A 288,358-nucleotide genomic window follows, 5' to 3' on the forward strand; every position below is an offset into this window, starting at 1 on the left:
TGGACAAACCCTGTGTGGCGTTAGCCATCTGCTTACAATAGGCGGACTCAAACAGATCTTGAAGCCAATCTGCCGCAGCTTCCATATTGAAATCACGGTTTTAACCGAACTTTGGATCAACCTAACTGCCTGCCCACTAAGCGTGACTTCCTGACATCTAGCTAGCATCCTGGTTGACAGAAACGTAGCTTCTGCCTGTCGAGCTATCTGTCAATCAAATGAGACGCGGCAGTCAGTCCGCAGTGAGGTTTTTCCTAAATATAATCTAAACAACCGTGATTCAAAAAAATTCAGTCGTACAGTGAGAGCACAAGAAGACATTAGCTGATGAGACACGTTTGAACCAGGCTGTAAACAGTTTATTTCTAGTGTAAAAAAACAGCTTTTTAACATGTGTCCAGACGGGACTTCCGGTGTTTCTGCAGCCAGCCTCAAGTGGACACTTGATGTATTGCAATTTTTTGCACTTCTGCATTGGGTTCATTTTCAGGACCGGAGGTTGCCTCTCGGTGTAGCTCCACCTTTTTGGTACAGATAGGTAAGATTGGTTGGTATGGGTCAGTTTTTTTGGGACTCTTTCCAACTTTTGCTCTATGGAAACGCAAAAAAAATGCGTGCCGTTCTGCACTTGGTGGAAACAACCGAAGGGAGTCCATCAGGTTTTTTGTCATCTCTATTATGAAGGCCCTGCTGCCATGATTGTGTAGTTTGGCCAGGCATTATATGCATATATCTATCTATACATGTATGTTTATATGTGTATGTATAACATACACATATAAACATGTGAAAACATGATTGAATATTTATTTATTTTTATGTGTCATATTTTTGTAATTTTGCATGGTCCACAATATTTACATATATATTTCAGTATCTGCATTGGAACATTTTTCATCTTGACACTTATTATATGGAAATACATGCTGGTGTAATTCATCCTCAGACCACTTTTCTAGACCACATCTTCCACTGTATCCCAACATTTCCATGTCCTGGTGAAGACCCTTAGTGATTGAACCCAGTCTGGTTTTTTTTCTTGATTGTTAATGTTTTACTGTATACGCCCTTATTAAATAATAGCCATTTAACTATAGCCTTAGCTCTTAGCTTAGCTTAGAGTGCCAGAGGATGGCCCTGTAGCTTCTTTTCTTGGTCCCCCTGACCATGTCTATCATGATAATATGATTAATTATGTAATAATTTAATAATATATAATAAAATAATATAATAAGTAGTAGTATGAGTAGAATGATTCAAGATGATTCATGAAGTTCATAAGTATCATAGGTAGGCTTGCAATTTTCCATAATACTTTTAATACTTAAAAGATTGTTAGAGTTAGAATAAATAGATTAATGTAAAAAAAAAAAAAAAAAAAAAAAAAAAAAATTTAAAAAAAAGCAAAGTTTGAAAATAATGAGTTCTTGTTTGGTAAGTATTTAAAGACAGATGAAATGTCATTTTTTGTTGTGTTTTTTTATGTTCCAAGAGCGAAAATAGATCTTTAGAGGAATAAAATTACAAAACTAGTGAAACATGTTGATACTGAAATGTTATGAGACAACATATAATGTATAAAATATTCAGTTTTTTAATTTTCTTTTAACAGAGAGTATTGCTTTATATGAAAGAGAATAATTAATCTTGAAAAACACAATTATAGATGATTCATTGGAGATTAATGTTTCTCTTCTTCCACTGGCCCTCCTGGGTGAATACAAGAGAAGAAGCCTACAGGTGCATCTAAAAAAATGGAATATCATTTAAAAATCTATGTTTTTCTAGTGATTTACTTCAGAAATTTACATTTTTATATATTCCAGATTCATCATTACAAAGAGAAATATTTCATGACATTTTTTTTGTTTAATCTTGATGATTACAGCTTCCAAAATGTCAACTCTCTGGAAAATTATGCTCATTTGAACACTCAGTATGTGGTTGGAGCTCCTTTAGCACAAATTACTGCATCAACGCAATGCCGCATGGAGTCAATCAGTCTGTGGCACTGCTGGTGTGTTATGAAGCCCAGGTTGCTCTGATAGCAGCCTTTAGCTCATTTATATTGTTGAATCTGGTATATCTCATGTTCCTCTTGACATCCCAGAGATTCTCTTTGGGGTTCAGGTCAGGCCAATTGGCAGGCCAATCAAAAACCGCAATACCATGGTCAACAAACCAGTTTCTGTTTGGCTTCAATGTGGACAAGTGCCAAGTCCCCCTGGAAAAGGAAATCAGTGTCTCCATAAATTTTTCAGCAGAAGGTCTCTAAAGTCTCCTGAAGACCTGCTGACAGCATTGACTGGACTTGAAAAAGCACATCAAAGATGAGATGGTGGAATTTTGATTTTCATGAGCTGTACGTCATAATCATCAATATTAAAACACGTCTTGAAATGTTTCTCTTTGAATGAGATAAAACTAGAGTATATATGGACATAAAATTTTCTGAAGTAAATCACCCGAGAGCACATGAACTTTTACATGATATCAAAATTTTCTGAGATGCACCTGTATATATCAGTGAGGCTAATCCAACCAGTAAATGTGTGAAACAAACCAATGTCAAATATTATGTGTGGGGTTTTTTTTATTATTATTATCCTGCAGCACTGGCTTCTAAATGATCTGTTTGCACATCTTTCTGATTCTCAAAATCAGTTTTGCAGATAAACTAAAAGTTTAATTTGAACAGTGATATTTTAGGTCTGAATATTAAACTCTTTCAGTTAAAATGTAAGTCTTAATTCATACTTCAATTTAATCAATTTAAATGTATGTTTTTGACAGACATTTACCACGTTCTTTGTGAGGGGTTGGGGGGTCTTCGCCTTTTTACAAATATAAACTGCACAAATAGTTGCAAATATATAACCACTGCCCTACAGCACTACTTATTCCATAATTTCAGTTTTGAGTGAACAATATTAGGATACGTTATGCGCTCATATGGCCTGCATTGTTTCTTAACACAAACCTTTTTACAAATATAAACTGCACAAATAGTTGCAAATATATAACCACTGCCCTACAGCACTACTTATTCCATAATTTCAGTTTTGAGTGAACAATATTAGGATACGTTATGCGCTCATATGGCCTGCATTGTTTCTTAACACAAACCTCAAATCTCAGCCCATGTAGAGGATATGGTAAATCATTGTAGAGACAGTTCATCTGCTCCCTTCTCTTCCTTGTAATGCTCATAGGTGCAGTGGAAGCCCCGCCCTCCTCGGATATGACGCCAGCCAATGGTAAGCCAACGTGCTCCGGGGAGGGACGTCACATCATCACTAGCAGCCGTTGTGGTGGGACTACCGTGCTGCTTCTCTGCTTGGCTTTCAGTCTCTACGGCTGCAGCACCTCCTGTTTTTGTGTTTGTAAGAGACACCACTTGAACAGCACCGCTGGATAAATGAAACCGAGGAATTTTCCTGTTGCTTAAGTGGGAAGAGAAAAGGATAAGTTTCTCAGCTGAAGAGACATGTTTTTAACGGGAGGAGAGAGACTACCGGCCGGGCTGTCTTCACTTCCAACAAGCGTTAGAGCTACTTTGATGCAGCCGCTTAGCTAACAAGCTAACTGGAAATGTTTTCAGAAACTAGCCAGATTGTTAGCGTGCTAGCTAGCTAAACCTGGGGGATACGCTGTTTAGATTGAGTAAATAGTTGAAATTCCTCCTTTAATCGTCGATGTATTAAGCGAAAGAAGAATGGAGACATCTTGAATTAGGTATGTTGGATGTTTAAAGCTCCACTGTCTTCTTTGTTGCTAATTTCCAGCAGGGACAATAAGTAACTGACCAGGCAACAAGTCTGGCACACTAATGCTTTAACGATACACAAGTTAGTTCTCATGATGTGTAATGTTGATGTCTATTATAGCGGGTTTCTGATTGACTAAACATGAATGTTTTGCGGTAAAAATTAGCGTTCTCAGCAAAGTAAACATGGTACTCCTTAGAAAGTGGGGTCCCACTTTAACGTTAGATCCCTATTTTTAGGTGATCCGGGCCACTCTGTTGTATAGGAGAACTGACGCTTGTGAGTGGATTCAACTATTGACGAGGAGACTAGGTGGATGAACATTACAAGTCGCCCACATGCTTTGGATCAGTTCCCGGACTTGTGAAAGGCATCTGAAGCAGAAGGTGGGAGACGTGAGCGCACAGCCCTTGCAGCCCGGGGGAAGATGGCGGAGCGATCCCACAGGAGGTGGTGAAACCAAAACTTGGGCACTCCTTGGATTTATCGCCAGACATCTTATCTCAGATCTTAGGACACATGCAGGCCAAAAAACGGTACTTAACCCTGTTCTCCGCCGGCGCGTGTCTCATCCTGTTGTTTTTCTTTGGGGGGATACAAGTACCGCTGTCCAGACGGGGTCCCAGCCGGCGTGATGACCGCAGCCTCTCAGGGGCGCGGTGGCGTCGCTTCCCGGGGTCCCTGCAGCCTTTCAGCTCCTGGGAGCAAGACCAGAGCGATGATCACAATGAGCACATATCTCCAAGGCAGAAGAGGGACGCTAACTCAGGTGTTTACACTGGAAAACGCTGCAGGATGGAGTCCTGCTTTGACTTCTCCCTGTGTGAGAGGAATGGATTTAAAGTGTATGTCTATCCCCAGCAGAAAGGGGAGAAGATGTCAGAGAGTTATCAGAACATATTGTCCTCTATTGAAGGATCCAGGTTTTATACACCTGATCCAGGGCAGGCGTGCCTGTTTGTCCTGAGTTTGGACACTCTGGACCGGGACCAGCTTTCACCCCAGTATGTCCACAACTTGAAAGCAAAAGTCCAGAGCCTTCCTCTGTGGAATGGGGGAAAAAACCACATCATCTTTAACTTATACTCTGGCACCTGGCCAGACTACACAGAGGACCTTGGATTTGACATCGGGCTTGCAATGTTGGCCAAGGCAAGCATCAGCACAGAAAACTTTAGGCCCAACTTTGACGTTTCTATCCCTCTTTTCTCTAAAGACCACCCAAGGACAGGAGGGGAAAGGGGCTACCTAAAACATAACACTATTCCCCCTTATAGGAAGTACATGCTTGTCTTTAAGGGGAAGAGGTACCTAACTGGAATAGGTTCAGACACTAGGAATGCTTTATATCATGTTCATAATGCAGAGGATGTGGTTCTTCTCACTACCTGCAAGCATGGGAAGGACTGGCAGAAGCACAAGGATGCACGCTGTGACAAAGACAACACAGAGTATGACAAGTAAGTGTTATGTGGAGAACTTTTCCAGCATGAGTGTGTCTCTGTTTTTGTTCACTGACTTTATACAGCTGCTGTCATAGTTTGGGTTTGTTTCTTTTACTCTGTCTTGTTTTTCTCACTAATGCTGCTTATGACAGTGTAGCATTACCCTTAACAGCTCCAAGATAAATGTTACTGTCTTCAGTATATTGAGTGACAATTTGTTTCCTCCTCAGATTTAACCAATCCTACAAAAATCATTCATAACACTGATAGATGCAGTATTTGACAGATTGCACATCATCTATTGTTTCATAGGAATCTAAAGTGTGGGATGGCCCTTACATAACATCCCAACTTCCCTGAGTTTATGCAGAATAATGAGAAAATTTTTAAAGCAAAATATTTTTTCTGGGACTGCCTTGATCCCTCTCTTCCCTGATTAAATGTCATTTTATTCAGCCCATCTGATTTATTCAATACCAGGGTGGAGAATGGCAATTTGACTTTTAAACAGTCCTTGAATCATACAATTTTGTTTAACAAATTAAACATCATGAGGCACAGATAAGTAGATTTGCTTAAATGTCAGCCACAAGAGCCACTTTATTAATGTAATTCAATTGATATTCCCATCTGTCCATACAGCCGGCTGTTCAGCAGTGCATAAATCTGCTCCTCTTCCTCTGAACCTTTCCTCCATCCTGTAATTGTATTTGCAGACTTGATCCTTGCATATAGAAATTGTCAGTAGTGTATAAAAATGCACACACTAAAACTTAATTCGCATGATGCACTCATATAACCAATTTGTGGAAACTGATGGAAGAATTTGAAAATTATATAATCCTGACAATCCCGTCTCTGTAGTTACACTGCATCCCTGAAGAAGGCAATATTGCACACACTCACTGGTTTAAAGAGGTGCTCTGTGATCATCATCCAGTCCTGTGTTCTGTGCCCAAATCTGATGAGCAAACTGGTGCCTGTCTCCCTGCTTTGGCCAACAGGATTCATTTCGTGTCCCCTCAGACTGTGCTGTGTTGTTACTGGTGACTGTGTGGCGCTGGGTGTTTGACTGTGGCTCTTTGGAGTGGATTAGTAGGGACAATGCGCTGGTGCCAGTAAGGGGAAGCCACTCTGGCCCCTGTTTGCTCAGTCATTTCCCAGACAAACCCAACTGCATGAGCCAGGAATGCCCCGGCCCCAACCCGTGTCCTGCGTGACCCCTTAATGTTTGGGGCCTGCTGTCACTGACCCCCATGTCAACTCTTTACCTTGTTGTTAGTTGTCAAGTTTAGAGGGACGATTTCATTGTAGGGTTGCTCCAGTGCTATGCACATGATTCAGTATAAAGCTCAATATCACATGACAGCAAAAAATATATTAATTAAAAAAAATCAGCTCTGCACTATACTCAAAAGCAGCCTGCATACCATGGAGAGTTGTGCTGCCTGCATGGTCATAAATGCTTCCACTGGCCACTATAGTTTCAAAAGCAGTTTGAAAGAAGTGATGTTTTATTTGTATCATATGAGAAAATTAACAGCAATACAGCTGTTACACCAAAAAACGAGTAAAGTTAATAACATACCCTGAATAAAACAGTTTTCACAACACTAAAGAAGACATAGCACAGCTGGAGAGGCTGAGAGCTGAATTTCAGGAAACATAAATGTAAGCTTTGCATTTTTCTCTGTTTTTAAAAATACTGATACCTTCATTGTCCATTGTTGATGAGGATCAAACAAATAGGAATGAATGATAAAACACCTGAATTGTATCAGTTTGGCATTAAAATGTTTCAGTCACTGTTTTCAAATGCAGGTATTCCAAAACCAGATAGCAGGAACCCCCTACTGTCCCTAGAAGCAGTTAAAGTATATAACAGCATGCTATTATGCCTCTCCTAACACTTACATAGGAGTGACTGAAAAGGACACGGTGGCCTTAAAAAACATAATATTCATTATAGTTATTTAGGTTAGAAGCAGAAGCAAAGATTTCTAAAGATATAGACTGTATAGCACCACAGGGACGGAGTGCATATAGAAGGAATGTTTTTGCTGGCAGGTAAAAAACATGAACCATGGAAAGCACAACCAAACAAACTCAGACGCAACACAGAAATACATAAGATACAAAAATACACTAAAGGTAAACTAAAGGCCAGACCATCGTTAAAGGACATCTTCAGACATCTAGTAAAAGTTAAGTACTCCATAGTTGATCATTTTTAAGATTTAGTTATGTAATGACTTGACTTTTTTATCCTGTTGGATTTGGCCTTTGGTAATCTAAATCTTCTGTCAGAGGGTCGGAGCTCAAATTCAGTATGAAGAGAATGCTCATAACACTGTATGATGTCTTGGGCCTTGTAACCCTCTTGTCAAAAGTTATAGATTGATCAGGTATTTTCATGTGTTTAAAAGGTTTTATGTGAGCCCAGCCTTATAAATATTCAAATATACAATCTTACCAGGAATCTCTCTGGTATTCTATATCGGTAAATTTGCAGTACTCATTATCTAAATCTGAACATCTGTTTTTGTTTGGGGAACGTGCAGAAGTTTGTTCTGAAACCAGACAGCAATGTGATTACCCCAGCTACAAGCGAGAGGTGTCTCTACACTTGTTCTAATTTGTACCATATCACCCTGTGTAATGTGTTTTGCCTAGCATTGATCCCCAGAGGATCCTTGTGTTTGTGGCGGCCTGTGTAGGTGGGTATCAGCTTAAGAGGTTCATCCGTTTACTCAGCAGAGTCACATTCTCTCTATCGCTCTTAAGACATGAGCTATCTGCTCTCTGCCCCTCGCTGCCAAGTGCTTCCAGCGAGTGATTTCTCACAGTGAGACAGGTGGCATCGGAGCCATAACCCAAAGGAAAAATTAATCCCCCTGTCATTAAGTACCATTGGGGGGGAGACGAGCTTTGGGTATCTCTCTAGCCCTCGCCAGCTTAGTTTCATTGCATGGCTACAGTATGTCTAATGGTTCTCAGTCAGTACATCCTCTGTAAGCCACACCACTATCAGTCAACACGCTTTGGCATGATCCCCAGTGCACCACAGAATTTTGCTTGAATTAAAAGAAATTAATTCACTGTTCCCCAGAGTGCCAACTTCCAGCAAAGTCTGTGCTTAAGTTAAATCAAAAATGGTTACAGAAATGCCTGTATCTTAAAAGTAAAGAGGGAATAGTCATTTTAGGTGTAACGTTTTTCTCCCAGAAGCCCATTATCAGAGCAACATTTTGTTTTGAGTGAGACTTGACCCATTTAGCAACATGTAACCATACATGTCTTTTTTCTCTAAATGATCACAGCTTACGTTTTGATCCAGCTAGCTAAAACACAACCTGAAATAGTCACACTTTTAGCTTGTAAGAATCTCAAACTGAAAAGAATCTGGATAGGTAACTGTACAGTTCACAGCAAAAAAACAACTTCAGCTTTATGAGATCACACTTCTAAAGTGAGATTTGTGCACGTTTACGTCATAATATTAAGTAGGCTACACTTGAATGCACTGGTAAAGATTCTCAAATGTATTGTGTGTCTTTCTACTTTGCAGCAAGTGAAAGTTCAATATATAAGTCTGCCAAGACACTAACAACACACCAAGTTTTAAATGGTTCTGGAAACTATTGATGATTTCAGACATTAGTTTCCATGGTTTTATAACAGGCACACTTTCCCCGGTTTGTGTACGTAAGAGGGAAAGTGAAAGGTGCACCTCTGGGCCAGTAATACATTTTTCATGAGAAGTTTGTTCGTAACAGACCTGTTAAAAATATCTCTCAGTGAGCTGAGATTTTAAAGAATACAGCTCAAGTCCATGGGGACTCCTCTCTTATATCCTACTATCTTTAAAATGGGCATGTGCATTAATAGCCTTTTCTCACATGTCATCTACACTTGACTTCAAGTTTCAGATCTGTTGTTTGTAAAAACTGTGGCAGACTAGAATGAATGCTGTTTAGAAACATACCTAGATTTCATGTATTTAACTGAGAGTTTGACAATATTATTGCCTTTATACTGTTTAATTTCAAGGACAAGTTAATAAATAATGTCCCTTTTTTTACAATTTTTCTGCTAAGGAGAGTAATATAATGACCCTCTTGATATAAAGGGGATATGGACCACAATACATTTATTCACGTTTTTTTTATTTGAAATGAGTACACTATAAACATCTTAATATTTTCCCATAAAGAAATAACAAAAACAAAGAACTAAGCATAATACACATACACTAGATGACACATAGACATTTTTAAACCAGCCCAGCTGCACAAAGTCAATATGTACATAAAAAACAACATATAAATAAACTATTTATTTTGAAAACCTTAAATAAAAATGCTCCTGAAATGAAGTAACATAAGGAAGATTAGATGGCAATTCCCCAATTAGACTAAACACTTCAAATCAATAATCGGGCATGTCATTGTCAGTGGTTCTTATTGCAAACACTTCATTTTTACTGAGCACTTTGTATGGCATCTTTTATGTAGACTACGCATCAACATAAACTACATTGTTATAAATAATATTGTCTTTCTCTACATGAGGGGGTCAACTGACTATCAGTCTGAACGATTATTAAGGGGATATTTGGCGTTTGGCTGGTGGGATATTTGGCGTTTATTTTACCAATAGTTTGTAAGATTGATTAATCAAAAAGTGTGTTACTTACTGTGTCTCCCCATCTGGCTTTATTTTTACTCTCCCTCGGTCTCACCAAATGTCTCAGTTGCAACATAACCTGATTCGCTAGATGTCACACTAGCACCAGCCAGTCAGCATTTCAGCCTGGGTGCCACTGACACAGTGAGCATATGGCATCACTTCCTGTTTGGCTACTGTGTTGCTATGTGCAGTTTCTCATACTGATATAGGCAGGACTAAATTGTTTGTTTTCCTTTTTTTATAATGCAATTTTACATTTTGTACATCATATAAACCCATATCAGTTCCAAGTATCAGTTATCCGTCTCACAAACTCCAAATACAGTACTTAGTATTAGCATCAACCCTGAAAAAGATAGATCAACCCCTACTCTCTATCTTCTTTGTAAATATATGAATATATTTTAAAAACTCTGTATTGGCCAGCCCTACTTGAGCTGCTGGGTGTCAGATGTAATCAGTGTGAATAATCCTCAATAGAATGGTTTGGCACAGTAATATTTTTACATGGGTCCTTGGTCTGTGCACACAGGGGGCAGATTTTACAAAATAAACTTTTCTTGCTGTATTAGGTTTTATTAATTATTTGCCTTCTTGGCTCTAGCACCAGCACAGTAGACCATCACAATCTAATTCTCACAAGAGGGTTTTTTTATGATTCTGTTGGGAGTTTAAGTTGGGTGGGGTTTGCCTTTTGAGGGAGAACTCCAAATGGTTAACATTACACTCTGACAGAACTGATTCATCAGTCCCCAAAAGCTGAATTATTTTCAGTCTGTAATCATACCCAGACCTGCTGCATGTTCCCAGCCTGGCACCCGGCTGTGCAGGGCTTTCCAAAGGGGTGAGACTCAAAGGGGCCAAATATGTGGGTGGGACAGTAGTCAAGGAGGCTGGTTGCCAAGGAGATCAATATTTGTTTTCGGGTTGACTTTCAACTTCCCAAATTAACAGTGCCTCTGACTTGCACTATACTGTCAGCAGCACACTAGCTGTATAAAGCTGCATATTTCAAAATAATATTGTTGCTTCTGCTGTAAAAATCTCACTGGAGTAAGTAGATGTTTGCCAAGTGAATTGATAAAGACCATATCTAGACTTTTGTTTTGTTGTTTAAAATCGGTCTCATATCTGCATGATCCTTTTGCAAAGACCTTAATTCAAATTTTAGTTTTTATTTTCAGGCCAAATGCTGGTTTGCACAATCTGTAGGCACTGCTGGGTTCTCTTTACAGGTTGTCGTGTGTACTGGTCCTGTTCTAAACCTCTATGGGTCAGACAGTACAGTCTGCGGTCTAACTGGGTGGAAGTAATAGTTTCTGTGCCTGGCTGTGGCCCTTTGTGCAATAAATCCCTCTTATCCTCTCCCACTGACAACAAGGAAGTTGTGACAGGCTGAATGCAGCCTCTCACCATAATTACCATGTAATGGCCATGTCATTTTTGTGCAATAGTTCAGACATCCTTCTCCAGATGTTGGCTTGGAATTTGTATGAGTTATTTATGTGCAGCATGCTCACATGTGTGGTCTGTTCAAAGTACGTACTGTTGCTGAGTTGCACAATACCATGTCTGATTGTAGTGGTTTTATTCTTCTGTTTTACTTTCGATATTTTGGTGTTCTTTTTTTATTAGGGGTGCCTGATATTATTAGCATGGTATTAATACCAGCAGATAGTAGATTTAAGTTAACTATCGGTATTGTAAGCTATAAACATTTCTGGCAGTAATAGTAACGGAGATATTGGCCTTGTGTACTAATAACTTTGTTGTTTTAGGCAGGATGAACGGATCTGCTTCAGTTAAAGTATTTTTCTTTTTTCATCCCCATTCCTTCAGCTTTAAAGTGTGCTTTAAGGAATTGAGTATAAGGTCTGAACTACTTTTGGACCTTTTAGGTATCAACTAAAATGTATTTGTTTATATCGTATGTAGGATGTTGGCAGAAATCCAGTATTGGGCATCCTCCTTTTTATTGTAAATTGTTGAACTTTCAAGGTCTTTCATTGCCTAGAATATACACTTAAACTGCAGCCAAGAACCCTGTTAGCTTTTGGTTTCTTCTGTTGTAGTTTTTAGTTTCTCTTGGTGAAAAGATTGGCATCTTTCCAGATGTCTTTGTTTTTTTTTAACTGAGAAGAAGCTTAGGGTTGCTGGACTCTTAGTGCTGTAATGAATGTGTACTGTACATGTGTAACAGACTTCCCAATGTGTTTTTCATGTTTACAGCAGCATGAGTACGTTGTATTTCTTTACCTGTCATGTCCCTGCTGTTTCCAGCCACTGGGTCAACTTTGTGCCTTCCACTTCACCATTCTCTGTCCCTCTGACATCTGCACTCAGCCACTGTGTACAAGCCTGTAATACAGCCAAAGGAGAGCAGGAAAGATACTGCAGGAGGCAGGTCAGATGCAATTTTAACCTCAAACTGAAAGCCCTCTCACAGCTTGTTTCCAATTAAGAGGCCCTGCCAAGCGAGGGAGTACGAGAGGGATGGAGTGAGAGATGAGGGGAGCGGGAGAGACAGAAGAGTGGGAGAAAAACAGAGAGAGTGTGTTAGAAGGAAAAATAGAACAACAAAGAGAGAGAGCACAGTTAGAGTCTTAAGAGAGTGAAAAACAAGGAGAAAGTAAAAGCAAGAGAGATGCTGAAAAGAGGAAAAACACATGTCAGCCGTCCAGCAGTGCGAGGTGAGTGTGATAGCTGGCTGGGTGCTGACGCTGGTCTGCTAGGTGTATTTATAGACTCGCAGGATTTTAATCCTCAGTATTGGCCAAAGCCCCTAGCAGAGGGCTGCTAGCCAACTTGATGCAGGCTTTACAGAGCTTGGGGAAAATGATAATCGTTAGGGGAGGATGTCGATCTTTGATTTCCTGCATATTTACTTTAAATGGCTGTTTTCACTCCTGTCTGCTATTTTAAGACACTAGACTGGCAGCTAGGTTTTTCTTCCCAAAAAAAATTCTTTCAGTGTACTTGTGTAAAGTATTTTTTATTTTGCAACTTCAGTTTAGCTTCCAAACATTTGGATGTATAAAAGTCTGCAGTCCTGTTTCTGTTGAGAGTGTCACAGGTCAAATAGAAGCATCACAATTTGCCATTCAAGATCCAAAAACTTTTTGACTAGAATTTACTAGAATTATAGACTAATGTTTAGCAATCCAAGTCCTGATGTTACATTGAAATATTTCAAGCGCTTCCTCTAACATAAATTATCTTTAGGGTACCACGTATAGCTGTTTCCAAAGAACTACCACTGGCAGCAAGCAGAGTAATCAAATGCTTTTGTCACTTTGTATCTACAGATAAAAGTTAGAACATGATTCACATACTGAAACGTCCAACAAACGCTTCCATGCATGCACCTTCTGTGGTTGTGTGAAAGGGAATAACTAGGGCAAACTCTGTTTTTATATTCTAGAAACTGTGACAAGTAAAAACATCAAACCAGCCAAGCATCTGTTATCCACTACAGCTTTTTTTATCAGGCAGCTTTGTGGGAAAAACAGGTTTGTTGGCTTTTTGCTGAGTCTCTTTCATAGAATTGTTTTGAACTAGGTAGAGGAGTTAATAGAAAGTGGAAGAAAAACTATGATTAAAAACCTGGCCTAAATAAGTGCGATGTTGGTAAAGAGTAAGTGAATGACAAGAGCTAGACTCCATGAACTTGTAAAGATGGCCCAGTTGTGCGCAGTGACAACAGCTGGCTTGATATGTGTCTAAGTTTAGCTGCCTTTGGCAGGACTGGAAAATAACAGACATGGGAGGTTTTGATTGAGTTTTAATGAGTTGTGTTATTGCACAATAAAAAGTTTGTGGTTGGGATATTAAATTTTTATAGTTAGTATCTTCTTAGTTAAAAACCAGTTGTCTGTTGTAGCCCAGTAAATCATTGAAAGTGTCCCAGAAGTATCTGAGTGCAGTATTGATGTGTTCCTAAAGAATGAAATTTTACGGGGCAGTAGTGGTGGCCCACCCTGACTTTTTTGTTTTTGCACTTTTGACAGTATTCATTAGTATGTTGTATAAAGACACTCAAATAACATAACTTGCCTTTTGAAATGTTCCACTTGCTGTCCTACAATCATATCAAGTGAGCTGCATGTGTGAAGGCTTATTGTTGACAAGGCTTTATATGTGCAGGAGTGAAGGATAAAATTAGCCACAGAAAACTGCAGAAAATGTTTAGATGACTGGATATGAAGCTTAAACTTTTTTTAACACAGTGCATTGCACCACTACAGATGCATTTGCAGGAGGAGCTTGCCTGTGAATGTCGCCTGGGTTCACCAATAGCTCCAATCTGCTCTGCAGACATACTTTGTTGTATAATAATATGCCTGGGTGGCCCACAAATGTATTATCCATGTGTGGGAAACTCTGGATTGTAAGATGGTGCCATCTCTTACTGTAAACCCTTCTTCACCAGTCATCTGTTTTCCTCTTATGCAAGGCTTTTTTAGTGATTTTCTAACAGAAAAAGCAACATTGTAGCCACTTTAGTGACTAAGGTTTATGAAAAATTTCCTTTTTCTTCTAGTGGCCACTCTTTGTAAATCAGCTCTGCCAGGAAACCACCTACACTTGGCTCTGCTGGTAAGTGCTGAATGATACAGCATGCCGCCAAGGAGACTGGTAAACCACAAAACCACTCAGCACCGATTATAGGTTTCCTCCTCTTCCACAGAGGCCTGTATGACACTTACCTGACCGCACAATCATCTCGAAAGATGGTCAATTTTTTTAATACAGTTTCAGATGTGATTTCCCAGGCCATTTGGTGTATGAAAGTGAAAGCTTGGGTTGTAGAGCAAGTGAGGGTGACTCAGAAGGGTTGGTAGCAGCTCTGTTTGCTGAGTAAACTAAAATCTCTCCTATGGCTTCCTGTTTCCTGAAATTGCATCAGTCTTTCAGCTTGGTCTTGGCCTTTCAATGGACGTTTGACCATCACTTTGGTCCATTAGTAACCTAACAGTTCATTTTTTCCCCCATTGTCTTTATAGATGAGACAAGATTAGCTTAAGGCACCTACTGCCATTTTGCTGTTTCTCTTGATGACAATTCACAGTTGCCTTTCGGACTAACAGTACTGATGTGGCAGCTGACCAACATTTGACACTCTATGCCCCCTTTGGACATTGTGTTGTCAGTCTAACTTATGGCTCTAATTTTTCCATGGGCTGTGTGTTTCCACATGCCTGGTGTCTAAAGCTTGGCACAGAAATGCTGCACTGTAAGCTACTAAGAGAGAGAGTTGGGATCATTTAAGAATTTTATGTAGATATAAGAGTTAAATGCTTGAAATATGCCTTTACTGCAGTAAAAGAAGTTGTAAGCTCTCAGTTTCAAATTGCACAGAATAAATCAACTATAAGACATGCATAGTGGACCCATCTGCGGATGAACACTGTGCGAGTGGGATTTATTTGGCCTATAAGTCTAATGGTCCATAGACGTGTGTTGAGGGGTTAAGGGGCTGAACTAGATGGATGTTGCAGAGTTTTCCACACAGCCAGAGGATTATAAACTGCTCATATTTAGAGCTCACCGAAAGTGATAGCTACGGAAACAAATACAGGGAAAAAGATAACTAAGCAGCCAGGCTATCGCATGGCCGGCATTGTTGTTCTACATAACTGCTCCACGTCATGTAAAAATTACTAAACTGACTCTGACATCCAAGTGGAGCCAGAGGCATGTGGGGCTGACCTCTTGAGTTACAGCTCATTCTGTTTACTCACAACATGATTGCTCTGAGTCGGTCTGGTGATCTGTAGACTCTCATCACTTCTAGTCCTGTCACTTTTTACCATACTTTCAGTCAAGTAGATAGACATCCTGCATATGAATGAAACAGCTATAAAGAGGCATCCGTTCTTAAGTAGTCATGAGCTGTTTGCATACATATATAGTATCCAGTGGTTATTTTGACAGCCTTTTTTTTCATTTTAGTTGCAGTCTTAGACTTTGGATTTATTGCCTTATAGTTTTAGTGACTGTTTAGTCCTTTCTACCTTTTATAGTTTTAATCTAGTCGACAAAAACTCAAAAACATTTTAGTCTAGTTTTAGTCCATAAAAAGTCCTCAGATTTTAGTCTACTTTTAGTTCAAGAATGAATTTTCTTGCCTGAATCTGGTACCAAATAATGGTAGTGTGTTCCAGCAACCTGCAAAACCTGTGTTTTCTGCTTTCTACAGCTGAGAGGCAGAAGAGATACAAATGCATTGTATTCTGACAGATTCACCCACAGTGGATAAATTTCATGGATTTTGGATGTCTAACAAAAATAGATTATATTTTAGTCTACTTTTAGTCATCTTGATAAAAATTAAACTCAGTTTTAGTCATCAAAGGTATATTTTTGGCCTGTTTTAAGACTTATTTATGCTCTAAGTTTAAACTGAAACAGATAAGAGTAGACCTGTCCGTCCATATTCTGCGTTCATTTTTTCCATTCTCTTGAAGTCTACAGATAAAGACCAAATGCTGCAATACTCTTTTTTTTTTTTTTTACATTGGTATCGGTCCAGATTTTTACAACTGGTGTATCACTACCTGTTGGGGTGCATTTGTAAACGTGAGTTTACAATGTTTTCATCTCTTGGGAACATCTCATGTCCCCAAGAGATGCTATTGATGCTATCGGTTCACTATTTTGTATCGGATTAAAGAGCATTGTGGCAGCAATGCAGTTGTCTTCACGAAAGCTACAGTGGCGGCTGGCTGCATTACAGTCAAGCAGAGAGTTTTGGCAATGTGTGGGCCTGTATCGATAAAAAATGTAAATTCGTTTAACCAATTTGTAATTCTGGTGCTGACTACCAAAGGATTTGAATTAAGCCGTTTAGTTGTGCGCACTCCTATTTAAAGATGTGAGAGCCTGTATGACACAGACATTCTTCTGTGGGACAGGCAAGTTCCTTGCCTGAATCTCCTGATATTATCCACCAAGTGTGAGGAGTTCACGTTTGAAAATGGCTGCTTTATGTGACTATGCCCCCACACGTCCCCCCTTATTCCCAGACTGCCAAATCTAAACTGTTTCCCAGAAGGATTCTGTCCTCTCACCTCTCAGTTGATTGCCATCTTATTTTTCACTGCCAGAATTTATTGAGTGAGAGGTCGAGGAGGAACCAGAGGGTATTACCATCTCTGTTCACGTCTCATCACTCATTAATTACTTAGAGCTCCCGTGAAGCGGCCAGCTCCACATTACCTTGACGTCAGCTCTTGGACACTGACTTGCTGTAACCTGGTGCAGTCTTATTTAAGAGTAGTCAAAATTTAGTGAGTTGTAAGGTTTTTGGTCTTCATTTTAGTCGTGTCTATTTGAGCCTGGTGTGCTGTTGCACTGGAGTTCTCTCATTCACAGACTCTCCCTGATTCAAATTCAATGTTTTATGTGCTTGAATGGGTTTTAGCTGCACTCTCAGTCTCTTTGGAGAGTAGTAGTTCGGGACAGAGGACAGCACTGTTTGTTGGCCGTTTTCCCTCTCTCTCTCCTGTCCTGACAGGATGATGTATGTCTTGTCCTTGGCAGCCATGTGCAGGTGATGTATACCACTTGGAATGCTGGGAGAGTGAAATAAGGGAAAGGGATGTCCACGTGCCAGGCGCAGAGTGTGGTCCATTCCAGGAAGAGCTTTTCTGTCGTCGTGTGCAGGCACATATCACCACTTCCTTGTGATTAAGTTGGACTGGATGAAACCATAAAGCAGAAAGTGGAGGGAGCTGCCGAACAAAGTTGGACCTGAGAACAGAGGGGTGTTGAAATAGGCAAAATAATGAAACACAAGCAGCACTTAATGGTCAGTATGGACGAAGTGACTGATAAAAGGTAGTAACATTGAACTGATCTGGAGTACATTTTTGATACTTTTTGACACTATGACTTGATTGCATTTTCCCAAAGCCAGGTAGCATTTCCTGTATGAAAATATTGCAAGATTGATTAATCTGATGTAAAGGAAAAGGAACTATTTCATCCACTGTACACAACTGGTCCGTCTGTTACATGAACAATGTGAGTGTGCTCATATCTGCTTAAAAAAATATGACCAAATCTCAAATGCTTCTACAGAGTAGTTATAAATATTTGATTAGTTTCTCTTACAAAGTCATTTGAAGTGCCACCAGAGGAGCGTCTCAGGACAAAAGATGTAACCTTTTGGAACACATGCATTACTGGGAAGCCCGGTGTTTGGGTGAGGTATGAGGCATACGTACTTTCCTTTCAAACACTGATAAGTTGCCCCCCACAGCATGACGGGGGGCTATCTCAATTATCCCTCATGTACGATAAAATATGTTGTGAGAGCAACAAGCAGAATTAAGCGGCACTCTAAAACCGAGGCCAACAAAATCCTGCAGGCTTATAATCCTCTGGTCAGTGTGGTGAGTGGACCTGCCAAGCCCGCGGACATACAGCCTCTAAATCTCTGTGACTCTTGACTCAGTGCCACAAAATATATTTTTTTTGGTATTTCATTTCATTTTCAGTAGAGGAAGGGATTACAGTACAATAATAAATAGCTTTAGTATTTCTGTTTCGGAGATTTAGAGACAGGAAGAGACTTCTGTTGAATAGTTTGGCCACACAAGTGTTATTGTCCGAGTATCTTCTGAGACGGACTTGGCAATGAATCATCGTCACTATGATGGACCGTGTTGTGCTGTGTTAATGTAACCACACTTGGCAGCATGAAAAAATTACCAGCCACCATGCTGTGGGGGCTTGGCTAGATAGCAGCATGGATCATCAGATAAAACTAGCACACATTCATATACGCACACACAGATATGCTATCTCTCACTGTCCTCTTTGGACTCCACTTTGTCAGATAAGGGCTTCAACCGGCTCTGTGAGAGGAAGGGAAGCTTGAGCAGACATAGTGATAACCTCTGCTATGTGATAGTCTTAGCTCCTCTGTGAAAAGGTGGCCTTCTTCACCCTGCTCTTTATTGCAGATTAAGCGGCCATTAAACTCAATTTTTAACAATTTAAGTGGAGACTCTTAAAACTCATTAAATTATGTCGAGAAGTAAAGCCAAAGAAAACAAGGTGTAAACATGTAAATATGGGCGAAGGCTCAAAGCGAGTTTTTCTTTTGTACACCACTTTGTTTTTTATCAAACCTGTAAGTTCTTGTGATTCACACTGAAATGACCTACTCTATGATATTAAGCCTGTCGGCCAAGCTTCACACAGCTTCTTTCCTCCCCTCACTCAGTGAAATCTGTGACTTCCGCTTGTGAGGTCAGAACCAGAGGGCAAGATGGGAAGTGTTGTCTTTGATCTTTCCCGCTGTTCAAACTAATTACCTGCCTGCAGCAGCGAGCACTGCAGGCCGTGGAATTCATTAACAGATGGTAAAGCTTTGTTCTGGGCCGATGTGCCTGCGAGGACAAAGGAATTTAGCTGCATTAGAGTCTACTTTTTGCTGTATAATGCTGCCTAAGATCAGTTTATCGTATCCTTTGGTATAATATGGAGAGGCCAGTGAAATCCCCAGTCCGCTTTTAAAATAATATGTTTGTCTTTATGTGTTTAGGATTTGTGACTTCTTGTTAAAAATGGAAAATTTAGCTGCAATAGATTTTTTTGCAGATGACACCATGTCACAGAAAGAACCCCAGCTGGGGGGCAGGAGCTGATTTCTGCTTAGTGAAGTACTATTAAAATGCCAAAGTTCTGTGTTAACGGTTGTGCTGACTACAATAAAGTGATCCAGCAGCACAGTGAATGTCTTAAACTCCCTGTATTACAACCACAGGGAGTGCAATACCCAGCAGGTGGCACAGAGTTCTGGGGTATTTAATTTGATGCACAATGCTGCAAGGGCTGATAGCTCCCAATTGATTGGTTGATTGTTTGGTTAAAAAACTTTTGTTCAACCTAGATTACCCTGGTCAGGGGTATATCCTGTGTGACTGTCCCAAAATACAAGATTTATTTGCAAGAAAAATCAAAATAGCAGAATTCCTGCTTGTTTTACAACATGGGTTCAAGAGGCTATTTTGTAGGGCCTGAAGTGATGCACAAAGAAATGTCAAAATCCGAGGTTAAACCTGTTTGTGGGCTGAATTTTTGAAATATTGTTAGGGATGCCACTGAGCCATTAAGGACCACCCACCCATCAAATCACATGTTCTGTAAGAGTTAAGGACAAATGGCAGGTGTGAAATTTGGTGACTGTTTGAGCATGTTAAACCCTTCAAAACTTACTCCCTGTTTTATGACTTTAACTGCATTGCCATGGCAACAAGGTAAGCAGCAACACTTTGAGGTTACAAGGGCAGTATGGCCAAGGTGTTGGTATGTTTCACATCCTTTTTGAAGAAGATTTGACCAAGCTTGAAGGAACGCAGAATTATAAACGTTAAAAAGTTATTTCTTGTGGGCAGCAGGGGGCACTGTGACATAATAAAAAATCTTAAATATGCATTTCTTCGGGTCTATACCCGAAATATAAACTATTATTTTTTTGCACAATGCCAAAATTCCCCAACTCTGTACAAAATGGGTTCAAGGGGGCATTGTAGAGCCATTTTTATGGTGCGCATTCACAAAGCCACCAAAATACTTACATTTGCTGACTTTTTATGCATGTTAAGTCCCCAAAATAAGCAATTCATCTGACAAGAGAATAACAATCAAATCAGTTTTCTAATGATAATAGATGCATGCTGGTCCACATAGATTCTCACATACCTACTTTTTCTCTATTGTTATTTATTCCTTAGCAGTTTTCCTCACTTCCTGTCAGCCAGTCTGACATTCTTGCGTTAATTTGCATCAGGTTACTGCAAACAACGTCAGTTACCTTAGCCTTTTCACACATGTGCTCCTTACACTGTGTCTTCTTGGATTAGATGACAGTATAAATCTTTTTAAGTCATGACTGGACGTGGTATGACAGATGCAGAAGACCCTATTGCAGTGAACTGATGACAGCAAAAAGAAGCAGCAGGGCTCAATGCTATGATGACATTTTTGCCCTTACATAAATTCAACATGCAAATGTTTTGAGCATCCTAAGTAAAAAGAACCTGCTAATGAACAGAAACGGTATGAAGCAGCTTCATTATGGGCAGAAAAATCACACTGGCCTGCACCACTTGCAGAGTATAAATATCATCACCTCTTGGATATGAAACAAGAAGAAATACAGGTATTAGTTTTACTCAAAGGTAAATTTGTTAGAAAAGAATCCCATGAGGTACAGAAATGGTCCTTAAAGTGATAACTGTTGTTCTTTGTTGGTTTAAAAGAGATAAAGTTAGGGCATATGTTTTTAATAGAGCAGATCAATGCATCAGCTGCCTTCTAACAATGTTTAATGTTTCAGTTTTGCTGAAATCTTCCAAAGAGATGTGGCACGATAAAGTCTGTTTAAGATTGAAAGAAAGAAAGAATGGGGTTGGTTTTAGCTCACCCTAAAATCCTGGGAAATTTTCAGGAGGTCTGTGCTTGCGTGAAAGGATATATGACATGTTTGCACACTTTTGATTGATGAAATTTGACAGTAACAAAGCAGCAGGAAGTCAGTACTGCTTGCTTTGTGTTGATGTGGTGTGCATGTCCTGCAGAATAAAAGGTGATGACTGTGACAGGGTATCATTGTGCTCTAAGTGACATGTGGTAATTGTAACCGTTGTCAATCCAGCCTTTCCTCCCTCTGACCTCCCTTTGACCTCAGATGTTTTCTAAAGGCTGACGTTTCACATCCTGTATTTGGCAACAATTATTGTTCCTTGTTTTAGGCAAGATTTTCAAATTATATCATTTAATTTGAACTCTTTAGGAAATTTTTTGTCAAACATATTAAGATCTGATTTCCTCTTTAAAATGCACTTGTCTACAATCTTGTACTGTCTGCTTACCTCTATGTATTACTTGTTATATAACTGTGGTATTCAAAGATTCACAGGCTTAAGATTTTATAGTCTGAAAGATTTTATAGTCTGATGTCACATTTGCATTCATTCATTCATAGCCAACAAATGTAAAGGTGTCTCTGTGATGTGTATCATGGTATCAGTGTAGGATTAAGCCGCCTTCCCCCACAGTCATCACATTAGCGGGTAAGAATTCCCGGGGGGGGGGTGTTAAAACCTTTGGGGTGGTAGACTGTGGCCTATCACAGAGCTGAGCAGCACAGCTGTTCAATTTAGGCTTTTATGAGAATGACAGATATGTCAGTTCAGATTGTAAATGCCATGGAAGAAACTCAAATGTGTTTGTTTTAAGTCAATGACATTTGTACCATGATCTTGTGTTGGCTATTTAATTTTTTGACAGGCCTGGTAGTGTTTGCTGCCAGGAAAATATGGATGCAGAAATAGACCTGAGATGTGCATCATAGTGCTGCTGCATTGAAATAGAAACCTGTTGAATGCCTCTTTGGATATTGATGCTTTGATGCTTTGGGAAAAAAGATTCATCCCAGCAGCAGACTTCAGTAAATAAGGCATTCCCTCTTCATCTCTCATTCTGAAGAGCATGCCAAGCGTAAGCCACAAATTTCTGCTAGTCGCTGCAATTTTGTGTTTCCTCTGGGATAGACTGCTGTATTTTTTTCCCTTTTCCCCATCATCATTAGTACTGCCGCCACCCTGTAATCTCTCTTTCTGTCACTGAGGCAATGGGGCTTCTCTCCCCTCTGTGGTCTTGTAATTGTGAGGTAATCATCTTTTCCCTCTTGAGAGCTAAAAGACTGTGTTTACACTTAGTTTTTTTGGCGGCTTGACTTGGCGAGACACTAATTTACTCTCTCTGCAGCAGAAGAAGCATCTCTTCTCATTACTTCACACTCGCTGTGCTCTTCTTGCCACCGGTGCATCTGTGGCTGGTTGACATCAGCAGTTTGAATAAACTCCCATTATGTCTCGTTTTTCATGTGGTGCCTTTTAAGGCTTGGTTAACACAAATTGCAGACAACCCATTTTCTCATATTTACCAGCCCCTTAGATTGAGATGTGTACTTTTTTGAGCTCTCTGTCTCTCAAATTTCTGTTCCATCACCAATGAAGTTACAGTATACATTTAAATTTTCATGGAAATATATCGCTAAAGCTATTTGTCCACCACATCTTCATTTCAGAAACATCTCTGTGTGCTTTCTTTTCTACAGAACCTAATACCTTTATGTATTCTTCATAGTACCATTGTAATTTTGGGGAAACTCTTACAGTGAAAAAGCTTCAAATATACACCGCGTTCCATATTATTATGCAAATTATATTTTTCTCTGATTTTCCTAAATATTAATGCAAATGACAGTCAGAATATTCTTCAAGTCATCAGCCGTTAGAGCATAATTCAAATGTTTTTGAACAAACTTCATAATGACAAAAATTATTAAAAAAAAAAAATTAAAACCTCAAAATGCACTGTTCCACATTATTAAGCACAACAACTTTTTAAAACATTTTATAGGTTGTAAAGAACTGAAAATGGTCATTTGTAGAAATTGCAGCATCAGGAAGTAATATTTACTGAAATCAAAGCTATTTCAATCAAAAACATCCGAACAGGACAAGTTCCATGTTAACATAGGAGCCCTTCTTTGATATCACCTTCACTATTCTTGCATCCATTGAACTTGTGAGTTTTTGGAGAGTTTCTGCTTGAATTTCTTTGCAGGATGTCAGGATATCCTCCCAGAGCTGCTGTTTTGATGTGAACTGCCTCCCACCCTCATAGATCTTTAGCTTGAGGATGCTCCAAAGGTTCTCAGTAGGGTTGAGGTCAGGGGAGGTTTGGGGCCACACCATGAGTTTCTCTCCTTTTATGCCCATAGCAGCCAATGACACAGAGCTATTCTTTGCAGCATGAGATGGAGCATTGAAGAAAATTTTGCTACAGAAGGCACGATTCTCTTTTTGTACCATGGAAGAAAGTGGTCAGTCAGAAACTCTATATACTTTGCCGAGGTCATTTTCACACCTTCAGGGACCCTAAAGGGGCCTATCAGCTCTCTCCTCATGATTCCGGCCCAAACATGACTCCGCCCCCTCCTTGTTGACGTCCCGTTGGGACATGGTGGCCATCCACCAACCATCCACTACTCCTCCATCTGGACCATCCAGGGTTGCACAGCACTCATCAGTCAACAAGACTGTTTGAAAATGAGTCTTCATGTATTTCTGGGCCCACTGCAACCATTTCTGCTTGTGAGCACTGGTTAGGGGTGGCTGAATAGTAGGTTTATACACGACTGCAAGCCTCTGGAGGATCCTATACCTTGAGGTTGGTGGGACTCCAGGGGCACCAGCAGCTTCAAATACTTGTTTGCTGCTTTGTAATGACATTTTAGCATCTGCTCTCTTAATCTGATGTATTTGTCTGTCAGAAACCTTCCTCATTATGTCTTTATCTGCACAAACCCGTCCGTGCTCTGAATCAGCCACAGATTTCTTCACAGTACAATGATCATGCTTAATTTTTCCTGAAATATCAAATGTTTTCATTCCTTGTCCAAGGCATTACACTATTTGACACTTTTCAGCAGCAGAGAGATCCTTTTTCTTTCCCATATTGCTGAAACCTGTGGCCTGCTTAATAATGTGGAACATGTGGAAAAGTGCATTTTGAGGTTTTTATTTTAAAAAAAAAATAGTTATCATTATGAAGTTTGTTCAAAAACATTTGAATTATACTCTAACTGTTGATGACTTGAAAAATATTATGACTGTCATTTGCATTGATATTTAGAAAATCAGAGAAAAACGTTTGCATAATAATGTGGAACTCGGTGTACTCTGTAAAATTTCCAAAGTAGTGTGGCACATCAGTAAGAAGATGATGTTACTTTTGATATCCTTATTATGCTTCTTTTTCTGGCACCTCAAAGCGCTTTAGATGAAATGAAACTATGATATTGAGGGCGCTTAAGGCACATGTACACTGCCCAGTACTGTGCAGAGGCATGCCCCCCTTCTCTTCATTTCCCGGCTGGCATGCACTCACATTGGTCCAAGCCCAAACTGGCCTGAGCACTATGACCATCAAAGGTGTAGGCTGAGTGAAGGTAAATTTTAACAATTACCTGCAAGTGATATAAATGATGTGGCAATCGTATGACACAACACATCGATTAATAAATTGGTTTCCAACACTTTTAATGATGAGTTATTGTCAATTAAATCAATTCATTTCACTCTCTCATTCATGCCAGGGCCAATGAAGGGTGCTGCTCTTTGGCGCAATACAGAGCACACACACTAGACAAACAAGCTGGACTTTACTGGCCAAACATGCTTCGGTGCACTTCAGATTACACCATTTTAATGTGCTCAGAGAGAAAAATCATTCTCTGAGAACCCTGGAAGTAAAATAAAGCATACTACTTGAAACACTGAAAAAAGAACCTTCTGGTAACTTGCATTCTGCTTGCCTTGTTCAGTGCTCTTAGAAATGGATCAAATGAGATGTCATTATTTGTTGTATTTTTTAAGCTTGAATTTAAACTAAGGAAATGACATTGTGACCTTTTTTACAGAGCTGTGTTACATATCATTGGGGCGGTTAGAATAATCTGAGTTGGTTTAGCAGTGTATCACCTCCAGTGAACTTGGCTCACACTGTGGCTTTTCCTTTCTTTCTTGGATGCACACTTGTGTTTTGAAGGTGCAAAGACTCACTGAGTTAAAAACAGCGAGTACATGAAAATTACACAAACACTTTCCATTTTTCCTTTCCCTCTCCCCATCTTTTATCCCACATTCTCCCTTGAAACACTTGTGTAAGACCATCCCATTATGTCCTAAAAAGACCTCATGCCTGCACGAGTATCACATGCCCACAGTATGGTCCCCACATGCTCCTCGGTTTCCCTGATGCATTACTCCTCCAATATTGTCCCCAATCACACCCGCACACAAACACAAAATGCTTCAAAACAGACTCCTCAGTCCCCAGCAGATTCTAGCCTCAGCAGTCGGCTTTATCTAAATCCCTCTCTCAGCATGATGGATCAGATCAGACACAGCCTGCAAGTCCGTTTGATGGTGCATTGATAGCAAATTCAGCTGATAACATCCCCTACTCTGAACTAAGGGAGATATAACAAAGCCCCCTTTTCCTGTCACTGATATTGTCACGGTTGCTTTGCCAATAGGAGAAGGAAGATGTCTTTGAGCTGAGAGGGTTTTTCACCCCGGTAAAAATAAATGTGGTGTTTTGATAAGCTGTCCACATGCTGATAAAGTCACAAAAGTCTTAACAGGGAAATAGAAACTCGCTAGGATGCATATGGTCCATTACTTTTCTCAACTTTTTGTTCTTCAGGTTCTGCTGATTACATGTCCCTGATTTCTGCTCTCATCCTTTCTCTGCTTCGATCTCCTTCACTTTCACTTCTCATGTGTTTCATTCCACCCTCTTTTCCCCTCCAGCCCACCTCACTTACCACCCATTCATCACTCTCTCTCTTCTATCTGCCTTCTCACATCCTTCTATCTCTTCCTCCATCCGTTCCTGCCTGGCCAAGGAACAGAGACATTCCTACCTGGACTTTATCTGTCATGCAGAGCAGCCACTGAAACATCAGCACCAGTAGGAGTCAGTTACCGACTGTTTGACAGCATTCCTTCAAGATTAGTGTGTGCTTAGATTAAACTGCTCAACTTCCAACTTTGTAAAGAATGAGACACCCTCACTGGCCATCCAGAGTTTGTGTTAGTGTATACATTCATGCATTCATTAATTAAATCAGCAAGTCATTTACCAGAGCTAGCTTGTTTGATGATAGCTGGACAAATGTTGGATCCACCTCTGATCTGAAACCGTAAAAGAAACATGAAATGTCATTGAATAAAAAGAGATCAGGATGAAAAATGTGTAGGACTAGCTGACTAGAGATATACCAACACCCTTGCTAGGCCACACCAGAATTAGTTAGTTAAAAATGATTATGGTATTTGCATGCACTGGCCCTCAAAGCTGGTCTGATGTGATCAAAATATAAGGCAGCCACCAGCTACTACCTCTGCTGGCCATAGATTGACTTTAGCCTAAGTTACTTGGCCCTCTCTTCTCACTCTACTGCCTGGATGTAAACAATCACAGTGAGCAGATAAGATTTCATAGAAACAGTTCTGCTGTATTTTGATGTGTGCTGGCTGTGTCAGGTTAGACAGGCATATTTTTTTTTTTTGGTTTGTTTTGAAGATATATTTTGGAGCTTTTTATGCCTTAATTTTTGATGGGGGGAGCCATGCAGGAAAGGAGCCATAGGCCGGACTTTTAACCGGGCTGCAAGCAACCTAACTGCTAGGCCATCTGCGCCCTAAACTCACAAATCTTAACTTGGAACTGGACTTTACAGTCATTTCAGTGCTTGAATACTCACATGACCTTTTGAAAGCGTACTTAAACACTCGCTTATTACATGAAAAACAAAAAATCCCCACACAGACCTGTTGCTGCTCACTGTTTTCTATTGTTTTCTGCTAACCACTGCTTCAAATCTGGCAATGTTCCTTGATGTATAATTGCGTCTAGCAGACCTGTCTAAAGTCTAGGGCTGCAACATCTGATTATTTCAGTCATAGATTCATCAGTATTTTCCCAATTCATCCCAATAATTCCCTTCATTAAAAACGGAATAAGATTTTCTGGGGCTGTTAAAATAATGTAAAGGTCTAAAGTTTCTGTATTTTAAAACTAAAAGTTACTTTTTAAATTCTGTTACATTAAAAAATTTAAAAATGCCACAGAATAAACACAAAAACAGTTATCGTGTTTTACAATATGTAAAACACTTTTTGTGCTAATTAAAGTAGCCTATATATATGATATGCTTTGAATGAAGGACTTATTTATAGTGGAACACTATTTCAGTGCTAATGCTTTTGCTACCTCTTCGACTATTTTATCTAAGAAGAGTGACAGATTTAACCAATCGAGCAGCTTTCTCTGTCTTTTTGAAGGCAAGCTTCACCCACAAAGTTTATTGATGTTATGATAAATTACAGCCCTCTGCCACGCACTGCTTTACCAGGCTAACGATTGCTTGTTAAAGTGTGTTAAACTTATGTCCTATCTCCTAAACACACAAACAACTGCTCCTCCCACCCTTTTGACTCATGCTCATCCTTCCTCTGTCCTTATCAAATTTTAGCAGACATTTCGGTCACAAAGTGGGGTTAATATAGTGGATTACACGAATGTCCGACAGCCTACTGTTGTCGTTTTTTATATAGTCATGTCTTGTTACAGAAAAGTTTCATTGTTTCCTTGTTTCATTGATAAACTAAGCTGTTCCTATAACATGCTATCAGTGCTACAGCAGTTAGTGGTTATTTATAATGGTGACAGGAAGGCAGCAGTCATAAAGAGCAGTTACCAGTGGCAGGTGGTTACACTTCAGATGTACCATTTGCCCTGGATTGTGGGCCTGAAATGATAAAAAAGATGGAATGATTCCTTTTACTCACTTGTAATTGTGGTGGGTAATCACACCCTTTTAGTTTGCCAAAATGGTATTGTAAAGAAAACATCAACCCAGAGCAATGTACAAAACAGTTTAACTTTTTTCAGTAATGTTCATGAGCTCCTCCACAGAACAGCACATGCTTCTCTGAAGGAAAAATAGCTTACAATAACATATGACTTCATGGAGATATCAGCCCACTAGTCTGAAGTATAAGCCATTTGATTGAGATGTTATAGACTTGCTTTCAGTTCTGTTGCGCTGTCCTCATCTGTTCAGGTCTTGTAGCAGTTGTTGGCCATGATGGTGGCTTTTACTGTGGCTTGACAAATGCTATTGGCTCTCCTTGTCCAGCCTTCTCCACCCTGAGTTTTGTTTAGCTGAAGACTAGTCCACTGGCCTGAATTTAAATTTCCGTTTAACCAGCTGAGCAAGTAGACAAATCCAGACAAACCTCTGATTCTGTTGTCTTCTAACTGGACAAACAACTGGGACATCATTCTATTGATGTGCCCTGTGTGCTGTGAATATGCAGGATACATTTTAATTTATGGATCCCGGTTATTCCAAACTGGTCTCTCCTTGGATGCTGCAATCAATTTATCCTGATCTGTCTGATCTGACATCTTTATGTTGTCTGATTTTACAAGTCAGTCCTGACATTCCAGCATTAATGGCCACTCCATTAACAGCAGTCATTTCATTATCTCCAAGACTCCCCTGTTCTGGTTTTGGTGTCCGGAGAGCACTTCAAAGCATCCTTCTCATCAACCTCATCAAGCTGATTGATGGCTGATGAAGAGATGTGGGAATTAGCCTCCTCCAGACTCCTTAAGGATGAAATTAAGTCGGCTTCTTTATGCCCCAAATATTCTCCTGCTAGATGTTGATAAATGTGTGTGTTTTGGCTAGTGTGTTGATCTTCCTGGAGATAAGTCCGACGGCCTGTTTGACTTAATTCTAAGGAGGGATATTTGGAGAGATGAAAGGTTCTTGCTTTGAATCTCCTGGTGAGAGAGATCGTGCGATGAGTGCAGGCAGAGGAGAGGAACGAGAAAAAGAAGATTCAAAGCATAGTAATTAACTGAATTAACCCGGGGTCATGTCGAACTGTGGGAGTGCTCGAGACCCCCCCTCTGTGTGCCTGTAAATGTTTTATAAAGCTGCCTTTGAACTCATTAACTGGAGGAAGATGAGTGAGATCAAGGTGCCCCGAGGAAACGAGTCAAGGCTTTGTGTTTTTTAGAAGCTTTATTGGTAATAACATCAGTGTTACTTTGTACACCAGCGGAGAAGAGTAACTACCATGATCTTTAATCTTCTCAGTATGTGAACTGAAAACAAACCTAGAGATGTAGTCTAGCAAATAGTTTTACTCAAAATGGGCATGTTATCAAACTTGGCCATAGTTGTCAAAAACCTCCTGGAAATAAAGGAGAAAGACAGATGAACTCTGAACAACGTCATGAGAATCAGGTTCAGTCTGTGGATCTTTTTTTCTTATACACAGCAACAAAAGGAGTCAGACTGTTGCTGTCTGTTTTGTTGTCTTCTGTAAACACTTGGTTTGGCCAAGGCTTTTGGGGCTGCCATAGCATATTTTTCGGATGTTAAGAGGAAGACTTAGCATGATGGTGTTTCAGCTTTTCATGTCACTATTAGTTGGAAATTGACCCTTATAATATAAAAACGAATGCTGAAGTACAATACGCCAAAAACTTTATGAAGCAACTAAACAATGTAGTTGCAATACTTCTGTCATAAACTGGCCCACCTGCTCTGTTCACACATCTGCCCAACTGAAGTCTGTTTAATGTCCACTTTAAGTGATGTTTACATGTGCATCTTCACATTCAGTTCCTCTGGGTAATGTCTACACATGTCTTGGAGTTCAGTGCATTGGAGAAAAGAGTCTCATCATCAAATTAGATCATCATTTCTGGAATATTCTTTCAGTACATTAAGCATTCTTTTACATGAAAAACAGTAAGATAACTATAAAAAACATAATATATTTGAACTTAATTCCCATATCAAACGACATTCAAAAGATCAGGTAGAAAAAGGAATTTCATTGTGCATTTCAGGGTCGAAACATAACGAAGCTTCATTATCATTATGCCTTGCAGCATTCATACTGACACCTCAGTGATGCGATATTGCTTGTACCTTTATGTCAATGACTTTACATTTCGGCTTTGTAGGAAAGCAAGCCCGGCAGCTCCACATATCCACGCTCAGATTTTTTTAAGCAGTAATGCTCTAACAAATTTGGAGACACATGAAATTAAATATGAAGAGAAAAGCAGGATTTAGTTTACTGAAGCTGCTGCAAGGGCTGCTCTGCTCTCTGTCCCAGCCTCTTTACTGCTAACTGTGGTCAGCAAATGTTTTATCTAGTATCTCACTGAAACGCACATTTTAATGTTTATGTCTGTCACAGAGAGTAGAGAAGACTGACAGTGGTGTCTCCTGGTTCCTTAAAGTTTTCTTCACGTTCAAACCTGTGGACTTGTTTTCAGTTAACCTTGCTGTATGCCACCTTGACAGTATTTATAGCTAAAAAATTACACACCAGGGTCTGGAACAAGTGAGTGTTTACTATTATAGTTATCAAATATGTTTAAAAATTATTTGAGGTTATTTTCTATACAATTTAAAGTAGTTATTATCCCATGGTCACCAGTTCATATAGTACATGTGGCACATATTTTTGGAACTCGTTTTCATGGGCACACTGGTTAGCTTTGAGTCAGTTATTTCCATACTACATGATGAGGGAAATAATAATTTGTTTTGCTAATGAAAGCTTGTTATGTTTATTTCAAAGGTATTTTAGACTACCAGCCTAGGTACAGGACACTGCCACTAATTAGGTTGATCCAGAAATAAGATGCAGGCTTTTGTTATGTTAATGACCAAGTGATTGGTTGATGTATTTCACCAAACCTATAATTGCTTTGATTTACTACAGTCCCAATCTACTTATCAATTTTTCATCTCTTTCTGACCTCTGTTACAACTAGGGATGCACTGATACCACATTTTCCCAGACCAGGTATGAGTACGAGTATTTAAATTTGGGTTCTCACTGATACGGAGTGCAAATATGATTACTTTAAAGTAGCATGACTGATCTCAAATTTATCTTGAACGTTTGTTTTATGTTCATTAAATGTTCCTCATCCCTCCTTTTGCCTCTCCTCTACTTTCTTCATTTTCATTTATGTTAGAAAATCAACAAACTTCCGACACAGCTTCAACTTTGACTACATACTCACATAATGAGAGGATGAAATCATGCTTTAAAATGATACAGAGTACAGTATCTGCTGTGCTTATGAGTACAAGTATGGATACTTAGGCTTAGTATCAGCACTAATACCTGATACTGGTATCGGTATCAGTGCATCCCTAGTTACGACCTCAGAGACGGCACAGAAAGGGGATCACCTTGTCCCTCCATTATGCCTCTATGACGTTAATGGTAAGGGTGAAATGTCAAAGGGGCCTAAATGTCACAGCTTTAGATACCACTGGGCACTAGACTAAAGACATATTGATATTTGCAATAAGCATGAACCTTGGTACGTTAATCTATTTCTCAATGCATGAGCAATTAGATTGACATTGCACAACTGTGTGGTAGAGAATAAAAAAATTGGACAGACTAAGTGAAGAGTTAGGTCACAATAACAAGTCTGGCAACAAGAAAAATGTGTCAGAGTTTCTCGAGGAAGGAGTGCAAAGGTTTCCACCACAACTCATGCATTTTTCAACAACCATGATGTTGTCTGCTGCAGTTCAAGCATCATTAAGAAAGCATGATTCCTAACAAACGTGTTTGAGCTTAATTTAGCAATTTCTTTCAGATGACACCTGGATAAAGAATCTTGCTAAATATGGCAGCCAAATTACTTTTTTTAGTTGTGGAACTACTTACTATGACAAAAAAATATTTGTAGAAAACCATTTTAAAGTTAAAGAGGAAGCTGGAATAAGTAACTACACACATTCATCGTTCCCAAGTGTCCCTGGATGTCTTGACACAGCCATGCTTGTGCAGCAATGTGTAGTTCTCTCAATTAAATTCTAACTTTCCCTGAAACTCTGCAGCCAACCATGGACTTTTTTGTCACAGTATTATGTTCCCATCCCTGCTTGAGGCATCGTTAGCTGGCTCTAATACTTTACACAAAAGTTGCTTATCTATCACTGCTGTGGATAAAACAGTCAAGATTAACTATGTAATTAAGTTTAATGTAGTGCAGGGAATCTCATTCATAAAAGAGTTGGACATCAATCTCTACCACTCCTACCCTGAGGCTGCAGGAATATTTTAAGCTCCACAACTTTATGCAAGTACGTGTCACATTTGTCACAGTTATTCTGGACTCTAAACTATGTTTCTTTATATTTTTCCATGTTCTGAGTTATTGACTGAATTGCACTGTTGGACAATGCTCCACTGTGTAAAATGAATCCTCAAAGAAAAATCAGACATCCAACGGAGGGAATTATCTGATCGGTGAACCAGATCTCTGTGAGTGCAACAAAAACTGCTGCTTACGTCTAATGTGTCCACATTCCTATGGGATCCTTTTCTCCTGGAGTGTCATACACTCTTTCACTACCAAAGGGCTTTCAGGTATTTATGTTTAGGGCTATTTAACCCCATGTAATGTGTTTGAGGGATGCTCATTAACCTTACATTACAAGCAGATTGAAGGCCATGCAGAGATCAGAACGGTGATGTAGTGATTGCTCTCATCCTTGCACTGTGTACGTGTGTTTTCTTTACACATGCAGATCTCATTCCTGTCTGCCAGAAAGACAGGGTGTCTATTAGTGGGAGCATTTGTTTTGCATATGGACAGCCTGTTACCCCCTCTTTTGCCTGTCACTGCTGTGTTTATGTCTGCCTCTTGGTGTGCAATCTTGTCAGGAGAAACAAAGCAGCCATGTCTGGCAGTGTCTTGAAATATTGAAGTCTCTCTGAAGTGTATTGAGATCAGAAAGAGCCTTTATGTGTCTGTTTGCGTCGTGTGCGACATTCTTGCCCTGAGTGGCTCTGGCTGTGTGGGGCTTGGAAACGACATGCAGTTGTCAACTGCTGTTTTCTTGTCTTTTCCTTTCTCATCTGATGACACCCACTTTCATACGGTGCCTTTCAGGCTGAAATTCCTCTAGCTTGAACTCATCGTCCAGGAAACAGCCAACTGCCCATCAACTTGGCTCGACTGTGACAAAAAAGAGGAAGCAGAAAATGAGAAATGAAGTCAGAGTGTGATGGGTAGAGGGAGAGTGGGACAATACCATTACCCTCCTGAAGTCCATCTTGGCGAAGTGTCCTACAGTGACTAAAGTGAGCCCAAGGCAATGTTTTATAGGATACAGGCAATGCTTTTGATGATTACTTTAATTTCAAGGCATTATATTTAAATCAACAAAGCACCGTGGGCCCCTCTGTGGAGGGGCTGCACATTTCGTTCTAATTCAGTTATATCACAATATGGCAAGGTCCTATATGGAAGCAGAGTTATCCACACAGAAGATACTCTGACCATTTTTTCTATGCATATCTTTAACAATTGTGTGGGCACAAGACATAGTGTCTGTGGGAAAAAGATAAAGATACATCTGCTGATCCATCTTTCCCATAAATAAGCCTACTGAGGTTCTTTGTTTTTTTAATACTGGACCTGGTTATGGTGTCACTTTAATACATTTCTGCAGCTCCTTACTATTGATGCTGTCCTTTCTGTCCTACATGCAGATGACCTGTTGCTTGAACAGAGTACAGACTGAAATATTTCTGAACAGGATAAAATGCTGGACAAGCAACAAGGAAGTGCAGGTGTGATTGTGTATAGAATCTAGAATGGAATAGAAGCAAGATTGGCAGTTTTAGGTTGTTTGTGACAGAAACCAAAATAAGATGGAGCATAAGGTACAAACTGTGTCTTCAGACCCTGAAACATGAACCCTTAGCAGATCTGAGAAGCATGTTTGTTTGATACAAACATTGGTGTAGTGAAGGGTATATGCACTGTTCTGAGTATACCCACTTCTGAATCTCCTCTGATACTCACCATTCAGTAGTATGCTGCATTTTTTTACCTGGCATGTTTAAAGCCTGAGCCACCTTACTCTGCCTCCACTTGGCTAGTAGGGATGAACAATATCGATTGTTTAAATATCTGCTATGATGATATGCCCAAACTCATTATAGCTGGTACAGATATTTAACCACCATTTTATTGTACAGGGTGTCTGCAGGGCCTTAAAATGTATTAAAAGTTGATTAATCAATTTAGTGAAAATTAAGGCTTTAAAAAGTCTTAAATGCAAAATTAAAAGGTATTGAATCTTGGGGTTTTTAATTTCTATACTCTTCAAAATAGGCTGTATGTTAGTTTTTCTCGGCCAGTTGTTTTTTAATGCTTAGTTTTAATCATGATATTCTGAAACAACTGTGAAGTCTGAAGTCATTCTGCCTTTTGGGGCATTTTCATGTGCTTATTTAAACTTTTATCTCTTCTGCCATGTGATGTTCAAGACGAGATACTGCTAGAATTTTCTATTCTGTTATCACTGTTTTATCTTGCACTTAGCATAGTGTCGCTAATGTAACAGGTTAGAAGTTGGTCGATGGGGTCGTAAAATCTGTGCATAGAGTCTTTAAAAAGGTCTCAAAAAGATTAAATTTTTTTAGCTTAGTAAGTGAATGTACTTGAAAAACGAAACATGAACAACCTAAACTAGAATGGCTGTCTGAGCCGGCAGACCCATGCCTAAGCAGCGCCACCGAGGAACTTACGCTCCCATTGATTACTATGGTATTCAAAATTTCAAAGTCCGAGACAAACCGAATGGGTGTGCAGATCATCACCAAAATCTTATCGATTCTTCCCTGTCACTATCCCAATATTCCCTGAAAGTTTGGTGAAGATCCGACTTTCCGTTCTCGAGTTATCTTGTACACATAGAAAGAAAGAAAGATACGGAGCCCTTTACATAACCCCCTGCCAATTTCATCGGTGTAGGTAATTACAGCTCTCGTTAATGTCTACCAAAGCAAACAGCCAATCACAGAGAAGAGAGACGCTGATGGTTCATCTCCACATTCAGACACAAAACAAGAGCAACCTGCTGGAAGCTGACTAACTTCACAGAAGTGTGGTGCTTTAAGGTGATTCGAGCAGTATGATTTGGAAATCAGACTTTGAGATCAGACAGAGGAGCAGATGAGCTCTGTTAGTGCTGCTATTTTCTGCTGGAATCCTTTTGTTTGTATTCATCTTTTTTTTTTAACTTTTGGCGGGACTGACAGACAGCTGAAGTCCTTTTTTGTGTTCATCCTTATTAAACTTTAGTGTGTTCTAGAGACTGAAGTACATTTCTCTGTTCATCCTTAAACTGTGTTTCAAGGACTGAAGTGTTAGGTCTAAACTACAATTATATATTGGTATTGATATCAGCTAAATTTAATTTGTAAATATCCCCATATTGTATAAACCCCAAATACTGTGCATTCCTAGTCAAACTAAGAAACTTAGTAAAGTTTTATGTTCTTATGTGGGTCTTTTTAATGGATTTCTTGCAGGCCAATTCAAATGGACCAAGGGCAATAGTTGGCCCACAGCCCATAGTTTGGACACCCCTTATATATTTACTGATACTCAGAGGAATAGAAAAATATTCCTAACATTAGTAGAAATTAATTAAACACTGTTAGAGTTTGGTCCATATCGTAGTATCACACTGGGTTCTGATGTTTATAGAGCTAATTTAAATGAACAGATGCTCTTTTCTCTCTTTCAGTGTCATCATAACATCAGGACTATTGGAGTTCAAACATAATTAGAAAAGAAAAACTATCTCCAAATCGCATCTTTACCCTAACAATACACACAAAGTTTCTGTCTGTCCGTGTCATATCAGACCTGTATGCTAAATTCAGACGCGTATTGTCTTGTTAACTAAACAGCAGCAGCTATGATATTAGTGGAGAAAAAAATGCATCGTTTTATAAATTAATCTTTAATCAGAAGTCAGCGCAGACTGGGCGCTCTGTCCTCTCACTGACAGCCAACTCCCTGCAACTGTCAGTGTGTAATTGAAGGGATGAGGCTAACAGAGAAGTAAGCTTGTAGATACATGCTTTTAACATCGTCAAGGCGACGTGCCTTAAAATAAAACTTGGGATTATAGCAGCGCTCCTCTTCAACATAAAGACACCTGTACTGCGTCTGCCCTGAGCCTGACCCGTCTGTATGAGCTGCAGCAGGTCAGTCCCTCACCATTGCGGAGCGTGGCCGCTCATGCTCCAGACACACAGGATTGCACTTGACGAGAGGAAAAAACATTCTGCTTGAGTCTAAAATGTACCAGAAATAAGAAATAAATGGACTGGGCATGAAATTCAAATCTCAAATCAAAGTGGAGGGAAGTTTTTGGGGCAAAAGTCAAACCTAAAGTCTTGTCTGCGCGTCTGGCATGCACACACCTCTCTCACTCTGTCATAGCACCTGTGCGATGAGGAATGAAAATCTCTTAGCACAGACCGATTTTCTCGTAGCATTTGTGACATATATGTTGTACTGTCAGCCCTGCCCTAGGCAACTACCTACTGTACACCTGATGGTGGGGTTGTATGTTTTGCCGATATTGAAGACTGATATGATTAAACTGCTGATGTGTACAACCGTACATTGACTGTAAATATCAGCAAACATTTTCATATCTGCCAACACCAGTATTTAACTTAGAGCTTAAATCTGATATCATGCCAATATTATTGTGCATCCCTATAAGATGATAATATATGATTGCCTAAATAGCTTGGGTGGGGATGGGTTGGGTCGTACTTTGAGACTCCCTGTCATATTTACGTGAACAGAGCTTGTGGCACTATTTTCTGTTAATGCCTACAATAAAAAGGCCTACTTTCAGGTTATTCTTGCTTAATTATCCCATTTAATATGTTGAAAGTACCACAAAATGAAAACTACTTTATGAGCTTTACATTTAGTCCATCCTGATGCAGATAAGCAACAAATGAGGCCACAGAGCTCTCCAGGAGGTTGTTTTTGATGACTGACAATGTGGGATATTCAGACTTTTTCCTTTTCCTACTTCTTGTCCTTTCTCATGGTCTTTATTTATTTTCTGAGTGTCAAAAACTCTGATCATATTTCAAAACATTTACTGTAAGTATAACTGTTAGTTATTTTATTAGATGTGGTATCCAATGTGTTACATGGAAAATACTTTTCTGACTGTTTATGGGAAATTTTTAGTTATTTTGCATGTCAGGGTGAGGGCTAAGTATTGTAATTGTTGCAAAATGGTACAAAATCATTGAAGTTAAGGAACAGTCTTCAATTAAAGAGGATGACACAGAAATTGTTAGAATGAGTCCATGAGAACTTTTAAAATGTCATGGAGCCTCCTAAGCCATGTGTCCTCTGATTTGTAGTCCTTTCTATAAGCTGTTGTGTTGTAAATGTGTGTGGTCTCTCACAGATTATTGAGCACAAACACTTTGGCTGTTCTTCTGAGTCTCCTCAGGCTCTTTTACAGAGTGAGCCATGCATTTCTTTTTTAACACCATCCATTCTTGTTGCTAGGAGACTGGTTGATCTTTTTTCTTGACTCAGCTCACTTACTGTTTTCTTTTGTTTTTCTGTGTATCATTTCACCACATTCCCCTCTTACAATGATAACACATTTGGTCTAAATAAACCAGTGTATAAATAGGTTAATGAAAGATTTGATAATAGTAGATCTCCCACAGAATTAAAGGAGAGATGATGTGCTGTTTTCCTGCCGGATTCTTTTTCTTTTCACTAATGAAAGACTTGCTGGAGAAAAGATACCAAGAGAAAGGCTGTTTCATTGTTGATCTGAGCTGTTTTGTTGAAGTGATGACACAGTCTTTTTTACTCTGTAAAATAATAGCAATTAACAAGAAGTTACATAGATGAAATTTACTCCAATTAAGTTGATGTCTAGTCCTCTGATGCATTTAAGAAATAGACTTTAATGTTATATGCAAATGTTCTTTTTTCCGAGTTCTATGCCCACTTTCCTTCCAATCTTTTGGCCTTTTTCTTGCAAAGAGACACATTAAGTTTGTTTTGCATTGGAATTTTCACATACATTCTGTTTTTTAGCTGCTACTTTTGATTTTATCACCTGTATCCTAAAGTTTGGGGCCTTTCTTACCCAGTAACCACCAGCTAATGTTTTCAGTCAACATAGTTTGTGAATTTCTTTCTCGTTGAACTAAATGTGGGGCTGAGAGCAGTGGTTACCAGATGGTATGCTGAGGCATACTGGTGTGCTTTGAGGCAGGATAGCATGTGCCATGAGAATTTATCCAATGTGCATGCAATATTACTACAACCAAACAACAACTATAGATGCTGTAGTGTGTGATAAAAAGGCTATTTTGTAAAGAAAAGAAAATTGTGTGCCTTCAGATTTTAGTTTTGAACTTAGTTGTGCTTTGTGAAAAACTGTCAAAGACCACGGGATTAGACACGTTGATTCTCTAAATTACACTGAAACTTTATTGTCTTTTTCATGTCCACCCCACTCACTCACTCACTCACCAACACATACAGTATGCTCATTCTATCATTTCTAAAATATTATACCTCCAAATAGTGTTATAGCCTATGTCTAAACATTTTTTGTCTGTTATCTCAGAGCAGGTGATTACAGAGCAGTGAATTCATGCTGTGACTTGACTACAAAACTTGACGAACTACACAGAGATACAAGATCAGGCATTGTGACCAAGGTGATGACATTGGAAGGAAAATGAGCTGGGCAAGACTACACCCAGGAAGAGGACTGAAAATAAACAAACTTCATTTACTGTACTATACTGTGTCTGTTGGTCTACAGAAAGTATGCGCTGATGTCACTTTCAGTGCCAACACAACTGCTCTGCTGGGTTGAGTGGCAAAACATTCCTGTCTGCTCAATGATGAGCGGATGAAAATAAGAGAAAAACAGGCTAAGATCTGCTTAAATTGAGTGGGGTTTAGCCCAGCGGCAAGCTCCAGTCCTGAAAAATGAAGCCAATGTGAAAGTGCAAAAAGTTGCTATACCGCAAGTGTCCACTTGAGGCTGGCTGCAGGAACACCGGAAGTCCCGTCTGGACATATGTTAAACAGCCAGTTTTGACACTAGAAATAAACTGGTTTACAGCCTGGTTCAAAACAAAAAACGTGCCTCATTAGCTAGTGTCTTATTGTGCTCCCATTGTACGGGGGGGGTGAATTTTTTTGTACCATGATCGTTTGGATTATATTTAGGATGAAAGCTGATTGGCGCGTCTCATTTGATTGACAGACAGCTCGGCAGGCAGAGGCTCTGTTTCTGTCAACCGGAATACTAGCAGGCTGACAGGAAATCGCGCTTTTGGACGGGCCATTAGGTTGATCCAAAGTTCAGTTGCAACCACGATTTCAATATGGAAGCCTCCACGGATTGGCTTCAAGAGCTGTTTGAGTCCGCCTATTGTAAGCAGACGACTGACGTCAAACGGGCTTTGTCCAGTTCTTTCTACAGTCTATGGGTTTAGCTTATACTCATCACTAACACAATGTTTGTGGTAGCTACTGTGATAGCACATCTTCATCTTGTGTTTTTATTGATATACCATTGCGGCTCCAAACATTTCTGTAAATCTATCCCATCAGTTGAGGACCTGTACTAACTAAGGTGACCATCATTAAGATTTAGTTATTAATTAGCAGCACTTTTCAGCTGAAACAAAGTTGTTTATAGCTTGCTCCCCACTGATTTCTGTCAACAGCTCAAGCTTTCTGCCACTCTGCAACATACATGCCTTCTATCCAAATATTATAATGAATGATAGACTGGCTTGATGCTATGCTAACCTCAGTGACTCACTTGTTGCTATTTCACACCAACATTTCTCTCTTTTTCAGTCTGTTGTGGTAGTCTCTTGACACTACATCCTAATGCAGGGGTGTTGTTGCTTCTGCTCAGTGAACTTTTCTTCTGTTCCACTGTTACATCTCTCAACATTAATTCCTCAATCCTCTTTTGCTTTGCCATTTGATTTGTTTACATTTGTGACTTCAGCTTGTGAGCACAGCTTAGAGCACTCTGTGCTCTTATTAGTTAATTTCACTGATGTCACAAGACAAATTGCAGAGGGCAGGATAAAATATCGAAGACCTTAGGCTTTCAGATGTGCTCTTGATTGTGGTTCTCAGTGACACGGTAGGATTTCAGGGCCAATAGGTCTTGAATCAGTACGGCTGTCGGGTCGGACCGTAATTGTCCTGAAACATGTAGTCTGACCTTATCTTAAGAAAGTGAGAAAATGTCACCAGCATGGTCGCCCTGATTGAACAGTTGGTTGAGGTTAAACCCTCAGTGTATGTGTCCTCGACTTCTTGTACCATGTCAGGCTAAAGCTGTGTGGATTATGCTACACTCATTCTTACTGTGTCTTTAATATTTCTTATACTATCAATTTCATGTTAGTGCAACACCAACATCTTTGCACTTTATATGACAGAGCCATAAAATTGAAAATGAATTGTTATTTTAAAAGCTATTTTTTTAGACACTATTTTTTTTATCCTCATTATCTTATTTTTCATTTTTGTTTTAATTGTGTTGTTATCATCATCATCATTCATATGTAGCAGCAAAAGACAAGCTCAAGCTGCTTCATTCGGAAGTTGGGATTTTAGTGATGACCAGTCTCTTTGTGTGAGACCACTTGGCTCTTCATCAGCAGCAGCATTGTAAATACAGGCCGATGCAGGATTTACGTCATGTTTTGTGAGGTTTATTGTGGACACCACTTTGACTTACACTGTACGAATAGCATCATATTTTTACATTGCCAACAATCTGTCAAACCCACATTCACACTTAACACATTTAGAAAATAAACCTAAAGGGGCATACCACGACAGTAATGAATTAGTTCATGAAGCAGTATTTTTGAGCACTCATCCTTAACACTGACATGCAGCAGCATACTGTGAGCCTGTTCCTCCCCACAGGCAGCCATCTGGTAGAGCAGAGAAGAATGGAGGTATGCAGGGAGAGGAACATCTGGTCTGCTCTGAGTTTGTACTGACAGGAAATGTGATGGATGGGACATTTACACTGAAGCAGGCACAGATATGAACCTATACTTTAGTTTTTATTGGCCTGAAAATGGTCAGTCATGCTCTGGCTGGATTATTTGTTTTTTTCATGCTTAATGATAGCCCATCATACAGTATCTGTGATGGAGTCTGACTGTGAGGAAGATTGTTGGCTGATAATGTACGAGCCTGCTTATATCAAGTGCTCAGATAATGGATTTCTGTGGACATTATAGAGTATTATAGAAAACATCAAGATTAACTCATGCTTTTATGGCTTTTGTGGCTGTTAATCTTTGATCAACTCACTGTTGTGACTCTAAGTTTTAACGTTTAATCTTTGTTGGATTATCCACTTGAATATTAGAGTATCTCCTCCTATTTTACATCACACTTGTTTGTAACCATGTGACAGCATTGTTAATGTTAAGCACAATTGATATTTTAACCCGTGTCCCTGACCCAAGCTGATATTTGGCTTTGCTGTGCATTTGCATGTGAAGATAAAGTGGATAAACTGAAGCATTGGGTCGACGTTGAAACACCAGTGCTCTATAGTAAAGAGAAAGCACTTTGCATTGCACACATAAATTTAAAAAAGAAATGCACAATGTCTTTTGATTCCCACATTTAAGACTTTTCCACACACTTGGAAATTTCTTCAAAATTACAGGACAGACTGCCCTGAACTTTTCCTGAGATGCCTAGTTTTATATGCCACATAAGTAGCACACAGCAGGACACCTTGCCTGTTAGTGGAAGTTGGGTTTGGGTTTTTAAGGAGCAGGACCTCACTTATTAAGGATAAATAAAAAAATGGCTGAGTTTGAGGCTATGATGCCAGCTATGTCAGTGCTACATATGATTGGAACGAATGACTGTACTCCCTTTAATAGTCGGCACTAGAATTACAAGTCAGCTAAACAAAGTCATCATTTTTTTTTCAGTTCAGGCCCATAACCCTATTCAATCGCTCAGTCTAAACTTAAATGCAGCCACTGTAGCTGCTCTTAATGACTACTGCCATGCTGTCTCAGTGCTCTTTAACCCAATGTGAACAACCGTGATCTGATGGTACTGATAGCATATTGTAGGAACCATTTAGCACCATTTTGATTTGAAAACAAAACAGTTCATGCTCACATATAAGTAAACAAAAGAAATTGTGTTTAATCAGATGCGAAGTTATTAGCAGAGGATCATCCCTACTAATGACAGTATCAACAAACAAGCCATAAAGACTGTACTTAGAAGCTAAAAGCATAAAGAAGCCACTTCATTATGTGCTCTACGATCCGCTATTGGACATTTTACAAAGCGGCTAGCAGGAAAATTTTATATCATAAGTTTTGTGTGTCTGAAAATGCTATTGGAATAAATAAAAGGGAGAGCCACACAGAGAAAGACATGTGAATGACCAGGCCTCATCTTTAATAAATTTAGTAAAACCAATCAAATTTAGGTCAAGATATGCTTAGATGTTAAGTATGCTTGCACCACAGTTTTTCATTAATGGCTTACAAGGCAAACCACTGGATCCACCCTTGGTCAGGATGAAAACAACACTTCATAAAGCAAAGCGGAATGATGCTGGCAGTTCAGTTCCACATTCAGACACAACACAAAAAGACACTGCGTGAGTGTTAAACTTTATAAGAGTGTTGCTGCTTGATGACAATAAGCTGGATTTTGGGCCTTAAGACTGAGCAGAAAGCTGAGCAAAGGAGCATTATTTATGCTGCTATTTGCTGCTGACATTTTGTTGTTTTTGGTTGTCAACATGTTTACTATTTTTGCCAATGTAAAAATGAAGTCTGAAATAAAACATTTGAACAAATTCTTCATGTCATAATAGTTGTTTACAGAATCAACATGGCAGAAAATAAGTACAGCACGGAAATAAGAAACAGTTAAGATTCTAATCTTGTTATAATGTTATGATACGGCCTTTTATATTTTATGTAATAGAATTTGCTGTGAGCTATTAGCTAGGTAGGAAGCTGCAGTTGGCCACAGGCCATAGTTTGGAGATTTCTGCTATACACTACCCCAGCATGTGTTTTTGCATTCTCAAAAATATACAAGTTTTAAATCAAAACAAATCTGCATTGATTGCTTGGCTATCAGTACAACTCTTCTGCATTAAATGTAGGTACTTTGCTATGTAATATAACCCAGTCTGATGTCTGTAAACTTTGGACACCTTTTTCTGCACTCCCTTTGCTACTGGTGTAAAATCCACTCTGAAGGAATTCCAAGCAGCTCCTTAATCCAAGCAAGTGCTGACTGAGGTTTAGATTGGATGGAGGGAATGAGGAAGAAACGACGGATGTGGAGATGTGCAGGTGAGAGGGCAAAGGGTTTAAAGATGGGCGGGGAGACGAGAGGAGAGAGAGGAGTCAGGATCAAAGCAGGGGTTATCCCCGAAAGTACGTGTGCTTTCCAGGTATTTCATTGTCAAAAAGAGGTGCTTATCTGCTCTGTGGTGTGTGCTACAATGAGTCTGTTTCAGGAAACCTGATCCTGGTCAGGGCAGTGTTGCAGAGGACAGGGGGTTTTATGAGATGTTTCATTAAGGCAAAGCTGTAGCTAAAATGCAGACAGAATTTATGTGACCATTTTATTTAATAAAGACAAGGTTTTGTTATTTTACACAATAAATGAACTTATTCCTCATTCTTTTTCTGTTTTCTGTCATCCTGCAGGTATGACTACAGAGAGATGCTCTACAATTCCACTTTCTGTCTGGTACCTCGAGGACGACGGCTGGGCTCCTTTCGCTTCTTAGAGGCTTTGCAGGTCAGTGACTGTCAAACAGATGTTGCTCATTAACACCGGGCTTAGCTGTTAATAAATCTGAGTCAGTTACATAAGTGGAAAAATAATGACACAGTGGGTTTTGTTGTACATTAAATGTCTCTCCCATTATGTAGTCTGTTGGTATGAAACAGTAAAGGTAACAGATATTGGCAGGTAGACGCTAACCCCACTGCTTTACTGGAATCATTAATAGAGTCTTTGGTTCAATTTCACAACTATTTTAGACTTTATTAAACTCTAATAAAATGTTGAGTCACTTAGATTTATGAGTTTAAAGTGTTTACTGTTGCCACTCATTGGTTGAAAGATACTGCTTGGAAATTTGGATTGAACTCAATGACCAAACACAAGCTTAACTGTTTTAAAACATTTCAAAATGACTCAGCCTTGATGCAGTATTTTCAGAACAATGAGGCTATTAATGAGTGGTTAAGAATGGAAAAAGTGATAAAGTGGGTAACTCCCAGTAGCCCTCTAACTCATTGCGAGTCACACTGCACGATAACACTGGTAGTATTATGGTGCAGACTGTTGATACAGCTGTGTCTGACTCAAGGCCTGTCATCTATTCTATTTTGTTTTCATCTTCTCTTAAAGGGTTTTTTGGTCTCTTTATCCATTTAGTCTGGTCAGCTTGTCTTCTAACATTACACTTGATCTGCTCTCTTTAGTGCTAAGAGTCTGCAGAGCTCGATGTTGAAGTTTTCTGAGGAACAGAAGTGTCGGCTCAAGCCTGTGTTATATTTGCAGAAATTATGTTTTTAAGTAATGGTGTCGTGAAGGCATTTTAAGACTTTCAAACATAATGCATCTTCAGAATTACTAGGGATGCACAGATGAATCTGTTTAAAATCCATATTGGCTGATTAGAACACCTACAGTATGTGACGTAGAAACCTACTGAAGGTTTATATGTCACATAAGCCCTGCCTTTTCAGACAACATTTTTCAAAGCAGATGTCTGCTTGAGCTAATTAAAAGCCATAAAATGCAGATTTTTATCAGCTTGGTGCAAATGTCAGAAATAACACCAGCATTGATGTGTTTTATCATAGTTCAGTCACATACTTCAGTGTACAGTGAAAAAATCTTCAAGTGTTCACTACCTCTTTAATGACCCGCAGGCTACAATGGCTGATAGATCTAGAAAATTTACCTCACAATGAACAAAGTCATGCATGTAACTTGCTATTACCTTTAGTGAAGGCAGTGAAATCAGCTAACAACAGAGTGTACTGAGTGAACAGCTCTGTTGTTTTATATCATTGTAGCGTTGGGGGGCTGGGTAATTCCCCGTCAAGACTGGTGATGTCATGGGCTCGTATGTTTGCCCTTCTCAAATTAAACCAAGCCAGGAAAGAGGTGAACAACTTTCAGACTATATTACTTATTTACTCAGTTGCATCTGTTACATTATGATTGATGTTAAAAAGTGAAACAAGCATCCCCCTGTTATTGCTTTGTTTTAAAAGAAAACATTTAAGCCTCTAGATTGTGGACATGCATCTCAGTTTGATTGAAAAATAATCTCTGTGTTGCTTTACAGAGCTCAGTTGATTCTGATAAAGCTGTTACCATTGTACAGGTGAATATTTCACAAATTGGAGAGGTATCACAGTTCAAACCATCATTATCATTTTCTTCAAGTTGCATGACCCTTAGGGCAGATTTAGACTGTGAAGGCTCTGCTTGTTATCAAGAGTGAAATATCTAAACATGTTGATATCTCTCAAATTATAATCAGCACTTACATTAGAAGTTTTTGGAGATGACTAAATAATATATTATTTCTGATATTTTGCGGGGTTTTTTCCATCCAGTAACTGAATATACAAATTGCTGGTGCTGTGCTGGTTTGATCTCTGTTTTATGTTTGTTTCAAGAAATGTATTCTGCTATCCTTGGGAAAACAGCAGGGAAGCAGGTTTGGAAGAAAGAGATTCTTGAGTCAGTACTGGGCTTAACAGAAAAAGTTGGACAATGGCTGTATATTGACTGGTATGGAGAGATAATTGCACCACAAGGAAGCCAGAATTGAGTCGGGGTGAGACTGGACTCCTGACCAGGTCCTCACAGGAGCAGAAATCAGTGCAGCTGCAGGAGAGATAGCATGCAGCAGAGGTTAGCAGGAGTGAAGGGCTGGACCCTGGCCTGGAGGTATTAGTGGGTCTTTCCTCTTACAGCCTGAGACAGGAACACAGGAGTTGAGGAGGGCAGGAGGGCACTGGAGGATGTGGGGAAGTTAAAGGCCAGGCAGACTTGCTGTATTAGCTACGCAGGCTCGAGTTTGTATTCTTGGTGAAGTCAAAAGTGATGTCACATGAGGAGGGGCTGACTGAGGAGTAAACCTGCAGGATCATATTGTGCAGTGCAGGTGCCCTGACAAACAGTATGCTGGAGTCACATTGACATTCTCTGCAATATGTGTGTGTTTTGAAAGTGTAGGCAGTGCACAGCAGGGAGTCTTATTAATGAATGTTTGTCCTGTGCGTGCGCATGCGTACGAATGTGAAATGTGATGAGCTGGGAGAGGATTGAGCTCCAGAAGTCTCTAGTTGATTGCTCAGAGCAGATAGGTAGGGAAAGCATGGAAGCGTTTCAGCAGATTGCTGCTTTTGCTAATGACACCAAGGAGATTAGACTGGCACTGCAGCAGCATTCTGATACTGTTTGTGCCGGGACGTGCGCGACTGTGAGTGTGCACGAGTAGTGACCAAGGCCAATCAGTGAATTGAACCGTGCTTAACAGATTTAAGGGCTTGTCACTGCAGGCAGGATGCTGCAAGCACACACATTAGGAGTTCATTTATAACTCATATGTAGATGTGTTTGCATACACAAGTGGCTGAATAAAACATGGGGGCACCCAAACATGGATTTTATTAATCTCTTGTATACACAGGTTTGATGTTCAAGTATGTTTTGACATGCATGTCCACGGAGCATAATGATCATTTTATGAAGCTGCCCTTCCTATTCTCCTTTAGAGTGAGTCACCAAGGTACAACAATGGTCTGTAGTTAATGGAAATGGGTTTGAAGATGAGTTGCTCCTCTTGGTGAAATTGCCTGATTGGATTGCTGGGGAAATGTACCATGCACAATAATGGCCTTGGTTTGCAGAGCATAAGCCATGTAGTATTATTTTCCAGTTTTCTTCTCTCTCCAGGTTGTTTTCTCATACAGCTTTTTAGCTTTACAAAATCAAAACATTCATCTCTCTAACTATGCCCTTATTCTGTGCTTGTGTGTTACTCCTTCAGGCTGCTTGTGTGCCAGTGATGCTGAGTAACGGCTGGGAGCTTCCTTTCTCAGAGATCATTGACTGGAATACAGCAGCTGTAATGGGGGATGAAAGGCTGCTATTACAGGTATGCACTTAAAAAAGATCTTAAAGTTGAATTTTCTCAAGATTTTTTTTTTTTTACCACAAATGTTCCTAAAGACAGTTATGAAACTGAGTTGGTATCCTCTTTTAAATAATAAGGATTTTTACTTGACAAAATATTGTCTTTTAAAATTTTGTTTAAAAAGTACCTCTGAATATTTAATCAACCTCCATACCAAACAATTAGAGTTTTTTTCCTTTCAACTGTCCAATGTAAACACGGGCAGTAAGATAATTTGAAGTTCATAAACAGTCATTCAGACAATGATTCAAGTTTATTTAAATATATGTGTGCATTTAAGTGTATTTGTGCATGTACGGCATATCATCCAGTAGAAGAAAGATAAAGAATGACAGAAATTTGAAGATTTGTGATGACTGTTTTGTGTTCTTGGCATAAATGGAAGGCCATCTTGTTCCTCTTCTGTATGTATTTTGTTTAGTTCTGAAAGGAGCTGTTTAATGTTTGAAGATGTTTTTGTTTATTTGTTTTATGTGTAGGTGTGAATGACTGTGTGTATTTTTGCGCTAATTGGGATTCAAGGACTTCATTGTCTAAAGCTCTCAGAATCCATTGTTGACCACGGCTCCCTCTTAAACTAATTTAACATGCTTACTTTTGCTCACCTGTTTTTAGATTCCCTCAACAGTACGCTCCATCCACCAGGATAAGATCCTGTCCCTGAGACAGCAAACCCAGTTCCTGTGGGAAGCTTACTTCAACTCTGTGGAGAAGATAGTGCTGACCACACTGGAGGTACACACATTCATGATCATAAAAATCTGAAATCTAGGTTGAACTTCTATCTGAGGCACAGGCTTTTAGGGGCTCTCCCAAAGGAGGAAAAAAGATGCAAACTGTCCTCCTGCTTGACAGTTTTTGTGGTGCTCAGCAAAAGCCCACATTATGCAGTTTCGCTGCAGCTCTATCTCATATCATCTGTTTTTGTCATACAGAGTTTCTTGCTAGCTACCAGTATAGTAGAGGAGTTCTCATGTTACAGTAAGGCTGATAGTTGTGAAGTCCAGACCCACAGCCCACAACCAATTTGCAGAGGGTCATGCTGCCAACCTCCACTGGTCACTTGCTCTTATTGAGGAGTCAATCAAACAAACACTGCACAAGGTTCACTAACTAAATAGTATACAGTTTTCTTTAAATGCAGGATTATGGCATAATGAGGGAGAAACTATGTTAAAAAGTGGGGATGCCAGTTTGGTCTGCGTTATTATGTTTCCTATCTCACTGAGTAGCAATGCAGACACTTGCAGTACCTAGTGAATGGAGGAAGGTCCTATCAGATCAGGTCGTGTGCGCTAGATTATGGTCTTGACTGAACCTGCCATGTTGACAGCTCACATATCAGAATTTTAACTGACATGTTAAGTGTATAGGACTCAACCCTTTTAGCAGGTGTAAAGGTGTAAAAAATGCCTCTTTTTATGGTACAGTGCAAGGTGTGGGAATCCTAGATAGCTCACAATACTGTACACATCATATCTCCACACAGCTGTTCAGTGGTCGCCAGTATATTGTAAGACAGTTGCATCATATGATATCAAAATATCAGATTAACTGTTGAATATGAAATACCCCCTAAATGTTAAAGTGCAGAATTAATGAAATAACTACGGTTAGCATTGTCTTGCTGGTATTACTTTACATTATCCTCTCTCAGCCTTTCTTGAATCTCATGGAGGGATGGAGTTGTGACATCATGAGCCAAAATTGCTCTGTAAATCTGTTCAGAGCACTTTTTTAAAGAACAACATCAACATCTGGCAATAGCAATTCCATATTTGTATCACATAAGTCAGGATGTTGATATATGTATTTTGTCCATCCCCTATAGGATATTGTTGAACACAAACGATTTAACTTTTTCCTCTGTGAATTTGTGTTGTTTTTAGGACCCTCTATTGTTCATCCCATTTATTGACTTTGTACTGTCAGGCTTACAAGTGCAGAGTGTGTATCTGCAGACAAAATCCCCGCAATGAAACATCTCTAGACTAGATAACAAAGCAGAGGGATGTTATATACTGTTAAACATTGCTGTCATGTTTTTGAGCCCATTTCTTTCTGTGGCTCAGCTATCAATCATGTCAGTAGTTTGTTCTTGTCAGATACCATTTGTCTGCTTTCTTCTTGCTGAGCAGTAGGCTATCACACTCTTTTCAGGCTGGAATTACAAACAAGAAAGGATGAGAGCAAGGTGGAATAAAAAAAGGATAGAGGAGCAGTCTGAATGTGTTAGGCTGCCAGTACAGGGGAAATTTAAATGCATCGCAAGATGAACATTTCTATCCCAAAAAATTACCAGCCATATAAGTAATGGACTGAAAATTCATGAATGTTTTGTATAGTTGATGTTTATTCTGTTTGTTGATTGTCTTAATCCTACTCTCTTGGATAAATACTGTTTTGTGTGTGAGAAGCTCATAAGCCTTATTGCTGACAGCAGTTACTCCTTAGATAATGTTACAGAGTTCTTGTCCCAAGAGGTCAGAAGTCGGATCACAGGATGGCAGAGCTGGGATTTCTGTGTCAGCAGGCTGAAGTTACAGCCCCAAGAAGCTGATCTTCGACCTGTTTACACTCTCAGTATCTTAACCCTGCTCCAACACATACCATAGTACAAGACTGTAGGGAGGGCCATGTTTTGGCTTTAAATTGAATCCATTAGTGAGCCTGCATTAGTGAGGGACTCCAGGTATTGCACTGTAAACATGGTGAAGTATCTGTTTATAATAAAGAATATTCTGCAAGAAGTAAAAAGGCTTTGTTTTGCTCTGTAGCTACCATATAGCTCCAGAGAAGGCTTAATATTTAATGAAGGTATCCACTCTCAGTGTAAGTCTTCTCAGAGCTTGTAGAAGAGGGAAGTATTTGATTCTGTTCGCCTGTAAAGCCTGCTTACATGCTGTATAATATTGGGCCAAAAACACATAATTCAGATTAGTGTGATGGAGCTGCTGGTGCTACCTTACTTTACCCTGAATATCACACTGTTTAATAAATGATAGAATTTCAGTACTTTTTCAGTTTGGTTTCCATTTAGTTTGGAATGGCACACAATTATTTGCTTGTCCTCTGTTGTAAGCTGGGAAAGGTACCAGAATAACTGGTCTGTACTGTCCTTTATTTGGCACCCTTCTGTTGGGGTAGCAAGCATATGACTCCCAAATGGATGGAGTTAGACGCACTGCAGCCTTTTGATTGGTTCAAACAATCATCGATTTCTATGCTACAGTGGTAATAATGGACACCCACTAAACTTGCAATGTTTTAACATCTTTCCTTCCTCCTGTCATAATATTATTTTAAATGAAACGGTGATATGCATGCGCTGGATGTGTGAGGACGCTGGCGTGTTTGTCGCCGCTTCACAATCCCAAAAAAACTGTCTGCTTTCGCTTAACATCGATTATTTCTTGTAGTTCTGCTGTTCCTCTGCTGTTGCTAAACCATCCAATCGAGCGCTGATTGATATCAGTTAGCTCCAACTTTGTTACATCGAACCTTGTGTTGTCTTCAGCCGAAGTACTCACCGCCCCACAGCTGTTAGCGTCCTCCGGCTAACCTCTAGCCCCCTGTCTTAGCAAGTGTCCCACCGGAGCTCCGACTGTGCTTTTCCCCTTCGAATCTTGAGCATTCTCTCCTGACCACCTGTGGATCTTCCATCAGGTTTTCCCAGCTAGACGTTATTCCTCTCGGATTAGCTGTTAGCTCGTAGCCGCCGATCAGCTGTTAGCGTCCTCCGGCTAACCTCTAGCCTCCTGGCTTAGCTAGTGACCCACCGGAGCTCTGACTGTGCTTTTCCCCTTCGAATCTTGAGCATTCTCTCTTGACCACCTGTGAATCTTCCATCAGGATTTCCCGGCTAGACGCTGGTTTAGCTGTTAGTTTGTAGCCGCCGATCGGCTGTTAGCCTCTGTGGGCTAGCGGCTAGCTAGCTAGCAGCAGCCTGCTCCCACTGCTTCCTCACGCAGCTAACATGGTGCTCCTCAAATACTCGCCCCAGCAGCTTCTCAACCTCATCTCTTTCTCCACTCCAACCTGTCTTACAGACATTAAATCCCTTGGCCTTCTGCATCGTCCTCGTTATATCCACAGAGCACAGAAACAAAAGTTTGTTTACTCCAGCCACACCGTCCCCACAGTCCAGTCGGACAGGCGCCCTGCCCACTCTCGACGACGTCATCACAACAAACCACACGTACAGCTCAGTAACCTTAGACCTCTCAGATGCACCAACGTCCCTCCCACTCCCCTCTGCTTATCATCTTCAAACATTTCCACAACATTTATGCTGCAAAATGCCCGGTCCATAAACAATAAAGCCTACCTCATCCATGACATCATCACAGACAGGAAAGTAGACTTCTTATCTGACTGAAACCTGGCAAAGCCCAAACGACTACTTCACACTAAATCAAGCAACCCCACCTGGCTATGTGTATATCCATAAACCTCGCACCACTGGTCGCGGTGGGTGGCTGGCAGGATATATAGAGAAGATTTCCAGGTTAAGGAGCTACCAGCACCCAGCACCTCAGCTCTCGAGTGTCTAATCATCTCTCTCACTGGATCAGCTCCGCTTCAGATCGTCCTCATCTACCGGCCTCCTAAAGCAACTACCACCCTCCTGTCTGACCTGTCTGAGCTCCTCACCTCTGTCTGCTCCAGGTCTTCTTCCATACTTCTCCTTGGATACTTCAGTATCCACGTTGAATCCACCAGCTGCACACTCACCTCTGAATTTCTATCACTACTGGACTGCTTCAGCATCACACAGCATGTCCAAGGACCCACCCACTCCAAAGGTCACACACTGGATCTTGTGTGCTCCACTGGTCTCACCCCATTCATTCCACAATGCCTGGACCTAGCCATCTCAGATCACCATGCTGTTTTCTTCTCTATCCCCACCCCCCTCCCCAGACAGCTTACAAAACGCAACATCACCTTTCGTAACCTCAAGTCAATAAGCATCCCAGCCCTCAAGAACATGTTAGCTACCAACCTGACCGCTACACACCCTATAACCACAGTTGATGCCCTGGCAAATCACTACGATACAGCACTATCCCTCAGCCTGGATTCTCTCACCCCTCTGAAGACTCGCTCAGTCTCCTTTACCCACCCAGCCCCCTGGTACACTGCTGAACTCCGCTCCATGAAGGCTTCTGGCTGACAGCTGGAGAGACTTTCTAAAAAATCTGGCCTCACCTTCCATCTGGAGGCCTATAAAGAGCATGTGCGCTCCTACAAAGAAGCTCTCTCCAGAGCAAAGTCCGGCTACTACTCATCCCTCATCAGTGACCAGCAAAACCATCCCCGGATGCTCTTCTCCACAATAAATCGCCTTCTCCGCCCCATTGACAACCTTCATCCCCCAGCCAACTTCGACCGCTGCACTCGGCACCTGCAGTTTTTCCAGGATAAAGTTGCCTCCATCCAGCAGCAACTTTCATCTGGACCTCCACCTCAGGATTTCACTTCACATCAGGACACAGCTCCTCCACCTCACTGCCGTCTTTCCTGCTTCACACCCGTGGACACTCTCCAAGTGGCTGAATGGGTCAAGAAGGCCAAGGCATCCACCTGCTCCCTCGACCCCATGCCCACACCACTGGTGAAAGCATCTCTGTCTGTTCTGTGCCCCATTATGGTAGACATCATCAACACCTCATTATCATCTGGAATTGTCACTTCATCCTTCAAAACTGCTTCAGTAACCCCCATCATCAAGAAGCCTGGGTCAGACCCGGAGGACCTCTCCAACTATCGACCGATCTCCAACCTTCCCTTCATCAGCAAAATTCTCGAAAAAGCAGTTGCTGCCCAACTCCAGCAACACATGTCCAACCATGAGCTCCATGAACCTCTTCAATCAGGATTTCGCACTCACCACAGCACTGAGACCGCCCTTATCAAAATAACCAATGACCTCCTCACAGCTGCAGATTCTGGACACATCAGCCTCCTCATTCTCCTTGACCTAACCCCTGCCTTCGACACAATATCCCACACCATCCTCCTTAACCGCCTGTCTCACCATCTTGGCATCACTGGTACAGCTCTCTCCTGGTTTCACTCATATCTCTCACAAAGAAAACAGTTTGTTACCATCGGCACCTCTCACTCATCCCCTGCCCCAGTTAACCAGGGCGTGACTCAAGGCTCTGTTCTTGGACCTCTCCTTTTCACCATCTACATGCTTCCCCTTGGACAGATTATTCACAAACACGGTCTCAGCTTTCACTCTTATGCAGATGACACCCAACTCTATCTCAGCACCAAACCATCCACTCAGCTTCCTCCCCACTCCCTGGTAAACTGCCTCCACGACATCAAAGCCTGGATGACATCTAACCAACTCAAACTCAACAGCAATAAAACAGAGCTCATGGTGGTGGCCCCCAAAGCGCTGCTACAGAAGGTTGGAGATCTCATGCTCGATGTGGACGGGACCTCCATCTGTCCATCCTCCAAGGTCCGAAACCTGGGTGTCATCCTGGACTGCACCCTCTCCTTCCAGTCCCACATAAAGTCTGTCACCAAATCTGCCTTCTATCATCTCAAGAACATCTCCAGACTCTGACCATCACTCCCTGATTCTGTGGCTGAAACACTCATTCATGCTATCATAACCTCCCGCCTGGACTACTGTAATGGAGTCCTGTCTAGAGTTCCTAGCAAAACTCTGGACAGGCTTCAGTACATCCAAAACTCTGCAGCTAGAGTTCTCACCCGCACTAGACCCTGGCAACACATCACTCTGACCCTCATCCACCTCCACTGGCTCCCTATCAAGTCCCGTATCAACTACAAAGTCCTCCTCCTCACATACAAATCTCTCCATGCTCTGGCTCCCCAGTACCTTTCTGATCCCCTCCATCCATACACACCATCCCGCAACCTTCGATCTTCAGACACCGGCCTACTTTCCATGCCCAAAACCAAACTCCAAACCTATGGAGACAGAGCCTTCAGTGCTGCAGCTCCCACCCTCTGGAACACTCTTCCTGCAGACATCCATAGCGCTCCATCTCTGGACATTTTCAAAAAATGTCTCAAGCACCACCTGTTCACCACAGCCTACAGTCTTCACTAAACCACCCCTTACACTCATCCTACCCCCCACATAGTTTGTCCATGTATATGTGTTCCTGTAAAGCGTCCTTGGGTTTCTTGAAAGGCACTATATAAATTCAAGATATTATTATTATTATTATTATTATTGATATGCTATTTTGGCAATTAAACCTTGCGGAGCACTGGTTAGTTTGAATTGAATTATTCTTAAACCAGTGGTAAGTATTAAACAAAAAAAACTGAAAAATATATTAAATTGATTAGATTTAAATTTATCGCCGAGGTATGGAATTTGATCTGACATGCTCATACTCATACTTGACTAGCATAATTACTGCTAATCAAAGGTGAATGAACATGGAAGATCTTGGCTCGAAGCTAATTATATACTGACATCCTGCTGACATTTCTTGGAGACATTCACAAGATTTAATGTCGAGTTGTGTCGCTTTTATAGAAGACATGAATATGTTTTTCCTCTGCTCTTCTGTTTATGCAGATCATCCAGGACCGGGTGCTGCGGCACACCTCGAGGAGCAGCCTGATGTGGAACAGCCTGCCTGGAGGCCTTTTCACCCTGCCTCAGTACTCGACACACCTGGGGGAATTCCCCTTCTACTACGCTAAGCTGGGTCAGTTCATTATTCATGCACAACGCTGCTGTTTGCTACCAACAGCATTAAGGGTACACCCTGAGGTTTGATTTTCATCACACAGCTCAGGAACATCTGGTGTGTGGCAGCTGCCGGATACACACAAGCGTATATGTGATTCAGTGACATCGACACAACTTATGCAGGCTGTCTTTATTAATTCATGGTTTGTCAGAGAGAAGCTCACCCATTAGACCTGCCATGCTGCTGTGCTTTACTTTTGCTTGATTAATTGGCCTGACGCGGGGCTTGTTGCTGACATTGGGATTCCGTTAATTGGCACCTTTCTCCTTTACAAGCCTTATTAGACCTCTTCTGTTAAACTGAAGACTGAGTCAACACAGCCTGAAGTTTACAAGCACAAAGTTTAGATGCTTAAAGATGTTAACATCATTTTACCTTTGATTAAGTTTATAAAATGTGATCTAAAGAGGAAAGACTGTAATGCACCAAAACAATGCAGAGACTTTTAACTTAAAAACTACCTTCAGATCTATAGCAGTTTTATTTTTAAGTGATAGCACAGTAAATAGTGTAGGCAGGGATAGAATATCATTCTCATGTTGACTACACTTAGGAAGTTTTAGGTACCTTAGTATTGTCATTAACAAGCTTTCATCTAATGAAAACACAGATGTAGTTTGCCAGAAAATCACAACAGCGATTGCACTTCCTCCAGAAGCTTTGACAGTTGGGAGTTAGAAGCAAATTAATGACCGTTAGGGTGCCTAACCCTAACCCTCTTTGAGGTTTCCTTAGTTTGTTGAATTTAAATTAAGTTTAAGTTCATCCCCCTCAGTAATTTTCCAATTTTAATCATAAAATTCTGCTGTCGTTAAAAATAGCAGCCACTTACTGTAACCTCTCACAACAAGCAGAAAATATACGTTAATCAGTATGTCATTCTGGTTCTGGCTTGGGTAATGTACGCCACTACCCACCACACAATCGAGTTTGCCCCATTGTGGAGGTCTGCAGCCGAACGCCCCACCATAGATGTCTGCAGCCAGGTCCTCTTGCCATCTGTTCATGTGTTCTTGTGTGAAGCAGTGAGTCTGAGAGAGCATGAGCTGTTAGGTAAGTTGAATCTGTATGCAAGGGGGAAAAATTTACATCAAATTGAACTGAAATGCAGTACTTGATTGAGAAATCTCAGCTCTGCGTGCTGCTGGTAGTGGAATTCTGGCTCATACTATGTTTGGTTTAGCTGCAGGACAATTTTTGTGCTACACTTGATGAGTTTAAATGTAACTTCAAGAAAAAAGAATGTAGGTTTTTCTGAATAAATTAAAATGGCTGTTTTTGAGAGGAAATGAGCTTGATTTCTCAGCAGTATAAAACAGATAAGTTCTGCTGAACAGTTCTTTGTCTCATTTCACCACCAAATAATAGAAAAATATTGATATTGTCAATAAAGCCTTGGACTATTAAGGAGAATCAATAGTGGTATCTAAGGGTGCACTCACACTAGACTGTACCATATTCTAACTGTGCTAAAGCCCATTTGACCCCCTCTTCTATCCCCCCTTTGGCCTGCACTCATACTGCTCTACGCATCCAGGCCTGGGCACGGATACGTCGCACGCTGACGTCATCACACGAGGCATCCACCGTTGATGAATTTATACGTGTTGATGACTCAGTATACATAAGTATGTTTTTTTAAGGTTGTGAAATAGCAACAGATTTATACGATATCTGATCTGACACCAGAGTTATTTCAGCTGACCTGGGATCAGTATTCTACGTTAACTATACAGAGCCCAGTGAAGAGACAAAGAGAGAGAAAAAGCAGTTCATTGCGGAGAGTTATCGATCACAGCATATAATCTGGAGCCTGATCAGGTTCCAAGCACTTCTGCTGAATGAAACCTGGACTTTGTAACTTGCAGGAGCCCCTAAAGTCGTTCTTCTGCGTGTCCGTATACTATCTGAATCCCCCCTGCCATTCGTTTATGCACCATGAACTGTGCCATATCTCTGCGTAATTTTTGATGACTTTCAGTGCTGCTCCAAACAAGCTCTCATGCCATAGGACAGCATGTGTCCAGAGCAGGATTAATGTTAAATTAAGGGAATTTTTTTTACCATGATGAGAGCAAAATTAACCATCTGACAAGAGCTAGAGGCGAAAACGCCAAAGGATTAATAAACGATGCAAAGCATGCCACGCCGAAGCACAGAACAATTGCACTCACACTGGCCAAATGTACTGGACCTTGGGCTGAAACTGGCCCAGGCACGGTACGGATGGCTTAGTGTGAGTGCGCCCTAAATCAATAAAACAAAAAAAATCTCATCCCTGCTATGAAAGTACTCCACTACATATAAAAGGCCTCCATTTTGTGTTGTCACTTCTTTTTTATTAGTTTGTTTTAAATTTGGAAAAGTACTTGCAATGCATTAATGAGTGATTTATATTTATATTAATATGTTATAATTTGGCTGATTAAGTTAGTTGAAAAAGGATACATTTTAGACTTAAAGTGACTGAAATGTGAGGCCTTTTTTAGTTAAAGTGGACCGTTTGTCAACAAATTATATACTATAAAGATGATAATGTGACTTAAAACTAATTAAAAGACTAAGACTAAATCAAAAATAGCTGCCAAATGTGCCGGTGTAGCTCAGTTGGCAGAACAATCACCCATACACAGAAGCGATAGTCCTTGACATACTGGTTGTTGGATCAGTTCCTGGTCTCAGTGCATGTTGGGTGAGTGTCTTCTCCCATTCTCTCCCCCCCATATTTCCTGTCTCTCTTCAGCTGTCCTATCTGAATAAAGGCTAAAATCCCCAAAAATGGTATTGAATAAAATAGCTGCCAAAATAAAACTTCCAGAATTAGGAATTGTTTTTCTGCTACTGATGTCTGATGATGGCTTTAGGGAGGTTTTACTTTCAGTTGTCCTATAATTAATCTTTTACTTTTGTATTTCCTGTAACTGAGTCTTTGTGCTGATGTTTGAAACTGGTTGCAAAGAAAATTTCCCTCACAGGAACTACACAGCTGAAATTCGAAACATGTTTCATTAAATTGTATTTCTCCCTTTTTTCTTTCTGTTTTCAGGTATTAAACCGTACCCCAAGTTTACAGCAATCATTCATGTGGTGACTCCATTGGTCTCCCAGTCTCAGCCAGTTATGAAGCTGCTTGTGGCTGTGGCCAAATCCCAGTACTGTGCTCAGGTAATTTCAAGCTCAACATTGAACACTTAACCATTATCAGCTGAAGTCGTAAAAGGTAGATTGATTAAACCTGCTCATGTGAAGAGATGCAGCTCCCCTATTGAGTGGTAAGATCAGGAGCTGCAGACGCTGTTGTTAACTGGAAAAAATTTCAATCGAATTAAACGTTTTTAATATTTTTAAACTGTTGCACAGAAAGTGGGAAACAGCTTTGACAGGAAAAGAGCTACTCTTTCTGCCAGGATTATTTTTAGGTTTTATACATCACTGAAGTCCAGTGCTGACTTAAAACTGCTTTAGAAATATATTTTCTGTCATGCTGAGAATGAGAGGAGGCTGTTCTCAAAATTTAAAACCTTCCTATGTCAAACAGTCAAATACATATTCTCTGTTTTTACTGACACCGTATTAATACAAATGCACACTGATGCAAATATACTGATTTACGTAATTAAACAATGATTTACAGCAGCTTAGCTGGAACACATAAAAGCTTTTTATCACAAAGGTAGTCTCTCAGTGTGTAGTTTGAATTTTAATGTGGTGTTTTCAAAGTCTAAAAAGTGCTTTGATTTCAGATAAAGTGCTTGAAATTGTAATTGTATGCCTCTCGTGCTAAAAATAGCCACTTGACTGAACAGTTTGCATTTTGTATAGAGAAATAAAATAAGTCAGTCTTTCACCTAAAATATAATGTAAAAAAAAAAATACTTCTATATATATCAGGCAGTCCCATGTAATTTCATGACTTGACCTGAAGACTTTGAGTGTTTGGCATGACAACAGAGGCCCAAGGACATTTTTCCCAGTTTTTGATGGCTATCTTTTAATCAAGACAATATTTAATAAGAGATGTATCCTGTAATCTAAACCAGGTATTTATTTTCATCCTTTTCCTGAACAGGGATTTTTTTACATGCCCCTGGTAGTATTCTTTTTTTATACTCAATATTTTGTCAGTTTTGATATTTAAAAAGACAAAGTTGTCACCTAAATGAGCATTAACAGTGAAAGTCACACAAAGATAGCGTTCCTGTCTTCTGCATTAAAGTCGGTCCATTCAAACCACTTCTTAGCAAAAGTTGCTCCTTTAGATGTTAGTGTGGACATTTTTAATGGTGCTGATAGTGGGGGTGGGGTGGGGGTCGAGGTTGTCATCCCATTCACATTTTCATTAAAAACGTATGTCTTTTTTTATTTAACTCCATTGTTTTTTTCTTTAATATTTCTGGTCTAGAGTAGCGGTTAACTAGTGGGTCAGACCAAGAAGTGGATCACACAGCAGTTTTCAGCAGGTCACAAAAGTGTGTCTGGAAAAAATGCTGGCTAAATGTCTATGAAGCACTAAAGCATTCATTGGACATGCATCCATCTATTTTATTTTACGCTTTCATTGTGATAATGGGTCAATTTTAATGTTATATCAAGGTTTTCAACTCATTTATTTACTTGAAATGAAAAGGCTGCTTTGCCCATCAAAGTAAAGTAAATTTTCCTACATTCTTGTAAAAAATTGCAAGAATGTACACATTACCATGGGAAAAGGGGTGTAACACAAGTCAGTTCTCATAAATTTTGGTTTTATCTGAGATACAATCTGCAAAATTTTTAATTTTGATTTTAATGTTTGGAAATTTAGGTCACAATTTGTCATTAAAAAGACTTCAAATGCTCAGATGTCATGTATTTAGATGTAAATAAGGGGCCTACAGAGGATGAAATAACATCAAAATGGGTTAGATTATCAAAAGTGTCTGTTTTCTTGAAATCAAAAAATCCTGTTGGAGAGCCCTCAGATTGAGGTCTTAATAGGCCCATTAATGTCCTCCTGTCTTTGCACGGAGTAGTGTAACATCTCTACTGAATTCCTGTTTATCATTTCACTGTACATTGTATGAAGAAATGTTTCTTTCTACGGGCAAAAAGTCAAACAAAAACTATGCTAATATTAAAGTAATATTTATGAACTTCTCTCTGAGGTAATAATAAAGTCCTGGGGGTGGGGGGCACCAAATTATAATCTTGCGTAGAGCACCAAGATGGCTAGAGAGTGGGGAATGACATGCAGGAAAGGAGCCACAGTATTTATCCTACCCCATCAGTTTTGAGGCCAACAGCTGCTGTGCATGGGGGGCATGGACATAACCTCTGGACTACCAGTGCCCTGGCATTTTGCAAAATTATGTTTTTATTTAAAACCGTGTGGCTAACAAGAGTCGGTGCATTTTGTTTGAACATTCACAGTGGTACTGTGTTTTTTTGCTGCATCATAATGAACTGTATCTTTTATGAAGGGCTTCTGATTGTTCTGAAAATAGATCTACACAAGAGCTGAGATGTTTTTGTCTTTCACATGATCAGGAAGCAAATGAAACTTTGGCTTTAAACTGAAATGATGCTTTATTGTGCATTTTTAATCTTAAATATGAAAGTCAGATGAGGAAAATTAAACATTAACAGACTCATGAATATTTCTCTCTAGGGTTGCAAACTTACAGTAACTTTGCAGAGGAATATGAGGATACTTTAGAAATAATGATGACTAAGCTGTACCTGTATTCTCCTCTGTGCAGGTGATCGTTCTGTGGAACTGTGACAAGCCTCTTCCTGCCAAACACCGCTGGCCCGCCACCTCAGTCCCTGTCATCGTTATAGAGGGAGAGAGCAAGGTACACTTCTCTAATTAAGCAATGTCACTGCACCCAATTTGCATTCAACGTTTCGAGCCTGAAGTTCAATTCAAGTCAGGATTACAAAGTTTAAACTTAGGCACTTGAAAGTTTTTTACCAAGTTTTATAGAGATTAAAGTGTACACTGTAAATGGCTGTTATAGAGCTTTTTCTACTTATATTTTCTTTAAATCATCATTCACAGATGTTGAGTTTTGTAATCTTTGAACAATGGGATTGTGCAAAAGCTCAGATATTGAATGCTTTTACTGTAGAAATTATCTAGGACAATTTAGCACTTTAAATTATAGTGTATATTGTAAAAAAAAGTATTTTTTTTTCATTTTGTGTGCATCCTTTTAGCCTCAACATGTTATGACATTACAATATTGGGATAGACTTTTCAAAATGTGGCTCTCAGCTAATTCCCTCTGTATATATCCTGTTAAATACCAAAGGAGCATTGACTAATGTTGTAATGACAAAGAGGACTTTTAAGATCAGTTGCCAAAGCTGCTTCATAGATGGGTCACTGTGAACCTGCAGCATGTCTCAGAAGTGTGCCAGTCTGCTCATGAATCTTCAAAGCAACATGATTTACATTTCTGAAACAACTCCCATGTAATTTAATGTAAGAGGTGTGTGACAGGGCGAGTTGTTGTTGCTGTCATGGACAGAAAGCCTCACAGTATATTCAGTAAAATAACTGACATTTTATTTACTACATTTGTGTTTCCTTGCCTTAAAGCCAAGGCTACAGGGTTTATCAGAGAGGGGAAACCACTCTTCTGCTTGTAGATTTCTATCTGCAGTTTTATTTCATCAGTGGAAAACTGTATCCCTGCTGTCGTCTGCATTGTGTTGGCTTGTGTATTTGTCAGACTCTGCTGTAAACACGGCAAAATTAAACAACTTTGTAGCACAGACATGAAGGGACACTGCTTGTCAGGCAGGTGTACCTCACCTGTGCACATACTGGCCTTGTTTACAAGCAGATTATTTTTAGCTTCATGGTGAAACTATAAACCCTCCTTCAGCAACTGTTCGCTCTAATTTTTTATCCCACCAGGTGATAAGCAGTCGTTTTCTTCCCTATGACACCATCCCTACTGATGCTGTTCTCAGTCTGGATGAGGACACTGTGCTCTCCACCACAGAGGTAAGAACGCTCGGTTTTAATTAAGACTTCATGCTGCTGATGTTCTTGTTAAAAAGTGTTCATTATGTATTATTTATTAATTAATCTTTCATTTCATTTCTCTGGAATGATGTGTTCCTGGAGTCTTGGCCTCATGTCTTCTGCCTCTTTGTTTCCCTCTGATCGCGCTCCAGGTTGACTTTGCCTTCACAGTGTGGCAGAGTTTCCCAGACCGCATCGTCGGCTATCCAGCCCGCAGCCACTTTTGGGACAGCAACAAGGAGCGGTGGGGTTACACCTCCAAATGGACCAACGACTACTCCATGGTGCTGACTGGGGCTGCCATCTATCACAAGTATTGAGACACAACCAATTACTACTGTGCTATACCTATTTATCATGCTATTGTAACATTTTTGTTAAACACAGACATTTTATTTCTCTACTAGATATTACCACTACTTGTACACCACCTACCTTCCAGCCAGTCTGAAGACCATGGTGGACCAGATGTCCAACTGCGAGGACATTCTGATGAACTTTCTGGTTTCTTCGGTCTCCAAGCTACCACCAATCAAAGTCACCCAGAAGAAACAGTATAAGGAGACCATGATGGGACAGGTAAGCAAATCAGTTATGCATGAGGGTGGACCAGGAACTGTGCTTGGCCTTTTTGTTGATCACTAGGTTTTTCCTTTCTCTCAGGAGGTTATCAGTGGTTATGCTACTTTAAGCTTTTAGTTTTCATCTGTGTGATTATCCGAGCATACTAAAGTAAGATGGAATACCGCAAAAAGGAGAGATGTACTGTGTGCTCTCGTTGTACGGTATACTCCAGGTAAAGCCAGGTGCTTGAATGACGCATAAATTGTCGACAAAAGGGAGAAGCCACCAGGGCAATCTTCAGGCACGCTCGCTTGAGTCAAGGATTAGGTTAAAAAGCCTTTAATGGTTCTGGGCACATCTAATAAAGCAATAAAATCACAAAGAAAGCCAACCGGTTTTGACCACACAGGCTCTTCATCAGGGCGTGAACAAGACACAGACACAGGTGAGGTTCATTTAAAAGAATCATGTGATCTGAAGGCTGTAATCAACACCAGCTTGAATGTACAATGCTAAAGAGATTCTCAGAACAAATATATAACCCCATATTATTTGTGGGAATAAAGCTAATGACAACACCAATGAGGAGTTATAAGAGAAAGTGACAAAAAACAAAATATACTGTAGATGTAAAATGTCTACAGTAGCAAAATATAAGCTCTATTTATTAATTAAGATGGAGTACCGTTCTTCTTTCATGGTGGAAAATTTTCTTTCCAGATCTACAGTTTAATTAATGCCAATAGCAATTACTAAAAAACATCTCAGTAGTGTAGTAGTTTGAAAATTAGACTGATGGAGATGTGTGAGGAAGATTTAACAGAAAGGTTGAGGCAGCCCTAAAGATAAAACAAATTCAAAGATTTCAAGATCACAGTTGTGATTTTATGAGTTTAATGCAATGAATGTAAATTCCACCACTAGGGGGCTCTCAATTAAAACACTGAAAGACGACAACTAGCTGCTCAGTTCTGATAATCTTTGCTAAGCTAACTTGTTTTGAATTGAGTGCTGTAAAAAAAAAAAAAAAACAAGACACAAGGTGTATTTACTAAACTGTAAACTTATTTTGTTTCATGGATGAAGTTCACATAATGAGGGAGAAAAGCTGTGAAAGGGGACTTCCTGGTTTGCAGTGCAAGCATTTAGCAAAGTAAGATAAGACAAAGTTTATTGTCCGCAGGGGGAAATTTGTCATGGACATAAGTGCAGTGCTGCTCACAATCAATACATTTATCCCAAAAACAAACAGGCAGTACACAGACAGACAGTGGTCCACATTGACCCAGAATAAGAGAGAGTTACAGGTAGAATATTTTGTTGCACCTCCCCTGTAATATTGCACAGGCTTCACTGCGGTAAACAGTTTGAAAAATATATTGCACATTCCCCTGGTGCAAGATGGCAAAATACCTGAAGAAAGAACATAATGACTGGTTTATGACAGCCGAGTAGAAACCAGAACAAGTTAAGACATACAAATTGTACAGCAATATTAATGCAATGAGATACTAATGAAAAAGGGGTGGGCAAGTTAGTATCAGGTACAAGTGTCAACAACAAAATTGATACCAATGTCACGTGTAGTACCCAAGTTCACAATGAAATACCAATGACATATCAAAATACCACTATTACAATAAAGTACACACAGTCAACAATAAAACACAATATGACTGTGACATACCAATGACACAACAAAACACCAATAATACAATGAAATACCAATGTGAGTAAAAAGCAATGTCACAATAAAATTAATTAATGCAAGAGTATGACAACACTCATACTAGAGCATTATGTAAGTGCAGGTTTGTTGAGTAGAGAGATGGAAGTAGGGAGGAAGGAGAGCTTGTATCGATTACTTTTATATCTGCTAGCTCTGAACCGTCTTCCAGAGGGCAGTAATTCATATTCTGAATAAAGAACATGAGAAGAGTCCTTCAAAATTTTTTGTGCCTGATTGACAACAATTTTTTTTGAAGATAGTTTGAGAGGACAGGTAATTTTCCCCACCAATCATTTTCATGGCACATTTAAACATTTTGCCAATCTTAGATTTACATTGAACAGATATTGAGAGCCAAACCAGGTCAGTATTTTGTCATTTGTCACACAACAACCAGGAAGGCCACTTACCTTTAAAACTATAGAAATAAGGAATTTATACGGCTTCAAAAACTGTTTAAAATATTCAAGGTGATTTAGGTACTCTACTACAAAATACATTTACAGTACTGTGTAAAAGTTTTATGCATGTTTGGGCCAAAAATTGAGGGTCTAGTAAGGCATAAATGTGGAGAGTCAACTGCCTGAGGGTACCATCCCACAGGAAAGAGGATTGAAAACCCAGGTCGTGCTCTGGATGTCCTTGCTTAGTACCAGGAGCATTGGAAAATAATTTGTTGGGACAAAAAGCGTACACTTTTAGTGTGAAGTAAGGGGTAGATGTGGCGAGTTAACATGGCCTTAGCTACCGTCCAGGCGGGTAATAGGGTTGCCACAAGCCCCTGGTCATTCTGCAGATGACCAGAGGCCCCAAAAACTGCCAGCAGTCCCGGACAAAAGAAATGTTGTCAAGCTCAACCTTGAAGTGACACAGGTGTGTTAACATGTGTCAAGCTTGACTCTGGCCATGCCCACCCTCCTCCAGCTCCAGGTTGTGGCACATTGGGTCTGTCATAAATTCTTAGCGCCCTTCATGCCTAAAACTTATGCACATAACTGTATACAACATAAAGCAGTTATTTTTTAAACAAATATAGACATACAGTGCTTAACAAATTTATTACACCACCACCCGAAGTAAGGTTTATGCCACAGCTGCCCTAAATTAACAGCATTGGTAATTACCAAAATCATTTTTCATGTTTCTGTAATGGTTAGTACACCAATGTGTAGAAGCTCTTTAACCCAAATGATATTTTTAATGCTAAAATATCATTTTTATCCAGAAATTTTCAAATTTACTGATTTACAAAAAACTGAAAAAATAGTAAATCACATTATTTCTTGATTAATATGTCAAATTATAGTTATTTACTTTCATTCCTGAACAGAAAAATGAGTTTTAGTGGTTGAATGTTATGCTTGATTAATTTCTGACTTCTCAGAGAAGCCCAGTGAGCCGGCTCAAATTTGGGTATAAAAGGTTATTTAGGTTTGAAATTCCTCATTCCTGTTCAAAATGGTAAAACGTGGAGAGCTCACTGAAAATGAAAGAGTCCACATTAAAGCACTTCATGATGCTGGATGGTCTCTGAGACAAATATGACAAGTGGTCTAATAAATTTGTTAAGCACTGTATATTTGTGAGAGAAAGGTTTAGTATTTTTCTTATAACTAGATGTGTTATTTTGAAAAGTTATATAAGAAAAGAAGTCAGCCCACTGCCATTTACAGTTTATATGAGAGGCAAGTGTAAGTTTGTTGCCTTTTGGAATATTTGGAATCCCTGTAAGATAAGCTTGATTATGTTTTTTCTTTTGAAATTTTACTATTGTAAATTATCCTTCCATCTTCTCTCTGGCACCATAACATGATTTAATGCAATTATGAGGTGTTTTTACGCATTCTACTATCATTTCTTTCAAACATGCCAATATCACCCTTTAAACTGCTACAGCCAGGATCACTGTTTATGTTTCCACCAGTGTTAATTTCATCGACTAAAACTATGACTAAAAATGTTCATTGACAGCCTTTTTTTCATCAACTAGACTAAGACTAACAAAAATAGATCTGTGATGACTTAAACTGACAAAAACTAAGTTTAATTTTTATCAAGATGACTAAAACTAGATCAAAATGTAAATGTAGTTTTCGTTTGACATTCAAAACCCGTGATATTTCTCCACCATGGGTAAATCTGTCAAAAAACAATGCAGCCGTAGCTCTGCTGTCTCTCAGCTGTAGAAAGCAGGGACCCCAGGTTTGGCAGAGTGCATAGAACACATTACCATGATTTGGTGCCAGTTTTAGGCAAGAAAATAAATGCTTGGACTAAAAGTGAAGACTAAGATGTGAGGACTTTTGATGGACTAAAACTAGACTAAAATGTTTTTCATTTTTGTTGACTAAAACTTGACTAAAAGTAAAAAGGATATAAATGACTAAAATGTGACTAAAACTAAAATGCATTTCATTTAAAGACTGAAACTAAGACTAAAATTAAAAATAGCTGCCAAAATAAACACTGGTTTCCACAAGGACACTCCGTGTGAATCAACTGAAATGGGTTTTTTTTCCCTGATTTTAATAGAAGCTGAAGAACTTTAGACACATTATACTATTTAAGCCCTAATAGTGTCAGCTTTTAAATCATGCGCCATTTGTAAATTTGAGCAGAAATTTGTTTTCTTGCAATGCGGCCTTCAATAAAAATCTCATGAATAATTGCTACAGGCTCTGAAAGGTCAGAGTCACTTGAGATGCATTATTCATTTAGTCTGTCTCTCCCTCTCTCTCTTCCTTCAGAGCTCCCGGGCGTCTCGCTGGGCCGACCCAGACCATTTCGCCCAGCGTCAGACCTGCATGAACAAGTTTGCCAGCTGGTTTGGCACCATGCCCCTGGTCCACTCTCAGATGAGATTGGATCCGGTGCTGTTCAAAGACCAGGTGTCCATACTGCGAAAGAAATACAGGGACATCGAGAGGCTATAACCCTCCAGAGCCCCTCCCGCACTCACTGGACACAACAAAGGTGGAGTGAGGGAGGGGCAGGAAGTGTAAAGAAATGTGGAGACTTTCCATGATTGCATAGGACGGATCAATGGAGAAGCAAATGGGATTTCATGCAGGGAGAGAGGAGAGGAAAAAACACTAAACAGATGTGGAGGACGCCACATTCACTGCTCTCCTCTGTTGTGTCGTCCTTTATTTCTCCTTTAAACTTTCTCTTTTGTGTATTGGAGGAAAAGCTGAGCGCACAGGTCCCTCTCTATACACTAAGTCCACCACCGACTGAAGGACACCTGATGACTTAAAATGTGCTTCACTTTGAACTAAATTTCTCAAAGTCATGGAGTTTGAAATCCCAGCTTACTGCTTCAGTGGCTATCAGCTAAAAAGACGCTCTTTTCCTCTCTGTACACTCTGCACAGGTTTAAGAAAGTTTTGCTGGCAGGATATTATTGATAATTATGGCAATGAAGAGGATAACACTATTTTGGATTGTGTCTAGCTATTTTTATACATTGGACAAATGGCCAGCACTACTCTCTCTGTATTGTCTTAATGAGCAGGGTGAGTGAGGAAAGAATTCCTCGACCACAGAACTGAGCTGTTATGATCTGATATTCACAGTGCCTCAAGTTTATCTAACGGCATTGGGATCGGGGACTTGGTGCAGAATGAGCACCTTGATCTTGCTGCTTTTTTTGTTTGTTTGTTTGTTTGTTTGTTTGTTTTTTTTATATAATTTGTTATTTTTCTCATGATTGATGGAGCAAAGGATCTCATAGTGAATTCTTCAGGTCAGCATTCCTCGCTGATGTGTAATGAAAAAATCATTTCAACTCACTCAACAAAGAAAATTGTCTCTGTGCCATTTCACTTTTTTCCTGTTAAAATCATAGCACTCTTTCAAAACTAGCTTGATTTTTCTCGTAGGAAATTGTACATTTTGACAACCTTTGCAGTCTAATACTATCCACCAACAGTTGTGTCATAATTTCGACTTTAATGAATCTTACACATTTTCAGTTTTTGTTGCCATTGTCAGATTTATGATCATTGTACTTTAAATTTGTCATTGAAGTCAAAGTAAGTGCTGTTGAGGAGCTGGGGTGAATTATGTTTGTGTTTCTGATATTTTGCCCCTTTCTGCTAAGGGGAGGCCAATGTTAAGAATCCTTTTATGTGCCCTCGCGATCACTTTCTGAGGTGCACATGTTCAACTGCACAATAATGCAAATATTTAATCAGCCAATCATATGGCAGCAACCAGTGTATTTAAGCGTAATAGTATGGTCAAAATGATGTACTGAAGTTCAAACCCAGTATGGGGAAGAAAGGGGATTTAGCTTTGTGTTACTGCCTTTGCAGATGACACAGATTTGATGAATTGTTTCTGGCCCGGACACAGTTTACACTTCACCGCCACATTCTTGTCCTTTTGTTCGACAAAGCCAAAGAAGTGTTCACATCTCTTTAGATCTAACAATGCACTTATTTGAACTGCTCTGCCTTTCCCCTCTCCCTCCTCCAAGGATTTGCGCTAATGTGTCTATCAACTGGATCAGTGAGTGATATGTGAGCGCTGAAGGGGCGCCTGATTTGTTTTCTCCGTGCTCCCACTTCACATGTAGTTGTAGTTTACAGTAATGCAAGTAACAAGATTATTATTTTACAGTAAGTGTAATGTGATTACTGAGCTAGCAGAAGTAACACGTTTGTACCATATTACACCAAACACTGGAGTTCATAGATGCTACTCTGCACACCTCGGTTGCAACAAGTGTTTGTTTGACTTACTGTTGCCTTTTTGTCAGCTCAAACCCATCTGGTCAGTCACTTCTGCCATTAGTGAGGTATTTTGGCACTAAGAACTGCTGCTCATTGGATACGCTCTCTTTTCAGACCCTTCTCTGAAACCTTAGAGTTGGCTGTGCTTGAATAATCCCAATAGATGAGCCTGAAATTCTCAGACGACCCCGTCTGCCACTAACAGCCATGCAACATTCAGAAATCACTTTCCCCCTCTACTCTGATGCTCAGTTTGAACTTCAGTAGATTGTCTCGACCGTGTCAACATGCCATAATTCATTGGTTGCTGCTGTTTGGTTGACTGAGGGAGATCTGCATTGACAGGTTGAACAGGTGTACCTAAAAAGTGACTATGCAAGTGCATAATACATTCCAGTACAACACTGTCACCCGTTATGACTTCAATTACAGATATAAAGCAGGATTACAATATTTTGACCATGTCAAAAAAATTGAAATTGAAGAAGCTAAAAACAGTAAAACTTCTGATTTCACTGCTGTGGATCATATGGGGGGTCTTAATGATCTGGCTAATCTGTGTGAACCTAATAACTGTCAATATAGACAGAATTGATCTCTTATTTTAGTAATAAATCTTCAGACTCATTTTTCTCTTAAAGGCTCATATGATGAGCTGAAATTGGTACTTGAATATGTGCTGGCCTGAAGAACATTAAATCATAAGAAATGCCTCAGTTAAGAGAGGCTGCCAATCGCGCCAACCAACGCTCTGTTTGAAACACAAACCACTGTGAAAACTAGAAAGTGCATCTTTTTGGGCTTTGCTTGCGAGAGATATTTATAAACTTATTGTCTCTCTGTCTTAGACCCAGTTTACATCTGTTCAGTGACATCTTTGGCATCAGCCCAGCTTGACAAGTACTCAACACAAGCTCAAACTTGTTTTCATCAAACAGTGCTCAATGGCGTCAGAGCTGCCATCATATTGAAACAACTGGCATGTTTCATTCACTTGTTATGAACAAATATGAGCAGGACAAGATTTCAAGCATTTGTACTGCTATAAAGCAAAGGGATTAGATATGCTTCCAAATGAGAGGCATGCTGTAATAAGTAATTATTCTCATTGGTGTTAATTCTTCAGTATAAATGTGTGAAATTAGAAGCTTTTCAAATGTGAGTATATTCGCAAAATGCTAATTTGTGCCTCTAATAATCACAGATTTATGTCAGCCATTCATCCCTGAGAGCTTTAGATTGGCAGTTTGCGCTCAAGCCACATTGAAATGAGAAATGATGTAATACCAGGATGTTAAAATATCTTTCACAGCTCAAGTTGTCACACAAATTTAAATGGTCTGATTTATTCCCTATCTGAGCATTGATGCCAAGTGTCAGAGGAAGATGAGACCGGGTTATTTGCAGAGCGATCAATCCATATTTGGTTCTGTAAACATTCATCCTTCACTTTATTGCCACTTGATGTGTCATATCAGGTTATCTGAGACATCAGTTGATAAATTTGCAGTGTACACCTGTGTTTTTAGAATCACATGGCATTATCAGTTTAAGGTTTAGATGCATGATGAATTCCTGTGAAACCAGCAACAACTCTAGAGATCCAATCACTCGCCATCAAACTTCCTCTGTTCAGTTCATGTTCATTTTAATGAAACTTAAATCACTTTTGTGTCACTGCTCTGTACCCATCGGCTCAACCTGTGCCAACAGAAATTATTTGATTTATCTTTTTTCTACCTTTTTTCATCAGATATATGGAATGCCACGTATTCCAATATTTACATGGTTGGTTTAAGTGTCTTTTGTTATTAGAGGTGTGTTTCCACCAGTGGTCCAGTCTGGTTCAGTACAGGTTCACGTGTCGGTACAGTAAACCCTGATCTTGCTTACATTTTTTCGGCCGTCCAGCTTCGCTCCTGAAGATGAGAGTCCTGGCTCTTTTTAAAGATCAGGATCGTTTGGCTTTGCTCAGTAATAAAGTCAGTCTTTCAGCTCAAACAGCTCTTCATGTGATATGGTTTTGGATTTTTAATGTGTACTAAACATCGATAAAAAAGACAAAAAGCTCTCTCACATGAGGGGCGTTTGCATTAAAAATCCGTTAACATAACTACGGCTCTTAACTTGAGCTAACCAAAGGTTTTTTGCTAAATATTCCATCACTCTTTATTTGAAAATGGTGGATTGCTATCTATCTCACAGTCTTACAAGAAGGCACAGCTTTCAATTTACATGTCGATCTATGTTCTGACCCTCACCTATGGTCATGAATTCTGGGTAATGACCGAAAGAATGAGATTGCGTGTCAGCCTTAGAGAAAGGGTGAGGAGCTCAGACATCCAGAGGGATCTCAAAGTAGACCCGCTGCTCCTTCACATCGAAAGGAGCCAGTTAAGGTGGTTCAGGCTTCTGATCAGATGCCTCCATGTTGCCTCCTTGTGGAGGTCTTCCAGGCACGTCGAACTCAGAGGAAACCCCAGGGCAGACCCAGAACTCACTGGAGGGATTATCTATCCCATCTCGCCTGGGAGTGCCTCTGAATCCCTCAGGAGGAACTGGAAAATGATGTTGGGGAGAGGGACATCGGCTACCAACGTAACATAACCCTGGATAAAAGGAAGAAGATGGACAGACGGATCTGTTTGTGTGTTTGTGATTGTTCATATTGCTTCAGACACAAGAAAGTGAAGACTCTTTCAACCAATCAACTGATTGCAGTGAGTGAAGCTCCAATCTTTAGGGTTTTTTTTTAGGTATGCCTGGTACTCAACAGAATGCTGACAAAAAAGTAGGATGGTACAGATTAGTTGGTTTGGTCCCTTTTGCCACTTCTTAACAGCAAAATTGCAAATAATTGCACACCATACTGAACCAAACTGAATCAGACCGCCTGGTGGAAACGCAGCTCTAAGAGTGTGAAATGTGTGAGATAAAGAAGCAGTAGGGAAGGAGAGAGTTACAGCAGAGCGGTGTGCTGTTTTTCACTTCTGAAAATGTGCTATCAGCTCAACAGCATATAAACAATCCTCTTATTACTAAACACAAAGATTTCAAGACAACTGAATATGATTGTTAACAGAAACTCATTACAGAAATGACCTCAGTGCAATATTAAAGACGACATTTTCTGTTTCTTTTTCCCTTCCTCTTGTTGTTGCTGTTTCAGAGGGCAGGGGGTTATATATTGATGTGCCTTCAGAAGAAATACACTTGTTTTTTTCCATCTGCCTTTTGCAAGAGAAAGGTCCCCGTTTTTATTTCAATGTGGATTTTTTTTTCTGTATCTATATTGAGTAAAGTATGATAACTCCCTACATGATTGTGTTTAACTCTGAAGTGATACTCTGATCTCCACACGTCTCATACTGACATTCCTGCCTTTTCTGTTGTAGGAACTATTTGTTGTTCTGAAACACGCACTGCCTTGTGTTGCTATACTTGCAAGGTTCCTCTTAGCGGTCGTGTCAATTATAGGAATACATGTGAAACACTCACTTAATTCTCCCATCCAAGTATTTATCAGACAGGATTGTGTCTCAGTTAAATCTATGCCTGCTTCCTTCACTCTCTTCTGTAACTGCAGACCTAATTTTATAGAGATTTAAAATGGAAAGATAGAGGAAATATCACCATTTTTGTAAAAGAATTTTATAAAAACAGACAAAAAATTGATAAATAAATCATTTGATATAATTCCTCTGTTGTTTGAGTGATCGTGTTCTTTTTATGTAAAATGTACTTTTTTCTAGACCTGCCTTTTAAGATTTTTCAAATCTCAACCACTCTTGAAAATTGTTAGAGACCCTTTACATAAGAACAAATAATGACAGATTCAGCTGTTCAGTTCTTAAAGTGAGTTGTGTGCAATGAGATGACCGACACAGCACACCACGCATCAGACTCTGTTCACCATCAACCAGTCTCCACTCGCATAACTCAAAATCTTGTGCAGTCAAACAAGACTTCAGAGTAGAATAGCCACAAGCTAAAGCTAGCTGTTTGTTACCTGCTTCATCTATTGTGATGCCATTTTAATCCACTTCCTTTTCTGTCAGTTTGATTGCGGTATGTTTTACAGAACATGTTGTATAAACACGTGTCGTTGCCACAGATCCACAAGTTCTTGATCCTCCGTTTCTCATGTCCATCTAATTTTATACTTTGTGTTTACCATCCTCACCGTGTCTGTGTTTGTTGTGCTTCCGCCTTCAACAAGCTTGCTTCCTGATTGGCTGTTTGGTTCCTTGTGACATCCATCATCTGTCCTTAGTATTCCCCCTACACAGCAGAATTTCTCACTGTAGATATTGAGCATGTTTAATATTTACAGTTTCAAGTTGGAATTGCTCTGATCAACTTCTGAGTGCATATAAAAATTTCTAAAAGACTTTAAGCAAATTTCCCCAAAATTCGAAGCAAATTCCGCTTTACAAATAAATTCTCCCAAAATTCCATAATTGGAATAAAAAGTCACCTGTGTTTGGAAGGTCCATTAACCAGTTCAGTTAAATCTGCCTAGATCAGACCATCCCCACAAAGTGAGTGACGGTACAAGAGCGAGACAAGTAAGAGAGACCACCAAGACACCTATGACTACTCTGAGGGAGTTACAAGCTTCAACAGATGAGATTGGAGAGACTCTGCATAAAACAGAAAACAGTCAAAGCTTTATGGGAGGGAGGCGAAGAGAAAGCAACAGTTGAAAAAAACTCATTAAATCTCAACTAGAGTTCGCCAATGGTAATGCTGGAGACTGGAACAAAGTTCCTTGGTGTGATGAGACCAAAATGGTGCTTTTTGGTGACCGGATTTGTTTCACACATCCATCTGGAAAACCAGTCATAAACAGCGTTAGCATTTTGGCCCGTTTTGGTCGGACACCAAACACTGCACTTCACCAGAAACACACCATCCACACTGTGAGGCATGGTGGTGGCAGCATCATGCTGTGGGGATGCTTCTTGCCAACCATCCCTTGAAGGCTTGTAAAGGTAGAGGGTAGAATGCATGCAGAAAAATACAGGAAAATCCTGGAGGACAATCTTTTGCAGTTTGCAAGAGAACTATGGCTTGAGAGAAGATTTACAGCAAAAGCTACACAGAAAAGGTATAAAAACAAGAGAACTGTTCTAGAGTGACTGAGTCAAAGCCCAGACCTCAATCCAATAGAGAGTTTGTGGCTGGGCTTGAAAAGGGCTTGTTATGCCAGATCTCTGTGGATCCTGACAGAGCTTGAACAGTTTTGAGACCTATCCTCACAGACTCCGTGCTGGGATTGCAGCCAAAGGTAGCTCTACTAAATACTGGCTTAAGGGGGTAAATATTTATGCATTCACTTATTCATCATTTCATGTTTTTATTAAATTGACATTACTTTGTAATTGATTGACTAATAAAAGCAATTAAAGGGTAAAACATCCAGAGGGGTTGAATAATTTTTCAAGGCCCTGTATACCAGTTACATGAGACAGGTGCATCCTTTAAAAAGAAACATGAAATTACTTGGTTTTGGTTGCCGAGAACTATCATTCTTGTCATATTATTGAACTAGATATAAATATAATTTTACCAGTTAAAGTTTCAAACTCTGGCAATGTGACAATCCTTTTTCCTTCACAAAAACATTAAATGGTGTTTAATATTGTTATAACCGTGACACAGAGATATTCTACCATACACTGTCAAAGATAAATGTACAGTAGCTCTCTCCTTATTTCACCCCGTCATCCCTCTTCCTCCCCGATCCACTGGCAACCCATTTCCTGTCCTTCCAAACACATTTTGCGTGTTGGGTTTTTGCACTGAGCCCACTGAGGGAGAGCCAAACTAAATAATACCTTTAGCTTCCTCCTCATGTGCGTGTGTGTGAACCTCATCGGATGCCAAGAAAGTGCTGTGTTTACATAAATCTGTGTCAGGATGATTGGTTTAGACACGCTGCATAAATAACAGCATCTATCCAGGATGATCCCATGGTGCATGAGAGCTGCCAACTCAGCTGGAGCAACAGCTTCAGGAGAGATGGCTATATACCCCCCAAAACACACTCGCACAAAAATTCAACTCTGACAGCAAAAAGATGTGTGGTATGTAAAAGCTGAGCTCATGCTTTAACTTTAACAAGATGAATGATCTAGTGTGGGATCTAGAGGAAAACCATGTGGACATTTACACAAAGACCACATCCACAAATAAGAAAGAAACAATGTGACCCAGATGTGTGGATGTTTGCTGCATGGATTTATGAAGAAAAAGTCAAACTTCTTTGTCCTGGGGGGGGGGTATCAAATATCAAATGCCAAAAGCCTGTTTGTTAATCAGTTCTTGGTCTCTTGATCTAACAGATGAGATATGGATCTGCAGTGGAGATAGATCTCAACATGCATGGAGTCAGATCTTATCCGCTGTCTGATTAAAAACAGTGTCTGGAAGCTATCTGTGACAAAATGTCCTTCACTTTCTCCATCATTTAAACCAGATATTGGGTCTTGATGAAAATTAGACATTGTGATATGACAGAGAAATATTTCCATTGATTTGATTACCATTTTTGATCGATTTTAGCCCAGCAGCCTTGGTATGTGCGAAATGAGGTCAGTATTCAAACCTGTTTACTGGAGTTTTGGTCTCTGTGTGCATTAGAATGAGTCAAAAATCATAATACATTTATGGGAAAATAATAAGAAATCCTGGTTAAGATGTATTGTTTTTATTATGTACCTATTACACCTCTGTAATAAAACGGGGAATTATGAACTACTTAGCCATTCATTTCACGAAAACACAGCATGTCAGCTTCGGCCTCAGTTTGGAAAATGACCACTCTACTGAAGCAGAAATCCCCAGTGTTGGGTAATTTATTGAATATTTTAGAGGGACTTAGGCAGGGTAGGAAAGGACACACTCTCATTTGTCCACTGGAAGGACACCCTAACTCAGTGGTTCTCAGCTGGTCTATCCTCAGGATCCACCATCACCTCCTAAATGACAAATCATGACCCAAGTTTCCTGAGGTTTTAATCACAACCAAATGTTTTTGATCTGAATGGCTGGAACAAAAAATGTGAAAGGCCAAAGAGACTGAGACATGTCCTTTAATATAAAGGCATTATGATTATTTCTTGGCACACATTCACAACCAACTCAAAATTGCTTCGCCGTCCACTTTTGGACCCCAACCCACCAGCTGACAAGATGTCCTGGCGCAGGGGTTCTCAACTGCTCTACCCTCAGGACCTACTACCACTCCTTTAATATATAACTAACACAAATTTCTCATTTATTTTTTCAGTCACATTTACTTAATGAAACAACGTGCTGTTAGACCTCACACAGTACAGAACATGAAAACTCAAAGAGACTGAAAAAAGCACCCCTAAGTTTCCAAGGCAGGTATCATAGAAAATTCCAAAAAGTTTCCCTGATAGTTCCAATAAATTCCCTAATGTTTCCAGGAGGTTACCATTGAAAATTCCAGAAATATTCTTGGGAAATCTCCTGGAAAAGACTACTGAAGGATCTGCGAAAAAAGTCCTAACATTTTCTGTTGAAGTTTCAAAAAGTTATTGGTTCCATGTAGGGGTGTAAAAGTATGTGTATTCGTACCGTATCTATTCAGTACGGGCCTCTCGGTACGGGCCTCTCCAAGAGTACCTGGATGCAGCCGAGGACCTCCACTTCACACCGGAAGATGGAAAATTGCTGCCATATCTCGTCTTCTAATACCGGAAGTCACTTGAACTGAACGTGTTTTCTCTGTGTGTCACCGCCATATTAATATAGGCAAGTCCGCCACATAAGGGAATACAAGTAGACGAAAAATACAGGAGTTTTCAGACCAACAAGTACAGCGATTGCATAACATTAATTTAATGAATCGATTTGTGATCCAAATTCACATATCACTGAGCACAGACACAATATGCGACGGTAGATTGTCTGGCAGGCCTGACGCAGTTGTCACCGCCATGTTGCCAGAGGCAAATCCGTTACATCATTCAATACAGTAGACAAGGATTGGGCACGTTTTTGGAATAAATTTATTTGGATTTACAGGAAATGTCCCAGAGAATATTACCAAATGTTTTTCATCAGGCGGGAAGGAGGATTGACACAGACCCAGTTGTGCTCTGGATGTCCTTGTATATTACCGACGGTGGAAAAATAATCTGTTGCAAGAATGACAATGTCCACACCTTTAGGGCAGAGCAGGGGGTGGATGTCACAAGTAAGGAAATATCCCAACACCATAAGCCTACTTATTTAATAGTTTCTCACCAAAAGATGTATGTATAAATTATCAAGTATTATGATGGCATATAAGGGCCTCCCTAAAAAATTGCATGGAAGAAAATCAGACCATATAAAGGAGTGTTTCTGCAGTAGAGAGCCTGATGAAGTGATACTTCTTTCTTGGACTGAACTCTAAGGGAGTACTTGTGGTTTTAGCCCAGAATAATCACATTATTGTGATCATCTGGACTAAGAACAGACATTTCTGTATATTGGTGTTATCCAACCACTGTGTTCAGTTTGGTTTCTCATGAATTTTTGACTGTATAATGTCTTAAATTTATGACTTAAAAAGATTGAAATTTGGGGGTTTGTAATGTAAAAATTCAACTCGTTAAACTTGGAAATTAGATTTTTTTGTTCTTGTTAATATACAACTCTATAACCTCAAAAAAATCATGTTTTTTCTCTCAAAAATGTTGATGTTTTGCAGATCCTCTTTATTTTTTTTAACTCTTATGGTGGCCCTACTAAGCCATCTTCTGTTGTTTCTAATCATGATTTGAAAAATAAATATCTGTACATCTAATTTTGACGGCTTAAGAGCAGACAGGGCCCCGTGCCCAACATACAGATCTTTGGTGGTGCCCACCCCCAGGGATGCCTGGACCTTAGGTTGGGAACCACTGACCCTAAGCTACTGTCAAGGTGGTACGTGGTGGTAGGGTTGCCATGAGCCCCTGGTTGTGCCGTGGATGTCCTGAGGGTCCGAAAACCACTTGTGGTCTCTGGGCGTATTACTCGGGGTGAAAAGCCCGGGAAAAATTAGATCCCGTCAAGCTTGACCTTGACTGCCAAGCAACACACGTGTGTTGACGTGTGTCCAGCTTAACTCTGGCCGTGCTCTTCCCTCTCTCCAGCCCCAGGTTGTGGCACATTGAGCCTGTAATGAACCCTTAGTGCCCTATATGCCTGAAACTTATGCACATGACTGCATATACTGCATTTCAAAACATTTTGTTCATTCTCTATGATTGCTTTTTGGCTTAATGTGGAAGGGCCTCACATTAATCTTTGCCTGGGGCCTCTAAAACTACCTCTTGTCACTTTCAGCCTCTGAAATTTACTATTCATTATTTCATGAAGCCAAAATAAGATATATCATCAGGAACAATCACAATAACACATGAAGTGCCTTACTTTGACAGAGCTGCACTGAAATACTATACAGGATAGAACAACAAGAGCCAGATAGCACCCAAAAAAACCCTATCAAGCAAACACTGATTAGTATGAGTAATACTAACTGACCTGGCAACTCCAAACACATTAGGTAACAGCAGGATGGATTACCAACTGTAATCAGTTATCACTGATTACAGAATGTTGATGCTTTTGCAGGTTCCTGCTAGTATAAGCCAGTTAAGCCTTCAGATGAAATGTGACTGATTTATGCTTAAAAGTTAAAAATAGCATCAATAGAATAAGACTGTATTCGCACCTGAAAGCCACAAAACTCCCCACAGCAGAGCTGTTTTGTTCATTAAGAGCAAAAGAAGCTCCCTACGGTAGTCTAATTGAATATATCGAGATCAGGCACATTATGGCTCTATTAGCTAGAAAACAATTAATTTTTCAGGATTAAAGGAATCTTTATCAATCCGTTTCCTCTTCACCTGGAATCAAATCTGCAGCTTCTCTCATCCTGCAAACATCCTCTGGGTGTTTGTGTGTACATATGCTGACGCTTCAGTAAATCCAAAGCATGAGATGTTTTCTTTCATACAACCATGCAGATAATAATATACTCCCCTTTAGTAATGGAGAGATGAACAGATGTTCAGGCTTTGTGACTCACATCATGCACGTCAGCAGAGTATCTGAAGCAGCAGCAGAGCATCAGTATAGAAGCGGCTGGTTTCTCTGGTGCTATTTACATGCACAACAGTCATATGAAGTCAACAGAAAGCAATCAAATGATCCTGTTTAACAGATGGAAGCCCAAAACTGTGTCACCATGCATACATGGCTGTGCAGCACTGTGTTAGAATGAGTCATATTTACTGTGCGCTGCACACGACATTAGATAAATGGATTAATTTCATTAAGTGAAGACGCAACATTTCCAATTTTTAATTGGACATGATTCTAAATGTATTGTCTTCTCTGTAAGCTTTCATTTGTGAAACTGTGTTTGGTAATTTACCACAAATCAATGATTTATTAATCTCACAGTGAGCCGTTTATGAATGGATGCAACATGCATGAGACTGATGATCTGATTTCAGAGCATATTTGCACACATTTAAATTCATTTAGTAAATTACTTCCTGGATAACAGTTAATCATTTTATTTAGATGCATTGTCACGCAGCTCAAGTGCTTTGTGACTTGATTGTGTTTTCCATCTGCACTGTCACTGCAGATATTCAACTATGTGCAGGAGTTCACTGGATGTGACTTTAAATGATGTGATTAATAGATCCGCAGATCAAGCTGATAATTAGAAATAAATGAAACGTTAATCTAATGATGTGAGAGCACTACCTCAGCTAGCTGACAGCCGTCCTCATACAGTGATATGAAGCCCTGCTGCTACTAAATCATAAACATGCTCCACTGGCAGCAGTTCAGTGCAACAGATGCTTTGGCCTATGAGACAAATCCGCTTTTCTGCATACTAATTTTGATTGTAGATGCATTGGTCTCTCAGTCAAGCATGTTTCTCTGCTTCTTTCTGCACAAATATTGTTAGGAGGTTGCTTCTTTTAATAATTGTGCATGGGTGTCCTGTTAACTCCTGAGCTTACCAATGACTTGAATGGCAAAACTTATCTTATCTTGTTTTTATCTCTTGACATTCTCCAAAAAGGCCCGGGTCATAACCTTTGCTCCAACATGTTTTTAAAGGGTTGGGGGCAAGCAAAGTAGGGGCACAATCATACCCATATTTGAGAAGCCTAATTTCTCAGAGGGAAATCCACCACTGAACAATACAAAGGTAATATTAAATAGATTCTATCATGATTGCACAGCCCCAATTCCAAAAAAGTTGGGGCACTGTGTAAAATCTAAATAAAAGAAGGATGCAGTGATTTGCAATTTTCATCAGCCCATTATTTTGTTCACAAAAGAACATAAACAACATGTCAGATGTTGTAACTGCAACATTTTATCATGTCATGATAAATAATTGCTAATTTTGAATTTGATGGAAGCAACATCTGAAAAAGGAGGGACAGAGCAACAACAGGCTGGAAAAGTCAGTGTTACCAATAAAAACCAGCTTGAAGAGCATTTAGCATCTAACTAGGTTATTTGGCAACAGGTCAGTAACATGACTGTGTATAAAAGGACAGGTTGAGTCTCTCAGAAATAAAAATGGGCAGAGGTTCACCAATCTGGGAAAATGGCATCTAAAAATTGTGGAACAAATTTCAGAAACAATTTCCCCAATATATAAAATTGCATATTTCAGCAAAACACTGTATCCATTACAAAAGCATGACTTCACAGAAGAGTCCGGGTGCAAAATTGGTCTGCCTTCAGTCCAGACCTTTCACAGATAGAAAATATTTGGCGCATCATTTAGGATAAAATCTGTCATAGAAGAACCAGGACTGTTGAGCCACTTGAAGAGGAGAAAAGAAGAGGGGATGCTGCAGAATGGCAATCTACTTTTTTAAAAAAAAAAGTGTATTCTTGTTTTAAAAACCATTGTTCTGAATACTACCACTACTGCTAAGAATAATTATAATAACATTCATTATTTTATTATATCATTATTATTATTATTATAATTATTATTGTGATGGATAGATTCATAATATTCCTGATTACGTTTTGAAAAATAATCCATACATCATGGTTTAGTTGTGTACTCCAACGCCTTTGCAGAGCACTATGCCACAGCGCCCCCCCATCTCCTCTCTGGGCTTACATCGGGTTCTTTCTGTTGGTGTCCGCCTCCTGTCCGCCTCAGCAGACTCCTCCTCCGCCATTTTTGACTGTAAACATCCTGCCGATTTTAAAAGGACAGCGCTGAGCGGGAGGAAGGCGACTGGCGCCATCTTGGCAGTTTTAATGAGTACAACAGGGGAGAATTCGCTGGGAGATATAACATAATAATTTGAAATTTCACTCTAGAAGGGGGGCTGTTGGTAAGTTGATCTGCAGATAAAATATTTGTGCACAGTTTGTTGTATTTTATTTGATAAAATAAGCATGCATGTTAGTGTTTGTTTGCTGCGGCCTTCCTTGTGCTAGGAGCCGTTAGCCATCAGCTAACTGTACAGTTGTGTTGATGGGGGAAAAAGTATGAGCAGGATTTGATCGGCACCTCATTACTCTCTGCTTTATCTTCTATTCATGCGTGGAATTATTTTTTTATTTATTAAAATAAAAAGTAAAATTTCCACCACGACGGGCAAACATTTCTTACCACAGCATAAGAATTGATCGCTTCTTCTGTAGTTAGCTGGCGGCTAACGTTACGTTAATTTAGTTCGTCCCACTTGATGGCGCCGACTACTTACTGGCGAGGACCAACCCCTTGGCGCTTTTTACTATCTTACTATTTAAGAAGCGTACACACAACAACTTAACTGTCTTAAATCTCTCCTGTGGTTTTATGCATGATATCAATTCCGTGCGTTATTAAAATAAAGCACGAGAATATTATCTGTGACAACTGGTAAGTTAACGTCAGACATGTGCGTATAGTGTTTGTCCCCCGACTGGGAAATAGGCGGAACTTCGTTTGTTTTGATTAAAATCAAATATTTTTTTGATTCTATGCCCTTAGTTTGCGTTTAAAGAGGCTGGAAGTCTAACTTTAACAGTTACACTTGATCTTATAGGCCTTACAATGAAACAAAAGAGGAGCTTTAGTTTAGCTTCATTTGGTGTAGGAAGTAATAAGCAGAACAGTCAGCCTAAAGTAACAGTTAACATCTTTTCGTAATGCAGACTACTTTAATCCAATTCTCAAGCGAAAAGTCGATTAATATAGGTTTAAAAATTCAGGGGGGGGATAGGTCCTGTCTTTGCTATGAATGAGAATGAAATTAAAGCAGACCTGACATGTACAATAGAGAAATTGTTTAGTCTTGGCATTATTAGACATTCACAATATTCGATTTTTGCTGATATCCGACATGCCGATTCCTACAAATTCACGTGGACCAATTCCAACATAAATGCCTTTATTCAAATCTAGGTCAGACCTAAAGCTTTAGTATTTAAACCACACAATTTAAAGTTTGAGATGAATAGAAACAAAAATTCATGTCTTTAAAAAGAAATCCAGCCTCAAACTCAACAGACTTATTTGTTCATATGGCCCATATTTACTGCTGATGTAGGTAGAGTTTTATAGCCAAAAGATCTGCAGAGTTTGCCATTTCTGCTGATACCTATAATTCACTTTTAAAACTAATATCTAGATAGTGCTAGCTGCATTTTGAATGATTGAGGCCCTGATAATTCTAACATAATATTCAATGGCTGCCTGTTTTTTTTTTGTTTTTTTTTTAACCTTAATCAGAACAGTCTCTTTCTTTTTACATTTATCCAGCATTAACTTTATATCAGAGTAAAGCACCATTTTCCTTGTTGATACATTTTCTTCCAACCTTTAAGAGATGTTTTGGTTAGTGTTGGTGATTTTTATTAGAAACAACACTGTTTTCAGATGCTTAAATTGGCCCCATTTAGCTGCTTTTTCTGCCCCTATTGTGTTACCTGTCAATCTTTTTCCATACCTTTTGGAAATTAACTTACTTCTCCCTGCAATAATGAACTGTGTTCTTCAGGTAATCCATACAGCAGTGTGAGTGTGTGAGCCAGAGGAAGCAGGGCCATGTTCTACGCCCACTTTGTCCTCAGCAAACGTGGGCCGCTGGCCAAGATCTGGCTAGCGGCCCATTGGGACAAGAAGCTGACCAAGGCCCACGTGTTTGAATGCAACTTGGAGAGCAGTGTTGAGAGCATCATCTCACCCAAGGTAATAAGATGAGGGTGAACATTGTACATACAGAAGCAGACCTCCTGATAACTTTGATATTGATTTACTGCATTATGTCCAAGTGTAATTGTTACTGCAGTACCTACTAATTGAAAGTAATATTTACAGTTTTTTTTTTTAAAGAAACAATATGTAGCAAATAGAAATGGATAATTGTGAAGGAGAAAAACTTTATACATACCAAAGGATGAAATGTGAAGAAGATGTACTTTATGAATACCAGAGGAAAAACTTCCTCCTTTTTCTTGAACTCTGTTATTGATCAATGCGCACACAGAGGTCAGGGATACACCCACATGTACTCAAGCAGCATCCTATAGATGGACACAAGAGAGATGTCGGAGTGAGGGGGCTGCTGACAAACAAGCACTCTGAGCAGCTGGGGCTTTGGTTCCTTTCTAAAAGACAGCTGAACTGTGCTCAGGAAAAAATAACCTCTCAAGCAATGAGTCCCTTTGGTATGGCGACCCTCCTGTTCCCAATCAAAGTCCCTCTGGACTAAGTGGCAAATAGAATATTGTAGTATCCACAGCGTTTGTCAATACGAATGGCAGTGTCCTTATAAAATGGGTTGTATTGATTGTGTCTTTGCCCTGGTCTCTTAGGTAAAGATGGCACTGCGTACGTCAGGCCACCTGCTCCTTGGGGTGGTGAGAATCTACCACAGGAAGGCCAAATATCTGCTTGCTGACTGTAATGAAGCTTTTATCAAAATCAAAATGGCTTTTAGGCCAGGTAAGTAGAAAAAATTCTGCTTCGTTTTTTGCCCTTTTTGTAATTTTCCTTTGTTTTGAAAGGTTAAAAACATGGCTCATATTCTAATTGAGTATTTTTTTTCCTTTGAAAGATGTGATTAGGGACAGTTAAGCATTTTATCAACAATAATGCTTGTGTCTGTATTTAGGTGTGGTGGATCTACCTGAGGAAAACAGAGAGGCAGCCTACAATGCCATCACCTTACCTGAAGAGTTCCATGACTTTGACCAACCTCTTCCTGATCTGGAGTAAGTAGGCTACATTTTCTGTTATCTCATTTTCTCATCTTGCAGTAGGTTCAAAGATTGATTGGTCATGACAGCAAGAATCCTTGTGTTGGAACAATTTTACGCACCTTTAATGCTTTGTGTGTATGTTTTTCTCTCACAGTGATATTGATGTGGCACAGCAGTTCACCCTGAACCAGAGCAGAGTAGAAGAGATCACCATGAGGGAAGATGTTGGCAACCTCAGCCTCCTGCAGGACAATGACTTTGGTAGGACTCTATTGTTATGTACTCGTATAGGCATACCCCCACACACAGATTAAACCCTTTCTGTGTAATGTTTGGATTGTCTATGATGTCATCGCAAAGTCCAGTTGAAGATGGATGTTGGGCTTTTAATAGAATCATTATTTCAGTGAATTACATAACAATCTGCTGTACTTTCAGCTGACTTTGGCATGGATGACCGGGAGATGATGCGCGATGCAAGCACATTTGAGGAGGATATCATGCATGGTGCCACTGCCTCTAACCTTTTGCTCGAAGCTGAACCTGGCCCTGCAAATCTCCCTGACAAATCCAACCACATGGAGTATGATGACTTCGGTGATGGCTCCATGGGCAACAGCGATGGGGGAATGCTGGGTTTGTACTTTTATTCTTTATCCATGCATGTACTTTGTGAAAAGGCTGTCCAAGTTTTGCAGTTCGGAGATGTTTAAATTTGAAGTGAATGTGGAATTCATCAAACTTTTTCCTTACAGTTGATAAGCTACTGAGCTCTGAGGACGGAGGCGGTATTTTTGATGACCCTCCAGCCATCACAGAAAGCGTCATGATGCCTCCAGACCATGGGGACGATGAGGATGACTTTGACAACCTCCAGTCACGTAAGCAAAGAAACACTCAGCGTTTTTGTGTGGACTATAGATAAGGGAAAAGGTTCTGCATATCTGTGTTGCAAGGCAAGCTTTTTTTTTCATCGAGTTCTGTTTATACACTGAACACTTAAAAGTGCTTTACTTGATTAAGAAAGGACATGAATAGCATTAAGAGACAGGAGAAAAGCATTAAAATAAAATATAAGAAGAATTTAAACAAGCTGGCATTCAGTATCATAGGGAAACAAATGTACTACTTGCAATTAAATTTTAATTTGAAATAAGCTGTCTAGAGGAAGCTAAGAGAAGTTTGAACTTATGGATGTACAGCAGTAAATAGAAATGCCTTAAAACCATTTTTTAGAGCCAACACATGTGAACATAAGACAGGTGCGTTACTTTCTCTGTCCGGAAGCCGATAGATCCGACGTCATGATGACTGGTTGGTTGCAGGTACTTAAGACACTTGCTGTTTAGGATGTCCTGGCCTTTTCAACAAACTGCTGCAATGAAATGATCTTTTTGCCAGTTAGACAGTGTGTGGGATTTTATTTTGAAAGGATTTAACACTGAATTTATCTTATTTTATACACTGCTTCCACTGCATGCAAGAGTTTAAATTAGATGAAATGTGTGGAGGAGTCTTAACTGTTTGTGAACATGGTAATCCTATAAATGAGCTGAATAATCAGTGTTGTGATGTGCATAAAGTAATGATTACATTTTGTGTGTGTAGCGGGTCCAGACAGCCCAGACTCTGGCCCAGCAGAGCCACTGCCAGCGATGGCTGACCAGACTGAACAGACCACCCTGGTTCATAATGAGGAGGAGGCCTTCGCCCTGGAGCCCATTGACATCACTGGTAAGATCCTCCTGCACTCTTCTATATGTAACAGTGGCTGTATCTTAATAAAGATGTTTTTTTGTGTGTTGTTATTCTCTATAAAGCCATGGAGGATTAATATATTTTTCCTCTCTCCAGTGAAAGAGACCAAGGCAAAGCGTAAGAGGAAGCTGATTGTGGACAGTGTGAAGGAGCTGGACAGCAAAACCATCAGGGCTCAGCTCTCAGACTACTCAGACATTGTCACCACCCTGGACCTTGCACCTCCCACCAAGAAACTGATGATGTGGAAGGAGACCGGAGGAGTAGAGAAGCTTTTCTCTCTGCCTGCTCAGCCTCTCTGGAATGCCAGGCTTCTCAAGGTAACAATGGTTGTTAAAAAGATGCATGTATTTGTGGATAAATATGAGCATGAGTCTGCTTGTAACTATTTGAGAACATAATAAAACTGTCAGCTGTCAGCCTAAAATCAATTTAACAATATTACCACTTGAGGAACGGTAATGAACAAGCTTCACTGGAGGTCTGAGTCTCAAAGCAGGTCAAACTCTCACACTGTTTAATGGAGGAAGAGAGAGTAGGTTTATAATTTTGTATTTCATTGACATTCTGCTCAGGTTGTGGGATTTCAAATGAGAACAATGAAAGAACAGGAGAAGGAGGGAGTGATTGGTTTTCTTTTTCTCCTTTCCCTCACACCCACACTTTAACCTCTCCAGAATACTCAATTGAAAACGTGTTGATGCATAATTTAGTAGGCCTTCTTTCCTTTTGTCTAGCATCAGTCCTTCCTCACAGCCCCTGCATTTTTATTCTCCTCCTGACTTTGCATAAAGTTTGTGCTTCTTATTAAATAAAACTTTCCATCCAAGTTTAACTGTTTAACCTCTGGTGGCAGATGTTCACACGTTGCCTGACACCTCTGGTACCAGATGAGCTGAGGAAGAGGAGAAAGGGCGGTGAAGCAGACAGCCTGGATGAGTTCCTCAAAGAACTGGAGAACCCCGAGGTGCCAAGAGAGGAAGTCATGGGCCAGCACAGAGATGTTATTGGTAAGTCATGCTGGAGGAGATGAGCAGAGGTCATATCCCAGCGTTCACATGTAATCAGGTTTGAGGGAGGGAAAGAGGAAGAAACATAGATAGGACTGTGATCACTTTCAAACTTTATTTATTCCATTAAAAACACTCCCTCATGTTTTTCAGACCAGACCATCATGGAGGAGCCCAGCATGCTAGCAGCCTCCACAATGGAGGGCAGCAGGACAACTCTGGATGAGACAGTCATGCCTCCCCCATCAACTCCCCGTGGTGTCAAACGCAAGACCCTTGACAAAGAGGGCCCCCTTCCTGTGAGTACTTCCCCAGCCACTTATTTTCTTGTCCATCTTTCAGTGTTCGGAAGAAAGTAATTTGCAACAAATTCATTAATAGAAAAGAAAAATGAAAAACATAAAATGTTTTTTTTTTTTTTTTCGGAATGAGTTTTGAGTGCTGTTGTTATCTTTCAGATGGCTTCCCTGGAGCAGCAGCAGCAGGTGGCTGAGCGATCTGTCTTGTCTCAGAGGTTAGACATGCCTCAGGTGGATCTCCCTCCAGAGGAGAGCAGTGTCAACCTCACCCAGCTTGTCCCTGAGCTCGATCTGCTTGGTGAAAAGGGCAAAGACAAGAAGGATGATAGTGATGAAGAGGAGGTGAGCTGGGAAATGTCTTTCTTTTCTTATCTTAACTGATGTACCCACAGAAATACTGAAATATGCTGTAATGTTTGATCATTGGTATCTATTAAGTAGTTTAGGTATTATGTTAAACCAAGCATGCTTGAACCAAAAACAATACAACATGTAAGGGTTAATAATGATGGCTTTTGTCTTTGTTCCTTAGGAGGAGGAAGGTCAGGCTGGAGACCAGGATCAGGAGGAGAAGAGATGGAACAAGAGAACCCAGCAGATGCTGCACGGTCTACAGGTATGATTAGCTATCATTGTGAAACAGATTTTATTGAGACTGATTAATCAATCTAATCCCATATTTTGGATTTGTCAAGATCAACATCGGCAAACTATGGTTTAGTTACTTCCATGCATGTGATCCTAAAAATGTGTGGGACATTTCAGGAGCTCAGCCCTGAGTGTTCCATTCACACTTGTCTCTTACTGCAGAAAGTTTCCCATCAGGCAAAGAGGGGGAAGGGTGTATTAGGGGGCCTGCAGGATACATTTTGGGATAAGTCTTGGGGAAAATTTTGGCTCTTTGTTGACTGATGCAGCTCACCCAGAAAAAAGGCTTTTGTTGTGAATCTTCCCCATAAATTCAAATCCATATAAAGAAAAATGAGCACGTTAAACTTGTTTGATCTCCAGGACATAAACTGATGCGTTTCTGCTTTCATCCCTACAGCGCGTCATGGCTAAGACAGGCGCAGACTCAATCAGCCTGCACGAATTGTGCCGGAACAATAACAAGAAGCAGGCAGCCGCCAAGTTCTACAGTTTCCTCGTCCTCAAGAAGCAGCAAGCCATCGAGGTCACCCAGACTGAGCCCTACAGCGATATCATCGCCACCGCTGGACCAAGATTCCACCTTATCTAGACATCGAAGAACAGAAAAACACTCTGCTTGCAACAGACATACTTTTTTAATTACTCAACTTTTTTGCCTTTTTACTTTGTGTTCTCCTGTTGGCCCGTTTTCTCTTGGGAAGGGGAGGGAGTAGTGGGGTTTGGGTTTGAAGCTTTTACAAAGGATTTTACTGTACTACAGATGGAATAATGCAGTATTCATTTGGTTCAAATGGAGAGAGGAAGAATGTTTAACAATTATATTTATAAAGCAACCTTTTACAGTCTCTGATTTGTAAGCTTTGCTTTATTTTGTCTTGTAAGTTAAATTTCCATTGTCTGCTCATTCCATACAATTTGTATCATTGCCCCCTCACGCCTGAGATACTTAAGACAAAGAGCCCTGTATTTTCACACAAAACTCTGTACATGTTCTGGAAAGGTACTGTTTTATTTTGCAGAAGTGTAACCTCTCCCACCCTCTCCCTGTTGCACTTGTCCTCTCATGATAACAAAAACTTCAGTTTGTCAACACATTGGTGACCTGGCATTAATTATGTTTCAGATGTATAATTCAGGCCGTTTATCAGTCATGTTTTATCTACTATTTTTTGTACCTTTTTACGTTTATGCTTATTCACCTTTTTGCATTATGTAACTAGGTAATGTACTTGTTACAGTTAAACTCAGTATCCCACCTTTTTAGTCTTTGGGTAACTTCTAGTTGTGATACATCTGTAAAGATTTGAAATAAAGTGTTTTAAGTATTTGGTAAGTTTGTTTTTTATTCATTTGTTGTGTGAGCTGTGAAAGTGTTTCTTAAAGTAAGATATAAAATGTATATTTAAAGAAATTTAGTTAGTTTTAACCCTACTCTACTCAATAACAGACCAAAGAAAAGGCATTTAAAGCCATTAGTAATTGTTACAGGGTTGTCATGGTACCAGAATGAGAACCTTCCATGTTGTTCTTGCAAAATTAAAAATATATACACCTGTTTTGATACAATGGCAATAAGAATGCATGTCTAATAGGGATAATTTCATGTTTTCTTCAGAGGTGGAATAAGCACACCGCTTTTCTACAAAAAAGAAGTCCAATTACTCTTGCATTTCGTTTTTAGAGGAAAAAGCTATCCAAATCTACCTGTGTGGGAAAAAAGTAATTTCCTTCTAAAGCTAATGACTGGTTGCGTCACCCTAGGTAGAAACTACTCCTCTCTCTCTACCCACATGCGTGATATTGCCTCGCATTTCAAAATAAAACGCAGTTTTAAACAGATATTTATGAGAACTGGTGGCAGAATGAATACAATTGTGGCCATGTGGTAATATTTTACGTCTATCTATCTATGTCTGTCTGTCTGTCAACAGAATTAGATTAGAGAGACAGCAGCTTAAGGTAAAGAAATGAAAAACAGCAGTAGTTTATAATAGCTTATGGAAGCTAAACAGTGCAGCATAACACTACACTAAGTGTGAATGAAAATGACTGCTTGTGAATTGAAGGGAAAATGACAAAAGTGGTAATAATGCTAATAAATAATAATACAAAAAAATAAAATAAATAATATTATGTATTAAATCTGTATGTAAAGAAAATTTAATGAGCACATTTTAGATTTTCAGTGATTTATTTGATCACATATAAAGTGCCCAGAGTGGATAAAGTCTCATCATAACATAGCTTTTCCTCTTAAATTCCTTTACTTCACTCCGTCACAGGTTCTGTTTAAGGGATTTCTTGATTTAACAGGTGTGGCAGTATCAGGCCTGGGTGTTGCTGGGGAAATTTAACTCAGTTTTCAAAAAAAATGATGAATCACAGTACATTCATGATTTAACGAGGGGGAGCGATTCCTTTTTTTTTTTTTTTTTTAACAGGGCGAGTAAGGTTTCGATGGCCTTTTAGATAGAAATCATCATTTAAAAACAGCATTTTGTAATTACTCGGGTTATCATTGTCTAATATCAAAATGTTTTCGAAGATCTGAGACATTTTACTTGTGATAATTATGCAAAAAAAAAAAAAAAGAATCAGAAATGGGGAAAATGCTTTTTCAAAGCTATACATATCAGATGCCATGCAAGAATGGCCCGCGGAACGTGTCCTTATTTTCTACACGGACACATGATCAGACGCACCTTATCCGGAAAGGTCCCTCTTTGAATGTTATCCGCCCTTTTTCCGCGTGTAGCGGCTTTATATGGGTTCACGTTAACAGTCAGGCACAACATCTAGCTCAACTATGGCTTCTACCGGTGGCACTTTGGACTCCCCAGTCAAGCAGATCCAGATTGAGGGACTGGTAAGTGTTTACTTGCTGCGGGGTTTCATGAAACTGAATTTAGTTGGTGTTTGTCGGAGAAACCGGTTTAATGTGATACCAGATGTGGATGCTAACTGTTAGCTAAAGTGTGAGCATCAACATGGCGGACAGATGATATGTAGCAGGTTTTTAAAAAAAACTTCTAACCACTATCTACACGTCTGTAGTGTATTTCTCCATGCTTTGTAAAACATACTCAGGCATGTAAATAATATTTTCCGACAACCGTCCCTCCTAGGCTAACTGGCTAATAGGAAAATAGTTAACCTCGCAGATGCGTTGGGTTTAAAGACCAGGACATCCCGGGTCCTCCGAATTCAGCACAATCGAGAAAGAAAGCGACTGCTTCATATTTTTCTCTAATATAAATGTTGCCATTTTCTCAGTATATAACTAGGAAGCACTTGTTTTCCACGCTCAGTTTGAAGTTCAGCTGCATCACTTTACTGGTTGTCATCACCTTGATTCCTCTTTGAGAAAACCGTTAGTGTTATAACAGACATTTTTAGTTTATAGTTTATAATACGAGGTTTTTTTTATGTACATTTCTAAATAGTATTTAATCTATTATTCTCATGAATAAGGTTTATTTACCTTGTAATCAGTTTGCGTATTACAAAGTAATAGCTTTGAGATATGTTAATATTAAGGACGTATTTACCTAGAAATAATGAATTATTCTTAAGTAATTCCTCGTAATATTTGCCAATTCTATGGTAATAAGGTGGTATTTTACCCCAACCCTGTTATCTAACCTTAACCCCCTCATCCACCCTACACCCTATTACTTAACCCATTTAGGAAGGGCACACCTCAATTTAATGGACCAAAATAAAGAATTTACTTGAGAATTATCAGTAGCAACTTATAAAGAAAATTAAAACGAGGGTGAGGGTTAGGTTCAGTGATGGACAAAGTATTCAACTCCAGTACTTGAGTCAAAGTATTGATACTCGTGGTCAAATCTTACTCAAGTACAAGTAAAAGTTTCTCTGTGAAATTTTACTCAAGTTAAAGTACTAAAGTACTTACTTTTAAAAATACTTAAACATTCCAAAGTACAGAGTACATTTTCTATTATCAGTACATTGCTGTATTGTTTTCTCAGTGCTTTTACAGAACCTTGTAACTTGTGACACCAACGACGATATGTTCAAAGTCACTGGAATCACCTCTCTTATCCCTTCTAATACTCGGTGTGACCTTTAGTAGGTTGTTTTGATCAAGTCTATACCCCTAAATGCACTGTTGGCTGCCATGTTTTTGGCTGGTCAGACAAACTAATGACAGATGAACATGTGTACTCCATCAAATGATTGATGTGTCTTTATTTTATATATATATATATATATATATATATATATATATATATATATATATATATATATATATGAATTATTTATTTTTTCCATATTTTTATTATTTAATTGTATTGTTATACCTCTTCAGAGTACAGGGCCCAGATGGTTGAGTCTTCATAAATGTCTTATTCAGATTCCCGAACGTGTTTGCAGTCTAATTTTTCAAACATGGTGTGAAATTTAGACTCATCTCACAAATGATAAGAAAAGTTGCACCATCAAGTAGAGCTGTGTATCTTCACTAGCCTGATATCAATCTGATATCTCATGAAGCATCATGATTAATTGGAGATTAGCTTATAACTAAAATTATATTAATTAGAACAATGAAATATAGATATTAATAAATATGTCTTTTGTTTTATGTTAGAGGGTTTCATTTAATAAATGCAACAGACACCTTTTGAAAAACGTTCAAATAAACAGGCTTGTTTTTTACTAAATAAAATGAAAGGTTTTTTCCCTTTCCAATTTTTTTAAAGATTTATTTTTGGGCTCTTCATGCCTTTCATCTATAGGGGAGGACAGTGGATAGAATCAGGAGAGAGAGCTGGGAGAGACATGTGGCAAAGGGCCACAGGTCAGATTCGAAACCCGGTCTGCCCACGCAAATGAGAAGCGCCTTAGACAGCTAGGCCATCTGCGCGCCCCTTTTACAATTTTTCAAAACTAATTAAAAAAAAAACATTTTTAATGCCAACTGTGTTGTATATTGTAATTAAACAGCATTATCAGCTTCTTCTTGCTTTCCTTCTGTCGCTCTCACACATCTCTTATTTATTAAGAGAAATGAACTTCCGATTGTCCTGCTAGGGTTTTAAATGACAGCTGAAAAAGTGATGGGAACCTCCTCTGTCACTGAAAGGATTTTATATTGACTCAGACTAATGTAACTTTTAGGAAACATAGTTGGCCTGTTGTTGGGCAGAGTTTGATTGCATTGGGATTCTGGTAAATTTGTCATATTGGGTACTGATATCATTTTTTTCCTGTGTCATCATATGCAGGGCTTGACAAATTTATTAGACCACCACCCTATTTAAGGTTTAAGCCCCAGCTGCCCTCAATTATTGTTGTCCATGAATTTTCAAATTTACTGTTCTCCAAAAAAAAAAAAAAAAGGTTTTATATTATTATTTCTGGATTGAGATGTCAAATTATCATTATTTACGTGCATTCCTGAACAGAAAAAATAGTTTTAGTGGTTAAATATTCTGCTTAATTAATTTCTGACTTCTTACAGAAGCCCAGTAAGTGGCTTAAATTTGGGTAAAAAACAAAAAGGTGAATTCACTTTGAAATTCCTCATTTTTGTTCAATACGGTAAAACGTCGCAAGCTCACTGAAAAAAGTTCTTCATTAAAGCACATCATGATGCTGGATGGTCTCTGAGACAAATATGGAAAGACATAAAGTGTTCTCACAGTGTGGTCAAGTATGCTTTGGATTCAGTTGCCATGACTGGTATATGCCAAGGAAGAAACAGGAAACGAAAGTTAGCTGAAGCAGATGTCAGACATTTTAAGCTTTTAGGTACTAGAGACAGCAGGAGAGATGAATGCTTCTAGATCAGAGTCTGGGAAAGTCTCCAGAATGACCATAAAGCAGACAACTGAGGGAACAAGGCTTAAAGGGAAGGATAGCGGCTAAGAAGCCATTATTGAGGCCGGCAAACATCCAGAAACACCTCAGATTTGCCAGGGAGCACGAACACTGGACTGTTGATGACTGGAAGAAGGTACTCTGAACGGACGAGTCCAAGTTTGAACTCTTCGGTCAGCATCGTCATGTTTATGTTTGCAGAAAAGCTGGAGAACGTTTTGATGTCAGGTGCACCCACAGTGAAACACAGTGGAGATGCCGTTATTGTACAGGCTTCTATTTGAGGTAAACGGTGTGGGCAAGTTAGTGAAAATCGACAGTATCATGAACCAGAACGTCTTTCACAACATCTTCATACATCATGGCATTCCTTCTAGACTGAATCTGATTGGTTGTGGGTTCATTTAAAATAAGACCATGACCCTGAGCATACTTCAAAGCCGTGCAGACTATCTGACCAAGAAGAAGGAATCTGGAGTACTGAAACTGATGAACCGGCCAAGTCCAAGTCTGGATTTGAATCCAATTGAACAAATTTGGATTTAGTAGATTTAAAGATTGATCACACAAAAGTTTCATCTGAAGTCTGTGGGAACAGCTAGGAACTATCTGGAGCTAAATAACTAAAGAGACTGTCGTAAAGTACACAGTGCCAACAAGAATGCAAGCAGTTATCAAGGCCATAGAAGGCCATACAAAACATTCATTCTTTGGTTATTATGTGTAAAAAAATTTAGTTGTTCCACTTTATTTGCTAAAGAAATAACATTTTAGTTTTAAACATGTTTTTGAAAGACTTCTAAAATATTTGTTTTCACAATTTCATGAGAGGTGGTCTTATAAATTTGTTAAACACTGTATGTCAACTCCACAGATGTGTATTTAGTCTTGTAATGTTTGACATCACCTAATTCAACCATAGATACTGAAACATTCAAGACACACTGATTTTAAACTGTTATGAAGATAAAATGATGCAGAATGATCTCCACTGGTGGCTGAAGTTAAACACAATTGAAGCACAGCTGTCGCCATTTAAACACAACCAGTGAAAACTCAAAACACTTGTCTCTAATGAGGTTGAACCAGTTTAGACCAGTTCAGAGAGCAAAAGTGAGGGAGAGTTGATGTGAAAAATGGATGGAGACAATCTGAGGAGGAGAGGAAGACTAACATCAAGAACAGAAATTTCTAGGTATGGACATTATTATTGGTACGATATCGGTACCGGCAGATACGAGATCAAAAAGTGAATTATCACTAGAGCTGGTTAGTTAATACAAATTGAGATAAAATCACAATATGAACTGCTACAATTTGCAAATTACAGAAGTTTCAATATATTTTATTAAGCTGAAATGTGAGTCTAAATAAATAGATGAGTGAACCACTGATCTATTGTGATGAACTCTATTTCTTTGCTGTCTTACTACTATCTCTAAACAAACATTTCCTGCAGCTATCATTGACCACCGTGTTTTCTGTTTTGCTCTGTAGTGTTTAATGACTGCTCCCTAGAGTTTGACTTTTGACTGCTGTGTTGATGAATTGAGAACAGAGTTAGAGTCTGAGCCATAAAAACTGTTTTGATGTGATCGTTTTATTTTCACCATGGAGTCAGAAGTTTTGTGAAACTAGCTTGAAAACTGTAATTTGTGATCAAAGGTTTGAGAAATGTGTCTTAGCGATTGTGAAAAACTGTTAAGTCTTTTTTTTTACTGTAATTTTTTTCTAAATCTCTCTGACTGGCTTTGTAATACTGCTGCTTCAGGGTGCCTGTGTTCAAATGCCAGTGTGGTTTAAGGAAAGGATTTGATTGATTGTGTAGCGTCACATAAGATTAGTGCGACCATATAGACAGGAACAGCTGTGCCATTTAAAATAGAAAAATAATATTAAGTGCCCTTGTTGAAAGGGAAGCTGGTCATTATTATTATTTTTTTATTTATGGGAGGTTCAGCTGCAGGGTGAAAATCTACAAGCAATGTCATTACGCATCGATTATGTTCTGCCTCTGTATCGCTGCAGAATCATCCAATTCTACATCTCAATGCATCATGGAAAAGATTAAATCCTGCATCTCTATTGTCAAGTTTGTGTGCACAAGGATGTTAATGATCAGCTTTGTTGTGGTTTTTGTAACATTATTTTAGATAAAGTGCAACAGGATGAGGCCCTAAACTGGAAATGAATGATGTGTTAAATCCACTGTGATTTTTAGTTTAGGTAATGTTTGTGGTGTTGACTGGCCTTGTCTGTCAGGATTTTAGTGGAGATTTACAGAAATTCTGAGGATATGATCACTCTTTAGAAGGTTTTTTTGGTGTGACTCTTCCTTGGGAGAGTATCTTGTATGTAGTATTTTTTTTTTATTTATTTCTGTAGTACCTCTGTATAAACAGCAGAGGACAAACTTGCCTCACTGCCATGCACTGCTTTCCTCCCTCCTCTTGCCCTAAACTGCACTGGACGCAAAGCAGCTCATTTGTGTGGCGTGCCTGAGCGCTGTATAGCAGGAGTTTAACTCGCCAGCTGCTGCCTTCCTTTTATCTTGCTCATTAAAGCTGCCCTGGAGTCTCTGGCCTTAATTTTAAATCTAAATATTTCACCTCCACGTGTTTTATTTAGACCTCTAATGAGATTTTCTTAATTCATTTCTCAGCCTTATCAACTAAACATTTTAATCGCAGTGGTTCAAATAAAATCAGCAGAGTGCCATTTAGTTTATGACCTCCTCTGGATTCAGACCCAAAGGTGAGAGGTGTCTATTTCAGGCGGGGCTGTGCGGTGTGTTCCACCTGAATGCATTGATATGCAGCAGTTGCTGCCGTGTTGCGTCATGACCCGTCTGTCAGAGGTTTAGCTGGAGGGTTGCCTACAGACAGCATCACTACTGCTGTGTAATAGAATTGGGTTGTTTCCTGGCTTTTTGAAGAGGTTTCAATGGTTGACGTTGCCACAGGAGTGGAGTGCTGCTCAGCGACTTGTTCCATTAAACACCTACAGAGATCACACAATTGCCTATGTTTGAAAAGACCTGATTCAATTATTGTGACGTATGACGCTCGTTCGATGAAGAGTCTTTTTCATGTCTCATGAATCAAGGAGCCACCAAAGGGTGTTTTAAAACACACAGCTTTGTGATTTTAAAGCTCAGGGGATAAAAATGCAGAAAGAATGTTTGAATTAGATTTATTTTAACACTACTTTTTCACAGTGGCAGCCCTTGTCTTTGTTTTTTTTAAGTGAATATGTGACCGTGTAAAGCAGTGTGCTAGAACAGTCCCTTCCTCCCCCTGAGGCATTTCCACTTGCCTCGGGTCTTTTAGCCTGGGCTCCTCAGGAAGTTGTTCACACCACATAATGTGACACATATCAGCTGTAACACAGACAGACACAGGAGATCACTTACTACCTCATGTAGAGGCTGTATGCTCCCCTCTGTCCGGTACATGTACTATATTTTAACAATGTAGCTGATGTTTTATGACATTTAAAAATATATGTTTTTGCCCTCCAACCCTGTTTTGCTTCAGTGGTACAAGACCTGAGGTGCACATTAGGATTGTAAAAAAACAGATTTTCTGTGCAAGGACTGCCTGGATTCGGCGTCCCCATGGACAAAGCATGCAGTGTGGATAACACTTTGAAAGAACCAGTAATACAGATTCAAGCTGTTTCTCAAAGTCCCGGATCCTTCCTCTGTAGGAATGATCCTCCAAAGTCAGGTCCCTCTGAGGCGAGACCAGAATGCTCCCTGACAACTCTGGTACACACATTTGGAACAGGCCAGTGAGTGTGTGTGATTGTATCATAGTAATGGTCCCGGCGGCAGCAGAAATTAAAATGGTAGGGGTACTGACAACAACTTGTACAACCTTTGCCCAGCGTGGTCTTATATGCTAACGCATCATCATACAATCATAATATATATAATAATATGATCATATGATCATGTAATTGTTCATAATTTGATACAGTCTTATGATAGAATTATGTAATAATCATATTCTGTGGTGCTACTTTTACCCGTCCAGCTTGTGGATGGTAACATACAGTTGCAAGAAAAAGGATGTGTGACCGGCAGATATGTAAACAGTGAACAGTGTGTGGAGGCGGAAGGATACAAAATGGCGAAAGCTGCATCGTACATTAGTGCCTGACACAGAGGGGGTTTTTGGGAGAAATGAAGTACTTTGTACATTTTTGACAGTGCACAGTGGAGGCAACATATTTTCTTGGCCCATTTTTTCATAAAACTCATTAATTTACGTGGACAAAACGTTCCCTTCTACAGCCGCTATGCGCCGGCTCTCTCTGAGCTCGTAATAACAACAGGATCCAATTACACGCTAATGCCAGTACTAGCAAAGCACCTCATACAACCCAACTTCAAAAATCCTGAAATATCCCTTTAAGAATTCATGATTTTAAATTTTCTCCCACATTTTGACTGTTAAAACTTGTGATTTCAAATTTTATCTGGCACATTGACCTTTCGAACTCATGATTAAAAATAATATCTCAAAGTTGGACCTTTAGAACTCATGATTCAACTTTTTGTCATATTTTGAACATTAAACATATGATTTATAATTTTTGTCTCATGTTTTAACCTTTTTAACTCCTAACTTCGACTTGTTAATCACATATTTTTCCTTTTTGGCTCACTATTTAAAACTTTAACTCATATTTTAAACTTTAAAACTCTTGACTTCAAATACCATTTCACATTTTGACCGTTATAAACTCATTAATTCAGCTTTTATCTCATATTTTGACCTTAAAACTCATTTATAATCAGTGCTACATTTTATTCTCTGCATATTTCATCACTGATAAAAATTAGTTGTACAGTTTGAAGGTAAAGGTACAGTGTGTAAAATTGGGACTATCAACATCTAACAGTCAATTCTGGAGTGTGATGCTCATTTCTCTGGTGATAACTGTGGGAACCAGTGAAGTTTAAAAATCAATGCATGCTTAACTGTTATTTGGTTCCTTCTATGGTGCCATAGAAACAGGCAAAATGCAAAAATCCAAGATGGCAGCGTCCTTGGAGGGGACCCTCCCTATGTATGAATGAAAGGCTTGTTCTGAGTTAATTTAAAACATAAGTTTAAAAAAATGTGTTATCAGATGTCAACGCTAATTTAGATCAATGTACTTATAAATGTTATGTTTCATTTTAACCAAGCTTGTTTTGCTAAATGCTACTAGGCTAAATATTACACACTGCACCTTTAAATATTGACCCTGTTATCTCAGGATTGCAGGATTTCAAGCCTGTGTTTCTAAAAAATAATCAGTAATTAGTTTAACCGACTCGTAAATCCGGTGCAGATTAGACATTAGACATTAGATTAACGAATTTAACCATTTTATAGATTAACCTCATGCATCCCTAGTACATACAATGATTTCCTTGGCATTTTATCCCATTTATACTTTTAAGTCCTAATTAAAGAAGAGCCGGCCTATATTGTCTTCCTCTTGATACAAGAAGCATCAGCAATTGTTTCTGGTTTAGTTTTTTTCTTCTTGTCAGAGCAAAAGACTGCTGACATCACAGAGAGAGCACTTCTATGATTCACTCTCTTTAACCTTCCCTCCCCCAACAACTCACATGCATGGCGGTGACGTTAGTGACGTCAGCATATGATAACGGACGAGAACGAAGTTGTAGTGTGGCCAGGCTGTCAGCCAGGATTGGACAAAGAGATGTAATTACAATTTGAAAACAAACTGAATGTCTTATCGTTAACAGTTTAGATCATAAAGCGCATGAAAGGGAGGTTTTCATGTAAATAGAATTTTTATGATATTTTTCAAAGAACGACAACAAAGAAAAAATGTGTGAGAGCTGTGTTTTACTTGCGTTGTAAATGTGCCAATGTAGACTGGTCCTAATTAGGTTCCATCTCATAGTGTTTATTATGCACTACTTAATTTTCATTTGCAGCAGTAATACTCACATTAAGGCAGAAAATGAGCAATATTACTCACATGAAGGGGGTCTGTGTGAGCAGGTGGCAGTGAATGTAGTCTCAGTGAATATATCCCTGGGTTTCCATTGCTGAGTTCTGGAGCCCATCAATGGCGGTGACCATATTGGAATGTCAGACTCCAGCTGACTTTCTATGAGCCAAGTAACAGGCAGAGAGGAAGAGTGAGGGCAGGCCTTTGGCCTCTAGGAAAGCAGCTACAATGCTCCTATCTGTCAGTCAAAAAAAAAAGTCACATCCCTAGTTATTAGAGGTATAAAAGTACACTTATTCATACTGAACCATTTTGGTACTACCACACTTTGAGTACTGTTTACACGTGTAGAGGCATACATGCAGAACAACTCTTCTCCAAGTCCTATTTTAAGTACAGTCAGGGGATAAAGGGATTCAGTTGGTGAAGAGAATTAATGTAATTATAATAGTTTTGGTAATTTATTAATCCCAACAAATCGCATATGTTGATGTTTGAGAAAGATCTAATTACTGGTAGATTTAAAGAAAATAGTGCTTCTGAATAGCATCAAAACTTCTACTAGCTTTTGAATCAGGAGAAGAGGAGATCAAAGACAGATTGTCCACTTATTGGTCAATCTACAATGGTGTTAATCTGTAAGACAGAGATTTGATCTATAACATTATGCTGTAAGAGAGCCACCAATATCATCACAGACCCCATCCACCCAGCACACAACCTGTTCACCCTCCTACCATCTAGTAAGCGCTACTGCAGCATGTGGTACAAGATCACCAAAAATAGCTTTTTCCCACAAGCCATCAGACAACTAAACTCAATCAAGAACATTCTGTGATCATGATAACCACTATACCCACAAGACCAACTGACTGTGTAAGTAACATAGACTCCACTTTTTTTTCTGTCCATAGAATACTTTACAGTTGCAAGAAAAAGTACGTGAACCCTTTGGGATTTCTTTGATTTCTGTATAAATTGGTCATAAAATGTGTTCTGATCTTCATCTAAGTCACGACAATAGCCAACCGCAGTCTGCTTAAACTAATACCGCACAAAAAATAATGTTTTCATGTTTTTATTGAACAAAACATGTAAACATTCACAGTGCATGTGATGTATGCTGTATCTCCATGCTGCTATTCTGCACTTGCGCTTTACCATATTGCACATATTGCATTATGCACTCCAACAACACTTTACCATACTGCACATATCACACAGTTGACACTCCACCAACATACCTCATAACTTTTTTACACCTCTGACATACTGTGAATGTAAATATCCCATCCTGCATAATGTAGGCACCCACTGTCTGTCTGTCTGTCTGTCTGTCTGTTGTGTCTACTGCTATTTTGTTGATGTCTGTGTGCTCTATTATGTTACATGTTGTGTGTTAAATGATATTTGCACATTTGGAGTTGGGGAAACAAGATTTTAGTCCTCTGTGTAGTTCTTTTTTACATGGCCTGATTGACAATAAAGTTCACTGTGACTTTGACTTTGATAATAATTAAGAACGCAGAGAATTTTGACGTTTTCTATTCGAGGTTAAAACCTACTTTAACCGGTTGTTTGATGGCATCCAAGTGTGATTGCTCAACATATACTTTTTAATCACATTTTTCACCCCTGTGATAAATTGATCAAAATTAACTGATGATTTTGAGAACACTACTGGAGACCCATAGCATGTTTAGACCACTATGATCTCAACAAGTGATAAATGAATGCTCTAATATCCCCTGCTATCATTAAGGTGTACGGTTAGGTTTAACACAGTTTTATGCTGAGCAGACCGCCCTTTACAGCTAAGCTATCTGTACCCCTGATATTTAAATGTAGATCAGACCTAAAAACACAGTTTAAAGTCTGAGGATAAGACATTTCAGTGCTTAAAACACATTTGAAAGTGTTAGGAATAATGATGAATAAAGAAAGCCCTCAGCTGCATAGGTCTGTTGGCTCAACCTAAAACTCCACTAACTTACTTGTTCCTATGGCCGATATTTACTGATTTTTATAGCCAAAATAGTTTAAGCTAATAGCTGCTGGTTATAACGTTAATCCATATTTTTATGACCATATCAGTTATTGAGAACAGGGGATTTGAACACTTGTTAAAGGTCATCATTATCCATATAAAATCCCTTTTCATCTGCCTCAGTGATAAAACCATACCAACCCTTCGTAGAAAAGCAAATGCTGCTGTTGTGCACGACTCATCCAAGGCATTTGCTGTCTCACTCATTACACGTCCATTATGTGGTCCCTGATGTGTTTTTAGGTTCACTCTTTTCTCAAAGGGCATTTGAGAATTGGTGCTAGCTCTGTAAACCCAAAGGTGGTCGTTTCTGTCTCACCCATGTAAAGAAAAATGTAATTTCTTTAATGTTTAATACTTGTGTAATTCAACATCTTTTTTATTGGAGAGCTTTTTGGCATTATTCTACTTGAAAATAAAAACAGTATGTATTTTATTTTATTTTTTTAGATATAAAAACAAATCCTTTTATTTCAGTTCGTGTTTGCTCTGCTCATGGTAATGTTCAGTTTCTTCACAAAATAAATGATTCACCACTCTGTCACATTCATGCCCAGAAAGGAGCAAGGAGAGAAAAGGCTTATTTTGCTTGCCCTTCACTCAAAACACAAGTGAACAATGGATGGTCTTCTAAAATACAATTTCTGAGAACCCCAAGCAGGCCTGAGAGCCTGAGCGTTGACATTGCTCTTCGGATAAAATTAAAAGGAAAATTTTTAAGCTCCCAGTGAAGAAAAAGAAATTTGTTGTTGCAGTGTTTGTTTCCTTTCTTCACTGAATGAAAACAGAAAACTTGACTAAACTGAACTTTAATGTACCATTACACCCCTGCTCGTAACTTATGCTAAACTTTGATCCTTGATAGCATCAATTCAGATGCATCATTGAAAATTGGACACGCTGTTCAGCTGCTCATAGTAATGATAGGGCCTACAGAGGACCCAACTGTTTTGTTCTAGGTTGGAATTGCGTTCATTTCTGCTATAAAATTGGCATATTAACATGAGCTCCAATGGGGATTCTTTTTTGCCAACCACTGGTGGAAACTCAACCTCTGCTTTGGCTTCATTTTTCAACACCAGAGGCAGCCACTTGGTCTGTTTCCATGCACAGAAAAAGATACATTAGGAGGAAAGTGCTGCCTCTTCGTATCTGTGCAGTTAAGTTTTAGTGTTAAATTCTCTCTATCTTGTTGATCAGATCATATTTTAAATCCATTAGCTAATACTGCGATTACACCAAGAACCCAAACGACAAGAGATTCCCAGTTTCCTAAATCAGGAATTGGAAGAAGTTGCTTTTGATAGAGTAGGCATGCCAAAGTCAATAAGCTACTTCAATTTCAACATGCCAGATACATGTTTAATCACCATTTTATGTTTACTGCTCCTGTGATAGTCTTTTAAATCTGTATATAGCTTGCCGACATGTTTGGCACACGCTACTTGAGGTTTTTTTTTGATGAACTGAGCTCTATCTTGTAGCCAGAGGTTGTGAACATTTATTAAGCTACAATCCAAAAGCTGTGCCTGTTATCTGATTTAGCTGAATCTTTTGAGTTTGGTTTTTAGTAAAGCTTTTTGGGCACACTGATTAAAATGAGATGCACTGATGTTATCATCTCACGAAAAATAAATTAACTTTTTTTTTTTTTTAACCACAGGGGAACAAGTGTCCTGAAAATGAATGTAATTGCAGAGCACTGACATGTTCGACAAAGATCTGCTTAGGCACACAAGTGAAACTTGGCAGATGCTGTGGTCTTCTCCATCTGTAGCTTAACCCAGCAGTGTTTACTCCACCGAGCCTGTTACAGCCAGCGTTGATTGGAGAGTCCACATCAGTGGCGCAAAAAAAAGAAAACTCATTATGGGATCGTCTCTCTCACCGTACTTTCTCATAACTTGAGCCCAGTTGTGGCGGGAATACGAGCCCTTTTGTGTGAGCTAGAGAGAAAGATTTATGATGAGAATTAAAGGCAGCCAACGGGGGATTTGAACCGCAATTGATTTTGCACAATTCAATTTTAAGCTTGTTGATTTATAATACGCTGTCCACATATCAATCTGGGGCCTCTCCACATGAGGTGAGCTCACTGGGCTGGCTGCTGGTGAGCTTGATCAATAAAACAGTGTACGAGCGTGTGTGAGGGAAAGTAGCATGAGACAGCACTGGAGAGAGAGAGAGCGAGAGAGTCTGTGTTTGTGTGTGCAGGTTCTGCACAAATTTTCAGGGCTTTGCGTACAAGACCTGATGGCATTTACTCAGCATCAGGAAGCCTGCTGAACAAATCCACTGAAACCCTCCGTCCATCCTTCCTTCCTTTAATGCTGCTTCAGATCACCTCTTTAAAGCATTTCTGTAGATTCAGGAGTTTTTCTTAAAGCCCTGCACCAATTTAGTTGTATTTATTTGACCTTCCTGGTGTTGTTTTTGGCCAATCCTCCATCTCTCACCTCCTCCTTTCCCAGACGGACGCTATTTAAGCGTGTGATGAACAGATTGCCGAGAGTTAGATAGCTGAAAGCATTGTGTATCTGTGCTATCTGCTCTCGCTGATGGAAGAAGGCTAGAAAAGCTATTTGTGGGCAGAAAAAGGAACCAAAGCTCAAAGGGGAAGGGGGGAAGGGGGGCAGGGGGGCAGGGGGCTTTGTAAAGCACCCAGGACTGCTGATTCTGTGGACTTTCACTGAACCCCCCTCACCCTCCATCCTATATCAGCCTTAGTGTCACTGCCACACCTGTCTGCTCTCCTTGCACTCTCCTCTTTTGTCATCCTTTCTTTTATTCTTCTCATTTCCCTCTCTAATATTCCCACCGTTGCCTGTCCTTCCTTTTTCCCCATCAAATTCTCTCATATTCTCTCCCCCCTCTGACCTATTCCTCAGACCTTCCCTCTCTCAGTCAGACCAGCTGAGGCAGGCAGGCAGGAAGCGTATGAGATTTGTTTTTTCTCCCCCTCCCCTCCCCCTCCTGTCGGCCCTCCTCTCCCGCCCCTGGCCCTTTTACTTGTTGCATGACAGGTCCAGCACTCTATTGAAATAAATCATTTCGCTGGACAGATGCGTGTGTGTTTACGCACATGTGTGTGCGTGGGCGATGCGAGTAAGAGCTTCCTCTCGGTGATGATGGGTGTTTTGTTTTGAGCGTGGCCCCAGGACTTCCCACCCTGTTCTTTTGTCTATGTGTGTCTATGTGTGTATTATTAATGCCTCTGGCTGTGACCTGCCCACACTGTTATCAGCATGATTTATGCTCTCCCACATACACACTGTGCTTCTAGCTTCATGTCCTCTTCTGCTCATTCACACGCTCCGCCTTATTCTCCACTCTTCACCATGGCTGCGCTCTGTATTTCTGCTCAGTGTGTCTCATGGCGTGGAGGTGTGTTTGAGTCTGGTGTCCTTGATGTCGGTGAAATCAGCTCCTCAATCATGTAGAGGCTTGTCCTGTTGGCCCATTTTTATCTGGCATTAAAAATTAAACGCGCACGATGATGCATGGACACCCGGGCCAGATGAGGCAGAGCTGAGTGGGATATCAGACTGCAAGTCCAAATATACCCTCCCACAGTACGAGGGGAGCATTTTTCTTGAGATTTCACTAAATGCAGGTTTTATTCTTTATTTCAGCCGCCTCCTCCTTCTCTCTCTGGTGTAAATTGCTAGGCCGTGCTGAATACTAACTACCCTTTTGTAGGCACTCAAGATGAGCGGTGCAGCAGTGTAGAAGCCTGCAGGTGGTGCCTACCACTTAACGGACCACTCAGCCACAGCCACTGATTGTCTGAGAACTGTCCCACTATTTCTTCTCAACAAGTTCTGTGGCAATGTTTTATATAAGAGCCTGCAGAGTGCAGAAAGGTGCCCTAGGATTTATTATGCAATTAAGTATCGATGTAAAGTCTGTTTTAGTGCTGTGGTAGATTTTAACACTGTTTGACCTCTCTTTACTCTACCTGAAGGACATAAGAGCTGTATTAATGCTGCTGCATGTTACTTTACTTTATTTCAGACACAGCTGAAATATTCTTGACATTTATTAGAACTTCAGGCCTCAGTGGGCGGGTCCCTCGGTGGCTCTTGACTGACATTTGAATGTTTGTGTTGCTGGGAAACAGACTATTGACCTTGGTGCGACTGGAGCTTGTTATAGTCCAGTAGGCTGTGAAAATAACACCATAGGTTAGATAATGTTGCAATTAAAGCTGTTTGTGCTTTACAGTGTTATGAATTTTGGAGTAGCTGCTGCACTTACCTTATCCAATCACTCAGAATGTGGAAACTGGCCAGTAGGTTATAGTTTCTAGCATGGGGCTGGTTTATTTGTCGAGGAGCATTCATACAACGTAGGGATGTAATGATACACACCTTTTCTTTATTTAAAACAAAAAAAATACCCATAGTGTTTTCTGTGCAAAGAGAGGCTGAGTCAAGCGGCGCTGAGAGAGGAACGGAGAAGCAGACAGTCTGGTAGTTCACAATGGGCCTCCTTGAGCACCTATGTATAGGTTGTTTGCAGATGATGTCACACTGCAATGGAGAACTCCTTTGGGGGCAAATAATGATTACTGCATAGAGAAACACTACCAAAAAAGGCCATGTTTTGAGCTGTTTATGACTATGCCAGGAGTTCAAAGTGTGGCCATTAAAACATTCTTCCTGCTGCTTTTGTGTCCAGAAAGTATTGAAATGTTCAGGCAAAAAAAGGTTAAAAACCCAGAGAAATGACAGCAGACAGGAATAAGTTGCCAGGTTATAGCCTTTAGCTTGGTCCTAATGCCCGCAGCTAGTGGCTACTGCTGCTTCTTTTTAATGTTGTTAGGATAAAGACTTATAAGTGACTTATGAGATCCGTTGTGTTAAACTTCTCGTGTTAGGACTTTTTCCACTCTTTGGGGTCTTTGCAGGGCAACTTTTACAAACACTGTCGTGTTATCCTCCCCGTTAACACTGAATAACTCCACTGTGTTATTAGCCTCTATTAGCCTCTTAGCACTGAGGCTGCTTCCTCTTCTTCCCTGGTGCTTAACAGCAGGTCACGTACTGCGGCGCCACCTGCTGTTTCAGAATGTGTGGTCTTGTGAGAAAGACAACAAATGCTTCTATTATTGGTGGATTTAATTGGTTAATAATTTATTATTGGGATAATGAAAATATGTAAAATGTATGCAATATCGGCCTGTAATTTATCGGTGCTGATAATTGTTGTGCATCTGTTCTTTTTTCGTTCTCTATGAATATAGAAAAAGAATCAAAATTGCAAGTCAGGAGTAATGCACTTTATAATGATGTCTCAGAGGGAAATGTACAATATCCTGATAGAGAATTAGATATTTTATGTTGTCTGCCTCCCTTACTGTACTGAAAATGTACCAGATTGTGAAATTTGAACTGAGAACTGTACCATAGTGACAGTGTTGTGTACTGTTAGACCCTTTCTGTAGACCAGGGGTGTCAAACTCATTTTGGGGGCTGGATTTGCTCTGAGACTTCCAATGGGCTGGACTACTTTTTAAGCAGTAGCCTCTTTCTGTCCCTCTATTTCTCTGTCTGTCTGTCTCTCTTCTCTTTCTCTCTCTCTCTGTCTGTCTTTCTGTCTCTCTCGCTCTCTGTCTGTCTCTCTTTCTCTCTCTCTTTGAGAGATCTTAAAAAAAATAATCAAAGTTAGACAAATAAATCCTTCTCCTTCAGTCTTTAAAATCATACATGTCTGTATCAGCCTCTCTTTGTATGCATATCATTATGATCTTCATTTCCTCTTAGTTTTTCAAACACCAAAGTTAGTAAATATTGAAAATTAATATTAAAATAAAAATCCGTCTTTTTCCCCAAACGTCTCGTGGCCTGGCAACATGACACCTGTTGGTGGGCCAGTAGTGGCCCACGGACCAGAAGTTTGACACAACCAGTCTAAACTGTAAAGCAGTTGGCATCTAATAAATGAGTTGTAGCTTCCATTAATAACCACTGCTATAATGCTCTACAGTACAGATGTAAACAAGTACACTGGATGGATAGCATCTGAGTGATTCATCAGTATTTTCATTTAGAAAAAAAGTTGTTTGAAGGCTTTGACAGGTTAGACTCTTAGCTGTTCAGCGTGAGCTGAAAATAACAAGCACATGCATGAGGCTGATGGTGCTAGTCCACCTTGCATAGGCCACAATACAACAAAAAAACACTCAACTTTGTTTACCTGTAAGCACTGTGGTATTGTGTTTTAAGCCATGTTAAATTAATTGAATTATTTTGACTGTTCCTGCATGTTTTCTTAACTCAAAACTGGTTGGCTAGTCTGAATTTTAAATTAATTCAAATGATTTTGAAATGAGTCTCTAGAAACTTCCCTGATTAGATGAAACTCAAGCTTCTGTTGGTTTAATTGGCACCAGTTTAGTAATGAAAACAACTTCTTTTTTTTTTTTTTTAATTTTGGATTCAGGAGAAACATCTAGCATATACAGGTGATCGTTAATAAGGATGACTAGCAGATCAACATTAAAACTGTGAGTGAAGGTAATGTTTACCGTTTCATGCTTTTTTTTTTTTTTCAGTACTTTGTGTCATAAAAGAATAAACACTAGATAGACAAAGTAGTAAACTCACTTAATGAATTGGGAAAATGGCAGCAAATTATGCAGTAAGTTGCTGCATCAAAAATAAAAACCTAAAAAGACAAGATGATGGCATATATGGCTATCCTTGTTTACCAGTGAAAAATTTAACCAAGTGAAGTGGAGTTCATCATACCCTGGATTAATGTACTGATCTTGCAAATAACACACTACTGCAAGAAAACTGTCAAAGTAACAAAACTGTGTCTGAAGCAATTAATTTCTTATCCTTTCTTAACTAAAAATGTGGATGTAGGAGCTACTTTTATGATTTCGAAGTGTAGGTGTTAAACCAGCTGAGGGTGGGCTGAGCTGTATAAACATCAGCACCTGTAAATGCTGAGGAGAGTCGATAGACAAGCACTCATCTCTGGGAAAATTCTAATGATTTGTTTCCATTGAAGTTCAGCAGTGTTTATGTAACCTCTGCACATCCACTACATCCTTAAATCCATCACATCAGAGCACATTGACTGCATCTATATTCTGTGTGTTGAATGTGAGCGACCGCACACTGAGCCTAAACTCCTCTCATGTTTTTGTAGAGTTTTTCCTCAACTTTTAATGTTTTATTCTGTTGATTCTGCACTACCCAGTGGTGATATTTACTACAGTCTCACTGTTTCCTTTTGAGTTTAGTTAAAGTTGCTCATTTTAGCCACATATGAGAGAATATTTAGTTTTTAATCATGCTGAATGTGCACATTACTACCATAATTTACTGTTGTGTGTAAATAGGATGCAGTTTTAATCCATACATAATGAAAACTTTCTTTATTCATGGCTACATTTGTATCCCATTGGTATTAATTAAATGGTTATATGTTGTTGTACTTTGATCGAACATCGTGTGGAGAAGAGGTTAGAAAGGAAATCTGAGGCAAATGCATGAAAACCCTCTGGAGGAGATTAAGAAAAAACCAAACATTTCAAGCAAACTAAACTCAACACAAACTAATGAGTACAAATCTCCATGACAAGCAGAGATGCAATGAATTGAATAACACAAATCAAAGGAGGATAAAGTACAACAACAAAAATGCTAGAGAAAGCAAAGACAATTGGCAGGATAAATAAATTAGCCCTGGTTCAGGAAGTAAAATCATTTTCCAGAAAGTGTTATTGAAAAGAGTTCTTTTCTTTACTTTCTCTCACCCTGTTTCTGTCGCAGTACTTCAGCGATAAAGCTGCCTCTCTCCTTTTTTTTGTATCACAGGTGGTGCTGAAGATTATCAAGCACTACCAGGAAGAGGGCCAGGGCAGCGAGGTGGTGCAGGGCGTCCTGCTGGGACTAGTAGTCGACGACCGGCTGGAGATTACCAACTGCTTCCCCTTCCCCCAGCACACTGAGGATGATGCCGACTTTGATGAAGGTAACCAAGAGCAGTGCTAGCTTTCAGTTGAATCTATCGATCCACTCCTGTAGCTGGGGAAAAACACACTCACACACTCCACACATACAGGGTAATAAAGAGACTGAAATGAATACCTGTCAGGCAGCGAGTGCCAGTGAAACCTCTTTTACTGCACTCAACAATACTGGCACAATTTGGTTTCTTTAGTTACAAGGTGGTTTTAATCTTTGCTTGTGTTCAACTTTGAAGCCTTGTTAAGGATCACTGGTGGTTATTCAATTCCTACTGAAGGCTACGACGAATTAGCACAGTACGTGCCAACCAAATCACAATGAAATTACAAAGTAATGACAGTCCTCTGTAAATACTGCATTGTGTTGGTTAAAGAAACATTTTGTAATTGGTTGATAGAATTAAATTGAATTGTGTCCTTGACGGGAAAGCTGAGCAGTGGATTTAAAAACATCGTTACCTCTTGTTTTCCTCCTGAATCTAGCCGTTGTGTTTTCCTATTCACACTATTGATGCCTTTGAATCCCGTGCGGCAGCGTTTTCAGCATGCCTGGAACTTGTGTGTGTTTTGGGGACTTGAATGATTAAATCCATACCAGTAAACCCAATATTGGATGATTTTTTATCCATTTTAATCGAATTGCGATCATTTCTTACCGCTAGTTTGAATGCTAACCGCCATATTTTTTCTCTCTGAGTGTCCGTCAACCAATAGCAGGCTGTTCTGTCATCACGTGATGCTGCACAAAATAATAGAAAGGAGAGGGAGAGTTTAACACACTTGATGATTTATACAACTGTATACATTTAGTACATATCTGTAAACAACAATTGTTAATCTGCGAGGTTGTAAGTTTTATATTGTATTTGGAAAAGTCCACTAAAGTTTGTATTTTAAAAAAAAAGAGAGAGAGATAGAGAGAAGGCCTGTGATGCAGCCCCCTGTATTATTATTATTTTAATATTTAACAGCAAAACTCAATAATCAGCGGGAAAACAACGTTAGGGTCACAGAGATGCTGTACATTTACAATTCTAATTGTTGAGCCATGTTCTGAGTCAAATATAGCTCTAAAATAATTTGTGAGTCTGAACAGTCATTTCAGATAGTTCAGACTGGTATCGACCGATACCCAACACCTTGGTATCGGTATCTTATCGGAACGGAAAACATGGTATCGGTACATCTCTAATTCAAACACTACATTTTCTATTTACTTGGGTTGTCTTTATGAAATATAAAAATTGGTTTGAAATACAAACACATTGGCAGTGTTGACCAAAAAGAAGCATTTACTGAATTGTTGCCAGTGACTGTGTCACCTACTCTGTTTTTTATCCATTTGTAAGGCACATGAATGTAATTTTTACCAAAAGGAGTTGAATAATCTGCTGATTTTGAGTGTTAATGGATGATAGCTCTTCTGTCTTTCTGTCATGGTAGCTTCTGGTTAGAGTAAAACGTTGAATTTAGAGTATTTTTTTCAGCATTGAATACTTTTAAATTCCCCACGTAATTGAAAATATATTACAGTTACGAAAATTAAAACCATATAGGGTGCATGTTATAGATAATGGGGCTGATCCACCCCAACAAAACTAAGAAAAGTCCTGGTTCTGGTCCTGGTGGGCGTTAAATTGGTATCAATACTGGTATCAATACATTCACTGGTGTAATTGCTTCCATGGGATCACCGCATTGTGTTGGAGTGCACACACATGGCATAACTGATGTCACCGCTAACATAGCAGAGTGATAAGAAACAGACAACAGCTCAGTCAGAGTCCAGTCATTAGAATGTTTTGCTATGACACGAAAGAGCAGCCAGATAACAAGCCAAAATTCACCTTTTTGTGTCAGTGTATTTGATCTGAAGCATAGCAATGAGATCTGTAATAACAGCAACATGCAGCAAGTGTACTCACTTTGCAAAACGCCACGTCAGCCTGCCTGGGGCTTGTACCCAAGCTGTGAGCTCCCGAGGAATTGACTTGGCTTGTCTTCAGCCAAACGCAGTCTGTGCTGTAACGGCTTAAACAACTGTTTAAATGTGTGTTTAAACTGATAACTCACCTGTTTTAAATCCAGAATTATTCAAAGAAGCAGGCTGTGCAATAAACAAGGTCAGAGAAGCAGCTGTAAACACAGTAGCTCTGTACACTTACTGACACCTTCGCTAAGTTAACACAATGATGAACAGGCTATTTCCGACATGTTCTTCACAACAGAAGTTGTTATTTTGTTGAAGCACTTTTATTTTCAATACAGTAGACAGTCATGATCCATATCCAGTTGTGTGGGATAACCCCAAGAACAACCATGCATTTTATGGACTGTCACATGAACGAGTGATAGCCAGTTGGGAAGAGAGCTAGCTGAAAAAGAAAGCACAACAACCACTGAAAATACATTTTCACTCCAGCTCATGCTCTAACATATACGGCCGATGTTAATGGACTCTCCATGACTTCAACCATAGTTGCTCCTTCTTCCTTTTAGATTGTCAGTACAACGTTGCTAAAAGTTGTTCTGCCCACTGAGGACCATATGAGTCGCATTACTTCACAAGTGATTTTGAGAGATTTGCCATTTTTGGGGTTGGGGCTCTGCTTGTTTGTATTGTAGAATTTGCTGTTTTGGTGGTACCTTTTCTCAACTAGAGTACAATACAAGGGTAAAACCATATCAGCAACCCTCTGAGTGTCTTTGTGTGTTTTCTTTGACACTTGTGTGCATAAGATGTCCCCAGGCGAAGTGTTGAGGACACAGCCGACTTTTAACTAAGCTAACTAGGTGCTGTGTGTCCTATACTGTCAGTCGCAGTTGATGAGCGAGGGCAGCGGTGCGGTGATGGAATGGGTCCAGTGTTTGTGTTACAGGTGGTTGATCTGAACGTGCACAGGATTTGATTTAGTCTTTATCACCACACACACGCTTTTCCTCTTGCTTTCCATCTCCCTCTCCCACGTCCCTTCAGCTTTCGAATCAAAGGGTGCCATGTCCTCTGACCTCAGCCTGTGCGCTATCAAGCCTTGTTGTTACCCGTTCCTTGTTAGCGCAACAAAATGTGCTGCGAGCCTGGCAGAGGGATGGGAAGGTGAGCAGATGTGAGGAGCGGAGGAGAGGGAGAAAATCCTGCTCTAACAGGCCTCTTCTGCTAACAAGCAACTGTCAGAAATTCTCCAAGACACACAAGCAGCAGCGGTGGCTAAAGGTCGTTAGTGTCAGCTCTCTCTCTGTGCATGTGTGCCGCTGAGCATTAGGCTTGTTGTGTTGTTGACTTTTGATGTGCAAAATTTTGCATCTGTCGCTCTCTTTAAGTTAACAAGGTGTTCAGTGAGTGAGCCCTACTATGAAATTTGAGAAAATATACAGCTTTAAATCCGGCAGCAAAATGTCAAAGACTTCACATATTCTGTCACTACAGAGTCAACACCGTGATTTCCTGGAAGTTGTCTGTGTTGTTTTGTATTGTCATGTTTTCAAATGGAGTACAGTGTGTACTGGATGTCTCTGCAGTCTGCCGGATGTACTTGTCTTAATTTGTAGGAATGTCTTCATTCTACACTCAGGATTCTATCATAACCCTGGAAAACAAAAGTTACACGCACTAAATGTTACACAAAAATGATCCCTCTGCCACATACAAAACGGATTTTATGTCTGTACATTCAGTCAATTTGTTCTCTCCTACTTCAGCCTGAATTGTCCTCCCACACACACCGCTGACCAGCCAGACCACCCTCACTCTCTCTCTATTTTCCTCTCTCTCTCTTTTTCTCTTCAGTGCTCGCAGTTAAAACTATCAGCGTTTCATCCGTACTGATGTTGGGCTAGAAGCCAGTTCAACCGTCTTTCCCTAGAATATGAGTCACACTTCAAAGCAGTCACATCTCTATTGATGAACCCAAGACTACACCCAGAGAGACACTTTGTTTCTCCTCATTTTCCTCCTCTCACTTAGGGATGGGAATTGATACCATTTTATTGATATCAATTCCATTATTGTTTCTTCTTATCAGTTCCTTCTGTGAATTCACTTTTTGTTAAAAGTAGACTATACAGGTTTGACTTCTCTCGTTCGTGCTGACTGCTTCTCACAAGACTGTGTTTTTCAAGGTATGTGGAAGTTAGGCATTGATGAGGAAGTAGTTAAGTTTAAACGTTAATTGGGGTGCAGACTGCCTAGTGGTTGAGGCGCGTCACATGTACGCGGTCAGCCCGAGTTCAAATCCAGCCTGTGGCACTTTCCCGCCTGTCCCTCCCTAGCTCTCTCATCCATGTGTCCGATTCTGTCCACTATCCTCCACGGTCAATAAAGGCAGGAGAAGCCCAAACCCCCCCCCCAAAAAGAAAAAAAGAGATTAATGTAAATTATGCTGGTGGACTGAACCAACTGGAACCTGTTCTTGATTCCCATCCCTACTCTCGCTAACATATAATGCTCCTGGTGTATTGGTTTAATTTGTGACCATGCTAACTCTTAACTTTCCACCAGTTGTGTTCATAGATGTGATCATTACAAAAGACAGAAGGAGTTCCCGGGAATTACCCTTTGTTTAAATTTTTTGTAATGCAAAAATATCCTCTTCACATTATTTACAGAAAAAATAAAACAACACAAACAGCCATGGGCACCATCTTGCACTGCCACTTTTTGAACTGAAACACCAATCTTATTTTCACTTTGTTTGACAGACACGTTTATCCCTTTGCAGTAAGGGACATGACACACTATTAATATGCATGAATATTTGATATGAAGTGTTAAATGCACGTTTAAGTAATGGCTAATAAGACGAGCTATATGTAAGCAGTGATAATTAGTTCATGAGGATTCAAGTTGAATCTTTTCACAATGGGCCTGCAGTCTTTGAGTTTTAAGGTCTTTTGTATGAATAAAAGACAGAAATTCTAGGCAGAAAATTCTGTTATCAAAGTTTGAAAAGTAACGCAAAATCTTGTCTAGTCTTGTCTCATGAGCAGAGTATCTTGACACACCCCTACTGTTTGGGTTTCACAGATGAATTCTAATGATGGAGAAAAGCTGTTAAAAGGAACATTTTTGATTTATGCTGTGAGTAATCAGTTTTAGGTCTTTTAATAATTCACTTTTTTCTACCTCCCTTCTACTTCCATCACACGCTGGATCAAGCCCTTTGAAAGCAACAATGACACACAGGGGAGCAGAGATAACGTAGAGAAAGAGCAGGAACTTCAGAAGTTAACTTGTGGCTTGCAACTGTACTTCTAAAATGCTATCAACCGTTTCTAATGATGTAAAAAGTAAAGTTTATTCTGCACCATCAGCTCCATGACTGTAAATACTTATTAAGGAAAAGTTCACCATGTTGAGCTCAGTGTGTCTCATACTCACTTCACAGTGTGTGCTGCCTGTCTAGCATCTGAAAGTAAACAATTAGTGGTAAATAATTTCAGTTAATAGTCTGTATATGTGGCCATAGTGTCAACACTGAAAAATTGTGTATCATCTAAAATCTTGATCAGCAGGTCAGACCAAGAAACAGTTGGAAATAGCCAATTGAATTAAAATTGGTGCATCTCTAATTAAAGTAAATTGAATTAAAGTAAAAAACATTTTTTACATAGATTTAGCCTCTTAATTTTGCTCTCAAAGTGCATGATATTGATGTTATTAACTTTAAAATGTACAAATCTTTCTCCTGGGGGCCCACAGCCCCCCACTTGCACTGCCCTAATAGACAAACAACATTGCTTGTCAAAAAAAAAAGAAAAAAGATGTTACTTGAGCCATCTCAAGGGACAATTTAACATGTAGTATATATAAATTATATGTGTGTGCATGATAGGAATGGTACCACATCTGCCTCTGTTTCAGCTGGAAAAATCCCTGATTTGTTTACAGCCTCAGGTGCAGGATGAGTAATTAATATTATTTTTCAGGGTAAGATACTCAAAAAAACATCAAAAATACCCACAAAATAACTTTCTCATTCTTATTGGTGCAGAACTGGTGTTTTGGAGATGATCAGTGCAAGAGGTTTGTGATTTAAAAAAACTTGAATTTAATTATGTAATATTTAATGCCTGATTAACCCTGCTAAACAACACTCAGTGACTCTAAATGATGTTACGGACAGCCTCTAAAGATGACTGACTTTATGTACCACAGGCTAGCAGGAGTAATCAGTGTTGATTCAGTGTTTACAACATTGCAAGACAAATAATGTTCCAGTAAAAAGTTGTTTTTAATAATTGCCTGGCAGTGCTCTGTGGAAAGGATTTGGTCTTATGTAACAAGTTCAGAATCCCACAGCCCCTGGAAGTAAATTTTCTATCAGCACTTGAATATTTTGCTGCCTTTTTTCCTGTAAGTTGACAGCCTGAAATAGGTATATGATTGGGAAACTTTGCAGTGAGGGGTAGGGCCGTATACTCACAAAATTAATTTCTCACTGAATTTGGTTGGATCTGTATTTTTCCATCTACGTAGCCCTATCTCTGACTACCTGTATTGACTTTGCCGATACGCATCAGTTAATCGTTACATCCCTAGATAAAGCTCCAGATTTAAGGCGGCAAAGACTCAACAGAGCAGCACAAACTCTTTTCAACCCCAATCAGACACTCCAGACACGTTGAGCTGCCAAGCTTTGCACGTGTGGCTACATCTCTGCTCTGTTTGTGTGTTCGCCTGAGCAGGTGTGTCAGTGTTTGTATACCTGTATCATCTTACACTGACTCATTCTCTGCTAGAGGCCTCTCAGAGCAAAATTACTCCTCTCCTTCAATCTCTCTCCAAAGAAAGATGGACAGGATTGTTGGATTCGTGACTGTGTTGTTTTTTTGTTTCTGTGTGTGTGTGTTTTGGAGAAAGCGACTGTGTGTGTGTCTCTGCTATGCTGCTTTCCGATCAACAGGTGCCACTGTGGAGCTGCACTTGCAGGACAGATGATGGCAGGGAGTGTGACCAATATGAGTGAGAAAAAGATATAGAAAGAGAGTAATGGAGCACACGTAGCAGAGCTGGCCTCACATAAAACCTTGGCTGAACCCCAACCCTCCTATTTCCTACGTCCTTGCATACTCTGTCCTTGTATCATTTTCCCAGTGTATAGGGGGAGATGTATAGAAGTGCAGGCTGTTATTCTGTAGGCTTTTTGTGAAATGGAGGCACGCAAGTAGCATTTTAATAATGTGCTTTGGTCCTTTTCTTTTGTTGTGATGGCAGTGATAATACAAAGAAGAGGTTTCCTGGCCCAGAGAGATTAGTCTCAATGGCGGCATATGGGAAATTTACATCAGGCTTGTATTGTGGAGAATTTCATTTTACTTTCCACAGAAACATGCTCAAAAAACACAATATCCACTTAGGCTTGTCGCAGTACCAGAATCTTAAATATTGATGTGCTGCTAGTAAAAATCCAACAATGCTGATGCTTTTTCCACACCATGGGGCAAAAAGCCCTAGGCTCATAATAATGGAAACTTTCTTGTTTTAAATTGCCAAAATTGGAGGCAAAATTCTGAAAACTGTCTAAATTGTTAACTAACATTGGCAACGTTTGCTTGTGTCTGAAGTTTTTAAACCATGAATACTTAAATATCCTATAAAATATTAAAATAAGAGATATTATTGTTATGACCTTCCTTAAAAGGCGATCCTAAAAGCTGAGGATGCCCTGATTATAAAAATCAGAACTGGTGCTTAAATCTACAGTTTTTTTCATTACTTGTTTGTCCAACAGGTCGCATCTTCAGCTCAATAATTACCTCCGCCAAGGAGGTTATGTGATCAGCAGGGTTTGTTAGTTTGTTTGTTAGCTACATAACTCAAAAAGTTATGGATGGATTTTGATGAAATTTTCAGGAAATGTCACAAATCGCATAAGGAAGAACTGATTAGATATTGGGAGTGATTCAGATCACCGTCTGGATCCAGGAATTTTTTTAAAGGATTCTTTATTATTGTGAGATAAGGCTAATGGTGGAGGTCTGCGCTCTGAGTGCTTTGCTAGTTGATCTTTTTTTCTCTGAATCAGCCATTACTGTTAACAATTAACAATACCGTTTTGTTAAATTTGTGTTTTGCTTTGTTTAGCCATGCTAAATGTTACCATTCTAAACCAGAAGTCAGTTCTTCTTTGCTGCCAGAAAACACTGCACGCACAAGCTACCATTTTCAGAGCAGCAAAGAAGAACCAAAGAACCCACTGCGGCAGCAAAGTTCGGAGTCTGCATGAGAATTATTCTCTGTATGTGTTTGTTAAAAAAACTTCCAGACTGATGCTGTTGTACATGACAAAAAGTGGGATGGTTTATTAAGAGTTAATAACTTTTGAACCATGAATTGTACCCTCCTACTTGATTTTTCTCTTATAGCTAGCCGTTGTGCCATCCCATGTCTTTGAATCTCTTATGGCAGCATTTCGAGAAAGCCTGGAACTTGGGTGACTTTTTTGGACTTTAAAGATGAAACCCACACCAGTAAACTTGATGTTGAATGTCTTTTTTTACATTATTAATCTATTTTTGATAATTTATTACTGCTAGTTTGAATGCTAATGGTCACATTGTTTTCCCTTTTTGACGGTCTGTCAACCAATGGCAGGTTTTTTCCTCAACATGTCATTCTGCCTGAATGGAGCATAATGGAGAGAAAGAAATGGAGGCTGTGATGCAGTCCTCCTTGTTATTTTATATAAATATTTAGCATTACAACTCACAATATTTAGCAGTAAAACAACTTTAAGGGTCCATCAAACTTGAAATCAACCAAGAAAAGGACGAAGAAGCGGAGCAGAGACGGGCCTTCCACCTGTAAGCATGTTTAATTTTGCTGTGAAGATCAGTAGTGACTTTCATTGCTTCTGCAGCCAGTTTCAAGTGGACACTCAAGGAACTGCTGTTTTTGCACTTCTGTATTGGCTTAATGTGTCATCTAGAGCGTAGGGATGCATGATATTGGATTTTTGCCAAAATCTGATATGCCAGTAATTTTAAACTCATTTTGGCCGATACCGATATTTAATTACATTTTTTCTACTGTAAAAAAAAAACAGTTCCATCCTGTACTACAAGTATATTGTTTTATTGTTGGTAGTTTTTTCTTTTTTTTAAGAAAACAGACAAAACATTTGATTTTTATCAGAAATGAAGGATGTATTGTTTTTTTCCAAATACAGCCATACTAATGAAAAATTTATAGCAATGTTTTTGGGTTACATGTGCATTACATGCTGTATGTATTTTTCACAGTACAGCCAAAGTCATCTGCATCTTTGAGGGCAATAAAAAGCAGCAAATAACCTGCTGACACTGAGCTCCACAGTGCAAAAAAGAAATAGATTCTAAATTTAGACTGATTCTCCTTATTACTCAGCCAGTTTGCAGGATGGCTCCCTGACATACTCCTAACAAAGTGCTTTAAATAACAACAACAGAAAGACAGATTCTTAAATGCCAAAAAATCGTGTGTGTGTGTAATTATGACGTCACATTATCGGCCGTACATATCGGTTTAAATTTTATTATCGGCCGATACCAATGTACTGCTGATAATATTGTGCATCCCTACTACAGAGTTTTCTGCTTGGTCAGTACACCCGATGCAAAAGTGGAGTGGTTAAAAGGGGGACCTAATTTGCCTTGAAGAGATTCACAGCAAGTCTGACCATTCTGAGAAAGCCTGTTAAGGTTCATACCGGGTCACAAAGCCTTCTCTGGTGCTTGATCTGTATTATATTTTGATCAAAGCACAGCACAGACATTTCATTTAGATCACAGGGGACTGTGTTAAAAGGTGGGAAAGGGTCCTGATATGTCCCCTTTAAATCTTGGAGAGGTGTAGAGCCACTCCACACTGGGTACATTATAAGAGGAGTTCTCTTGATACTGGATTCTGGAATTAGTGCAGTTCTGATGAGAATATATTGACATTATTACCTGTTTTGATACCACCAAACAAAGGGGAGTCCATGGGACCCAGTATTGTTTTTTTTTTTTTTTTTACAACATGCATTTGCATCAAACCTCTATGCACTGTCATAATTTGCACAGTTACATTGTCAGTGTTACAGTTTGGGTTCCCAACCATTTCCAATGTTTCTGTGAAATTGAAACTTTGTCAACCCCTTTGATCTGTCTGTTGTTAAGAGAAATAAACATGACTTTTGCAATTTTCACATCATTAAAAACAGTTGGATTTAAAAGGATGTGGAAAATTATGACAACCTTACTTCAAGTTTTTTACTGATTCAGGAGAGGTGTTGTTTTGTTCCTTGAAGAAAGTATTTGTTCCTTCAGTGAATAAATTAAAGCAAGAGACAAACATCTTTTATTTTAATGCCTACAGCTATATTTTTATTTTCTCTATATTAAATTTAGATCTCTGTATGAGCGCGTTTTTACTGCTGATCCCACAGAGCAGTGACACCCACGTCTGCAGCCTGAGCTCATTGTTTTGAGTGTGTCGGTCCATATGGTTGACTCCCGTTGGCTGTTCCCAACCTCTGCACTGTGTCAACACATGGTGTACCTTTATTGAAAATGTCACTGCACTCTCAAGTTTTGACAGCGTGTGGGCGTTTCTTTTTTTTTTTTTATCTGGTTTCAACCTTGCATGTTCTGCCATGCACCTGTCCGTTCTCATTCAGATTTACCAAGGATTGTCTTCAATTTTTTATTCTCTCAACCGCTATCATAAAAAACAAAGCTGTGGGCAGCTGCTCCCATTTTACAATCACGTGCAAACAGACAAACACACTGCACGAACTTCACTGACCATTTTTAAACAGATGGCTGGAAGGAAACGCAAAACATACAGCTCGTCACAGGAATCTCATTTGTCATGAGAGGTTGACCAGCATGAAAATACACCAGGGAGAGCAGGACAAAAACAGGTCCAGAGGTAAACGGCATAGCCTAAAACTTTGAGCAAATGATGATGTGGTCATTAGTTGATAGTTTAATTCATTTATCTAACAATGTTTGGTTCAATAGATCATTCATTTTGAGATGCTTGAGATAAATAGTTTCCCAGCATCCCAGCTGTCTGTAACACTTGTCACCTGACCCTGATCCTCACTTCTTCTGATGTTATCAAACAGATGACAAACAGCTTTTAGATGGTGTGGTAGTACCACGTGACAACCAGCACCAGTAGAAACAACAGAAAAAAAATCAGATGAAAGAAAAGTTGCATAAACACTATGCACGCTAAAACATTCTTTCTAAACATGTGGCTTGAGACCCAAAAGTGGGTCACAGAGCAGTTTTCAGTGGGTCGCAAATCTGTGTCTGGAACAAAAGATGGCAAAAGTCTATAAAGAACATGCAACCATACTGTTTATTTTACTGTTTTTATGTGATAATGGGTAAATTTAAATGTTTTATCAATATTACAACTCATTTATCTTCTTTCCTTGCAATAAATGAGCTGCTTTTACCATGTTAATGAAGTAATTTCTCAAGATCTCCGGAAAATTGGCTGAAGTTTACGCGTCAACATGGGGAAAGAGGGGTGTAAAACATGTCAGTTTTGCCCTGTCTCATGTTCCTGTCATTAATTCTGTTCCATCCAAGATCTTAAGTGCAACATTTTTACTAACTAAATGTACATTGTTAAACATTTTTGGAAATTTGGGTCGCAATTTGTCATCAAAGATATCGGTGGGTCCTGAGGCTGAACCATTGCACTACACTCAAAAAAGGATACACATTCTGATACTAGAGTCATTCTACAATTTTAAAATGATGTTTAAAGTTTTCCTTATATTTAAAGACAGTGATTAAAGTTAATTTTTGTATGAATACAGTTCTTTAGTCAGTTCTCTGACGATGAAAATGCTAAATATAATTTATTGATAGAAATAATGCTATATAAACTATTTATTTTATGGGTCATAGTTGCCAGCAAAACAATGCAGTTTTTTAATTCAAATTTCTGGTTCAGATAGGAACCAGATGTGCCACTCCACGTCCCCACAGCTGTTGCTCTTTTCTTGTTTTGAATTTAGGACTCAATAAAAACTGCTCTCCATAAGCTGTGTTAACTAAAATGTAAATTCATGTTTTATTTGAGGGATAGAAGCTGTCAAAAGTGGCCTTCCTGGTTTGCGCTATGAGCAATACCATAGTAACAGACACACATCCATCTGGGAAAGCTTCAATAGGAAACATTTGAGAAAAGGCAGAGGCTTTGAAAAAAAAAATTGGAGTGTGATTGGATGAATGTTCTGTCTGTCACATCTCTACGGGCCAATAAGAGCAACAAAACACGTGACGTAGCCGCTATCGAGCTGCACGTGCGCAGCTACTGAGGAATAACACGAAACATTGTGACTATAGACATGTAAGTACTCGATTTTTGTCGTTTTTGAAAAGAAAACAACTCACTGCTGTTCTTTGTTCTTCTTTTAATGAATGTCGTCAAGTTCTGATAAAACTGGCAGCAGCAGCAGAGTTGTGACGTAAGCAGCGGCATCCACGCTAATCTCTTCCTCCATAATTGCACCAGCTCTTGCTGCTGCTTACGTCACGACTCTGCTGCGCCTGAAAGTACTGCCCCTCATCGCTGATTGGTTCTGTCACTTTCTAACTGGGCCCAGATGGTTCAAATGGGAGCTTTGCAAGATGGATTCGCCAGTGAAAAACAAGGAAACGGGCATATCCATCTGCTTTGCAAGGTTAATACCATAGTGCTTTGCAAGTAGCATGCAGTGTGAACCAGGAAGAGCACAATTAAAACCTTTTCTCCCTCATGTGAAATTCATCATTGAAAGAAACGTCTCTTCTTGTCATCTTTTGGTGTTGTTTTGATTGAGAGCCTGCTGGTTGGGGGATTTACATGCACTGTAAAACTGATCAAGTAGAAAATGCTCAAAATATCTGTTGTAGCTGAATGCATCAAAGTTTTTAAGTAGTGAGAATTATTATTTTTTTATTATGACTCAAGTTAGAATATATAATGATATGTTTGTTATCCTTTCTATTTTCCCTTATGTCTCTCACATATAATTTTAAACAATCATGCCACCCAGAGTAAGATTATTTTATTGACTATAAGCAGCACGGACTGAAGGATGAACTTTGACCCAGAAAGTGCTTTCACATTCTTGCTGTGTTTGTCCCCACCTCTCTAACTGAGTGAGTAACTTCACTCATAGTGGAAAAGTATCTAATGCTTATTTTAAATAGCTAAAAATGTGTTCCAGTAACTCTACTACTTTGAATTTTTAAGTTAGCATTTTTTCCAAAACAAACTTTCAATATTGGGTCTTACAGTCTCGGTAGAGTGTTTAAATAAAACTATTTTAAGACAAACTCCAAATGAATAAAATACAATGCAGCACAAAAAAAGTAAATTCTCTACAAATAAACATATTTGCTGAATTTTGCCAACTTTGTATTACAGGACATAAATCAGTATTGGCAGATATTAAAATGTCTGCTTATATTTACCACTGATATATTGGCTGTGAATATTTGCATATATAGACTGAAAATGTTTGTCATATAATAACTTTGTGGATTTTTATGCTGGACTCGCAGACATATGTCAGCTGGAGTCTATTTTTCTGTTCATCCTCATTATTGAAACTTTAATGTGTTGTAAGGACTCACATTTGTTTCTTTGTTCATCCTTAAACTTTTAAGGGGGGGTGAAAGGATGGATTTTTAGGTCTAGTTTTAAATTTCATTCTCTATATCGCTGTTGGCATAAGATAAAGTGAATCTGAAAATATTGGCATATCAGATATCAGGAAATATCCAGTGTCATTCATCCCAAGAAAGTTTAAAGTCCCTTTTTACACTATTATGTCATTTATATGCATTGGTGTCTCAGACTTGAACTTTCATCATGTTTCTAATACTGACTGAATCTTTCATCTGCCTCTTTTAACATTTACTCAGTTTTTGTCTTGTCTTGTATCTGCTTACTACATGTCTACACCCTTTATTTGAAGAAAGATGAATTCTCAAGCTCAAAGTCTTTGCTTGATTTCACCATATCAGTATACCTCTATCCACCAGCTTCAGATGTAGATAAAGAGAAGCCGACGGCAGATGGCGCCATCTGTTGGTGAAAAAGGAACGTCTTGGTATATATTGGTCTCAGTGATTTAAGTCGTCCAGTTTGGTATCCATCTTTAATTGTATTGTGAGGTACATTTCTCATTCTTATCCATAATGTGAAAGCTGTCGTATTTGTTAGTGCGATTTATTGTAGTCAGATTTGACTCAGGAAAAGGTAAACACAAAAATACTCAGCAAATTGTAAATGCCACTTGGTTAGACAACTGATGGAGTGTGCCTCTGTGCAATTCTCAGTCTTATAAAGCATGATTGGGTTGCCTGTTTGACTCGTAAGGAGGGATTATATCAAACTAAGCGTCACTCAGTACCACTTTTGGTGAACGTGTTTGATATTCAGCCTGTGTCACCAGTGTTCAGCAGCAAGACGAGGTATCCTGGAGGTAGAAACAAAATTAGCCTGCCTTTCTCTCCATTCACCCTCCACTACTTTCCTCTTTTCTCTTGTTTTCCCCTCCCCTCTTTTCTCTGAGTCACTGCAGGTGAGAGCACCGCCTCCGCCCCTCTCTCTCCAACCATTTCCCCTCTTTCTCTTTTCTGCTTCCTTTCTGAAGTACTTTTCTTTATTCTCTTCAGTATACCTTGCTTCTTTTTTTCCTGTGCCACTGTGTTTGATCTACCCCTGAATTGTCCTTCTGTTTTTGCCACCAGTCAGAGGATAAATTAAGCGGCATACATTTGGAGAGAGAAATGGTTGGAGCAACCAACCAGCATGTCCTTTTGGGGTAATTATGTCCCAAAACAAAGCACTCATTTCAAAGAACAGTGTGTTCTTAAAAAGGCAGGAGTTGTTTTTGTTTTTGGGAAGAAAGCATGGCCTGATCAATGCCAAGAAAATTAATGTCATTATCAGTGGGCCTCTTTCAAAAACACTGTTTTGGGGTTTTTGCTAATTAGGTCTTACAAGGATTTCTAAGACTTGGGCAGATTTGAGAGCCTTTTTTAATTGATCAGTGACATGTCTGCATAAATTGCAAGCCTTGTTGTTATAGGTTAATGCCCCTTCAATGCCCAAATAAGGGCATCACACAACATTGTCATTGATTTCTCAGTACATTTACTCCTCCAATGTCAAATATGTTAAAGTGTTTAAAGTGTTCACAGATTATGTTGTTTGCTTAGAATACATTTCAGATAAGAAAACCTCTGAATGTCAAAGTCTAGGTGGGTTTTAATAAGAAAATTCTCACTAAAATACTTGGTGATGAGGCCCAATGTGCTTAGAATGACCCACATTCAGTGAAGTAAATACTGCCAAATAAATGTTGGGAAGCAATTTAACTTTTGAGGCTGTGCGAATGTGTGTCCATGCAATTACAGGAAACAAATAATCTCATCAAATAACAACGTACCAACTTTATATGAAAAAGATATTAATAAGAGAGGTTTTTAATACTATTGAAGTATTTTTTAACCACACAGAGCTTCTTTCTGGCTGTCCTGCCTGCTAATGCCAAGCTGCTCACTTGCTGCCCAACACAGGTGGTAGGGGCTGCCAGGCCCCCTGTCTGGGCTCGCATCTTGCTTCACATTGGCTCTGAAGATGGGAACAGTTGTCATACTGCTAACACAAACAAGTTTTTTTCAGGGTGCTTATTTTGCTGCGTGTCCCAATTTTGTTAATGAGATTATTATTTTAGCCGGAGAGTCTCAGTGGTTAAAATATTAGGCTCTTATTTTAGCCAAGGAGGAATTCTTTTGGTCATTTATTATGACAACATATTGAAGGTTGCAGATCTTCAGCTTAACTAGACACTCAATTAAAAAGAGCACAGAGAGTAACTCTCCATGTATAAACAACCTGTAGTCATTAACAGGGTTGATTTAGCTGATTGGCACAGTTTTGTTTGAGTTTATTTGTTGTTTGTGTCACTCCTACTGCCACGTTTTGAATGATTTAGGAAACTAATTAGCCCCATAACGTCAGAGTGAAGTGATTGGGCTAAGAGATAGAGAAAAAGCCTCCCTGCATGGGAGATTTGGCTGCTGAGACTAAAGGAGAAAAAAGGAACTGAATCACTGTAGAAGTCTTGCCAGAATTCTCAAATGCTGTTCTGATTTCATCTAAGTCTTTCAAACTATCAGCTATTGAACCTTAATTTGTTTTTTTTCACAGTGGATGCTTACATCATTGACATATTTAGTGATTTTATTAAAGTCACTACATCCATGTTACAAGGCATGCTATCTCTATTTTCAGATTCTGCAGAAATGTGGATTCAACACTCAAGATCTGTGTTTCTTAGCAGTGGAAGTGTTTTCTTTCTCCATTTGTCATCTGAGCAGTTCAAACAATTACATATCAGCATGCTCTGGTGTTAATGTTATTGGAGCTTTGACATGCAGGCTCACATGGATGTTAATTTAACAATAATTTATGAACAGATGTCTGCAGAGTGCAGCTAACAATCCATCATAGATGAAATATTTCAACTTGGGTAACAAATCTGATTGATACTAGGCTGCAATCACTTTTGAATTCCCTGACTACCTGCAATGTTTCTGAAACTGTTGATCTTCCAAACTAGAGTTTTAAAAGTTATTTTTAAAGCCAAAGAGAAGCAGCTGTGAAATTTAGTTTTTACTATTGAACTGTGATTCACAAGAAATAGATGAAGTGACACTACTACAGTATCGTATACTACAGTTCCTTATACAGAGAAATGAAGTTACCAAAATTGTAGGTGTAAGTGTTGCACTGAAAAGGCGGTCTTCAATAGATGTTTAACACTTGTGGTGAGCAGTTAACTGGTATCAGCAGCATAACTTCAATTCCTGCCACAAAATGGCCAGTAAAAATGTTCAGCAACAGGTAGAAAATGATAATGCAGTTTCCAGGGTATGGGCATGGGTAAAAATAAACATAATGTGGGCGAGTAGCAGTGTTGTTGCTATTGAGCGTCCAGTCTATACTCAAGAGATGCAGAAAGTTATCTGCATTGAGAGCGACAGTCAGATCTCTCTCTCTGGTGTGATTTTTCAAAGTAAAAGGCTTATCACTTTGTTTCTGCTGTGAGACTACCTGCGTTTATACATGGTGCTTTTATTCTGAAAAGTTTCTGGGATAGTTCTTCAGTTGTTGCAGTAACTTGCAAAGTTGCTTTGGTTTTCTCTGCATCCATGCTGAACTTTTCTTCAATTTCTACTCAATGTGAATGATTTTAAAACATCAGATTATGAGAAATACTAACTGAAATGCGAGCTTCATTTTGTTCTCTGCCTCTTTCTCTGCCATTTTCTTTTTATGCAGCGTAAGCATTGCTCCTGTATATGTCAGTGAAGCACCAGATTTTCAGTAAAATAGATCTTTTTATAAAGCTGAATCCCCAAAACCGTATCTAAAAAACATCTTGCATTATTAAATTCCTGCTTTCATTCATTGCTTATTTTGAAAACTTGATAATTATCCTTAATTTGTTTCATTGTCCAACTTTGTCTCCCTATTGCCTTGGTAAAAAAAAATCCCTCAGACTTGTTTGTACTTTTTAAAAAATGTCCTTTCCTTTGACTATAGTCCTTTCTCAAATCTGACACCTTGATATGACAAACACAGCTGTGACTAACAACATAAATCATTGCCTTATTTAGTGAGGCAGTATTTCAAGTCCAAGGCCATGGAACAAGAACCTGGTTTGAACTATGCGATCATTAATATTATTAGGCACACCGGTGCCTTTTCTGTGCTGTCAAGTCAAAATGTGTGCTGTGAGAAAAGGTCTGCACCTTCCATGCCTCTGGCTAGCACATAAATCCAAAGCATAATAAATCCACTGCAACACTTAACAGTTTGTAAGGTTTTCTCTCTTTTGCCAGCCCTACATTTTTTTTGATTGTGGCCAAAGAGTTCATTTTTATTTTGAAGCCCCCCCCCCCCCCCAAGAAAGTGTTGTGTTGCATACCGAAAGCCACTCCACCCCAGTAAACCGGGTTATTACGAGACAGATCACAGTAAGAGTCTGCAAATATACTGAAGAAGACTTCAGACCTCTTAAGACATTATGCAGAAGAAAATATTTCATTATAAATACATATTATTATATATTTTATAATTTATTTTACTCAGTATTAGCTCTGTGAGAGGAAGGTTGATGTATCAAATGCAAAAGATAATCAGATATATGTGTAACTGCTGTGTGATAGAGAGGTCTGCCTGATTTACTATTACATATCCATCATCATCCTTCAGTCTGTTCTATGAGATAATAATAGATGTGACCTTTTATGTTTGAGAACAAAAAGCAATTTCCTAGATAGAAAGGTCAGCTCAAAACTGCAGAATAAATAGAATATGATATGTATGTATTTTACTCTTTAATAAAACACGACATTTCTGGTGCAGTATTTAGCAGACATGTGCTATTCCCTTTAGCCTGGCTGGGCTAGTGAGCGAACAATCTCTGGCTGGCTTGCTAATTTCTAGGTCTTGATAGTTATATTACTATGTCTGTGTCTCCAAACTATATTTCAAGAGCCTTCATTTGGCAGATATGAACACTGCCTAATATGATATAGAGGTTTGATCTGGTTCATACAAGGGGGGTAAAACAACATGTATTTGTACTGATTTGATACAGGCCTTTCAGTGTGGTAAGGAAGTGCACCAAATGAATACAAGAGAAGGGGGATGTTTGTCACACTCATGTCTCACCACCAGAGGATGCTCACAATATTTGGTATGGAAAATAGGGCTGAACGATTTTGGAAAATAATCTAATTGAGATTTTTTTCCTCAATATTGTGATTGCGATTTAATATGTGATTATTTTTTCAAGGTCCTCTTATGTATTTTTCAACAAACACAAGCAATAAATCAATCTGCATTATCATAAAAATATCAGATATATTACACATGAATGATTCTTTCTTATAGGCTAGGCCTATGTTAAGATAAAGGCAAATGAAGCATGAACTAATATGAAAGACGGTTTATTTAACTACTTCAATTATAGTTGTAAACTTACTAAATACTTGAGCTTGCAGGCTTGTCAGCTTTCAACACAACAACTTAACAAAATTCTGCCAAACAAGTGTGGTGTAAACTAGGGATGTCACCATTACAGATTTTCTTGGTGCAATTATTGTCAGAGAAATAACTGCAATTTTACGATTATCACGGTTATTTTTGCATTAATTAATTTCACACTACCATGAATAAGTAAAATCACATGAACACTCCTTATAGGGCTTTTATTTTAATATATTTCCATCCTAGGATGCTCACATAACAAAATAATATATCAACAATGTAAAGTAACCAAAAATTACAAGAAAAATTATAATAATCCCATTTGGATGGACTCATTTGGACCACTCGAGTGGCCTTAGCTGAGTAGTGTTTGTGTTAAAAAGCTATAATTCAGTCACATCTATTTTATATCCCTCAAATAAAAACACATTCTTCATATTTACAATTGTGTTTATTTAAGTGTCTCATCAAAAGCTAAATTTTCCCATTTTTACGTGGCATTTGAACACATCATAACATATGTAATACAATTGTCTAATTTACTGAGGTTATCTGAACGCATCATATTTTCCATCTTCAGCTCATAAAGTTTGCTAATTAACTTAAATTCTGCCGAATCCACCACAGATTTCTACACTGGATTATTGTTAACAAACAGGACTTGCTCAAAGTTTTGGAGCATTTATTAGCATTTATCTGAGCAGGTGAAGAAGAAAACTGTCCTGAAGCAGCTTAAGTGAGGGATATGAGCCTGTTCCTCCCAGCACTGGATATGATGGCATGCGACACACAGGCAGCATCTTTTTTCCTCAAGCTGACAGGTTAAGGTACATTCTTGTATGGTGTGATGCATGACACTTCTAGTTTATGTTCCCCTTGAAAGAACGAATGTATGTTTTTACACCAGTCTTATCTTAAAATGACGTTACAACACAGAGCCTGTGAGACTCGATAGCAGTTCGATAAACTAAAACATTACTGATTTCGGGTATTTCAAAAACACAGAACTGGGGCCTTATGGACCCATGTTCTTATCCCCATCCCTAACATTGACATGACTTAACCCAGTTAGTATTTACCTTTACTTTGGTGTACAGCGCCGGGTGGTTGTCTTGCAGGTGCTGAAGTATTGCCTGATATCATGGAAACTTTTTTGTGGCATATTTTACATTTAGGCTGGCCGTCTTCCACAGTGACACCCTGGTAATTTTTTTAATATCCAAAAAAATCCCACACAGCTGACTTCAACTGTTTATTTGGAGAAACAGCCCTTCCTCTTCCATGCTGTAGCTTGTTTGGGACTGTGACACACCTCCGCCTGCAGTTGTATGAAGCAACATGACATGCGGATGTTGTGTAACTTTGTTTTCGTTCTGGGCGAGTTGCGCTGTCGTACCAATATGGTTCCCGGCATAACCTTTTCTGGAAATTGACGGTATTTAGGAAACTTTACGTTTAACTAATCGTAAAGTTTAATACCACAATTAATCGTGAAAACGGATAATCATGCCATCCCTAGTGGAAACATAAGTATAAAAGTCAGTAATAAATCACACAAACTATAGTGCGGATTATAACAATAATGCAAAGAGATCTGTGGCTTTATCACTTCAACATGTCCAACTTTTCATGTTTCATTAAACATGGTATGTAAACATGTGGACTTTACTTCTTAAACACTGTCTTGACTAGACAGTCTATGAATAAATAAGTAAATAAATGAAATATACATATATAAAAAATAAAGCTTACTGATCTCCAGTCAGTAACGTCACACATACTAAAGTGCCAATTGGACTTTTTTTTTTTTAGGTAAATCAAAGTCCCAGTGAACACAAAATAAACAAGTGTGTGTTCTTGTTAAATCTTAAGAAGGAAAAAACCTTTTTGAACACTAGTGAAAATATTATATACACTAAGTAATAGTATCACACAACACACTAAAGTGCAAAATGAGTATGGCACTGCCAGCCAGAAAGATTCTTCTGTATAGTTCTCAGTAGCTCACAGATTTTTCGCTAGGAAAACCAGCATGTCAACTTTGCTGGTTTTAAAGACGAGCGAGTGCAAGTCACTATATTCCCTTCAGCACTAAAAAGACGCTCTGAGGAGCACTTGTGGCAGGGCACAGAGATACTTAAGGGCCATCTTGCACAGTTGTGGAAAGTTGATCTTGTGCACCTTCCACCAGGCCAAGGGTTCATCTTCTCCATCAATGGCAGGGGTCATGAGGTAACTGTTTAACTCTGCCTCAGCGACATCTTCAAGTTGCATGGAAAAAGCAGGAGAGGCCACAGCAGTCTTAAAGAAGCTGCCAAGAGACTTCTTCACTTTTTCGCCAGGGGGCTGTGCACTTTGAGGCCTTGGAGTGGTTTCAGTGCGAGACCTCTTCTCCTACCAGATGAAAAAAAAACAGCTATTAGTATTGAAGTTTGATTATAAATAAATATAACGTGGGTTTGTGATATCATAGATACATAATTATTACGAATCTGGTTATATGCACGCCTTGCTGATTCCAGCATTTCGGTCTAGAGTCGGGTCTTAATGGTAGGAATGTTGTCTGCGGTGATGTACTGGGTTTTGAACCTGGGGTCCAGGAAGGATGCAGCATCCAAAAGCTCCTGGGTGCTGGGGCCCCTGTACTTATCATTGAGGTATGCCAGGACCTTGGTTTTGATTGACCTAGTCAGGTCAGTGTCCTCTTGATCTTCAGCCAGGACTGATGTGGCCAGAAGGTGAAGAACTGGTTTGAACAGACTCCAACACCCCAATATCCTGCCAGGTTGGGATGAGGGAGCATGCATTATTGGTCATCTGACAATACCTGAGGTGTGGCTTTGAGCTGCTCTAGCACCCTGGCAATCATCATTTCTTTGGATCCCCATCTTGCTGGGCATTCAGTGATGAGGCTGTGCTCAGGAAGTTTGAGCTCCCGCTGTGCTTCAGTCATTGCTGCCTTCTTATTCCAATTATGGGAGAAGTGCCCCACCACCTTCTTGCACAGCCCTAATGCTCTTGACACTGTCATCTTTGAGTGCATGTTCTGTAATACAAAGAATATAAGAACAGTGTAATTTATACAGTTTGACTTGTGTGATACAAGGTTATCAACTTTGGAATAAACACACACATTCTCTCCCTCCCGCCCTCCAACTCTTACATTCTCACACATTACATTACATTACATTCTGCCTGAGTTATTTCTGTGTGCCATTTCGAATTGTTTTTGTAAGGAATAATACTTTCAAAGAGTTCGGTCAGCGATCCCTGTCGGCTGGTACTTACTTACTTGAAGTGAGGCACTGGTTGCTGGGATTTTAGCCATGCAACTATCGTACATGGCTTTGTGGTGTTTTTGTAAGTGTTGATAAAGGTTCTTAGTGTTACCTCGCGAGGTAGGGACAGTAGCAAGGCAGGTTCTGCACAATACCTGACGTTGCGCAGTATCTTCTTTTTTATAGCCAATATAATCCCACGCAACTGACGTGCTGCTCCTCTTTGGTACTAAACTTTCTGCAGTGTCAGCTTCTGTCGAACCTGAGGCCATTGTGCAACAGGTTAAAGCGCAGCGTCGACTTCTCTCCCTGCCTGCTCTGCTCCGCTCCACTCGCGCAAGTCACATGACCAGATCACGTGACTAGTCAAATCGCAGCCTTTGCGGTTAGAAAATCTCATTTTATCATATCGCAATATCATTGTAAATGCAATTAATCGTTCAGCCCTAATGGAAAATCCTAAAATTTCCAAAATTGGGATCAGAGTTCACCTGCAGAGCCCTCTCTGGAGTAGGACAGCTGAGCTTGAGGGGAGAGCACTTTTTGTGTTTTTCCTGTCAAATTGTAAATTTTCAGCTCCTTAGTTTTTTTTTCTTCTAGGCTTTTACACAGTGGGTTTATAACAAAACAATTGTTACCCTTAAAAAGTTTGAAGGGAAGTCTATAGTTCAGCTTGTTGTTAGCTAGCCAGCTAGCCAGCTAGTTGTTAGATGGTTGTTGCCCTTGATTTTGGCAAGGAATTGCAGTTGGGGTTGGTTGTCACATTTAGTAGTGAATGCGTGTAGCCTAGTTGAGTAGGCTGTTATTGTTAGGCCTATTTGTTTTATTCTGTATGTTGCTATCGGCCTATAGACTGGCCTAAAGATGTTCGTGTTCTTATTCCTCGCTCATTTTGTGTTGAGATGTATTAGGTTGTTTATTAGTCAACTTGTTAATGCATTTTAAGTTTCAAATTTAGTTCTGCCTTGCTCTCTCTCAAGATTTTTCCTCTCCAAGATTCTCCAAGATTTTTAAAATAACATTGTGACAAGAAAACTCAGTGTGTGGCAAACCGTCCCTGTGATGAGTTGGTTGTAACAATGTGTCAGTGTCTTATCGTTAATAACCTTTGTGATTAAAAGAAAATGAGAGGGTTACAGATTTTAAGGAAACACTTTAAGCTTCAATTTAATATAGGAATGACTGTTGAAAGGTGTTTTGATGATGAGCAATTAAGACTGGAGTGAAAAGCGTGACAACCAACCCCGTTCTCTCCTACATGCAGAGCTAAATTCCCACATGGACAGGTAAACAGGAGCACAACCCACAGCATTCTCTCAGCCACACAACCACAGCAAATGACAGCAAAAGCCTGAATATTCCCAGCTACAAGTCTCCTGTTTGCAAACACTTTGCTGCCCTGTATAATACGACAGTGGACAAAGACAAGGACAAGAGGCAGTGCACAGACATTGTTCAGCGAGTGCGTTCCTGACAGCATGTCCATCAGATCAATTAGGAGCAAACACAGCTCCTTTTAGAGGTTTAAGAGCCACTTGCTGGCAATTCTCAGTGGACAAAAGTGATAAAAATGACCGATATCCAGCCATACAAGTTGTTGAGAACACTGAATTTAAACAACCGTTAAAGTTAATGGAGCGCATATAAAGAAATTCTTCCCCTCCTCCTTTCAACAAAAAGTCTCACCGGCCCTTTATGAACTTCTCATGACTTGACATCTCTGTATTATAACACTGGTGCACTGGTTTTGTGATTCAAATTAAACCTACGCCTTTGAATGTGAGCCTTGGGGGTAGGGGAGGGGGACTCTATCACGTCTGCAGCTATGTTACAGCATTAGTAAGACAGTCATCCTGAGACTCCAGACAGACTCCAACCTCCCCATCTGCTCAGATTTCTGTGAAAAGTGCTCCTAAAGTTTGTAGTAGATGACATAGGTTAAAAGATTATTGCAAGGTTAAGCTCTGTGTTGAAATTGAGAGGATAGTTGCCAATTAGCTCATTTAAAGAGCTAACTAATGGTTAAATTGTGATGTGTTCAAGGTCAGCAGGGAAATGTAAGGATTACAGGAATGGATAGCATCATATTAAGATAAAAAACCCCATTCCTAGTATTTTGCATTACTTGATTCAGTCTCTTTATTTATTGAAGACCTTTTGGTAGAAGGTTGTTGCATTATTCTTAATTTAGAGAATTAATTTTGATAGATTTTAATTTTTCATAAATGTAAAAACAAACGCAAGTAGACCTGTGAGCCTAAACAACAGATTCTGCATTTTAGACAATGTTAACCAGTGTTTTTGTGTTCCGAACTACTACCCTGCATGTGTTGAACTTTTTTTTGAACTCTATTTTCTGTGCCTGTAAGTCAGACCACAGGGATAAGGAGACTCATCAAACTAGATCCAGGGGCTGAAATTTACATCTGCAGGTAGATTTTCCTTTTTGTGAGTACATTTCCGAGGAGGATGCACCACATGATGGATTAGCACTCTTACTTTTTAAACCAATAAAAAAGTATCATCCTGTTAAAATGTTTTACAGCAAATTAATCCTATTTGCAGATTTTAGGGAAAATGAAAACAGCAATAAGCCTGACTTTGCACCAAAGAGAGCTGCTAAAAAATGCTAAAACTCTTCTCATGTCCACACCATGAGAGGCAGGGGCAGCCAGTGACACATCTCTCTTAACTCCTTGCATAAAGCCTCCTACAGACTGTGCATGTTTTACAATCCTATACGTTTCAGGCTTGCTTCACTGTATGAACTGCTGAATCTCAGGCCACAATGTACACTGATATGCAAGAAATAAACGTCATCAGTGTATACCACATCATCCATCTACACCGCTAGTGCTGTGGTGGACAATGAAGCAAAGCACCAATAAAGCCGTTGTAACTGTAACATTCATATGCATAGAGAACTTATGAGACCCTGATCTTCCTCCTTGTTGGAAGCCTACAAACTTTGGCTTTTTGTCTCCATTCTAATGCTAACTTGTTTCTTTGTTTGCACCAGTGTTCTGTTTTTATTATGTCATTCCTTCCTGCATTACTATTGGTTGGTTTGCCAATATAGGTCACAGCAGGAGTCACATTATGAGATGGTCCTCCCTTTCTAGCACTGTTGGAATTTCATCTCAAGCCATTTTTGGTCGCAAGACTATGACAACGGCCGTCTGCCAACCTCACTCATAGAGAGACATAGGACGACTGTGGGACTGGGACAGCCCAAAATTGCACAGTGCATACCAGGTGTAAGTAGAGGTGGGAGAAAAAATTGATTCTTAGATGCATCGTGATTCAGAGGTGGAAGATTCCGAATCGATTTATAAATGTTCAGTAATTGACAATCATTAATAATTTAAATATTTAATACTGTGGAATAGCAGAAATAATATAGTTACATCCCTAGCTAAAACACACTTTTTGAAAAGAAGCATAATAAACGGTCCCATAAACAGGCTGAAGTTTGTGATGGTACTTTCATGTCCAAATATGTATGCTAAGGTTGTTTTAAAATTTAGGCGGGGACACTCTACTGAAACTGCACTTTTGTTGGCAACGGAATCGCTGCATTTGGCTAGAGCAGCTGGTCAATCCACAGGTCTCTTACTGCTGGATCTGTCTGCTGCCTTTGACACGGTAAACCACCAAATCCTCCTTTGCACACTCACTTCACTTGGTATCTCAGGATCTGCCCACTTGTGGTTTAAGTCCTACTTCACTGGGAGATCGTTTAGAGTGTCATGGAGGGGAGAATTGTCCAAACTGTATGGCTTATCAACAGGGGTGCCTCAAGGGTCAGTGCTTGGTCCCCTACTTTTCTCAATATATACCTCCTCACTTGGTGCAATCATCCACTCTCATGGCTTTTCTTATCACTGCTATGCAGATGATACACAGCTTTACCTGTCCTTTCCACCAGATGACACAACTGTCTCAGCTCGGCTCTCATCCTGCCTTGCTGATATTTCTAAATGGGTGAGGGAACGTCACCTTCAGCTCAACCTGTCCAAGACTGAGCTTGTTATCATTCCAGCCAATCCCACTGTGGAACTACAGATCAGTATCCAGCTTGGATCAAATAATCTCATGGCCACTAAGTCTGCCCGAAATCTGGGCGTCATGATTGATGACCAGCTAACCTTCAAGTTCATGTGGCCTCGATTACTCAGTCCTGCCGATTTGACCTCTATAACATTGAGAGGATCAGACCCTACTTGATGCAACACAGCTCCTGGTACTGGCTCTTGTAATATCACACATTAACTACTGCACCTTATTACTGGCAGGCCTCCCTGCATGCACAGTTAAACCTCTGCAGATGATCCAGAACGCAGCAGCACGTCTGGTTTTCAACCAACCCAAGAGAGCTCATGTCACTCCTCTTTTCATCTCTCTACGCTGACTTCCAGTTGCGGCTCACATTAAATTCAAAACTCTAATCATTGCTTACAAAGCAGGAACCAAAACTGCTCCTGTTTACCTGGAACCCCTCATCCAGGTCTACACACCTTCTCGCCCACTACACTCAGCCAGGGAAAGGCGCCTGGTACTTCCAGCACATCAGGCTCCTCAGTCACAAGCCAGCGGTTCTGCTCTGTTGTCCCTAAGTGGAGGAATGAATTACCCAACTCCCTTCGATCCGCAAAGTCCCTCTCTACTTTCAAGAGAAAGCTAACGACCCAGCTCTTTAGAGAACACTGTGCACTTAGGTAGACTTGTTTCCACTGTTGTCCCCAGTGGCAGAATTAGTCTCCTAACTACAGTTGGCTCGCACTGTCCTGCTCTACTTCTTGGATATTTTTGCCCAGCTCCTTGTGAGTGACCCAGCACTTGGTACTTTGGTCTTTATTCATTGCGAAGACAGTTTAATTGATGGTGGTGATAAGAGCTCTCACATTGGAATTTGGTTGTTTCATTTTTGATGTTCATTTATTTAAAAAAACAAATACAAAAACAAATACAAACATTTATACACCATGTGCATTGCCTTTAACACTGCTTGGCAGGAACTGCATCCAAACGAACATTGTTTTTTTCTTGTCTAGATCTTTGCTTGTGTTGTTCTTGCTCTCTAATGTACATCTCTTTGGATAAAAGTGTCAGCTAAATGACATTGTAACAGTGTAACATTGTAAAATGTTCTTCAGATGAAGATATACTATTAGCTACCAGCTAATGGCACAGTGAATGACATGTTAATAAAGTCTGTACCTCAGGCAGGCAGCTCCTGAAATCTTCCTCAGTTGGTTTTTCACAGACAGAGAAAGACTTCCCCTGTCATTGAAGTAGCTGACAAAGCAACATAGTCTGATATAATCATCTGACATATCGTGATCTACAAAAGAAAAAAAAAAAACATGGCAGAGGGAATAGTCTAAAAAGTATGTCCTTTCAATATATCTGTTGTGATAAAATGCTTTTAGAACTCAGATGAAGACTTTCCACTGTTGGATTTTTGCCAAGTGGCAGTGTCATTATTGGGATTTGCCCCTGATGAGAGAAACAACCCAGAGCTGAGAGAACTTCAACTCTCTTTTGACTGTGTCTGGCAGAAAAGCTGCATCATCTGCTTCACTTCCTTTTGGCTTTTTCCATCTACCATTGTCCATCTACTGCTCTGTGATATCTCCGTTGAATATTCTTTCTCATGAGATTTGAGATAATTGCAGTGTCCTTGCCTCCTCTTATCCTTTCTTTCTTCTGGCTCCTTCATTTTGCAGCAGGTGTTTTCATTATTTAGAACTCCCCTACCTTGCTTTTTTTGGATTTCAAAGAAGCCAAATTTGAAATAGACCCAATACCAGGCTGAACAATAGTTGGCCAAAATTTAATTTTCTCTCCCCATGGTAAAGTGAAGTCATCAAAGAAACTAATTTTTTTTCACAAAGTTGACTATGCAGCGCTGCAAAGCAAACTTTAGATGATACAAAGGGAAATAGTGTAATTCCCAGTGTTTGGTTATTTTTTTCTGAACTGGTTTTAAACATCGTTTCTTTCTAAGAATGATTGTGAGGGTTTTTGTTAATTTTACCTTCTATGAGCAAAGCAACGGAAGTTCAGAACACAAACAGAACTAATTAAGGCCAATTTCATCAGCGTTTTTCCTGCAGTAGGATGTTGGAGGTGAGTCCTCGATTTTTGGGACTTTAATTGTCGTCTGTGGCAGACATTTTCATGGTGGGTTAATTGAAGTCAGGGGGATTAAAAACGTCTCGGTCATGATCTCTCAACTCCTCTCAGTAAATATACTGTTCAGTATGCAGTGGAGCTGCCTTGTGTGTGTGTGTTTTGTAAAAAGCATGGCCCTCTCCTGTTCTGATAAGGTCTTCCTTGGGGTTAGGCCTTCAATAGATCACTCTACCTGCCCCAAATGGGAAATTGATTTCCTCCGTTTTCCTTGCTCTCCCTCAGTGAGGCTAATTAGAAATCATTCGGCAGCCCACCTTTATGGGAGAAATGTAAACATTGAAGATATCATGTGAACTTTTATGCTTCAAGATGGCACCTTAGCCTTTTCTGAAGCTTGAAGAAATAACTCACTCATTGTTATGTTTGTGTCCAAACCCTCTCACCTTTCCTTCTTCCCCGTCTCTATCTCTTAATCTGAACTCACCATCTCTTTCCCACTGAAGCGTAGGTCTGAGCCTGCCTGTTAGCAGCGAGCTGGGGCTGTATCTGCTTTTGAATGTTCACCCAGCGTTATAAATCAAGAGTGTGGGTCCCCCGGGTGCCGTCGCCATTGCCATCAGTTCCACTGTTTTATTCATCCGCTCCTTTGTCTCATCACGATTCTGCCCCACATTAAATTTTGTGTGTCTCTGTCGCAGGGGAAGGGAGGGAGGGGGGCGATCACAACGCATTACTGCAGACTGCTGCTAATCCAGGTGGGCTGGTGGGAGTAAGGGGAGGGCAAAAGTTAAAAAAGGCTAGAAGGATGTGACAAGGATGAGAGAAATAAAGAAAATGGTTGAGGGTGGTAAGAGAGAGGGGAAGGGAGGCTTGAGGTGTAAGGAGATGTAGAAAGAGAAAAAGTTTGGAGGGAAATGAGTGCAACCAAGCAAAAGATTGAGAGTTAGGGCAGGAACAACTAGAAGAAGAAGTAAACAGATGCTGGGGCAGAGAAACACTCTGAAAAACATGGAGCAAGATAGTGAGCAAGAAGAAAAGTGGCAATGATGGGTAAATTCAGGAGAAGACAGAAACTGTTTTCATAGCAATTCGTCAAAAAGAATAAATAAAAACTCAGCCACTATTTGGAGACCAGTGGGAGTTTACTCCTTTAACTTTCTGTGTGAAATATGTCCCTCTTTCAGTTTTATTACAAAACCAAATACGGTCAAACCCTGTGACTTTCTATTGACATGGTTTAGTGTCTCCTCCTCCTCCTAAGTGTGGCAAAAGCCAAGCTATTTAATGGTGTTCTGTCTGAAGCAGGCACTCACAGTTGTAGAAATTACTCTCTTGGTAGTGTTCATTGTGTTTTCTTTGCTCCTCTATTCTGATTCTCAGGTGCAAACAGCACAACAGGTGGCGCATTTGCCTCTGAATCATGGCAAAATAACAATAAATATTACTAATTATCTCAGAGAAATTAACAGTTGGAAATAAGTACGCTTCATAAGAAGTGGAAGTGGATGGTAAACCGGTACTAATATTGTCACTGGTATAATTTCAGCCACAAAATGGATTTTTGATACACTGTCATTACTGGTTTACACATGTGCATATTGTAGTGCACACACAGACAAAAAACGTTGCCAGCGTAGCTCAAATTTCCAGTCAGGGTGGCATGTCAACAAAATAAGCATAACGGTTTGATACATGACAGACAACAGCCCAATTTGAACCACATCATCACCACATTGCTCTGAAACTTACAAGCAGCCAGGTATCTAAACAAACACCACCTGACTGTGTCAGTGCAATTAATGTGCAGCACAGTAATGCAGCATTAGATCAAAGTTCTACTGAGGAGCTGTTAAAATATGATCTTTCGTTGTTGGCAAGAACAACAGTAGAATAGATCTCAAACCACGTTGTTCAGGTGAAATCCCACCTCTATAAAAACGGTAAAACACATGGCAAAATTACCAGTGTTAATTAAACTTGTATAGAGTGAATGTAACACTTAAAAAGTGCCTATATTGGGCCACACTACACGAAGTTTAACTACGCTTTGGATGAAACACGGATAGGCCACAACACTTTTGCAGATACTCCTAGACTCATCTCCCCATGGACTGCTCCTTACACTACTGTTGAAGTGTTAAAAGTTTTGTTTTAACCGTTAACTTGTTTGCTTTAAGTATGTGATCAAAAAAGGAACTGGGCTGGCTCTTGAATATGTTAAATGAATAGCTGTAAACACCATGGCTCTGTAGACTTGCCAGTATCTCCAAGTTAAACCAATGATAAACATGTTTGTTTTTTTTTAAACAATTTTTTTTTTTTTATAATTAAAGTTTGCATTCATGATTTGAATATGTTAAATGAATAGCTGTAAACACCATGGCTCTGTAGACTTGCCAGTATCTCCAAGTTAAACCAATGATAAACATGTTTGTTTTTTTTTAAACAATTTTTTTTTTTTTATAATTAAAGTTTGCATTCATGATTTGTGAATGCTTGTATTGTGAAAACCACATCAGGCATTGTGGTGATTTCATTAGCAGCTTAGCAAAACTCAGCAGGAGAGAAATGAAACTTAAAACCATTGATGCCCTTACAAACAACAAGACGTGAGAACTGAACACATGCAGACTTATAAAGACATCTCTCTGTGGTCTTGTGTACAGACATTATTTGAGTGTGCCATTAAATGTTTACTTTAGAGGGATAAGGGAGGTCCCAGTGCCTGAATATGCATTAAAATGCATTACCCCTTTTAATACGTCCCATCTTTTAACAGGGAGTGGAGTGGTGGAGTTTAGGACCTGCATTAATGAAAACTATTCTAATATACAACAGTTAGTTCTGACCAAGTAAACTCATTGGATCAAAGTCATATTTAAAGTACGACAGACTACAACATCACAGGGACTTTTTACTACATCAGTTTACCTCATCCAGTTATACTGAACAGCTTTTTCATATTACAGCAGACAGTGTTTGTGTTGAGTAATAAAACTGATGTTCAAACTGCATCTTCTGGATTTGAAAAATAAAAGCAGTTCTGATGTGAAAAAAACCCTGCAGTCCCTTAAGTGCTCACTTGAGGCTGGCTTCAAACACCAAAGAATCCTCATTAGAGTTCCTATTAAAATGCACATTTTTTTTAGCAAAATGGTTTTACAGCTCTGACTGTGAATATTGTAACCTTGCAAAGCAGATGGAAATGCCTATTTCCTTGTTTCTCACTGGTGAATCCATCTTGCAAAGATCCCGTTGGAAACGTTTGGGCCCGGCTAGAAAGTGACAGGACCAATCAGCAACAAGGGGCAGTACTTTTAGGCGCGGCAGAGTCGTGACATAAGCAAGTGGCAACAGGAGGCCGGTGTTGTGGTGGAACACATAAACGTGGATGCTGCTAAAGTCCCCATTTTATCAGAACTTGCCAACATTTCTTTGTTGAAAAAAGAACAAAGAACAGCAGTGAGTTGCTTTCTTTTCAAAAATGACAAAAGTCATGTACTGACATGTCTGCAGTCGCCATGGTTCACGTTATGTAGTTCTATATAGAGTTTATTCCGTGGTAGCTGTGCACGCGCACCTCTGTAGCGTGTTTGCTCCTCTGTTTGCCATGTTAACAATTAATACCCCTATGTCTATATCTGGCAGTGGGTCACTTAATAGTCAAGGACACCTGGGATATTTGAGAAGTGATTTGGCTTTACTGTACCTAACAGGCCCTGTATAGACACTGAGGTCTTTATGGGAAAGGCTAAATGACATACACCTGTAGATACAGGCGCTTAGTGCTGTAGCTGCACCTGCTGCAGCCAGTGGGGAGATGAGGGATATTGATGGTGTTAAAGGAAAGGAAGCGAGGGGCTTAACAAGACGGATTAAAAACAAGGTCTTTGCTTTATATTAGTACCTTTTGGCGAGTACGTGGAGTTTAATGCGTGTCCTTTTGCATTAGTTTGAAAGTTACAGTGGCATTTATTTAATGCAGAAGTGTTGTACATACTCTCTTTAGGACCATTATATTAGACTAAATATGAGTGTTTGAAGAGATTGCACAAGTGTTTTACCCTTCCTATTATACATGTACGCTCTGTACTTCCCTGTATTAGCTAGAAAATGTACTGTTAAACTAACATTGACAAGGTGATCAAATAGAACACATTTTTCCCTTCCTCCAGTTCAAAAAGTAAGATATTGGTGCTTGTGAGCGAACAAACGCACACACTTAATGTCCCCTTGCCCATCGGCTCCCCACTCCCCTTCTAATAACAAACCCTGTGACAAGCGGCACTGTCAGATGTGCATATGGTGGACTCGTCAGTGTGTTATGTACACAAAGCAGCTGCCTCACTGTTCTCTCACTCTCTCCTGTGCATCACTGAGTGTGTTTGTTTGCCTGTTTGTGGCCTCTTGTGTGTTTATGTGTGCATGCGCGCGTGCAGTAGGCACATTCTCCGCAGGGCTTGCTTAACTAAGATTAATTGCACCTAATCCACTGTGCCAGGTGGAACAAGGACCACGGTGGGTGCGCTCGCACAAACACACCGACGCACTCACGAATAGGCACACACATCCCATTATAGCCTTGCTGCTGGAAATTAGCCCCGTACCTCTCCTGACACCCTTGACCAGACCACAACTCGATACCACCATTTACTTCCCGACAACTCCCACATTTATCACTGTTCTCTCCGACCGACAGATGAACACGTGGATGCACAAAACACCATGACAGAAGGACAAGCTATCTGCTCTCTCACATCAGCACCAGCTGACCTTGACGATGCGTATAAAGGTGGTGTTTGTCCTCTTTTCTCTTTAGAGATGCAGGAGGAAACAATGTTCTTAAACTTAATGGCTTTGACAGATGCAGCACATTTCTAGGAACTCATCTGTGCTGTGAGAAACAACAGACTTACTGAGCTGGTCACATTGAAGCAAGAACTAAAGGAGGTATTTCTGGCACAGTTTTACCAGCTTTCAAGGTGCATGCCTACATGCTTCACTTGTAGTTTACAGAACTTCTTTAGACTGACACATTTGAACTTGTGGCCTTCATCGGGGTCATCAAGAAACATATTGGAAAAATGATTTGAATAGAGAAGTATGAAATTAAAAAACAATTTGAAAACCATCTTCCCTACCCCCATTCCCTTCATAGTGAGCTGTCTATAGTGGACTATATAGTGAACGCATCGGCACAACAATTTTTGGACGATAATGTCATCGCTGTCTCACAATAACATTCTGCATCTCATAGATCCATGACAATGGGAGGGGACTGAAAATAACAAGAATTTCATTGAAACTAACACATTTTCACAGTAAATAAAATAAATGACTAGTAATGTGGGTTTTTAGGTAAAAGTGATTGTAATCTGTAATCAGTTGTTTTATATTTGTCTCAGATCATCAAGCTTTTAATAACACTTTCTCTCTTACCTGTGTTTTTGCGCTGTATCTCTTTGATTTTGTCGTACAGATGATGGTCACTTCTGTTATCATAGTAAAAAAGTCACTTTGTTGTAAATCCCTAGCACTTCATTAAAACAGATTATAGAGTTTGGTTAAAAAGAAAAAAGCCTCAAAAACCAAACATTAAGACAAAAGTATCACTACCATTATGACAATTGACAGCAAAGACTACAAAGAAATATAAACCAATCTTTTGAGAGTGCCCATCAGAAATTGTCTGTCCAAAATATGATTTAAAAAAAAACACGTTGTAAATAGTTTTAATTATTGCTTTTTATTTTTGATGTGTACTGTCAGGCCATGATGACTTATCATTTTCAACCTTTTCGCTGAACATCAGTGATCAATAAACAAGTCATAGGTCAGCTTCCCTCATGCTCTCCCTCTCTCTCACACTCAGAAACACACACATACTATGATGTGGGCTCCACTTAGGAAATTGCATTGCAGTTGAAGACAGGCGGTCACTGCCTTTTCATCCTTGTTCCTGTCACACCTGCTTTTTTCTTTGGGTCTTCTTGCTTCACTTCTCGGTTGTCACCTCTCTATTTCTTCCTTCCGTGTTTGTCACAGTGATGTTAAGTGGTAGACCTCATTAACCTTGTGGTCATGATGACATACAGGCGTATCTACAGCACCTCCTCCAACTTTTGAATTCAGTGCATCCTCTCAGTCCTGCGTGACAGACTCAAGCACACTTTTATCAACACCAGTAAGTTTAAACTTATTTTTTAGAGACCATATTGAGAAACTGTAACAAATGGATAATAATAAATGTCCTTTTTCTCTATCTGTTGAGCTCTTAATGTTTAAGATTGTTGTGATCTAGTATGCAATCATACTACAACTTGGAAAAATAGTGAAAGAAAGATTTTTCTGCTGTATATCCATTCACTTTTGGCCAATTTAAATATCAATTCACTAACATCACTAACTAACATTAGTAAATGTTTCATAGTATCAATCTGACATGAAACCACTTTTTCGGCAAACAGTTTAAGCTTTTTCTCCTACTATTATTATCTGAACTTCTTAACCTTTTATCTGCTACTTTAAGCCAGCTACATGCACGCAACCATAAACTACCAGTTTTACTGAAAAAAGAAAATATTTTCCATTTTTTCCTTTCCATTTAAACCGTCTCTATGGCCTTTTCCACACGGATACAAAAACAATATATTTCCGTTTCGTTTGAAAAAGCTTTTCGTAAACACAGGATCGTTTCAGTAAATTTTCTGCGAAAGCACGGAACCACTGAAAACGATTGAAAACGCTGTAGTATATTGCCAAGCCTGTAAGCGGCGCTGTAACACTGCCACAGAAAACTGCCCAAAACTTTCTCCTGGTTGTCCTCCTGGTTGTTCTCCGCAGTGAATTTAAGAACATCTGGTGCGTGCTGTTGTCAGTGGTTGTAAAGGAGCATCAGATTTTGCTGATAAAGCCATAATAAGCTCAGTAGCTTCAGCAGCACGCACACAGTGCTGTGTTATCGAGAAAGATACGATTGGCTGTCCACAGGGGCATAGCACGGGGGGGGGGGGGCTGATTAGCTGGGCCCACACTTGACAGGAGCCCTTGAGGAGCGTGTAATGAAAAGTGTGTTTTTATCTATTTTTTCTTAGTAATTTGATTCATTATTGAATCAAAGTGAAAAAATGAATCGGTCAACAGACTGAAATTTGCATCAGAGTAAAATAAATACTGGGGGGGCCTCTGCTCCTCCCTTAAACGTGTCCGAATGGTATAGTCCAGCGGCTATGAAATAATGCAAGTAAATTCAGTTTAACCATAGTAAAAATATATTGCTCATAAATGGGGAAATTATGCTTCAAATATATGTTAAAATGCTTGTATATTTGTAAAAAATGATGAAACATTTGTTTCTTGGCTAGCCATTTAAGGGGGGGGGCTGGCTTTGTAATATTTTTTTCCGGGGGTGCAAAATCCTGAGCTACGCCCCTGGCTGTCCACACGGAGACGAGACGGTTAGCGTTTACAGATTTGTTCACTCTGGGACCTGGTTTCAAAAAGTAGCATTTACGGCCTCCCAAAGCACCATTTCTGTGCGGATGAAATGCCTATACGACAAAGACTTTGGCGTGCACTCCTGAATTCGTCTACGTGTGGACCTATACCCACCTGAGCACCATCCTCAAACATTTAGCCCATATTTTTAGCCGACACTATTAGACAATGATGTGATGTAAATGCTGGCTGACATACCTGATATTGCAATTATTGCAAGCTATGTTTTTCATTTTAGACCTAATCTTGTTTTATTCTTTCATTCTGTTTTAGATTAACTGAGCTACTCCTTAAATATTTGTTACAGATGGTTGGACCTAACTGGCCTCAATAATGCCGCCTCTGAGTGCCTCTATTTGCTGTTAATTTTATTCCCTCACACTTTTTTAGGGGATAGAGCCTCAATATGAGTGATAATGTGCATGGTTATTTTTCATCTTTTTTTTTTCATCTTGGCTTCTCTTTATCAACAGATGACTCAGCTCTGTGTTTTGCTTTCCAAATAAAAGTACCTGCAGGTGGGTTTGTTTGTGTGCCTGTTGCTGGAATCCAAATTTTTTTCTAGAGAGAGAGAGAAAAGTGAGCAGATAAAAGAAATCAATGCAAGGCTTATGTAGGTAGCACTTATGAGCGCGCTCAAGGGCAGTGTCTGTTAGCTCAAGGCCTAATTGGCGTATTGTATAGTGCTGGTGGGACAAAAGACGCACAGCCTTACAAATGAGGCTTGGACAGAACCTGACAACTCATTGAAGGTTTCTCCTCGGTGTCTGCTCATGGAGGAAATCAGGTTTTCAGACACTTCTATCAGTGCCTTTATCATGTTAAACCTGGGTCACATGGGGAGAGTGGATGAGGTGGTAATGGTGTACGTGCCATATTTTACATCTTCACTATACATTTAAAGAAACTATAAGGGCAGAGAGAGGAGGTATTTCTATGCATTTGCAGATTTCTGATCCTGTGTGTCCTTGAGAATTCTTTCCCCCTTTCTATTCATTGTGCAGACATTGTTTTCATTTTCTAGCTTGATTATATTTCAGTCCATGAGGAGCAATGAATTACATCTCCCCAAAAATATGAATTATATCGACCTAAAAATGCACAGGGCATCATTGAAACACCAGGTCCTCTGAGTAGACAACTCCGCAGCTCATCAGTGATTTGTAATGTAATAAACACACTCAATGCAGGAGAGAAAGGCATTAATATCATCAGGTATTCTACGTACCTCTCAGGGGAATCAAGAGGAGTAGCAAGGTTAGAGGATGATGGGTAAACAGGAACGCAGCAACGCAACAACAAGACAGAACAGGCAACAACTCTCAAGGCCTTTAAACATTGAAATTCACTTTCTTCTTCAGAGTAGACAATAACACATGTAGTGTTTAGTTTTGTTCAGGGTAAAGTCAGGCCAACCATATTTATAGACTGCTTCAAAGGATGTAACAGAAGCTTACACTCTCAGTTTAAACGTTACAAAACAGCTCCGAGTTTGTGTAAAGAAATAAGTCAGAAAAGAGTGCAGGGCTGTGTGAATGGGTCAAGAGTGTTAACTAAGGGTTAGTGCTCTGACTTAGAGAGCGGGATTAAAAAAAACAGAAAAGATGTGAGATTACAGCCTTCTGCACTCAGCCAAACACAGCTTCAATAAGGTGTCTTTAAATCGTAATGCTTTTTAAACATTTGTTTTGTTTTTGTCTTGCTTCTGAAGTATTTATGAAACAGCAAGATGAGTTGGCTTCTCTGCCACTGATGGAAGAATCTGGAGAATTAGTCACTTAGAGCAGCCAGCAAAACTTGAAGCCATATAAGTCATTCAAATTACTTTTTTCTTTTTCAGAGTTGAGTGGAGAGGATTTTAAAAAAGTATTTTATGTGAGAGTGGAAAAGAATGAAAACAAGTGGTTTGACTTTCATCAGGCTGAACAGGCTGAACTTCTTGTCTTCAGACTGCAGTTCGATCACAGCTTTAGTTTTTGTTCTGAAACTAAGCTTTTAAGAGTTTTTTTTTCCTTCAACCATTGCTCGAAATCCAGTCTTTCCTTCAGCATGTCTATCTAAAGCTCATCATTCCACTTTTTCAAGGTTAAGAGTAAAGATTTTTTATATGCATGGACAGTGAGATGGTGGATCTCCTTCATTATCTTGATGCATAAACTAGGTTGTGGTTCAGCTGCAATTTATCTAGAAATTATAGAACTATCTGGTGTGGTGGAGTTTTATTCAACCTTTGGTTATGACCTGGTTCAGGTGGTCACAACAACATATGTCAGACTTTTAGATAAGTCTTTATTTGCCAAATCAGACCAAATTAGACTGAATTAAATAACCAAATCAGACAACTCTATGAAGTCGAATTAAACTGAATTACACTAAATACGATCAAATTAGATATTTACATTGACTGAAGTCAGTTTTATGTGGTCTGTATGAGTGGGGACAATCTGTGTGTAAATGGTGTTAGATTTCAATCTAACAAAAGCTCAATCTCATCTAACATAACCAAACAAAAATGTGGTATACCTGATTGGAAGCTAGGTCACTGGGAGAATGAGTGTGACTGCAGGATCTTAAATAACCTCCACATACTGGGCCCAGTTGTGTGAAACTACTATGACTAGGGAGCTGTACTAAGGCATGTCAACACGAAGGCAGCTATTTTGGAAAACAGAGGTTTTCTGATCATTTTGACCTTCCGTACACATGCAAACAGCATTTTAGGTTATTGTAAAAGCAGCTTTTGAAATGTCTTCCAACAAACTACTGTTGACCTTGTGGGATCCTCCGGTTTTAAAGACATCTGCCTACATGTGGACGAGACCCAACAGCAACAAGCTGGAAGCACTCAGCTGACAATGCTAACCAGGATGTCATGGACATCACACTATTGTTAGTGAGTTCAAAATGTTTTTTTACATCATTGGCCTGGTACAAAAAGGTAAAACAAATGTATTAATTCCAAATAAACTGTTCTTCATTCTGAACTGATTGTAGACACTGTGATAAGCAGAGACTCCATCGAGATCTGTCTGAAAAAATGGTGTTTACTTACTGAGCCTGCTGTGCTGCTGCTTGCTAGTGCTCAAATCCTGTTAATGTAAACAAACACAGTGAACGTAGAGCATCAGTGCATCTGGCAGTATTTGAAATAAACACAAAATACTTGTGTCTTAATGAAAGGATCAGTTACATATCCTTCCACACAGCCCTTAGTTGCAGCAGCATTGCTTTTGTCAACCGGCCCAACACAGAACGTTCAAGCTCCAGGTGGGGCAAGAAGCCCTAAACACAAATGTTATTAATCGAATTTGGTTGTATGAATTATTTATAAGTGTTAAATCATGATTCAAAGTGTTATGTACAAATCTAATTTTAACAACCTCAGAACAGACAGAGCCTTGCATCCCCCTAGGGGGGCCTCGACCCCAGGCCGGGAACCAAAACCTTAACCTGATCTCATAGAGCAGTTGTGTGTATGGGAAAAAATGCAGATGAAGGCGGTAAAATAAGGTGAGAGCTGTCCTGCAGTAGTCCAGTAGTAGTATTCCCTGCATATGGGGCGCTTCTTGTCAGAAAGGGCTGTTTGCCACTATCTTGTTAAGAACATGGGGGGTGGGGGGATTTTAATAAGCATACCCATGAAGTTGCATATCAGTGATTTGGCTTTCTATCCATCTGATAGGATAATTAATTAACCAATCTATGCATCAGTATACATCGATGGATCATTACACCCCTAATAATAAAGACACTTATATCCAAATATGATAGCCGGCATAATGCCTCGTAGGATCACCCAGAGCCTTTTAATGATAACAATAATCCCTCTATGGTGCTAGGATCGCCACTTGTACATCGTCAAAAAAGAAAAGATTACAGATGTCTAAGTGTGCATGAGTTTATGGATTTCTAATGTGTGCAGCCAGGTGTCTCTCCAAAATAGTAATTGAAATTGAAACTTGATTGACCAGCACAAGGTCAGAGTTTGTGAGACTGAAGACAAAGAAATAAAAAAAAAAAAAAAACACAAACCAGCCACACTAGCTATCTAAATCTGCCATTTGGCATCAGGGATGCCTTTAAAATCCATTTAATTCACCCAAAAATGACCAGGAGTGTTCATATACATAGCAATCTTGTTGTGTATAATCAAAATTGTCTCATAAATAGCATCTTTGTTTAGGTCAGCTTATTAGAAGGCTTACATGAGTACACACTGTGCAAGAATCCTGCAGCGTTTTTTCAGTTTGGCAGGTGTAGGTGGAGTAAAAAACTAGTTAGCGAGTTTTCCACAACTTCCTAAGAAAGACTTCATCCCAAAGTAAGTTTAAGGTCAACTCCATTTCCTAGTGTAGGTTTGTGCCCACGTGTCCATACAACCACTCTGTTAAAATGAGGGGGATGTAGAATGGTCCTTTTTTTTTTTACTAATACATTCTAACTGGGGTGGCTTGAGATTTTTCACATTTTTAAAGGGTACTTTAAAGGAAAAAGGATAAAAAAAGCTAATCATGACTTATATTTGGGCCACTGAGAAGTTGGAATGAATATTTTACTACTCCAGGGCTATGTGCACCAAGAACTGGCATCTTAAACTGTTTTTGATTGTTGAACCTTGACAACCTTAAAAATTTAGTTATTTTATGATAATAATCTTAGTGACCCTGATAACCACTTTATAAATGTTTTAGAGGTCTCTCCTTACCAAACTGAGCAACAAGTCACAGACATTTAACATCATTTTAATCTATTATTTATCTGCTTGACTTGACATAAGTGGGAATAAACTTTGCCCAGTGGTTGTGTGTATTTGTGTGCTTGTGAATGTGTTAAACCTCTGCAGACTTTCCAGGCAAGACCCGTCAGCCTGTCAGGGCGATGATTAGAATTTGCTGTGACACACAGATACGTGCATCCACACATGCAGGGACACACTCACGTGCATTTCCCTCACACCAGCACACACCCTGCTGCCTGCGCTTAGATGTTGTGGCCTGCAGCAGCATGCAAGGTCTGATGCAGTTCACCTCTTGTGTCATTGAGTATTAGAGTATGGACTGTCTGTCTGGTTCATTGCAGAGACTCTCACACACACATGCACACGCACATGCTGGGAGTGCCTTGTTGATTTTCGTTCTCAACGTTACTGCCCAAGGTGATGAGTTCAGCTCCTAGCTGATAAATACCCTGACTCTCCCATACATGCGCACTCACATCCACTCCCCTGCTGCAGAACATGGCATCCTTGGGCTTTACACATCGTTCACTAGCATTTCCCAACACTTAAGCACACACCATCTTGGAAAACACACACCTGTTCACAAACATATTTCTGCTCTCCAACATTTGGTACTTTCACTCTAAATTATGCCCCGTTTCCTCCATCTCCATTTTCTCTCTTCCCTGTGGTTTCACTCCTTTAAATACACATTCATTTTGTCGCTGTCTTGCACACAATCAACGCGCACACACAATCAAGGCGTGCTACGGGCTGACTTTTTCTCTGCCTCGGGACCCAGATTGATTAATAGGAAAGGCAGCAGTGTGGAAAAGCAAACAGTGATGCATGTTTCAGCCTCCACACCTTGATGACATTGTTAAATTGGCTGTTTCTGACTAATGCTGCTTTAAATGTCCGCACAATATTACCAACTGTCCCTGCCATGCAACAATTGGGCGCAAGAACATCCCAAAAATTCATGAAACACTGAGACTCATTATACTGGTAACTTTTTTTAACACTGTGCTCTATTTTTGCAAAAGCTACAGTCATAAGCTTTTTTGGTGCCTTCCGAGATTCAAATCAGTGCATGAGGTTGACGTGAAACAAGAAACTTCAGAGCATTTGTTTTTAATCAAGCATAGAGAAATGTGCTACAGTTGTACCTAATTTTGGTATGACTAGATTTATTTATTTTTCAAACTTTTACACATACAAAAAAATGCATGTCCTTTGTCAGAGCCACGTGAGAAAAACATAGCTTACTGACTCCTGAGTTTGGCCGCATCAAAAAAATGTTAGAGTCAGTGTTCTGACTGCTGAACTGCTCATTATGACATGATGAATTTAAGTTTTGATGTAAATTTTTCACTCAACTTGTATTTTTTTTACTTCGCTCGTAGTACGCGTTTCCCACTACCTCTGTGTCTCCAGATCTATCCACCCATGCCGCATCTTTAACACACCTGGTCAGATGCAGGCAGATGAACATTCCTCTGATAAAACGTGTTTGATCAGAGAAACAGATCCATCAGTATTTTAGACTTCAGTTCAAACATGAACCTGATCTCAGTCCTCAGTTTAAACCTCTGGATCTGTCATCTCTTCACTTATTGTCCATTTTTATGTCCTCGGGCTGAACCCCTCTTCTTTTTGTCTTGGATGGAGCGGTGGAGGACACCTGTTTCTTCTTCTGTTGTGCTGCAGCTGGAGCTTCAACTGCTCTCCGGGCTTTCTCCTGCTGCATGTGCTGTAACTGTTTCAGCAGTTTCCTCCTCCTAGACAAAGTTGTGCTTACTCTTGGATTCGACTTCCTCTTCTTCAGGTGATGGACCGTGCTGAGACCCTCATCATCCGTTGCTCCTATAATCTGATTCTTTCTTCCTCTTTTCTCTGCCCAAATCCCTTCACCGCTTAAAAAAGCTTCTTCCCTAGCTCAGTTTTGAATCTGTTTATCTTTCCTTCTGCTAGAGACATGCTGCTAGTTACTTCTGTACTGGTAACTAATGGTGTAAAATTATGTGTATTGGTACCGATCTGTTACGGACCTCCCGATACAGTACAAACGTGTACCGAACTGATACATGTGGAGCAAAGCTCATACTCAGACAGAAAAACAGAGAACAACTCATTAACACACTGTCCTGGCAACCACAGCAAACGACAGCAACAGCCTGAATATTCCCAGATAAAAGTGTCCTGTTTAGGAACACTTTGTTTCCTAGTAAAATACAACAGTGGACAAAAACAACAACACTAGCGCTGACATTATTCAGCAGGTGTGTCGCTGACAGCACGCCGTCCAGCAGATCAATGAAAGCATTTTAAAAGGTACCATATATACAAGAACATCACTGTAACGAGCGGAAACAACAAAAAGTCTCACCAGCCGGTTATGAGTGTCCCATGATTTAAGATATTATAACAATGGTGCTCTGGATTTGTGATTCAAATTAATTCTAAAAGCATACCTTCAACCGTCAGCCTCGGAGAAGGGAGAGAGGGGAGTCCATCATGTCTGCAGCTGTGTCATAGGTAAAGTTATCCTCAGATTTCACACGGCTCTATCTAGAGCTGAATGATTAATCAAAAAATAATCAAAACCGACATCTAGAGCCTATAACCGACAAAAACCTGCCATGTCAATTATTTCAATTATTTTCCCTTGTAATATCGCTCTCTACTAATGCACCATCCCCTTAAAAACAAACTACTAGCTCTGTAGTTACATTATAGGCAGTCAGATAGTTTAATTTCAGCTGTGTATTTTGATTTCAGTTGTCTTAATAAATAACCATGAATTTTTGATCTCTGCATGTTCCTCTCAGTTATTCATTTTAAGATTATACAAATATTTACAGACCAAACAGAGTCTGAGGTTGGGGGTGGAATAATCGTTTATTAACCATAATTGAGGTAAAAAGTCCAATTAATCGTGATTTTGATTTTTGCCTTAATTGCCCAGCCCTAGCTCTATCCTCTTTATCCGACAAGATGGGCTGTGAAAAGTTCCCCCCAACTTTGTAGTAAGTCCCATTGATTAAAAAAGTTCTTCAGTGCTGAAGTCCGTGTTGAAATCGGCAGAATAGAAGCAATTAGCATACTTAACAAGCTAACTTAGTTGTATGATGATGTGTTCAAGTTGGCAGAGAAATTTTAGTGTTTAAAGAATGAGTGTAAATATGTCAATTTATCAATTAAAATAACCTAGTCATTCAAACATTTATTTATTTAATTTTTTTTTATTTATTGAAGACCTTGAGGAGGAGGTTGCAGCATTATTATTAATTTATATGTAATGTTTTCAGCCTAATCATTTTAATATAATTGAATTTTTAAAAAGTCATTTGTTTTTTTTTTATTACCGTACCGAAAACATACCGACCCGTGACTTCAAAACTGAGGTCCGTACCATTAGACCCCTACTGGTAACTATTTTTTACCCCCCCCCCCCCCGAGGAATTCATGATGTGAGCTCCTGTCTTACAGGGCTTTGATCCAGGGTAGCTAGTGAGAAAATTTAGAGAGAAGAAAAAAGGACTGATATCTGTCAGGTTCAGGTACCTAACCCCCAAGTCCTACCTCATGAAATGAAGCGTGTCAGTGCACATCAACACCTGTATTTGATCTGAGAAAAATTGGGCCCTTTTTCAGCTAGATAAGCAGGGTTTTTCCTGCAAAGAAATAAAGAGGTGGCACCTTTTAGCAAATATGATGAAGCTCTCTGTCAGAATGGATCCAGAGTGGTTTTTAGAGGAGTGACAAAGCCACAAGCTCATCCTCACTGCTTATTTACACCACATTACGAAACAATTTGCCAGACTCTACGAACTTTTGCTGTGGATACAAATAAAACACAACGGACTCAGTGTGTAAGGTTTATGTACCGAACTTTTTTTTCAGGTTAGGGTTCTGAAAAATCACATCTGAAAAAAAACAAAAGGACTTTAACAAACTTTAGACTGCCTTTTTAAAGGTTACTAGTTCTGAATACTTTATTTATTTAAAACAAGTAAACTAAAGTATTTCAACTCAGTGTATCTGAGTAGAATTATTTAGTTTTTAGAGTGTACAAGAAGGAGCACAGCCAACACTCAACTCAGCATGAGTCAAATGACTTGTTATTTTTTAAGAAATATCCACCTCTCTTTAAATTGCTCATAATTGTAGAGATTTTTTTTTTTTTTTTTAAGATTTATTTTTGGCCTTTATTAGATAGGACAGTGGATAGAGTCGGAAACAGGGAGGAGAGCGGGGAGAGACATGCAGGAAATAGTGCCACGGGCCGGATTCGAACCCGGGTCGCCTGCGTATATGCCGTGCGCCTTAACCACTCAACTACCGGCACCGTAAGTGTAGAGATTTTTAATGATGTTTTAATTTTCTGAATTTTATGCCTTTATTCACATAGGTCAGTCGTTACTGTGAGAGTAATGCAGTATCACTATTTCTTACATATATTTTTTAGTTGACCTTTTACACCTATCTTTGCCTTTCCTACCCTATTGTGATTCTGCACTCTACCATTCTCTGGGGTACCCACATTCCCACCTTAGTCAGAAGGTCCCAAAGTTTGTTTTGTTATTTGTTCTGCAGCTGTAGTTCTTGGTTCATGAACAAACAAGGTAGTGATCCTGCGGCATTTCCAAGGCTCTGTGCTCTGGATTGGATCCGTGGAGGATGAGCTGGCTGGTCTGCCACTGGCCTGTTCTCTCTGTCTCTCTGTCTCTCTCTCTCTCTGCCGTCTGAATCAGAGTTAAGCTATCAGGCTGTACCTCAGTTTGTTGTCTACCTCAGTCCTCTGTATACTTCCTGCTGACCAGGGTACAGCATGTACTGTGTTTGTAAATCTGCTTGCATGCTTCGGTTGCCAGTGGAGGTTGAGTTAGTCTTGTTAATAACTTTGTAAGACATTCAGGCCCTTGTCTGTCTTTTTTAAACGCTGATTAAGTAAAGGACTGTTTATTTTTCCACATATCCTTTCATTTGGTTGTGATAATTCAAATACAAACTTAAACACAGAAATGCTTGACTTTATTCATACAGTCTCACTGTAATATAATGCTTTAGCACTTTTGATTTAAAAGGAAATGCCAAATGTAATATTTAATATGAAAATGTGCACATTTAGGTAGATAATGTTGATATTCAGCCAGTTCTTTGTTTGCTTCAGCTTCACACTTAAGGACATTGTTTCAGTAAAGCATAAACCTTCCACAGATTCCCAGTTGGAAACAGAGTCATCCAAATACAGTTATTTGTGATTCATAAGAACCTCCAGCATTTGCTCTAGCGTTTGGCTCCACTTTTTGTTTCCATATCAAATTAGAAATTTTTGTGAAGAGCTACATGTTGCTGTTTGTGCAGAAGGATCTTCTATTCCTGCCAAATAAATCTCTTGGTGTGTTTGCTTGCTGGGCTCATGGTCACTCTATAGCTGTTGGGAGGCTCAGTTGACCTGCCAGTTCAGAAAAGAAACGCTGAAATGTCCAGCCTTTGTGGAAATTGTACTTGCATGGAAATTTTTCAGGCCTTCAGAGGTTATTTGATAACCTTCACTCACACTGCTCAACGCATCCAGGCCTGGGCACGGATACATCGCGGCGACAACATCACACAAAGCGTCCACATGATGAATTTATACATGTTAATGACTCGATATATATAAGTGTTGTTGTTTAGGCTGTAAAATAGCAACAGATTTATACGATATCTGATCTGACACCAGAATTATTTCCCCTGACCTGGAATCAACCTATGCAGAGCCCTGAGAGAGAGAGAGAGAGAGAGAGAGAGAGAGAGAGAAAAAGTGGTTCATAGTGGAGAGTTATTGCTCACAGCATATAATCTGGAGCCTGCTCAGAGTTCCAAACACTTCTGCTGAATGAAACCCGGACTTTTTAACTCATATGAGCCCCTACAGTCATTCCTCTGCGTGTCCTTATACTATCTTAATCCCCTTGGCATTCTTTTATGTGCCACGAACTGTGCCTTTTCTCAGCGTAACCCTGGATGCCTGATGCACCAAACAAGCTCTCGTGTGTCCAGAGCAGGATTAGATGTTCAGTTTAAAGTTTTTTTTTTTTTTTTTTTTTTTTTTTACCGTGACGAGAGCAAGTTTAACCATCTGATGAGAGCTGGAGGTGAAAACGCCTCAGGATTTATCAATGATGCTCCGTTAAAACGTCAGCGATCAAGATCACAGTTTTCACTTCTTGGTGACATGAAATAGAATTAGAGGTAAGTTATTTCAGTGGATGATAGTTGGGCATTATAATTTTTTAATAAGAGGGTTTAAATCAGCCGTGTAGTTAACCCCGGCACACACTTGTCGCATATTTGGCAGAGTCTCCTTTACGCACGGAGGATGAAAGGTGTCTGTTATCCTGTGAGCAGCTGTTTGTGACTAAAACAAGGGAAGAAGCTTTATTTCACAAACCAAAAATCTTCTCTCAGTCATTGAAGCCTGACTTTGCTTGAAACTCGTCAGAAATGTGGGCTGGACTGGGATCCTGCCGTCTCTAGGATGCAGCTGCTGCATGGTGGGCTCTCTGAGGCGTGTTCTTCTCTTGTTGTTACTTCATGCTACGTCACATTCCCGCGCTTGTGCTCCTTCATTTGCATCCGTGCCGTGCCTTGGCCCACCTCGCCCATCCGTGCCGGGGCCACAAAGCGTGCCGCGCTGAAGCACGGAACAATTGCACTCACACTGGCCAAACGTACCAGACTTTAGGCTGAAACAGGCCCAGGCACAGTATGAATGGCCTAGTGTGAGTACACCCTTACAGTCAACTTGGGCCTCCAGTCCTGGTTGGATTATCAGTCTAAAGGCTAGCTCAGACTAAATGATTCTTTAGTGGCCGAAGTCTTGTACATTTAACAAAGCAGCCTTTCAGAAGTTGTTTTCTCCTCTTGAGGACAGAGTGACGATGCTTTCAGTTTTTTCTTGTAACAACTTTGCATTATAATGTCAAATCAGGAAGTACAAGACCTTTAATTGGTTCCTTGTTAAGGTTATACCACTTGAGTAAGCCTGTGTGAAGCCTCTGCATAATTTACCTAATTCAGTTGAACTGAGACTCAACAGAAACAGATTAACAATCCCCATTTGCTTTAATGAAAGCTGATCCTGGGATTGTGTGTACTCTAACATAAGAAGATGAAAAGTCACCCATGATGAGGTTTATTAGAAAAAAGTTATTGAGAAAGGCGAGGAAAACATTTGATTCCACCATAAATGATGGACTTTGTCTGATGAAACACAAAGAAATTCTTTCTATAATGTACAAAATTTGCAAAATAAAAATTAAATGGTAAAAACAAGCTTCATGTGCCTTTTTGAGAACTGCATACAGCACTGTACCACCCAGCTGACAGACGGGGAGCTCTGTGGTGCATAAAATAAAAGTGTGCACCCTCTTTAAGGAGCTTATACTTTCAAATTAAAATTAATTCTCCTAATTAAACAACAGGTTTGCAGAGTGGTTCCCTGAGACACTCCTAATAAAGTGCTTGAAATAACACACAACACGTTCTTCTCAAGTGCAAAACAATAGTGAGCTGTAGTTCAGAACAAAAACTTTAGTCCTTAGAGCACTCTTAAAAGTTTAAGAAACAAGGATGAATGTAGAAAAACATACCACTGTGGAGGTCTGTTGGTTCTTTGTAAGAATGCACAGCCATCATCCTTATAAGGTGAGGCACTGTCATACATGCCAATATATCGGCTGAAATTTTAACATCTGCTTTTGCCAATGATTAACTCTGTTAATTGATGAGATGTTTGAGACACAGTCCTCCTATGGTAAATTAAATTGAGTGGACATGTTTTGGAAATGCACACACCTCTCTGTTGAAGGCCTCGCAGCTGACAATATTGGAGCGAAAACAAAGCTATGGGGTGCTAGAAACTGCCTGCAGAGCTCAGAGACAGGATTGTTGCAAGGCACAGACCTTGGCTTTTCATGTGGAGTTTTTTGCAAACTCCAAGTGGGCTTTCATGTGTTTTGCACTGAGGAAAGGCTTCCGTCCAGCCACTCTGCCTTCTTCAGATCCGTGCTCCGATATGCACCGTCAGTTGTGAGGCCTTCTATTAAAAGATTTTTGCCTTTACAAGTCATGCCTAATCAGTTTAATTCCACACAGGTGGACTCCAGTCAAAGTGTTGAAACATCTCAGCAACGATTGAGAGAAATGGGAGGAAACTGAGGTTGATTTCAGGTGTTTTTCCAAAGGGTCTGAATGCTTATGTCAATGTGATATTTCAGTTTTTTTCGGATTCATAAATTTGCAAAAAAAATCTAAAATTATTTTTCACCAGGGATGTCTCGATTACCATCATATGTATCCGGTATAAGCACTGATATACTTAATTGATTGGAGATCAGCAATTTGATCCTGTCAGCCCAGCTGCTAATTTACGCCAGCAGTTGTAAACGGAGTACAATTTACGACAGGCAGTGAATGCATCAGTAACACAACAAAGCAGCAGTAGCAACATTAGCGTTTCTGTGTTTAACATGTCAGCGCTGTGGAAAAACCTCAAGAGTGAAACCAGTCCAGTTGACACTTGCAGCATCTGTAATACGACGGTTTCAAGAGGTGGTAGCAGCAGTTAACACTACAAATTTGATCTGTCGTCTCCAAACTAAACATAAAGCGGAATACGTTGACTTCACTATAGCAACAGACAGCTTCACCGAAGTAACAACTTCTGGATTTTAAGAGAACAGACAAGTACCCTCGAGAGAGCAATAAAGCAGAAAACATAACAGAAAAAGTGGTCGAATTCCTGGCTTTGGACAACCAGCCCATCTCCGTAGTGGAGAATTTGGGTTTTTGTCGTCTTCTTGAGCTTCTAGACCCATGCTATGCCCTGCCGTCCTGACGTTACATTACTGACACTGCCTTACCGGAACTGTACAACAAACTATGTGACCGCAAACTAGAGATTTTAAAAAGCAACTTCGCCGCCGTGAGCTTCACTACAGACGCTTAGAGCTCTGATGTTTGCCCCATGTCACTGCTGAGTCTCACTGAATAGTCCTCCACCTTTGAGTGAAAGCATGCAGTATTACATGCACGCCGGTTTCGTAGGTCTCACACAGCAGAGCATGTAAAGCAGGCCATCGAAGATGTTCCTAAACAAGAAGCTACACTTTATTTTAAAGTAATAGTGGGTAAAGAAATAAAAGTGAGGAAGGAAAACATGATGTGGCAGCTCCAGTTGCACTTCAGAAATTGCACTGTAATAACAAGAGTGCCTTGTATTTGATATTTGGGTTTTATTGCAATGATAGTGTTTTGGTTTATATCTCAGATAAAGCTGCTACATTTTAATAGGGATTCTTGTTTTGAATCTGTAAGATTCATATGTTTTGATCCTATTCAAGTTGAACTGTTTTGACTTCAGTTTTTGTTGTGACTAATACAGTCAAGTTAATATGCAACTTTATTTATTTATTGGCGGTTTATTAAACTGAAACAGAGCCAATACGCCATTTTAAGTAGAAATGTGATTTTGTTTTTACAACAATGTTGGCTGTACTAAGTTAAATGGAATAAGTTTGAGACATCTAGTAGTAATTTTGTTCACTTAAGTTATTTTTGTAAACAAAAACATTTGAAACTGTAATCTAAATGTGAATATCGGCTTGGGACTCGGTATGGGCAGATAAAAGTGCTGATCAGGACAACCCTAGTTTTCACTTTGTCATAATTGGGTGCTGAGTGTAGATCATGGAGAGACAAAGAAATGTAAACAATAGCTGTGTCAGGCTGCAACATAACAACGTTTTAATAAATGAAGGGGGTTTGTATACTGTCTGAATGCACTGTTTGTATGGATTGATATTTCTCTTGTGGGTGAATGTTAATTATTTATAGATTAAAACATGAAAAAAAACATGAAAAGTGATAGAAAAAATTACCTCAGTGGCTTTAAATATACTGGGGTTGGCCCACTAAAGTATCATCCATGCGTAAAAAACACTGAGCTAACTAATGATGCTATTGGCAGATAGGAAATTTTATGTCATTATCTACAATGGAATATCTTCTGCAGATTTTGTCCTTATGTATGAATAAGTTTATGGAGTTTTAGGCAGGACAAAAAGACCCATGTCAGCTGGTGTCTTTATCTTTGTTCATCCTCATCGCTCAGACTTTAAGGTACTTTCAGGTAACTTTTAAGGACTTTTAGTATTAGGTCTGAGCTAAGTTTATATATTGGTGGTGCAATAAGCTAAAATAAATATGCGAGTATTTGCATATTGGATATCTTCAAAAACCCAATAATGAACATACCTACAAAATAACTTCTCTCTAATCTAACCTAATCCCATCCTGCACTAATTACCTCCACCAAGGAGGTTATGTGATCAGGAGGGTTTGTTTTTTAGTTTGTTAGCAACATAACTCAAAAAGTTGTGGATGGATTTTGATGAAATTTTCAGGAAATGGCATAAGGAATAACTGATTAGATTTTGGGAGTGACCCGGATCACAGTCCAGAGTGCTTTTCTAGTTATAAATGCATCATATTGCTTTTTATAGTCACTTCCGTTTTATATTCATTATTACACACACCAAGTCATATGTTAAGCACATTTCAAGCATTAATTATGGCTGTAACTCTGGGAGCAAATATCATATGTATGATTATGATTACAAGCTGTCTTTAATGGTACTGACCACAAATGTTTGCTCAATGCACTTTTTAATACAGCGTGTAGGTATAATGTTGGAAACTTGATAACAGAGCATAAAGAAAGCAATCAGCTCAAATCAAAGACTCTCAAATGTTTGTGAAACTATTTATTAGAATGAATCCTGCAGTAGTCAGGGAGTTGGCAGTGTCAGGGAATATAAATTCATAATTTCATTTACTAGATTAACAGAAGGGAAGGAGAGTTAAACTGAAGTTTACAGGCAGGAGAAAATCTTCATCTATTTTGCTAGTGATTGATTGTTTTTGTTTCTTTAAACAAAATACATTGCACATTGAGAATTTGTTCACATTTGAAGGTGATAAAGAACTGCACAGCGAGTTGACAACTGGATGAGACAGGACTGAGCTGATTGGTTTTCCTGCCTCTGTTGTCAATCGTCCGGCCTTCAGAGTCCACTCTGGAGACAGATCACTTCGTGCACAATTTCCCTGCTAATGAAGGGGTGTTGGTGCACGTATACGCATCAGTAGTGCTGAAGAGGTAACTGCACATACTGATTGGCATAGAAGTGTGAATACAGTGTTTGGGTGGCAGGCTGCCATCCCTCTCCATTGAGCACTCTATGTATCTTTTGGTCTGCTGCTGCCCTGCCCCTGGGCTGAGCTGCTTTCTCCAGTCTCTTTCAATAGTTATATTCTCTCCTTTTCCCTCTCTGTTACTCCTGTTACGATAATTTTTTAATTCTCACCTTCTCATTCATCATTGTGGACTCAGGATTACAAAGAAGACACCTGAAACTTTCCCACCTGCTCCCCCCTACCAGCTTATTTTCCTCAATGAAACATGTATATCTCCGATGAGTTTGTCACTTTGCTTAAGTAACAGAGCACCTGACACCACTGACATCCTCCCCTCCTCCTTCTCCTGTGGTTCATCACAGAACTGCTACACTGTCTGTAATCTCCCTTTACCCCGTGCTTCCTCGATGCCTCTTCTTTCCCATCTCGTCCTGTCTGTATTCTCTATCTATTTTCTCTGCTTGCTATTGTCTCACTGACCACGCCAATCACTGAATAAAAGGAAAGATAAAAAAGGCAAGATTGGTACAGGACGGGTGCTGAATGGGGCGTCCCTGCCTGTCTTTCTCATCCAGATGTTTTTACAATTCATTGAGACTTTATCGTCTTGAGGAAGAGGCGCTTCTTGTGGGCTGAACAGTGTCATTTGTTTTCTGCGAGGAGTAGCAGAGGCAGCTGTATGCACGACTGTGAGGGAGAATTGAGAATGTGGGAGGTTTGCTAAAAGCTGTATGAATATATGGATAGAAACTGGAAAGTATTCTTTGCATGACTGAAAACTCCCTCTTTGCTTGATCCCTAAACACAGTCCAGAGCCTCTTTGCGAGTGTGATATAACTGAGTCAGGTCAAACGCCTAGAAGTGACCAAGTGAAACATTAATATATTTTGACCAAAGTCACCCCACTTTACATAACAGCACAACCAGGGATCCAATTCAGGACTTTAGGAAGGAGCCAAAAGACAAATGTCCCCTTTTGTGGGAAAATGACATCATGTTTTCCTTGACTATCTCCCATCCCAGTTTTTTTTTTCACACATTCACTTTCTTCCATCTTTCCCCCTCCTCATATGTCTACTGTTTTTCTTCACATCTCCTTCCCAGCATCGTCTTTTCCTTTGCAGTTTGTTCCTGTTAACAGCCCCAGCAGGAGTGGGATGCGCTACACAGGCCAGGGTCTAGGGGGCCACAGCTGCCCAATAACACCCTGATTTATCAACCTCTTCCAGCCAGCCTGCATGGAGATGCTGTTTTGCTCGCTTGCCTCGGTTGTTACTTACAGCCGACGAGGCAGGTTGTTTATATTTCTGGCTGTGCGTCCTCAGGATGTGTCGAGTGTAATGAAATGGCTCTCCTCGCAATGCATCTAGCTTTCTCTGCAGTTGCTGAAGCCTGCCTGTGTATCTATCACGCTTTTCCCCTTCTACCAGGATATATTACTGACATAAGGAATGAAAGGGTGACTGGTGATCCCTTATCGGAGTTTGTTTTCTGAAATCTCCGCTCCTTGATAACAAGAGATGAAGCCTTTTGTTGTTTCTGTTTTGGTGCATTTGTCCTTCACATCTTTGTTGCTCATTTTTTTCTCTGAAATTCTCACATCGTCAGTCTCTGTCCCTCTGTTCATACACCATGTCCACTTCCAGATGGAGACCAGATATTCACAGATCCAAAAAGAAATCTCTAGGCTGGTATCAATGAAGTTCATTCTGAATTTAAATGTTACTCTCTCTCTTTTTCTTTCTTCCGTCTCTCTCCCTACCTCTCTTCCTGCCTCTAGTCCAGTACCAGATGGAGATGATGCGTTCTCTGCGTCACGTCAACATTGACCATCTGCATGTGGGCTGGTACCAGTCCACCTACTATGGCTCCTTTGTCAGCAGAGCGCTCCTCGACTCCCAGTTCAGCTACCAGCACGCCATCGAAGAGTCAGTGGTGCTCATCTACGGTAAGCAAACCTACACAGAATATCGGGAAATGACTGTTTCTTCTGCATTTAATCAGGTTGATACAAGACATACTCATCAACATGTCAAAGACGGACTTTGCCAACACGAATAGACGAAACTTTTATTTGTATCTATTTAACAGGCAGCTAACATTCCTTTGCCTCACACATTTTTTTGTCAAAGTTTCAGCTATCAAAGTCCTATAGTAGTGAAAGTTTGGATTTAAATTGAATTATTCAAACTAGTTTCTGCATCTGATTAACCCGAGCACTTCAGAAAGCATCTGTTGGTTTTACCAATAAATTAGAACTCAAATCAGATGTTGTTAATACACAACAGGGATTTTGGCCATTCAAATGCTGCTACACACAATATACCGTAAGTACGAGATATAAACCTGAAGACAGAAGATATAAGGAAGAAATACAACAAAGAAAGCACAGAAGAGATAAATAGAGTATAGAAAGAAATGCAAAAATCAGTAAAATTAGTAATATATAGCTGTACAAACTAGACTTGTGAAATATGTGCATCAAAAATGGGATTATGTGCTCATGTTTGTGTTGGAAGATGGTAGATGGTAGATACTAAATAGTAACATGCAAGGTCATAAGTGCATGTAAGGTGTACATAATGTTATCCACACATCCTCATCATTAAGACCTGTGCTTATGTTCTCCCCGAGTTTCATCAAATGCAGTTAAAAAAAGCAGCTTGTGACACCTTGTCACAGAGATGTGTAGCATGTTTTTCTGCAGCAATTTAAAGGACAACAGAGTAGGACAACGTGAAGCTTTAACACTCAGAATACCTGGAAACTACACAGGAATAACAGGGAGCATGATCCTTACAGATGTTATGTGTATGCTCCTGTCTCACAGTTATAATTTAGATAATATGAAGAAAAGTGGCAATAAGCACATGTAGAAGCATGTACAAATTATGAGCACAGATCTGTGTATCAAGACTAAATTTTTTGCATTTTAATTCAGTTATGCACACATATTTTTGTTGAGCGAATCTATACTAAATAAGAGCATGAAAGAACATCAAATCAGACAAATGTAAAAAAAAAAAAAAAAAAAAGGTATGATAAAGTTTTAACAGAGACGTTGTGCTCTACACATCATACAAACATGTAAAACATCAGCTTTTCTCCAATAGTTATTCTCTCTTTTTTATTTTTGTGGATGTTTTTCTTGTTGAAAATAACAATTGCCTTAATATTCAATTCAATACAATAATTTCATCAAATTGATCTGTATAGGTTCGAAATTTGACATTGCCAGCTGCTTACTGGGAGCCGAACATGTCAGATGCATTTCTTGATTCCAAAATTTGGCCCAGTTGAATTTGTAATTTAATATCATATTAATCAAGTTATGTTAACCTAACATAGAGGCCTTGCCTAGAGGAAATAAAAGTTTGTTTAATCCTTCTTATTTCTGTGTTAGATTTACAATTAAATGATTTATTGCTTGTGTTTCTTAAAAAAATACATAAGATGAGGCACTAAAAAAGATATTTGTTAAATAGCAAATGCAGTATTGAGGGAAAAGAATTGCAATTAGCATATTTTACCAAATCGTTGAGTCCTGGGGGTGTAACATTTTTTTGTAATTGTCCTGAACCATCAAGGTTTAAAATAAAAAATAAAAGCAAAGGTTTAAAAAAAAGAACTGCGACAATATTAAACTGCCAGTCTTTGTAGCAGCAATACTAATAAGTCTTTGCTAATCATTGTTTAACCACCAATGAAGAAGAGGAAGTAGCTGGCATTTTCAAACACACAAAGAACAAATGTTTCCTCTGAGCTCCCTTCATATATTATAAATATGATACATTGTTCTACAAAGCATGTATTTCAATTAGCATTTTACATTGTATTTATTCTTAATTTTTCTAATCAGATATATACTGTTTTCTATTTTGCTTTTCATTTGCATATTTTTTGTTTTCCTCTTTTTTGTCTTATGTTTAATATATCACAGGCTGTACAAACTATCACTGACAATTCTTAATAATACTAGATGGAACAAAATGCTGATTCAAATGTATATTTTTCAACATGTAAAAAAAGTATTAGCTACATTAACATTAGTTAAAAATTGAAATAATAATAAGTGTGGGACATCTAGAATTGTAAATCTGGAACTTCTATTTTTATTGATGGACTGAACCCACACCAAACCCCAAAAGAGAGGTACGAACAGAGACCTCTGCTCAGCCCTCTTTGAAAGCACTTAGACTGGGCAGAGATTCCAAGATTTTAATTATGACTTTTGGCCATATTTTACCCCTCTGATGAAAGGATGGCACTCCTCATCTATAGGCTTATTGTTAATGATTATATGTTTGAATAATCTTCAAGTGTGTGATATCATGTTTGGTGGTAACGTGTTTAATATGATGGTAATGATTGAGTAAATAATGATTTAGTAAAGTAAGCTTGTGGGGTGCTGGTTTGATTTCAAAGACTCAGCAATGCATCTTTCATCAAATTGGTTGTAGGCTGTGGGTCGGCACATCACAACTATCATTGTAGGCTTGGAGCTCAAATACCTTACCATTAGTTAGCAGGGTTGCAGACTTTGAATGGTGCACGGCCAAAAGAGCAACAAAACTAATAGACACTGCAAACAGGGGATTTGCTTTGCTAAGATCTGATGTACATGGGGTAAACTGGGTGGATTTATTGTTACTAAAGACTATACTATACAATTGACTATTAACGTTAGGATTTTTCTCTATCGGGCCTTGTGATGCTCTACAGCCACAGCTTTTAATTTGCAAAGATGTACAAGCTAATGGCGATATAAGGCAGTGTGATTCTCGTCATGGAAGTAAACACTAAGATCGCCTCTGCAAGTGCAAGTTTTCAGGACCGACAATGATCAAAAGTGAGTACGAGGCAAGGCTGAAGGTGGAGGATGATCTGCAGTTATGCAATCAGCTGCATAGATGCAAAGTCATAGTTCCTAATGAATTAATATGTAGAGCATAGTAGTCAGGTGGTATACGGGCGTAAATATCAAAAATATAAATGATAAATCCATCCATCCATCCATTTTGTATACTGCTTATCCCGTTGGGGTCATGGGGGGCTGGAGCTTATCCCAGCTGTCATTGGGCGAGAGGTGGGGTTCACCCTGGACTGGTCGCCAGTCAATCGCAGGGCTCACATGTAGAATAAATAATAAATGTTAAAAAAATAAAAAATGTTTAAATATGAGACACAAATGTCTGAAAATAAAGTTTGAATTATGTAATCTTTTTTTTGACATGGGTGGGGGTCCACAGAACAAATTATATTCTCTTAGGGAGGCTCACTCTCCCACACTTTGAAAACCCCTGCTCTGAGCAACCCCCAAAAATGATGTTATATAACGGTGCAGCTTAGATTCCCATTTTTTCATAGTAAATTTAGCACAAAACAATTTTTTTGTGGATATTCTTTATTTAATATAATACAAGATAGTAATACCAGTCCAAATGGTTTACACTGAACTTGGTAAGTGGGCTCCTGGAATATAAACCAGTGCCAAAAGATAAATTTGAATAGGCTTGATGGGTTCAACCACCGGTCAGTACAAGCAAAGGGCTGATTGGTGGGTCTTATTTACACAATCTATTGCCATCTCTTGCAGGGAAAGCTTTATTGACAAAGATGTAAAAAGAACAAGAGGACCAATCCGTTGTTTTATTGTTTATGTCAGATAACCATTCAGCCATTCACAGACCACTGCTAAGGAAGGGGGGGGGTAATGCCAGTGGGAAATGGTCATAAGGCCAGTAGTTTAGCTGTAGTTAAGGTTGCATATCGCTTTTTGAAGTGATGGTTAATTTTATGAACCACTGGGGGGAGAAAATCATTTTTTTTAAAGATTTATTTTTGCGTTTTTTATGCCTTTATTTGACAGAGGGGGACAGACTCGGAAACAGGACGAGGTCGGATTCAAACCCAGGCCAACCACGCCTTACACTAGGCCATCTGCATGCCCAAAAATCATTTCTTAAACCAAAATAGAGAGCTCCAGTTGAATGAACAGATTCAGTATTTGTTCCACCTCTATTGCATTAAAATGACAGTGCTTTTAGGGAGCAGATACAGACATTTATGGTTCATATTTATTAGAATAATGAACAAACAATCCCAGGACAAATCAAGTTCTTTAATCCAAAGGTGTACAAGAATAGGACTGCCTCTAAGAAGTTTTAAAATAATCTGTGATGGACATTTAGAGAGTTCTTTGTTAAAAGCCGATGTTCCAGGTGTTACAAAAGATCAGTTGAGGTTAGCACAAAAGCTTTAAAGTTGCATTTCAAGGTAAATCTTGTGTCTACAGTCACATCGTATCAGAGAACATTTTAAATAGACTTGACTTTAAGGCTTGTAGAAAAATGATAAGGATTCAATTCCAGTGCTGAGATCCTGTATGAAATGTTATTTTCTGCCAGCTGCTATCAAAGAAAACCTCAGCAATGTGCATGTTAGGTGGAGAGGATGTTAAAAGCAGGTCCTCATTTCCAAGTCCTGTGGTTATGTTTTCCCTGTGTTTCATCAATGGCAGCTGAAAGAAGCAGCATGTGACACCTTGTCTCATAGAGGTGTAGCACATGTCTGTCTGCAGCAATTCAAAGGACAACAGCGTAGGAGGCAGAGAAGCTCTGACATTCAGGATACTAGAAAAATACAGGATTACTAAGGAGCCGGTTGGCCACTAGCATGACACTTATAGACGTCATGCGTATGCACCTGCCTCACAGTAAAAGCCTTTAAGAGCTGCCCAGAATTACCACAACACAAATGTCATCCCAGATGGACGCTTTCTTTCAGATGACAGCAAATTAAAGCCTGCCTTTATAAAACAGCATGCTTTCACTTCCTCTGTGTCTCTGTAAATTATATTTCATCACTACGTTGCTACTACAAGTGGTCATTGAGTTCAGTGGCTGTAAATTACACAGTATGAGATTAGGTACATGACAAGCATCTCTTGGTTTAATATAAAAGCACAACTGTTTCTGTGTATAAAGAGACTGAATGTGAACCTTGCATGAGACTTTTACAAGTTGAGGGTATATAATCAGATATAGATAAAATGGAAGATTGCATCAAGACAGCTTCTTATATCAGTGTAACACACCTCGTAATGTGTGGATTTTATCTCCTTCAGCTTTATGACCTTAAAACCAAGAGTAAAATAAAACCAGAGTGGCACAAAAGACTCACTGACCGTAAATCAGATTTGCTTTCGAAGTTTTTTGTAACTTTGATAGCATGTTTTTTTTTGTTCTTCTTTTTAAGGTTGGACTTGGCTGTGTTGCCCAGTAAACAGATTTCTGGCAGCTAAATATTTATCCTCTCATTTCCAGTCAAGCCAGAGCCAACAATCTGAATTTTCATCTTTCAAACTGCTAAAAACAACTTAGAATTTCATCATCAGTCAAACCGCAGTCATGCTTTTTTCTGAGATTGTTCAAACCATGCCAGGATGAGATCATTTTTAACTAGCTGATGTACAAACCCGTCCATCTAGTCTGGCCGTTCAACCGGCTACATAGGCAGGAAGTCAGTCGGCCTGCCCTTTCTCTTTCTAAACGAGGTCTCCTGTTAATGTCAGTCAATAATGCAGCTCTTAATGGATCAAAGTACCTCAAAGGAATTGACATTATCTCTGTATAAAGTCAAAGGGAAAGGAAATTGATTTCTTTTTGTTCCCCTCGTCATTAGCCCACTGGTCATTTAAATGCCGACGGATGAATCAGTCAAATGACCAACTGGTGAGTTAATGGCTCCTGCCCAATGACAGTTTACAATAAGTGGGGGGTTGTTAAACAAATTGGCTAAAAATGTAAGACATAAATAGCAGAATCCTGCTGAAGGTAAGAACAAAGACGAGCAGTGAAAACCAGCGACAGCGCTTTCTGCCTCTTTGAACTTTCCTCATAAGAGATGTGTTTCATAAAATCCTAATTTATCAACACAAAAGGTTTTTTGAAAATTATCACTTCAAATTCAGTCCTAAAGCTGGTGAGTGACATATGGAGAGTTGTTGTTAATAGGGGTGTAAATCTTCCCGTTGCATCTCAGTTTGATTTATTGAGTCTTTACACAGTTATAAGGTAGTTGCCTATATGACAAGGTCTGCCACAGCAAGGTTTCCATTCAATTTAATTCAGGGGGCAGCAGTTCGTTTCAGACAATAGCTTTCACCAATTTTTAAGGACTAGAGGAACTGCAGGTTTTCATTTCAGTGCATTTTTCAACCCCTAGGGTCATTGATTGGGGGAGACACACAAAAAGAGGGCAGGGTAAATTGAGAATTATCTCTTAATTCGTGGCATATTAGGGCCTATTTATGTTTTCATGTCGCATGGCTTGGCATAAATCGGATTATCTACGTTAGTGCCCTCTGATGTAGCCTCACGGTTAAGCCGGCAACAGTAGGCAACATTATAAACAGTTGGTAGCATTATTATCACACATTTATAACTGTTGGCCCATCCCACAGTATGATGAGGCTTGTAACAATAACTAGCATGATAACGAACATGCAACATAGTAGGTCAAAAGCAAGAAGTAATGTGACATTGCAACACCTTTCTTTTGACATATGATGTTTCACCAAACTTCGCGTGAGCCTGGTGATGGCAGGAACTAACCTTGCACGCCAGATAGACTGTTTATATATCAACTGCATGGATATATTTCACATTCATTTGGGAAACCTCCTCATAGAGAGTGTCTGGGAAGGGCAGTACTTTCAAAAAATTTCTTGGAAGGTGATTGGAGGAACGTTCTGTCTGGCACATTCAAGATGGGCAATCAGAGCGACAAGACAAAATGACGTCATACGAATGTGCAGCTCCTGAGCTGACAGGCTACTGCTGCCATAGTTGTGAATGGTGGAGCCCCTCTGTGAATAAAATCCATGCCAAGGCTGTTCCAGAGACGTGCAAAAACATCTTCTCTGCCAAGACAAGCTTTCAGTGTGACCCCTTGTTTTAAAAGAAAATGTGGTCCAGTTCCAATTAAACTGCCGCTTTACGACAGCTACAGCTGTGGCAGCAGCCATTGGATACACTGGCAAACCCCACCCATAACGATCGGAAACCATGCCAAAGAAGACTGGAAGAAGAGCAAAACTTCTTTTACGTCATGAAAGCTTTCAGTGTGGCTCTTTGCTCTTGTTTAAAGGAGTGTTGTCAAGTTCTGACAAAACCACCAATGCGGCTATGTCCATGCTAATCATTCCACGAGCAGCCTTCTTTTCCATCATTAAAAAACGGACGCAGGTTTGTATACAGGACAGCAACTGATGTCACCAACATCATCAACTTACTAAATGTCCAAAGAAGTACACAACAGTTTTTTTTTTTCCAAAATACTGACACTGTCTCCTCAGTAGATTTGCCGCAGACAGCTTGTAATAACTATCTTTCAGGAGGAGCCTGGCAGCCAGTCTCACATTGTACTATCTGCAATTGATGAAGCACCAACACATAAAAGGTTGGCATACACAAAATGTTCTCCTCAACTTTTGATGGGATGTTTCCACCTAAGTCAAGCCTCTTCACTCACAGGTCCCCTGAGGCTCGTGTTCAGTGAAAGACACATGTTGATCTTTGCAGCCAACAAGAGAGCAGCTTTTATACTGAGCTCTCCTGGCCAACATTACTCCAACAACTCCCACGCTTAATAGAAAACCGTGGAAAACCTTCACAAACTCTGAGCTTAGAAGCTGTGGGTGGAGATAACAGTTTAGGTGGTTAGTTGTGATGTCACAAGGAAAGCAGATTCTGAATGCATGTTTAGATTACTTGTTTTCAGACTTAGGCATACCACAACCAAAGAACTGGGGTGGCTTATTTCACATAATGTGGGCTGACTGATACTCAAGATATACAAATACATGTACAAAAATACTGAAGAGATGGGTTTTTGATTGTATGTCACATTTAATTTTGATTAATGGAAGGTCTGGGACAACATTTTGACTCACACAAGGTTGCCTTCTTATGTGAGAAAAAGAGAGAGAGCTAACTGGATCACTTTGAGCAGCACAAGTGTCGCTGTCCTGATAACTATACAATAAAACTGATTTAAAAAATAAATAAAATTCTAATCATAACCAAGGTCTGCACTTTGCTGACATTATCACCGCCTTCTGTGTATTTCTGGTTTTTTTTTCCAATCCCTCCACAAACGTAACCATTCATACATTTTAAAAAGCTGCTAAAACTAATCAGTCTTGTTTTCAAAAGTTTGACTCGTAATTCTGTTATCACGGCAGGGGATCCTCCAACAAAGAGCTTAAATAGTGTGATAAAACGAGAGTGTACAATAACATTGACGGTTTTCTTGCTGCTGGGAGCATTGTTTGAAAGTTGAAAATGACGCATAACTTGGGATAAACTGTATAACGGACATGAATTTAAGAACAATGATCAAAGACAGCCAATGTCAGGGGTGTCAAAACTACATCCTATAATACAATGTGACAGGCTGTTTCATTGTCACATCATGCTTTGTCTAACTGCTCATGTCTTAACACTTAAATCATTGCGGAGATGGCCTGAATTTCTCATAATAGGGAGAAAGACATAGAAACTTGTGATGTGGCCCTCTGTGTCACTGCAGACAGGAACTGCTTTGAATAATGGCACAAATAAAGCTAGTACAAAGAAGTGCAAGGACTTTTTATGTAAATATGCAAATATTTTTAAGATTTTTCTGTCACAGAATGATTTTTTTCTCACTTTTTGGTCTCCAAGAGATGGGAAAAGTTTGTGCAAAAAAAGTCAGTCATTATTGACCACTGTATGTTGCACTTAAAAACCTATAAATCTTAATCTCCATTTGGTTGTCTTTATAGTCCCATAATTTTTTGATATTCAAGTGACATTAATGCAGCACACATATTGTTAAAGCCTAGCCCTGAAAAAAGGATGGTTAGAGCTTGACTTTACACCGTAGGGTAGATGTTTTACAAGCTTTCTAAGACAATAAGTCCAGGCAAGATAAAATGGTGAGGGCAGCTATTATCAGAGATGAATTAGTTGGACCATTTCGTGTAGAGGATGGACTTAAAATCAACTCTCAAAACAACTGCCAGTTCTTGGAAGATATTTTTTTCAAGCAGTGGTACAAGAAAAAGTCTGCATCGTTCAAGAAGACCATGATTTTTATGCAGGCCAATGCTCCATCACATGCATCAAACTACTCCACTGCGTAGCTGGCCAGCAAAGGCCTTAAAGATGGCAGATTAATGACATGGCCCCCTTCCTCACCTGACCTAAACCCGATTGAGAACTTGTGGGCCATTATGAAATATGAAATTTACAGTGGAGGAAGACAATACAGCACTTTGGACAGCATTTGGGAGTCTGTGGTTGCTGCTGCACATAAAGTTGATCGTCATCAGATCAAAAAACTTCCATTTATGGAAGGCTCATGAAGGTTATTGAAAAGAAGTGTGGCAATATTGGATACTGAATATTTTTTTGAAAAGTCTGAAGTGTTTATTTGTTAATTTTCAGTTGTTTATCTGTTATTTTTGCTATAATAGATGAAAATTAACAAGTAAGATGGGAAGATTTAGTTTTTAATTCAATTGCCTATATATGCTTAATAATTCTGCACACCTTAATATAGGGTGGTGATGACTTTAGGCTACTCCCTCCCTCATTACACAGATAAACATCACCTGATAATGCTTCATTCCAAAAAGCACTCCAGTTTATAGAGCTTTGAGTTGGAAAATAGGCATAAAAATGAAGATGATATCAAAATACTCACTTGCCTTCTGCACGCGGTATAGTTCAAACATGAAATGCCATCTACATCCATAAGATATAACACAGCATAGACCGTATAACTGACTCTTTTTACTGGACTACTTGAATGAATGTGGTCATATGTAAAACAGTATATCTACTTCCTATCTGTTAGCTGTGTCTTAAATTTAGTGTTTTGCTATCTGTAATTCTGTTAATTTTATTTTTTTGCTGATTTGTTACACCTGAAATAAGCTCTTAATCTGTTCTCCATTCCATCCTACTTTATATGGGCCACCGAAATAGATATGTAATGTGTGCCAACTGCCTCAATGAGACTATCCTTTTCTGCCAGTGAAGATCCCCTCCACAAATAACAGATACCCATCATACTAGACTGTGCAAAATTTTAATTTAGTCTCCAAGCTTCCAATAGAGCTGTCTTAATCAAATGTCGCTGTCACCATCCAGCCTCCGTGGACGGCCAGCTTGAATTGAGATTGGCTCTGTCTTGTTTGAGTTCGGCTATGCTCTGGGCAAATGGCTTTTCACAGTTGGCTTTTGGAAAAGTGAATAAGTCACACTAAGATTTTTGGTAGACTGGCTGTCAGCCTATTCATCCTGAGCCAGTAAAACACTTTCTTTCTCTGTAGCAAGCAGCATAAACAGGCCAATAGGAAGTGAAATGGGATTGGACAGAGGCATTCCTCAGACTCAGTCTAGATTCTCTTACCTTCTCTGGGTTTTTTAATGTGTAAATTCACTCTTCAGTCTGTTGTAGTGATCTATTATGATACAATCCCAGCTGGCAAACATCTTTTTTTTTTAATACACACAGCACTAGCTCCTCCACTCTCTTCTTCTCTGCTCAGATTTATAAGCATGTGCGAAGTTAATCAATAAAATCAGTAAGTGTGACTGTAGGTAGCATTCTTTCACTGATAGTTTTCTTTACAGACACTCTACCTCTGGTAGCACCTTTTAATCAGGCCTGCATGATGTGAAACAATATGAGATGCACAATAACATTATTGAGTATTGTGTTCATGATATGAAAGCAAATCAAGTTTTGCATATTGGCAAAATATTTTTGTCAATAATTAACTGGTTTTTATATTTTATTCAAATCCAAACACCATTTTGTTTTCCTGCTAAATCAGCATCACTCAATCTGATAGCTAGTGTAAGCCTCATCAGGCTGAAGGAAAAAAGTGTGAAAGCTTGGTGATTTAGTCTAGCTTTCCATTCAGTGCACTGAAGCATTGCTTGTTTAAATACTGTAAGATCCAGTAGATGAGACATGTTACACTTGTATTTTGGCCATGTAAAATATAAATTTTGTCTTCATTATCATTATATAAAATCATTTTTATATTTATGTTTTTTCAATCATTTATTTTCTGTTATTGCTTGTTTTTTTACAGAGTTAAAAGTGTCAATGTTTGATAAATGCATGTGATGCAGATGTTGTAAAATCAGCAGGTATTTGTGTTTCATAATCTTGATCTCAGTATCAACCAACAATAATGGTGATTATGGTTTTTGCCATGACTGAGCAGCTCTAATGTCTAGTAAGTTGTGCTCATAGCATAGACCATTACTGTGTAGATTTGATTCAGAGGTGTAAACCAGGCTTTAGGTCCTGGATACTACTTTTATTTTTGAACTTCTTGCAAGAATTATTTCTTAATAGCAGCTGAAAGACCATGGGGTAGAAATTGAAACCTATAACAAAAACCTTGTCTACAGAGAAAGTTTGGGAGGCAGATTCTGAATGGTAAATGCTCCTGGCTCTTCAGCCAACTTTTAGGCTCCCTTAAGCAAGGCACTTAACCCCTGACATCACTGATCAATGCTCAGAGGTCATTTTGATTGTGCTGTACTTCAGAAAGACCTTCAGTTACGTTTCATAACATTTGATACAGAATGTACTGACTCTGAGGTCAACAAGAGAGACAACAGTGACTGGCATTTTCAAAAGCTGAATTGAAAAAGAATAAATATAATTATTTTTGTTTTTGTTTTTTTTTTATCTGAAATTGAATGTGCGCTAGGATTGTTGGTTGCTGACATACAGGTTTATTTTACCCTCTTCTTTCTGTCTGCCTGTCTCTTTTTCTCTTTCTCTCTTTGCTCATGTAGACCCCATAAAAACAGCCCAAGGCTCCCTGTCCCTCAAGGCCTACAGGCTCACCCCTAAACTCATGGAGATCTGCAAAGATAAGGATTTCACACCTGAAGGGTGAGTAGCTCATAGCACCAAACACAAAATTAAAACACTGTTTGCTTGATTGCCAACATCCCATGCGTAGGCACAAATTATCTGAGAAAAATCTTGTTTTAATTTATGCATATAACGTATGAAAATGGGCTCACATTGCTTGCAGGAATACAGAATTAAAATTTCAGCCTTTTTGCTCTTCTGCTTCTACTTATTCAATGGATGCAGATATTGGCTGATGTGTCCACAGGGGAGGCATTTAGCTGCAGTTGGAGATTGATGCTGATGGTGATGATTTATCAGCCCGCCCTTGCCCGACAAACAAATGTACCATGTTTACACTTTTTCTGACCCCAAGGCTTATTGTAATTGCTTTTAAATTGCAGCTAAAAATGAATGTAATGAGGAGGCCATTTCCTAGGCAGTTCAGAGTGGTCCAAGTGCACACATGCATAGAGAAATGCACGCATATGCAGAGTAAATTCTGAGTAAACACTGAGAAAACTAAGCGGTGAAGAAGTCTCTGTGGTATCAAATGGTCGTCCATCCAGAACATTTAAATATGCATTTTTAAATCCACTAAAAGCCAGTGAAATTGGAGGAATGCAGGACAAATTAAGTGCATCATTTAATTTTTCTCTTATGTTTCCTCCTTATTTCTCCACCTGTGTGTCTGTTGAAAGCCACTCTGTTATTGACCCAATGTGCTTGGCCAAGAGTCAGGAACCTTCTCATTTCTACAGCTTTTCATTAGGTCATATGATTTATTATAGCTCTGATCTGAAGCTATCATTGTTCCCAATAAGGCTGTGATTGAAAGAGGGCAGCTCCAGGCAAGAAAAGGACAATATCACCACATAACAACAATCTTGTCTCCATGCTTTTATTTGCAGGATAGAATCTGAATATTAATAACGTGTGTGTTTGGGTTTTTTTTCCACCTGAAGACGTAAAACATCAAAAGCATTTTATTTCTCCCTCTCTCTCCACTGTGTATGGGAAAAAAAGCAATCTCTTTCATGTTGGTATTTTTGATGTTAAGCTTGCATGTATTGTGCATCTTTCTGAAATGAAAGGGAGGGATTGACGAGAGCTGAATAGACCCGTCCCTTTGAACTGTCCTCCAAGTCTGCCGGGTGTTGGAGGAAGTGGTCAATAGCCTCCACTTCAGTGCACAATATGAGGCATCAAATTAGTCGGCCCGTGGAGTCAACCTTTGGCTCTGTCCAGCGGGGCCCAACTTGGAAAGAGCGTGGCATTAAGTGTGCTGAAGTCCAGTAGGGTTGGAGCAATTTGTCCTGCCTACAAAATGTGCTGGTCTCCTATTTCCTCATAGGCAGCTGTTTTAGATGGCTCTGCAGGCATTTGAAAAGGTCATAATCTCCAGGAAATATTTGAAAGCCCTGCAGATGGATAATTGTGCCAATATGTGCTGCAAACTGTATTTATATCATTATAGATTTCTCCTATAGACTGCAGTTCTTCTTGCTCTGAGCCTGAGGCAGGATTGTCCACTTTTGTTGCTTTAGAGTTGCATCAAAAGTTTACCCAAGGTGATGCACTACTTTGAATATAAAAACTTTTTCAATATAACTTAGGCACAATCAAATGATGCCTTAAACCCTTTTGTCACTCAGACAAGCATTATATAAACTCTTCTGTTTCCTGGTACAGTGCACACAGTGGATTAATGCAGAGAGGTTATTGATCTCATAACAAGCAAGATGCATCTAACAAGCTAACATTAGACATATACAGACATTAGTTGGCAGCTCATGCTCTGTGCACAAGTGACAGGCTGAGCCAAGGCAGTCAGTCAATGATATTGGATTTATGTGAGACATTAAGCAAAGTTTGAAGTTCCATTTTGTGTTAACAGGCCCATGTCAGAGAAAAAGAGAGGGAGAGGAGCTTTTAGCTACTAAAGGAACAAGTATAGGTGGATTGAAATTGGTCGATGTATTGCACACTTCTTAGCAGAGCCCAAATGGACAGGTCATTTATGCTGCTCAGTCACACATTGCAAAGATTTGACTGCATGGACAGCAGATCATATTCCACAGTCTCAGATATCAAAGAGCAACATGCATCACATCTTTTTTTTTATATTTCTTTGATTTGCTGTGATGCAATCTACTGACAAATGCAGGTCATGTTGTGATGATACAACTGAATGTGTAGCTTTATTAAAGGAATATGGGGAAAACTAATAAACTAGGGATGCACCGATACTAATATCAGAACTGGTGCCATTTAGAACTAAATGATCAGCTGCAGTTTCATTGTCATTATAATTTGAAAATATATGATTCTCTCATCAAAAATGGCATCTAAGATGCAATGAATCAGTACGCATACACTTTATAGACAATGTATTCAGCTGCCTGACCATTTATTGTATTTAAAAACATGTACTTTAATATAATTGCTGCTGTAAAAGCCTCCACTCATCTTGAAAGGCTTTCGACAAAATATTGCTGTGTTTCTTGGGGAAATCGTGCCCATTCATTCTGTAGAGCATTTTTGAGGTCAGTCACTGATGTTGGACAGAAAGGCCTGGCTTTCAGTGTCCATTCCAGTTCAGCCTAAAGGTGCTTGATAGGACTGAGGTCAGTGCTCTGTGTAGGCCAGTTAAGTTCTTCTACAGCAAACTCATCAAGCCATGTCTTTATCGTTCTTGCTTTGTGCACTGGGGCACAGTTATGTTGGAACAGAAAAGAGCCTTCTCCAAACTGTTGCCACAAAGTTGGAAGCATAGCATTGTCCAAAATTTCTTGGTATACTGAATCATTAAGATTGCCCTTCACTCGAGATAAGGGGCCTAGCCCAAACCCTGAACAACAGCCCCATACCGTTATCCCTCCTCCGACAAACTTCACATTTGGTACAATGCAGTCAGGCCGGCAGCGTTGTCCTAGCACCCACCAAACCAAGACTTGTGCATCTGATTGCCAAGCGTGATTCGTCACTCCACGGAACATGTTTCCACTGCTTCACAGTCCAGTGTCCGTGTTCACCACTCCATCTGATGCTGAGCACTGGGCTTGGTGATGTTAGGCTTGCATGTAGCTGCTCAGCCATGGAAACCGATTCCATGAAGCTCCTATCATGCAGTTTTTGTGCTTACATTAATACCAATGGAAGTTCAGAACATTTCAGCTATGAAATCAGCAGTGTTTGCGACTTCTACATGTCATGCACCTTGGCAGTCGTTGACCCCGCTCTGTAGGTTTACGTGGATTTCATGGCTGAGTTGCTGTTGTTCCTGAATGTTTCCACTTTCTGATACCACTACCAGTTCACTGTGGAATATATGGCAGGGATTCCACAGTCTTATTGCCAAGGTTGCATCCATCACAGTACCACGCTTTAAGTCACTGGGCGCTTCAGAACAACCCATTTTGTGTCCATAATGTTTGGAAATGGAGACTGCATGAGTAGGTGCTTGATATTACACCACGTTCCACATTATTTTGCAAATAACATTTTTCTCTTACTTTCCTAAATATTAATGCAAATGACAGAACACTTTTCAAGTCATCAGCCATTAGAGCATAATTCAAATGTTTTGAACAAACTTCATAATAATAACCATTATTTTTAAAAAATAAAAAACCTCAAAATGCACTGATCCACATTATGAAGAACAACAGAGTTTTAAATGATTTTATAGTTTGTAAAGAACTGAAAATTGTCATTTGTTGAATTTGCAGCATTATGGGGTCATATTTACTGAAATCAAAAGCTATTTCAATCAAAAACATCTTAACAGGCAAAATTACATGTTAACATAGGAGTTCTTCTTTAATATCTTTAATATCCATTGAACTTAAGAGTTTTTGGAGAGTTTCTGCTTGAATTTATTTGCAGGATGTCAGAATATTCTCCAGAGCTGCTGTTTTGATGTAAACTGCCTCCCACCCTCATAGATATTTAGCTTGAGGATGCTCCAAAGGTGCTCAATAGGGTTGAGGTCAGGGGAGAATGGGGGCCACGCTATGAGTTTCTCTCCTTTTATGTCCATAGCAGCCAATGACACAGAGCTATTCTTTGCAGCATGAGATGGAGCATTGTCATGCATGAAGAAAATGTTGCTACAGAAGGCACTGCTCTTTTTTGTACCATGGAAGAAAGTGGTCAGTCAGAAACTCCTTATACTTTGCTGAGGTCATTTTCACAACTTAGGGACCCCAAGGGGCCTACCAGCTCTCTCCTCATGAATCCAGCCCAGAAATATGACTCCGCCACCTCCTTGCTGACGTCACAGCCTTGTTGGGACATGGTGGCCATCCACCAACCATCCACTACTCCTCCATCTGGACCATCCAGGGTTGCACGGCATTCATCAGTAAACAAGACAGTTTGAAAATGAGTCTTCATGTATTTCTGGGCCCACTGCAACCGTTTCTGCTTGTGAGCACTGGTTAGGGGCGGCTGAATAGTAGGTTTATGCACGACTGCAAGCCTCTGGAGGATCCTACACCTTGAGGTTGGTGGGACTCCAGAGGCACCAGCAGCTTCAAATATTTGTTTGCTGCTTTGTAATGGCATTTTAGCAGCTGCTCTCTTAATCTGATGAATTTGTCCATCAGAAACCTTCCCCATCAGAAACCTTCCTTTATCCGCACAAACCCGTCTGTGCTCTGAATCAGCCACAAATTTCTTTACAATACGATGATCACGCTTGATTTTTCTTGAAATATTTAATGTTTTCATTCCTTGTCCAAGGCATTACGCTATTTGACACTCTTCGGCAACAGAGAGATCCTTTTTCTTTCCCATATTGCTTGAAACCTGTGGCCTGCTTAATAATGTGGAACAGTGCATTTAGAGGTTTTTATTTTCAAAAAAATAACTGTTATCATTATGAAGTTTGTTCAAAAACATTTGAATTATGCTCTAATGGCTAATGACTTGAAAAATACTCTGACTGTCATTTGCATTAATATTTAGGAAAGTAAGAGAAAAATTTCATTTGCATAATAATGTGGAACGCGGTGTATACACCTGTGTGTCCACCTAAGGCTGGATCCAAAAGCACCAAAGGACCCATTAAAACAAATTTTTCAAAGCCAATTTCAACAACAGAAATAGATGTTTACAGCCTAGGTCATATAATGATTGTCAAAATAGTCCATGTCTTTATATACATCATAGAGAAACAAGCAAGCTGTCTCCTTAAAACAGCATAGTAAATAACATAGAAATAAATTAAAGCTTATATTACCCTTAGTGGAAACCCCTAAGGAAATCACTTGTGTGGAACATCAATTTAAATTATGCATCTACAAAATAATGTCAGATAAGACTGGACAGACTGATTGAATTTCTTTTTTTTTCTTTTTTTCTTTTTTTCTTTTTTTGTTATTGTATGCTTTTTTGTAATGCTCTTAAATCCAGTGATTTTAAAAATGATGGGTCAGGGCCAAAAAGGTGGGTCAGTCATGGATGTTTGCCCGGAAAAATATACAACAAAAAGTCTATGATGTGCTTTTATTTTGAAGAATATTTATCTATCTCTTGTTTCGTCACATCTTTTGTTCTATCTCAAGTCCAAACTGTCACATTTTTTTTATTAAAAACATTTTGTTTTTTTTTCCAATGATTTATGACATTTGAGCCACAGTTTGTTAAAAAGGACATGGTGGTGGGTCCTGATGCTGGAACAGTTTAGGACCACTGGATCACTGTTTTACAAAGCATTTAAAAGAAATGTTCTGTTTTGTTTTATTATTTCGCTTTGTTTTTTCCTTTTTCTACGTGTGTTGAATCAATGGGAGCTTGTATAATATTTCGCTACTATCTTGTTCTGTTATTTTAGGCTAACTTGTCTTCTTCTGCTTCTGTCCTTCTTGTCCTGTCTTTCTCTCTCCAGTTTGAAGAAGGCCAACATCGGCTTTGAGCATATGTTCGAGGAGGTGCCCATTGTCATCAAAAACTCGCACCTCATCAACGCCCTGATGTGGGAGCTGGAGGACAAATCCACGGTCGCAGACAAGCACGAACTGCTCAACCTCTCCAGCAGGTCAGACACGAGATTATGTGATAATTTGCCCAGCAGACCTACAGCTAGGCACGTCTTGTAAATATGTTATCTTCAGCTGCCATTTCCAACAGTTTTCTCAGGCAACGCACATTTACAAGATGTTACTGCTTGGTGTTGTGAGCCATTTTGTTGGTTTATCAACATCCGTCCCCAATAAAAATCCTGACCTTCAATCCAGCTGTAAATTTTCCAATCTAACACTGACATTGCAGGCAATGTACTAGCTGATCGAAAAGGATTTAACTGCTGTAGACACTCAGGAGTGATTTAGTTCCTCTCTTGATGTTTTTTTCTGAACCTTGTCTTTTACTCCCAAATGAAAATCCCCTTTTCTATTTATTTTGGAGTTTAATAATCTTTTATGGCACTCTTAGGAACCTCTGTGAGATCATAATGTTTGTTGGCTTTTCAGTCTTTAGACACGGTAAAATTACAGCATCCTCTATTTTTAGGATACTGGCTGCATCATTGTGCCTGTAAGCACATGAGCAAGAGCCTACATGGAAAAAATAAATGTAAAACCACTCTTTAATCACATGAAGAAAAGAAGAGTTTACTGATGGATGTTTCATCATCCTAAACAATCATCACTGGAAACAGGTGCCACTTTAATTTGATCCATCTGCACATGGTTACCATGGTACTATGCATAAATATCTAGTGAAGAATAGCATCTTCTTAAAAGTGTCTGACAAGCTTTAAAACCATGTCATGGTATCTCTTTGAACCTGCAGGCTGCTTTCACAGACATGAGTAAAAGCTTTCTGAAAATTAAAATTGATTTGACATTAGAGAACTCCTGGGCATTCGTCTGTGTCGTCCTCACTGTTGTGAAGTCTACGGGACTGGTGAGAGAAATAAGCTCTATTGACATATTTTGTCTTATGTATAGCCACCATACTGGGTTTAAGTGCTGTTCACACACTCTGTAAGAAGGGCTAGATCACAGGGATGTGGCACTGGCCATCATGACACAGACACAACACCAGGACAGTGGACACTTCCTTTCTGGTTGGATTTTACCTCTTAACCCTCAAGAAAGAAAAAAAAGATTCGTTTGTTAAGGTATGTCAAACAATCAACGAGTTTTTTTCTATGAAAAATCAATTAAAAAAACAAATAACAGCAGGTTTCCTGCAGATCCTTGAGAAGTCTTAATAAGTCTTCAAGTGGATTTTTGAAATTTAAGGCCATGAAAAAGTCTTAAAGTCCCTGTAAAGTGAAATCCAAAATGTGTGTCTTGTTAACACACTAAATGTGTTGGAATAAGGTTGTTTTAAACATGTGAAAACACTGAGATCTGTGTGTGACTGAATTTTGGTTTAGACCATTAGAAAGTTGTTCACCTCTTTCCTGGCTTGGTTTTATTTGAGCTGACAAATATAGGACATCGCCAGTCTTGACGGGGAAATACACAGCCCCATTATGCTACAACAATATAAAATCAAAGAGCATCTAAACACAGTCTGTTGTTAGCTGATGTCACTTCCTTCATTGAAAGTTAAAGTCAGCTACATGCTGTTCTGTCCATTGTGAGGTGAATTTGACATTTCATTTACAGTTCATTAAATCAGAAATTTCAGCTCTGGTCCAATGCACTGAGAAATCTCACATATGTTTGACCATTTGCTGCACATTTTTCTTAGCTTAGGGTTTAAAACTTCTTAAGTTTTATGATTAAAAGTGTGTAGGAACCCCAAACAAGTGAAGAGCCAAATCATCGTTATGGGTAATTTAAACCTCCACTGCTGTATTTTTCTCTGAAACTACATCATCCACTATTAAGAGCAGCTACATTTTAAATTCCTGAAAACAAATGCGTAGAGAAGCTGCTCCATATCTGACCTGCTTTGTTTATGAGCATTACCATTTATCGTTAGCTGCACAAATTATCATTAAAATGTACAGTGCCTGGGTCGCATTCTGGTTGTTACCGCAAGGTTAAACACGCAGTTGTCAACACTAATAACGTAAGGGCCAGATTTGGTGGACCTGTGATGTTGTTTAGCATGAGTTCTGTGGATAAATGCGCAGCATCAAGCTGAATATCATAAGCTGCACTGGCTTTTTTTGTTGTAATGAAAGGATATGTCACCCAGTGCAGCACTCTAGCTCTTTGGTGTGGTTATAATGCTTTTTACAGCATCATTGACTGCAGTGCTATACAGGCATATGCTCTGAGAGGTTGTAGCAAAAATATGTTGGAGAAATGGAAGGTTTGGGTCTCTTTCTGCTTTTTTTCTGTTGATGCATTTTGTTGAAATAATTAAAAGAAAAGAGGACACAAGTCTAGTCATCTTAAAGTTATTTTAACCTGCTGGCACAATGTATGTGCCAGCATGCAGAGATACACTATCAGGATCAGGACTGTAATGATACCTGAACTTAAAGGGATACTTCAACATTTTGGCAAATTCACCCATTGCCATAATTCCTATAGTCTTAGTAATAGTTTCGTTACCTTCAGTTGTCGGTGCAAGCTATTTTTAGATTGGCGCTGCCGAGTTCGGACCTGCTGTGCCAACTCAATATAAGCAGACGGTATTCCGGCTTTCCCTCATCAAACTCATCATATACACAATCCAACAACTCCAAAACACTCTTGTGGACAAGTTGTGACCTGTACATTCATGACGCTATGAAATAATCATGGAACATTATGAGACGGAGATGTTTTAAAGCTAAATGCAAAGCTGGAACTACACTCCAGACATGGCTGCTGCACTGTGTCACTCCGTCCAATGGTTTACTCAAGAAATAGTTCTGAGTAATTGCTTCATGTGTCGTTATGTTACATAATTATACGTTGTTATTTCATAGTTTGGTGAATCCCTGGTAAATAAATAAATTGAATTATCGTAAAGAAGATGGTGCTGTTCAATGTATCACTTTAACAAAGTCCTAAATCTTCTCTCATGTCTGTGCACTAGGATTGGGCAGTATCTGTTTTTAAAACTGTCAAACCTTCCTTAAATATTACGTGAGTATATGGTATAACCGCTAAGTTTTTAAAACCCACATTAGACAAGCACGGCCTGCATGAGCACAGCTCAACAGGTGTTTAATTCAGCCCTTTAACCCTCTGAGCCCTAAGCTATTTTTAAACTCTTCTGTATTAAATGAACGTTTTGTCTTAAAAAGCTTGTAAAACATCAACCCTGTGGTGCATAGTCAAGCTCTAAACATCCTTTTCAGGACAGTCTGGGCTGTAAGAATACGTGTGTTACATTAATGTCACTTGAACTTTAAAAAATGTTTTGGGGCTATAAAGACAAAAGAAAAGAACTTAATTGAAATTGAAACTCTAAGATTTGCATGTATTGTACAAAGTAAACAATAATGACTAAGGCTTTTTTTGTACACACTTATTCTACCATCTCTTGGGGACCAAAAGTGGAAAAAAAAAAAAAAAAAATCATTCTGTGACATGAAGTCTTTAATCTTTTGAGTCATTTTCCAAAACAGTTCCTGTCTGCTGAGACACAGAGGGCCACATCACAGCCTCTCTATGTCTTATTTCCTCTCCATTATAAATTCCCCAGGCTATTTCATCCAGTTTGTAGATTTAATCTTTAAATGAAATTAAATTAATCCAGGTTCTAGGCTCGCAAGAAAAAAGCCTCCATAAGAGCTATGAAGGCTTTGATAGTGTCATCTGAACGGCAAAACTGGGGGCTTGAGAAAAAGAGGCTACAACTTATGAATCAAAAGTCATTTCACTTTAAATAATTTCACTTCTTGTTGTATACGACAACATCTGCTCAGAGGGTTTTATTAGTTGAGGCATTGTTTTTAAGAGTCACGTCGGGGACAGTACCATTTGAACCTCTGTCTCCTTTTTCCTCTCACTCTCTGTAAATGCTCCTGAACTCTCTTTCCCCCCATGAAATGATCAGGAAATGACACCTTCTCTTTCTGTGTCACAGCTCTGTTTTAGCAACAGGACACCTGCACTAGCTCTCATTGGATCACCCTGGCTTTCTCTCCATTCAAAGCATCTTTGGGTGAAAATGGGAATGTATACCATTTTTTTTTTCTTCAATACTTAACAACAAATAAAAGACAGTATAGTTTTTTTAACATGCAGTATCAAATAATATTAGGAAGTGTATTTGAAACATCTCAATGAAGCTCGCCAGTATTGCTCAGTCCACTCATAAATATTTTCTTTTACATGGTTGACACCTCATCTGATTTTTGAAACTTATCAGTGCACCTTTTGGGATATCATCAAATGTTTGATTTGGATATTCAGTTCAAAACTAGATGCAGTAAATGCCACATCCAAATGTCAAAACCAATTTATTCAGAAACGTCTCCAAAACACAGGAAGTGCCTTCAAAACTTTGTCTTCCATCACTAATGAGCACAATATGAACCAAATATCACGCCAGCATCTCAGCTCACAGCCTGGCACTCTAAGTCTCGCATTCACATCTCAGAGGCGCTCAGCATCAGTCTCAGGAGAATTTATCAGCAATCATTTATGGAGATAAACCACTGCAAGTGGAGCAACAGCTGTGAAGCTTCCCAGGGGCAGGTGTGAGAAATTAGTACAATAAAGACTCTAAGTGTAGATTTACACACACTTAGTAAGCACAGTGCACAGAGCACACTGTGCTTATTTCCACACATCAGTGTTGCACATCAGGAGTTGTTTTGAGTCCTCTCGTCTGTGTCCTGAAACAACCGAATAAGAAACAAGTCATGAATTAAATGGAGGCTCCAAGTATATACAGAGCTCATGGAGAGCATGCACCTGGTCAACCAAGCCTGGCACCAGTCTATTGTTACAAATTGTCAAACAGACTGAAGGAGAACACCTCACTTTTCCTGCATATTGTTCTACTTTCCAAATGACTACTCTGACGTTGAAACACAGCAGTTGTATGACCCAAAATGAAACGGAAGCAGCGCAGCCCTCCCTGAAGGTTTCCCCAGCATGACCGCCAACGGGATGTCAGACGAGATGAAATTGTTTCCTGAAGTTGTCAGATTGACACGCAGCTCTGTCCTTGTATTGGTTTGTGGCGTCCGTCTCTCCATGTCTTCTCCGCCCTGCCTTCTTTTCATCATTTTCACCCCTTCAAATAAAAAGATAATGATAACGGCTTTTATTTAATGTTTTCCTTTTGTCTCATTTTCCAATCTGCAGCCCCATTTGTCACTGTCATAGACGTGAAAGGCTGAGTGAATGCAGTTTCACCCCAGCAAACAGGGTTTTCCCTACCACAGATGATAATGTTGATGGTGGTGATAGATCACATGAATGTAAATTCATTTTATGTAGCCGCCTTTCCCCCAAACAGTCCTCAAATGTATCTTTATTTTTAATGGTACAAAGAAACCTGTTGTGTTAGGCCAGTAGGGCTGTGATAATATGTTTTGGTGCAGATTTGATTTTATCACCAGTCTTGGTTGCAGATTTTAAAAACCAAAATGATTACTGAGAAAGAGTGAGTGGACTATATTGAGTAAAGTTTTCAATGCACATTACATGTTATCCAGCCTTTGCTTTTCAGCTGCAAAATCCAGGCAATCTTACCCACAAATTTACTTTCTCTGTGATCACTTCACAAGCATCTCTTTTCTTTGTTACCTGGGCAACGACTCCCGTTCATCGAGTATACACTTGGTTGCCTGGAGCAATGACATCATCACCTTCCTGAACAGTACAAGCTGAGATGTGTCAATAGTAGCGCCCATAGCGACAGAAAACATGAAACACTCTCTGAACATTTTGAAAAAGATGCTTGTTGCAGCAGTTGCCTTCCAAGTGCCCCAACACTGCTGGTTTCCCTTTTGATGGGAACAGTTCTACAAAGCATGATGGGACATGGGTAGCATGCAAGCTAACAGTGGTTAGTGCTAGCGGGCTAACATGAATCAATGATCATCTCACCTGTTGTCTGTTTGAAGCACATATGCCAAGCTGACACAAATACCAATAGGTCAAAGGATACAAACACAGTGAGATACTCTTTGGAGCCAATTTTTGAAATATCTCCTTAAAACTGAATGATCAGTATGCTAGTTCATGAGCTAATCTGCTCACAGAGTCGAGACAGACATGACGACTGCTCGCCACCGTTTATCTTCTGTTAGTTAGGACTGAGCAACAGTTGGTAAATTTCCTCATTAATAAATCTTAACATGTAAGCAGAGAGGCCTATGGGGGATGACACAAAGTTCTAGCCATATTATCAATAACCTAATCGACTTTGGGTTCTTAAGAAAACATGAATGCTTTGTCTACCATTTCTGAGTTTCCACTGCTCTCGACTGGGGATCATTGATATCTCATAGCTAGTGATACCTTTGTCAATGCTCCCTATTGATGCAAGTCCTCATCAAAACTACTATCAATACTTTTCTATTTTTGGAATGACAAAACAAGAGATTTTTAATTGAAGTGGTGTAAGCTGAATAGAGCGGAACACATTTATATAACCACCTTCACCCACTCATTAAGTTAACTAATTAACTTTTATCCTGCCTATTTCTCAATGGATTAATTCTCTAACAGGAATTCCTACTACATTTGGGATTGCTTTATAGAGCTGATCTGAGCAGATGAGGAACATAACTGTCCTGCAGCAGCTAAAGATGGTGTTATAAAGTATGTGTGTATCACTCTTCATTAAGATCTATTACTGTTGATAGTTACAACCTACAGTTCACCATTGTATTTTATTAAAAAAGGTTGGGTGGTCTTCTCTCAGTGTTCAATGAGCTTTTCATTGATTTCTTTTTTGTAGGCTTTTTAAGGAAAATGACCTTCTTACCTTAGAGATCTCCTTTATTTGTCTGCCAACCATACACACTTCTCACACTAGTTGTTTTCACAAGTCAGGTCAAAACTTTGAAAAACTGCTTCCTTTTATTCTACTTCTGACTCCTCCAACATGTGACAGCAGTTGCTTGAGATCGCTGAACTTTTAACCTCATTTTAGTCCATTGTTTGCTTTATTTTATTCATTGTTTCTAACTCAGCCTTCATTTTTCAGACACTGTTAATTATATATCCCCAGCTTGATGATTTTAATGTCCTTTTATCAGTTTCTCTTCTGTTCTTATAATTGCTTTGCATTCTCTCTTAAGTTCTTCTTTATTTGACTCAACTTCATTGTAAATGAGGGCTACCCCTTGAGTGATTTCTCAAGTACAGTAGTAAAGGTTAATACATTGATTGAGTTGGTTGATTAGTTGGTTGATTGGTTGGTTGGTTGGTTGATTGATGGATAAGTGCATGTTGCTCCCAGCAAAGCCAGTATTTTTCTTCTCAGGAAGATAGTTAAATGTACCACATTTTGTTTGATTTTTGCTAATGCCAATTTTGGCAGATATTTTTAAGCCTTAATCTTAAGATGAATAGTTCAGTATTTTTTGTCACATTGTAGTTATTTTTACCCTTTATAGTTTCAGTCTAGTTTTAGTCGACATAAACTTGATAAAATTTTAGTCCTATTTCAATCCATAAAAACTTTTACATAAGACTAAGTCTTTACTTTTAGTCAAAACTTTTTTTTTTGGCCTGAATCTGTTGCAAAATCATACTTGTGTGGTCTATGCACACTGCCAAACCTGGTATCCTTGCTTTTACAGCTGCAATAACAATAAGCCAAAGATGCCTTAGGTTTTGATGGTTTTACTTATAGTGGATAAATACTGTGGTTTTTGAATATTTAAATAAAACTAAGTTAAATTTTAGTTTCATTTTAGTCTCCTTGACAAAAACTGAATTTACTTTCAGTCAGAGTGTAAATCATCAAGATCCATTATCAGCTAATCTCTGGCTGGTCTTTCTCGTGGAAAAAGGTAGTTGAGGACCATTTTTAGTCATAATTCTAGTTGACAAAATTAGCATTGCTTTGAGCTTATTTTTGCCTTTGCAAAAACTGATTTTACGTTCTTACATCAGTGATATAATTAAATGACAATATGTCAGAGAACCCACAAAACATTGAATTAACTTTGAAAAATGCAAAACTGGGTAATTATGGTATCAGGTTTTATCCTCCATCCTTTATCTTGGCTCATTGGACCTTTTTTCTGCAAACTTATACTGAAGTTTTAACCAGAGTAACTGGACTCTAACTTGAGTACAGAACTCTTTTACCCATTCTACCTCTGTTGACAAGGGCTGAAGAATTTGGGAAAATAATCAAATTATGTTTTTTTCCCCAATATTGTGATTGTGATGCAATTATTTTTAAAGTTCCTCATCTTATGTATTTCTTAACATTTCTTAAAATTATCAATTATAATGAACACAATATTTGCTAAATTAAATTAAGGCTCAACAGTTAAGAAAAAATATCTTTTTGGGATTATTCTGACTCATTGCAAACTCAACATGAACTCTGTTGAAAAGAATTATGACTTTATGTCCCTCTCACTTTAGAACAAAAATATACATAAACAAGGAAAGTAGGTCTGTTTTGAAAAATATTCTAGAAAAAATGACATATCTGCCACTAAAAAAATGTATGAAACTGGTATATATAAACACATTTCAGGTCAAAGACATATTGCACCTTCTACAATTTGAAAATTGCAGTAGGACATATTGTGATTTAATCCAGATTATGATTAATTGCCCAGCTGTACTATACATTAACACATAGCAAGAAAATGAATCCACATCACATCCCAAAACAGCTGTTGTGTGAAACATTTCTTAGTTGATTACTTGACAGTGTTGATCCACCATTGTTAGTTAAATTATGTAGTCAATACATCTAAGTGGCTCCCAGAGTGATTACCCCAATTATGCCCTTGGGCAGCATGTTCAGGTGTGTTAAATGTTGTGTTTAGTTTGTTTGGATGTTGCCGGTTGTACAGTGATCCCTGCTGGGGTTCTTTTGCTCATATTTCTGGTGGATTGCTGTTTTTTTTATGTGAGGCACATTTGCATCATGAGTGAAGTTATCCACCCAGCTAGTTACTGCCTGTACAGTGTTCCTCAAGGACACACAATTAGTATTCCTCATCAGTATACATCACCTTTCTATGAGGTAGCCTCTGCTTTGTTCTTGCCAGAGACCAACCTCGCCACAGAGTTACAAGAGTTACTGTAGCTCTGTCATATTGTCAGTATTTCAGACTTTCCAAATTGTAGTCAAACTGTATGTAACGGTGGCCCTGAGGGCCAACAGGATTATTATTTCAAAAGGGCAGAATAAATTGCATAAAACAAATACATTTAACAAAACACGAAAAATATTTCACAAAACACAAAAATATTTCACAGAGCACCAAATATATTTCATAGAGCATGAAATATATTTCAGGAAACCGGAAAGGATAGGACCCGGTACTTGTCTCTGATTGGATGAAACCCAAGTCATTTCTTGTTCCCAGGGGATACCACGATAGCCGATCTAGCATGAAATTTAAATTACACAAGGAGAGAAGAGGACAATAAACTGATAAGGCAATACTTTAAGAAGGGACATACATATCTAATGATTCTTGAAATGCTCTCTATGTATCATAAAATACACATATCAATTGGAACTAAAAATGATTAAAGAACTCATGTTACTGACGCACTGGCAGTGGTCCTCTGTCAAACTGAAGGATTTAATGAAAGGCCGAGGCAGGCGTGCTCTGCTCACTGTGCTTGTGTCCACCGGACAAGTATAGTTTGATTATAATGTAAACACTTGGCAGTAATATTGTATACCTTTGTAAAATTTAGGGGGAGGATGATAGTATCAAAAAATGAATATCACCCAATCCTAATTGAAACCCTTAAATCTCACATAAAAGACCACAGACTGGGAGAAGTAGCGGATATTCTTTATTAAATATCATTAGGAGGGAAATATTATCAGAGCTGCTGGGACCTGACATACTGGAAATGACATTCAAGAGTGACACATTAGTGTATTTCATGATACATAGAGAGCATTTCAAACATCACACGATATGTATGTCCCTTGTTAAAGTATTGCCTTATCAGCTCTATGTCCTCTGTCCCCTGGAAACATGAAATGAGTTGGGTTTTGTCCAATCCGAGACAAGTACCAGGGTCCTACCCTTTACAGTTTCCTGAAATACATTTCGTGCTCTGTGAAATGTATTTGTGTTTTGTGAAATATTTTTGTGTTTTGTGAAATGTATTTGTGTTTTGTGAAATTTATTTTGCACTCAGTAATTAAAGTCAACTTGAAATGAAATACTTTAACTTTACTTGAGTAGATTTATAAATCAGTTCTTTTATGTTTTTTTAAAAGTACATTTCAATCAAAGTAACTGTACTTTTTTGAGGACAACCGTTGTGTACGTTTTCCACCTCTGTTGTAGATATAACATCATGATTACTAATCCAAAAAGCCATCTTTTTTTCAAGCTGTAAACATTTCCATTTAGATAATATATATAATCATAAATAAGAAATGTTAAAAAAAACAATTCTCTGATATTTTTGCCAAAAACACCTGCAAGTGAAGGGGGGAGCACTGTCTGAATTGCATGAATGAAATATCACCAATATGTTTGTGCAATTCAGACAGTGTGCTAAAATTTGATTGCATTTTTGTAATAAAAAGCAAGAAGTTGCACTGTATGGGTGCCTAGCACTTTAATTTTTGTGCCTTTGTATTGGCATGATATGGGGTTTCACAAATCTGTAATCTCCACAGCCATACTGAGAATATTCCCAATATAGAGTGGCTTACATTTCTCATTATAAATCCTCCTTTAAACCTCATATTTACTTTTTGTTCAGCACGAATGAGCAGCTCATCCGTCCATTACTTCCTGTCTGATTAGTGTAATTGGCCTCCTACATAAATTGCCGGACAGTGTAAGGATATGTAAACATAGTTTTCTACTTGACAGGAGGACTGAGGTGATATGAATTCAGCAAGAGAGAAGAAGGTGTAAGGCTTTATGAGGGCTGCAGCCGTAGGAGGAGTGAGTCAAGTGAGGAGACAAACCTGGAAATAGGGTCATAGGGAAGGTGATGAAAAAATTTGCTATGAATAAAAGACTGTGTAAAAAAATGTTCTCAACAGGCAAACTTTCCTTTTGAGTTGAAATGTTTGATTAACAGTTAATTATAGTTTGTTTTAATGATAATTTGTCTCTTTCTGCTGTGAACTGAAGATCAATAGGAAGGAAAGACGGGGATCAAAATTCTGTGCTGTAAGGTATTCAGTCATAGGATGTGGGGAGGTCTGTTGAGAATGATCTAAGCTGGCTGGTAGAACATCTGAGCTGCACCCAATTTGAATCATAGATATTGAAAATGTTCGATATTTGTGACCGGTTATCCTGTAGTGTATTGAGGACAACGGAAACAGCTGAGACTGCACTTTATGGATTAGAACAAAATGATCATCAAATTGGAAGCCAGATGGTGAAAATGGTATCACATCAAGCACAGAAAATCAATTTTTACCCACCTCCAGCTCATGCTATCACATCATCGGTTTCTGTTTACACCATTTCAAAGGTTTCAGCCACACTTTTTCTTTTTTCTTTGTAAATTTTTGGGAAACGAAAAGGTCCATAATCTATTGCCAGCTCTTCCTGTTGTTGTCTGCCATGTTTGTTTGTAAAACTGTTTAGATTAGGCTATGGTTTTATGCATACCTTCAATCTAATATCACCTCAGGGATAATTCTTTAACCTTATACAGGGACACTATCACATCTCTTCTTCTTCACGATAAATACTGAAAAAAGAATGTCTCTTTAACCACCCCAGTCCATCAGTTAAAAAGGCTCCGTCAGAGTAAAGCGCTCATTACAGGTCACTTCTTCTGTGACAGCTTTGCTAAACAACCGCCCTGTGAACTTTCAATTTACTGAATGTCAGCCCATTTTGCTCCCACATCAATACAGTTTTGGAGTTTGTCCTCCGTTGTCCTGTGTGAATAAAAACACACAAACACAGATGCCGCCACACATACATACTGTATGCGCTGCCACCGAGTCCAACCTATAAACAGCATCAGTGATGACAGGAAATCCCTCGACACACTTTGATTTCTAATTCAGGATTGACTGAATAGCTCACTGACCTGTCTGAATAATTTAACTCTTTGTAGTGTATGAAAACGCACGGTGCAATGAAGATTTCATTATTCAGCATGCAGCGTATTTTACCAAGTTTGACTGGGTACAATGAATGTTAAGGAATTAAGCTCAATGCTTATGTGGCCTTTTATGAGAACTTATCTGTTCCTTTTGCCTATTCAGGCTTCTCCAGTCATAGAATCGTGCAAGTCCATCATGTAAACATGAGATAGGGGACTGGGTAAGAGCTACATGCATGAAAATCAGGGCACGCATATATCATTATTAGACTAAAAAAAACAGTATCTTCTCCTTTGTCATAATGCCACCTACTGTTGACGGGCAGTACTACATCATATACAAAGTAAAAGGTGCTTATAGTTTGAATTTAATGACAGTCCTTGGTGAATCTACATAGTCTCTGCCATGCTAAAGCACACTGCATGGATTGCTGACAACCAAGTATTCCCACACGGCTGCAGCTGCCACACACCCTGACATGTGAGCGGGTGTAAGGGCCTTTTAGTGCAATTCGCAGCCCTAGTCAAGATTGCAAGGTTTTTGCAAGGCTGAATAAGTTAATAAAATGTATATTAAGAAACCTTCCTTGCTGATCTTCTGTGGAAAACAGCTAGCATTCACAAGTGTCCTCTGGATCTAACAGAATGGAGTGTAAAAGAAATAACACATCATACAACAAAACAGAACAAAATGCAGTTCATTCAATCACACTTGCAGCAAACCAAACACAAGCACACACTCTTGTATGGAGTCCAGCTCAAACATTCAACACATACATAAACAGCAGATGTTTTGAAGGATCCAGCTCTGACTAAACAATCTCCTCTGCATATATTATAAATGCACACCACACAAATTAGCCACCATATTGCCTGATGAAATAGTTTTAAATGGGCTCTCGTCAGCGAGAATCAATTCTGACACAGCCGGAGGGACGCAGTGGGGAAGTGTTATGGTGAGATTTGGTACTGGGCCATCAGTTTTCATGTTTGCTGCTCTGACACCACAGTGGAGAGGTTGACAAACTGATCACACAGCAGTCCTCACAGGCAAACATGATGGGAGTGGAAACGGCTCAGCAGCTTAAGCTACAGGAGAGACAATTGGAGCTGTGAAAAACCATACACTACATATTTTTATTGTAGAAGGTGAAACGAGCAATGAATTGTGACTGAAAACCCATTTGCTTTTTTCATCCACACACCCTGTGTGCCTAAAATCCGGCAAAACGAGGGCAACACGCAGCCATTCAAGCTGATTATTTGATCACTTACACTAAAATGCACCTCTTGCAGGTGCCAGCCGATATTATGGATGGTATTACAGAAAGTCAAGCATGTGAGGATAGCTTTATAAATCATCATCAGCAGAGTTCATACAATTATCTGCATCCATGTGGGTCCATTAGTTTTCCCTGTCTGTGCATGCAAGCTTGAGGGACTTCATCTGTATGCGTTTTTGCTTGCAAATGTAATTAAGGTTTTATCAGCTGAACGAGGGTTGATGTCAACCAAATGTTAAGCTGAGACGATCATGATGAGTGGCTTCAGGACGTGCATATTTTACATTATTATACATATCTCTGGATGCTTAATTTTATGCACATGAATGTCTTCTTTGAGCGTTTGTTCTGGTTGGCGCACGAGCTCTGTTTTACACTTCACGGCATTTCACTGACTCTTTCTGACATACATACTTAAATTTGAATGCCTTAGTAAGTCGCTTAAGTGCAGGCAGATTTTCTAATTTTCCTGCAAGCTAATGGAGTAAAAAGAAGCCTGACGATGGTACCTTTGATATGAGAAAGTATTTGATTTCATTAATGTTTTATGTTTGCATTTGTAACCTGTATAAATCTATAATAACTCCCCTTGTAATTTCATTATTTTTCATAGTTAAGAGGAGGAGACGTACTGTATTAATCCTTGAGGGGGAATTTAGTTTTTTCACCAGACCTTTTTTTTTTTTTTTTTTTTTTTAATATAGCATACATCAGCATGTATTGGCTAGTCCCATTCGTATGCTTCCATGCCCATTTACACGCCACAAATGAAGCTGGGAAACTGGGGTTAAGCATCGACATATGACTGCAGGAGCTGAGGATTGAACCTCCAACCTTCTGACTTGCTACCCAATGAGTCACAGTCTCCCCAGCAAAAAGGTGATATGATGTTATCGGGGTGATTTTTATGTCAAAACTTTTACTTTTATTTCAAAGGACACTGTCATGATGAGCAGCCTCATAACAACAGCCGGGGGAGTGCCGGATATAACAAAAGCATTGTCCTGCTTGAACCACTTCAAGTTTGGATGGCTTATACTTTCATTATGCATCTAAAGTGTAAAATGAGTGCATCAAAGGAGACGTGCAACAGTGGACTTTGTGTTTATCTGTAGGGTCTTAGACAACACTCACGCTACTTCAGCTAAACCAGTGGGAGAGTGTTTTTTATCTGAGAATGATCTCATATGGCAGATGTATAGAGACAAAAATGTAGACGTAGCCAGCAAAATAAAGCGAGAGGTTCACCCTGGAGTAGTCTCTGTCTTAAAGATGTCCACACAGCCAAGAGAGGAGAGGATATTGTCTTTCCATTACTGCTACTACAACTAGCTTTTTGAGGACTGCTAGGGCAGGAAGTGCCAACAGGTGCTCAGGAAAAATTTTGAAGTAGAAGTGCTACTTGTAGCATCGATGTAGATCGATGTTTAGGCTTTCTATCGATCTGAATGGATTATTAATCAACCAATCAATGTATCGATATACATATATGGATTGTTACACCCCTAGTATTTAACAGCATATTTGTTTCACAGATGATTTATTTTCCTTAGTCTGCCGGTTACGTGTGTCTCAAACAAGCAAATGTGCGAAAGGTGGAATGTCAGCAGTGATTCAGACAGGTGAGAGAGGATCAGCTGTGTTCTGTTTCTTTACTTACTGCCACACGTAAGATTTTAAAGTTTGAGCAAGAGGAAGGCACTCTCCACTTCAGCTGGACTACTTCATAGACCAGCTGCATATGAAGTAGGCCAGTCAGTCAATCTCACAAGACATATTTCATCATGACGAGAAATCTTGTGACGTTTTAGTCTTGTGGGATCTCGTCTCGACACTCATATGGTTAACACAAATAAGTCTTGCTGAAGTGCAGAAGCTTCAACTCATCTTAGTCTTTGGTGATGGAGACTTTACTTGGATTTCTGTTTGGTGACTTGGATTATAGCTCCAGGCATGCGACTCAAGACGAGAGGTTTGGTGACTCAACTATGACACTGCTACACTCAGAGAGAGCAGAAATGCATCCACATGCACAAACAGGAACCTATGGACATGCATTAATGGTGAGATGTCGGAGTGAAGGGTTTCTCACAGTTGTGCACTCTAAGTAGTTGGGGGGGGGTTAGCAGCTCAAGGGCACCTCAGCAGTGACCAGGAATTAAACTGGCATCTCTTCCAGCCCGATTTTCGTACTTTAGTCTGTATCAGAACTTAAACTGACATTAAAAAACAATGTTTTTCCTGTTTAACAAGAACGTTAGAAATACCAGGAGACTGATGTTTTATATGAATAAATCTGCACAAATTGATGAGGTAAATGTGTTCCCCTCAGGTCAATCATGGCTACATTGGAGCTTGTTTATACCAAATCTGTGTTATCCTCTAACAATAAGCACTCACTGTTAGAAAATTGGAAGCAGTTTTTGAGATGGTTCGTGGCAATTTCCATCATCTAAGACCTCATAGAGGCTAAAAAATTTTAGAAAGGGTAAATTATTTCTTGACAAAAAGATTTTTTTCTTTGCTTGTTGCACAAGCAAGGGCCCGGAGGAGGAGAGGTTTATTGATTTATAAAATTACTTATTGAAAAATCTTACAGCAGAAAGCAAAGTAACTTAAATCACCCAAAAAACATTCTGCCTCCACATATTCTTGCAAAGAAAGAAACACACACACAAAGTGGTTACGTCAGCGAAAGTGCACACAGCCAGAGCATACACAGTGCTGGTAGTCCTTGCGGGTAAAATTGTCATTTAAATAAACAGTCAGAATCTGTTTTCCCACAGTACATGCTGCATTATGTAGCACCCAAACAGTCATAAATGAAATATTATAATTCCACAGAGGAGCGTACAAGAGGGAGAAGGCTTAAAGTAGAGCTCTGCAGTCTTGTCAGGGTTGAACTTAAGGCAGTAGTGAGACATGTTGTTAAAAATGGGGCTCATGGGAGGAAAGAGAACATGAAGGCTGCTTGAGATGTGTGTTGAGTGTTGTCAGTATGGCGGCGTTAGGGGAAAAGATGAGGGATGTGATTCCAGTGCAGAGAGATGAAGCACTGGGACCAGAAGAAAGGTCCTGAGGTCTCAGTTCTGTCAGACCCCTGGAGAGCACTCTCATGTCAGAAGTCTCTGCAGACAAACCAGAAAATGGATCAAACAGGAGGTGAACTCTCAGATAAGGTCAGAGTGAATCTCAAACATAGACTGAAGAAAAGTGTCGATGAAGCACTTTTACATTGCAGCAATCGATTTCTGAAAGAGACATCTTAAAGATTGCATAGTGCATGCAGCTAGCATCTGTTTTAATTTATAATGGTGGAATTCAGTTTTGAAAAGAGTATCCTTTTGTTCTTGGCCAAAGTAAGGAACATCTTTGACACCTGACATGATGACAGTTTAAATGTTTGATGGTTGCAGGGTTGTTTTCTGTAGAAGAATATTCGCCTCGCCTCAGAAATCTGTGACTATATACAGTTGAAACCAGAAGTTTACATACACTATATAAAAAGACACATAAACTTTTTTTCTCACCGTCTATCATTAAATCAGATTAAACTTTTCCTGCTTTTGGTCAATTAGGATTACCAAAATTATTTCTATTTGCTAAATGGCAGAATAATGAGAGAGATCATTTTTTAGACAATTTTTTATTATATTCTTAAGAGTCAGAAGTTTACATACATTTCATTAGTATTTGGTAGCATTGCCTTTAAACTGTATGACTTGGGTCAAACGTTTTGGATATGCTTCCACAATCTTCTCACAATCGTTTGAAGGAATTTTGGCCCATTTCTCCTGGCAGAACTGGTGTAACTGAGCCAAGTTTGTAGGCCGCCTTGCTTGCACATGCCTTTTCAGCTCTGCCCATAAATTTTCAATGGGATTGAGATCAGGGCTTTGTGATGGCCACTCCAAAACATTGACTTTGTTATCCTTAAGCCACTTTGTAAGCAGTTTGGCAGTATGCTTAGAGTCATTGTCCATTTGGAAAACCCATTTGCGGCCAGGCTTTAACTTCCTGACTGATGTCTTGAGATGTTGCTTCGGTATTTCCACATGATGTTCTTTCCTCATGATGCCATCTATTTTGTGAAGTGCACCAGTCCCTCCTGCAGCAAAACAACCCCACAACATGATGCTGCCACCCCCATGTTTCACAGTTGGGATGGTGTTCTCAGGCTTGCAAGCCTCCCCCTTTTTTCTCCAAATGTAACGATGGTCATTATAGCCAAAAAGTTCAATTTTAGTTTCGTCAGACCACAGAACATGTCTCCAAAAATTAAGGTCTTTGTCCCTGTGTGCATTTGCAAACTGTAATCTGGCTTTTTTATGTTTCTTTTGGAGTAATGGCTTCTTCCTGGGAGAGTGGCCTTTCAGCCCATGTCGGTACAGGACTCGTTTGACTGTTGATAATGACACACTCTTACCAGCTTCAGCCAGCATCTTCACAAGGTCTTTTGCTTTTGTTCTTGGGTTGAGATGGACTTTTTGGACCAAAGCACGTTCATCTCTGGGACACAGAATCCGTCTCCTTCCTGAGCGGTATGATGGCTGGACATTCCCATGGTGTTTATACTTGTTTATAATTGTTTAAACAGATGAACGTGGCACCTTCAGGCATCTGGAAATTGCACCCAAGGATGAACCAGACTTGTGCAAGTCTACAATTCTCTTCCTGATATCTTGGCTGATTTCTTCTGATTTTCCCATGATGTTACACAAAGAAGCAGTGTGTTTCAGGTGTGCCTTAAAATACATCCACAGGTGTGCCTCTAATTAACTCAAATGTTGTCAATAAACCTATCAGAGGCTTCCAAAGACATGACATCATCATCTGGGCTTTCCCAAATTGTTTAAAGGCATAGTAATCTTAGTGTATGTAAACTTCTGACTCTCAAGTAAATAATAAAAAATTGTCTAAAAAATGATCTCTGTCATTATTCTGCCATTTAACAAATAGAAATAATTTTGGTAATCCTAATTGACCAAAAGCAGGAAAAGTTTAATCTGATTTAATGTTAGACAGTGAGAAAAAAAAGTTTATGTGCCTTTTTATATAGTGTGTGTAAACTTCTGGTTTCAACTGTATCTATAATACTTGGTGTTCATCTTGAAATCTATCAAAACAATAAATGGCACATATTATGTAAGTCTGACTTCATACCAATAGACAAGGACACTTTCTATACCCAGGCAATGCTTTCCCTTTTATTTAGTGTACATACTCGGAATGTAACTGTACCAAAATCTCCTGCTACCATAATACCTCTGTTACAATTCCACGGGACAGTATTTGTTGTGGTCTCAAAAATATTCCAAAGCAACAAGTAAAGACTTGAAAAAAGTGACGTAGCATTTATTGAACAATTGCACTTTGAATATTACAATATGTGCAAAAAGGTGCCATAGGTGTGTATTATGCTTAAAAATATATACTTGTACTTAGGCCTGGGCGATATTGCTTAAATATCATATCATGGTATTTTTCTTGCCTTTGACGGTAACGCATTTATATTATGTCATCACAAAATGAAAAAGAGACATTGCTTTTAAATCCAAATTCAAGTGTTATAAACCCCATTCTCCTCTTTTTATGCATACTGAATTTATGTCTAAGCACTGGAGCACAGAAAAAAAAAGATTTTTAAGTATCTCTATGTTACTTCAGTCTTACTGTGATCCAAGTTTCACATTTCATCTATCCTGCTAGTGTGTGCTGCTAATGACTTGAGCACATTTCCTGATGAGGCAAATGTTCAGAATAAAAGCATTTCTGAAAAATAACAGCCACAGACTTTTATAGTGAAGAGTTTGGTGGAAGTATTGTGTTTAGCATTGATTTAGCTTAGCTTTGGCTGCCATACTGGCGAGTGTATGCAGCTAGTTTAAAGCAGCTTCTCTGACCTCATTTAACTTTGCAGCCTGGATCTTTGATTAATCTTTTTCTTAAAAAAGAAATTCATAAGTTAAAACACACCTTTAAGTGGTTGTTTAAGCCGTTGTAAGATGAATAGCTGCAGTGCTGGGTTCCAGACAGACCAAAACCAGCCGGCTTGTGTTACAGCCCCATGCAAGCTGACAGGGACAGCACACTGACTTTGCTGTAGTACAGCCATCAAACTTTGAGTGGAAAGAACACAAGTGTTGTCTGTTAACAGTGCTAAATTATAACAAGAGTGGGTGACTTTCGGTTAGTTACCTGACTACATGTAATACTAAAGCTAAATGTGCTAATGACAAGACTCAGCCTGAGCTGCCCATCACACACTCCGCCAGCTGTGGGAGCGGATATGCCTCGCGAGTGCATCGCAGCACAAAGTAGGCATTTAAATGGGTGATGACGGTGTTGCAAAAATCTATTCTGTGGCAGAAATTTTTCCGGTGGTGATACTGATGCCGGTTTACCGCCCACCTCTATTCCTACTTTGGCTCCAGCATGGTAACTAACCTTCTAAAACCTTTAAAGGTATTGATAGTGTCAATGAGATGGCACTTCAAGAGGCAAAACGAGTAAGAGGCTATATTTTTTGGTTCAAATGTTATTTAACGCATACCGAAACACTTACCAACTCAGCCTCCTCCACGCAGCCTGTAAATCAATTCTCAGAAGAAGAACTGATTTACAGTAAATAATGCTTAGATTGAGCATAGCAAAATATAAAGTTAAACCAAACGGTGTCGGATCATTGTGTAAACACATGTATTTGCCGATACCAGTACCTGTATTTTCAGCAGTATCGGACATATTTCCACTACTGGTATCAGAATCTGAACAACTCTTAAGATGACAGAACATTAAAGCATGCTGTTTTTGCAACAACTTTCTTTGTGGGTTGTCACTTTTATTAAAAAAAAATTGCAGATAAAGTATTTCATTTTAATCCATACAACACACTTTTTTTGTTTTAGGCAAACCTAAAGCAAACATGAGGGAAAGAGGCTGCAAAGGAAGAAAAAGGAAATCTCCATGTGACTGTGTATCTTGCAAATTGTTACAGCAGATGGGTTATTCTTCACATGCTCCTTCTTGAGCTCACATGAAAAAGTACCCTGAATGTGTGAAGTAAAAGTATGTTTTCTGATGAAGAATATAAATGGGTCAGGGATAACCTAGACCAATGAGCTCTGCAGGGTAGGGATGGCTACAGACCACAACATTTTAAAATGTACTGACAGTAGGCACCACAGTCGCAATTACATAATTGCTGTGGTTTGCAGGTGTATTTTTTTAGACCTGCTGTGAGCAGCATACAAAAGGTCAGGATGGAAATGGTGGAAACCTGAGCCAGAGTTTTCAGTGACTGGTAGTTGGAGCTCACTCAGGCTGTCCACATTTTGAAATGTACTTGGGCCAAAAATTAACCCTTAAATTGTTTCCTGTCTTAGTGAGTGTTGTTGTGCCAGGGGAATGACATTTTAACTGTGTATGTAATGGGTTTTAAAAATGTACTTCTCTATGTGTCATGAGTAACAATAGTTGAAAGAAGGACTGCACAAAAAATTGCAACTTTTTATTTTTGCAATATGAGCTTTTGCAATTGAACATACCAAAATTTTGTATTTTTCCAAATAAAGCCTACATGATAATACATTTCTAATCTCAATCAGTAGTTAGGTTTGCAAAACATGAAACAACCGATAAACATCTGCTATGACTTCTGTTCATGCCCAGATCACCTGCTGATGGCTGGTGCTGGTCCAGAGGGCAGACATTGGCCGATAAGGATGTTAAAGTGATGTCTCTGTGTAGCCTTACTTCTTATGTCGCTTTCACACCTAATCAGTTTGGTTTGCTTGAAACAAACTCAAATTCGTTTGCCAAGTTGGTTCAATTTGTTTGTGCTACTGTGAAAGCTGACCAGTGAACTCAGACCAAACAACCGTACTGAGAACCAGTGTGAGTTTTGACGGCTATTTTTAATTTTAGTCTCAGTCTTAGTCTTTAGATTAAATGCCTTTTAGTTTAAGTAACATTTTAATCATTTCTACCATTTATAGGTTTAGTCTAGTTTTAGTTGACAAAAACTAAAAAACATCTTAGTATAGTTTTAGTCCTTAAAAAGTCCTCAGATTTTTGTCTTAACTTTTAGTCCAAGCGTTTAGTCTCTTGCCTAATTATGGTACCAAACCATGATAGTGTGTTCTATGAACCCTGCCAAACCTGGGATCCCTGTTTTCTACAGCTGAGAGGCAGAAGAGATACAGATGCTTTGTATTTTGACAGATTAGAGAAATAGCATGAATTTTGAATGCTGATGGAAACTTACTGTATTTTCCAGACTAGAAGTCGCTCCGGAGTATAAGTCGCATCAGTCAAAAAATGCGTCATAAAGAGGAAAAAAACATATAAGTTGCACTGGACTATAAGTCGCACTTATTTTGTGTGTTTCTGACACAGCGTTGTCCGTGCTCTGATAGAGAGGCGGTTGCATTGCATGAAGTGGTAACACCAAGAAGACTCACCTGCAAAGTCATTTATATTCCTCTCCTTGGCAACTACCAGGGCGTGGAGACGTAACTGCACCGTTGACAAGCCCCTCCCGGCAGCACGTTGTTCAAGCACCCATCTGTGGACTCGTTCCTCCAGCTCTGGCCATCTTGTTTTCAGCCTGCGATTAGCTTTCGTAGTTTTCTTCATTGCAGTAAAAGTAACCTCTGCTTTTCTCCAGTCCCTCACAAGTTTCTCACTCACTCCAAACTTTCTTTCTGTTTTCTTTAAGTTCATGTTTCAGTTAATTTTTTCAGTGGTACAGGAGCAGCATATAGTTGTCACAAACCTAGAGCGCCCTCTAGTGGCTATAGATGGTAATGTTTACTCCTTGGTTCATGTCAGTCAGTATGAATTAACATTTAAAAACATGTTAATTATAAATATTTTGATATATAAGTCGCACCTGACTATAAGTTGCAGGAAGAGCCAAACTATGAAAAAAAGTGCAACTTGTAGTCCGGAAAATACGGTAATTACATTTTAACTTAGTTTTTGTCAACATGATGAAAACTAGGTATGCACGATATCGGCCTGATATTGGTATTGGTGCATATTAGCTTAAAAAGGCAATTATCCATAGCAGCAGATATCAAAATTTCTGCTGATATAAAAGCGACATTTTGTCTGTGATAGTCAGCTTATATGGACTCTGAATTTTTACCATTTTTACCAATAAGTTAAGGATTTAGGCTGGACCAACAGACCTATGCCAGCTGAGGTCTTTCAAAGTGTGTTTTAAGTACCCAAATTTGTTTCTTTGTCCATCCTTATACATTTAAATGTGTTAAAAGGACTGTTTTAGGTTTGAAGTACATATCTGAATATCAGTATTGGTATCCGCTAGAATTGATCTGTAACTATTCTGTTCTTAGTCAAGTCTTTCACATGGAAAGAAAGTGTCGACAAACATTTGTAGTCAAAGTTTCAGTCGGCAGAATTAACACTGCTTAGAAAACTTTAATTCCACTCTGGTTTGTTGTGTTAGTTGGAGGTCTCACTCCCACTGTGAATGCTTTTGATTTATTACTGGAGAAGTTATGTAACCTAAGATAATTAATTTAAACTGAACTTCTGCCCTCTGTGTCCTGTTTTTTTTACTGACAAAGTAATGGAAAAAAAAACAACAGTATCGTATTAGCCATTGGCTAAATTGTTATTTCAAAAACACTGGTGTCGGCCCTGATTTTTACAATTGATGCATCTCTAGTTTCTTACTAGCTTTCATTTTATTATCTCAATTATTAAAAAAATAATATTGCACATATTTTTTTTCTTCATAAAGTGAAAGCCATACAAAGAAAAAATCTGTTTTATGATATGCACTTTTGATAGCTGCTTTTTACTGATAAAGTCAGCTGCGGCTTATACACCAGAGGGACTTATGTGTCAGTAAAAAGTGCTAAAACATGACGTCATTACTGCAAGTGTGCATAGCTGCCACCATCACACACTGCATTAGACCTAATGTGTTTGAAAATGTATCCCCATTCATCGTGTGTTGCAAGCGTCTGCTTTGGGGGCACTGGTCAGAACGTGCAAGAATACGTAATGAAAGAAACCACACCGACAGTGGTTGGTGCAACCATGCCATAAGCGTGCATTTAAAGCAAACAGGAAGTAAGCTGTAACTTCATTGAACAAATTTTAAATTCTCACACAGGAGGACAGCTTACATCTTTTCCCCTTTAGGAGTTTTCGAAAACAGACTATGGCTTATATACCAGCACAATTTATATACCAGATATTATGGTAGACTTAAAGTCCAAAATGATTTTATTACGATAAAATGAAAATGTCCGATACCTGTATTTAAGTGTAGTGAAAGATCTTCCTGTATTTTCTTATATTGGGGTGTATATGGCATAGAGAAAAGATGAAGAACTGTCACTTTTTCCTAATATTCAGTTCTTTTAAAAATGTGTTGAAGTAGATAATATGTCGAAGTACAGGTGTCATGTTAGTCATAGTGTGAATCATTATTGAAAGTCACAGCTACTGATGGCACTACAAAAATGTGTGACTGACACACTGACATTTTTCCTCCAGCAACCACCTGGAGAAGAGTCTTCAGCTTCTGATGGACAGAGTGGATGACATGAGCCAAGACATTGTCAAATACAACACCTACAGCCGCAACCTGAGCAAGCAGCAGCAGCAGAAGCACCAGGTAAGTCTCACTGAAACACACGTGCTTTCATGAATTGAAACGCATACATCATCTACCACCACAATGAGTAAGCAGCAGCAGAAACATCAGCTTGCCAGGATGAATAAGGAAGGAAATATGTACAAGCATACACGTACGCTGGGGTATTCATACACAGATGCACCTACAGCCTCAAACTCAGCATGAAAACAGCAGGTATATTTCTCTCAGCCATGGATACAGGCAATTGCAGCTATAATCTCAGCAGGCAAGCAGCCTTACCACCGGGTAGCGAAAAAGGAAATACATACACACTACAACCATGGTACTCTAGGCTCACACATCTACATGCACACACTGCAGATCAAAAGTAATAACAGTAAAAGACAGTGGCTATAAATTTATTTATAAATTCAATATCATCTATTTGTGAAAGCTAAATAGATAAACCCAGACTCATACATTGCTGCTGTCTCACACACATCATTCATTTCAGCTTGTTGCCTGCAAAGAAGAAAATCATCAATAGAGCATGCTGTCTAGAAACTGTTGCAGTGACCCAGTGACGTCTGAACAGCCAGAACTGATTGGCATTTCAGTCCTTTATCTGCACAGGAAGCACTCTTCACTTTAACAGTGGACCTAAGCAGAACTAGCTCGGGGCTTGTGTTTTCTGCAGGCAGTAAAATGAACATGATTGGCTTTTGCCTGGTTGTCGTTCACATGGCATCAGAAGACTTTTGCAGTCATGCTTTTTTGCAATTTTTTGACTTGTAGAGACACTAAACTCCTTTTTAAGTCTTTGTGGCTCAGCGGGTTGTGTGGGCTAAAAGCTGGGTCCCATTCAATACAAAGAGCCCACTATTACTGTCCTAGCATCAGAGAGTGTAATTTTGTGAATGGACTGAGTGGTAAAAAAACAACAGGTAAGAAGGGACAATTTCTTTAAAAGCTGCAGAATTGACTTCTTCAATGGAAATCAAAACTTGTGATGAATGAGTTATTTCTAGGGCTGACATCTTTCATTCGGTTGGTCACAGTTGGCTGATATGCTCTCACTGCACCAGGATTCCTGTTTGTCATGTGAGAACGAAACAACGGAGGGATTGGCTGACTAAATGACAGACACACAGCAGGAGGCAGAGAGGAGCAATGCAGCGCTAGGCAATACAGGCAGAGAGGCACACACAAAGGAATGAAGAACATGTGATATTCTGATTGTTTAACTTGGAAACAACATCTTAAACTGGACACATTGATGCAGGATGATTGTATTGAAGTGGCAGTACTAAGCGCTCGGCTCTGCCCTCCTTGAGAGCCCCATCTCCCGTGGCCTGTTTAATGCGTCATCAGATTTAAATGTTCACATCAGTGTCAGCATCTGGTAGAGAGAGAAAGCAGAGGAGAGAAAAGACAATGTGTCCTGGTGATTAAGTTCCGACCAGCCGATCAGGATATTTGTTGCTAAATAGTTATCGTGCTATGATCATGGAAAATACATAGTTAAAGGCAGGTGATCGCTGATCGCCTCTGAGTCAGCTGTTGTTTTAGCACAGAAGAATGAGAAAAAATTAATAAATAGTGCTGCACGATGATTATTTTTTGAACCAATAATTTCCTACTCCTGATGGCCGGTAACTGGTAAGAACCGATCATTTTTTTCAATTGTTGATTTAAAAAAAAAAAAAAGAAGTTTATCTGATGTGTTTATGCACATCTGGGGATAAGAAGGGGTTAATATGTAGTGAGCAAAGGTATTTATAACTAATTCTAACTGAAATCACTGGTGTTTACATCAAAAAAACAAAGAAGAATTTGGACTTTACAGCTGTTATTTTTTTTAATTAAACATTTGTGTACCAAACAAAGTACAACATACACAAAAAGCTGACATAGGTTTTTTTCCTTTGCCCTTGAAATTAATTTAAGTATCTAGACAACTGATCAAATCTGACATTTCAATAAACTAAACAAGAATTCAGCTGACTTATGTCAAATCTGACATAAAACCAAATGACAACAGGCTGTCATGCTAACAAATGGAGATGTTTGGGGGTCTGGTTTTTGTTTGTTTTTTGCTGCATAAGTCAGAAATAAATAGAGCCAAAGTTTTCTATAAAGATTATGCATTGACATAAGCCATATCAGAAATAGGTTAAAATGTTGAGTACACCATGGTCTGTGGCTAAACTTCTTTCTTAATGTTGATCAGACTAAATGAAATCACATCAAACAGAGCAGGCAGGGATATGTCAAAGTAGCGGTGGATCAGAAGACTGTCAGACTGATTTTGTTGTTATAACGTTGCGCCTTTTGGCTCTGGCGAACTTTTTGCAGTTTCCAATGCCTGCTGAATCAGCACTCTGCCTGAAACTAGCCTTTGACTTGGTCCTAATGCCCGAGACTTAGGCTAGTCACTACTGCGGCTTCGTTTAAACGCTGTTACAATGATGAATTTTAAGTGACTTATAAGATCTGTCGAGGACTGGTTTCCACTCTTTGGGATATTTGCGGGGCAAATTTTGTGAACACTGTAGTGTTATTCTACCCATAAATACTGAATAACTCCGCCAGTACCGCCTTGTTGTTAACCTCTATAAGCCTCTTAGCACTGAGGCTGCTTCCTCTTCTTCTCTGGTGCTTAACAGCGGGTCTCATACTGCAGCACCACCTACTGTTTCGGAATGTGTAGTCTCGTGAGAATGAAAACAAACGCCTTTATTATCGATGGATTTTATCTGTTAATTTTTATTATCGGAATGATAAAAATATTAAAATATATGCAATATCGGCCGATAATTTATCGGTACCGATAATTATCGTGCATCCCTTTAAATAAATAATGCTTCATAAGGCTTATGTTAATTATTAGGATCATTCAGACTACCAGAAGGGTGCATTGAGGAACCTGTCATGAATAAAGCTGATTCTGGGTGTAACTGCAGTCGACCAAGATTTTCTTTGATTAACTACAGCCCTAGTTATTTGAGATCAAGTATCTCATTTTCATGATATTTCTGATTTTGACTTTGGATCATTGATTTTTTTCAAAAATGGATGACATGTCTTAGCATCTTCCTTTTGTATTAAAATGAGGTAATTATTCACTGAATTAGAGACTGATTGGTGAGCCATGGTATCGGTTTCCCACGCCTTCTTTGTATCAAAACACACATTTAACTCAACAGTAGAATTGCATTAAAAAAAAAAAAAACCTGAATAGACACACAGAATAGATTTGTGTCTATCTGAAGTCAACGCTTGCAGTAATAGAAAATTCAATGACATGTCAGTGTTAGTATTTTGATATTAACTAAAGCTCCTTATCACTTTTCCTGCACATTATTTTGCACTCATAGTTGTAGATGATCACTAGGATATATTTTGTCTTCACTAATAATAAACTTTAGGGGTGTTCTGGCACACACAGGACACGGTATGGTTCCCACCTCAATTTTGGGGTCCGGTTCAACTCTGATTTTCACAATTGCTCCTTCACTATCAGTGGCGTATGATTTCATTTCATTGATTGAATTCTGTCCCATCTGTTAACATGGAGGAGGTGCAGCTTATGACATATACTGCAGCCAGTCAGCAGGGGGTGCTCTGAATGTTGTGGTGTCATTTTTCAGGAGCTGCTGTGTTGTTCAGGTTTCTTTACAGTCTGCTTTGGCTCAGAATAAGAATTCTCATCAGAATTTAAACAAACAAAAAAAATTTTTTTTCTCTGTAAATACTTTACCACTACTGACGTGCTAATTACTTCTAAAGCTGCTCAGCTCTTTGCAGATCACTGCCTTGGTCACATTTCTTTTTCTCAGTGGTGTCCAAAGTAATGGACCCTTCCCTCCCTATTTCCTGTCAAAGAGTCATTCATTTTTATTTGTTAGAGGGGTCACTTCTGTAATAAAGTTATTAATTTCTACCTATGTGAAGCACAGTAGGTTTAAGGTCTCGCAGAATGAATCATGCTTATTTTAATAGCACTGACACCTTGGGATACCTGAATCATACACTCAATAATGGCATTAATTAATAGTTAAATTTCAATAAGTTGAGTAAATCTCCTGTTTTTCTTCCTTTTTCTCTATCAGTTAGACACATCACAAACTCAAAATGCAGTACTAAGCAGCAGCACAAGTACCCAGTCATACACAAGTCCCATGTGCTGAAGACTAGACACGCATACCACCTACAAGCACAAACTCACCCAGAAGCGCCAAAAAGACCAGAACAAACCGTACAGACTCAAAGATGAAGAGTCAGCCATGTACCATCTGCAACTACAACCTCAGCCAGATGCATCACAAACAACCAGCAAACACACAGGCGCACACTCATACACACACTCATTACTCAGGAAAATGGAAGCGGGGAGGCTCAAGGTGACTCAGTGTTGTGCGGCGAGTGAGCGCGCACCAACTTACACCTACGTTCAAACAACTACATTATTCTGTCATTATCCTCTGCAAGTGGAAACGAGGAAACGTCTGAAATATTAATGATAATCCGACTGAGTCATCATCTCCTGGGCCGACGGAGGATAAAATCGCCGCCAAGTCCACACACATTTGGCAGACAGTTAACAAACACGAGCGTGCATCCACAGGTAGTCCACCATATGCACACAACACATTTAGAACCTGGGCCATAGAGGAACACACACCTACGCAGCCACACATCCCCCGGCCAATCACCCAAGCTCCGACCATTATGATCCATCATCCTCCCCTCCCGACCTTCTCCCCATCACATCCCCAAAGCCTTACCAGCTCACACGCACAGTCATGTCATACACAGTATCACAGAGGCAGACACCCTCTGTTTTTTTCTCATTTCATAAAATTCCTCACAATGAATGAACACAAACCAGAGACAAAGGAAAGTGGACCTCTAATGCACCTTTCAGACATCTGCTGTACTTGCTCCATGTAATCTTGTTCCATTGACCCTGCTGCTCCGCAGACAAATGGAAACTTGGTAATCATCATAGAAAGTTGCAAAAAGGAGCCGTGCTGAGAGGGCTCCATATATCATTTAGAGCTCTCTGAATTTGGCAAAAGTGTAAACCTAGGCACAAACTGTGGCTGAGTTAGTCTTTGTATCAAAGAATGTAAGTCTTACTCCAAATCTCACAGATTTTGGTGTTTGTTAGGGATGCATGATAATGGAGTTTTATCTAGCTGATATTTCTTAGCAAATTTTTGCAGATACGAATATCAATATGGATGTGTACAAGATTTTTCCTTAAACTCCACAAACTTAATGCCTGTCTTATATTTATTTGATTTGATTTTAATTACCTCCGCCAAGGAAGTTATGTGATTGGGTGGGTTTGTTTGTTTGTTTGTTCGTTCGTTAGTTCGTTTGTTAGCAACATAACTCAAAAAGTCATGGACAGATTTTCATGAAATTTTCAGGAAATGTCAGAAATGGCATAAGTAAGAAGTGATTAGATTTTGGGAGTGATCCGGATCACCATCTGGAGCCAGGGATTTTTTGAAGGATTCTGTACTATTGGGAGATAGGGCTGCACTGTTACCACTTTACACCAGGAGATGGCGGACATGAGTAACTTATCCAAAGTTTTGGAGTTTATAGAGTTTGAAAGATGCGTGCCCGGTCGAGGAGATGAGTTGGAGCGTAACAGAGAGAAAGACAGCAAATTGTAGCGAAAATACTCACAATGCTGTGAGGAATAGAGGAATATTCACCCTCTGCCATGACTTTCACATGTAGCGAAACCAATGCTTTGCCTCACCGTGTCTCCAGCCCACCAGGGAGGGAGTAATCGGCAAGTTAGATTTTGGGAGTGATCCGGATCACCGTCTGGATCCAGGAATGTTTTTAAAGGATTCTGTACTATTGGGAGTACTATAGGGCTGATGGCAGAGGTCTGCGCTCTCTGAGTGCTTTTCTAGTTTGACCATTGTATCATGCATAAACAATATGCCCTGCCAACACAGGCTGACAAGAGACCATTATTAATAGAAAAAGACCAGAAACCAAAAGTAGATGCTTGGTAGAATAATACTGAAGCAACAGATGGGAAATGCGTTTTTTAAATATTCAGCCATCATTTCTTAACAAAAAAAGATAAGATTTTGTATAACTATTATTTTAATTTAAAACAATATCTTTTTTCCATTATTTTCAGCAGCGCTGGTTTTAATGCGATGCTACTGCCAGATGGTGGCTGTAGCGCATCAGACCTCTGTTTGCTAACCACCATAAGATAACGTGGGAAGGGAGATGAAAACAGTGATGTTGAGTGATACAAGAGCAAAAGAAACAATTTTTGCTTCTCTTAATTTAAGAAATGATTCATTTAATGCAACAGTTTTATGAAAACAATCAATTTAAAAAATATTCAACTTACTGCTGTCAAGTACAAGTGTCAAGTGTTTCTTTAGTTAATCTTGGCACAAATCAATGCTTAATCTGTAAGGCTGATACTGATATAATGATATGTGTTAGAAGTCGTATTAGTTGAAAATTCTGTCTGTAAAAGGACAGCCAGAAAACAATTCTAGCACAACCTCTCGTGCCACTATCATTCTAATAAATGCAGATGTGCATACTGGGCCATCTCTTGCAGTCTTTGAATTTTCTTCAAATAGGGCCAGTGACTTTAAAAGACATTTATATTTAGTTGAACTACACATCCCTAATAGCAGATTTTAATAGACGATTTATCAGAGGTGCATAAATATCTGCAGATATTTTAATATCCGCTTATACCAACATTATACTAATAATTTTGTGTATCTCTAGTATTTGTTCTACCTTTGTTTTTAACATCAGCACAAGCAAACAAAACTCATCCGATCAGATTTTTTAATGTAATGAATGTATAGATCATGTGAACTCAGAAATCCAGGTTAATCACCAAAGATGCCGTTATTATTGCCTGATTTAGAAGTATTATTCCAGTCATTGGTTCTAAGCCTTATTAATGTTTTTCATTAGTAATCAGAAAACAAATTAAAAGCATGTTGAATCGTTTCTGAAGGGTTATTTGTCGCAGTGGATCCTAACAAGATTAACAGCTGCCAAGGAGTCTGTGGAAAATCAAGAAAAAGGTCATCAGTTCCAGCTTCATCCCTGTAGAAAATTCCCATCTAGGCTCTCGTGTGGAAAAGCATGGGAGGGATGGATACGTTTAATGGTTTAATGGTCTGATGACTTTATGGCTGACTTGGTGTGAAACTGTCCATTGAAAAGTTGACCTCATCCTGATATGCATAATTAATTATTTTTAAATAAAAGGTGAGGTTATCCAAAGGCGATCCAAGGATTATAATCAAGATCAGTCAACCACAACAAGCCCTCATATGGAGGAAATGAACATAATTCGCTTAAAAAGAAATCATCCATTAGGAAGAAGATTCTATTCAATAGAGCTTTATTGTGACATTGAAAGTAGGAAATTTAAACTGGTGTATAAACTACTACTTTTGAAACATAAAAAACTTAAATCCATATGTTCCCCTGTGCACAAAATTGATACTAAGAGCATACCTTCTGTTGATGGCATTAGGAGGGAATGTGTGAGCTCAAAGAAAGCAGCACATCCAGACAGTTTCAGTGGGCAGATCCTCTAATTATGTGCTGACCAACTAAAGCCATTGTTCTCAATGCCAATTATCCTGTCAGAAACATGCACTTTGAAAAAGTCCACCATTATTTAGTAATTAAGAAATAGTCCTATCAACCTAAATGACTACCACTTAGGGCATTAACTCCTAAGGTCCTCTTCATTATAATGAAGAGCTTTGAACGGTTGATGAAGGAATACATATGCTTCTCCACAGAGTTGCAGCAAATAATTAATTTAATCAATAACAATCTGTGATTAGAAGTGTTGGCATTAAATGTATTCTTCAGTTTTTTTATGTCGATTATTGCATCACTCTCTGGGGTGCAGAGCTGTTTACATCAAACTCAGACAGTTGATCAGCTTCACTTTCTTTAGCTTCAACTTCTAGCTGCTATACAGCCAGTGTAGCTGTCTCTCCTCCATACCTCCATATTAAAGTGCATGTATTTGAATACAACGCCATTACAGTCCCTGTTGGTGAAATGGTCAGGCGGCCAAACAACATGTAGTTTTCCTTTTTGTTTTTTGTTAAATGATGTGTTATTTCTTATTTCACCATCTGCATGACACTTGTGTTCTGTTTTTAATAAAGGGTTGGTAATGTTTTAAAACGTATCAGACTCATCGATTGAAACCAATGAATGGATTATTAAAATGATCATTATAAAATAATCAGCCCAATTACTCACTGCTCTGCAAATTAGGAAAAAAAGATACAGTTAGTCAATCCATCCACTTGGTCAGTATCATAAAACACATCTTCAGTACCTAGACAAAAGAGGGATCTATGTGAGGTTGGGTTTATTGGCGACTCTTCTGCAGCTCATGGCTTTACTGTAGTTCCACCCTGATATTTTTCAAAGTACAAGGGCCTAAAATGACTCAAGCAATGGATATCTCCCTGTGCATGGAGATCTTGACTTTTAAGGGTGCAGTTCTCACATGTTTAACGTTTGCTCCAGCAGCACTCACCTGTTCCCCCCTGGGAGATCAGGTAGTGGAAAGCTTTGTTTCGTCTTTGAGAGACTCATGCTAAAGTGCAGCATCTATTCTGGAAGTCACTTATTAAATCTCTAAAAACCTTTAAGAATCAGAAATACTCTTTAAACAATGGTAAGAAAAAAGCTTTCAAAGCTACTGACAGCTGAATAGTGCTTGGCCAGACAAGAGTGTCCGACCCTCACAGGGGTGAACTGTAGAGTTGCATGGCCACAGGCAGGAATGACCTCCTGCAGCGTTTTTTGGAGCATCTGTAGTCCAGATACTGAAAATTTTACAATACTTTTTACCCTTGATACTATAGCCAAACACAAACACCCCCAGCATGAGTTGGGCTGGTTCCAGCAGCATGCTGAGGAGATACATCCCTGCAGCAGGTATTTGAAGGTTTATGAAAGTTGAGGGGGAAAGAGATGCAACAAAATCTATAGAAAACCTCCTGCAGTCTGTAAAAGAACTCCTGATATGGGACTGGATCATTTTCCACTGACATGTCTTCAAACGTAAAGGCGAAGTTCCACAGGAGTCAAGTCTTCAATCAAATTCAGACTTTGTGTTGCACTTAAAAATTACTTTTCCCCTCGCAGTGCTAAACGTCACAGAGCCTGAGCAATGAAAATGTTGCTCTCTCTTCTAAATGCTGACTCAAAGGAGGATGTTTTATATTTGTACTTAAATCAGATCAGTTGTGTTTGTTATACTTTGATACCAACTTCCAGTGGGATTTGTTCAGACATTTTAGGCTCTGTTTGTCTATATTTATATACGGGAAGTGGAGCACAACTGCAAACTGCCTTATTATCCATGTCTCCTAAATTTGCACACATTAGCATTTTGATGCGGCACAGTCGTGATGTGACACATCGGAAGGAAAAAGAAAACTGGAGGAGGATCGATTCATTTGAACAAATAGTTACATTTTCATTTATTGTTCATTTGAGCAGGTTTTTTTGTCACCCGCATAGGTACTCAGTGGGATGCTTGGTTGAAAGCACTCGTTCTTTCCACATCGTTTTTCTTCTCCTAGTCTACTACAGCCTCCCATCCCACCAGTCTGTGTGTCGGTCTTTTTCTCCATCTCGGCAAATTAACAAGGCTTTTAGGATCTCCAGAGACCCGGCACCTTACTGATTTACCGACTGTCAGCCCTCCACAAATCACTCCATCCCTGTCAGCACTTATAACTCTGCTCTCTGTCTCTTTCTCTTCTTTCATCACCATGTTGCTTTACATCTCACTCCCTTCCTGTAACTGTTTCCAGGCCATTCCAATTCTCTTTGTTCTTTGTCTTTCTTTGTGTTTTTTTACTATCAGCTGTCAGTTTGTGCCGTCTGTGGTAGCTATATCACTCCCTTTCTTGTTATTCCACCTTTTCCCATTCCTGACTTTGTCTTTTCATCCTCACATTTTCTACTCCCACACTAAACCTTTTTATTAACTGACTTAATATGGAGCCCAAAATTCTGATTGTTGTTGTTTGAGAGTCCAAACAGGACAAAAAAAGCTCCATTTATTCACAGAATAAAAAGGCTCAAAATGACTGATTTCGACTGGTAGAGAAGCCTTTAATGAATCGATCAAAGATTCATCCTGAATACCTTCTGGCGCTGTTCTTTCTCTGTTTTGGCCTGTATGCTTGGAGACATACATTGTTGAAAATGTTCTTTGTGTTAACTGGTTTAGTTGGGAACTAAACATAACTGCAGCTACACTGACAGGAAAGATGATTTCTCACAAGTCAAAGAGACGTGTCTAAATAGGTCAGTGCTGAAACAAAGTCCTTGATGAGGATGAATGCATGGTGTTTTCATGTCTTTTCCACGTCACACTGTTGCTGTTTCAATTAAATGCATCAACGCATGTAAACACCAGAGCTTATTAAATCAGGCTTCGTGCAAACAGTTGACCTGAAATCTTCAATCAGAGTTGTTTCAATCAGAATGATTAACAAATACTGGGCTGTTGTTTCTCCCTTTAATTTTCTCCTCACATTCTCATTTATCCAAACCTTCTTTTCCATATCCTGTTTTTCTTTTCTTCCTTTCCCTCTCTAACACAACCCCTTTTTCTCTCCATATCTCTCTCTCCAGTACCTTCAGAGGCGCCAACAGGAGAACGCCCAACGGCAGAGCAGAGGAGAGCCTCCGCTGCCTGAGGAGGACATCAGCAAAATGTTCAAGCCCCCCCAGCCCCCACCACGCATGGACACGCTGCTTATTGCAGGTACGCAAACACCGAAACACGTACACCCCTCTTTGTCTCCACCACAGAGACTTCCCCTCCCTCCTCGCTTCAAACTCCATCAGCCGCCTCTGCTCCTCTCACAGGAGCCCAGGTTCTGTTTTGTAATTATCTCCAACATTATCTTGAAATTACATTAATTTAAAGTTTATTGACTCAATCTCCAACTCGACCGTTGCTTCCCCCGCCACCTCACGCTGTTCAGCTCTCCACATCTGACAGCATTCAGATCCTTCCGTTTACTCTGCTTCCTCACTAATTTCGTGTTTTGCTCTGCTGTTGTTCTCCCCCCTCCCTCTGCTGCCCCCGCTTGTTTGTGTACTTTTCTGTGTACATATGTACGTATGAATGTATGTATGCACATTTCTGTGGGTGTGTTTTCTGTGTGGGGGCGTGTGAATGCATGTTGCTTCCCCTCCAACAGGGCAAATTAACACCTACTGCCAGAACGTGAAGGAATTCACATCGCAGAACCTTGGGAAGCTGTTCATGGCGGAGGCTCTCCAAGAACACAACTAAAAGAAAAAAAGACATGCAAAACCATCAGCAAGAGAGGGAATGAAGGTGCATAGAAGATGGAGAAGAGGAATAAAGGTGACAGAGATGCAACAACTAGAGAAACACCGCCAACTTCTTTTTTTTCTAGGAATTATTCATTGTTTTTAATTCTGACTACATCTTGGATACAGAATTATCTTTTAAGATCCCTTGATATTGATTGAAATAAAATTCTTGCATCTCTAAATCATCTCTGCCTCTGTGTTTGTTGTAACAGTTGAACTGATTCTGCTTCTCATGATAATTGCAGCATATTTTATTGCAGCCTTGAACAAGAATATTTAATTTTGTGCTCACTCCTGCTGAAAATGAGGCGTGATAGAAAAGAATTATACAGCACAATGGTATTAAATGATCTTTTATAGTGTCATACTTTTCATGTTGTTCTTCAAACATCAAGCAGGTGGAAACAGTTTGCAGATTTGCTTAAAGACTCAGTTTGCACAGTGGGAGCATTGATAGACCTGCGACAAAAGTATATGTGAAAGTAAAGGGTTAAATTAAATACCAGTTTCATGTCTCTATCTCCACTCTCAGTACTAAATACACTTTTGATTTTGTCTTCTAGTTTTCTTTTTATCTGAAGTGCAATTACACAATGCAGCAGAGACTGCCATTCCTCCACACAGGTAGCAATTAGCATTTGCTTATTTTTAGGATGCAAAAACAATGTCCCAGTGGTGAAATTTGGCACGAATAAAATAATTCTTCTGTTGTTGAGCTTTTAAAGAAAGCGTTTGACAGAGAAACAGCAGGTGTGCCAAATGATAGCCTGAAGAAAAGCTGTCAGTGCACCAGGAGGCATTCCTCATTCAGCGCCGTTGTGTCGATGATTGCCAAAAACCCATAAATTGTTTTGCAGAATAATTTTTGAGAAATTAACAACAAGGGACCCAAGGAAGTGAATTTAATCTATAAAAACACACAAATAATCGATGGTTTAAGATGAGAGTTGGAATGGACAGCTCCTACAGGAACACAGAGATTTTATCCGACAGCCAGCTGAAGAGGATGTAAACAATCACTTCATTGTCATGCACGGCCTTCACAAAGCCCACCATCACACACACCTGACTCTCTTTAAATCTATTATTTTTACATTTATCCATTTTCCTTTTTTCACACTCTGCAACCTCTTTTTTTTTTATCAGAGAAGGACATTATCAGCCTGAAAAATACTATAAAAGTCAAAGTGATTTATTATGACAAGGAAATCAATGTGCATATGCACCACAGTGTAAGAATCAGGACCATGCTTTGCTCTATTTACCTAAAATTCAGGGGTTGTTCAATGTTAGCTGATCAGCTAGCCAACATTTTTAGTCTGCGTTGTTTCCTTTAATGTGGATGTAAATCTTTGTCTTTTTCTTTAATTCCATCACACCCATAGCCATCGGTCATGTGACGAGCATGTAGGCCTCGAGAGCAAATAGAGCTTAGCAAAGTGCTGGCCACATGCTTGTGTTTGTTTTTTTTTTCTAAATGATGCATCATGTCAACAACCCTTGACACCTGCAGCAAAATAAAGATCAAGATAAAGTACAAGTTTTGGCCCCTTGTTAACTTTTTATAGCCCTCAAAACACTAAGTTGCTACAAGCACCAAAGTCCTTACCAGAATTTAATTTAAGGGATGTTCCATCCCATTCACCGCCACAAGGATAAAAGCCTCTTAAAGTATGAATAGGTGCATGTGTTTTGGATGGGTTCTTTATTCTGCTGTTTGGAAAGTGAATGGCAAGGAATTCTACATCAACTCACAGGTGAGTGTTAATTTGCTAATCAAAGCATATTCTTAAAAATTTCCTGGAAGAGAAAAGGTGCACAAGCAACAGGGATGAGCTCAGCCTTCAGAGGGTTGTCAAACAAAATAGATTCAAAGACTTAGGGGAGCTTCACATGGAGTGGGCTGACACTGGAATCAGTGGATCGGGAGCCACCAAACACAGACAAGTCAAGGAAATGGACTACAAGTGTTGGGTTCCTAGAGTTGAGCCATTCTAGAACCACAGACATAAGTTTCTCACCAGGGATAAGAAAAGGAACTGTACTGTTGCTCAGTGGTGCACAGCCCTGTTTTCAAATGAAAGTAAATTTTGAATTTCATTTGGAATTCAAGGTCCCAGAGTTTAGAGGAGGATCTGAGAGGCACATAATCGAAGGTGCTGGAAGTCCAGTGTTTTCAGTTTTCACAGTCAGTGATGGTTTGCGGTGCCACGTCATCTGCTTCTGTATCAAGTCAGTCAACACTGTCTTCCATCTACCAGGGGATTTTAGAGCACTTCATCTGCTGAGAAGCTTTATGGAGATACTGATTTCCTTCCCCCATAAGCACCTGCCTACAGTGAAGCCAGAACTACCAGAAACTGGTTTGTTGACCATGGTGTTACTGTGCTTAATTGGCCAGCCAGCTGGTCTGACCTGAACCTCATAGAAAGTCTCTGGAGAAATGCCAGGAGGAAGATGACAGACACCAGACTCAACAATACTGATGAGCTGAAGGCTGGTATAAAAGTGACCTGGACTTCATAACACCCCAGCAGTGCCACAGACTAGTGATGGGTAGTTCGGCTCTTTTCAGAAAGCCGGCTCTTTTGGCTCGACTCCCAAAGAAGAGCCGGCTCTTTCGATTCCTGAACGGCTCTTTATTTAGGATCTTTTGTAGCCCTATATTTTACCTTAACTTCGCAAAAAATAATGGATAGTGTGTCGAAACCACTTTTGCATTCAGTGTTTTTATGAGAAGCCTTATAATTGCATAATTTTGTGCATTTATTCTGTTACAAAACCATTCTTAGGTTTAGCATTTAAATTCCACCGGTTAGGGTTAGAATTAATGCCGAGCGGATGTAGACGGGTGTTTGCACATGCGCAGTACAAATCAGATTTCCAGGACGGATCGGGTAGTGACACCCCCCCCGTTTTCACATAATGGTATAGTCCTTTATCCTCACATGTGATTGGCCGCATGGTCGCCATGCTGGCCAATCAAAACAAAGTTCTGACCAGAGCTGGGGCTGAGCACTATGAGAGCTAAGCAGTGAAAGGAAAAACCACAGGGAGCCGGCTCTTCTGATTCACTACAAAGCATTGGCTCTCAGAGTCGCAGCTTTTGCTCGTGACCCATCAGACTGATTGCCTCCATGTCAGGTGGAATTGATACAGTAATTTGAACAAAAGGAGCTCCAACCAAGCACTGAGTGCATAAATGAGCATAGTTTTCCAGAAGGTCAGCATTTCTGTATTATAAATCCTTTTTGGACAGGTGTTTTGTGATATTCTAATATTTTGAGATAGTGATCTTTTTTTTTTATTTGTGTGAGCTTTAAGCTGTAATCATTGAGATTAAAACAAAAACAAAAGTCTTTAAATATTTCACCTTGTGTGATAATTTCTAGAATATGTGGACATTTCATTTCTTGAATTAAATCACTGGAAAAAAGGAAATCTTTCATATTCTAGTTTTTGAGATGCACCTATATGGCTGTTGCTTTGCACAGTAGGATCTTGACTAACATTTGTAGCATACTGTTAATTAACATGGTTTTCTAAATTGTTCCCTAGCCCGCATTTTGGAATTGTGGGAATGTTCCTGAGCCCATGCAATGATTTACAGTCCAGTATTATGCCAGTGTTTAGTGTCCTGCAGCCTAAGGGAGTGTAGGTCTCAGGCATTCAATGTTGGCCTTGCCCCTTACACGAAGAGTTTTCCACAGATTCTCTAGAACTTTTAATGGTATTACGTACCGTAGATGGTAAAATATCCAAGTTCTTTGCAATTGCATGTTGAGGAAAGTTGATCATGAACTCTTGGACTATTCACCCATGCATTCTTTCATGAAATGGAGAACCTCACAGCATTGTTGATTGTAAATTTCACTTTTCATGAGTGCTCCTTTTATACCTAACTGTGGTGCTATTGCCTGTTACCAACTATAAGGAAAACAATTCACTTTTTGTGTTTTTTGTTTTAAAAAAAATCAAGTTCTCATCACAAAACTGGAATTTAAGGGGTTAGAATTTTAAAACAGATAATTTTCATTATACATGGTGAGGACTGAAGTTACTTAAAGTATTTATGCAAAAAAAATTGGAATGATACATGAGTACATATTTTTTATGGCAGTCTTTATTGAAGGGTAATTTTTACCCTAGGGGACATGGGTGTCGCTTTTTTCTTTAGGGATGCAGGAGGGTTAAATGAAGGAGCGTTCGCAAGCATCATTACAGAGCTTAATACAAAATGTGGACTTAATATCTTTGCAGTTGATGTAATATTATAGTTTGTTTTTTTACTTGAGTTGCAGGAAGATGCTGCCATAGACTCCTGCTTCAACCCTGAATTAAAAAAATGCACGTTACACTATTTTATAGCTGTCCCTTTTCTCCATTGTACACCTGATTTCAGGTATGCTAGTGGCTAGTAATACTGCAGGCTGCTTCTGAACTCAGCACATTTGGCCGTAGGTATTTTCAGATGTGTGTCCCTCCTCCCCAAAACTTCTGCAGCTGATCTTGTGTAGCTCTGAGCTTTAAGTTTCTCTATTTATATGTATGTATTTATTTCCAAATCTTACAAAAAGCTCAAGAGCTTTTGAATGTTTTTGCTTTGTCATCAAGCATTTTTGTTCACCTGGGAGTCAGATTTGGGTGCACAGTGCAGTGATGAAAAACATGAAATAGTACTGCATAGCAGCGCTTTATATCAACCACTACTGAAGTAAAATCGAAACAAGAAATTGCCTATAAAATACACTCTTAAAAAACTTCGAAGTCCCTCTGAAATGTTGGAAAAGTCATCCTAAAACAAACTTTTGCTGACGCTTCACCAAAAACTAACTTGTAGGATGAAGCTGGGCTGAGCGTGTCGGTCAGTAAACAGTCCAGTGAAGTGTCCTTGAGCGAGTCTGAAACTCCAGCAGCTCTCTTACTTTAAATCCTGCATGAGAGCATCAGCTAAATACCTCACATGTTCCGGTAAGCTGTTTTGGTGCTGATCCTCTGCAGAGCATCACATATCTTAGTATTACTCCACTGGCCACAAAAGCTCTGCTCATTTGTGCAGCTTGTCATTGGCGACCACTCTGGCTGAACAACACCAGGCTGAAATGATGGGCTCCTTGTGCTCCATTTAATAAAGAAGGTGCCAGCGTATGGTTCATTGTATAATAATTAAACTGTAGCTCTATCTGGGTGTGTGTATGTGAGTGTTCGTTGTTCTTCCTCGACCTGTGGTTAAACAGCATCATCTAATTCAGCAGATGATGTTATTTAACTTGTCATCAGCATCGCCCAGTCGAGTAATAACTTGTAGTGCTCCTGCTTGTCTTCAGCACAATGTCATTAACAATAATTACAAGTCAAGCAACATGATGAGCGCTTATTGGAACAGTGACACTCGAGCCGGAAATGATTTCCTCCTCAAATCATAGCACATTTCCCCTGCAGGCTGACACCATGGCATATATTAATTCACCGCAGAGGGCTACGTTTATATTTATTAATTGGGGGATCCGCTGCCTTGACAGGCTCACCTCTGCTGATGATTGATGTGCTGTATGATGGAAGGCCTTTTCTTCCAAGCAGGTATTGACTAGAGTTTGATGAGTGGCTCCTACTTAAGCTGAAACTGTGTTGTTTGTAATTCTGGAGCAGCTCTGTAGGGGGGACGTTGCCCTTGAAGGTAGACTGGGGCCACAGCCTCCCCTCCCCTCGTGTCCCTAATCCTGAGATGTGTGAGGAATTACAAACTTCAAAATGCCCTTAACAGAACCGACGAGCGATGTGTGAAGCCGCCGAGGCCCTGCTCAGCCCCTGCAGAGTGCAAACACGGTGACAGAGAGGCTCAGCTTGTATTTAAAGTGACAGTGTTTTGTTTGGCGTGGAAAGCAGTTTGGACTGATTCATGTAGTCACGGCAGGGCTCAAGGGCAGCAGAGTGCAAGTGCATGAGAGTCAAACTGGTGTTTGGCTTCCACATTACTCAGCAGTCCATATAAATTGTGACATTAGCTCTGTACTGCCATGTTAAACAAAGATCAAGATGATAATATATTTATCTTATGGGATAAACCTGTACATCACAGAGTCATGGAGGCATTGAAAAGAGGGGTTTCTGAAATGAAGTTTAGAAATAAAAGCTCTTCTCTCACAGGATCTCCTGAAAATACAGTTCATCCAGAAAGTATTCAGACCCCCTTCACTTTTAAAAGTTCCTTTTGTTGCAGCCTGATTCTACTGTCGACATCAGTATTCAGACTTTCACAACAACTCTTGAAATTTATCTCTGGTTCCTCCTATTTTGCTGGATCGTTGCCGAGATGTTTCTACACCATGATTGGTGACCTGTGGTTATTTAAATTGATGGACATGATTTGGAAAGGCACACACATCTCTCTAGAAGACCTCACAGCTGGAAATGCATATCAGAGAGAAAAAACAGTCGATGAGGTCAAAGGCTCTGCCTGACTCAATTATAGACTTTCTGATCTTATCATAACTTGTGCTCTTCTCATGCACATAAAACCAGAAACAAGCAACTCCTGATTGGAAGAAAGCGGTGACAAGAGTGGCCTTTTTTCACCTCTGAAATATCACCAAGATTAGACCAGTTCTGTCGTTTGAGGATGCTGAAATCCTTATTCACGCTTTGTTTCGTCACGATTAGATTACTGTAATGTCCTTCTGTCAGGTTTACCAAAAAAGAGTCTTTGAGATCTGCAGATGGTCCAGAGCGCAGCAGTTAGTGTTCTGACAAGAGTGAGTAAATATGAGCACATTACTCCAGTGCTGGCCTCTCTTCATTGGCTTCCTGTTCAGGTTGGAGCAGATTTTGAGGTGCAGCTGCTCACTTATAAAGTTGTAAATGGCATTGCACCATCATACCTGTCTGATTTAGTGAACCTGTATGTCCCTACTTGTGTTTTTTGTTCTCAGGGGACTGGGCTTCTGAGTGTCCCAATGATCCTTGGGTCCTTCCACGCACCAACACTGTGGAACAGTCTACCTGTAGAAATTAGACAGGCATCCTCTACTGATGTATTTAAAGCTAAGCTAAAGACCCACTTGTTTAGTGTTTCATATGAGTCTTAAATTGTTTGTTTTACTGATGACCTTTTTATTGTTTCAGTATGTTTGCTGATTCTCTAATGTTTATATTGTCAATTGTTTTCATGACGTCCTACCATCAACTCAGAACCTAAACGGCTGGGTTGACGGGGACCCATCGTGTCCTTTGTGCTCCGAGACAGTAACCTTGAGGCACATTTTGACGGGATGTAAGATCAGTCTGTCACATGGTAGAGATACATGAAGACATGACAGGGTCTTGAAAAGTCTAGCAGCAGGAATTGAAAACAGAAGGCGACAGGTGAATGCAGGATGTAATCAGGGAACGAGGATGGTTCAGTTTGTCAGAGAGGGAGACAAGGTTAAAGGAGGCAGGTTTTTAGGTAGGCACCAGTTAGGCCAGTTAAAGGATGCTGAAGACTGGAAGATGCAGGTAGATTTAGGAGGGAAACTTGTTGTGCCACAGGAAATAGTTTGCACCAATCTTAGGTCTGACATAGTGCTATGGTCTGCCAGTCAGCGTGTAGTTTATTTTATAGAGCTGACGGTTCCGTGGGAGGATTCTGTGGAGGAAGCCTATGAAAGGAAGAAGCTGAGATACGCAGATTTAGGAGCAGAAGCTGAACAGCGAGGATGAAAAGTTAGGACTTGTCCAGTAGAAGTGGGATGTAGAGGGTTTGTAGCAAGGTCAGCCGTTTCATTACTTAGAGAGCTGGGAGAACAGAGATAGAATTTGTGAAACACAGTTAAGGAGATCTAAGATGATGCAGCTCAGGCCAGTCAGTGGATCTGGATGAGGAGGAGTAATGCCAGCTGGGGCAAAAATGAAGGTTGACGAAACCCCTTAACTTCTCTATCCCTTACGAAAATGAGGGAGTGGGCGGGGGGGGGGGGGGGTTTAGGGTTTAGGGTATAGAGCACAACGCCATGCCAGGCCGTGTGTTTACCCACAACAGGGTACCACACTCTTAGCTCTGCCTCCCCCAACCTATTGCGAAGCTTGCTCTCTCTCTCTCTCTCTCTCTCTCTCTCCCTAATCTGTCTCATTTTCCCCTCTTTGTTTCTCTTAGTTATTGGTAATAATTGTTGTACTGTAATGAGTGGTGTTAAGGAAGGTAGTATCAGCAAAGCCACTACCTGGAGCTTGCATTTTCGGAGCCTGGGTCTTTTGAAGGTGGCATGCTGTTAAGGCTGTGTGGGCCATGTGGTGAGATAGGTAAGATGATGTCTCCGTGTTGGCATGGTGGGTGGTGGGAGCCGGCATGGAGGGGGATGGCTCTGGGACGCTGGAGATCACTGTTAAGCCCTCTGGAGGTGTCATGGGACTAACTGGACAAAACACTGTCGAAGGAGGGTTCCCACTTGACAACCGCTGCGAAGTGCGGGTTTCTTACTACCCATCAGTCTGCATGGTTGACTTGTGGAGGCAGATAGTAATGGTTTAGGGATTTCTTCACTGAGCGCTGATTCTCTTTTTAGGGCACAAGTATCTTGTGTTTCATTCAAACTATCTCAATGTACAGCACTTTGACTGAAAGTGCTCTATAAATGTATTATTATTATTGATGTCTGGACCCCCACTTACAAGCTGCAGGTAGCTTCTGATGAGTCTCATTTCATAAATGACTATTTTCTGAATAATCATGATCGACTGTTTTGCATTGTAATTGATTTTGTGACCAAACTGAACTGAACTGACTTGTCACAGTGGTTGTATGAAAAGTTTCACATTCAGTACTAGTGTCAGTAAACGTCAGCAACATGTTCCTGCCTGGACTGTTTGTACAGGAAACATGTTTATATGCAGAGTCAAATAGCACCCTTTAATAGTTTGTTGTTGTTTCACATCACAGTGTTAAAATCTGCACATGCAGTTAAGCGTGCAAAACAAAAATATTAAGGGTTTTGGTGATAAAATGTCAAAACTACACCATTATACCTTCAGAAATTGTTTATTTTCTACACGAAAGTGCTAAATGAGGTTGTTAAAGCACCATTATTCAAGCAAGTACTTGTTTGATTCATCTTTCTATCTAGACTTCACTCATGCGCAGAAAAATTCTGCTTTAACACACTTATGTCCCCCCATACATGCAGACACTTCACCTTAGGTGCCCACTTGAGGCACTGATGCATATTTAGAAGTGCAGAGTATCTGCTTCATTGTGTTGCTCTCTTTTGAAATGTTAAACTGTTTGGAAGAAAAGAAACCCACAGCAGCAGCTGCATTTGCGATTTTCTCTCCCACACTATCCCGCTCAATTGACCGTGAGAGCGCTGTGAGTCGGGAAAATGAGAGCGACATCCTCAAATACCAGACAAATTTTCTTCACCCACGAACAGTTCAGAAGCCGAGTCTGTGGTCTGCTGATGCAACGCTTCAACTTTCCACCTCTCCTTCCAAAGTGATTTCACTTACAATTCCAATTATCTACTTTATCACTTCCTATGATGTCACTGTTCTTCTCCAGGCTTGCATGGTTAACTCTAAACTATGAGCATGGGAACCAGAGGAAAGCTTCAGCAGTGTGTAAACAGCCGGGCGTTTTGTTCGCTGCAATAGTTGGAAATACTTAATTAGGATTATGGGATTTGTCTGTGCACCTTCAGATTCCTGAGAAGGAGGCTGCTAGATGTCAGAGGGATATAAGTTTGGTCTCATTTAATCAGGGAGTGCGTCCTGCACAGCCCTGACCCCAGCAGTTATTTATTACCACTCAAACACAAACACAAGCTCTCTCACCATCATTGGCGATAGCGAGAATCAGCTGGCTGAGTATAATGAAACCAGTTATTTCCTCGTCAACTCTGAATACTTTTCTCTGTTTTTGCTCTCTCTCTGTCTTTTTTTTCCTACCAGATATTGCCATGGCAACTGTAGATCCTGTATGGAGTAGCTGTTGAGGATGTAAAGTAGTTCCCGTGGAAAAATAATCTTGCAAATCCCCAAAACAAGAGCAGAAAGGAAGCAAGATGCAGTTTTAAGGGAGCGGGGTGGGTTTGCTTTGGGGAATTTACCATTTACGGGATTACTTACTGAAGTCTGACACAAGCAGCGTGTGAACACATCTCTCCACATAACAATGCTCCACCTGTCACTGAGGCAGCTCTATATTTACCTTATCTCTGGTCAATAGATCTGCTCGGTGATTGGCAACTGTATGGATCGTGCGCTGTGTTCTAGTTGCAATTCGTCTCTGCCTGCCACCCAATTCGACGGCTGTCACCCAGCAGTGGCACAAATCCCACAGGCCATTATGAGGCTGGTTTAATCCCCACAACAGCGGCATCAGAAGCCTTTGAGGGAGGGTTTCGGAGCATGATACCCTGTCTGTCACATGTATCCGTGGGCTTCAGGCAAGGCTACAGTGTATTGTTGTCATCCCACTCCATCACTAACGTCTTGCCTTATCCTCGAGCCGCTAAGACAAATGCACAGGATGTCCTTCTGCTGAAGATCAATCACATGTAGCGTGTAATCTACTGCTGTGCTTTGTCTCTGCTTTTGATACTCAGAGCTGCTCTTGGCTGAAACACATAATGAATTATGGCTTTATTGATGTCTTGATCTTGCCAGTCAGAATGGTTTCAGAAGGAAAGGCCTGATGCTCTATTTATTTACTGAATTATTTACTTGTTTGTTTCTGATTCATTGCTATTTGCTCTGGGCAAGAACATTTCTATGGTAACTCTTTTGCCAGTTATGTGTTTTTCTTGAGTGAAGCATTGCCTTCTTGATCCAATATAATGGAAGAGTTTGGAGAAACACATTTAGATACCAGGGCTACCATCTTGTCCTCGGGGTAAATAATAAGCTACAAACCAGAATCAATTTGCTTAGCTCACCAAAACAATGGTTGGCAGTGAAGGTGGGTAGAAAACACACAGCATTGCTCCCTAGAGCACACTCACACTGATCAACCTGTACTGTGCCCAAGCTGGTTTAACCCCTTAAAGTTCAGTTTGTTTGACTAGTGTGAGTGCTCCTGGTACAGTACCACAGTAGCTCATGAACACTCAAGCACAGATGTGCTACGTAAACATGGTGTACAGCACACTCAGAAGTATTCAGACCCCCTTCACATGATATTAGATGTTTTAGCAAATGTAATATAAAGAAGAAGCTGAAATATCACATAGACAGAAGTCTACAGACCCTTTGCAACAACACTTTAAACTTAGCACAGGTGCCTCCTATTTCTCTTGGTACTTGCTGAGATGTTTCTACACCTTGATTGAAGTCCACCTGTGGTAATTTAGATTAACTGGACATGATTTGAAAAGGCACACTTCTTCTAGAAAGCCTCAAGTCATGAGGCTGTTCGGGCTCAGTTCTAGTATGATGTCTGGAGGAAACCAGGCACTGCTTGTCACCTGCCAAATATCTGCCCAACAGTGAAGCATTGTGGTGGCAGCATCATGCTGTGGGGGTGTTTTTCAGCAGCAGGGACTGGGAGACTGGTCAGGATTGAGAGAAAGTGCAGAGATATCCTCAATGAAAACCTGTTCTGCAGTACTCAAGATCTCAGATTGAGCTGAAGGTCCACCTTCCAACATGACAATGACAGTAAGCACACAGTCAAGACTGTGGCTTATAGGGACAACTCTGTGAATGTCCTAGAGTGGCCCAGCCTGACTTGAACCCTCTCGAACATCTCGGGAGTGGCTTGAAATTGGCTGATCACTGATATTCCCATCCAACCTGACTGAGTTTGAGAGGATTTGCAAAGAAGAATGGCAGAAAATCCCCCATTCCAGGTGTGCTTGGATCCTCCCATAGAACCCATAAACCATTTATATTTGAAAAGACCAAAAATGTTATTGTTTCCATTGGGAGGCAGCATTGCTCTCCCTGTTTTCTATAGTGTTCCTGCAGATTACATCACTTGAGGGGTGGTCCTTAATGTGACCCTGGGCATGTAAGAGTCTACACTACAAACGCATGCACAAACGGATTCCAGACTATCTCCATAGATGCCCTTAGTAATCAGATCTTAATGCATCCTTAGGTGCACTGGATGCATTCATAACTAGCATTAAAGCTCAACTGATCACCCAGGAGGGATGTTAATCCCAGGGATAAACAGGGCCAGACTGAAAGTAATACTGATGCCTTTTTTTGGCTAATGTGACAAGATTGTTTGTGTCTTTACTGTTGTTTTTGATACTTGTAACTGCCACCAAGGATGGGTGGATGAGAACTACATTTGTTTGTTAATAGAAAACAGGGTTTTTGTTCAGGAAAGACTGCCTATACATGTACCAAAGCACCAAAGTCAACACAAATCACGAGCAGCTCAGAGGTGCTTTAATTTAACTACTTATACAGTGCCTATAAAGCTACCATTTCTGTGTAGCTTTTGCTGTGTACTTCAGGTCATCGTCTTGATGGAAAATCAATTTTCTCCAAAGACATAGATTTCTTGCAGACCGAAAAAAAATTGTGCTCCAGGATTTTCTGTATTTTGCCACATTCATTTTACCCTCTACCTTTACAAGCCTTCCAAGGCCGGCTGCTGAGAAGCATCCCCACAGCATGATGCTGCCACAGCTGTGCTTCACAGTGTGGATGGTGTTTGTGGTTATGTGCAGTGTTTGGTGTAGCGTCTTGTGTGATGGCTAAAAAGCAGCATTTTGGTCTCATCAGACCAAAAACCTTTCTTCCACTTGACCATGGAATCTCCAACATGCATTTCAGTGAACTCTTGTCCAGATTTAATACGTTTTCTTCAACAGTGGCTTTCTCTTTGCCACTCTCCCATAAAATTTTGACTGGTGAAGAACCCCGGCAATATGGTCTCTCCCATCTCCTTCAGAGTAGTCATAGGCTTCTTGGTCATAGGCTTCTTGGTGGCCTCTCTCACTAGTCTCCTTCTTGCTCCTTCTTCTTGTTTGTGAGGATGGCCTGATGTAGGCAAATTTACACATGTGCTATATTCCTTCAATTTCTTGATTATGGATTTAAATGAGCTCCAGGGGATGTTCAGGGCCTTGATTTTTTTTTTAATCCAACCTGAGATTTATACTTTTCAATAACCTTTTCTCTGAGTTGCTTGGAGTATTCTTTTGTATTCATGGTGTAATGGTACCCAGGAATGCTGATTAACCAGTGACTGGACCTTCCAGACACAGGTACCTTTATGCTTTAATCACTTGAGACACATTCACTGCACTCATGTGATCCCTATTTCACTTATTGTGAGACTACCAGCACCACATGGTAGAAAAAAAAATTATATAGACCATGATTGATTTATAGTATCAACTTAGGGGTAAAATATCCAAGGGGATCAATACTTTTTAGCACTGCAAATGTATAAAAAAGCACTTGTATTGACAGCCACATGATTGAGCACTTTTTTAACTCCTTGTTTTGTTTTGTTTTTTTTAAGTTTTCCAATATAACTTTGATGTTCTGTCTTACTCTCAGTAGTGGTTTTTCCACACACAGCAGTTGTTAAATGTAATCCTCCTGCCCAGCTCTGCTGCACAGGCAGATGCAGTAAGCATAGATTGTAAATATAGTGGAACATCTGGCAGCTTAAACTTTCTTTAGGAGTTTGTGGAGACAGAAACAGACCTGTAAGGAGAATGCATAATGATCTATAAATAAAAACTTACAATGTGAGGTACCTGTCGGAATCTTTGCACTAAAAGAGTTAACAAAATCACCTGCGGGTGTGATTCTATGCCACAGAGTTCACTGCTTTTACATCTCTGCTGCCTACAAGTGAATAAAAACTTCAGCTATTGCAAGTTTAAAAGTGTACTAAGAGCCCCAAATGTATACAAAATTCAAACATTGTTAATATGAATTTACTGCATCATATTAACATCTCACAGCTGTGATCTTGCTTCAAAAGAGTCAAGATCAAACCCCTTGTTTTGCCGCTACTTAAACAAGCTCGTTGTACATCAGACAGAATGTGTAACGGCAAGATTTAAGAGAAATATACCCTGCATATCTTCTTGTTCCAGACCATACTAATAATGTAATATAGTGTCTTTTCTTAAGCATGCATGCAGTATTTGACCTCCATTTATTTCTTTAGGGGGTTGCCTGTTGTGGGTTGTTCCCTCTAATTCAAGATTAGAACTTATGTTATCCATCATCCTTGTCGAAACCTTGAATTTTAAATTCTGCCCCTTTTCGCTCTTTTTGCTGGCTTATCATATATCCCCCTAATGAAGAAAATGAGAAAATGCCATGCAGAGTAATTTATTATCATTCATTACAGCCTCCCCTCTCTTCCTTAAAGTCTGAAGATGCCACATTCCCCTCAGTAAGTGATTGATGGGGTGCTTGTGACCTACAATAGACAGACCCACAATTAAAACACGCCTTATCTCCCAGCTGTGACTCTGGAAGATAAATGCTGATAGCACCCTCCCCTTTGATGCTCAATCATGCACTCCACGCCTCTCTCTCAGCTTGTGTCCTTAGAATGACTGATGTGCGTTTGAATATTTCTTTCACGCAGGTAAACATTAACATTCACTTCACTTATGCATTCACTCCTCCTCGCTTGGGCTCCATTGTAGCCTGTCTGTTTCACACAGAGGATCTCAGGGGAAACCAGCACCTAATTTAAGTGTGTTTATTTTCACGCTGTGTGCCAGCAGGACAAATGCGCTGAACATCCTTTTATACTGGAATGATTCATCACATGCTACAAAAAAAGGACAGTGATTGTTTTTTATTTCTCACACAGCTTTGTTGTTTATTTTTCTTTCTTCTTGTTTTTTCTTACTTGGCTCTGTGTCAGATATCATATTTTGGATGGTAAAATAACTCCCATCCTTTCAATTTACTTATATTTTCTTCTCCATCCAGTGGGACACAGGCCTTTGACCAGTGCTGGAACCTTTGCACCGGTCTACGGTCTCATACTGGGCCTCAAGCTATAAAAAATTCATCTCTTTTCAGCTTATGTTGTCCTGCACTGCATTTTCTTTGGTCAACTGGGTTTTCTTCTCATATGGGAGTCCATCTTGATACAACCTTTGAATTGACTCTGAGACTTTGTCCAGTTCAACACAGACACTGATGACTGACCTCAAGGAAAACAAGGGTTTTATTGTAATACTTGTTTGAACAGAAAATAGAGATCAGATTGGAGAAGAACTTCTGTTGTAGAATTTTTTTGTGCATGCAGTCAGCCCTACTGACGTCACTAGTCATGGCTTCCTCTTTATCCTGCAGGTCTTTACTGCTTGTAGTGGAAATTGTGAAAGTAACCACTTGTTGACTACATGGGGAATTGGTTGGATAGCCATAGACAGTAAAAAACCTCTTATCCCTCCGGAAGATGCTTCAAAAGCAGGCTGTATCTTCTGTTGGCGTCCATACAGTGCATTAAGAAACTGTTTAGATCCCCTTCATTGTTTTCAATTTTTTATGTTGCAGCCTGATGCTACAGTCAATTTTTTTAAGTTTGGCTTGACCAGGACTCTTCCAAGAGCTTTTTTGTCTGGCCAAAGTGAACAATTAGGTGAGAAGGGCCTTAGTAAGAGAGGTGACCAAGAACAAGATGGCCACTCTGATGGAGCTCCAGAGGTCCTGTGTGGTTACAGGACAAAGTTCTAGAAGGACAACCATCACTGTAGCCCTCCACTGATTTGGACTTTATGGCAGAGTGGCAAGACAGAAGCACATTTTTCAGTGTGCTGTGCTTTCCTTTAGCCATGAGGGCTATGCACTTGAGGGGTCTAAACTGTCTCTTAGGACTGGGGATAGGACCTGAAGGGTCGGGCCAAATCCAGAAATTGATCTGATAAATTGAGAGTTGCTGGTTCACTTCTTGAGTTCTTCCAAGGTACTATTGAGAAGTGCACTGAATCCCCAACTGTTCAACTACTCCTTTGAGAGCAGCATTCCCTCACTCACTGACGTCTTCATTTGAGCATGTAAACCAGATGTATTTACATGTGCACTTATTTCAGGCGATCTGTGTAACATCTTCAGCAACAGAGTGTAAAACAGTCTGTCCAAAGCATGGATGAAGTCTCAGTGATGTCCCCCATTGGTTTACAAGAACATAGATGAACCACTTTTAATTGTGCACAAGTACAGTCATGGATGAAAGTATTGGCACCCCTGGAATTTTCCAGAAAATACACAATTTTTCCCAGAAATTGTTGCAATTACAAATGTTTTTGGTATTCACATGTTTATTTACTTTATGTGCATTGGAACAACACAAAAAAGCAGTAGAAGAAAGCCAACATTGACATAATTTTACACAAAACTAAAAAAATAAATAAATAAATAAATAAAATAGGCCAGACAAAATTGTAGGCACCCTCAACTTAATATTTGGTTGCACACCCTTGGGAAAAAATAACTAAAAACCAATCGCTTCCTATAACCATCAACAAGCTTCTTACACCTCTCAACTAGAATTTTGGACCACTCTTCTTTAGCAAACTGCACCAGGTCTCTCAAATTTGAAGGGTGCCTTCTTGCAACAGCAGTTTTGAGATCTCTCCATAGGTGTTCAATGGGGTTTAGATCCAGACTCATTGCTGGTCACTTCAGAGCTCTCTTTCGCTTTGTCTCCAACCATTTCTTGGTGCTTTTTTAAGGTATGTTTCAGGTCATTGTCCTGCTTGAACACCCATGACTTCTGACGCGGACCCAGCTTTCTGACACTAGGCCCTACATTGCAGCCCCAAATTTTTTGATAGTCTCCAGATTTCATGATTCCTTGCACACAGTCATGGCATCCAGTGCCAGAGGCAACAAAATAACCCCAAAACATCTTTTAACCTCCACCACGTTTGACTGTAGGTACTGTGTTCTTTTCTTTGTAGGCCTCATTATGTTTTCCGTGTTTTCCGTGTTGTGTTGTGTTGTGTGCCTGTGTGTGACACACACAGGCACACAACACAAACAAAAACAAAAGTTGAGTCAACTTTCATACATTCTAACTGGCTTCAGGTGTGATTTCTGTATTGCCAGCACCTGTTACTTGCCATCCTGGAAGATTCAAGGGTATGGGAAGTAAGGGTGCAGAGGTTGCTCTACTATTAATTCAGTTGGCACAATTAAGACTATAAGCCCATAGAAAGTATTAATCACGTTTGCCAGGTTCAGGTCCAGCCTGTATCTCCTTCCCTACATGTTTCTCCCCAACTCTCTCACCCCTGTCTCCAGTTCTATCCACTGTCCACCTCTATCATCAATTAAAAGGCACAAGCCCCCTGAAATTCAAGTTTTTTTTTTTTTAACAAAGTAAGCATATGTTTGCCTCTTTATTGACAGGATTTTTTTTAATTATCTGTTTATTATAATATGCCGTAAAATGTCTTTAAGCCATTCTGCAGAGTGAGAGTTACTCATTGTTTCACAGATACTTAAGGTTTTCATCATAGAGTGATCAAATAATTATTTTCCCTCTGTATAAAAGAGCAGCATAACAAGATGTTTCCCAAGAATTTTAATTAATTATTCTTCTAAATGACTTCTGAAAGGAAGTTTCAAAGCTCATATTAATGAGTGAGATAGAGGGAGAGTGCCACTGCACAGAGAAGTGTGATGAAAACAACAAAAACTTCATCTGATCATCTGTATGCTCCATTTTACAGTGAGGACGCCGTCTCATGTACTCAGGTCCAACATGTGTTCAGTGTGCATCAGTGTCTGCTTTTCTGCTGGAGCCCTGAATGCCTCCTCACTGCTCTGTTATTAACTGTTACCTGGTTATGGACCACGACTGTGAGATCTTTATGAGCAGCTGCTGATAATACTTGAAAACAGTCTCTAGAACTTCCAAAGTGTGGGTCTGGGCCCCAGAGGTACTGCAGGTGGGCCATGAGAGGTCATTTAAAACCATCAAAATTAATATTTTTCTAAATAAATCACATATAAAATGATTAAAAAAAAAATTCTCAGAAGTAACAAACACCAGGGGTGTAACAGTATGGGCAATACCGTGGTACTGCGGTATGTCTTCAGGGCAGAAAGTGTGGTGATTACAGCATTTTGCTTTTTTTTTTTTTTTTGGATAATTTCCCGTTTGACTATGTTCTGCTTGGAGTTCTGTTCTCCTTTTTCATAGTGATTGGGTATCTCCCTCTGCACTGGCTCTCCTGGCACCTGCACACCTGATCCTCATCACAGCAATCACCACCAGCTCTTAAGCTCTGCTCAGAGTTCTCACCAGCGCCAGATTATTCCCGCATCTCATGTGGTATTGGCCAACTCCTAGTGCTTTGCAAACTTTGAGTCATTTTTGAGATTTCTCCTATGTGTGTGTTACCTGTGACTAATCCTGCTCTCCCTTCGTCTCTTCCAGTTCCTCCACGAGCTGCCAGTGCTTTGCCCAATCTCTGCCACACTGCCTCACTCCCTCCCCAGATTCACTCACTAGCCTCCCCCCACAAAGCTTCTCACCTTCACCCCTCACATCCTCATGGATTCCCTCTCACACCCTGGACCCCCCCTTATCCCCACTATAAATCCATTTAACTGCTTCATCTGTTTCTGGTTCTGCATTTTTGGTTCAATATAAAACGCTCAATCTATTGATCATAACAGAAAGTGTAGTTTTTAAGTGGAGCAGAGCTAATAGGCATGGAAACTAAAATTCCCATCGGCCCTTGCATACCCACCATGCTTTGCACTCCACTTGCTTGCTTGATTCTACAGCGCGAAAATGGCAGATGAATGGAGTAGCGAGGCAGAGATGAATGACAAAGTTTTTTGAGACTGCGGAGGCTCCAGTGACTTTTAAATCTGATGTGTGGAAACATTTTGGCTTCCTGGCATCGAAAAATGAGAAAGGAGAAAAAGTGACAAACAGTAGACAGTATGCAGACACTGCCAGACCACAGTGACACACTTCATGGGGAATGAGAGTAACATGATCGTTATCCCGAAAAGATTCGTAGAGATCTGAGGAGCAAAATCTGGCCAGGCCAATAGACTCTCAAGGAAGCATTTGCAGTCCCACTTGCCCACAACAGCCTGAGGGCTCAACATATCACAAGGAATATAGGTGAATATATCGCCAAAGACCTATGGCTATTTAGTAGTGGCAACGAAGGTTTTTGACGGTTAGTAAACACGCTAGGGCCAAAGTATAAAATAGGTAGAATGTTTGAAAAACTAGATTTCATACAATAGGTATGCGTTTTTTATTAAAAAGGTCCAGCTGGTGCAGTTTTCTATTTTATAAAAGAACTTTTAGGTCTCCCATACTCCCTCCTATTTCCCTTATCCTCTATTTGTTAATAGAGCTTTCAAAATGTTCACTCATTTTTAAGACTTTTTACACCTATGACATTTTATTTGCACATATTGTTATATTTAAAGTGCAATCATTTTTTAATAAATGCAGATGTCATTTTTTTCCTGAGTCTTCATCTGTTTTTCATTTTTTTTTAAATTTTGCAATAAATACCGTACTGTGGACGTGTCACTGAGGTAAATACCAAACCGTGAGATTTTGATACCATTACATCCCTACAAAACACAGCAAGAAGTTTTAACTCATGCCACTTATCATTTATTTTGTCTTACGTATGGAATCGGTGTCTTGGTTTAATTGGTGACAGCCCTAAACCATCCTACTATGCCACAGGCTTCCTAGTTTTAAGAATTAATCAGTATCTTCAGAGACATTAATGATACAGGGACAGTTTGCTGGTCTATATGATATGTTTACAGAGATAATTATTACAAAAGAAGATTTGTATTTAGGTGCTGTAGCCAAGAAGCCATAGCCTTGCAAAGTAGATGGATTCACCCATTTCCGTGTTTCTTATTGGCAAATCCATCTTGCAAAGCTCCCATCTGAACAGTTTGGGCCCGGTTAGAAACTAACAGGGCCAATCAGTGTCAAGGGACAGTACTTTCGGGCGCGGCAGAGTCATGACGCAAGCAGCAACAAGAGGTCGGTGCAATCATGGTGGAAGACATTAGCGTGGATGCTGCTAAAGCATAAGTTTTATCAGAACTTGACAACATTTCTTCATTTAAAGAAGAACAAATAACAGCATTGAGTTGTTTTCTTTTCAAAAACGACAAAAGTCGTGTACTGACGTGTCTACAGTCACCATGGTTCAGCTCTCTATTGAGTTTATTTCTCGGTAGGGGCGCATCTCGGTTTGGGGCTACGACGTCATGTGTTTTGTATCTCTGATTGGCCTGTAAAGATGTGACAGACAGAACGTTCATCTAATCACACTCAGAGTTTTTTTTTTTTTAAAGCTCTGCCCTTTCCCAAACGCCATCTATGGAAGGTTTACCTGATGGATGTGTGAAACAAATCCATCTGGCGTGTCAGTTTAAAGAAGCCAAGCATTCACATTAAAAATCCCTGTTTAGGAAACAAAAATATTTGAGTCACATGTTATGGGTGTACAAGGGTTTGTTGGGTGGCCCCCAGAAGACTTTCAGGTCATAAACTAGGCTGCAGCATAATGAAGTTTGGAATGGCTGCTGTAGAAGATAATCCTGTTTGCTAAAAACAATTAACAAAATATAAATTTGCGTGGCAGGATGTATAAAGTCATCCTATAGACTGATTTCTGTCAGCAGCCCAAACTATGACTGACTTGCAGCCCCCTTGAAAGAAGTGCTGTTTTGTTTTTTGTTGCACTTCTCCATTGGCTCCTTTTTCAGCAGTGGTGGCTGCTGCTTTTGCAGGACAGAAAAAACACTGGTGACCACAACATTTAGGTTCAACAAGAAAAGGTTCACTTGATGTCTGAGTTTCAGTAAGTAACCCCAGCTCTGATGTTCATCCAGTTCCACTGAAAAGCAATTAATAAGGGAACTGTCAATGCCTATTTTTCAGTTTCAGTCTTGTGGGAGTTTCATAGGATTCTTTAAGATGACAAAAAATGCTTCCATACACTCCACGCTGAGCACAGCTGAACTATGTACACATTTAAATTTGATCAGCATCCTCCTTTTTATTCGAGATTCTTTTTTGTTTCTCCCACGGCTTTTTATCTATTTTTGACTCATCACAGTAAGCAAGCCTTTACAATACAAGCAGCTACTGTACATGTAGGCTTCACTCTGCGGCTGCTGCCTCTCTGATCTCTTGTATGTCTGAAGCAAAAATAGCTGCACAGTTGTCTTTAAACACTTTGAGAGCATCAGAAATAACCCTTTGCTCACTGTCTGCCTGTAAATATAAGCCATACTGTGTTACTGCAGGTGCAAACTGTCAGGGAGGAAAACACAGCAGACGTCACTGACCTTTAAACTGTACAAACGATACATTATACCCCAGCTGCTAAGACAGATTACAACAAATTTAAATGATGAATAGATGCTCATTTTATAAGATTAGTTGCCATTTTTACCTTCAGCTTTATTTTTCCTTCCTCACACCTTTTGATTATAACAGATGTTGATGCCTGGGCCCTGAACCTTGTCATCTGGTGCCCATTTATTTCCTTCGAGGGAACCAGCAAGCCCACTGACATTCAATCACATTATTTTGGCACAATGATTCGCTGCTTCCACCTGTGACCTGAATCACACATTACACAGTGCATGACAAGGGCTGTGTAAATCAAACCACGGGTACTGAGATTCCTCTCTGAATCTCATGGTGAGACCCTGACCAGTAACACAGATAATCACATGCTGCATATCAATAAACAAAGCAGGCATCCACCATCACACTTCCATCCCCTTCTTCAATATTTTAATTCAATCTCTCCCCAGCCAGCTGAAGGGCGATGCTGCACCGCTTGGATGCAGCTGCCGACCTGTAACTGCAGGAGTGTGATAGAGTGTAAGCTTATAGCAGCCATAACAGGCTTTTGTAAGGGCATGATGGCCTGCAGGTAAGTGATTTAGAGAAAATCAGGTTGATGCTCTCCAGCCCTCTGCCGGAGATGCACAGGGCCAAGGCCAAGCAGTTGTAAATTTCCTCCAAGTGTCAGCATTTTTCCCATCTCTTACCTCAGCCTCGGCTGGAATACATTCTGGAACAATTTTCCGAGCTGAAATTGGTCATTCCTTGTGCCATTTTCCTTATTGAACCTCTAAAATTGTCTGATGTTGCTGTTTGGAGGCTTGTCTCTGTGCATTTGGTGTAACACATGATTCATATACTCAGTGGAGAGAAATTTCTGGATCTTTCACCCAATTTAAAAGGAATTTGCGATGCTGCACAGGGCTGATTTGACATGGTATGTGCACAGAAATGAGCATATCTGATGCATTCAGGCTCACTGAAACTGGACACCTAGCCTGGGCTTATAACCAGGAACCACCAAGGGCCTAGCAAGGGATTTTGGCCCTTATTGCTCCCTATCCCTACTTTTTCCATTATCATCATCTTGCTCTCTTCCCCTGCTTTTTATGCCATCTTCTCATATTGCTCTCTATTCCTGCTTTCTTCTCATCCATCATCCTTGTCTTGCCCCCGTCCCTGCTTTGTACTCCAACTTCTCACTCTTTGTCTCTGCTTTCCTCTCCTCCATCATCCTCATCTTACTAACTTTCTGAGTTTTTTCTCCTCATTCTGCCTCTTTTTTCTATTTTTTCTTTCATTCTTCTTTTGGGCACCTACTTAGAGGCGCATCTCAAAAAATTAGAATATCATGAAAAAGTTCAATATTTTTTGTCACTCTTTTCTGAAAGTGAAACCACTATATTGTATAGACTTGTTAAACATAGAGTGAAATATTTCAAGCCTTTATTTCTTGAAATGTTGATTAATTATGGCTTACAGATAAAAAAAAATTCAGTGTCTCAAAAAATTAGAATTTTACATAAGATCAATTAAAAAAGGATGCTTTAAACAGGAATATCAGGCTTTTGAAAAGTATGTTCATTTCTATGCCTTCAATACTTGGTTGGTCCTCCTTTTGCATGAATTACTGCATCAATACGGCGTGGCATGGAGGCGATCAGCCTGTGGTTACAGGTATAACGGAAGCCCAGGTTGCTTTGATAGCGGCCTTCAGGTCATCTGCATTGTTGGGTCTGGTGTCTCTCATCTTCCTCTTGACAATACACCATAGATTTTCTGTGAGGTTCAGGTCAGGCCAGTTTGCTGGCCAATCAAGCACAGTAACACCATGGTCACTGAACCAGCTTTTGGTACCTTTGGCAGTGTGGGCAGGTGCCAAGCCCTGCTGGAAAATGAAATCAGCATCTCCATAAAGCTTGTCAGCAGAAGGAATCATGAAGTGCTCTAAAATGTCCTGGTAGATGGCTGCATTGACTGTGGACTTCAGAAAATACAGTGGACCAACACCAGCAGATGCCATGGCAGCCCAAATCATCACTGACTGTGGAAACTTCACACTGGACTTCAGGCAACGTGGATTCTGTGCCTCTCCACTCTTCTAGGTCCCAGAGTCTGAGGGAAGAGTGCAAAAGGAGGCCCAACCGAGTATTGAGTGCAAAAAAAAACAACATACTTTTCAGGAGCCTGACATTTCTGTTTGAAACATCCTTTTTTATAATTGATCCTATGTGATATTCTAATTTTTTGAGACACTGAATTTTGGATTTGTCTTATCTGTAAGCCATAATTAATCAACATTTCAAGAAATAAAGGCCTGAAATATTTCACTCTATGTGAAACAAGTCTATAAAATATATATGGGTTTCACTTTCAGAAAAGAGTGACAAAAATATTGAACTTTTTTATGATATTCTAACTTTTTGTGATGCACCTGTATATAGACAGCATAACTCCTCCAACTTAGAGTCACCTTTTTCCTCTCATCCAGGCTCTGGTCTCCCGTGCAGCACTAAGGACAGGCAATAACATTTGGACATTTTTTAAAGGAAGGAGAATTGGCCCCCAGTATTTTATTTTGCTCTATTTTATACAAATTTCAGTCCGTTGACCAATTAATTTAGCTGCTGTTGATTCAATAAGAAATACTAAGAAAAAAAAGAAGAAAAAAAAAAGCATGTTTCAGGCTTCTCAGAGACCCCCCTACTGTGAGCCCGGGTAATCAGCACCCTTTTTTCCCCCGTGCCATGTCCAAGGGGGCCACTGATCACAGGAAAACTGTAAAATCCTAACCCCCAATTTCCATATACAGCATGCATGCCGCGGAACGCAGTCGAATTGTACTGCGGAGCACTTCTCTCCCTCTCTAGTATATCAGAGCATTTCCATAGCCGGTGCTCCAGTCCGGCAGCGGCGCGTGCCTGGATCTCCGCTTCATTTCAGATATGCTGCAGGTCTATTTTCAGCACCGGCAGCTGCCAACCCTCACAAATTCACAGTCATTCAGAAAGCACCAACCATGGAAGTCACAAGGGTAAAACATCCGGTTCTTTCAAAATAAAACACAATGCACTGACTCACGATCATAAATCATCACTATATCAACATTACGTCTCATCCTGCAGAGAGAGCAAAGGGTCACGAGAGGTCATTGGGCCACAGAGCTACAACGGCACCATTGACGGGGAAAAGTTAACTTTTGAGGATATTTAGCCAAAGAATTTTGCATAAAACCACAGATCCTTCAAGCAAACATTAACCTTTTGACTTCCTAATGTACTCACTCAATGGCGGAAGCAATAATATCATAAACTTATACCAGAAAGGATGATAAATCAGCCCCAAAAGGTAAAATAGTCAGCTGTTGACGTACTATCTCTGCTTGAACTCACAGTTCTCCTGTGATCTCTTCCTGCTGATCAGGACTGTGCGTCGTTGCGTTGCACTCTAGACTTGCTTCAAGTGGGTAAGGTTGCTTTCCTTCAGTCCGAGCAAACCCGCGGCGCTTCAGTGCGCCGCACGCACGCTGTACATGGAAATCGGAGGTAACAAGATGTGTACACCTTGTGCAACATTTGGCAAGTTTGAGTGCAGCCAAACCATAATTCACATCCCATCAACCGCTGCTTATCTTCATCATTTAAGTGACAGATTGTGACCTTGCAGAAACCCACACAAAGATAATTGGTACACTGACTGATGACGGATATTCATTAAAAGCTTGTAGTTATTATACCCACCATGAAGTGTCAAAGTGACTCCTTAAAGAAATATGGAAGATTCCAGTGTAGATAAAAAGATGCTACATTAAGTAAAACATCGTCTGCCCTTCACTAAAAAGCCTTCTGTGCTGTTTCATATAGAATCTGCAGGCAAAAGCATTTACAGGAAACACAGTATGTTTCCACTTTCTAAGTATCACTGAATTCAATTAAATTCAATAGCTTGGAAATTATAGGCCAAAAAAACCCTTAATTAAACCATTTTCCACTGAAGAGAGCATGCATAGTATATCAAGGGTTAAGTGCTGGGATGAATATGAATATGAGCTGCTGTGTGGGTAGTCAAGCTTATCACATTTGACATGTCTCCTTCAACAATTCAATCAGCGCCAACATTGACCCTGACCAGAAGGCCACTGATCTCAGACTTTATATTTCTCTTAACACAAATCAGTCAGGCAAAGATGACATCTTAGTCTTAGAATTTAATGAGAGGCTTCACTGTCTGGATAGTCATGCATAATACAACTGTCTGAAGGGACGAGCAGCTGCCTCTGCATGTTTGAACCCATCATCTACAGTTTGTACATATAAGACTACTGAAGACAGATCAGAGTGAGCCATTAAATTTTCATTTTCCACTAACATTGGATTAAATCTGTGTATGACCTACTGGGTGGAGGTATGGGCTATCATATAAAATCAAATACTAATCCATTTGCAAGTTGAAGAACAGAGCATTAAATCCTCTGGGGACTTGGCTTGAAATATAAAAAGTTCAAGAGTGATATCAAAATCTGATGTGTCATAAAGCATCCACAGAAGTCTGAGTGAAAAAAAAACTTTCAAGACTTTGAGAAAATCTTGTTCAAAAACATTTTATTTTTTGTAGGCAATATCCAAGGACTGTGTGGGCTTGCCAGCTCACTTTTTAGTTGGCAGATGGTCATGGAAAACTAAGATGCAATATTATACCCCTTAGACATTTGACACTTCTATTTATTTTAGAAAATCAATAATGGTCATTATCATTTGGAACTTTTGTCAAAAAAACATCTTTGATGTCAAAGTGAAAACACATTTCTAAGAAGTGATCTCAGTTAAATGAAATTATGTACTGTAAAATAATAATATGTAGTAAATGGGTTTTAAGTGATTGTAGAATAAAGACACCAGTGTCTGTAAGGTCCAGTCACTGTTTAATCAGTACTCCTGGCTACCATTACACCATGAAGATAAAAGAACACTCCAAGACACTCAAAGAAAATGTAATTGAAAATCATAAGTCAGGGGATAGATACAAAAACACAAGAAGGCTATGGCTTGGGAGAACATATATTTTCCATCAAGACAATGACTTGAAGCACAACAACAGCTAAATAGAAATGGTTTGAAAACAACAAGGTGAATGTTCTGGAGTGGATGAGACAAAGTGTGGATGAGCAGTTTTGCCGAGAAAAGGGCCCAATCCCCATGTGGCTTGACAGAGCTTGAGCAGTTTTGCAAAAAAGAATAGAGTATAATTACAGTGTCCAGATGTGCAAGCCTGATTGAGACTTATCCACACAGATTCAGTGCTGTGATTGCATCCAAAGGTGCATCTACCGAATACTGACTTGAATGGGTTCATATTTATCAGTGACTTATTTTACATTACTTATCTTTATTTCATTGACATAAGCTGGTTGAAACCTGTTTTTACTTTGACATTAAAGAGTGTTCCGGTAATCCATCCATTTTTTGCTGATCAGGCAGTTACATGCACTTTTTTCCAAGCAATTTTATACAAAAATTTAGATTTAAATTGCAAACAAATCAACATTGTTTGGCCAAAAAAGATGCAATTGTGTAGCATCTGCAGTGCCAGCATGACTTCTTTGAATCCAGTTGTTCCAAAGGTGCCCTAATCATTCTAAAATCATTAAATATCATGGAAAAGATCAATAATTTTCACTTCTGCTATCTAAAAATGTGCAGAAACTGTCTGTTATTCAGTTCTTAAAGTACATACAGTAACATAGCTACACTTGGAATTTATTGTAAATTTTAAAAATAACTTTAGAACAAGCAAAATGTGGGGTTCCAGATATTAATTTATTATGGAAAATGTAACTACACTGTTAAAACTACTTTGAAACTGCAGTGTACTAGCTCTTAGAATAGAATAGAAAAAGTCGAATATTTGCTATATTTGGAAAACTGAAAAAAATGTGATCATGAGACTGTTTATTCTGTTTATGAGCCTGTTTTTATTCTCCATTTCTTTTTTGCATTTATTGATAATTACACTTAGTAAATTCTTACCAACTGCAAAGATTCAGGGATTTTTAGATAAAATTAGAGCCATTTGCCCTATAAGCCAACCCCTTGCTCTATCCATGCCAACATCTTTTAGATTCAGTCCAAACATTTTGTCATTGACTTTTCATACTCACACACACCTCTGCCTTCTCCCTTCTTAATATACAAAGTGGCGTGTCTTGCACTTCCCTCCTTCATGTATGTGCCAACAGATCTTGCGCATTAAAAAGTTTCACTCATGAATTTGGTGCACCATATCCCATGTATTTCTGTAGAACCTGACAGCAGACTGATGCAGCAGCTGTGTGTGAATACCCGTCATGAGCAGTAGGGTTATTTCACGGATAAACTGCTTTGTGTATTGTCGTGAACACATATTGGCATTTTAAAAGGTCGACAGCCTGAGAGAGACAACCTCCCTTTCTCTTTTCTGTCTGAAGGAAAATCTCTGTGCTGTATTTGGGTCAGTTCGGTCCTTTAAAGAGGCTGAAGTGCTGTGAGCAGGGCTGCTTGGAGTAAAAGGTGAAGCCGTTTGGCAAAGCCTGAAGCTCTGGGCAAAGCTGGCGAACTGGTTTTGGGGGAAATGAGTGGAGCATATGTGGACTTTTGTATGACTGCAGCGATTCACTGAAATGTGGTGCACTGTCTGTCCAAATCCACCACAGTTAGGAAAGAGTGGCAAGCCATCTTTTTTTTTTTTGAGGTGCAGAAACACACACAAGCTCGGATGGATGGATGGACTGATGGACAGACTGACAGACAGATAGCATGGCTGTGCATTGTTTGCTTGCAAAATGAAGTTAGCCCAAACTTAGAGGGGCAAACACAGCGACCAGTCCAGCTTTGTTGCTCATGTGTATTTAATGATTGGTACAGAATGTATTTTGTCATACATTTTCAAAAACAAACTGCCAATTTTAGATCCAATCTTGGAAATTTTTCAAAAACTAAATTAATAACAGTTAAGTTCAGTCCTAACATTTTGAAAGAGGCCAAGTGGCTGCAAAGCAGGTAGCTAGTATATTTACTGTATGTGGCCTGGAAGGAAAGTACTAACTATGCCTAGCTGCCTCAAAGTCATCCACAACCAAGGAGCTGCCTGGCAGGTAGCCAGTATAGCCGGCCTCGAAGACATTCACATGTCCCTACCATGTCCCTACCTGCCTTAAAGTCAGCCAGGCTCTATATAATAAGTTACAAAGCATCCTAGAAGGCACCTAGATGCAGGGCCGGCTCTAGCCATTTTGGCGTCCTAGGTGAGATTCCAGTGTGGTGTGCCCCACCCCAGCACCTCATCTTCACCTAACCTCCAATTTCCGCATACGGCGACTGTGCCGCAATTCGCCGGTGAATCGTACTGTGGAGCACATTGCTGCCTCTCTAGTCTATCAGAGCAGTTCCACAAGCTCCAGTACGGCATTGAGTGCCACTCCGCTTCGTTCAAGATACATCGCAATTGACAAGGAAAAGTAAACTTTTGAGGGCATTTAGCCAAAGAATTTGACATAAAACCCCTGATCCTCTAAGGAAACATTTACCTTTTAACTTCCTAATGTACTTACCCAGTGGTGGAAGCAATGATATCATAGACTTATACCAGAAAGGATGATAAATTAGCCCCAAAAGGTAAAATAGTCTGCTGTAGACGTACTATTCCTATGTGAACTAGCAGTTCTCCCATGATCTCTTCCTGCTGGTCAGGACTGTGTAACCCAGTGAATTAATTTAAATGTATACAGATTGTGCCATCCTGCCTGCCTGCAGGAGTGACCTTGTGCCCGCCATAACAAACTGGTTATTTTATTTTTTCCCCAAATTAATTTACTAATTTCCTTAAACTGTTTATTTTGTTTACAAACCGTTCATACCACACCCCAAATCCGTAACTCATTATCCAATTCGAGCTCGTCCCATAACACATAAATATCCGGTGCACAAGGTCACTTCCTCTTTGGCAATCTCCTCACCTGGCGGTCACGCAGACAGCATGGCTGGTTGGCAGCAGAAATTACGCACTATCTTCACTAAACGGTTGATTCTAACATTATAGAGACTCAGCGGTCAGGTTTTTTTTCTGTTACCCCTTCCTTTCCCTGGATTGGATCCGTCGTAAGACTGGCGAGCTACCCAAGGAACTCTGAACCCCCCACACACCCCCCCCTTTCCCAAAGAAGACTACCACGGTTAGGGTAGGAACAAGGCCTCTGGAACATAATGAACTGAACCGATTTAAGGACGATTTAAAGAAAGAGCAGAACTTTAATTTTTTTTGTATTTTTTTAAAGGCCTCCCTTCGTTATGATTGATTGATTGTTTGAAGTTGTTTGTGTTTATTATTTGGAAAAAATATTATTCATCAATACACTTGCTTAAACTTAACGTCTGTCTTTGTTGTATTATTCACACACCCTGGGCTTCCTTTGAGACGAACCTAAGTTTTCTGAATTACCTAATTTTCCACTATTTATTATTTCAATTTTTTTCCAATTAATATAACTTTCCTTAAACTAAGTTAACATATTCAAAATGTTACAACTGCACGCCGTGTCGCAGCGTCTAGACTTGCTTCCAGCAAGCAAGGCCACTCGCCTTCGGTTGGTCGAAGCGAACTCATGGCGCTGCGGTGCACGACACAGTCATCGTATGTGGAAATTACAGGTCAGAGAAAAGTTAATAAAGTGCACTTGCTTACATTAACAATGGACTTTGTTTCTATTAAGATTTTTTGCACTCTGTAGCAACATTTTTTCGTAAAATGTAGTGGGAAATATAAAGCAGGATTTCACTGAAGACCTTGCATTATGATTGGAGATGTTCAAAAATGAGGACGTAAATGGCCCAGACCCCAGTACAGGGTCTGAGGGTTTTTCTCCCAGAATTTTTAAATACAGAGCTCTATTTTGATGCAATTTTATGCATTCTGGGCACTTTCATATTAAGCACCATAGCTTTTAAATTAGCCTTACAGTCCATATCACTGAACGTTTTTTGTTGGAATTTCTGTGCATTTTTTCGCCATTAGTTCAATGTCATATATTATTATTGTTATTGTTATTAATATTACTGTTGTGGCTTTTGTCTTTCCAGTTATTGACAAGAATTGACAATACTAATTTAAAGTCACCGTTTATGCAGTTATTTTATACTGTTTAGCCTTCTTTTTTATTTCTTCCTACACGGCACACTCTCTCTCCTTCATTCAGTGATCTAAATAGTGTATGAATTGTCCAGCTTATTTGTAAGCCATATAAGTTAAAAATACATTTTTTTGTTGTAGTATCAGTTTCTCTACAATAAAATAGGGTAATGATCAGAGTTGTGGAAAAAGATATGGTTATATTTTTTCGCATTATTTGGCCTACATAATACAAAATATTTTCTGACAAAGGCTTTCAGAAGGACTAGTTTGTCTGCACCCTTTCCCTCCATCATCAGCTGATCTCTCTGACGGAAAGAAGCAACTGTCACTATTGCTTCATTCAAAATGTTAAAGGCTCACATCGGTGCTCCGTTCAACGTGGCGCCCTAGGCGAACACCTGCACCTTCTATACCTAGAATGGGCCTTGCATAGATGCCTACCAAATACATAAGCTTCTCTTAATTTGCTAAGGAGATTTGACTGGTTGAGTTTCGTTGTTTTTTTGCTTGTGTTATTCAGATTTGACTTAAGGTAGCTAACAAACTTCTACCTATAGAAACTAGCTAGCTAGCTAGCATAGTTGTCTAGGAAGCAGCAAGCTAGTTTCCTCAATACAATGGTGACTGGTGATTGGATGAGAGGTTGAGCTCATGACTTCACCTCATTGGAAGGTGGTTGGAGGACAGGACATGCCCTCCCGGCAGCTGCTGCCTTCAAACACCATCATCATTTAGAGCTAAGCTAAGCTAATCTAGGCTAGCTTGCTGCTTTTTCCAGCTACATTTTCTCCATAAAGATATAAGTACTGTGTTAGCATTCTTTTGCTGTCAAGTGCTGCTTTTCAGACTTAAATCAGCCCTTACTGAAGCTTTCTATCTTTAAGACACCACATGTCCTCTTATTTGATTGTTTAGGCTGCTAAGACATGTAATTTTCTCTAAATGGAGCATAGATTCAACGTTATACTTAAACTCTTACTTGATTGTCAAAGTGGCAATATCCTGAAAAATAAAGGAATTGCATGTATGTGAAAACAATGTGACATTGTAAAAGGAGCACTCTGGTGATTAACCAACACAAAATTAACTCCTCAACCTTCAGCTCCCCTCTTCGTCACACATCTCTAAACCAGTTTCAGCTCATTGTTTAGCTGTCAGCACACAACTTTACTGTTTTGGTTCACACTCACCTCTCTCACATTGTTATTTTTGACTGCAGCAGCAGCTGTTTTCAGTGACAAAGCTCTGAAATCTTGCTGTAAGCTACCGGTTTGAGAAAAATCACTGATTATAGTCGAACACTTAGCAGCTAAAGAGGCGTGTATTTCCCTCAGGATCTGGTAGAAACTAAAAGCAGAGCTAAATGGGAGTAAATATTGGATTTATAATCCTTGGGTGGTCATAAACATGACTCCAAATGAATGCTAATGTCGGACTGTGTCTGCTCAATGTGTAAATAAGAGACTAGTTGATTTGAATGAGCTGAAATGTTCACTCAAGTTGTGCAGTCTGGAGTTAATTGGCCACAAAATGAAATTCTCACAGGGGTCAGTGCACAGTGTAAAAAGTCAAAATTAGAGATGTATTTTGAATTCATTTTGTCATATTTATTAGTGCTTTAGATGTGCTGTTTAGATATTGACTCAGTGTCCACATATATTTCTGCTTCTACTTGGTATTGCTTGCAGGCAAGCAGTACAGTGAGCTTATTTTGGCCAGTGTCTTCCAAACCTTAAGCTCCTTTCTTGTTTGCTGTTTTTGCTGCTCTGACAGTATCATAGCATCTGAAACCTGGCCGAGAATGAGAGATTCAACTTCAGCTGTCATCTGGCACCATGCTATGTTATGATTTGTTTTCCCTCAGGTTAGCTGCTTGCCAACAGTCAACAGAAAAAAAAAAACATCTTGAGCCAAGCAGCTTAAAGGTCTCTTTATTGTGCAGCAGAAAATTTGATGGCATAGGTGCAGGTGAAAGCCCACAGTGTTTATTGACTAATATGAGTGATACCGATCTGAAAGCAGTTATTTCCTCTGCACCAGGCTGTCATTTGGCTGGCTGAGTGAATCCAGCCCGGGCTTTAGCCTATTCTTTAGCTGCCAGACGGTTGGGTGATTAGTACTGTGGCAGTCTGCAGCTCAGTGCTGTTTCCTGATAAAAGGGTCAGGCTCAGCCTCACACCCGCCGCCAGCCTGCCCTGCCACTTAGCAGTCTGTTTTCTGTGGGTCTGCTCGTTCTGTACAACACCAGGTCAGCGTACCTACAAAGTGTGCCTCTCCGTGAAGCAGATCCTCTTATGCACTGCTCATTGCTGTAGCACATCTCTGCACCAGTGCAAGAACATCCGCTGATTAATTAATCTAAGCCAACATCAGAGCCAGAGAGTCAACAATGCAGTCTGCCTGTGGGCTGATTCTCTTCATTGACTGGGGAGGGGATAGGAGAGCACACAGAGGCAAGCCAGAGTTAGTTAATTGGATATTATATTGAACAGAAGTAGTTTAGAGCAGAAGGAGAAAATAACTTTTGTTTGGAGCGGTGCAATTGCAGCATGGGGAGATAAAATGGATGTGATTCTCCCATCAAAGAGCGGGTTTATTGTGTCTAGAATTGTCTTCTACAAAGGATTGAGATTGGAAAAAGAGATGGGGTTTTCATCTTTTCAAAGGGTGATTTACTGCACTGATATAGTTTCTAATCCGATTTCACTGCTGTTTTAGGAGCTTTTAACACCAAATGTTGAAGATAATCCACCTTAAAGCTAGAGGCTGCATTTTTGAAAGAACTAACAAGTAAGTATCAAAGAAAGTCTTCAATCCTTTATCCAAAGCAAAAGCCCAAAAACATGAACATAGCCTGTCTGACCACTCTGATGCTCTAGTGCTTTCACACAAACACAAACTCAGCAAATTTCCCTAAAATCTCAGGGTGAACTGCATGTGAGTATTATGGGTGTAACATTACTTGTATTTATCTATAGAGTTCTGTGCACGCAGTCACATAATAAAAGGTCTGAATAGAGAAAAAGGGTAAATTTACATGGCCTCCACACAGGTCAGGTCGGGTATGGGAGCATATGCCGTTTTGGCACGTCTTGTCTCAACCTTGGTCATGTACTGCTCTGGCCTCCTGGTGGCCATCGTCCATGCCTGTGCCAGGCCTATGTCCCATCTCTCCAGGTATCCTCCCAGCTGCCCCCCCCCCCCCCCCAACAATGCACGAAATCACCCAGGCATCTGGACAGCCCACTGGGTCCTGGATACCCAGTATGCGATGAGCTGGATCAGGCCCAAGAAAGCGCGTTAGATCCCCGTAAAAGCACAGCTGCCACTCCTGTAACAGGCAAGTGGCCCTTCCCATCCCCGCTTTCTTGAGCACATCAGCCTTACACACACAATCCTGTCAGTGATACCCAAAGATGCAACGAGGTTGTCACACAGGAGTCCAGTCAGCGCCTCCAGCCATCAGGCAACATACACTCACAAAAGTAAGAGCGGAAGGACCAAGAACCAAAAAACTTTGACTTTCGTCTGCATGCCTACATACTGGGAATGCTTTACTGTCTTGCTCAGTGAACCAGTCGCCTCACCCACAAGTTCAAGTCTGCGATTGATTTCAGCTTTGCCTTCAGTGGATCGATGGCTTCCAAGGTAGGTGAATTTCTCCTCAACTCCACACAGTATCCACACCTGATCCAGAGGGTGGCATTTTAGAAATGTATGCAAATTTGTTAAAAATTATAATGTCAAATATCCCATTGACAAAAGCATTCAGACCCCTTGCAAAACAACTGGTTTTATCTCAGGTGCTTCCCGTTTCAGATTTTTCTGCACCTTGATTGGGGTCCACCTGTGCTGAATTAAATATAATGGACATGATTTGGAAAGATGCACACCTTTCTCTAGAAGGCCTCACAGTTGACAATGTCAGAGCAAAAACCAAGCCATGAGGTCAAAGAAACTTCCTTCACAGCTCTGAAACAGGATTTTTGACAGGCACAGATCTGAGGAAGGGTACAAAACAATTTCTGCTGCACTGAAAGTTCCAAAGATCACACAGGGGCCTCATAATTCTCAAATGGAAGACATCTGGCACAACCACGACTCTTCCAAGAGCTGGTACAGATAGGGTTTGATACAGTACCATGGCTACTCGCTCAGCCAGGTTGACTCTTAAGGGCACAACACAGAATGTTCAGAAAGTTAAAAAAGAACCCTAGAGTAACAGCTAAAGGCATAAAGGACTCAGGAACAAGCCAGCATCTCTGTTCATGAGTCTGCCATATGCAAAAGATTGAACAATCATGGTGTCCATGACAGGATACCACAGAAGTAGGCTACAAGATCTCAAAAAGAAGCGGATCATGCCACGATCCAAAGAAATTCAAGAACAAATGAGAAACAAAGTGATTGAAAGCTATCAGTCTGGAAAGGTTACAAAGCCATTTCTTAGGCTTTGGGACTCCAGCGAACCACAGTCAGAGCCATTATCCAAAAGTGGAGAAAACTGGGAACAATGGTGCATCTTCCCAGGAGTGGTTGGCCAACCAAAATGACTCCAAAAGTGCAACGATGACTCATCCAGGAGGTCACAAAAGAACCCCAGAACGACATCCAAAGAACTGTAGGCCTCACTGGCCTCAGTTTAGGTCAGAGTTCATGACTCAACAATAAGAAAGACACTGGGCAAAAATGGCATCTATGGGAGAGTTCCAAGGCCAAAACCACTGTTCACAAAAAAGAGCACAAAGGCTCATCTCACATTTGCCAGGAACATCTTGATGATCCCTAAGACTTTTGAAGAAATATTCTGTGGACTGGTGAGACAAAAGTTGAACTTTTGTCTGGAGTAAAAATAATAGCATTTAATAAAAAGAACATCATGCCAACAGTCCAACATGGTGGTGGCAGTGTGATAGTCTGGGGCTGCTTTGCTGCTTCAGGACTTGGACCACTTGCTGTGATTGATGGAACAATGAATTCTGCTGTCTACCAGAAAATCCTGAAGGCCAACGTCCGGCCATCAGTTCGTGCCTTCAAGCTCAAGCGCTCTTGGGTTTTGCAGCAGGACAACGACCCGAAACATACCAGCAAGTCACCTCTGAATGGCTCAAAATAAACAAAATTAAGGTTTAAGAGTGGCCCAGTCAAAGTCAAGGCTTAAATCCAATTGAGATGCTGTGGTGTGACCTTAAACAGCCGTTCATGCTTGAAAACCCTTCGATATGGCTGAGTTAAAACAATTCTGTGAAGAAGAGTGGGCCAAAATTCCTCCACAGCAATGAGAAAGACTCATCACCATTTATCACAAATGCTTGATTTCAGTTATTGCTGCCAAAAGTGGCACAACCAGTTTTTAGGTTCAGGGGGCAATTACTTTCACACACAGGGCCAGATAGGTTTGGCTCTCTCCCCCTAATGAATAAAAAATGTTTAGATTTTTGTATTTACTTGGGTTGTCTTTGTGAGATGTTAAAAATTGGTTTGATGATCCTAAACATTTAAGTGTGATAAATATGCAAAAAAAAAAAAAAAAAAAAAAAAAAATCAGGAATCAGAAAGGGTTGAATCAGGAGATGTTTTTCGTTTCTGTGTTTCGTTTCTGTGTTTCTTCTTGTGTTGCACTGTTTTGTACTTCTTTCTCTTTTTTTGGATGATCAATACTGAACAGACTGTACCAACCACTACAGCTAGTTTTAAGCAAAACAAGATGGAACAAACAATAACTACTGCCAATTCAGAATAATAAATAAGAAAAATGTAGCCACTGAATCAAACCTGTACTGAACAGTGATCTTTGTGAACCATTACACCCCCTAGTGTGAATAAAAACTGCCACATTGCTCACCCTGACTGTCCAAAGGATTATTCTGCAAGCTCAGAGTACAATTTCCACCCAAAATTTACACCTGTTTGCCAGTACACTCTTCTCAGCTTTTTTTATGATTAGGTGAATTTGTCAAACTACACGGAGCACTTATATAAAGGCTAAAATCGTCATTACAGCCATTGGTGGTTTTGCCATGAGGGAAAGGTAAGCAATTGAGGCCCCTTGGTCCAAGGGGCCATTTGATATAGTCATTATACAGTAAATCTGCATTTGGCATCTGCCTTCAAAAGGTCTTTTGTGCCAATGCAGGGCACGTTATACAGGAATTACAGGTGCATCTCAAAAAAATTAGAATATCATGAAAAAGTTCAATATTTTTTGTCACTTTTTTCTGAAAGTGAAAACCATATATTGTATAGACTTGTTACACACAGAGTGAAATATTTTAAGCCTTATCTCTTGAAATGTTGATGATTACGGCTTACAGATAAGATAAACCCAATTATGAAAAAGGATGTTTTAAACAGAAATGTCAAGCTTCTGAAAAGTATGTTCATTTCTATGTCTTCAATACTCGGTGGGGCCTCCTTTGGCATGAATTACTGCATCAATGCATTGTGTTTTCTGACGTCCACAGTCAACGCAGCCATCTACCAGGACAATTTAGAGCACTTCATGATTCCTTCTGCTGACAATCTTTATGGAGATGCTGATTTCATTTTCCAGCAGGACTCGGCGCCTGCCCACTCTGCCAAAGGTACCAAAAGCTGGTTCAATGACCATGGTGTTACTGTGCTTGATTGGCCAGCAAACTGGCCTGACCTGAACCCCATAGAGGATCTATGGGGTATTGTCAAGAGGAAGATGAGAGACACCAGACCCAACAATGCAGATGACCTGAAGGCCACTATCAAAGCAACCTGGGCTTCCATTACACCTGAGCAGTGCCACAGGCTGATTGGCTCCATGCCACGCCGCATTGATGCAGTAATTCAGGTAGGAGGCCCAAGAGTATTGAAGGCATAGAAATGAACATACTTTTCAGAAGCCTGACATTTCTGTTTAAAACATCCTTTTTTTAATTGATCTTATGTAATATTCTAATTTTTTGAGACACTGAATTTTGGGTTTTCTTATCTGTAAGCCATAATCATCAACATTTCAAGAAATAAAGGCTTGAAATATTTCACTCTATGTGTAACAAGTCTATAAAATATATGGTTTTCACTTTCAGAAAAGAGTGACAAAAATATTGAACTTTTTCATGGTATTCTAATTTTTTGAGATGCACCTGTATATCCGAGGGCAGGCTTCAAATGACAATGTCATTAAACAGTGCATCCTTACTTGTAGACTTACAATCAAAGGCAGATGTAAAAGAGCAAACATGTACAGGTGTGCTGTTTGAAAACTCACCACTTCATGGGATTTTTTTGAGGAAGATTCTGCAGTGCAGATGGAATATGTTTTTTTAATTAATTTAATTTTTTTTAATTATAAGACTGAGTCCTGCTTAAAAAATATTTCTGTTTGTATAATTCATAACACAAAGGGTCCCCAAACAGTGCACTCAAAACTTTGAAGCTCAGAATTTTGTAACCATCCTAAAGGCTTTTTTTTTTTGCTCTGAACTAACTCGTTTTAACATGCAGGGGAAGTTGAATGCAGCGTAGCAACGTTTAGAAAATGAGCAATTATAGCATCCTAGGGGACTGTTCACAAAGTCAATGCAGCTCACCTTGTGATGCTCCTGGAGGGTCAGCAGTAGGATGCTTTTAATCCATTCGTCCACACGTCTCCTGCTCTGTGACCTTGCAGACACACCATGAATCTCATTACATGCTTCCTACCTTTGACACGACAATGACAGCTGCTGTTAGTTCCTTTAAGAAAGTTTTTCTTAAGGCATCACTCGCGAGGCGGGAAATCCATCAAGCAGCAGGCCCATTTACCAAAAGAAAAATATTACTTTCTGTTCTGCTTCAGGATTCGAGGCTCGGGCAGAACTCAGTCAGATGTGTCTCCTTTTCAGAATTCATTTTATTGTTTCATTTCCAATCGTGCACACACATGCACACACAGGCGTTTACACACAAACATTGCTGCTCGGTTCCATTAGTTTGGCTGACTTTTCAGAATGCATTGCTAAGCATTATCTGAGGCTGCCTCATGGTTGTTGCTAATTGATGCTGCAGTCGGTTCATTATTTTTGTCTCCCATGGCCGCTCATATATCTGATTCATACATGCTGCCTGCATTTAATCAGTCTGATCACACCACCATGGGACCAACATAAGAGGTTTGATGAGGGTCTCAAGACATCAAATTAAGCTTGTGTAGGCTAACAATAGTATTTAAAGTGTGTTACAAAGGCTAAGTCATTATATTTGCTCAATTAAAATACAATTCTATGGATTTTTCTCTTACAGTTCACCAATTAAAACGCATTAGTGTATGATTATTGTTAACGCCAGTATCTGAGATTCAATTACAGACTATAGGATGAATGAAAAACGCATGTCGGATTTCATGTTGTGCTGCTTCAATCATTGTTTTAAGTCCCAAGAGCCACCAAATCAACATTAATTTATCCGAATGCATGATGTATGTTGCTGTCCCAGTGGTATATCAAGAGTTAGGCTTCATTTATCATTCATCAGTGAGAAATGCCTGTCCATCCACATTAGATCTATCATTTTCCTCTATATTCTAATAGATCAGGGCCGGTATATCGTAAGATGTCATTCCCTGCTGTTTGTATATGTTTCTATTATGATCATAAGGCTTCAGCACTACACTCACCCTCTTCAATAACCAGATATTATCCCATTTGAGCTTTTACTAGCCAACATAAAAATGGAGTACCAGGGTGATTATTCAGAATTATGAAGGTGGTGGTGATAAACATTAGCCTTGGCCACTAAAGATGAGCAGCAAATGCCAGAACCAGCAGCCATAACAGAGCTATAAATGTGGGAAATCCCTCTGCTGCTGGGCTCAGAGCTAGCATAACAAACACAACCATTATTTAGCCTTTGTGCTGAATGTTTACTCCTAACATCTATCAGCTATCTAAGGGACATCTAGAATACCCCTCAATGGCAAGCAGACTCCAATGACCTCATTTGAATGCATTATTCTGCGCATAACTCCCACAAATGATGCATTAAAAAGCCATGATCAACACGTAATAGACCTCATGCCACCGGCAAAAATTCACTGAAGCAACAGAGACTGCACGCCTCAGATAAAAAGCAGACAAAGAGAAAGACAATTAGGACGTGAAGAAGAAATTAACAACCTCATTGATGGGCTTGAATAGAGTCCCAGAGGAAGAAGAGGTAAAAAGTAATGCTTCAACAAAAGGACATTAACACAGATCCCTTCATTACTTTGATTTTAATGACCTTCACCTACACCCACACCTCATTCATATGAGCCAGAAAGAAAAATAATTTACATTGGTTTAGTAGCAGGTATATCCTTCTTATACATCAGTGCTCCATTCAGACGTGTCAGATGAAGAGTGCTGAGCTCATTGTTGTTAATTAATCCTTTGACATTTTGAGTGTTAGCTGCCTGAAGCCATGTGCACCTGCCTTTTAATAAAGCTATTCATAGTTCACACTCTCAGCCTAGTTATAACACAAGTGTTTACCAAGTACAGACTTTGCTTAGGGTTTATTTCACCAGTTCTTACATAGGGATTAAATCCTAATAAATATGATTACCAGCTTTTTTGTTGCAGTGAAATCTGAACAAAACAAATGTTATCTATCTAGTATAACGTGTGAACCATAAAACAAAAGACTGAAAGAGGCTCAGCAGTCCCACATATACATCAGCTTTCACTTTATTAGGTACTCCCACTCAACTGCTCATTAAAGCAAATACCTAATCAAACAATCACATTGCAATTAGGCATGTAGAGATGGTCAAGACAATCCTCTGAAGCATGAGCACTGAGAATGATAGCAGGGGAGAAAGGTGATTTAATTGGCCTTGAACGTGCCATGTGAGAGATGGGCTGGAATGGGTATTCTAAGAAAACACTGGTCTTTTTGCAGGCCTGCCCACAGAAAAAGCTGGGCCCCGGAAAAAAACAGTAAATGGGCCCTCCTCATATGTGATAAATAATACCTCATTTTGGAGCTGAAAAGTGTGTGAAGCTACTATAGGGTTCTGATGTTCATATTACTTATGTGTGACACCTTTAAACCCTTCACTTCTTCTGCCCATTTCTTTCAATTTTTTTTTATACCTTTTTGGCTTTCTTTATAAATTTCAGCAGCTGCTATCCCAGTTTTGCCTCTTTCAACCCATTTTGCCACCCATTGCCAGTCCCATTGAATCCATTGCCTCTGCCTCTGTAACCACTTCATACCACTTTTTGATGGCTAATTTTTGCTTGTTTTGATTCATTTTGCCAAGTTTAGTCTTTTTTCTTTTGCAATTATTTCATTATTTTTCCTTTAGTTATATCAGTTCCTTCGTACTATTCGGGTTAGATGACGTCTGTGCAGATCATGGCTTAGCTGAAGTCTCATGTTACTTTCCAAATCTTATAGTCAAAATTAAGGTTTTGGAGTGGTCTAGTCCAGTACTTCTCAAATGGTGTGCCGAAGAGCAGTGGTGTGTCTTGAGGCAAGTCTAGGTGTGTCTTGGGAATTTGTCTAACAATACATTATTTCTACAACTATGCAACAACTAAAGATACTATAACCAATGTCCTTTCTGCATACGAGTATCAGACATTGCATTGCATCATGCAACATTGCGTGCTCACAGTCCATCTGTTATCTGATAAATACACGATTCTCTGCTCTGAAAACTGTTTTTCAAATGTAAAAATATGGTATCTCGTGCTTATACTTAGAAAGTGGAGAATCAGAGGTGTGGTGCCTTGTATTGACTATCCTCTCACCTACCTGACTAACCGCAGGCACCAGTGTCAAGACAATATGCTAGGTTGACACCAGTGTTGTAGTACTCGAGTCCGACTTGAGTCCTGATTTGGAGGACTCGTGACTTGACTCGGACTCCAGCGCTGATGACTCGGACTTTGACTCGGACTCGAGCTTTAACTGCGTCAGGACTAGAGGTTGAAGAGGAGGGCTCGAGCTTTTTTTGCTGAAGACTATTGTATTTGTAATATTTGTATTTGCATTTGTAATAAATATTTGTAATATTTGTAGTTTTTTGTGTGATGAAACCCCTCATAACTGATCAGTGTTCACGCAGCGCCCGGCACGTGCGTTCATGTGTGTCTAACGGGCTGTCTGAGAAAACAACCAGAGGAGAGAGAGCTGGAGGAGCAGGTGAGCCTGGGTGACAGAGAGAGGAGCTGATAGGTTGATAGGAAGCTTAAACCTATGGCTCTTCTTTGTATTCCCTCTGTAATCTTTACAAGAAATTAAAATAAAATGCAGCCAGCCTACCTCAGAATTGCTGAAAATCTCCATCGGCTGCTCAGACTGGTCATATTAGCTGCTGTACAGTAATCCTCCTCAGTCTTTGACAGAGTGATAAAAACTCTTGTAGTGAGTCCCGTTAGTTAAAAATATCAATCATCGGTGAGATAACGCTGGTTAGTGAGCTAAACAAGGTGACATACGGTAAAATTATGATGTGTTTAATGACAACTCAGAATTTGGAGTATCGAAGAGGGGACGAAGTGAAGACCTTTTTATGATGTGTTCAAATGTCCCACAGAGAAAATTGGAATTTTAGTTTTTAGTGAGAAATCAGAATAAATCCAGTCATTTTAAAGGAGGAATATTTGGTATAAGATATATTTAAAGCATGAGTACAGTTACAGTTTTTCTCCATTGGTTTGGCTCATTTCTTGAAACAGAAATTACTTTCTCAAAACTCTAAGATCATTTGGCAAAACAGTCCTACAGTTCAGCACAACAAAAGCTCATATTTCTCCCAAAACTGTTCACTGCTTCACAACTAAATTCCTTTCCCATATAAATAGTCAGTGCCACCAAAAATGCAAAGATCCTTCTCAATTGCTTTGGCTCATTTCTTTAAACAGACCGGACATTCTCAACACTCTTGGTGCTTTTGCCAAAATAACCTGGATGGTTCAGCACAACACCTGGTTGACACCTGCAAAAGCTCATATCTCTCCCAAAACTGTTCACTCATTTGTCAAAACTAAATTCTATTGTCATATAAAGAGTCAGTGCCCCCAAAATGCATTATCCCTTTGTCATTGTGTAAGCACTGCAAGTCAAAATGTTTTGATGTTTTGTCACTATGGCAGATGACCAGTAAAAAAACCTTCATGTCCACCTCTCAGTCTTAGCCCAGTCCTTCATTGACAGTGGTTACTGTGCTAGTGTTTTTTTGTCTAGCTAACAGAATAAAATTGTGTATAAAACTCAAAAAAAACCAACAAACAAAAAAAAAATCACACACATTACTGTAAGTAACTTTCATACACAAGAGTAAAAAGAAAATGTATACAGCATAACATTCTGTAATATAAACACATAAACAAAAAACAAGCTCTATATATACATGTTTGGCAGCATTCGCAATCATGGACAACACCCGTCAGGTAACTAAGCACAGTTTGATTGGTCATCTGAGATGTGTGAAACTCCTCTTTTGTTTGTCAAGTTCTAGTTTCACCTGACTGTCAATCAATTTATCCAATGTTCCAAGAGATTCATGTGTGGTATTCATGGTTTTACAGTATGTTCTTGACTAATTTTGACAATTGAACAGACTATTGTGCATGTGATGACTTATACAATGAAATGATGCTGACATGTTTGGGAGAAAACAACTGTTAGACTGAGAAGTCAACAATCAGTTTAGATCAACAAGATCTATTCACTTGGAAATTGTGCTAAATGCAGGCTACCTGTACTTAATCATTTGCAAAGATGTACTGAGACACTGAGACATGTACAAAAACATTTGCAACATGTACTAAGACATTTGCACTTTGATGAAATGAAGGAGAAATTTAATTCTATTGTGAACAATTGCTAAGTGGTTTGGAGATTTGTCCATGTTATTTTGAGAATGTAATTTCTGTTTCAAGAAATGAGCCAAACCAATGGAGAAAAACTGTAAAAAAAAAAAACATGTCTCATTTTCCACCCTAAATACACAAATAATCCTGTTAATATAACTAATATTATAGATGAAGAGTTTAACAGCTCCTCTAGCCCTTTAGAATAAAAAGTTGAAGAAATTCCTACATTAATCAAACACATCAAGGTAACCCATCTATAAAGGTGGAATGGCTTGAAAATCACTGATAATTTAATTTGGCTTTAGGTATTAAGAACTTTGGACTCTTCTACTCGAACACGGGTAATAGGGACTCAACTTGGACTCGGACTCAGGTAAAGAAGACTCAATTCAGACCCGACTCTGATTTTTCTTTGGTGAATCAGGACTCGACTCGGACTTGAGGTTTGGTGACTCGACTACAACACTGGTTGACACCAAACACTACACACCAACACACACACCATCCCCCACTGTGCTTCACAGAGGGGGCAGCATCATGCTGTGGGGATGTTTCTCAGCAGGCAGCCCTGGAAGGTTTGTAAAGGTAGAGGGTAAAATGAATGTCTTAATCATGATTAATCACAGCATAGGGATGTGATTAACTTAATTATTTTTTTAAATTAATTAACAGCACTAGTTGAAAACTGTTTTCACTTTGAAATTAAATTTGTTTTTTTTATTACTTTTTATAGGTGCTATATTCTTAAATGAGTTTTTCTACATTTCTACTGTTCCTGGTCACAGTATATTTTATGCAGATTAGTTACTGTTACTATCATGTTGTTTTATTTGGATGGAAGAACATGGTTTAATAAACCATAATCTTATAACAAGCTGAAGGGAAGAACTCATGAAGGACTTTAAAAACATAATTAGGAATGGATTCATGAACATTTACCTCTGTGCTTTGTGACTACTTTGTCCAAGCAGTAAATCTATAATTGACCTTTCCCTCATAGGTAGGATTGAATCTCAATAACCACCTTAAAATTATTCTGAAATAATACTTTTTAAATTTTTATAGAGCCCTCGATTAGCTCCTTCATTTGCTTTTGGCTGTCTTTGCCCTTCAACACTGAAACAACAGTTTTCTTTTCACAATTACACCAAGGACCATATTGATCACCTAGAAGGCAAATATCAGGGAGACTTGAAGCAAAAGTTTCTCATTACTCTTCACAGTTCATTGACTGTAATTACCATGGACACTTTCTGAAGTTATGCTGCAGTTTAAAAAAGTGGCTTCGTTATCACACAGCGTGGATTTGTCACCGTGTAGAGATACAGGGGCAATGATTACTCTGCTGTAACTGTTCCTAACGTTGGTCACGTTCAGAACAAGCCCTGCCGGAGAGTAATTACAGAATGAGTAAGCTTAATGAGCAGAGGTGAGCACTTCAGATGTAGATCATGTCTTCACATACTAATGATGTAGGAGTTCATTTCAATAATAAAGAGATGTGTGCTCTTGAATCATGCTGAAGCTACGGAGGAGGGGATTTAAAAAGCGAAAGAAAGCTGAGACAGGGCGGTGCTAAAGCCAATCAAATATTTGAACTAGCTATATGAATATTTGATCTGGAAAGGAAGAAGTCGGTGATGTGTGGTTCAAAAAGGAGGCCAGAATTTTAATCTGTTTATTGTTACATTTTTTTAACAGTTTCCCTGAAACCCTAAATTAAAACAAAATATATCCCAAAGAGTTTTTAATCTGATTTATCTGAGTTCTCTTGGGAATCATTTCAAAGCTGTCCCCTCATTTTTTTCTTTTTTGATAAACCAGACATATCCGGCTGCTGCGTTTCCGTGTCATAATCCTCTCATACTAACCTTTCTCTCTCTCTTATGTCAAGTCTGCTCAATCTCCCCTGATAACCTGTTGTAGCCTCAACCAAAGTGCCAGAGAGCTGAATGGATTCATGCACAATTACCCCTTGATGATGCTTTGAAATGAGGGTGACAGTCATGAGAGGGGATTTTTGCATCTTTGAGGTTGCTGTTGACAGCTTCTCCTCACGTGTGCAACATCACGGGAAGGCACGATTATATCTTGGCTGAAAAGTAAGATTCTAAAAGCCTGCACGTCTCTTGAGCAAAGAATGAGATCAAATCCAGCTCTAATAAATGCACTATGCAGAGAATTGGCTCTTTTAGATTTTAGGCTCCACTCTATAATGATGAAGGGATGATGTGGAGATACAGAGAGAGCTAGGTAAAGGACTGGAGTGCCCTTGTGGTCCCAGACACAGATGGACAAGATGAGAGGGGAACACGAGCACAGCTGAGGCCTTGCAGCGTGCAGCTTTATAAGACCAGGAATCAGTCAGCCCGGCTCTGCACTGATGACAGTGGCTTTACCGTCACTCAGTCTTCCTCTGCTCTCACCAGGGACTCCAGGGACTCGACTCGCCGAGCACAGTTGCACCAAGATTAAAGACACTTTTCTCCTCTAAGATCAAAAGTTTGCTGGGCCGTGCCAAAAGTGTCTCCAGTGGAGATATGATGGTACAATTTCAAGTACACCAATGCCCAAAGCCATTAGCAACGCGGAAATGAAACTTAACTCAAAGCATATCAAAAATTTATGGGAGCTGACTTAATTGAGTGTGTTTTCCATCGGTTCAGGCAGAAATCTTTTGGCTGGATGCAACCAAAATTATCAGCTTTTCTGATATCTTTTTTGAATTTTTTTTTTTTTTCATTCTTTTATGTGAGAGGACAGGGAGGAGAGGAGAGGAGAGAAACAGGGAGCAAGAGTAGGGAATGACATACAGGAAAGGGGAAACCAGGCCACCTGCTTGGCCTCTTTTAAAATGGTGCAACCTTTTGCAACTGGCACCCCTAAAGTGATCATACACTATATGGACAAAAATATTTGGCCATAACTGTTAATTATTGAATTCAAGAGTTTCAATCAGACTCGTTGCCATTAAAATCAAGCACCTAACAATGCAGTCTCCATTTGCAAACATTTATGATACAAAATGAGTCAATCTGATGATCTCAGGTGACTTGAAGCATGATACTGTGATGAATGCCACCTTTACAAGACAAGTGATGAAATTTCCTCCCTGCTGGATATTTCACAGACAACTGGGATGTTATTGGAAAGTGGAGAAGTTAAGGAATAGCTGCTACTCAGCCACAAAGCAAGAGACTGCTAAGGTGCATGGTGCGTAGAAGTCACCAATGCTCTGCTGATTCTGGCTGCAGACCATTCATCTGAGACGCCATATATCTCACAATAGAAGTACATGGTAAAAAGTTATAAATAAAATCAGTTCAAACTTCCATTTAGGGTGTCTGTGTCCATCAAAACACACTCCTTACACCTGCTGCCAGACAGAGTTAATGCAGGATATTGTAGTAGCCTACTGCTCACCTATGGATGAAACCTTCTCCATTTTATCTCCTCTCTCTATGCTGCTGTCTGCCTGTCTATGTCACATACAGGTGTGCAGTAGGAAAGACAGTTTTGGCATGACCAATAAACAATAGCATTCATGATCACTGGATCACAGACTGAGTTAAACAATACAGTCAGAAGAAGAAACCACAGGAATCACGATAATCACTCCAAATATCCATGAGAGAGTAGAATCAGCTGTTTACAGCCTTTCTCTGTCTCTGTGAGTGACACGTCAGCACTGTGGACAGCACCACATTAAGGCACATGACATTTTCAGCTCCAACATCAACAATCTGATCTTTTACAACACGAATGCACACTCGTACGCAACATTGCGTTAATTGAATGGCAAAGATATTTATATAATCATCAAATGTATCAATCTTCTGATTGTTAATATCGACTTCACAGCAGCAGAGTAAAAAATAACAATAAAACATGAGCTTACCTGTTCATTTTGCTCAAACAGACCTCTATTGATCCCTTGGGCTCCTTTCTCTCTTTCTTTACCTGACTGATGCTGTTAAGATTGAACTTGTCTTAGTTTTTCACGCTGTTATTATTGTGATCAACGTTCACATTCTCTGTTGAAACCACTTAGTCCTCTTAGGGACCGATGGACGCACCGGTTTAGTATGAAACTTATCAAAGTTGATCATCATTTCCTCATACCTTCCTTCCCTCTTGCTGTGCTAAACAAGATATCAGAAATTCCAAAACTTAACTTGCGTGATGAGCAAAACTCCTGCTTCAGGTGTCATTTGTAACAAGACCTTTGTTCCCAAGACAGGAAATCACCAGTATGCGCTGCCCCATAGAGGCATGATATGGTGCATTGTTAAGTTGATAAAATAGGCCTATTTGTAAAAATAAAGTTAGAAGTGAATGAAAAAGCTACATTTTTGGGGAAAAATATACATGACTACAGCATTACAGAAAATATTCGTCTAATGTATAGAAAAAAAAAAAAAAAAGTTTCCTTTATTTCAAAGTTGGCACAGCTGCAGAAAGCCACTTGGGAGGGGCAAAAGACCCGCATGCAGCTGTGTGAAGCCGTTGGAGTCAGGTTACCGAAAGTTAAAATGTTAAAAAGCAAAACCTAAAACCTGTAACCTGGTTACAAATTGTTTTATAAAGATGAGTGAAGAGTCTGCTTGCAAGCAAAAAAGGTCATCCTACATTAAAACATTCTAACCCATCAAGCGTAGCTTACCTAGCTCTGTTAGCTGTGTGAGCTACAGAGATAACAGAGACACATAGCTAACATAGCTAAGACTAAACTCACAAAGCAGCTATGTAAGCTCCATCTCTATGAAGCTAAATTAGCTTTAGCTAAGTTTGCTAAGGCTTATATTGCTTAAGTTGATTAAACTACGGATAATAGAACTATGTGGTTAATTTAGCTAATGTAGCTAACATGAGCAACGTAGTTTACTTAGGTGAAGCAAAGCTTACAGTTTCTGAAAGCCATGAAATGTAGGCCTTGTTGAGGGTCATTTAATAGCATACACATGCAAAATAATAATCATCAGCCTTGTAAATGTTTAATTTGAACATGTAATATAAACATATCAGCTATTATTACATTATTACCTTACATTGTAAAGCAGCCTCAAAGAAAGAGAAGTGAAGAATATTCATTTTGTTATTATTATAAATTTATCCTAAAGTCAATATTTTCTAGGGACACTTAACTTAATATTTTTAAGGCCATAAGCCCTATAAAACAGTACCACTGTCTTTACTAATTTAGATGTGGAAACTGGGGTAGATCATCTGATTTTTGTATGACTTGACTTGTGACTTGCTTGACCTGAGCAATGACTTGACTTGTGACTTGCTTGACCTGAGCAATGACTTGACTTGTGACTTGCTTGACCTGAGCAATGACTTGACTTGTGACTTGCTTGACTTATGGCAGGGACTCGACTTGACTTGCTTGATTCTCACCACAGTGACTTGGGACTTGCTTGAGACTTGAAGGTTATGACCTGTGACTTGCTTGTGACTTGCACATGAGTGACTTAGTCCCACCTCTGGCTAAAGCTAACAGAGCTTAAGCTTGCCACCATTTATGTTACTCCTTCTAAAATAGGTTATCACATAATTTAATCCTGTATGAGACCTCGGATCTTTATCTCTCTTTTATTCATGAAATGCTGTTTGGTCTGTCATGTTATTTCATGAATGTAATTGCCAGACTTTGTTTATAAACTAAGTTAAATTTTAAAAGAAAAATATAAAACTGGAAATACATATTAACCAAAAAATTATGCTCTTCCTCACTGTGAGACACAGCATTTCAGATGAAAAGCCTGCAGCCAGACTGCTGCAGAGTTCTGAACTTCCACTAGCATTAATGTAAGCACAAAAACTGTGCAGCAGGAGCTTCTTGGAATGGGTTTCCATGGCTGAGCAGCTTCATGCAAGCCTCACATCACCAAGTCCAATGCAAAGTGTCGGTTGGAGAAGTGTAAAGCACACTGACACTGGACTGTGGAACAGTGGAAACGAGCTCTGTGGAGTGACAAATTACAAATTCCTCTTTGGCAGTCAGATGGGCGACTCTGGGTTTGGTGGATATTGGGAGAACATTAACTGCCTGACTGCATTGTGCCAGCAGTGAAGTTTGGTGGAGGAGGGATAATGGTATGGGGCTGTTTTTTAGGGTTTGGGCTAGGCCCCTTATTATCTCCAGTGAAGGCCAATCTTAATGCTTCAGCATACCATGACATTTTGGACAATGCTATGCTTCCAACTTTGTGACAACAGTCTGTCTATTTCAACATGACTATGCCCCAGTGCACAAAGCAAGAACTATAAAGTCATGGTTTGATAAGTCCAGTGTGAAAGAACTTGATTGACCCACACAGAGCCCTGATCGCAACCACATTGAGCACCTTTGGGATGAACTGGAATGGAGATTACGAGCCAGGCCTTTTCACCCAACATCAGTCCCTGACCTCATAAATGCTCTACAGAATGAATGGGCACAAATTCCCCCTGAAACACTCCAAAAATGTGTGGAAAGCCATCCAGGAAGAGTCATATCTGCAAAAGCGGGTAAAACTACATATTGAAGAAAATGTACCGTATTTGAATACCGTGCCATTTCAATCCCTGTTGGTGTAATGGTCAGGTGGGTGAATACTTGTGCCATATAGTGTATTTGGCAATTTCTGCCATGGATTACCTTAATTTTCTACAAGCTTTACATCTAAGTTTCATTCATAAAGAGTGGAGTTTATTATGGTTGAGTTGGTTTGAATGCCATCCTATATGAAAACTCTTAAGCCTCATGCATAAAAAATGTCTCAAAAGTAGACAGGGACAATGGAGTTAATCCTTTAATGGAAAAAGGAAGAATAAACGTATCCACCCAGGCATGAACTCTTGTTTGTCCCACTTGCACTCTGCTTGTAGTATGCTGTGTTGGATGAGTGTATCGGCTAAATGTCTAAAATGGAAAATGTAAGAATTTGTCTGGACTTATCTCTCGGGCTTCTCGCTCCCTGTGAGATGAAGCACAAAGCACACACCACCTGAACTTTACAGAGTACAGAAGACGAGTAATCTTCCACCCGGACTGCAGCAGGGAGGGAGGGCACACAATAGCATCATCCACTTCTGATCCATTTTGTGAGGGGAGACGAATGAGAAAAGAAAATGAATACACTCCCTCCACCTCATACTCAACAGTTGCAGGGAATGAAAAAAAGAAGTGGCAAAAACAGTCGACAACGCTGGAATTCCCAATAAGTCTACTACTGTGGGTTTATCTGAGCCCTGTATGCTGCAGTGCACTCTATAACTACAAACAGAGCTGCCATGATGTCATCTTTTGGTTTATTCACCATTGTTTTGAGCTTTGAGTTAGGTATTTACGCCATGGCAGTTTTACTTTCCTGAAGCTAAAGGTGACAAATATTAAGACAACAGTGTGATGCCGAGGACTTGTATGAGTTGCTGAATGCAAAGATATCACAGCTAAACAGTCTGAGCCCGTGGCTAGTTAATTGGCTTGGAATTGAGCAAAGTTACCCTCCAAAGAGAGTGAGGATTGGATAGTAGTCGGTTTGTGTACTCACATATCAGGTGAGAAAAGGATTGGCGTGGGAATGACGTGAACCAGCCGTCTTATTGCTACAGACAGAGTGGTCAGTTAGTGCCAAAATTAGCTGAGCCAGCCAGAATATTTGTGTTAAATTTACATTAAAAGGAGTCCAAGAGGCACCAACAGCTCAAACATGCCTGAGAGGTTAATTTCAGTGGCTGGAATTAGCAGAGGCAAATAAAAACTAAGGGCCTGCCCGCACAGCTGCCATTATTTGCACTGGCAACAATCATTTTCAGTACAAAACCAGTGTAGTCAAGTATATTCAAGATAGTGTTGTACTCAAGACCACTCTATCTGAGACCAAGACTTGACTGAGACCAGAGTGCATAGAGACCACGACAAGACCAAGACTTTTGGGGGTGGATACCGAGTCATGACCGCGACTGAGACAAGCCCAGACCGAGACAAAACCAAGACCATAAAAATCAATTTTAAAGGACCATGACAAGGTTTGTTTGTTTGTTTGTTTATTTGGATACCCCATTAGCTTAAGCATCAGCTGTAAGCTAATCTTCCTGGGGTCCACAGTTTACATTGTGACAATACAGTTTTTACAATCAGTAATCCCAGTACACAAACATAACATAGGATGAACAGTTGAAGAGTATTCTCTCTTTAATTGTAGTTTTCTTTATAACAAATTTGACAGCTAAAATCAAGGTGTCTGCAACCCTTTCAAAGCACAACATGCAACAATATCAAATCTTAACAAATTTGTTCAACTAACTGCTCGTAAAAAAATAAATCCTTTTATGTAGTTAAAAGCCATTGACAAATCCAGAATCATTTCAAATATCTGAAAATGAGATGTTTATTATGATTTGTTAGGTGAATGAGGCCTAAAGTAAATGTTCAGATGTATTTCTGAGTGGAAATTAGACAAACTGATGTCCAAGTTTTTGCAGGTGTAGCTACTTGTCGTTTTAGCAAGTGCTTCTCCTTATTATCACATTATTGAAGTCAAAGAATAGCAGATCAGTGGTGGTCTTAAGCAGTCTTGATGGAAAATCCCAAGTCTGGCCAGTCCAAGACTGAGACAAGACAAGTAAAAATGCTCTTTAGTCCGAAACAAGACCAAGACTTTCAAAATGTGGTGTTGAGACCGGTCTCAAGACCAAGACCTTTCTCGAGTACTACAACACTAATTCAAGGCTCAGCATCCTGAGTGTAAAAACACCCTCAGCATAAGAATTTTTTTTTTTTGTCCATGCAATCTAACCTAAAGATAGTTCAACTTTTGGAAAAGCACTGCACTGGTTAATATCATTTCTGCCTCACTGACCAATAAACATTAAAAAACGGACAGGTCTTCTAACATCAGCCGTGGTAACAAATATGCTGAGGAAATACTGATCTGAATCGCCTTCTTGCAGGTTTAATTTCCTGGTCTGCAGCAGCTGTGTAGCATCTTTGGACCTCATCAATATCTAGCTGTAATACCAACTTATGTTTATGCACATTCAAACTCTGTGAGTCTCGATGTTGGGTGTCAAAGTTGCTTAATTCTGTGCATACCAGGCATGGCTATTAAATAATGAGACTTTTCTAATGAGGATAAAACCACGTGGTTCACAGCCACACTGAGTGTTATAAATTAAAGGTTGGGTATTCACACACAACTGCTGAGAGTTTCCAATAAGTGACATCTTCAGTTTACTGCTAGCTACCGATTGACATGAACATGTTTTTGCTAAGGCGTCAGAAAATGATTAACATAAAAGTTGAGCAGCGCATTACCTGTACATTTTTGTTGAAATTGAACAAAACAGCAGCTGAATCTTTTGGTACATTAACTGTGGTGTATGGGGAACACTGCATGTCACATGCTCATGTGTCTGAATGGCACAAAAGATTTAGTGAAGACAGAGAGGATATCCAAGACGATGAGTATAGCAGAAATGGTCTCCATTGATAAAGAGACAAGTTTTGCATGCAATTTGAACATGACAAAAAGGTGTGCCAAAGTTGTCTCAAAATTACTGACTCCAGATCAAAAGGAAAAACAGAAGCAAATCTGTAGAGACATTTTGAAATAAATTGAAAGAACCCCAAATTTTTTAGGAGTGATTAATTGCACTGAAACCTGGACTTTCAGTGCGATCCTAAGACAAAACATTCATTGGAAAACAACATCATCACCAAGGATGGAGAAAGCACGACAAATTCAAGGCCATGATGATTGTTTTCTTTGACATTAAGGGTATAACTTTAGAGGAGTGGGTTCCCGAAGGTTCAGCAGTGAATCAGCACGACTACAAACAGGTTCTAGAAAAACTGAGAGAAACAGTCTGAAGAAAGAGACCACCTTTGTGGAAAAATTGTTTAGTTTTTCGTCATAACGCACCAGCTCAACAGGTTGTGAATGCTCCCAGCACTTGAAGTGCTGTCTATGGACAGTGTCACAAGCCCTACGTAAAAGTTAGCAGCACTCACTTGCATTTAAAGTGGATCGACTGCTATTAATTAATTACTTTAAGCCTTCGCAAAAGATAAAGGTAGCTAGTAATTAAAAATAACCCCCCTAGAGGTGTCTTGAATAAAGAAATGATCTATAACTACTAAAAGTAATCTACTTTGTGAGGCTGTAAACATGTTGATAACTTTTGCTCAGATTTACTATTTTAATATGACACTCTAGGGCTGACTCACTTTTGGAGTCAGATTAAGTGATCACTGAAAAAACAGCTCTTCTGCATGTGCTTTTAAGTTTCAGCTCAGCTTGAACAAATGCAAAATGAACCAGTGTTTCTGTTATTTGTTCTTGAGTAATTTTGTAAACACACAGAGAGATTTAGAATAGTTTAAAGCCAAATTAACCCCAATTATAGAATTATCAATAATGCAAGTAAAGCTAGAGAGATAAGAAAGTGTAGGTGTTCCTCTTCCTCTCCTGTCATAAAAAAAACTTTCACAGAATAAAGTAACTCCACATACCAGGGCTGGTTGTCAAGGTAACAGCAACCAGGCCCCTCCTTTGGATTGGATGGCTAATTTCCCCACCGGTATCCTGAACATGACTGCAGAGCAATGTATATTTTATCTTGCTTTATGGCTGCTCGCCTGCAGCTATCAGTGGGGACAGAGGTGACCACTATGTAGAGACTGAAACACCAGAACAACTCGGCGCCACCTCATTAGCAGTATCACACCGATGCGTATGCTTCACCGTCACTGCCATCTCACTGTGCGTTATGTCATCCTGTTCTTGTTCTTCCTCTGTTTCTCACCAGAATTCTCAGAAAAGAGGGTTTTTTTTGTTTCTACACCACCTCCCTTGTCTTCACTCTCTCTTCCCCTCCTATTGTGATGTGTGATTCAAACTGTCCTCAGGTGGTGCTTTTCACCCCTGTCAGTTTATCCAACTTGAGTACTCGTCTCCATGTGTAATTAGTTCAGCATCCTGAAAAAAGAGAGCAGATCTCTGACACCAGCTGTTTCTAGTTTGAAAATGTAACAAAATTGAGGCGGTGATCCAGCTGATTTATCTGGCTTGGTCCTTGTCCTTACGTGCTTTTTGTCCTATCAAATATTTAGGACTAAAGCAATGCATTTCACATAGATCCTCATTCATTAGTAAGTGTTCAGCACCTAACTTTAGTTCATTAGCTTCCAAATGGCTATAGTTTGACCAGATTCTAGCAACATATGCAAAAGAAGACTTGACTGACATTTGTATTCAGATATCGAAATAGTTAGTGCCTGAATGTGCATTTAAAGGGGACATACACTGCCTGGCCAAAAAAAAGTCGCCACCTGGATACGAGTCTCCTATTGGATAATTACTGCATGGGCGATTATCTTTCAGCTGGCAACAAGTTATTTAACTCCAGCTGATGCAATGAGTAACTTCTCATTTCTTTAACAACCATGTCGAAAGACACATCCTGTGATCGGGGAAAAGATGTTAGTCTGTTTAAGAAGGGTCAAATCATTGGCATGCAAAAGAGGCTTCAGTTTGCTAGGGAGCATAAAGATTGGACTCTGGAGGAATGGAAGAAGGTCATGTGGTCTGATGAGTCCAGATTTACCCTATTCCAGATAGATTGGCGCATCAGGGTAAGAAGAGAGGCAGGTGAAGTGATGTACCCATCATGCCTAGTGCCTACTGTACAAGCCTGTGGGGGCAGTGCTATGATCTGGGGTTGCTGCAGTTGAAGGTCTAGGTTCAGCAACATTATGTGCCCAAAGAATGAGGTCAGCTGAATATACTGAATGACCAGGTTATTACATCAATGGATTTTTTCTTGCCTAATGGCACAGGCATATTCCAAGATGACAATGCCGGGATTCATCGGGCTCAAATTGTGAAAGAGTGGTTCAGGGAGCATGAGATATCATTTTTACACATGGATTGGCCACCACAGAGTCCAGACCTTAACCCCATTGAGAATCTTTGGGATGTACTGGAGAAGGCTTTGCGCAGTGGTCAGACTCTCCCATCATCAATACAAGATCTTGGTGAAAAATTAATGTAACACTGGATGGAAATAAATCTTGTGACATTGCAGAAGCTTATCGAAACAATTCCACAGCAAATGCGTGCTGTAATCAAAGCTAAAGGTGGTCCAACAAAATATTAGAGTGTGTGACCTTTTTTTTGGTGGCGACTTTTTTTTTTTTTTGCCAGGCAGTGTATTTCACCCATTTAAGTCAAGTTGATATTGGTCTCAGAGGTCCCCAAAACATGCCTGTGAAGTCTGTTGCTGTAAAAACACTCCAGTATTGGATTTTTGTATGTCTAAAAACCCCTCTGGTTCAGCCCTGCTCAGAATGAGCTGTTTCTGTGTCTGTGGCTTTAAAAGTTACTGAGGTGTCTGACTCCACCCCTGACTATGCCCCACTAAGGAATGGAAGTGGCCTAATGGTTGTGGCTCTCCTGATCCTCCTCTCAGCAGGCAGCTGAAAGGAGGATTCGGAGAGGAGGGCAGAACTTTCTTCCAAGCCGGGAGGGCCAACCGAACCTGGGGCGGTGCTAACTCCCAACATGACATCATGAGGGAAAAATCTGAGAATGGCTTGTTTCAGCACATATTTTCTGAAGGTGGTGAAAGAGAGGGTAGGAAGGAATGGATTTTTCTGGTACTTGAGGGGATTGTGGAGAGGCCAGGGGCACACATTTTTGTTAGAAAGCCTGAAAAAGTAACCTGGCACGTCAGATCTGGAAAACCTTATATACTAAGCGTTCGGGAAAGGGCATAGGATTTGAAAAAAACTCAGTGTGATTTGATGGTACGTTTTGTCTGTCACATCTTTACGGGTCAATCAGAACAACAAAACACGTGATGTAGCTTCAACCAAGGTGCACATGCGCAGCTACCGAGGAATAACGCAAACCATGGCAACTATTTACATGTCAGTACACGACTTTTGTTTTTGAAAAGAAAACTCACTGCTGTTATTTGTTCTTCCTTTAATGAAGTCAAGTTCTGATAAAGCTGGCGCTTTAGCAGCATCAATGCTAAACTCTTTCGCCATAATTGCGCAGGCCTCTTGTTGCTGCTTGCTTATGTCACGACTCTGCCACTCTTGAAAGTACTGCCCCTTGTTGCTGATTGATCCTGTCACTTTCTAACCGGGCCCAAACGGTTCAGACGGGAGCTTTGCAAGATGGATTCACCAATGAGAAACAAGGAAACAGGTGTCTCCATCTGCTTTGCAAGGTTAATGAAAATGTGATTTTTGCAGAATATGTCCCCTGTAAGCGAAAAAAGAGAGTGATGTTATTGCACAGCTGCAGCTCTGTCATAAACAACACAGATAATGACAAGAAGATTTTAAGAGCAGCATCAAGACCTTGAGTGCAGTGTTGCCTGATCTTGTAACAGAAAAAAAGCAACCAGGTTTTTGAAAGCAAGCATTAAAAGAAAAGACCTGGCTACAAGTAAAAAGTGAAAGCCTTCTATAGTGCTTTGCATGTTTATTTGTGCTGGCATGCTAAATCAGATCTGCATGATTTACACTTAATTTGGCATTTAGAAAATCTGCACCGTACCTTTGACTCATCTCCCACTTGATGTTGGATCCATCCTTTTAATGCACTCTCTTTCTCCCACTCTGTTGTTTTTTTAGTCCCAAGCACTGTTCGCAAAGTAAACATAAGTCGAAGATGGTCCATATAACCTGCGATTTTGTCATCACTCCCTGTCTGTCACCAGCATGAGTTGGGTGTGCGTGGGAAACGAGGGGATTGTGGACTGATCCTGTAACAGGACAAACTATCAAAACCCAAACTTGTAACTAAATGGCAGTTATTGATACAGGGAGCCCAAATAAACAAATACACTTTAAGAAACAAGCCCACAAATTTGCAATATTTGTAAGCTACTTTACTTGTAAACAAGCTGAAAATTGCTTATACAGTGGCTATGAAAATTACTCACACCCTTGGATGTTTTACCATTTTACTGTGTTTCAAGTGATTGTAGTAAAAAGGCACCTGTGTCTGGAAGGTTCAGTCACTGGTTAGTTTTTTTAGTCACTTACTTCACAAGTTTTAATATAATTGACATTACTTTGTAGAAATATGTTTTCTTTGTCATTAAAGAGCCTTTTTGTACATTTCTTAATAAAATAAGCCAAGTTATATTGACCATTCTTGATGGTCAGTATTGGGGGATTCGAGCCAGGGTTTATTTTCCACAGTCCTTTCCTGTGCTGGGCTCTAGTGATTGTTGTCTTTGAGACTAAATGGACTTGAGTGCTTTTCTAGTCATCTGACTACACAAGTCACAGGTCAAACCTGCCCGTTCATGCCACATTTGCACACTGATGGCACTATGGAGAATAGGCAATCAGTCTGAGCTAATACCATTCAAATGCATCCATACACATTTACACACTACCAACAAAGCAGTGGGAGCAAATTGGGGTCACATGTCTTGCTCAAGGACACATGTACATGTGACTGCAGGAGCTGGGGATCAAACCCACAACCTTCTGATTGGGACACAGATCCACAGCCCCCCCCCCACCACCACCACCACCACAACTGGCTAAGTCCTTCAGTAGTGTCTTAGAAGTTGTTCTGGGGTCTTTAGACACATCTCTCAGTAATTTTCTTTCCAGAGCCTTTGAAATCTTTCTCTTTCTACCTCTGCCAGGCTTGTTCTGGACTGTGTGGCTCTCTTTGAATTTACTGGTGATACTTCTCACTCCAGGTGCCCAGTGCACCAGTTTGTCGTGTGCTTGGGCTTAACCTTACACCTGACTTAGAGCCAGAAGTTACAACCAACTTAAAGTTTTACACTCTGCACCTGTTGGACTTTAGCTCTGTTTGAGTTACGTATGAGTGTAACTTTTACGCCTAGGATGGAGTAGGCCTAACTTTAATAAGTGGGACTGAAATAATGGATTTTGAATGAGAGGCGCACACCGATGATCATCAAAAATGTTAAATATAAAAACACGATTGAACCACATTTTTAACAGATTTATCAATAGGCGTGAAGACAAGAGACAGAGTCATCTGTGATCTGATTATAAACCTGTAAGTTAACATGGACAGTTAGCTGATAGAAAAGTTTTGTTTTAGTAAACAAGATCTGTTTGAATAACAGAATAATATCCTCTAAATACACGTGAGATGTGTCACAGAGGTGATGTGAAACTGAGCTGTCCCCAACAGGTGCTGATTCTTCTACTGTATGCCAACTTTTCTCACTCAGTAGGCTGTTATAATCATCCATTTAAAGAAAATAATGACTAAGTATGCAGCTACTTAAGGCTCCAACTTAAATTACAACCAGCTGGTGCACTTGACACTTGGATATGCTGTGATAATTTTGTAGATCCTTCTCCTGCTTTGTGGGCATCAACAGTTCTTTTTCTCAACTCTAAACTTATCTATTTGGTTTTTGCCATGATGGTTTTTCAAGTGACAGCTCAAAACTTACTGAAGTTTTTATACTGTGTGTAAACTCGAAGATAAGAAGATAACCCCTTAGTTTTAACCTTGATTTTCCAAGCTCAGAGCATTGTAAAGTTAAAGCACATCATTGCACAACAGTGGTGAATTGTGAACTGTGAATGTTTAAAGGTTGTGTTCAATATGGACAAAATGTTATGATTAATTGTGTTGTACTGGGTTAAGTATATTATGGTTGTCTATACTAGTGAGTTGGATGCAGATCAGATCACATTTGATGACCAATTAATGCAATTAATGCATTAAAGAGACAGCAGCGAAAACGAAGCGTTCAGACGGAGGTTAAAAATAGGGTTTTTCAGGATGCCAGTGTGAGAAATATGAGGAGTTTTTTGAGCTGTAAACCATGTTAAGCTACTACGTGGGTATCAAAGAGCTGGTGTAAAGCTTTGAAAAAAGGCATAATACCCCCACTTTAAGAAGTAGAGACTGGGGCAACACAAGCAAGCCTGCATTTTGGAAGTGTAATATTCTAGAGGGTTAATATGGTACTATGAGCTCTTTAAAATAAGCTGGTGCCTGACTAATAAGAGCTTTATAAGTGAGATTGTGTGTTTATTCTGTTCTTGACTTTGTAGACGTATCCATTTTCTTAGTCTGTAAATGTGCTGCAGCATTTTGGACCAGTTAAAGGGTCTTTAGTGACGAACTAGGACAGCCTGATAAAAGAGTATTACAACCGTCCTCGAAATTTGTTTAATGTGGTCACTGAAGGACAAAGCTTGATCCAGAAGAACTCCCAGAATTCTTAGAGTGGTGCTAGATGGTTACACTTTTGAGCAGACCACTTTTTTGGATTTTTATCTGTGTTTTTCATTATAAACTGTACTTAATTCTTGTATACCAGCCTTAAAAAGGTTAACTGAAAGTTTCAATCTCCAGTAAGCACTTATGGAAAGACTTTTGTCTTGGCAAATTACTTGACAAGCTGTTTTGGAGACTTTTTTTTTGTCTTTGTGCCACTGACTGTGTATTAGAATGGTCAGCGCTTCTTATTCTCCCTCCATACTGAATTGAAGAAGAACAGACCCCTGCTTACATTATGACTTAATTCAGAGGTGTGAAAAAGGGAACTGGCTGGTTGAACTGCAGAAATGACACCTATCTTTCACTAACCACAGCATGTCAAAGGTGCCCTAAGGTGGGCTCAGTCCACAGCAGAACTCTCTTATGGGTTTTTATGTTTTTTTTCTCCCCTTTCCACCTCTACTCTGCTAATTTATTTAAGGATGCTGCAAGGATTTTAATGTCAAAAAACGAATCAAAACAAAACCTCTTTGAAAAATTAACACTTGGACAAATGCCACAAAACAACTACTAACCATAATGACAGACTACAGGCACGAGAACGGTTCATTTGACCTGTGTTTTAACTTTATAGTTTGTCTGTGAACATTGAGGAGGTGGGTTTATAACCCATACTACAGCCAGTCAACAGGGGAAGCTCTACATATTCTGGCTCCAATCAGTGGCTTTTCCTCCATTTATCTTAAACACCCAGTAAAGGGAAAAGGAATCTGTATTTAGGTTTGTTGTATGACAGGTCAATGTTATGAACCCCTAAATCAAATTTCAGGCAACTAAAACATCTCCAAGTTTATAAAATGAAGCCAGCAGTGGCCAGACTCCTTTGTATATCTTGAGTAGAAACCCAGTGTTATGGGGAGAAAAAAATCTCTTGATGTGTACAGCTTTGTACTTTGCAGTCATGCCCAGGATGTTGGATTTTAATTTTTGGGGGGGAAATTTGCAGTTTTAGGTATTTCATGGAAATTTTGGAAACGTATCTGTTAACTTTGGGGAATTTGATTGGGACTTTTGGGGGGAATTCATTGAAACTTTCAAGAATTTCATGGAAATTTCAGAGATATGTTGGGGGTAACTTCCATCCTTTACATGTACTTTGGGGGAATTCATTTGTAAATTCTTCAATTTGACAAGAACTTTTAGGGGAATTTGCTTTGAAATTTTAGGGAATTTCCTTGATTTTTTTTCAGGAGTTTTGATGGAATTGTTTTGGTTTTTGATGTGTAAATTTGAAGGGCTTTATGATAAAGTTCACAGAAAAATTGGGGGAAAAATTGATGAAATTTTGGGGTACTTTCTATGGGATACCTAAAAAATATGTAAGAAGTTTCACAGAAATTACTTTTTTTCTTTGAAATATTAGGGAATTTGTGTAGAGTTTGTAAGGAGGATTTCCAAGAAATTCATAAGTTGGCTTATAAGTCCTTAAGCCATCAAGAAAATAACAAGAAAAATGGCTTCATCATATCTCTCTCAATGACTGAAAACATTTACTGATTGAAGACCCACGACAACTGATCAACTGGCCAACACACAGCCAAAACATCTGTTCTAAAACCCATCCAGTGCTGAATTTTCTGCAGAAACAGGGCCTTCAGTGGGTGGCAGGCCCTCAAATCACCACAAGTACTGCTTTGTCACATTTCTCTATTGCTTCTGCTGATTTCCTAACACTAGAATCTGCACGCAACTGCTGTTAAGTAATCATGGTATCTACTTCAAATAGCACTATAAGACGACACTATTCCCCTGAGGTCAATGAAAAACGTAATCTAAAGCAAATACTATCAATGATCTTGAACAGCATGAGTAGAACATTATTACCTTAGCAGAATCATTTGACAGAGCATCACCTTTCTACTGGTTCCAACACTTACAAGCTTGACAACCAAGTAGAAATTGAAGGTTAAGGTATATTTTAGATAAAAGCATGATATCTTAATCATACCACATGTATGTTTAATCCGCTGCATTTTTCAGAAAGAACAATCAGAATTAATCTTATTCCTTTACAATTACTTTCCAGCTCATGCTAGTATTGTCTGAATTAAGATATTACCTACAGGAAATTAAAGAGCTGGTAGATAAGGTGCATTTTTGAAGATTAAACAAACCAACCATGTAATTTGAGCTGAGATGTTGACGTAATCACTAAAATCATTATAAGTCCATGTTAATAGGTATTACTAAATGAAGTTACAGCAACTGGAGTTTGCATCGTCTTTTCCTTTGAAAGAGTTAATCTCAAAGTTCTGTCGTTACTCAGCCATTTTAAGAAAAAACTTTGTCTAGCATTTTTGTTTAACTTTCCTCAGGTTGAATCCCTGTCCACTAAGGGCCAGTAGGCAAACAGTCCGATGGCTTCTCAGACGTTGTAATTTGTGTGCATTTTAATGCCTGTTGCCCGGAGCTATTTGCACAGTTTCCCAGCAGCCCTGTGAAGGTCAGCGAGGCATCACAGCAGACGCTAAAGACAGACTTAATTGCTCTGACAATTGAGAGTTGACACAACCCACCCCACTTTTTTGTGTGTTTTCTTTTTGTTTTTGCACCAACCTGAGCTCTCACACACCTCTAATACTGGCATCATCAGGCTGCATGCTGTAACTCACTGCGTCTCATATTACCACATTAGATTATGATAGTTAAACTCATTATCTATCCCATAATTTTTTCCTTTCATCAGCAGCATGGAACCCTTCAGAAGGGTTTTTGTGAAAAAAATTAAATGGTTTTATCCTATATGTGTAAAAAGTTCTTATTCAGTACTCTGGCATGTTGTGAACAAGCTTTTATCAATCATCACACCTTATTTCTTTGTCTCTTTGTCAGCTAACAGTGCTGTTTATATCCTTATGTGGAATCAGTCATTGTAATGCACCAGTCAGATGAATCACAGATATCATCACATATTTCTATTTCCATTTCTATTTCTTCTATTTCTGAACGAATGCATCTGCTGTTTTTTTTTTAAAATGAAAGGGTTTAGTTTGAGAACAGGGCTTTGAAGACTTTCTCATACTTAAAGGAACAGCATGTAGATGAAGCAACCATAAATCCAAGCTTACTTCACTGTTAAGTCAACTTTATTGAGTGCAGTTCTGTGAGAGGGGCCCAGCTGCACACTGCAGCGCTCAGAGACCTCATCTAGCAGACAACTACCTTAAGACACCCCTGTCAGAACAGAAGCAATATAATTTACCAGTACAGCTTATTTTCACTTTTAATTTTTTTTCATATATTTTTTTTTAATTCTTAAACAAAGTCCAGCTGTTACATTCAAGAAACAACCAGATTGCTAACATTACAGACTGAAAGGTCAGAGGTCTAATCAGTGTTTAAATTATGTATAGACCCATTTTAGAAGTAGTTATGCAAACAGGGGAACTTTAGCTTCATTAGCTTTAGCATAAGTTAACATAGCCACACTAGCTACATAGTAAATATTACTACATAAGCCAATGTAGCATGCAATGTAGCCAATGTAAGCTTTAGCAAGCATAGTTAAAGCACATGCAGCTACTTTAGCTATGTAGATAATGTGGATACGTAGCTCATGTGGCTAGAGATTAAAAAACGTTTTGTAGCCAGGTTTTGCAGGTCAAGTTTTTAATTTTTAACTTCTGGTATTCTAATCCTTGCCTTTACACTCATCCTAACCCCTACTGGAAGTGTAATCTGAATTTTTTCTGAATGTTTTAGCATGTATTTCCATCGTGACAGAGGCAGAGGGGAGCTCTGAGAACTTTGGCCTGCAGTCAGACTGTCTTTGTTTTTGTTGAAAAGACTTGTTTACTAACAAAGGAAAGCAGTGGAGATGGGTGGAGTTGAGCAGCATGTCTCTGCTAGTGTGGCAACCTGATCATGGGGTCTTGAGATAAGAGGATGGAGTTACAGGGGAAGCTTGGGTGACAGAATAAGCAGCTAGTGACAGAGACTAACTGGTATCCATCACGAGTAGCACAAAACATGAATGAGACACAGCAACAGAATGGCAGCAGTTCACACCTTATCATTTAAGTCTTCAACATGTGATCCGGCGTTTCCATAGCAATGATTAACATGTCGTGTCTTATTGCAGCCACTCTGACATGGTTGCCCCCATTAAAAGATGTGAACCATTACAACTATAAAAATCAGAATTCCCCTGGGTTTAAAAACTGTTGAACATATTTGAGGTATGTTACTGAAGAGTATGGCGAATATTGCATAGGAGTGTTTATTTTTATGTAAAAAGGATATTTCAGTTCAAAAATTCAGCACATTGCACCTTTAAAAATTGTATTTGCATTCTGCTTTGAAGGCTTATTAGGCCATTTCTTTGAATCAGTTTTTCTGCTAGAATCGACACCAAGGTGGTCTAAAACCAGTCATCACACATGACCAGAGGCTATCAATCAGGAGGGACTCCTTTATATGCAATGCTGAAGTGTTCAGGTCAAATCTAATCTCATTGCTTTAGCACCCTAATTTAACTTTGAAACAGTGAGACTTAAGTCACATATGGAAAAATAGCTCATATATAATGTTGATTATTTTTTTTATATTTTAGTTTAATTAAGCATGATGGGATCTTCATGCTCTGTATCTAATGCATGTTGCCTGGGTCAGAAAAGCCATGTTTTTACCTTGGAACTGATAAGTTGTAACTGAAATCTGTACTGTTTAAAGACAACTTTGCCAGAGTACTTTATCCTTTTATGTTATCACTCCAGAGAGGTAGTCACTGCCCATTTTTCCTTATATAATTGCATTTTCTGTTTATACAACCTGAACCTTTCCAGGACCATATTTGTTCACCCATTTCAGTTCATTTTCAGCAAGAAATCACAAATGAATCATCTAAAAACTCCAATAACATAAAATATCCACCTTATTACCTCAAAGCCCTGATGCCTTGTGTGAATAATGGGTGTGACTGTGTGTTTTCTGTGGATGAATACAGATCTGACGTTTTCCGTTGTAACGAGATGCTAATCCTGATTATCCAGAGATTAAATGTGACAGGATAATGTGATTACTCCTCTGACCTCTACTATCAAGGAATGAAAGGACAATTTAAAGAAATGGCTTCAGATAACATATAAAAGCATATTAAGCTGACTTTATTAGCTCCATATCAACAATTAAAGTGTATATGGATGGTACAATTTGTCAAGGAGACATATTTAAAAAAAAATTAAAGCTTCAGAGGCTGATGCAGCCAATTGAGCCAACCTTTTTTTCTTTTGTTAACTACAAGCTTGCAGCGTGATGTAAATGTGCCAGGTGGAGATGACACAGGTAAGCTGGTAGCGCTTGGTGTGCAACTGAAAAGACAACAAGCAAACCATTTTTCAAGTTTATGAATGATTTTAGTGATTTGTGTGATGTTATCTATCCTAATGTACACAATATAAGTCCTCAAATAGAAGCCTAGCTTTGTTACTACAAGCCTCTGCTGCAGCTGTTGCACCCAATGCTGACAGTGAGAGTGAGAAAGAGTCACCGCTATTACCAAGTACAAACCATGAGAGTGGGCAGGTAGATTTAACAAGTGTCTACATCATAAAGAGTACTGTCTACACCTGCTATACTTAAAACTGCCCAGAAACAAACAAACAAACAAGCAAGCAAACATACAGAAAAATGCTGGCTTGGCCTAAAGATCATTTTAAAAACACATTTGTAAGAAGAGAATACTTGTAAAACTAGCCCACTAAAGACCTGTGCTACTGTAAAACCTGCTGTTGTTGAGAAATAACAGTAATCTGCTTGCCTAAGTCATAGTAATGAGATCATCATTATTAGACAATTTTAAAATTTGTTTTCTATGCCAGCAGAAGTAACAGGACTTAATAGCATGCCCAATGCAATTTATGCTGTCAGGTGGGCTGTTGTCACAGAGTGTCAACAACTACACATGATCAAATGAGCTCACTTTAATTTACATTGTTTTTGTTTTTAAAATAAATATTCCTAATATTGAATATTGAAATAACTATATTAAATCCACGTGTCCAGTAAAAAGTTGTGAACTAGAGTGGGCTGCACTGAGTTGTAAAACTCAAACTGAAAATGAATCCCACTCTGGCTTTGACCCAGTCAGAGCCTTAACATCTCACACCAGCATGCCTGAGTTTTACAGTCAGTGTTTACTGTGCTGTTAGCTGGTGGCTAATGGTGTTCTATGAGGTACTTGTACAGTCTGCACAAACCGCTAACGCGGCTCACTAATGTCTATTTTAAAACAAGCTTAGTTAAAGCTTGACATAGATATTAGCACTAGTGTACTTTAAAGGATGCCATTACTTATTTTAGTCCTGGATGTTTAAAAATTCTCATTATCTCAAAAAAAAAAAAAAAAAAAAAAAAAAAATCTCTCTTTTAAAACATGTTTTTACTGATATCCATGATTACATGGGTCAGCTCTTTAGGTCAGTAAATCTGAAATTTTGGACAAACTGAATCCCCAATGCAGTCAGACAGGAAATGCATGTTCAAAACACTGCTGCTAAAGCCACAGACATAGTTTCTTATTAGTACAACACAATAACACAGTACGCATCAGGAATCTAAAGATATTTAAGATGGCATTACTTAGAAAATGAAATAAATATTTTAAAACCACTGCTGTTAGTGATAAGCATCTAAGTTTAGCCACTGGGAGAGAGATATTTTTTTCTATTCCCCAAATAGGGGAGAATGGGCTAAGATGAGCCATTTTTTACTTATGCTGCCCTCAAAGTCAGGAGAAATGACAAAGACAGGGAATGAAAACAGGAACTTGTCATTACAAGATCTCAGTAATTAAATGAAATTATAACCTTGAATCCATGACAAAGCTGTATGACAATATGACCTCCCAGAAAAAAATATGCTTCTGTGTCTTCACTTGCCCCAGGTAAGGGGTAAGGTGAGCCATCATGGGGTAAACTGAACACCAAGTTTTAAGTTTAAACCTCAGCATAAATGTATTAACAAATACTCAAACAGTTGTGACTTGGATGAGCAAAACCACAAGATAACATAATGATTACTGAACACTCAAAGCAGTCATTCACTATTCCAGTCATTTCACCAAAGTTGGGGGGGAATTTGCACTTTTGCTCCTTCCTTAAAGTTCCCTCAGCCTTTTGAGGTTGAGAGGTTGAGGTTCACTTGGCTGCAAAGTTTACACTGACAGCATCATCAACTAACAGATGCAACATATCTGATTCACTTCTGATTAAAGGAAAGATCATGGGGTGTGGATGGCCCAGTGGTAAGGTCAAGAGCCATGTATGCAGGTTGCCCGGGTTCAAATCTGGTCTGCAGTTCCTGTCCCACATGTCTCTCCCCAACTCTCTAATTCTTTTTTAGATGACAGCTGAGGTCAGCCCTACAGATGGCTCTGTCTGTATCTGACTGAGTGATTGAGTGAGTGAGTGAGTGAGTGAGTGAGTGAGTGATGCGACTGTCAGGGTCATACCATACAGAGTTGGGTTTGGTTGTACTGAAAGCCCTCGGTAATGGCTGCCTCCACTGCTCTAAATACCTCAGAGATAGCTTTAGCATTTTGTCTGTTTTACTAGAACTGGGCCAAAATGATAAAACATAACAATAAGGACAAAATCCCCCTGCCAGAGCACACATTTCAGTCAGGCATTTCAACTGGCATTCCAGATAGTTGTGGACAAATTCAGAGCTAATTGCTCCACTAGCAGGCCTTGTATACAAGCATTCACATAAGAAACCCTTTCCCCCTGACCAATCACATCATCATGCCGAAACAGGTCAGCAGAAGAGTGAAAACATCTTTATTTCACACAGAGATGTGGCCCAGTTCTTGTAAAACAGGTGCATGCTCAAGCTGTCTCTGAGGCAAGGTTGTAATTAGTTTGGGATTTTTCATTAGTTTCTATTTTTATTTCGTTTTCACTTTCTGTGTTCGATTTCAGTTTAGTTTTTATTAGTTTTGACTGCTGGTTTGTTAGTTTAGTTTTTATTTTGCAAAAATGCTTCCTTTTAGTTTAGTTTCTATTAGTTTTAGTATTGGTTTTAGTTTTTTACGGATAGATGTCGGGGCTGAGTGAACGTCATACATTTTTAAAAAACATTTAAACAGGCTACTCTTCACTTTTCATTTATTTTTTAAAATGATAATATTTGAATACAACTCCAGACATTAAACTACCACTAGGTGAAGTCTTAATCAATCAGATTAGGCAATTTTACACTCCCCAGACTTGGGTGAGGGTGCCAGTCAGTATGGTTGTGTCAAAGACTAAAAGTAAGGATATTTTGTCTCCATTTTTATTTTATTTTAGTTAGTTTTGTAAGTGCACTATACAGTTGTAGTTAGTTTTTAATTTTTCTGGTAAAGCTTAGTTTTTATTTAGTTTCAGTTAACTAAACTGATATTTTAATTTTAGTTATTTAGTTAGTTTTAGTTAACTATAACAACCTTGCTCTGAGGTATTTAGAGCAGTGGAGGCAGCCATTACCGAAGGCTTTCAGTACAACCAAACCCAGCTCTGTATGGTATGACTCTGACAGTTGCATCACTCACTCACTCACTCAGTCAGACACAGACAGAGCCATCTGTAGGGCTGACCTCAGCGGTCAGCCAAAAACCGTCATACCACGCTGTTCCTGCTATATGCTAACTCCTAAGCTTCACAAATTAAAAGCCGGTGAAGTGCTTGGGGAAAACTCAGACAGGAATGCAGTGACCATTAACAGAAGCTACAGCGGCTTATAGTGGCGGGAAGTTTATTACAGTTTAAAAGAGCATAATTGACCTGGATTTCAAGCCCGCTGAGAGCCACTGCTCTAGATGCAGGGGTGGGTCAACTTATGGCTCATCTTACCCCACTCTCCCCTATCATCAGAGGGTTCAGCCATAATCACTTCTACAGTAGCGCCCTTCTGCAATAAGGTGGATAAGCTGATCATGCATGAGTTGAGCTAAGAGTCAAAGAAAGCGTTACAACAGAGTTAAATATAAATGGGTAGATGAACAGAAACATCAATGCCTAAAGGAAACAGTGATGCTGACTAGTCTTTGCATTTCCAACATTTCAAACAGGATTTTGGTGACATTTTCTAAACACACAGAAATCCTTTTCCATCCTGTGAGTCACTGAATGTTTCTCGCTGTGCTGCAGCCAGACTCCTTATCCATTCAGTGAGCAGGCTCTGTTTGGTTTGGCATGTAGATGCATTACAAGCAGCTTCATGCTGTGAAAGGTTATCATGAATGCTTCATTCAAATAAACTTTATGTTTAACACCTTTTTAGCCTGATCAGAATTTTTCCCAGCTTCCTTCAGCTACTCTTGGACTGTCATCATAGTCAATGCACTGTTTCACACATTATCTGCATTTACTATGGACACTTATAATCAGTTGAAACCCTCAACCTGATTAGAAATGCTGCATGTAAACACCTAAATCAACCCGATCAAGCCCCATCCGATTAAAAATCTAATCAGTTGCAGAGGGGTGGTCTACACCTTTTCACAACTCGATCAGAGGCAAAATTCTTCCATGTAAACACCTTCACCCGATTTATCTGACATGTTCTTTCCGTGCATGCTCTTTATCTTGACTTAACTGCGTGGTGACGTATTGTCGGGAGCCGTTCTCGCCAGCAGAAACAGGTCACTAGACTCAAACGCCTGTAGTGGAGAAGCCAAGACTCAGGGGATGTCGGCCTCAATGGGGGACGGAGAAATAATGGAGCAGCGGGACTATATACCACTGGAAACCACCAGCAACCATAAATCATGTGACACACAGGGCCCTTCTCAGGACTTTTGAATGAATCAAGGCTATCTTACAACCCAAGATGGAGTCAATATTTGTATCATCATTGTACGTCACACGGTGTGTTTGAAGTCATAAGAATAGAGATGATCTTCACTACAGACGTGCAAAAGTTTTGAGTCAGCACATGAATAAAACATCTTTATTTAGAGATTCTCTTACAAAAAAGCTTTAAATGAAAGTTTGAAAGGAAGTCAGAAATGGTTCATTCCCCCTCTACCTTGTCTACCTGCTGCTTAAACGCTCTGCTCTAAATCAATACAGAATCTCAAATAACAAGCTGAAAACTCTGGAAACTTTGCACTCCTTTCAGCTAGCATGAAACAGCATATTTTACAACTAGACAAACATTGGCATTCAGAGCAACAAAAGTGTGTCTGGCCAAGCAGGCATGTGTGACACGAGGTGACCTCTGCATGGACTGTGATTCAGGGTGAAAAATAGACACGTTGAATGCTTTCAAAGCATAGCACATCACAGCTTTATAAAGAGCGAACACACCGAAAACACGCTGACACTCAAATGTTGACCACAAGGTCCACCACAGAAAAGCTGGCATCCTTTTAATGTGTACTCTTCTTTCACATGGATATCAATAAACAGCGCAAGGTAATGGCTGCTTTACATTCATCAAGCTGTGTTTGCAGGTAGTGAGACCCTGCTGGAGAAAGTGTCTGGGGATGTTGTGTCTGTGATACAGGGTGCTGATCAGACATGTCTGTGTACCTGCTGCATTTACTTATGCAGGGATTGTAATTGCAATGGGTTTTGGAGACTGAGTAGAGAATATAGCAATCTAAGCAGGTGAATTGGCAGCTTTGCAATGGTGGTGCTGAGCAGACTGCTAAATAAGGTTTTCTGTTGTCCAGCAAAAAGCTGTGACCGTGGAGAGAGGAGAGAGAGAGGGAGGGAAAGAGAGAGGAGTGACAAGTGATACTGAGAAGGAGTAAGGGTAACAGTGGGAGAGTAGGGAGATAGAGAGACAGGGAGAGAGAGGGAGGCAGAGGTAAGATAGACACGAGCACAGAGGAGTGAGGACAATCGGGGGTGAGGGAGGGAGAGTGTGAGAGGAGCACCTTAGAAAATCAAGCAGCCAGTCTATTCCCCCGAGAGGGAGCAAGGCTGGCTGTGGCTGACTGATCCAGTGCCGCGCTGCACTCTGTGAAAGGGGCCAATAACAGGCTGAGTAATGGGATTGTGCCACTGCAGATTGTGTGTGAACAGGTTGGGTCCTTGGGTGTTCCCACACGTCAGGTTAGCACTGGCCTGAATACGACTGGACTGAACGAGAGCCGAGTCTGCCTGTTGTGCTCAGCGTCTATGGGTTCGCCAGTTTAGTTTTAAAGGATCAGGATGAAGCTTTTGTATT

The 288,358-nt window shown here is 39.5% G+C and overlaps 3 protein-coding genes across 4 annotated transcripts; all 3 read left to right on the forward strand.

Annotated features, from left to right (window-relative positions):
- The first annotated feature begins 3,316 nt into the window (after positions 1-3,316).
- Positions 3,317-72,656, forward strand: LOC121513315 (exostosin-1-like). Of its 2 annotated transcripts, XM_041792978.1 has the most exons (12): positions 3,317-3,735; positions 4,007-5,227; positions 44,197-44,290; positions 47,574-47,681; positions 48,336-48,455; positions 55,300-55,432; positions 58,524-58,642; positions 61,216-61,311; positions 62,382-62,471; positions 62,645-62,805; positions 62,900-63,071; positions 67,533-72,656. In XM_041792978.1, the coding sequence occupies exons 2-12, from the start codon at positions 4,287-4,289 to the stop codon at positions 67,716-67,718; spliced, it is 2,220 nt and encodes a 739-aa protein (XP_041648912.1). In that variant the 5' UTR covers positions 3,317-3,735; positions 4,007-4,286; the 3' UTR covers positions 67,719-72,656. The 2 variants fall into 2 exon arrangements, with proteins under 2 accessions (XP_041648912.1, XP_041648911.1); XM_041792977.1 differs by having other exon boundaries at positions 3,317-5,227.
- Positions 72,657-81,767: 9,111 nt separating this feature from the next.
- On the forward strand, positions 81,768-89,816 carry LOC121514112 (double-strand-break repair protein rad21 homolog A-like). The gene is made up of 14 exons (XM_041794205.1): positions 81,768-81,916; positions 83,570-83,760; positions 84,387-84,516; positions 84,686-84,785; positions 84,928-85,034; positions 85,212-85,409; positions 85,529-85,654; positions 86,382-86,507; positions 86,628-86,851; positions 87,388-87,541; positions 87,695-87,840; positions 88,000-88,182; positions 88,373-88,456; positions 88,889-89,816. The coding sequence occupies exons 2-14, from the start codon at positions 83,617-83,619 to the stop codon at positions 89,078-89,080; spliced, it is 1,914 nt and encodes a 637-aa protein (XP_041650139.1). The 5' UTR covers positions 81,768-81,916; positions 83,570-83,616; the 3' UTR covers positions 89,081-89,816.
- A 1,390-nt stretch (positions 89,817-91,206) lies between these two features.
- On the forward strand, positions 91,207-217,822 carry LOC121513694 (eukaryotic translation initiation factor 3 subunit H). Its single transcript, XM_041793613.1, has 8 exons — positions 91,207-91,357; positions 110,200-110,356; positions 164,054-164,221; positions 176,145-176,244; positions 182,099-182,248; positions 206,138-206,258; positions 216,927-217,059; positions 217,502-217,822. The coding sequence occupies exons 1-8, from the start codon at positions 91,298-91,300 to the stop codon at positions 217,594-217,596; spliced, it is 984 nt and encodes a 327-aa protein (XP_041649547.1). The 5' UTR covers positions 91,207-91,297; the 3' UTR covers positions 217,597-217,822.
- Positions 217,823-288,358: the final 70,536 nt, after the last annotated feature.

The sequence above is a fragment of the Cheilinus undulatus genome, linkage group 8 (assembly GCF_018320785.1).
Source record: "Cheilinus undulatus linkage group 8, ASM1832078v1, whole genome shotgun sequence".
NCBI lineage: Eukaryota > Metazoa > Chordata > Actinopteri > Labriformes > Labridae > Cheilinus > Cheilinus undulatus.

What these genes read in the sequence shown, in the direction of transcription:
- LOC121514112 (XM_041794205.1), top strand. Translation starts at nt 83,617, where the DNA reads ATGTTCTACGCCCACTTTGTCCTCAGCAAACGTGGGCCGCTGGCCAAG. An exon ending in CCTGCAGGACAATGACTTTG is followed by an intron (nt 85,035 to 85,211) that starts GTAGGACTCTAT and finishes CTGTACTTTCAG; the next exon opens with CTGACTTTGGCATGGATGAC. An exon ending in CCAGCACAGAGATGTTATTG is followed by an intron (nt 87,542 to 87,694) that starts GTAAGTCATGCT and finishes CATGTTTTTCAG; the next exon opens with ACCAGACCATCATGGAGGAG.
- LOC121513315 (XM_041792977.1), top strand. Translation starts at nt 4,287, where the DNA reads ATGCAGGCCAAAAAACGGTACTTAACCCTGTTCTCCGCCGGCGCGTGT. An exon ending in AATCCCAGTACTGTGCTCAG is followed by an intron (nt 58,643 to 61,215) that starts GTAATTTCAAGC and finishes TCCTCTGTGCAG; the next exon opens with GTGATCGTTCTGTGGAACTG. An exon ending in GGGGCTGCCATCTATCACAA is followed by an intron (nt 62,806 to 62,899) that starts GTATTGAGACAC and finishes TTTCTCTACTAG; the next exon opens with ATATTACCACTACTTGTACA.
- LOC121513694 (XM_041793613.1), top strand. Translation starts at nt 91,298, where the DNA reads ATGGCTTCTACCGGTGGCACTTTGGACTCCCCAGTCAAGCAGATCCAG. An exon ending in AGATCCAGATTGAGGGACTG is followed by an intron (nt 91,358 to 110,199) that starts GTAAGTGTTTAC and finishes TTTGTATCACAG; the next exon opens with GTGGTGCTGAAGATTATCAA. An exon ending in GTCAGTGGTGCTCATCTACG is followed by an intron (nt 164,222 to 176,144) that starts GTAAGCAAACCT and finishes TTGCTCATGTAG; the next exon opens with ACCCCATAAAAACAGCCCAA.